The 288358-nt window shown below is 36.4% G+C and overlaps 1 protein-coding gene across 1 annotated transcript; it reads left to right on the top strand.

Moving 5' to 3' along the window:
- The first annotated feature begins 186402 nt into the window (after positions 1-186402).
- On the top strand, positions 186403-187080 carry LOC132368516 (GTP-binding protein Di-Ras3-like). The gene has a single exon (XM_059927179.1). The coding sequence runs from the start codon at positions 186403-186405 to the stop codon at positions 187036-187038; it is 636 nt and encodes a 211-aa protein (XP_059783162.1). The 3' UTR covers positions 187039-187080.
- The last annotated feature ends 101278 nt before the right edge of the window (positions 187081-288358 follow it).

Below are 288358 nucleotides of genomic sequence, written 5' to 3'. Positions count from 1 at the left end.
ACCTGTTACCATCATGTATTTGGAACAGAGAGAGTGGACCAGCATGTGAACATACAGAGACACCTCAACCAGGTATCTTTTCCTACATTTTTTAGCTGGATCAGAGTCTTCATGTGTGGAATTAAATTTAAGCACAGATCTTAAAAAAATACAAAGTGAATAATTATTGGTAATAAAAGGTTGGTTCCATCCTTTTATATGTCATTTTAAAAAATTAGGTCTAAAAGTTTTGTTTTAGAAAAGAGTGTTTTTCGAAGTGAAGTTTAAGTACCATACCTTGTGTGTAGAAATACTGCAGAACTTGTAAAAAAAAAAAAAGTGTTATGAAGAAATATCACATATAAAAATGTAACTTCTCCAAAAACTTAAACCAAAAAAAAGGCATTTATGTATATTTAAATGGTAATATTTAAGTGTATATCTGACCAACCCACAACTGAACATTAATTCATATATTTGCTGACTGCCTATATGTGTCTACAATGAGTCTGGATAATTCAGTCTGCAAATCCCTCCATGGTATTAAATTCATAATGTTGAAAGGGACCCTAATCTGGTACAATTGCTTTCTTACAAGGCTGTCTAATAAACTGCTTCAGAAAAAATAATTTGGCTAAAGCTTTCTTTCACAAATATCAGAATAGTCTTCTGCAAGTTACTTTTGTGATTTGTTGCAGGGACTTTTGTGGCTAGTGGCAGTGGAGCAGATTGGAATATTCTCACCATGGGAGTGGGGATCCCAGTCCAGCCCTAATTCTGTCCCTAATATAAGATTAGAGCTTAAGGCAATTTATTCTGGCTCTTTCTGTCTCAGTTTCACATATAGAAAATTACCGAGAATTTTGTTTGCTCTAACAAATCACTGGGAGGCTGAAACGTGGTAACAGGCATAAATAAGTTTTTAGAAAAGTTAAATAAGAAATACAGTAAAAAGAAGGACAGTGAATTCAAATTAGCTATCTATATTGCCTCACTTTCAAGACTAGGGCTAACCTTCTCCCGTTAGGAGCTCAGAAGACAGTAAAGGACTGCATTATTTTGGTAGTCAAATCTAATTGTATCAGCAGCATATGGCACATATAAAATAACTTTCTTTCATATAATGTGGTTTTCCAGGAGGCCTTGAGCTAAACAACTCCTTACCCTTCTCCCTCTTACTGCCATTCTTCTCTCTTTTACAACATCCTTCTTACCTTTTGGTTAGCGGGTCATAAGCTCAGAATGAATTCGGAAGCTAAAACATATTTCAGCAATTAGCACCCTAGAAACTCAAGCTGTTTTTTGGCAATATTCTAAAAAGATGATTTCAGCACCTTTCATCCCCAGCTTGCTTGATAATTCACATTCCTGTGTCCTTGGACTTGGCAGGCTCTCCAGTGCTAGAGGCACATTCTTAGGTTGGTGAGGAAAGTGTGAGCCACTTAAAGATGCTAAATAGGGACGTCAGCTACATCTGAACTAGATAGACTGAGTTAGTGGGGTTTTGTTCCTGGCCCGTTCTCTCTATTTTTAAATGTTATTGTACTCAGAGCTATTCTGAACATTTTAGTTAACTCCCTGCCATCCACCTACCTATCTTATTATTAGCTACTCTCTCTAGAAATATTTTTAAAGAAGTTTAAAAAGAGATGAAACAAAATGTCTTCCAAACCACTTCTACATCTGGCTTCAGAGAACTGAGCAGCTCTTAGCTGCTTTTGTATCATATTTCTCAGAGGCAGGAATAACTGAAAGCCAAAAAGAGACTAGGGAATTTGGTCCAACATGGAAAGTCCTTTATATTTTAAGTTACTTTACATTCTCAGACACAGGTGATAATTACCCACTCAGAAAAAATTAATGTTTAGTCCTTCTCTAGTTAAAATAACAATGGCATTGTGAACATTAACGCATAAGGATAATTACAATTGGGTTTTTTTGAGAAGGTACATAACCATTTTTCCTCCACTCCCTCAATTCACAAACAAGTGTTTCCCAACCAGCCAAGTGTATATCTTGTTTGTCTCCAAACTGGATCTAAATAAAAAGTCAGTAAAGTGACCAAAAGCCTAGAGGGGACCTAAGAGAAACCTACATGAGGTTAATGCCAGGAACTTATATCCTCTATTTGGGCTACTCAAGATCTCTTTCTTTTCTTCTCTTTGGCTGCTTGCTCTGGTAGCTGGTGTTGCAAAGAGTTCTAATTCTAAAATTGTGTGATCAAAAGATTCTAAAGAAAATAAACAATAGGAGTCTTTGGACCATAAGTTCATTGTTTGTACACATTTAACATAGGGTATCTAAGAAAGAATAGGGTGCGCATTTGGTTGGAGAGTGGCAAAAACTTCAAAATCAGGAGGTTAAGGTTCTGGTCCTAACTCTGGTTGGTTCTCTATAGTACTAAAAAATCTCTCAGTTGGGACTGCATGTCAAAATACACTACTAGCTTTCCTACCATATATTCCCAGATATACTACTAGACCCCACCACTAAGTTCTCTGAATCAGAGTCTTGGAGAGTAGAGCTCAGTTGCATGTTTTTAAAAGGTTCCACAGAGGATTCTGATGTGTGCCCCTCATGGACAAATACTAAGCCAGCTGATCTTCAAGTTTCCTTCCCATTTTGGCATTCTTTGAGTCTATGACTCTATCTGTGTATCAGAATTCTAGCAAATTGTTGTAAAGAAGAAACTAGAGAAAGAGAAGCAAAAATGCAAGCAGAAGGAAGTGTGTATAAAAATAAGAAAAGAAATCAATGAAATCTAAAACAGTAGAACAAAAGGGAAAATACATGAAACCAAAACTGACCTTTTAAAAAGCTTGTTACAATTGGTAAAATTCTAGCCAGATTAGTAAAGAAAAAAATAAAAGAGAAAAGACATGTTATAAATATCAGAAAGATGGGATATCACTACAGACTCTGCAGGCTTTTAAAATAATTAGGAAATACTATGAATGATTCTTCATCCATAAATTCAACAACATAGATGACATGGACCATTCCTCAAAACCCACAAACAACCAAAACTCACTCTAGATGTAATAGATGACTTGAATAGTTCTATAACTATTAGCTAAATTATATTCATGTTTTAAAACCTATCAAAAGAAGAAATCCCCCATGGCCGGGAGATTTCACTGGCAAATATTTAAAGAAAAAATATCATCAATTCTACACCATCTTTTCCAGAAAATTACAAGAGGATAATACACTTCACAACTAGGCCAGTGTTATCCTGATACTAAAACACTAGGCAAAGACAGTATAAAATCAATAGCGCTTACAACATAAGCAAAAATCCTTAATAAAATACCAGCAAATAAAATCCAGAAGTATATGAGAGGAATGATACATCATGACTAAGTGGGGATTTCCCCAGGACTATAAGTCTTGTTCAGTATTTAAAAATCAATCAATGTAATGGCCCATATTAACAGTCTAAAAAAGAAAAGCCACCTGATCCTATCATTTGATGTAGGAAAAAACACACGAAAAATTAAACGTCAATTCAAAATAAAAACTCTCAGCAAACTAGGAATAGAAGATAACTTCTTCAACTGGATAAAAAGTATCTACATCCCTCCCCCCAAAAAAGAAGCTATCATCGTAGTTAACAGTGACTTAAAGATTTGCCCCTAAAATTAGGAGCAAGGCAAGGATGCCCACTCCCACCACTTCAATCTAGCATCATACTGGGTGTCGTAGGCAAAACCCATAGATATGTACAACACAGGGAGTGAATCCTAACAGTTAATAATCATGTACATTAGCTCATCAGCTGTAACAAATGTACCATACCAATGCAAGATGTTAATAGTGAAGAATAACAGAGGAAACTGTGTGTGAAGACGGGTGGGTAGAATGGGGAGTATATAGGAATCCTGTATACTTTCTGCTCAATTTTTCTGTAAACCTAAAACTGTTTTAAAATACAAAGTTTATTAATTAAAAGACAAAAGTTAATTTTACTATATATTAATTTCAAAAATAAAAATTTAAAAGAGACATAGAGAGGATAACTAATTAATCACCCAAAAATGGAAGTGACTAGAAGGCCCGGTGAGAGAGGGACAAGAAAAATGCAGACTTTTGCAATGGATATCTTGCCATCTTTATAGTCCAGTTTCAGTTGGTTAATTAATTCCTTTCTCAATCTATTTTCATGACTGACTGGAAGTAAGAATTTGATTTTGTTTTACTTTCAAAGAAGGAAATTATTATCATGCAATCCTTGTTAATATTTCAGGTAGCCTGAAGCAGTAGTTTCTTCTGTTGTTACTGACAGAGCCATTAAACTGTGATTCCTTTTTAGTAACCTTCTTTCTATACATTGCAGACTTCATTCAGCTGCTTCTCAAGAGTTATTGAGATAGCTTGAGATATTGTTCCACTACACTTATCATCTTCCACATTTTTATTGAAGATATTTGATTGGTACCACAACCTGTCTGGATTAATATATAATAAACATCTTTTTAAGCAGTGACCAGTCCTTTTATGATATGGCATAGCCACACTATTATGATAAATTGCCTTAAACAAGTTCAACTTGATAACTATGAAAAAGGTTACATTGTTCTTCCATTATCCTTTTAATCAATCTCCCAGGATAATCATTCTGCCTAAAAATATGTTTCTCAATACTAATTTCATTATCTAGGTGATTCTCATCACTAATCATTAGAGTGTGATTCTCCATATTCTTAACAACTCTAACTTAAATGGGTGATTAGACTCAATATGCAGGATATTACCTGCACGGTGGTCTTGATAATATATTCTCCATTGTAACTATCTTCGCTTCATCTTACTAATAGATGTTAAAAAAGAAAAAAATCTCTTATTAAACCCTTCCACAGTAAATCATATATCTAAAGGAAGATTACTTTTCAAAAAAAAGAGATAATAAAGGACTTTCTTTCCTTTATGCCAAGAAAACCTTCTTGTAAAATTTTGCTACCCTGACTATCATTGAGCCTTTTAAAATAATAGAAGCAAACATCCTTTCAAAATATTGGCAAAGCGTTTAGGGATCCTATGTTGAAGATGTGGATTTAAAAAAAAAGATGTAACTTTAATTATGGAGAGTAGAATAGTTCTGGGGCTCTTCTAGTTTTGTTTAGTATCCCTCACTAGACTAATCCATTTTCACAAAATAGGCCTTGATAAAGCATTCCTGATTTTGCCATGCTGCAACATACACCACCTAGTGACAACTGGCAGAACTTCAGTGTAAGTATTTGTGAGGTACCACTAAATACAAGCTCTAAACACATCTCTGGGTTAACCTTCACCTTCTACATGACAGTGTGTGAAATAATTTTATACATTCCTCTCACTTGTATAATGTCTTCCTCTCTTAAACATGTTTTCCTCACCTCAGGGCCAGTCTTTAACCTGTGTTTATAATTATTTGCTATAAACTATGACTTTGCTTGGGTTTTAGGAAAATGTCATCTAGACAACCCTACTTGCATCTGAGTTTGGGTTACAGAGCAATTCCAGAACCAGTTTCTAAGATAAAACAAAATAGAGGCTGTATTCTGACCCTTTCATGTGTGTTTGTTGACTCTAGTTAATAAGTTTATTGATTATATTATAATTATTATTATTTACACCTTAGGTTCTAAAAATTTATAATTTATTATAAATTTCTCAATATGGAAATACTTTCAAAATTACTTTTGTTTTCACTCTTTAAAATTTAACTTTTATACAGTAAAAATTCATACAGTAGAATTAGATACAGTAAATTTTTTATTCAGAAAAATTAAGGAGATATTTTTAAGCTATTATAAAATCAACATATTCTGTAGACATCTATTTTAACAGTGAAGAGAAAGTTGACACACTCTCACTCATTTGAATATTAGCTTTGATTTTCAGGAAACTTTCTCATATCCTCCCTTTTCCCAGGAGAGTAAACATATGCTATTTCCTTTAAAACAAGATCCTGTCCATTTGCTTGCCAATGATTGTGATGGTTTGCCAGAAAAAGAAAAAATACATCCCACAATTTTTTGTCACAATGACTTACACCAGCTTAAGCAGCAGACTTCGTAAACCAAGACTTATCACTTCAAGGTTATTTCCATGTGACCTGTGGAGAATACTCATGAATAGGAGGGGAAAGCATGTGGCTTTCTCTGCTGTAGGGCTGAACTCCTCAGTGCGAGACTAGAAGGCAGTCCTGAGTGTTGTGAAGTAATCATTAAGTTACACGCTTGTCATTTCTTGTACATTCACTCAGAACTAATGCACATCACTTTTTCCAATTACAATCATTCCACCATTTAACAAGCACAAAAGGCCTTAGATTCCAATTTGCCACTGATGCCTCCCTCTCACTTGCTTATTTCTTGGAATTTCCATCTTGCTAGGTGTGTGTGGCTCCAATAATATGGAGCATTCACTTTTCCTAAAACAAACTTGCAAATAGAGGTGACAAGAACAGCTGGTCTCACGTTGGAGGTCAGGCCATTTTCACTGTTTTGATCATTTTTCTGTTCCTGCAATTCTTTTCTGCTGTTTTAAATACATGTTATTTCTTGGTTTCCTTATTGCCAAAGCTAAACATAAATCACCTTGTGAGGTGCTATATATGTCTCTGTCCAGGCTTCTCTGCTGGTCGTATCAAACCTTCTCTGGTATATATGTCTCATTTCATTTGGTTTCTCAAATCGGTTTCTGTCTTCACAAGCACATGACATAAACAAGCAATCAACAGGCTAGGGAAACACCACTGTCTTCATACTTCGTTAACTTCTGCTTCCTTCAGTGAGTATTAATATGCCGGAATGAGCTGTGAAACGTGCTAGCTTTGGATACGCAGCCTTAAACACGAGCTACATATAAGAGGAAATTGGTATTTTCATTTGCTGCACATGCTTTAATGATATTAAGCAATCTAATATGGTACATACGCCAGATTTCAGTAATGCTTCTCTTGAGAATTTCAAACGGTAATAGCAATTTAAAATGACAGCCTTACATTTATATAGCTCCTTTCATCTCAGAGGTCTTTACACTTTATAAAGCTATATGGAGCAATCATTTCACTTACCCACCACAGAAATTCTGCCACCTCTAGGGCAAATCTGGTCTTACTTTCAAAATTGACTCAACATTACAGACAATTATGACAAGAGGCGAAAAGCAACAGTCAATGAAAACTGAATAGGGAATACAGAAAGGTAAAATAATTTCCAAAAGAAATTTTAGCCAAAAGGTAAAAATCAAGCAAACAAACAAAAATTCCCTGAGGTTATTTAATAACCACCAGTGCACAGGACTGTGAACTCCCATGCCAGCCACTATTCCACTTCAGGGATAACAAATTTAAGGCTAATTCTCTGAAGGTTGAATTTAGATTAGTGAAAGCAAAAACTCAAAAAAAAAAATGAGTTCTTACACAGGCAGAAAAAAAAAAAAAAAGGCTTAAAGTATTACAATTCTAAATAAAGATGTGTCATGTTTCTCCCTGCTTAAAATCCTACCAATTCCCCTCTACTCCTACATACTTCTAGCACTGGACACACACACAATTTAGCACCCCAAATTTTTGAAAATTATTTACAGGATATATTACTTAAAAGCATTTTAAAGGCCTCTCAGGATGTCTGTGATCACTTTTCTTTTTCTAAATATAAGTATATTTAGAAATTATGTAAGGAAAACTAACAACAAATTTACATTTAGGTCTGGGCACTTGGGTGTGCACCTAACGTGCTCTAAGTCGTTCAAGGCTCTGTCTAGACTTCACCGCTCTGCCGATGTCCGGAGTAAGCAAATGCAAAGCGGCCATAACCAGAGCAAAAATGATCTCAGTGGTCACGCCTGCCCTGTCTTAACTACCTTTTCTTGCCTGGTATTGCCAGTGTTGCTGGTATGCCCACATTCCACAACCCTTTAAACCAGACAATCCCAGCACTTCTAGGATATCCAGAACTATTCTAGGTATTGGGGTCAGGACTCTTTCAAAGCCAGACTCTCTCAGAGCCCTGAGCACTGTCGAGAGATAAGTGCTTTCTTCTTTATCTCACAGTCTTCTCCTCCTTATGGCTAATCTGTTGTACTTTAGGCATTATTGAAAAAATTTAGGCTATGGGCAAATGTGAATTCTTTTGAGATTTTTTTACCTCATAGCTAAATCCTAGGCATTCTCAAGGAAATGTTGGGATTTGAGAACTCCATAAAATATAGAAATAGCAGCTGGATGAAGAATTGCCTTTTAGTAAGTTCAATATGTAGGGAATATTTTTTATTTAAACCTAATTGCATTCATTTAAGAAATTACAAAAGTGACATATCTATTGAAGAAAATCTAGAAAAGACAAGAAAACAAGAAAAAAAGAAAATGCTACTGTTAATACCTTAGGGAAAAAAGCTCCCCCCCCCCCCCATTTTCTTGTGTTCATACATATCTTCCCAACTTTTTGTTTAAAAATATATGATAATAGTGGTGTGCTGGTAAATGTTTAACACTGACTCTCTAGAAAAATAAATACGGCTCTGATTTGTAGCATTTGCCAATTTCCATAGTGAAATTACTCTCACCATGGCTGATGACAAAACTTGAATAAGACACAGGGGCTTGGGAAACTTAAATGAGAGGCAGGTTAGGTAGGAATTCTGGCAAACTGAAGCATTCATGCTCCACCACTGATGACACATAAACCCTATGTTGCCGGATATTATTATTTTTAAAAGGAAGCCTCCTGAATACTGTAAAAACACCTTTTGGGTTCAGATCTGTCCTATGTACCAGGATCTTCTGCCCATAATAGTCACTAGCAGTGGCTTGCCCTGCAGTGGAATTCGAGATATTAGCTTTTCCTTGTATCTAATTCCTATAAGAAATAGGTCTTATTTCTACCTCATCTATTTATTTCTCAAAAATGTATGCAATATTTGTTGATAGTAAGACCAAAGTGGTTTTTCTCGCATGACAGTTTTAACATGTCAGTACAGTAGACAAATTAGCAAGTGTTGAAACACTAGCAGTGATGTGTATTTTTTCCATTTTAGGTGATACCTGAGTGTTTGCGTAGAGCCACCAGGTGCCTATCCTCCTACATGACTTATTACCCATCTTTGAGTTGTCAAATATGTAATGTCCAGCTCTCACGAGCCCAAGAAATGCCAATCTGTCTAGTTTGGGGAAAAAAAAACCTAGAGAAATATGATTTCCAATGGGATTTTATATCTAGTTTCCCCCAGACAGGAAAATGAGTATTTTCATGCTAAGAGAGGACCAACAAGCCCACTTCTTGCTACAGACTTTACTTGTAGCCCAACATACAGCCTTTTGGGTATAACATCATCCTTTTGAATTGTTTGCATAGTTGATTTAAATTCACAGCATGTTTCACACACTCTTAGATACAGTGTAGCAAGTTCCACCTGTAGGAAAATATTTTTTTCTTCCTTTTATAAACAGAACACTAGTAGTGTAAGAAGAGAAACATTTTCAAACCTCAGAAACAACCAGCCCTTTCCACACTTTATGGACTAATGCAAAATTTTTAATGCATTTTTCCTGTGTGGCAATTGTTTTCCTTTGAAATCTCTGTTATCGACTACCCTTCATAGTAAATGATAAATGACAATGTATGTTCTTCAAGGTGTACTATTTCAAATTTGGGGCAAAGAGCCAAGTGTTAGTGTTAGAATTCTAGTTTACCCCCCGTGTTCCCCTGTATTTGAAAAACAAAATTTTGTAATGAGTCCAAATTTTTGGAGTCTTAAGTGAAACCCCATGGTTCAACAATCGGGTGTCAACAAAGTCAGGAGACCTGCGTTCTTTTTAAATCTATTCTCAGATAGTAACAACAGTTTCTTACTCTCTGAAATACTTTAATTTCTTACAGGGAGGTTTGTGAGGATCAAATGAGTTAATTCACATTCAAGCACTTTGCAACTTCAATTCCTTTACAAATATAAGACAGTTTTGTTATTAAGAACCAGCAGGAGAGGGCAGTAGAAAAGATATGAGAAAGGGAATTTAAGTGAAAGCAAACTTTTGGTTCTCCACAGCATTGTTCTAAATTTGTACAGAGTTCAGATTTGATGGATGATTAAGCATGAGAAGCCAGTCAAGGAATGAGCACAGATGAAGCAGGCTAGGACAAATGCAAACTATGGACACTGAAAAATTCACATGAGCCCACATTTACATTGTTTACAATCTTAGGAGATTTATATATTTCCTGATGAACATCAACAGACCTCCTAAAAGGCTATGAATTTCAAGTTAGTTAAAATTCCCACGCTTGGGTTATATTTTAAAAGTTTTTCTGGATAGACTGGAGCAGTGATACTCAAACTTCATTGTGCATAAAAATACTCTAAGGGCCTAGTCAAAATTGGATATTCTGAGATCTACCCATGAAGGTTATGAATTGAAAGATCTGTGTGAGATTCATGAAGCTGTATTTTTAAAAAGAACCACTGCAAGTCCAATGTCATGAATTAAGACAGAGGGTAGGAAAGTTCACAGTGTGCTTAAGGAGATGCTGAAATATAGAAGTTTCACATTTGGATGATTAGGAGCCTGGTAAGACTATTAAGCATAAGAAGAAACACTGTAGACTAGTGAAGACTATAGGCATTAATAGTCCCCAAGGACTTGTGCCTTCCTGTATCCATGCCCTTAAATAGTCTCCTCTGACATCAGCTCTAAGTTTCGCCATGTGACTTGCTTTGGATTGTTGGAAAATAGCAAACGTGACACAAACAGAGAAAGCGTTTGTGTGTTGGGGTGTAAACCCCATTACAGCTTCTAGGAGTCCTGTGACCATCACTATGTGAACAAGCCTGGGTGACAATGCTGGTGACAGATGGCCAATCACTTCAGTGTGCTCACCTGAGATCTGGCACCAATGACCAGACATGATGTTGAGACCATCTTTACACAACCAGCTTTACGATAGATAATGACACAGGCTAAATTTGCAAGGTTGGATTTAGCTCTGGATGTGTTGAATTTGAGCTTCTGATGAAACATTTATGAGGAACTCCATAGCAGATAAGATGATCTGCAGCATAAGTGAACGGTTAGCAAAGGCCTAAGGAAAAGGGTTTAGAAGGTACTTACTCAGAGATTGTAACTTAGACCATAAGAGTATAAAATTGATACTAGAGGACTTAGAGCAGAGTCTTAACAAAGACCTTCCTTTAATTTTCTCAGGGGAAAAGTAAACAGCAAATAGCAGAGCCTTGAGGAACTGAAAGGTGGTCAGGAGAACCAGAACCAGAATGTCACAGAAAACAAAAAAGAAGAGACTTCTAGAGAGTCATAGCAGAAGGGTATCAAATGTTCAGAGGAGGCATAAAATAATGGCTCTAAAAGGCCTGTGGTTTGAGCAGTTTAAATTGGTGGGTGTAGAAAAATGATACGAAATTGACTTCTGGTTTTAACGGCTGAAGGAAGGAGTTAGACACTGAGTGTCAAATGCTTTTCTTTTTTTTTTAAATTCATTTACCTATTTTTCGGCTGTGTTGGGTCTTTGTTGCTGCACACAGGCTTTCTCTAGTTGCGGTGAGCAGGGGCTGCTCTTTGTTGCGCTGCGTGGGCTTCTCATTGCAGTGGCTTCTCTTGTTGCAGAGCACTGGCTCTAGGCGTGCGGGCTTCAGTAGTTGTGGCTCGTGGGCTCTAGAGTGCAGGCTCAGTAGTTGTGGCACTGGGCTTAGTTGCTCCACGGCATGTGGGATCTTCCTGGATCAGGGCTCGAACCCGTGTCTCCCTGCATTGACAGGCAGATTCTTAACCACTGTGCCACCAGGGAAGCCCCCTTAAATGCTTTTGAAGAAATGGGGTAAAAGAAAGATAAGAGGAAGAAGATACATTTTTAAATAGTTAGAAAATGTCAATAAAAACCTGTTTTATTAACAATTTGATGCATCATTCATTAAATGAGACAGTAAAAGCCAAAGGGATGTATTCAAGTTAAATGCATAATTTTTATTTTGATATCTTTGCCTATGATGGGTTATCTTTGGTATCATTTCCAGAAAATCTGTAGAAAAAATGCATACTTAATTTAAGTATCACTTATCGAATGTATGTTTACCTCTGTTCCCTCCAAAACCTTGCTAAAATGCCAGGAAAGTTTGGTTGTTTGATTTGTTGATTTAACAAAAAAATTAAGGCAAAGGACAAAAAAATGAGGGTAAAGAAGTGGTAAATAAGACAGCAGAATATTCTGTTCTCTGTAATGGACACCAACACAACTTTGGAAAATAGAATGGTGGTGAATGAATCATAATTGACTTGGCAGTTTGGAAAAACTGAAAATTAACTGCTTTAAGAGCAAGAAGCTAAAAAGCAAGCAAATTTGCAAAGCAGAATCCTGAATATGATTAGAAATTAAAGATACTAGGGGCCTAAGAAGATAGGAATTAAAGAAAATAGGAGGATTTTGTGACATTTGTAAGAAACATTCAAGCTTTCAAGTCTCTTCTACCCATTCATCCAGGTCAGCACTCCTCCCAGATCATTCTAAAATTGGGTTTTCAAGACTAAGCACAAGTAAAATCAAGAAGACTTACCGAAAAGGGGTATTGACAGTCTACATATTGAATTTTGAGACCACTAATCCCCCTTACTCTACCTGGCTCTAAGAACACTGGCTATGTTGAGCATACGCCAACCCTCCACCCACTTTACCCAGTGTTAGAGATCGAGAAATTTGCCATCTAGAATAAAAGATGTGCAGATACTGATGAGCAGAAAGCCTCCAACAAAATGAGAACTTGGGAATTCAAAGTATGTTAGCAGATATTTCATTGTAGGTTTGGTAACTGAAGTCAAGGAAACTCAGAGTGAGAGAGAAACAGAGAGAAACAGACCATAGAATCTAACATATGAATAATGGAAAATTCAACAGGAGAGAACAAAGAAACAGCAGGGAGGAAATCATCAATAAAAAAGTTAGAGACACATTTCCAGACTAGAAGAACAAGAGGGGACAGTTTCAACAGACCCAGTACAACGAATAATAAAAGAACCCCACCAAAGCACATTGCTGTGATATTTCACTATTCTGGCGGTTAAGAGAAGATCCTAAAATCTAACAGAATATGAAACAGACCTATGCAAATGATGAGAAATCAGAATAGCATCAAACTTCTTGACAGCCTTGCCAGAGGGAAAACCAGTGGGCCAAATCCTTTAAAGTTCTGAGGGAATATTATATCCATCCCAGGATTCTATACCTACTCAAATTATCAATCAACTCTAAAGTCATTTTATCATTAATTAGTCATGTAAGTTTTCAAAATATTTACCTCCAATATACCATTTTTCTAGAAAGTTTTGAAGTTGCATGCTCCACCAAAATAAAATGAAAAAAAAAAAAGAAAGAGAAAGGTATGAATTAAACATCAGAAAGAGTTGAGAAATATTCCCAGAATAATAATACTGGGAGGTGCTAAGTCAACAGCCATGTTAGAGTTCTAGAGAACCAGCCCAGATTGAAGCCATAATTAAACTGACATATTATTTGGTAAGTTTGAATATAAAGAAGAGATATATAGAGTTCTGTTAAAGAATTTAGGGATGAAAAGGTGATTGGGATATACAAAACTAAACAAATGGAAAAATAAAGCAATTAACAATTGTAGGCACAGTGGAGAATATACGGGAGTTAAAATCTTCTATGGCAGAAAGTCAAAATATTTTTAAATTTTTAGAAAATCAAAAAATGGCAAAGTAATTTTTTAAAATTTCAGCAAAAAATGAAAAAACCTGAAGCATACCTGAAAAATGTTATAATAGTTAAATATGTAGATACCTTCATTATACTCTTCTCTCTACTTTTTCATTTGAAAATTTATCTAATAAAAATAAAATTATCTAATAAATAATAAAAATAAAATAAATTGCTAAATGGAATATCAAGGTAAATATCAGAAGAAATAACAGAGATTGCTGAAGACGTTTGCCTCTGGAAAGCAGAAATGATTGGTAAGAAGATGTGGAGTAGGGCATTAGGGTAAGAATATCCTTTCTGTGAATGCTCATCATTATATTTTGATTCTTATAAGGAAAATTAATCAATTCCACTAAGATATGTTTTCATAATTGAAAACAAGTACTTGGGGATTTTTTAGAAAAAAATTAACTGATATAAGAATAACTTGGGTTTTTTAGAGAGAAACCTAGTTTTATCCAATAGAATAATTTAAAAATTAGCCAAAATAATGGTGACTATTAAATTTGGGGGAAATTCTGTATCTTCATAGGTTGCTAGTTTCATGTTCAAGGTTATTTTTCTGGGTTATAGTTAGAGCAGCAATTCAGAAGGCTAACTGGACTTGACCTTAGGAAATGCATAGAGTGAGATACAAATCGTTTGCCCCATATCAAAAATCATAGAATCCTATAGTTAGAAACTGTTTTGGAAGTTATCATCACCCAGAACTTTCAGGTTGTTGATGAGGAAACTGAAGCCTCAAGTCATAAATTGACATGTCACATAATTATATCAGCATAAAATTGTATAAAAACAACTCAGCAGCTGGCAAATCACAAACTAAATTTTGTTCCTTTATTGGGTATGAAGGTATGAAGACAGAGCTTATTTTCCCCCAAGAGAATGACAGTCGAAAGTTGCTAGTTGCTGGGGCCACCTAAAGATAATAAATCTTTGTATTTGGACACATTCTTTGTTTCAGGAGACACATCAAGATAGTTTATTTACACACGTATAAGTCCCATTTAAAATGAGATCCTTTTAAATCATCTTGTAGATGTTACAAATGAGTGTGGTAATTACAATGGGTTTATTTTTAGTCAAACTGTGCTCTTGAAAGAAAGTAGAAATGGATTTTGTTGTGTGCTAAATCGTTTCCCCCTATAAAATATATATGTTGAAGCCCCCAGTATCTCAGAATGTGGTTGTTTTTGGAGATGGAGCCTTTAAAGAGATCGTTATGTTAAAATGAGGCCCTTAGAATGGACCCTAATCCAATCAGACTAGTGTCCTTATAAGAAGAGGAAATTTGGACCCACAGAGGAAAGATAGATGTGAGGGCACTGTGAGAAGGTGGCCATCTACAAGCCAAGGAGAGAGGACTCAAAAAAAAAAAACTAGACCTTGATCTTGGACTTCTAGCCTCTAGAACTGTGAGAAAATAAATTTCTGTTGTTTAAGCCGCCGAGTTTCTGGTATTTTGCTATGGCAGCCTGAGTAAACTAATGCAGACTTCAAGAGGAAGCTTTTAGAATGGAGTATGGATTGTCCTGTATAATCAAGTACTACGGACTGTGCTGTCGCCTGGGTAGTGGAGTCTGCTTTTATGTATGTTTTGGGGGACGTGGGGACTTGGAGTGAACTGGAAGAGTGGAGCTGATTCTGGGCCCCATCCATGGCAGCTGCTCCAACCCCTCCTCGAGCTGCGCCCTGAGGAACTTAACGTTAATGGAAACTTCAGAATAGACACTCTTGCTGAAAAAGGAAGGGTGGAGGGCTCAGAATTGTATTCCTTAGAATACTAAATGAGATAACATCATATTTTGTACTCCATGTTGGTAAAGCTGAACTTCCATGTTTTACTCCACCTTTCAAATTTTTACAGATTTATTTTAAAAAAAATTAGGGCAGTTGTCCATGAATCTAAAGGCCAAGGCTATCTTTTAAACTAGGATTTTACAATACTTCGCACAGTTCTGTAGTGAGTTTCTACTTTAAAACTTATTAGGATGAGAGTAGGAAAAACTGTTATCTTTTCCAGTGGTCTTTGCTTATAGCATTTTTGCTTATATACATGGATAACAAGCTTAAAATACGTTTCTTAATCATTCTATTTGTGAACATTTGAGTGTATAATATTAGATAACACTGATTTCAAGTCAGGCACCTGAGTTTGGTGTCTAGCCTCACAACTGTGAGACCTTAGGCAAGTCACCTAGACTCTTTCACCTTAGTTATGTTGCTTATAAAATGAGAATAATACTACTGCCTAATTCACAGCATTGCTTTAAGGATTAAATAAGATGTATATAAATCCCTTAGCATGGTACCTTGAAGATAAATCATTCTTTCATCAAACTGAGACATTCTAAATACCACGGAATTGCTTCTCTTCTAGATGTTCATAGAGCTTTTTCTAGCATGAATATTCTTAGACTCTTTTTAAACAGTCAAAATTTTTAAAAACACTTTTTTCTTTTGCCATCTGAGGTTTAAATCTTTCATTATATCCACATAAGTGGACATTTTCTTAACTCTGGAAAAGTTATATTGCTTTGTAAGCATAAAACAAAATTAGTGTTACGTGGCATTGAGTGATCCCAAGTCCAATCGCTTGACAAAAACTAGCCTGTGTCTACCTGTGCAGCATAATCTGTTTATTCTACATTGCAATATCAATTTAGAAATGCCACTTTTCTTGAGCAGCAAGTAATTATCTGGAAGAAACATATTTTATCACTCCCCGTGGCTGGTATCAGGCAGCAAATCTTCCATCTCTGGCACATGATCCCATGTTTCCTTACAAATTGTGCTGCTGAGCAGTACTGTACCTTAACACTTTTAAATAAGATCTTGACACTTGTGTCATTGTGCAGGCTCGGATCTGGGTGACAGGATTTTTTTCCCCTTAATTTAAACGCACTATTTTTCATCAAATGACAAGCATACATTATGGTCTCCGTTCTAACCAAGGCTCTAAAGGCTATTTCAATTTGACTAGAGTGGTCTTCTGCCAAATGGCTACTCTAGGTTACACTGTGCACATTACCCACCAGAAAGCACAGAGTTGATGAGAGCGCACTGTCAACTATCCTGCACATCGATATGGGGGTTATTTGATTTGAAATTGGATTCTAGCCTTCCTTGATCTGTTGTATAAATGGAGAAGCATGTGTTGAAATTCCTACACAGTTTATCAAGAATGTGATGTACCTTTCATCCTCTAGAGTTTGTCTTTTACTTTGTCGGACTCCAGCACAAGTTCGCATCTCAGTGATCAGTATTCAAAGCTAAAAGTAGAAGAGCTTTTCTTTTTTTCGTTAAATGGAAAGAAAACTTAGGAAAAATTATTCTATGCATGTATTTCTTCTGGGATACGAGTTGGGCGCAAGTTGCAGACTTTTGTAACAGAGTGGCTTCATGACCCTTCTTTAAACATTTAAGACTTAGTTCAGAAGTTCACTGAATATGATGAGACATGATTCTTAAGTATGGAGCCTTCAAAAAAACTCTTCTAAATATATAATATTCTCAGCCAGACATGTCAGTCATTGTCAAGATGAAAGTCGTTTAAATGCTAAGTTCCTGGTAAACTGCATCTGTATTGTAGAGCTCTATTCACAAAGCAGTACCTTAGCAGTATGTGTAGAGCATACAAAAATATATCATTTTATTATGGGACATACTGAACTCGGTATTGTGATGTGAGTTTGGGAGGGAGGGATTTTGCTATGCAAGTTACATGCTTATCACCAGTATGTGGACAGCCCTAAGGGCAGCACAGAGAACTTCAGAGAAAACATATTAAAAGGGCATGGGGGAAGCATCGTTTTGACCTACATAAAAGGGCCTTTGTGTAGATCTCATGAGCACAAGATTTTATTTTTTGAGTGGATAAAGATGTGCAGTTTCTTTAGAATCAAAGGTAGGTTGGCAACACTCTCAGTAAATGGCAAAATAATTATGAGTGTATTTGGTATTCAATGTAAAACATTTATCACTTTGAATGGTCTTGGCATCAGGGCAGCTGTAATAGGCAATCCCACAAGAATCCCTTTGTAATTTAGCATTAATTGATGTTCCTTCATTGTAACGGCAGTTGATAAGTTAAAAGACACTGAATTGAAAAAGGAAAATAAAACGCTTTGACCAGTCCTTTACAGCTTCTGCCAGTGACTGGGAAAAAAATTAGCTCTAAAATACAGCAGACAGAAACAGTACCCAATCTTCTAAGAATAGGAGTGAGGACTGGTTGTGTTTGTGTTTATATGTTTATGACTGCATAGAGATTAAAATCTCATAGCTAGCTTAGAAAAATGGACTGTTTCTAAATGTTTTAGAATAACTTTTCTTTTTTACTGCCTGTGTGGTAGATTGATTACAAAATAGCTCCAATTTTTCATCCTTTCTGGCATTCATGACCTTTGTGATGTGACTTGCTACTACTCCCATCAAATGGTTAATTCGATTTTCTCATCTCTTGAATCTAGACTGGCCTTGGGACTTACTTTGGCCAAGAAAAGGTGATGGAAGTGACATTCTCCAGTTTGGAGCCCAGGCTTCTATTGGCTTTATTGAAACCCACTCGGCTGCCATGTGAACAGCCTGGGTTAGCCTACTGGAGGATGAGAGTCACAGGGAGTAGAGACGAAGTATCCCAGCTGGGGCCTTCCTAGAAGAGTCAACCTCTAGTTAATCTGCTGACTAACTGCGAATTCCTGAGCAAGCTCAGACAAAATCACTGGAGATTAACTCAAACCAAAAGAACCACTCCTCTGAGCCAAACCTAAATTGTCAACCTCCAGAATAGTGACCTAAAGAAATGGCTAGTATGATAACCCACTATGTTTTTAGGGTGGTCTTTTATGCAGCATTAGAAAACTGTTTCGGCATGGTAGATTAAAGAAGTACTGACTTAAACAAAAGGCTAAAGTTTTAGTTTTAATAGCATTAAGCTTCTGATATAAAGCCAATATTCTAGCATACTAAATTCTAGACTCTATATATTGTCCTTGTTTCCTTAGCTTAGTCCCTGAAATGCCCTTCCCAAAGGTCCAAATTGGACTCATCCTTCAAAGCCTAGGTCACATACTCTTCCTCCTTGAAGCCTTCTCTGATTTCCTCAGCCTACTCCTCGGAACTTCCTGGAATTTTAGTTTTACCTGTGTAATGCCGCGTATCATTTTCCCTCGTGTTTGTTTTTAATATAAGTAATTTTTCTACCCCTCCAAAAGGCAAAGATGGTATTCTATCCATCTTTGTTACCCTCAAATCACCTTGTAGTACCTTGACAAAAGTAAACAATCAACAACTATTTTAATGAATAAATATGATGATATATAGGCTAAGAAGCCACTCTGGATCCCAGTCTCCCTCTCTATATTCTTACCGTTATTATAGGGAGCAGTTAGGCTGTTCACAGAGTATTTAAATAAATACAAAGGTTTAATTCTCTTAATTATCACTGCTATTATATTTTGCTTTTTTCCATGCATTTTGTATTCCTATAAAATTTTTATATTCTGTAAAACAGAATATTTTAAGCTTTTTTGAATAGATAATAGCAGTAAAAACAACAACAAACAAAAAGTCATTTGGTTTGTTAAATTTTTAAAGGAAAATTATCTTTTCAATATTTATTAATTCTATTAGACACTGTTTTTTTTTAAATTTCCAGATTTTTTTTCCCTCTGCCTCTTCATTCATAAGTTGTGTTTCTGATCTAGAGAATTAAGTTTTTGAACTTATATAAATATAAATTTATTTCAAGGTCCTTTATACATCTATAAATATAGAGAAAGGTATTAGGCAACTTTAGTTAAATTCTTTAAAATTAAGATATATAATTTTAGTTAAGTAAACTTTTGTCATCATTATCAAAGCACTTTCCTTAGGTCTTTTAGAGGTGATTAAAATTGTTTCAATTTTACCTATGATATTTTCCTGCTCTGTATTGCTTTGCTGCATTGGCTAATTTTTGTTGCTTCTCTGCTACATAAAATTGCAAATATCAAGTTAACTTTCACATCAGTGAAATGAGAAAAATTTTTGAAAAGCAATGATGATTAGGTCCACTGTTCTTTCCCATATTGTTTATGAAATAATAATAAAGTTGGGACGATGACTACTTGTTCCCTGAAGACATTTTTCTCAAGTTATTTAAATCATATAATCCACTTAACCTTGGGTAAACTAGGCTCACTTTACTCCATTTTCTCAGTCACTACAGTAATATATATTAGAGAGTTGGATCAACTCTAGTCCCTATCATTGCTGCTTCAGAATATGAATAAAATATTTCTCCCTTTGCACCATTACCAGTATGCACTTAGAAATGTCTGCACTACAGTTTCCTAGACTGATGTCTGTGAACCATCAGAAGTCTGAGGACATATTCTTGGGCAGCCCGTGAAACTTTCTAAATGTTGTACTTTCGTTCCTGTGATAATTTAAAAACACACACATACACTGTTAACTAGTTTTAAACAGGAAACATCTATTTTGCCAAAATAATTAATAAAATTAAAGATATTTGCTTAGAATAAGACTTTGGATTTAAACTGGTATTTCTGGACCTCTTGGGTCTAACAGAGAGAGTCTCACAAGTTCAAGATAATTTGTCACTTTAGACGTGGTTCATTTATTCTTCAAGTTTGAGAAACACTAGTCTATAGCCTAAGTGGATAAACTTTACTAAAATGACTGTCAGAAAACACATCAATTTATTCTTTCAATTAACTAAGACTTTCTTACCTACTATGGACCTGGCAACTCTGATTGACACTGTTGTCATGGAGCTTTCAATAGCATAGGCAAAACTGACAATAAACAAATAAACCAGTAAATAGACAGGTTGTTTGAACTGGTGGTGCATATAGACAAAGTGGCAGGCAGTTTTAAGACCAATCTCAGGACCACGTGGGTGAGTTCAGTGGGTGACAGGATTGTGTGCCTGAAGGCAGGTATTTGCTTAGCATGATTTGAATGTCTGGCTTAAATAACTTGGACCATCTAGAAATTCTAATACTCAGTCTTGGGTGCCTGTGTAGCCTGCTAATATTCCATCTCTTATGATTGGTGGCAGGACTGCTATATTGTTTTTTTTTTTCTTGGTATAAAATGAATACAGTTCTATTTTATGTAAATAGAGTTGAGCATGATTATTTTGAATCAATACATGATCTGAGAGTAGGAACACAGTTTTTGCTTTTAATGTGCTCTAACAGGTTGAAATTTTTAACTACGTCTATATATCTATCTTTCCAAAATTTTGAAAGCTTATTTATTTTTAGAAATCCATAAGAATCTCAAAATACAAGTTTCACGCACCTGGTTGCCATATCTGTACTTCCTTCTGTTTGCATACATACTCAGACTTTCCTAGAAAACATCCCCATCACTAGCACCCAGGCAAAATTAATGGGTTTTTTCCTCTAATCCCATAGAACTGATATCTACCTTATAGCATTTGTATCACAACTGGTCATTCATACTTTATTTTGCTCCTTGAGGCCGTGAGTCCTCAAAGTCCAAGGAGCACTATTTAACAACTTTTTATAGAAGCATCTCATGTGGCAGGCACTAATCAAAGCACTTTTCAAGTATCAGCTGATTTGACACTCACAACATCATGCAGTAGATACTATTATTACCCCCATTTTACAGATAGGAAACTGAGACACAGAGAATTTAAGTAACTTGTCCAAGGTCACACTACAAGTGAGTGGTAATGCCAGAGTTTGGATGCAGTCAGTGCAGCCCCAGAGCCTGTGGCTTAATCACCAGATAATGATGCCTCTCATAGGTAACAATGAACGTCAGCTGAACAAATGAATCATGGTCCTTATGAAAAAATTTAGATTCTTCTAGCAAAGGAGTCCATTAAGAGTAACATGACGGTTAATTTTATGGATCACTTGGCTTAGGCTAGAGTACCCAGTTATATAATCAAACACTAATGTAGGTGTTGCTGTGAAGATATTTTATAGATGTGGTTCATATTTGCAATCAGTTGACTTTAAATAAAGGAGATTACCCTTGATAATGTGGGTGGCCTCCTCCATTCAGTTGAAGGTCTTAAGAGCAAATACTGAGATTTCCTGGAGAAGAGGAAATTCTGCCTCAAGACTGCAGCATTAACTCCTGCCCAAGTTTCCCAGCCTTTGAGCTTGCCAGCCCCCCAATCACATGAGTTAATTCCTTAAAGAGATTATGTCTATATCTTGGCTCATTTATTCCTTATGATGTCCCTCTGGAGAAGGCACTCTCACTGTCCCCATGTTAAAGGTGAGTACCCAACGCAGAGCCAGGATTTGAACACAGATAAAACTGTCTGTAGAGCTTGCTCTTAACTACCCTGTGTTGCCCGCTCCAGGTAGGTACACTTGAGTACAGTGCAGCAGAGTGGGTCTGGGTGGAATAATTGCATGAAGAAATAAACAGGGGCTTCCCTGGTGGCACAGTGGTTAAGAATCCGCCTGCCAATGCAGGAGACACAGGTTCGAGCTCTGGCCCGGGAAGATCCCACATGCCACGGAGCAATTAAGCCCATGCGCCACAACTACTGAGCCTGTGCTCTAGAGGCCATGAGCCACAGCTACTGAGCCCGCATGCCACAACTACTGAAGCCCACGCTCCGCAACAAGAGAAGCCACCGCAATGAGAAGCCCGCGCACCGCAATGAAGAGTAGCCCCCACTCGCCGCAACTAGAGAAAGCCCACATGCAGCAACGAAGACCCAACACAGCCAAAAATAAATAAATAAATAAATTTATTAAAAAAAAAAAGAAATGAACAATTATTAAAAACCCATTATAAGACTATTACTTTATACACATTATCTTATTTAATACTCACAAAGGTACTGTGAGTTAAGTACTTTTTCCCCAACTTAGCAAATAAAGAAACAGGTCCAGATAATTTTAATAACTTGTGGAAAGTTAAATGAGCAAACATTGGTGGTGAGAGATTGGAACACACGTCTACCTGTCTCCCCAAATTTGCCTTTCCCATTATGGGACTATGTTACTACTTGATGTGCCTCAGTGAGGTTTGTCCTAGTTGAGAATATACACATCTTAGACCTAGTAGAACAGCATTTACTCATGGACCATCTCATCACAACTGCCTTATAGCTCAATCTAGAAACTATGGTATTTCATACTCCTTTTGAGCCCCACTGTATTCAACAATGACTTCAAAGAGCTTCATGATATTCTGGCATACTGCGAACCAAGTGAAGTTAATTTTCTTTTTTTTCTTATTGATTCTATCATGAAGAGCAGGTATTAGAGTCTCTCCTCTCCCCTCTCCCCAAACTAACCTTTTCTAAGACTTCATTATTTAAAGGGTGACCAAAATTTAAGATGGGGAGGTTAGATTAAAAGAGAGTCAAGAGTCTCTCTTCTTTTTCAGTAGTCTCAACTGAATTACTGAAGACCAGATGCTATGGTTTTGGAAGTCTATCAGTTTCTCTTCTTTCTGTTTCTTTTTTTTTCTTTCTTTTCTATTTTTATTTACTTTCTTTTCCTTGCCATAGGACTATCTTACCACATCCGATAGAATGATTAAAGAACATCATCAATGGTAAGTACACTGAATGCTAATCAGGAGTAATTATTATAGTATCATACTTTTTAAATAAATTTATTTATTTTTATTTATTCATTTTTGGCTGCATTGGGCCTTCGCTGCTGCGCACAGGCTTTCTCTAGTTGTGGAGAGCAGGCCTATAATATCATACTTTTATCCCTCTTTCTTATTGTGTTACTTACCAATAGAAATAGCTACATCACAGAATTAAATATAGATATGCTGTGGTATACCATAAAAGAAGTCAATATAGCTATTCCAGGGGGATTATAGTTTGAAGATGGACAGCCCTTACTAGGGGTTTATGAAAACCACCCTCATCTATTCAGTAAAAAATGATGAGACCTCAAATATTATTTATCATCCAGAGTTCAGCATCATCAAACTGTCAAGTTATAATTAAGACTATAAAAGTATTTTCAAAAGTAGAAGACTGTAATATCACCAAAGTTTGATCAGACAATGAAAACAGTTCAAAAGTTCAGCAGAGTTTGCGATAAGCACTAGCTATGCAAGCATTTGTGTGCCCTGCACAATGGAAAATATTATATTTTACAATCATTTTCTATGTAATGTTAAACCAGAATCAAAAAGTTAAAAGGTGGGATGGAAAAGGTCAAACTTTCTTACTCAGCTCTTAGCTTTCCTATCATTGCAATCTAATAAATAGTATGGTTTACCTTAGACTTCTTGTATGCCTAAAAACAAAATGACCATATGTTAATGACTTGTAATAGCAATTTCCTTCAGAAAGAAAAATGCATGCTTAAGTAAACCCCAACTTTTACTTATAATTTCAAAATTATACAACAATTTCCTCAAATAGATCATTGTTTTGTTTTGCTTTTCATTTACAAAGGAAAGCAAGGAAGGATGATTCCTCCCTAAATTTTTTTTCCTTGGTTTGTTATATTTATATATCTTATTCCCTGCAATGACTATTAATTCTTTGCTTTCTTCCTATTAATAAGCATATCCAGATCAATGAGAATAGTGCTCTTCATATGTATAATATTTGCTTGAAAGGGTGTGGAGAGACCTTTGAAGAGTTTGCAAGTTGATGGATTTCTTTTATGTACAATTTTAGTTTACCATATTTGATAAATATTTGTGGTGAGGGTCTGGAACAGGAAAGCTTAGGTCAACGTAATGACCTAAGGATACAGAGGGACTGACATTTATTGAATGACAGATAATATTTTGTTATTTTTAATCTTTTCAAGATATTGCTATTTTGCAGGTGAGGCTTAGAGAGGTTAATATATTACCCATGGAAATAAATTTATTTCCATTTGGTTATGGCTCAGAGAGATTATTTCCCAAGGAATCAGAAGTGTTGCATAGAGTAAGTACTAAATGCCAGACAAGTCTATTGCCAAAGCCCAGGATCTTTCCATTAAATCATATTGACTTTTTTTTCATTTTCATAGCTTGTTTTCTTGAGCAATTAAAATGAAATATTGATATCTGATATTTTCTTGTTTTTATTAATTTACAATGAAATTTTGATTTTTTTCCCTCCATTTTATTTACTGTCTGGATAAGTTTGCAATTTAGACAAGATCCATGGTGGTAAATTTAAAACCAGGTTTTGCATCCTTTAATTGAAAGAAATTTTGAGTGGCATTGATATTATAGCCAATAACACCCTGCATTTATTTAGTACTTCTAACTTATTCAAGTGCAATCATGCTCATTCTTTCTTAGTAACATTATCTGATAGACAGAAGAGATATTCTGATTTCCGTTCTTTAAATGTGGAGCCTGATGCCAAGAGAAGTAATTTGCCAAAAGTCTGTTAGCTAAATAATGGCAGGTCAGGACTAGAAGCTATCTTTCTTGACTCTAGTCGTATTCTCCCTGACTTCCCTCTCTTTACTCTCCTCCCCTCTCCATGTGACCCCCCCAAATCTACAGTCTATGGCAGAGCTAATCATGTCCTCAAACATTTTATGTTTCCCTATGGTCTATAGGAAAATATTTAATCACTATAAATTATACTCAATATGCCGCATAATTTGCCCCCCAAATATATTTGCTGTGTTATTTTTACTACTTCCTACAGTTTTCCTTCCCTTTCGTCTACAGACTTATACCACAAGCGTTTTTAATTAATCTAGTTTCCATTTTCTTCAAATTCTTTGTGGTGGAAAACTGTTATTTTTGTCTTTCCTAAAAACCCTTCCTACCATGCCTTGGTAATTGGTCTAAAAGGTAGATGATGCCAGATGAGCTAGTAAGAGCTTTAACTTGGATTTTTCAAAATGAAATAAGGATAGAGAAGACACTTCCTTCTCTGGTCATAAAGTGGTAACTGTGAGTTCAAGCTGTTCTTGGCCATGGTTGCAACCACAGAGAGAAGGTGTTTTGATAGAATGAAACTGATATACAATGAAAAGCTAAATGAGATGTGGAGAAAGATCCCCCTTGGCTTTAAGTTCCTGCTTTAGCGTTAATCTCCAGATTCACCCTTAAAGTTCTCAATTTGTGAAGTAACTAACTTGTATTTTCTTACCAAAGAAAGTTTGAATTTAATTTATGTCACTAGCTACCAAAGATTATGACTCATACAATTATCAGTTCCATGTTCATACTATGTGAGCCAATTCCAACGTCTCCTCTTCTGTGCTACCAGCCATGATTTCCTATTTGGATGACTCACCCCTCATCTATGCCCCGTAGCAGTTGTGCTAGTCTGAGCCTGGCAGGCCTTACAGTTTGCCTTATATGATCATTAGTTGCATCTGCATCTGCCTTCTTCACCAGTCTGTGAGCCTTATAAATCAGGGCCCATGTCCTAATCATTAATGCTATATTTAAGTACCCAATTTGAGCATAGTTAACATTAAATATTTGTGTACTTAAGTTTTCATTAATTCCCTTGCCTTTTAATGTTGAGACAATATATAATGCAGTGTGAGCTATAGATATAATATAATAATGGATATAATTATTCTGGTATTAATGTGATAATTATCCTGCACAAATTATGGGTATTGTGTCTTTATTTCTGCTCTTGATTTTTTTTAAAGCAAGTTGTCTTTTCTCTAGTACAAGCCTCATGTTCTGAGAAGAATTGACTTCAATGAGCTATAAACTACAGAGAAGTGTGACAAATTGCAATGGCAAGGCTATACTAGTACAGAAGCTTGTGATAAGATTTTGTGAAATACAATCCTTTTCTGGACAATTCAAGCCTTGTAACACTGAAAACCGTAGGCTGCACTCCATACGAATTTATCATGCAGGGGCAGTGGGCTCTTCCAGGACATTGTCCCTTCTAGGTGCTATGATTGGGACAGGCTTGCTATGAAGGTATCTGAGAGGAGGCACTATCTAGCACGCTCCTCTAGATGTGGACACTGTGACACACTCTATGGGTGTAGAAAGAAAGGGTGAGGACCTGAAGAGATGTGTTGTTAGCTGACTCCATTCTTACCCCCATGTGGACACTGAAGGGTTAACTGAGGCAATGATCTAGGAGAAGAGGCCACACTTTCCCCTCAGTTCTCTGCATTGTCTCACTGAAGAATGGTAGAAGCAAGAATGATCATCACTAGCTTAATTGCCTCAGTTTTCATCTTCACACTGTATGTGTGGACATGAGCTCCATTTATCTTTGTAATTCAGACTATATATAGTTATGTCACAAGCTTGATGAATAAGATCTAGTCAAATGTTTGTTCTTTCATGGCCAACAAAAAGTGATTTAAGTCAACAAAAGAAGTGATTTAAGATTTAATAACCATTGTACGTTGAGTGACTGTTTTTCCTTTGGAAGGACATAAAATGTCTGTGTCTGGAATGGGGCGGTTTTGTGTTTGAAATATACTGACTTTTGTCATGTGGTGCTTAGTTAGTCTATACCCACTTAAAAAAAATTCTCACCAGTTGCTCAAAAGAGAGACATGTTTAGCTGTCTCTATTCAGCGTGGTTGGGAGGAGAATGGGCAGCAGCAGAAGGGCAATTGCTAGGCCTGGTTCAGGATAGAGAAATGTTTCTAGAAGAAAACCTGCAGGTAGAACAGGCCTCCAAGAAGCAGTATGTCTAGCGACCCACATTTCTAAAAATAGCAGCAGCAACAACAGAAGCAGCATTTGTACATTAAGAGATGTTCAGAACAAGTTGGAACCATGGAAGGGTGTATTTAGTGCATTTGGGTGTTTTAAAATCTCATACCCATCTAAAAATGTCGATTAAGTAACTAAGATGTGTGTATACACGCATACACACACACAGTGAGGTATGTATATATATAAATATGTATGTATGTATATATACACACACACTTATGTATACACAAACACACATATATACACACACACCATCTTAGAAAATAGTTTTGGTTCTTAAATGATCCAATTGTCAATGAAATATTATGAACTAACTACTGAGTGTTTGAGTGCTTTTTGCTATTGAGGGAAAAATACTAAATAAACTCCAGGGGGAAAGGTCTGAATAATTTTTCCCCCAAAATTAATCTTTTCTGTCAGTTTAGATATAATTGAATAAAGAACGCATACTTGAGCCCTTTACAGGCATTAATACTTCAGTAATCACATCTTGGTTCTGAGAGTGTTGGATGAGAATCACAAACCAACGCCACCAGTCTTACCCACACAGTCTCACTAACTCTCTCATCAGTGCGATGAATGCATTTTTAAATAGTAGGTAGGCTTTGTTTTGTTATTTGTTTGTTTGTTTGTTTAACTGTTGCAACAGTTCACATTTTGGGAACTGGCTTAAGGAAGACATTTCCTGTGGCAACTGCAATTTTAACAACAGATAAACTCTTTGTAGCAAATCTCCACTGGGGTAGAACTAAAATCTGGAAGTAATCAGCAACCACTGAGCATCAGAAATTCTTCAAAAAAAAAACAAACCAGCTGGAGTCTGCTAGTTGTTGGGATAGGATTCAGGTACCTAATCCCTTGGAGTTAGTCGCCATCCTCTGTCTTCCTTGTCTTGGATATGGAACTAAAAAGCCCCAGGGTTTTGATGGTTGCAAAGAAACTATGGCATCTAACACCTGCTGGGAGCAATAAATATAGAACCATGCCTGCCCTAGTCGGTTTTGTTCCTATCCTGCTCACCACTGCAAACGCAGTCTTTTCTTCTGTGCTGGGTTTTAGGAGAGATGAGCTCTGTTTACGCATGTAAACAAATCTGATAAATAAGAGAAGTCATTGCTGTGCAGTCATTTTTGACACATGTGCTTGACCTATAATATAGGTAAGTCTGGTTAAAAAGTAAACAGAATCACACCCTTCACTTCTGAGAATTATGGTTGTAATTATTCTGGAAGTAACATCACTTCAAGGCAGCCTTTTGAAATAGATTTGATTCAGTTGGTCCGTTTACTGTTGAATGATGGGTTTCCAGTTAGCTAATTAAAACTGGTTATTCCTGAGGATTTGTGCAGCCTGAGTTGTTTAATACTTCATGTCTGCCAGTCTTGTCCAACTACATTGGGAATGCTCACAATTCTGTTTAGAAGGAAACAGATGCTAATAAACAAAGGGATGAATATCTCTTTTATCTATCGTGTTTTATAAAACAAGGAACACACAAGAGTCCAGAAATCTCCTGATAATAGAGGAGTATCAGGGTATATGAATGGAGCTCTGGCTCCCTTGCTTTCTGGTCTCCAGAAACTGGGATTGCTACAGAAGTGAAATTCACCAGGACAAAACCTTTCAGTCAGCAAGTAAAAAGGAAAATCAGGCCGGCTCTAAGAAGCTCTTTCTTAAATTCCCACACCCACCTAACTTGTCCAAATGATTTGCTTACAGAGCAATTACTCTACATTCTCCCAGTTTAAACTAGCCATTGATTTTCTTGCTAAAATTCATACTCTGCTCTATTTGGCAAGTAAATCAGAGCACAATATTTTGCATTCTGTTGAAACGTCTTTTTCCCCCTTTGGAAAGGGAATGAAAATGTGTTTCATGCCATATGCTGGATATTTTCTAGTTGTGCTTATTCACATATTTTTGACTCTACAATATCTGGGATTGTGGGATGTGAATCCCAAGCTTGCTTCAGATACAGTTTTGCTGAAAGTAGAAAACAAAGAAATCGGGTAAAATCTGTTTAATTTTGATTACTAACGAGGGCAATAAGTTTTAAGAGATATTTTCCATTTGATTTACTTAGGGCAAGTGAATACTATTTTATTTCTCAGTAAAATATTATGTTTAACCAGAAATTTAAATTGAAGTTGTCCTTATTCTTTTAGAAAAACTGTGTCCTCTATCTCTACCTCTGTCTCTCTGTCTCCCTCTCTTTTCTTGTATTGCTTGAAAATCAGGATAAATTCTCCCCAAAAAGAAAAAAGTCATCATGATGGTGGGCATTGAGGAAGTCTACCAAGGAAGGGGCAGAGTGCATAGTTTCTCTTTTAACTATTATATTCTCTTCAGAGTGTATCTTCACCAGTAGCCCAACCTAACAGCCTTCCCCAAGCGAATGAATGACAGTAGGTGTTCAAGACAACCTATTTCTCCTCTAACTCTTTCTTCTCTTTTGAAGCACTTATAAAGCCTGTTGTAACAAGAAAAATGTCTAGAAAAATATACTTCTGTATGTTAATAGTGCTTATATCCAGATGATAAGATATGGGTAATTTTTATTTCATTTTTTGCAATCTCTAACTTTCCTATACTGAAAGTACATTATTTGTGTCAAAGAACTTCAAAATGAGGTTGCTTTTAGAATGTATTTTCTCTTTGAAAATGTGGTACTGGAAATCTATAACAACCTAATTGCATATTCATTCTTCCTTTCTACTAACATTTATTCAATACCTGTTAAATGCAGCTTATCTATTTGTCATCAAAGACACAAAGGCACCCTAAACAGAGTTCTTCCCTTCAAGGACCTCAAAACTTTAGCATTGTTTCTGCAATAGTTGTCTTTATATTGACCATAATTTTCATCTTATATAGTTCATAGATTTGTTTCTATATTTTTGTAGTACACACCATTTCTACTCATTTCATCCTTAATAAAATTAACATTTCCCCTCAACCTAGAAATTACTATCCCTTGTTAAGACATCTGGTGTGTTCATCTTCCTTTGAATCCTTCAATGTCTTTGTCATGATTAAAATTCAACAAAACATTGCAGTTTCTGTTCTCAAGCATGGCATCATTTATAAGCAAATTTTGAATTCTGTCAGTTAGGAATTGTTCCATGTCCATTTATAGAGTGCTTTCAGTAAAAGACTGACTTTGTGAGTTTCTCAAACTTTACCTACTTCAACCAAGTGAATCAATGGGAAATAAGTAGTTACACTCAGTGGTTTAAGTTTAAATAGTGGTTTCCACAGAAGATGTTGTCCAAAAAGGATTCTTTATGAATCAATAATTGAAAAATAAGTCAATAGTTGTTGAAAAGGTTCTATCTTTTCCTCATCCCCCCAACTGTTCAATGTAGGAAAGTATGAATGATATATATTACATAAACTATGTTAGAGTATTTACATATTACCTGGTCATACCTGTGCCAGCCAGCCTGCCTAACTGGGCATAACGTTGTCCCATTCCACATCAGTGACAGAGAGCAACACTTCTGAAAGTGCAATAGGCCATTTTGGTGTTGATGTTTTAAAAATATTTTAAAACAGAGTTTCTTAATTTAATGCATTTTCCAGTGATGTAATAATCCATTATCACTTAAAGTACACTACTATATACATTGTTCCCAGACAACTTTTTTATTCCTTTAGTGACACCAAATTTAGATACTTTATGAAAAGAGAACTCATGCTTTATCAAAATAATCAAGATCCTTAGAAAAGATTACAGACTTTTTACTCTGTTTTTGCTACCTCCTTTACAATTTTGCATATTTAAAGAACAGGGTGCTTTGTGTTTTCTAATAAACTAAACGAAAGCATTTTTCTATGATATTATCACATTCTCCTAATTGTAAATCCAGATGTTAGTTTTATTTCATTTTGTTCTGTTTTTCAGAGGTTTCAGTCTGTGTATTTACTAAATATGTGTAGTGTCGATAAGATAATACATCATAGTATTTTTGAGAAAGGCCTAATGTGTGGAAAGTTAGTCCCAGCTCTACCACTAAATCTCTGTGTAATAAGGAATAAATCATAGACTCTCTGGGTGTCAATTTCTTCATCTGTTAAATAAAAGCTTTGTACTAGATCATCTCAAAATTCCTATCATAGTTATGCTTCCATGTATATTTTCACTAGGGAAAGGCATACAGTCGGTAAATATGATTGCATCATAAAGTATTTTTTCTTAATACATGAGGATCCTAAGAAGGGCAATTAAATTCAGTGATTCTCTCTCCACTATACAGTCATTCATTCCATCTATATATCACTATTGAATTCTTACTATGGGTTAAGCTATGCGAGGTAATGGGAACAGGAAGTTTAACAAAGAAGACACCCCAGTTCTCACTGGGTTTTTTGGTCTAGTAGAGTGGTTCTCTACTGGGAGCAGCTTTGCCTCTGAGGGGATATTTGGCCATATATGGAAGTAATTTTGATTATTACAGCTTGCATCTAGTGGGTAGAGGCCAGAAGTGCTGCTATACATCCTACAATGCACAGGAGAGGTCCCACAACAAAGAAGCATCTGATCCAAATTGTCAGTACTGCCACGGTTGAGTCCCTGCTAGTGGAAGAGACTGGCATGCATGTAAAGGCTCCCAGTGTGAACATGGGGGTCTATGTCAGCGTCTTTCAAATTCTTCTCCTAGAAAACATACAAAAAGAAACAAGGAGAATACAAAATGACTTACTTTAAGTCATAATCTTAATTTCAGAGAATGTGAGTTCTAGTAAAATTATTGTTATATTATCACATAATAATATTATATATATTATATTAGTATTATATTCCCCATGTATAATATGTTTATCGTTTTTATTTTTGTATCATGTAATTGTATATCCTATTAAAAGGCTAAATAAAAAGTGACAACATAAAGTCATATAGGAAACATTAAAAAAAAAGTGATAAACGTATATGAAAAGGACATAGGGGCTTAACTAGGAGAACTCCCAATGGCCAAAGCTATAACAATTTGAGCAATAAAATAAATGATAATAATATTAGATTACAACCCAAAGAATAAAATAAATATTCATGAATGTGTATATTCATATATACACACTGCATTTTCATATTAATATAAACATGCATATTACATGTTAATATCCATATAGTTGACCCTTGAACAACATGGGTGCTAGAGGCACCAACCAACACCAGTCCCAGCTCCCCACATCTCCCCCATCCCTGAGCAGTTGAAAATCTACAAACTGCTATCTCTGCCTGAAAAACAAAGGGATTGGTAAATGACTCACCCAAGGTCAGGAAGCTGAAACAGTTTAAATAGTCAGTATTCAAATCCTAGTTCTTTTGATTACACATATTGTGATCTCTAATCAAACACAAACTTTTCCCCACTTTTCTTAGTTAACTAAAGATCTGTAAAATGTTAACTTTTATTAGTTAACTAAAGATCTGTAAAATGAAAATACAGGTACTATATTAATTTTTAAAAATCTGTGTATACACAGACCCACACAGTTCAAAACTGTGTTGTTCAAGGGTCAATTGTATATTCTTAGTATATATGATAAATATGTATGCTATGAATATGTGTTCATAGTATGCATATTACATATTCATCTATATTATGTGTATATTCATATTACATGTATATGATAAATAAATAAATGGAGGAGAGGAGACAAGTCTTCTATAACAGCTGGAAGCACACTAGATAATAAATGTAGAAGAAATGAGGGAAATTTTAAAAAATTGCCATTAGAATCTCACAGTAATAATTTTTGCAAACAAGATCCATGGGTGAATGCTAAAATTAGAAGGCAAAACTTTAGGGAGAATCGTTACATAACTACAAAGCATTTCCCTCAAATATTTACTAATTACTGTGGTGGTTTTAACATATGTTTATAAATTTATGGATACTCCTCTCTCCAAGGATGAAGCTGAACTCCCTTCCACTTGAGTATGGCTGGACTTAGTGGTAAGTCATGTTGATAAAATGTACCCTCTGACATCATGCAATGAAAACTGTACTTCATCTTTCTGATGTTCTTCTCCAAATCCATAATCAAGTCTCATAGTGAGAAAACATCAGGGAAATTCAAATTGAGGGACATTCTAAAATATGCCCTACCAGAAACCTTAAAAATTGACAAGATCATGAAAAACAAGGAAAGAATGAGAAAATGTCATAAATTAGAAGAGGCTAAAGAGATACAACAATTAAGTACACAGGATGATGTCCCATCTTAAAAAAACTGAATAAATAAGTGGAAAAACTGATGAAAGCTAAATAGTCTGTAATTTAGTTAGCAACATTATACCAATATTAAATTCTTAGTTTTCATTAATGTACTATGGCTATGTAAGATGACAACATTAGAGGAACCTGGGTAAAGGCTATATGGGAACTCCCTGTGCTATCTTTACAACTCCTTTATATCTCTAAATTTATTTCAAAATATAAAGTCCATTTATAAAGTCACATAAACGAATATAAAATTTTAATGAGGACAATTCAACAAAGGAACTGTTTACAGTGTAATGAGAATCTATATTAGCATGATTGTTTCTAATAAAGACTGAGTTGAAAAGTGACACAAGCAAGATCTGAGGAATGAGTCAAAGTTATTTAAGCAAAGAGCAGATGGCAGAGTATTCCTGGAAGAAGAAACAACATGTGCAAAGAAACTATGACAGAAGAGAAGAGAGCAAATACCAAGGACTAATGACACTGGAATTAAAAGGTGGGGAGTGTGGTCCAAGATACAATGGAAGAGCTAAGTAGCGTCCAAAACCCTCAGGAATTTGTAGGCCATATTAGGGAGTTCTATTTTTATTTGGAAGGCAATGTCGAGTCATTGAAATGTTTAAGTATCACACATTCAGATACGCATTTCTTAAAGACCATTCTAGCTATTGTGTGGCACTGCATAGGGGCACCAATTAAGATGTTATTACAGAATCCTCATTAAGAGCTTGCACTAGATAACAGGTGATAAAATGGAGAGAAAGATTTGACAGACATTGAGAAAGAAACATTGACAGATTTTGATTGCTTTGAAAATGGGTGTTGAGGATGAAAGAAGTGCCTGGGTTGGCTACTAATATCTAAATTTTCCAAGGCTTGGTTAGGTAGATTAGTTGCATTAACAGCCCCAATTCTTTGCTGTTATCTGTATGAAACCTTTGCCATGTTTCTTTTCAGTTCCTCTTAGAAAAAAGATAGTCTGTTTCCTGACATCTTAATATTTAGGTAATGCTTTGACCACTGAGAAGTTAACAGTTATGATGCATGCATAAACTTGAAAAAAATTCTAGTATGACCCTACTTCTGCTCTTGTCTCTCTACCATGGCCATAGAATATGCCTATGCTAACATGCTGGAGTAGGAGACATAACAGAGCCATCTCCCTAGTCATCCAAACCAAGACTATCCTACTTCATCTGTCAGATTACTAATTATCCATGTGAGCAGCCTAGCCAATGTCAGCCAAAACCAGCGAGGGCAACTTGCCAACCTGCCCCTAACCTTAGATTCAGGAATGAGGCTAGATGACATCAGTTAAGCCCAGTTGAGATCAACTGAAGCCTACAGAACTATGCTTTAAAAAGGTATATCTTATACTACTGAGGTGGTGTGGTTTTTTGTTACCCAGCATTATTGTGGCAAATGTAACTGATACAGATGCCACGTTAGTGCCATTTACTGAAACCCACTGGGAACCATTGGCGGTTGGTTATATGAGAGCTCTTTGCACACCTCCTTACCATGTTATCTGCTTCAGAATCCCTCTCTTAATTGTAGAAGCTGAAAATCTGAAGTACTAATTTTCCCTTATGTCTAGTCAGTGGGCAGTGAGACATTAAGGAATTTTTGCTACGGTCTTACATGAAAGAATTTAGCAAAAAGAGAAACCTGGGAAAAAAATGCTCTCTTCTTTAATCTGGGATTGTCTACTACAATGGTAAGAATTTCACACTTTGTCTTGAGAAATTGATACAGCAATCCAAATTTATGAGGCTTAAATTTTGACTAAATATCACTGAGGATGACAAAGTGCAAAGATAGTAAGTAAGATGTCTTTGATAATATTTTTAATCATCCCTAGAAATATCTTTCTCCAGACATCTTATTTTGAGAGAAATAAAGGTCCTTATTGTACACACCACATTTATTTGGGTGTTTTGTTACAGGCAACTGAAAGCACTAATACAGTTCTCTTTACTATCTGATAAAGGGAAATATAAAAGCAGAGGTATCTTTGGGAGATAGTGGAATGTTATACAAACAGATATTCAGTAGATTATGGAGAAGAAGGGTTCCCACCTTACAGGGAGCTAGGGCTGACTCTAGGTGTAAGAATAGACTTTTAAAATTTTCTAATATGGAAAATTATTTAAAATGTACACAGAGAATAGTGTAATAAAGTCTTATAAACCCATCATCAGCTTTAAGAATTATCAACAAAGGACCAACTTTGTTTTATCTGAAATATCTACTAATTTCACCGCTCCCATATTATTTTGAACCAAATCTCAGCTATCAAAATAAGATTTTTAACAGTTTTAGTTTTTAAATAGACTTTAAAAGTATACTGTTTTAATTAATGGAACAAGTATTTATTGATCATTATTTTAGTTAAGGTTAGAGGGACCTTATCCGATTGGTTCAGAACTCCATGAAAAAGCCCTGTTTATGAGACCATTTTGTGGCTTCCTGACTAGCCCGAGTCAGGTGGCATGCTAGTTCAATAACTAATCTGTCTTTCACAACGTATATTCAAATACTGCTTGCCTACGAGGGAATGGCAGGAAGGGCAGATTCAGCAAGAATGGTTGAGAGCAGATTGGGCTCCATAATGGGCACATCTTGTCCCTCCACCTTCTGTGTGTTGAGTATTTTGTAGATGCTGAGGATACAAAGATAAATAAGATAAAGGCCCCGCTCTAGGATAATTTATTATTTTCATACTGTCACACTGTATTGATCTTTGTTTTTAAATTAATGCTTTTCTTGCTGGTAACCCCATTTAAAGTAGAGATTATATCTGTTGTTTCTATAACATTTCTAGAAAATTTTATTTAAAACATATGTATCATAGATATATACATATATATTTCTAAAAACCTATTTCAAATATATCATTTTTAACATATCATATGTAACATATTAAACAAATAGACATTGGATCAATGATTCTGCCACTTCCTGTAAATTAGATAGTTTGTCTAAACTTAATGACAAAAAGGTATAAAACTAATTTTGCTCATTCCTATTAATATTATAAGAAGATCCGTGGGATTTGTCTCATTTAGCAATTTTTTATTTTAGGTATATGTCGCCAACAAGAAAGAGTAAATCAGCTCCTATAAGTATTGCCTAGATCCACATGTTTATAATAATTTAAACATTTATTACACCCATGTTTATGAAATTGATCCAAATAAATTATAGTATATGAATTTAAGTGTGGTGATGATTATATTGTATTATTTACATTTCAGTGGCTTGGACCATTTTTTCCAACATGGTATTTGCTTAAAGTAATTATACTGACTGAGAACAGTGGCAGATTGATATTAAATGTTTGGATTAAATATTTTGTCAGCAAACATGCAGCAACTGCTTTACTGCTGCTTCTTCTCTTCTATGCATACTGATTACAAAACGATTACAAAATGATTAGCTTTTATTTTGGCACAGTTTTAAAATACTTAGATAAATGCTGCTTGATATCCAATCTTCTGATTGTTTAAATAGCTGGAAAAAAGAAAAAGAAGAAAAACGCCCAAAAGAAATTTAACACAGTGTTCTAACTTCTCAGTCCTCATTCAAACAAATGAAAACTTGCCGAGTCTCAATATGATTCTGGTTTTATGAGGTCTGAGTCTTAGCTAAATATAAACCCTTCCAGGTGTGCTCAGCGCTGGCAGGTGGGGAAAAAGTGTCACTTCATGCTGAAAGAAGAAACATATGAAACTATTTTTAAGAGAGTGCTCTTGTGGCTTTTTGAATTTTGATTGTCTCTTGCAAAATACTAGTTTAATGCTCTAATGGGAACAAATACGAACACATGGTTTAAATCTACACTGATATACGAATGTATTTGTAATAACCATCATAGAAATACTTGACAAGATGTTTTAAGTTTTACTTTCCAGAATCAAACCATTAAAATGATTTTTTTTTTTTTTTTTTAAAAGCAAGCCTCTGTGTATATCTTATAAATCTCTAGGGTACATTCACTGAGATTTTGGTCAGGGATTGGAAAGTTCAGGCTCATTTTTAAAGTAACACTAGGGTCTCAATATAGGCCAGACGTCAACTGAAAAAGAATTTGCTTTTTATCTTTCAATGAATAAATATTCCAGGGAATGACAAAATCAATTGGTAGAAAATGAATGTTTTATAAATGTTCTAAACTAATGACATGTTCACCAAAAAATCTTAAATGCTATATTTACATATTTTTATGAACTCATTCCTATTGACCGTGCAATACCAATTCAAAACTGATTTGTCCTGTAACTGATGAAGAGTCAGAAGGGTAATCAACTAGTACTTTATTACCATATCATTTAAGCATATCTTAGTCTTCCAAGGGGAACTGGGGAACATGACAAATCCAGTCCTCAGATGCCCAAACCTATTTGCTTCCATCAGAACATGGCACATATAAAATATGCTGGAGGAATGGAGCTGATTCAAATGGATAATTATGAAACTATTTGGCTTGGTATGTGTCAGACCATTCTAAGTCACATCATGTATGTGGTTCAATCAAAATAAGAATAATCTTGGTCACAGTATCAAATTTTCTGCATTTCCTTCTCAGGATATTCCAAAGTTACACTACCTGGCAACAAACTGGGTTCTCCTCAAGCACCCATTTCTGGTATACAAGGATGGAGGAGGAGAAGATATAGAAGGACAAAAAGGAATAATCGGGAGGGAAAAGGAGAATTAGGTCAAAATGGATTTCAATCTGAATCTACCTTTTTGCTACCTTTATATTGCTCTTGACTAGATCTGACGTCCCTCAGGCGTACTGTTGTTAAGGTTGTTTTTGGATACTCAGGCATCACCTGTAAAAATTTTTTTGGTACAATATTGAGATAAGAAAAATAAGAGTCTTCAATTTTGAGGGTGTTGCAAATACAAAATAAGATACTGTGAAAGAGTTGCAGAATTGGACAATTGCTACTCAAACGTATCCTGTTATCATTGTCTTGAAAGATACATTATTTATCATCTCTTTTGTCATGAAGCCACACTGGGTACCTTATAAAACAAACTATAAAACAATAGTCATGTTTTTCATAAGTCAAAGACCTGAAGGGGCAGCATGATAAAAGCAACTGACTGAACTGACAAGATAAATTAATAAAACTATTTTGACAAGACAATACATTTATATAATACACACACAAGGATTAATGTACTTGGGCAGCTGGTTAGAGGAACCATCTACACTGTGGAGGCACAGACCTGTTTCCCTTTCCTTCTAAGTGCACAGCTAGACTGTTTTCCAACCTCCTTCGTGACAAGGTGTGGCCATGTGTCTGAATTCAGGACAGTGGAAGGAGGACAGAGAGACTAGTAACTTCTCTCCATTGCCAATTGAACTTTATGTGAATGAGAAAAAAATCTTAGATCAATTCATTGAGATTTTCTGGTTTATTTGTTACATCAGTTAGTACTACGTTAACTATTATAGATATGTGTACCTTGAAGTGGTATGCAACTATAACAAAAACCTAAAATATTTAGGATTACCTTTGTGTTTGGGCAGCAGACGGCAAGGAAACTGATATTAGAGGCCTGAAAGGTAGAAATCCAAGTTTTGAAGAATCATGGGATTTGGAAAAACTGCCCATGCTCCTGAATTCTGATCCATTCACCAACATCCTCCCTACCACACCCCACCACCTGTGTCAGTCCTCCAGCCCTCTTACCTGATTCTTCTCCTTCAGGTCATTTATATAGACTTGACTCTTCAGATGCAGCAGCTAAAATCTCTTTCCATTGTCACCTAGGTGCCCTTCCCATATCAGTTGAGAATTCTTACCCCTTGTCAATCAATTTCTACTACAAGTGGCTGGGATTCTGGGGAGGAGGGAGATGTATTTCATTTCAATTATATCATCCAAATGACTTATTTGCATTTCTTACTATGAAAAATGAGAGAGATTTAGGGTTTATGTATAATGATAGGTCCAGAAAAGGCTTTTCAAACTTTCCTAGGCATAAGCCCAGTAAGGGAATTAAATTGTCATTCACTACTCAGATTGCATCAACTTGTTTCTTGCTAAGCCACTGATGGCTTCCTGACTTCTTTATTTAGAGAGTGGGAAGAACACATTACAGATAATAGCAAAAAAGCTTCTTGGAAAAGAGGAAGTATATAGAGTACTCAGTGGTACTATTGGAAGTTATTAAGCCAGATATGACAAGTAATCTGGCCTGTGGATAATCACCCCCGCCCCCATTCCCAAATCACCATTGCCTATAGCAGAGATCACCAAATGATCCCTGAGCTCTAATATTCTCTATCCTCATTGTTCCAAAATAGCTTGAAATCATCAACATAACACACCGTACCCACTACAATGTGCTTAAGTTGGTACAAGTTTCCCAAACTTGCTATATACCATCAGTATATCCTTTTGGAAGGCGGCTATATTCTATTTTACTGTACAAAAGACAAATACAAATTTTAAAGCTCTGCACTTTTTCATAATTTTCCCAGCAAACCACTTGCTGAAAACTCGATTTCTCCCCGCAGCCATTCTTTTTTGTTTTAATTAAGAATTAATCTCTTGGCCAGATTGGGTTTATTGGACATCTTGCAATACTGAATAGACCAGTTCATGAAAATGATATATCCTTAACACTAATTTAAATATTGATTTTTTAATTTTTTATTAGTACTGTTTTATAGTATTGTTTTTTAATTTTTATTTTATTTGGGGGTATAGTTGATTAACAATGTTGTGTTAGTTTTAAGTGTACAGCAAAGTGATTCAGTTACACATATACATGTATCTATTCTTTTTCAAATTTTTCCCCAGTTAGGGTATTATAGAATATTGAGAAGAGCTCCCTGTGCTCTACAGTAGGTCTTTGTTGGTTACCTATTTTAAATATAGTAGTGTATATATGTCAATCCCAAACTCCCAATCTATCCCTCCCCTCCACCTTTCCTTTGGTAACCATACATTTGTTTTCTAAGTCTGTTGCTGTTTCGTAAATAAGTTTATTTGTATCATTCATCATTCTTTTTTAGATTCTGCATATGAGCGATATATATTTGTCTTTGTCTGACTTACTTCACTTAGTATGATGATCTCCAGGTCCATCCATATTGCTACAAATGGCATTATTTCATTCTCTTTAATGGCTGAGTGATATTCCATTGTACATACGTACCATATCTTCTTTATCCATTCTTCTGTCAATGGACATTTAGGTAGCTTCCATGTCTTGGCTATTGTAAACAGTGCTGCAATGAACATTTCCTCATTGCCTTTGAGGAATGTTGCCATTCTAATGATAGTTGCATCTTTAAAAGCACAGAAAAGTTTCATGCAATTGTATCATCAACCACCTACAAGATTCCCCCACTGCAGCCATATTACATAAAAGCAAGTGGTCCCTTTTTACCCCTGAAAAAGTAAAATGATTTAATACAATCAGGAACCATTGAGATACCTTTGCAAATCAAACTTTTTTGAATCTCTGTTAAAAGAAATATTCAGCTACAACCTTATCAATGGCACCAGCAAACCCAGATGGAAGAGAAAGACATCAATAGTGGTTTGTTATTATAATGGAAAAAGCCCCTCTATTACATTTCATGTGTAGAATTGGACAGAGCAGCCTCAAAAGCAATTGTTTGAATTATCCAGCTTCACTTCCTCAAAGTCTGAGAAGGGTAAAACATGTTCTTTCATTATGGAATTTCACCACATCTCTTCTTTGATTACAGTCATCTTTCTTTTAAGCTGTTTTTAGAAATGAACTTGAAAACAGTCATCCAGGCTAGGTGAGGGCTGCCGTGTCTTTTTAAAAGCAGACAGTGAATTTGGCATACTTTTCCTGCATGTCACCTCTTGAATTTGAAAAGACCTTAGGAAAACTACATTTTAAGATTGTGCCATTAACTAAAAAGACGTTTTTGAAAACTATTTTGTTTTGCTTTTTAGCTAGGAGAGTTTATTCCTTAGCTGACTGAAACCAGTGGAGGAATATTTTGGAGTTTCTTCCTTTGTCACGTGGTTGTTTCTTTTTTCCTTCCTCCATCTCCATCCTGGCAGATGATAGAATTTTGAATGGCCATTTCAGATGTTGCTACCTGGGACTAACTCAACAAATTGTGGAAAGAAGGTAAGCTGTATTTCAGGTATTAATCTGATACCCACAGGCCTGCCAGTGCCCAAGGACTCCTGTAGCCCATGAAATTCAGCATAGAGTTTGGATCACTGGGGATAATTTAGCAGAGTCTCAGCTTCTCAAAACCCCCTGTGAAGCTCTGGTGCGGAAGCAGCTGGACCCATTGGTTCTAACAAGGCTCATGGTGACTTTTATGTGTCTCCATAGCCTTTTATGTCCAGTGCAGCTCCTAGTGAGATCATGCAGATAAATTGTTATGGTTGTTGAATAAAAAGATGACTTGCCTCTGATATTTGATAGTTGCAGAGTGCAGCCAAACTAGCTTCCAAGATATTGAGCTACGTGTTGGGTTAGCTCTTTTAACTTTTTAAAGTATTATTTTATTTGTAGATACATAGAGCATGGGATTGAAATTGAACCTACTGTGATTCAAATAGCTCTACCATGTTACTATCTGTATTACTTTGGACAAATTACTTACCTAAGCTTCAAGTTCTTCAGGTATCAAAGGGAGGTGCAAATTGCTACCTCCTTCATAAGGTTGTGCAATTTTAAGGAGGTTTTCCATGAAAGCATTTAGCATGTTATATATCACTGCCTCTCAAACTTGAGTGTGCACACACTTCTGGGGATCCTGTTAAAATGAAGATTCTAATTTATTAGGTCTGGGATGGGACTCGCATTTCTAACAAGTTCCCTGGTGAGACCAATATTGCTATTTCATGAACCACAATTTGGTAGGAAGTGTCTAAAGTATCTAAAAGTTATTTTTATCAATATTATTTTATTATCATATTATTAATTTCTTCCTTTCCTACTAAATGCAATCGCAAGTTAGAAAACAGGGACTAAGCCCCCATGTCAGCTCCTTCATCCCCTTGCTCACACTGCTCTCAATACTTTATTCTTAATAAATATTGGCTGGGCTCATTAAATGCAAAGTGCTTTCCATTGGCATGTGACATACATTTTTTTCACTTACTATTTTTTTTAGTAGCTTACCTACTAATGGTAGGCCAAATTAGTATATCTCCCCTACTACTTTTTTTTTAGCTTTAGCTGAGTTATTTTCCAATTCCATCCTCCAATTTCAGTTGATATGTTATTTCTCAGAATTCTCATAGCTCCCTAGACAGATCTCTATCACACATGTATCAAACTATGCACCTGTCTGCATACTTATCTAGATTTTGTGGTGCTTATAAGTAAAAACGATGCACTCTTTGTATTTGCAGCCTCATCACTTAACACAGCCCTGGCACTTAGATACTCTATGAAACTCTGTGGAATAGGAAAATAGATGAATGAATAATTGTAAAGAGGTCCCCTATAAAAGAGCAGCTTTCTAATATTTGGGCATCTGAACTGAAAGGGATAATGGGTTTTTTGGTCTTTTATTACTTGACAAGTATTAAAAAAGTAAACAGGTTTGAGAATTAGAGTCTTGTCCATCCAAAATGTTGCCCAAACTCTGGGTTAGGACTAGAAAACCAAGTCTTTTCCAAACTTCCTGGAGTATGACTGTGGACAAGTCCCGCAGTATCCGTGAGCCTCAGCCTTGGCAGGAAGGCTTCAGGCAGGCCATAGCGGCCACCTCTTCTCAGAGGCCTCTGGGGCTGCATGTCCAGTTGAGAAACAACTAAGGCAGAAACTTCTCAGGTTGTTATTCTCCTAAACTTAGTTCCTGGAGGCTGTAGGGAAGCAGATTTTGGGTAGGTTTGGTGGCAGCTACAGTCCTCCCAACTGCTCTTTCCCCAAAACTCAAGAGAGTCTTAGAGATTGACTAATTGGGGAGCCCTGATTTATTAGTTTGTTGAAACCTTGTCCTGAAAAACAGTAAATCAGGGAAGAATTGAACTACACCCTCTGAAATTTTCTATAAACTCTAATCTTCAACTGATGTAATTCAAATTGTTTAGCTGATTTATCAGTGTCATAAATTTTCCCAGGGCTGTAGTTCTCAATCCTAGCTGCACATTTGAATCACCTGGGGGACACTTTTAAAAAATGCTGATGCTGGATGAGTACAACTGAATCATGTACTATTGGAGCCCAAACATTTCTGTTTTCTAAAAGCTGTTTAGAAAATCATTATATGCAGCCAGAGCTGAGATTTTAGTAGACTACTTGTATTACAGAGTTGCCTATACATCTGATAATGTAGCTGAATGGATAATAAGTAAAAGAAAATAGCACTATTTAAAATTTTTAAATGTAATTATATTGTACATGGTAGGTCTTCAATAAATATTGGTTGAATAAATATTAAAATTTTATGCCACCACTGTTGAAATCACTAAACTGGAGGAAAGAAAAATATAGGGGAACAGTTTCTTTTGGTTTCTTGTTTCAAAGGAAACATGGTTTTTGTTGCTAAGGAAACAGTCATCCGTTCATGTTCTTCATTTCATCTTTGGGTCACGCCCAGTGCTGATCATGTCAAGACTTCAAGAGAAAAGTATTTTAAAAATCATTTTATAACCAAGTTTTACTGACTCAAAAAACTATTGCCATATTTTGTTTTATACCCAATGGCCAGGATTCTCTTTCCATGAACAGTGAATTATTTTCAAGTTGTCTTAGAGGAAAAAAAAATTGTGGTATTGCAGGCTGAATGACAATTGTCTGGAGTCTTCTAATATTTAAAACCTCTGTCTATTGCATGTGAAGGCCCACATTATAATATAGTCACAGGGCCTGTACTAGGACGAGGTAAGTGAGGTATCTAGGACAAAAAATTTAAAGAGGTACTCCTAAAATATCAGTGAGTACCTCCTTAAATTTTGCACCCTAGGTGATTCACTCACCTTGCCCCTTGTCCCAGTTCTGATAGCACTTCTAAAGTAGAAATGTGTTCTCACATACTTTAAGAAGAAAAAAGAAATAGTTTTTCTATTTTAAACTTTAGAAACAGATGGCAATTATCCAGTTTGGAATGGAGCCAAGCCGCCAAGGTTAATATCTTTGTTCTTCTGAAAAGGACAATAGGACTTATAATGGCAATGAATTGTCAGGGCCCCAACTATATATCTCATAGTTAAAATGGGTAGCCATTTGTAACCTCCTTCCCAGCTGCCTTGTCCTTGCTTCTTTGTTGGCAGAGTCCCAACTTTGTTCAGGGGTATACCCGACTCCCATATGACTCATGGATAAATTCTGATTAGTCTGAGCCAATCAGGTTTTTCATTCCCTTTGCCTAGGATTAGTTACAGATGAGCATGTGACTCATTTCCACACAGTGTGACAAGAGAGGACATAGTCTGGAAAAATTTTTTTGCTGTTAAATAGATATGTACAAGAGGAAACAGTCCCACTTCTTCCACTAAACATTTTTTTGTATCTACATGGGATGCTTGGAACCTTAGCAGATATGTTTCAGTCAAGAGGAGAGCCATCTGAAGACAAAGCCAACAAGATGAATATGGAAGAGTACAATGAGGAACATCCTAAGCCTTTGATTTCAACGTTATGCTACTAAATTGTCCAATAGTAGAACCACTTTACCCTTTGGGCTGCTTAAAGTAAGGAAAAATACACCTTCTTATTACTTAGGCCAGTTTTGTCAGGGTTTTATGTTACTTTCAACCAATGCACCCTATATCCAAAAGCATCTAGTGTGTCATTTTCCTATGTTTAATCAATAGTAATTTGAGCAGTGCTTAGATGTAAGAGCAAAGAAGTTAAAGTGTGGTATTAAACTATTCCACAATTTCTGGTTAAAAATACTGAGAGAGAGAGACCTTCAAGATGGCAGAGGAGTAAGACGTGGAGATCACCTTCCTCCCCATAAATACATGAGAAATACACCTACATGTGGAACAACTCCTACAGAACACCTACTGAACGCTGGCAGAAGACCTCAGACTTCTCAAAAGGGTCTTGGTGCTCCAGCCAGGTGTTAGGCCTGTGCCTCTGAGGTGGGAGAGCTGAGTTCAGGATATTGGTCCACCAGAGACCTCCCAGCTCCAGGTGATATCAAACAGCAAAAGCTCTCTCAGAGATCTACATCTCAACGCTAAGACCCAGCTCCCCTCCAATGACCAGCAAGCTACAGTGCTGGGCACCCCATGCCAAACAACTAGCAAGACAGGAACACAACCCCACCCATTAGCAGAGAGGCTACCTAAAATCATAATAAGGTCACAGACACCCCAAACCACATCACTGGATGCGGTCCTGCCCACCAGAAAGACAAGATCCAGCCTCATCCTCCAGAACACAGGCACCTGTCCCCTCCACCAGGAAGCCTACACAACCCACTGAACCAACCTTAGCAACAGGGGGCAGACACCAAAAACAATGGGAACTACAAACCTGCAGCCTGCAAAAAGGAGACCCCAAACACAGTAAGTTAAGCAAAATGAGAAGACAGCGAAACACACAGCAAATGAAGGAATAAGGTAAAAACCCACCAGACCAAACAAATGAAGAGGAAATAGGCAGTCTACCTGAAAAAGATTTCAGAGTAATGAGAGTAAAGATGATCCAAAATCTTGGAAATAGAATGGAGAAAATACAAGAAACGTTTAACAAGGACCTAGAAGAACTAAAGGACAAACAAACAATGATGAACAACACAATAAATGAAAAATTCTCTAGAAGGAATCAATAGCAGAGTAACTGAGGCAGAAGAACGAATGGATAAGTGACCTGGAAGATAAAATAGGGGAAATAACTACTGCAGAGCAGAATAAAGAAAAAAGAATGAAAAGAATTGAGTACAGTCTCAGAGACGTCTGGGACAACATTAAATGCACCAACATTCGAATTATAGGGGTCCCAGAAGAGGAAGAGAAAAAGAAAGGGACTGAGAAAATATTGGAAGTGATTGTAGTTGAAAACTTCCCTAATATGGGAAAAGAAACATTTAATCAAGTCCAGGAAGCACAGAGAGTCCCATACAGAATAAATCTAAGGAGAAACATGCCAAGACATATATTAATCAAACTATCAAAAATTAAATACAAAAAAAATATTAAAAGCAGCAATAATATTTTATTTTTTAAAATAAAAATATTGATATTTAATATTAATATTTAATATTAAAATATTATAATCTGTAAAAAATACAAACACATGGAGGCTAAAACAACAAATAACATACAAGTGAATCCCCATAAGGTTAACAGCTGATCTTTCAGCAGGAACTCTGCAAGCCAGAAGGGAGTGGCAGGACATATTTAAAGTGATGAAAGGGAAAAATCTACAACCAAGATTACTCTACCCAGCAAGGATCTCATTCAGATTAAACAGAGAAATTAAAACATTTACAGACAAGCAAAAGCGAAAAGAATTCAGCACCACCAAACCAGCTTTACAACAAATGCTAAAGGAATTTCTCTAGGCAAGAAACACAAGAGAAGGAAAAGACCTACAATAGCAAACCCAAAACAATTAAGAAAATGGTAATAGGAACATACATATCAATAATTACCTTAAATGTAAATGGATTAAGTGCTCCAACCAAAAGACATAGACTGGCTGAATGGATACAGTAAACAAGACCTGTATATATGCTGTCCACAAGAGACCCACTTCAGATCTAGGGACACATATAGAATGAAATTGAGGGGATGGAAAAAGATATTCCATGCAAATGGAAATCAAAAGAAAGCTGGAGTAACAATTCTCATATCAGACAAAATAGACTTTAAAGACTATTACAAGAGACAGAAGGACACTACATAATGATCAAGGGATCAATCCAGGAAGAAGATATAACAATGTAAATATTTTTGCACCCAACATAGGACCACCTCAATACATAAGGCAAATACTAGCAGCCATAAAAGGGGAAATCGACAGTAACACAATCATAGTACGGGACTTTAACACCCCACTTTCACCAATGGACAGATCATCCAAAATGAAAATAAAGAAGGAAACACAAGCTTTAAATGACACATTAAACAAGATGGACTTAATTGATATTTATAGGACATTCCATCCAAAAACAACAGAATACACTTTCTTCTGAAGTGTTCATGGAGCATTCTCCAGGATAGGTCATATCTTGGGTCACAAATCAAGCCCTGGTAAATTTAAGAAAATTGAAATCATATCAAGTATCTTTTCCGACCACAACGCTGTGAGACTAGATATCAATTACAGGAAAAAGTCTATAAAAAATACAAACACATGGAGGCTAAACAATACACTACTTAATAAATAAAATAAAATACCTAGAAACAAATGACAATGAAATCACAACAACCCAAAAGTTATGGGATGCAGCAAAAGCAGTTCTAAGAGGGAAGTTTATAGCAATAAAATCCTACATCAAGAAACAAGAATCATCTCAAATAAACAACCTAACCTTACACCTAAAGCAATTAGAGTAAGAATACCAAAAAACTCCAAAGTTAGCAGAAGGAAAGAAATCATAAAGATCATATCAGAAATAAATGAAAAAGAATTGAAGGAAACAATAGCAAAGATCAATAAAACTAAAAACTGGTTCTTTGAGAAGATAAACAAAATTGATAAACCATTAGCCAGACTCTTCAAGAAAAAAAGGGAGAAGACTCAAATCAATAGAATTAGAAATGAAAAAGGAGAAGTAACAACTGACACTGCAGAAATACAAAGGATCATGAGAGATTACTACAAGCAGCTATATGCCAATAAAATGGACAACCTGGAAGAAATGGACAAATTCTTAGAAAGCAAAACCTTCCGAGGCTGAACCAGGAAGAAATAGAAAATATAAACAGACCAACCACAAGCACTAAATTGAGACTGTGATTAAAAATCTTCCAACAAACAAAAGCCCAGGACCAGATGGTTTCACAGGCGAATTCTATCAAACATTGAGAGAAGAGCTAACACCTATCCTTCTCAAACTCTTCCAAAATATAGCAGAGGGAGGAACACTCCCAAACTCATTCTACGAGGTCACCATCATCACCCTGATACCAAAACCAGACAAAGATGTCACAAAGAAAGAAAACTACAGGCCATTATCACTGATGACCATAGATGCAAAAATCTTCAACAAAATACTAGCAAACAGAATCCAACAGCACATTAAAATGATCATACAGCATGATCAAGTGGGGTTTATCCCAGGAATGCAAGGATTCTTCAGTATATGTAAACCAATCAATGGGATACACCATATTAACAAATTGAAGGAGAAAAACCATATGATTATCTCAATAGATGCAGAAAAATCTTTTGACAAAATTCAACACCCATTTATGATAAAAACCCTTGGGCTTCCCTGGTGGCGCAGTGGTTGAGAATCTGCCTGCCAATGCAGGGGACACGGGTTCGAGCCCTGGTCTGGGAAGATCCCACATGCCACGGAGCAACTGGGCCCGTGAGCCACAATTACTGAGCCTGCGCGTCTGGAGGCTGTGCTCCGCAACAAGAGAGGCCGCGATGGTGAGAGGCCCGCGCACCGCGATGAAGAGTGGTCCCCACTTGCCGCAACTAGAGAAAGCCCTCACACAGAAACGAAGACTCAACACAGTCATAAATAAATAAATAAATAAATAAATAAAAGAACGTGAATTTCTAAAAAAAAAATAAAAACCCTCCAGAAAGTAGGCATAGAGGGAACTTACTTCAACATAATAAAGTCCATATATGAAAAACCCACAGCCAACATCATTCTCAATGGTGAAAAACTGAAACCATTTCCACTAAGATCAGGAACAAAACAAGGTTGTCCACTCTCACCACTATTATTCAACATAGTTTTGGAAGTCCTAGTCACAGCAATCAGAGAAGAAAAAGAAATAAAAGGAATCCAAAGCAGAAAAGAAGAAGTATGGCTGTCACTGTTTGCAGATGACATGATACTATACATAGAGAATCCTAAAGATGCTACCAGAAAACTACTAGAGCTAATCAATGAATTTGGTAAAGTAGCAAGATACAAAATTAATGCACAGACATCTCTTGCATTCCTATACACTAATGATGAAAAATCTGAAAGAGAAATTAAGGAACACTCCCATTTACCAGTGCAACAAAAAGAATAAAGTACCTAGGAATAAACCTACCTAAGGAGACAAAACTCCTGTATGCAGAAAACTATTAGACACTGATGAAAGAAATTAAAGATGATACAAACAGATGGAGAGATATACCGTGTTCTTGGATTAGAAGAATCAACATTGTGAAAATGACTATACTACCCAAAGCAATCTACAGATTCGATGCAATCCCTATCAAACTACCAACGGCATTTTTCACAGAACTAGAACAAAAAATTTCACAATTTGTATGGAAACACAAAAGACCCTGAACAGCCAAAGCAATCTTTAGAAAGAAAAACAGAGCTGGAGGAATCAGGATCCTGGTCTTCAGACTATACTACAAAGCTACAGTAATCAAGACAATATGGTACTGGCACAAAAACAGATATAAAGATCAGTGGAACAGTATAGAAAGCCCACAGATAAACCCACGCACCTATGGTCACCTTATCTTTGATAAAGGCGCAAGAACATACAATGGAGAAAAGACAGCCTCTTCAGTAAGCGGTGCTGGGAAAACTGGACAGCTACATGTAAAAGAATGAAATTAGAACACTCCCTAACACCATACACAAAAATAAACTCAAAATGGATTAAAGGCCTAAATGTAAGACCAGACACTATAAAACTCTTAGAGGAAAACATAGGCAGAACACTCTATGACATACATCACAGCAAGATCCTTTTTGACCCACCTCCTAAAGAAAGGGAAATAAAAACAAAAATAAACAAATGGGACCTAATAAAACTGAAAAGCTTTTGCACAGCAAAGGAAACCATAAACAAGACAAAAAGACAACCCTCAGAGTGGGAGAAAATATTTACAAATGAATCAACTGACAAAGGATTAATCTCCAAAATTTACAAGCAGCTCATGCAGCTCCATATCAACAAAACAACCCAATCCAAAAATGGGCAGAAGACCTAAACAGACATTTCTCTAAAGAAGATATACAGATTGCCAACAAACACATGAAAGAATGCTCAACATCAATAATCATTAGAGAAATGCAAATCAAAACTACAATGAGGTATCACCTCACACCAGTCAGAATGGCCATCATCAAAAAATCTACAAACAATAAATGCTGGAGAAGGTGTGGAGAAAAGGGAACCCTCTTGCACTGTTGGTGGGAATGTAAATTGATACAGCCACTATGGAGAACAGTATGGCGGTTCCTTAAAAAACTAAAAATAGAACTACCATATGACTCAGCAATCCCACTACTGGGCACATGCCCTAAGAAAACAATAATTCAAAAAGAGTCATGTACGAGAACGTTCATTGCAGCTCTATTTACAATAGTCAGGACATGGAAGCAACCTAAGTGTCCATCGACAGATGAATGGATAAAGAAGATATGGCACATATATACAATGGAATATTACTCAGCCATAAAAAGAAAGGAAATTGAGTTATTTGTAGTGAGGTGGATGGACCTAGAGTCTGTCATACAGAGTGCAGTAAGTCAGAAAGAGAAAAACAAATACCGTATGCTAACACATATATATGGAATTTAAAGAAAGAAATGGTTCTGAAGAATCTAGGGGCAGGACAGGAATAAACACGCAGACGTAGAGAATGGACTTGAGGACACGGGGAGGGGGAAGGGTAAGCTGGGACGAAGTGAGAGAGTGGCATGGACATATATACACTACCAAATGTAAAACAGATAGCTAGTGGGAAGCAGCCACATAGCAGAGGGAGATCAGCTCGGTGCTTTGTGACCACCTAGAGGGATGGGATAGGGAGGGTGGGAGGGAGACGCTAGAGGGAGGAGATATGGGGATATATGTATATGTATACCTGATTCACTTTGTTATAAAGCAGAAAGTAACACACCCTTGTAAAGCAATTATACTCCAATAAAGATGTCAACCACTGTTGAGAACCACTGCCTCACGTTCAACTAGCCCTAATAGAGAGGTGCATAGAAAGAAAATTAAAACCCTCATTTTAGTAAAACAGAAAGACAGATATTTAATCAGTTTCTATTCAATTCATTAGCAAGTGTTAAATGTACATTTTCTATGTTCCAAATACAAGGTTTGTTACAGTTGGGGAACCCAAAATATCATCATGGAGGCAGAAACCTTATTTACCTTAACTATAGTTATAAGTTGACTGTTGAACAACATGTGTTTATACCGTTCAGGTTCTCTTATAGGCAGATTAGTTTTCGATAGTAAATATTACAGTGCTACACCATCTGCGGTTAGTTGAAGGCTGGTTGAATCCGTGGTTGCAGAACCTGAGATACGGGAGGAACCATGGAAACAGAAGGCAGACTATAAGTTATACGTGCCTTTTTGACTGCATAGAGGGTCAGTGCTCCTAACCCCCTGCATTGTTCTAGAATCAACTGCAGTTCTGTGTAATGCTTAACACTGTGCCTGACATATGGTAGACTCAATAAATACTCTAGATAAAGGGATGGATGGATGGATGGATGGACAGACGGATGGATGATGGATGCCTGGAAAGATAATCCCTTAAAATACTTACTGTCTTGGAGACAAAACCAGTTTATTCAGAATCTAATTAGAAAACAAGTAGGTTATAAGCCCCATAGCATAAATGAAGTGCAACAGGAATCTAGAGAAAAGAGCTACCAGTGAAGGCTAACAGGGTAAGGATGGACAATGTGATTTAAAAAGAAAACCTCCAGAGGTTACAATGAGAAAAAATGAAGCTTAGTGACAAAGTAGAAAAAGAAAATAAAGGAAAACAACAGTCAACTATGAATTTTAAGGCAGAAGGTTCCAAACTTTCCTCCAATACCAAGGATATGCAGGAGAGTGAGGGAGGGAAAATGTTAGCCGATAAGGAGCCTCCAACCATTGCTTCCACTGGAACTGTTGATCTAGCATATTTATTAGTTTATTCTAGTAGATTTGAAGAAGATATGTAACAGCTTTGGAGGAGAAACATCTAAAAACTGCTTTTCTAGGAACAAAGGGCATAGAAAACCTATGGTACCAGTGATAGATTTTAATAGATTAGGTCAGAGAGAAAGAACCAGTATTGGGCTGGGGAGTAGGGAAAGCTGAACTTAGCTGGAGCAGATGAATTTGAGGTGTTGGTGTAACGTGTATTGAAGGTATCATGGAGCTAAAAAGAAATAGGCATTTAGAGCCTAAGTAAGAAGACAGGGCTAGGGTGTAGATGTGGGCATCACCTTCATGGACATGAAGTTCTGCAAGGAATTAATAAGGAGATGGGGGAACACAGGTTAAGCATAGATCTGTGATCAAAGCATAGCAAGAGGAAGTAATTCAAAGCATCAATTAATATTCATACTGAAAGCAAAAGAAGCAGTCATGAGAACTGAAGAAGATCAGGAACCAATAATGGGGTGAAACGAGTTATATCAGTAAACGAGAGCCATCATTGACATATGTCTTAGAAAACTGGAAGAAGATGGAGCTGAAAATTGGCCCTAGATTTGGCAATGGAGAGAGAGTTAATAGTACTTAAAGCAGCAAAAAATATCTTTTCAACTGTGTGTAGACTGGACAAAAGCCTGCACAAATGTTCTGTATCGCTATGAGAGCTGGAAAATATGCATAAGTGTGATCTATTTTGCAAAAGTCCCAGAGTACAACTTGACATTAGTGGGAGCTGACATGCCAAAAATGAATTACTAATGTATTCTAAAATAAGCCACTATAAAGTCTCTAAAGCTATCTTACTGCATTTAACAATTCTTTTCCAAGAGTTGGACAGCTTTCATGACTTCCTGCACAAGTGAAATCTGGATCACATCTTAAGGGAAACTCACCTACTCAGTTTAATTTTACCCTGCTCTAGTCCTTTACCAGAAAGGAGGAAGATGAATTGCTTGGGAACTGCTAGCTCAAAGTGACTAAAGGAGCTAGAGACCATAAAGAAAGGGCCATAAACTTTAAGGGGAGAAAGATATTCTAATTGATTTTAGTGTCAAAGTTCTTGCCAAACAAAATCTTATTTGGAAGAAAGATAAATGATTCTGAGAGAAGCAGGGCTGCTTTGGTTGAGACAGGATTGGGGGAACCCTGCCTGCTAGCCCAAGCTCTACAACCTTCATGAAAATATTCCTTGGACCCCCTGGACCACAAATGAAAACAATGTACTGAACCCCTTTATTTTCAAATAATATCTGAAGCCCAGACATGTGTAAGAACTTACTCAAAAAAATTAAATAGCTGATTAAAAAATGGGCAGAGGACCTAAATAGACATTTTTCCAAAGAACACAGATGACCAACAGATACATGAAAAGGTGCTCAACATCACTAATCATCAGGGAAATGCACATCAAAACCAAAATGAGATATTACCTCACACCTGTCAGAAGGGCTGTTATCAAACACAGAAAATAACAAGTGTTGGCAAGAATTTGGGGAAAAGGCAACCCCCCATGCACTGTTGGTGGAAATGTAAACTGGTGCAGCCACTATGGAAAAGAGTATGGAGCTTTCTCCAAAAATTAAAAGTAGAACTGCTGTATGATCCAACAATCCCACTTCTGAGTATTTACACAAAGAAAATGAAAACGTTAATTTGAAAAGATTATGCACCCATCTGTTCATTGCAGCACTATTCACAATAGCCAAGATATGGAAGCAACCAAAGTGTCTATCAATAGAAAAATGGATAAAGAAGATGGGGTACATATATACAATGGAATATTACTCAGCTATGAAAAGGAACAAAATCTTGCAATCTGTGATAACATGGATGGGCCTAGAAAGTATTATGCTAAGTGAAATAAGTCAGACTGAGAAAGGCAAATACCGTATGATTTCACTTATATGTGGAATCTAAAAAACAAAACAAATGAAAAAATAAAACAAAACAGAAACAGATTCATAGATACAGAGAACAAATGGGTGGTTGCCAGAGAGGAGAGGGTTGGGGGTGACGGTTGAAATAGGTGAAGGGAATTAGAGGCACAAAACTTCCAGTTATAAAATAAATAAGTCATGGGGATGTAATACACAAAATAGGGAATATAGTCAATAATACTGTAATAACTTCAATGGTGATAGATGGTAAGTAGACTTACCATAGTGATCATCTTGTACATAAATGTCTAACCGCTGCATTGTACACCTGAAACTAATATAACATTGTATGTCAATTATACTTCAATAACAAAGATAAAGTCAAAGTGAGAAAAGTGGGAAAAAAAGTCAAAATGAGAAGAGTGAAGAAAATAACTTACTGAAGGTGACCCAGCTAGCTAATGGCTCAGACAGAATTAGAACCCAATTATCCTTAGTCACAATCCTTTTTCATATTGTGTTTAAGTTGAAAACATGTCAGGGGGCATTCACCTCAGAGTATGGAACCAAAGCAGGATGGGATTTCTCCTTCATCTTCAGGTGCCTTCAGAAAAACTGCCCAAATCAACTATTTCCTTTTCTAAATCTCCTATCTCCCATTAATTGGTTTATTTGGAAATAAATAAGAATTGATTTTATGGAAATGGAATAGTAGAGTAATTTTTTTCACCATCCATTTTGTACTTTCTTTTAACTGATTGTAAACAATTACATACCAAAGTCAGAAAAGCTTGCTCTCTCACTTAGAGATTCTCTGCCTTAAAGTGCATTTAATGTACTTAAATGGAAAGAGAATGGGGGGAAAATGACATCTTGTCCCCATTTGTTCATTAACAAGAAAATCAGATATAGCTATAATTTAACCTTAATAAATCAAAACTCTTTTGGAAAGATTTGATGACTCCAACATCAAATTCATTCTGCACCGTCTCCACAGCTGTTAGCAACTTTTGGGGAGGTCTATGTAGGAGAAAACATTCAAAGGCTAATTCTACATCTACAGAGCACAGACATAACTCCTATTTTGACAGGCAGATTTTATAGTGGTTTATTTTGGTCTACTTTAGTATTTCATTTTTTGGCATTAAAGCCTTAACTAATGCCAGATCTGTTCCTCTCCTCCTATATGCTCTGTGTTTTCTTTAAAAACAGGAAACTCATAGCTCTAAAAATTATTTGCTCTGTATGATAATAGCTAAGCAGGGTCTGGCAACCAACTGTGTTAGAATATTTCACTGAGGAGGAACTGCAGTGAGCCATTTCCAACAAAAGAGAAGAGAATCTCTAAATATGAGTTTTTGTCTCTGTTTTTGTTGTTTTCAGCTGGCTACCAAAGAGCCAATGACGTTTTTCTCCTCTCAGGTCTCCTGTTGAGGTGCCTGGCATATAGTAGGCACTTAAAAAATACTTCTTGCAAGCTGAATGTAGTCAGATAAAAGTGGATTCATTGTAGTCCAGAAAATGATACCCAAGTTGGGATCCAGTATTACGTACATGCTACATACACTCAGGACATCCACACGGATCTCCCAGGGATTATAGGCAAAAGGGACAAAGTTTCCTTATACAGTCTGTTGCATCTACAAAACATGGAAATAATTTGAAGTCAGGTCAAATGCCTTTCGAGAATGTGATTCATTGCACTGCTTATGACCTGTACCGAATTTGAGTTTGGAGATCTTCATCTCAGTATGAAACTAGGTAGATTTATGGGTCTGTCCACACTGCAAAGTCCTTTGACGTCACCTCAATAGGAAGTGTACTTGGTAGAAGGAATATTAAGGCAATACCTAGGACTACATTACACAAAATTAATTAGTCAAGTAAGGGATGTAACAGTTTATTTCTGCAAATAAAATAAATATTCAAATCATTTATTTGGTCATTTTAAGAAAAAAATATGGTTTTAATGATTTTGCATACAGAAATAACCAATGCCTAACTGAAGAAAAAAATGAAATGAAGCTATGCTTACAGACCTTTTCTTTTTGCTTTTTCAACATCAGTCTTTCTATAGCATAATGTCACTTTGCTAATATCAAATTTTGATAGTATAATATAATTATATATAATTATGTATGTATACATATATACACACACACACACAGACACACATATTCTCATAATAAAAAGATTGATAGAGACAGATATACACAGATATAAATATTTAAATAACCTATATTAGTAAAGGGAAAAACAGGATAAATAAAATCCGTAATATTTGCCAATATGATTACTTACAATTGTAGTAATAAATATGTAAACTAAACATTAATCTAAACATACTCTGAGCAATCTTAGATACTCAAGCTGGACAAAAGTAAGAGAATAATGCAATAGAAAAGGAAAAGTGTTTAAGAAAAGAAAGCCTTTAGCATTAATATTTGTACTACATTTCTGGTACTATGACGTTATGTTTTACCCTGAAGACATTTTTGCATTTGATGGTGGCAGGGCCTGGGATGGAATAAAAAGAAGCGCGCTATTTTATGTAGGGACGTACTTTAATGAACCTGCTGGTCATGAGCAGGTAGCCATGTTCTTTGAGCAGAAAGAAAAGAAAGAGACTGAGCCATAAGGGAGCTCTTCAGAATAAACTAGCAGGGATTTTTAAGTTAAATGAGGAGAGAGAGAGGGCTCCCTGAAAGGAGAAAGCAGGCGCAGCAACTTGGTGGCCTGGCAGGGATTTGAGGAAAATAGCCCAAAATGGACTTCCTGTAGCAGTGATGGATTAGGAATTTTAGAAAAATGATGTCTGATAGTTAGGTTAAATTGTTTCTAACTCTATGCAGTATTTTCCCCACATTAATCCCCAAACCAATAGAAAAAGTCTGTAAGACACAGACGTACTTTGTTAGCGGCAACTTGGAAAATAAAAGAGAATGAGTTGTAACTATTGCTTGGAGTGAATTGTTGAGGAAAGGGAAAGTCATAAGGAAGGATAAAGGGACACAATTTATAATCACTCACATGGTCGTCTGTTCGTTGGAGTATCTTGGTCTATGCCAATAGGCTGCGAACTCCATTAAAACAAGGACCATTTCTGTCTTATGCGCTGATACACCCTAATACCCAGGATCCAGCACAGTGTCTAGTCCTTACTAAGTCCTCAGCTGAAGTTGTTGAGTGGACAAAGGAATAAAAATTGTTCAAGGAACATGAGTTCAAGTTGAACAACCGCGAGTCCCTCTGCAGGAGCCATCAGAATTAACTGGAGAGGGCACTAAACTTCTTGCCGTTATAAAGAATGAAAAGCTTGGGAAACTTGGATTCATTTTAGGATATTAAGGAAATAGTTAACTATTCTGTTCACCCTCATTTGGGTGTGCTACACTACAATCCTGACACTAGACTTAGCATCAGATTTCACAAGTTAAGGCTCAGTTCTCCACAGGACTGCCCCATCTTCAGACACCAGCTTCACTTTGGGGGGCCCCAGACAATCCAGGCCACCTGCACTTCTGACTGACTGGCTTAAAAATTTGAGGTTTTTCATAACCCCTGCCAGTCTACTAACTCACTAGAACAGCTCACAGAATTCAAGAAAGTGCTATAGTTAAGATTAGTTTTATTATAAAGGATGTAGATCCAGAGGACCAACCAAAAGAAGAATCACATAGGACAAAAAGGTAGTTAAATCTTTCTGGTAACCAGCCCCCCATTGTGAAGCTATCTGGGGCTCAGAATGAGTCATCTCATTAGGGTAACATGCATTCCAATTACTCAAACATTCCCCTAAGGCATAAATAAATTCATCAAAACCTTAATATATCCAATGAAAACATTTACTATTTTTTAAATTTCAATTTATTCATTATTGGTTCTAACCCTTTTATCCCTAAATTCTCACTCAATAAAAAGCTGGTGCCAGAAGTATCTGAATAACATTGGAATTTTTGTTATTAGCATCATGGTGATGCTTTCTGCAAAGGGTTGGGTTACAAACTGATAAGTGGTAATCATCAATGGTTCAGTACCGTTAATGATTAGTGATAAGTATAAAATTAGCTCTATCACCAGTTCTATGAGTTCCTTGAACTTCTGGCGTCAAGAGTATCCCATTTAAAAAACCACAGACATACATAGCTCTGTAACAAAAGAATTCAAGCACAGCAAAAAGCTTCCATACGTTAGGCAAATAATTTAGGTTAAATCATTTCAGTAAAAATTAAAAATTCCCTTTCAGATCTCTCTGTCTATAAGATCTGATCAGGATTCAGGAAGTCTTACCTTGTAACAGTCTACCTCTTTGGAAGTTCAATGATTTCATAAAGACACGACAGAACTCTCATCAACAATGAATTCATTCATTTACTCATTGAGCATCTATTGTATATTAAGCACTGTACTAGGTTCTGAGGATACAGAAGTCAACAGAACAGACAAGATTTTTCCTCTCCTGGAGCTTTATTCTAGTGGTAGGCTAGGGCAGGCAGAAAATACAAAGCAAACACATGACTAACCAAGAAAAGTACTGACTGTGAAGAGTGCAGTTGGAGGAAATAACTAGGGGAGGACACAGTAACTGAAGAAAGCACTTTAGAAGTTTAACCAGGGAAAGGCTCTCTGAGGAGATGACATTTGAAGTGAGACTCAAAGGAAAGGGAGGTCAAAAGTCATTCCAGGCAGAAGTAAGAGCTCCAGCCTAGAGGAGGAAAGGAACTTGATGGAAGTTCAGTAAGAGTGGTGGGTGGTGGAGATAGAGGCTGGGGCAATATGCGGGGGCAGATCAGTCGGGGTCTTGTTGGCCATGGCAATAAATTTGGATTTTATTCTGGGTACAGTGAGAACTCACTGGAAGATTTTTTTCTAATGTCCTAGTAACATTATCTCATTTCCTTGTTTAAAAGATTACTCTAGCTTCACTGCACAGAATAATGGAAGGAGGAGGGAAGAATGAAAGTAGGGAGATTAGTTAGGAATCAGCTTTATAATATAGACACATTCTAAAGATCTGCAAACTGAAATCTATGCTCTTTACATATAGGACCTTGAGAGCAGGAATGAATTGTCTAATTTTATAGAAGTAAAATGAAATATCAGCATCAGAGAGAGAAGAAAGCAAATCTAAGAACCTACTTCATCAACATACTTGGAGAAAGAAAAATTTCCTGATAGCAGTTCCATTCTCCACAGTTGCCTGAGGCAGTGAAATGATATGCCTGTTACAACAGAAGATCTAAAGATTTTCACTTTCATGCCCACATTTTGTGGTACCATTTAGGCATGGAGGAAAAACAAAAACAAACAAACAAAAAACATGGGTTCAGGAACTGACAGTCAAAATAAGTATTATATCATGTAACTTAGTGCTGGTAATTGTTATATGAGAAAAAAAATATCACTTTGCTATTCTATGTATAACTAATAAAGGTTTGCAGTACCATTTAATGTGATTTTGAAGCTCTGTGATGCCAAGTTTTCTCAGTGGAGGCATGTCAGATTTTATAAAGGAAGGGATGGAATTGCAGGATTTCATATGCAGAAATTTGCTTTACAGGCAACTCTGTGGTGGATACTCTCTGAGGATATTTGTAGTTCCAAATACATGTGCCTCACCTATGGTTTCCCTCCTCTTTCTAAACATTTCACTATGTACACGGTAAATCCTTATGAGTTCAGACTCCTTGAGGTTAAGTCCTGTCTGAATTAACAGGCTCATAGCCAGAAAAATGAGATTGTGTTCATTTATAACACTATTTAGCTATAATCAATATTCTTTACTAGAATATGCTGTGGGAATAATAGCAATATTTCAAAAGAACTTTCTCTAGATTTATAACATTCATTATCGTTCCCTTTGTAGCATATTTAATGACTGAGAATAGACATTTTAAAAGATTATTACTCATTCAAGAAAAATCTAATTTAATGTACATCGTGAGATATTTTGCTAATTTCTAGAAAATTTTTCCAAAGAATAGTATTATACTTTTCTTAATGCTTTAAACCTCTGGATTATTCATTCTCATTCTTCCTCTCTCTCTCTCTCTCTTTCTGCGTGTGTCTGTGTGTGTTCACTTCTTCACCTTTCTCCTCCCGCCCTCCCTCTTCTTTTTATCCTGTTGACTATTTACAGATATCCAGAGGAACAAAATTGGTTCTTTAATTAAAAGGGGAAAAACAATTTTTAAAAGCTGCCATTGTGGGAAAATGTTTTCAGAAATGAAGCATCAGGGGCTTTGGCTGTGGCCTCTGTGCTGTTTCTTCCGACTGTTTTGGTATTTTAGTGACCGTAAAGAAATGACCCTTAAAGTTGCCGTGTCAGGCTGGTAATAAAGTGATGTCTTGGGAAAACCAAACTCTTTCTTTCCCTGCACTTTTTTTCCCTCCTGTAATTAGACTTGCCATCATCGGGGACTGTCTTTGTTATTACCAGCATCCCTCTCACCTCTGTTCAGGGACAGCAGTAGCTAAGTGAAGGCATCCCCTTATGTACTGGGTGGAGGATTTAGACACAAACCGCGTTCACGACGGCTGCATTTTTCCTTTGTTAACCTCAGTATCTTCGGGAATTCTTGGTTTTATTTGCAGAGGCCCTGCTTGGCATCCTTCTTCCTTGTGTTTCTTCACAATGTTCTATTATTTGTTATGAAAAACATTAAAAAAAAGATAGGTGCTCCTCTGGCCTTTCAAATTCCCAGCCTGCATAATGCTTTTCTGGAATTGGTCACCAGCCAGGACCATCACTAAGGAGAAACATGTGGTTGCCACTTGTGTCTAGTGCTTGTTTCACCGAATCTGGTAGTTTCAATTGAATGCACTGATGTCACTCTTCCAAGTGAATGAACCCCACGGGGATTGTAGAGAGGACGAAGATTGCTTTTTATCAAGCCGGGGACCCTACATTTTCTTCTCAAACCGTCAGCAGACTCACCTTCTGCTGTGCCTGCAAGCACCGGAGCAGATGTAACTAATTAGCACACTCTTTATATTTGTTTTCTTCAAGGGCTGGTCTGTTCCCTGTGTTTTCTGCTGGGTTCTGCTCAGATACCATCAAATAAAAAAAGTCATCTATGCTGGTTTTTTTTCTGAGAGAAATTTAAAGACTATGGTTTAAGGATCTGTATTTCATAGCCCCAGAGCTATTGTTAAGTTGTCAAGTACTAAGCATTCTCAAAAAATATATTCATCAGTCATTAATTCATTCATTTAAAAATTTTATTGAGCAACTATTATATGATGACACCTGTTTAGGGCAAGGAAAATACAATCCTTGTCTCCATGGAGAGTATAATTTGGTGGAAGGGCACAGTCTCTTTCTATATAAATTCTTATTTATATTCATATATATTTATATATAGACATATAATCAAAGATGATTTCATATAGGGATAAGTGCAATGGAAGAAATAAAGTAATTGAGTGTGAAAGGGAAAGGCTGATCATCCAGAAGACGACATTTAAGCTGGATCTGAATAAGGAAAAGAAGCTGGTTATTTGACAAGCTGGAGGAAACGATTACGGCAGAGAGATCAGTAAGCACTCAGGCCCAGAGCCAGGACTGAGTTTAAGTTGCTTAACGGACAGAAAGCCAGAATGGCAGGTATTTGGGGATGTATATGGAGTGTGCATATGGCCTTTTGAAGTTTATAATCAATACTCTCTCTATACAGGATGGGGGGATATCAGTGGAGACAATCTTTCCAATGAAAAGGAAATAAACTGTGTTTAGAACAGTTTGACACATGAAAATACTTCATAAATATTCGCTGAGATAGATTCTTGAAGTCCAGTTTTCAATTGTTTCAACAAACATCTGTAGGCATCGATTGTAAGAATATCAGTTTCTACATGTTTATATTTAGTTTAATATTCACGGCAACACTAAAAGGAAGTGGCTATTACCACCACTTTAAAACATGTGGAAACTGCAGATTGGGGAGTTTTTAAAAACTTGCTGAGGATCATAGAGATAGAAAAAGTAGACCTGAAACTGAAACTCAGGTCTGACTCTTTACTAACCCCATTCTTTGAAACTAGCCTACGGTGAGTTAAGCTCTGAGTTAGAAGGTGAACAAAGGGGCCTAATACAGAGTTGCTATCCTCAGTGAACTATCCTGTTGACACTTCAAGGTGACTATTAGGGTCCCTGTTTAACAGATGAAAAAACTAAAGTTCAGACAGAAGAAGTGACTTGACTTGTCATAACTGGGATTTGAACCCAATATTGTTTGCTTCTGCCACCTCTTTCCCCATGTAAGTCTCTGATGCAGCCTAAGTAAGGAACCACTAGGATAGGGGAAAGGTCACTCTCATTGCATCAGACAACATATTTTGCGGCAAAATGATTGTGTCAATTAATGTCCTTTGGTTGGAGGCATCAGAAATGTGGCACATATACACAATGGAGTAGTACTCAACCATAAAAGGGAATGCAACTGGGTCATTTGTAGAGATGTGGATGGACCTAGAGTCTGTCATACAGAGTGAAGTAAGTCAGAAAGAGAAAAACAAATATCGTATATTAACGCATATATGTGGAATCTAGAAAAATGGTACAGATGAACCTACTTCCAGGGCAGGAATAGAGACACAGACGTAGAGAATGGACATGTGGACACAGAGGCAGAAGGGGAGGTTGGGACGAATTGGGAGATTGGATTGACATAAATACACTACCATGTGTAAAATAGATAGCTAGTGGGAACCTGCCATAAAGCACAGGGAGCTCAGCTTGGTGCTCTGTGATGACCTAGATGCATGGGATGGGGGAATGGGGTGGGAGGGAGGTCCAAGAGGGAGGGGATATATGTATACATGTAGCTGATTCACTTCATTGTACAGCAGAAACTAACACAACATTGTAAAGCAATTATACTCCAATAAAAAAAAAAGAAAAAGAAATAGACTCTCATTGGGTTTCAGTTAAAAGAGCAGGAAGGGAGGTTATTGGAACTCTACTGAGACAGCTCACAACATTGAAAGAGTTGCTGAACCACAAAGTTCCAGGAAGATGGAAAATGGGGTAGAGACCTCAGCTGTGGACCTTCTCTCTGGGTGCCCCCTTCTGGTGACAGCGCTGATTTTCTCCTGCTTCTGTATGTTTCTGTTTAAGTTGAGCTTCCCCAGAAAGAGACTCACATTAGGCCAGTGAGGTTAGATTCTTATCCTGTAATCCAAAGGCGCAGATACTGCTACCTGATAAAAGAGATATATTTTTCATCCTGAGGAAAAAATAAAAGGCTACTGCACAGATCATATCTAATCTCACATTTTACAGATAAAGAAACTAACATTGAAGGAGTGTAAGTGATTTTTTTTTTTTTTTTTTTTTTTTTTTGCCCAAGGTCACCTAATTCTTGATCCAAAGAAGCTGCAATTAAGAAAAATGTTGTTTGTTCTCAGAATGTCAGGTCTCTCCTTTCTACTTTAATCACACCTCTTATGGGTCTTTACCCTTCCTCATTAAAACCTGTACATTATAAATGATCAATCAGAGTTTAGGGTAACTAAAATGTTGCTGGATATATTTGTAGTATAAACCTCATTTTAAGGTATGCATACAAGGTCCTTTTCCCTATAAAATACTCCTTAGGAACTGCTGAATAGAGGAGATGCATTTTCTGATCAAAGGGATGTGTTTCCCCAGATTCTTAAGCTTGGACATTAATACACAACTCATCTTTTCCTATTGAGCACTTTAGGATACCATTTCAGAAACATTTTATAAAACCTATGCCTGGCCTTCTATATACATGCCAGCTTAAGAAATTATGCTGGCATTCTCAATATTTACCCAAAATTTCACTGACAAAGATACTGATCTTTCTGTATTTAATAAGCTTCTGAGTAATGAACATAGATATTCTCAAGCAAATTTTTGAACCTCCATCAGACGGCATATATCTGTCAGTATAAAAGAGACTCGATCCAATTTACATGTCAGTTTATTAACATTAAGACTGGGTCCAAAATGCTATTTTTTCCATCAAATACTAAAACATGCTGTGAATATAGTAACCTTCCCAGGTAAACCCCAAATTGTCCTTTGCCCCATCTAAGCAGATCAGATTTGTGCTAAACTCACCACAGTTGGAAGTCCCTGTGTATGAGCTTATTTTACCATTTCCACTAACTAATAGAAAAATTCAAAACTTCAGTTCAAAGTGCTTGGAAGAGTCTGCAGAGAGTTCAGAACCGTACAAGACCTGAACCTGAACCCGTTTCTTTAACATCCATGGTGGATGTTGATAGCCCTCTGGGAATTAATCTCACAATCAGACTGCAAGAAAGATCGAGGATAAGAGTAATGAAGACATGAAGAAGATATTTCCTTCGAGTTTAAAAAGAAAAAATATATTCAGAACATCAATCTCAGTAGCCTAGGCTGACAGATGATGTTTTAAGAAATAACCATCAACAGCAGGGAGATCGTTTCTTTAATTGTACAATCACTTTTGGAGCTATTTGGAGTTGTCTGCATAAACTCCTTTCAAATACAAACACACATACACACCCACACACATTTATTGAGAGCAAATACCCATTGCTGAAGTTAATGGAGTGAAATACAGCTGAAGTGGGACTAGGAGAGCAGCAGGGGAGGAATTGTGGAAGCCAAGTTAACTGCTCTGATACAAACTGACTTTTTGTCTTTTCCAGCCAGACTATATATTATAGTACATAACGTAGGATGGGGATACTTGCTGTAGTGAATGCACTGCATAGGATAAAGGATCAGCAAAATACTACGGGGGGGGGGGTGTTTTTTTCCTTCTTTCAGTTCAGGAGCTTTTGCCCTCTCCTCCGCGGTGTACTAATACCTGCAAACTTATGGGCCATTACGATTACTTTGAGCTTGCCAAGAAACAGTCCTCACCTAGAATCCTGCTTGGGGCTGAGAGATTCCAGTATGAGAATCATGTCAGAAAATGGGAGGATGTCACAAAACAGCCACCACCATGATGAAGGAGCTAAAGGGATTGATTTATGAGAATGGATTAAAACAACTTAATAGAGTGGCCAAATCATGACCCAACTCCATAGGACTGTCATACACTTTGAAGTTAGAAGGGACTTTTTTAAGCAGAAAATTTCAAGGACACAATAGGTCATAGAAGGGAGAAAAGAAAAGATCTTCACCTAGCTGGTATGTTGTGTATAGGGCTAAGACCAGGGCCAGGTAGCAAGTCAAGGTTTAAGCTTGCTCTCTTCAAAGTGATACAGCGAAAGTGTCTCCTCAGAAGTGAAGACACAATTCTAGAATGATGTTAATTTTTAATGGACAAGTGTCCTCTAGAGAGCCGTGTGAGAGGGGGCTAAATGAGATGACTTAATAGGTCTTTCTCAACTCTAGTGTTTATGATTCTGTCATTTTTTGAGTCATTATTTTTGTTTTTTTCAAACTCATTATAGAGACAAAAGGTCTTTCATTTTAGTGCCAGCATGTGCCTTCAAAGTCCAAAGCATCGCTCTCTGACAGTATATTTGCAGACTCATCAAAATGATTATTTCAGCCACTTAGGAAGTATGGTAATGGTATTTTTTGCATCTTAATAAAGCAGTTCCTGTTATTTAAAAAGAGACCAAAACCTGAAACATAACTTCCTTTTTTACTAAAAATGTGAAACCTGTCATTTAATGATGTTAGTTCCATGCAGGTTTTTTGTCACAAGGAAAAAGTATCATGGTACATGCAAACCTGCAATACTTTCCCATTCTCTTGCCCTATTTTTGTGATTACTGTTATTATAAGGAATAAAGATTTACTACCTACTGATCAGCAATAGTAAAATCAATATTTTTTTCTAATTAAAGACTATATCAGCATAATTCCAGTATGACAGGAAAAGTGCAGAACAGGACAGGAGCAACACGTACAGGATTGGCTTCTGAATCACTGGTCTTGGACAGTCTTTCACCACTGATTTACTGCATTGTTTTAAGCATGCAACTTTATCTTACTGTGCCTTTGTTTCTTCTGAAGAGCAAAGAAGAAAAGAAGCAGCAGCAGCAATAACAGTCACTGCCAGTCCCAGAGACAGGACTTACCTCTGCCTCCTTCTGGGATTTCCTAAGGATAAACAAGATCTTTTCATTAAGTGCTTTGAGTTGCTTAAGCTAATTAAAAAAACCCTTCCCTACCTTAAAATTTTCCTGGTTTTCATGATACTTCCTTGAATGTAGTAGACACTCAATAAATGCTAAATTAAACCGAATTACCAAAAATTTCCCCAGCAATCATATCAGTTTAGAATATACATGTTTGATAGTCTAACCTGACTGACACAGAACGAGAATTATGATTATTTTTCCTAAAGTAAGCATTACATTTGAATGCCAAAACTCTGTGCTATTTAGCAAACAGAAATATAATAAATGCTCATTAATTCTTTTAGGTGAAAGGCTTTGTGAAAATGAGTAGAGAACAATTACCGAGAGCTCTGGGCTCCGTGCTTGGTCAATGCCAGGGCAGAAAGGGGCGAATGGAGGGCAATGGAACTTCTGATTCCAGAAGGTATCTGATGCAATTCAGGTCACCCTATGCTGAAAGGGAGGGTTAGACTTCAGCAGAAGAATAAATGCAGCCACTTACTGTCTTCTCCAGAAAGAGGAACAGAGAGGCTGGAATGGGAATTGAATCTCACTTGAAGGAAGACCTTTTGCATATGCGTAATTCATATGAACTTCCAAAGCAGGGCCCATTGAAAATCTGACTAACTAAACTGGAAATCCCTAATCAAGGTCAAGGCTGATAACCATCTCAGAAACTAGTTGGCTCCTTCTTTAAGAGTGATTTGTAAGCCTTGATACACATGCCAGGTGATACACATACATGATACATGATACACATGCCAGGTAACAGAGACAGATATCCAGATAATCCCAGTAAAAAATTCTTGCCTCTAGTGTGCAGATGATTAAGATATATTTAATTGGGGGTGGGGGGAAGGATGGATTTTACATGTGTGGGTTGTTTTAGTTTTCTACTTTACGTTGGGTTTTAAATATAACCTCAGGATCCGGGGGAAAAAAATCCAAAGTACCTTTTAAAATATTATTGTCCTTCTTTGTAACTTCTTTATGCCTAATACTAAAAAATTAAGAATTGCTCTAATTTTGAATTTAACTTCTAAGAAAACAGTATCTTATGTACTTTTTTTACATTTACTTAAAACCTAACACCTTTTTTCTTGCTCTGAAATTAATCTTGTGACTTTCCTAAGTAGATGGTTTATTTTTATGATTTTGCTCTTGAACCTGTTTTCAACGTTGTTCTCTTCACTCTAGCATTTTGTGATGTCATGGATTATTGTTGATCTATACGAGTTTGAGTGACCCTTTCAGTAAGGGTTCAACTAAAGGCAAATGAATCATCAGAGATCTGGCTTGCAGTGGGAAACAATAATTTTATTTCACTTTTGTTAAAAATGGAAAAGAAAATCAATCGTTTCCAGCAAAGATAACTTAACAGCCAATCTTTACAAAAGAATAGAACGTTGCTTAAATACCCTCTTTTTTGTTCTCTCTAATGGACACTACCCTCAGGAACTAGAACATCGGAAGTTGAAGATGCAAATATGTCATTTGCTGATAGAAGTAATTTAGGCTTTTTTTTTTCACGACTTGTAATGTTGGACAATGTGAGCAAAAGGAAATAATTTACATTCTGAAAAACTCGACAAACAAATCCTGTAAATAATATATGCTGAAGAGCAGTGTGTAGCTCTAGCAGGATATTGCTTAGAGAGATTTTGTTTAAAACATTTATTGGAGGCATATATTACAGTATATCATTTACTGGCTGGAAGCCATGCAATATGTGTCTTTACAAAAAAAAAAATTACCTTGTAATATGAGCCCCTCCAAGGCATAATTATATAATAAAGTTCTTATTGGGAAAACTGGAAGTAGGCCAAGCCTTGTCCAAATATAGTGAATGTCAGAGCCAAATTTATTATCCTTAGCTATTAACAGGAGAAGGCAGGTTTTGTTTACCAAGCCTAATTCTCTCCTAATTACAGCCACTATAAAATAATTACTATCCATGGGATAACAACACAAGACAGAGTGACTAACAGAAGAAACTGCAGGGGTTAGAAAACAGAGTGCAATTCTGTGTCACTTTGAACAGCTTGTGTACTGCCATGAACAAATTAACGGACTTCATTAAGGAATTATGTTTTAAGAGAGGCTCTGCGGTGAAGCAGTATAGCAATTAATGCATCTTATTTGGTTCTAGATCTGAGTTGTAGTGCAGTTTGAGACAGCAACTAAATTTTTTTTTTTAATTTTTGATGTATCAGGTTTAATAGGATACAACCACATTACTGGGAGAGATGGTTAATGAGTGTAGAGAAAGACTCTATTTTGGACAAATGATATCTAACCCCTGCTAGCTTGTTCTGTCTTTATGAGCAGATTTCTTACTGTGGCGATTTTAATAATCTACTGAAGACAAATGCCAACTTTTATCTAATTCCATTTCACAACCTACCCTTATGTCCTAAACTCTGTTGGATTATACTTTTGATGAAAGGTATAGTTTTCAGAAAGGCAAGAATATTCTGTGTATCTATTTGAGCCACAAAACTGGGAAGTTGGAATATTATTTCAATATTTCATATTTGCTTTCCACACAAATCAAAACGGAATATTATCCAGTTGAAACATGTTGCTTCATTAAATTCTCAATGTTTCCCATTCCCACATTCCCTAACCTCTTCCATCTCATCACAGAGCCCCAGAGGTGTAAAGAAACCTTGCTGTAGATCTTTGTACCCTTAAAACGCATGCACCAGAATCAACCACTCTTCGTACTACTTTTGCACAATGGCAAGGGTGAAAAGTCAAGTTGTGCCTCTTGCTGGTTCTGTGTCTCTTCTCTCTCTCCACGTGCCAGCCCCCCAACGCAACCCCTCTCTGTAAAGGGTCACTTCTTACTGCAGTAGGAAAAATGTTCCTGTTTTGGTGACTTGGTGAAAACGTACAAACTCAGCACACTTGGGGAGTCTGTTTTAGACGCTCCTTTTCACGGGCCTCCAGATGGCCACATAAAAGCGAAAGGGTTATTACAGCAACTCCCCACCGGGCCATCAGAGATAAAGGTGGACCAGAGTTTCCTTTAAAACCATTTTTTTTTTGAGGAATATATGATCTGATCACACACACACAAAAAAAATCCTCGATATAAAAGTAGGAGAAGAAGTTCTAAATCCAGAAATTCATTTTTGTATTCTATTTATCTTCACAATGTTGCTTTATGCAAATTAAGTTACTCAATTTAAAGTTAAAGGATCAAAATGTAATTTCAGTTCTTTCCAACAATGCTGTGGCATGCTTTAGCTTTTTTTTAATTTAAAAAAGCTTCTTTTTTTTCTCTCCTTTTTGTTCTCCAGACACTGAATGTTTCTATAGAGAATGCAAGTTAAGAAAGGAATAGGCAATAAAGAGATTCAGAAAAAACATTTCATGTGGAAAAAGAAAATGTCCTATCTCAAATATATATATATATTACCACCTCTTGGTACAATCAATTAAAGCAGTGTCATTGAATGACTCCCTTCCTTCTCCACTGTCAGAAGCCACAGTAGCTCTGAGCTTGAAAACAAGACTGGCTGGTTTTACACAGTGGGATCATGGCTTCCTCTTTCTTACTTTCTCCCTTTCTGTATTTCCCAAAATATTCCAAGAGGCATGCTTCATTTTATTTTTAAAAGGTTTTGTTTTGAGGAAACTTCAAACCACCCACACCCCCTTCTACTACACATATACAACTTTTGCCCCCAGGAAGCAAAGCAGACACATGTTATTACCCAAAAACCAGGCAAGTTTTTCTCCATCCAGCCCCATTAGATAATTAACTTGAATCCATTCCTCCCAGATTCTAGAGTTAGCTTGTTGGTTTGCCCTAGTTTGAATTGTGGCTTTTCATCTTTTCTCTTCCTTCCTTGGGAATTTTAGTGCAAAGTTGGAAGAGACAATATTGAGAATTACTAGCCAGTTCCAATTTTGAACTGGAAGTTTCCTTCATCATTTTCATTACTATTATTATTAAATATTTCAAAGAGACAATATTGAGAATTACTAGCCAGTTCCCATTTTGAACTGGAAGTTTCCTTCATCATTTTCATTACTATTATTATTAAATATTTCAAAGAGACAATATTGAGAATTACTAGCTAGTTCCCATTTTGAACTGGAAGTTTCCTTCATCATTTTCATTACTATTATTATTAAATATTTCAAAGAGACAATATTGAGAATTACTAGCCAGTTCCCATTTTGAACTGGAAGTTTCCTTCATCATTTTCATTACTATTATTATTAAGTATTTCAAACACATACAAGTATAGAAAATAATAAACACTCATATATTCACTAAGATTTAACAAATATTAATGCATTAGAAAAAGTTTATTTGCATCAAGTATTTTTTTTCATAATAAAATGTTACAGAGAGAGTTGAAAACCCCCTTTGTATCCTCTCCTGATGTCATGAAGCCCTTTCACTATCATTTTCCCTTCCTTCCCAATGGTAAAAAGGCCACTATTTTAAATTGGTTTGTAACTTTCACATCCATGTTTTTATATGTTTACTACATAGGTATGTGTTCAAAAATAATATATTATTCTATGATTTTTAATTTACATAAATGTAAATTTTACTCTGCTACTTGCTTTTTCACTCATCTTTATGTTTTCAACATTTCTCCATGTTGATCTATGTAGAATTGATTCACTTATTTTAATTGCTGTATAAGCCTTCACTGTGAATATGAATACAACACAGTTCACAGATGCATTGTCCAACAGAGAACAAGGCCACCTATGTTGTGTAATTTAGTGAATGAAGGAGAAGGATCCTTTCCTTTCTGGTTTGTGATGTTTTAATTTTGATACTAAAAATTTTTGTTGTTGTTTAAAACCACATTTTAAAATGTTATAGACAGTGAAAACACAATAAGCCTCTGTAGTAATTCATACCCCACTATGGAAGAATTTATCCTTTGGCAGTTGTGATACGTGTAAATGTGGCGAGACCATGATGATGCTGGCCACAGTTGGGAAGAGAAGTCGGGATATAAGAAGGTAGCTTCTGTCATATTCCACAAAGTAAAGGCTAGAGCTACCAGAAAATAGGTCTTCTTCATGATAAATGAAGAAGCTTGTCCAGAAACTTTTAAAGCTTATAGTACAGATTCAATTAATATTATAAAGACAAGACCTTGACATGGTGGATGGTAAAGGACATAGCAATGAGTCGTGTCGATGATTCACAGATACTTAAAGACCCCGAATTATGCATTAATGTGATACAATCCTAATGGTTCTGCCATCTCAGTGCATTAACTGCTGTGTTATATTAAAACTGGTGTGATATGTGGTATCAATCCAAGCATTTATAGGCTCTTTTGTGCCTCTATTTCAGTTTCTTTATCCAGTTTAAAGACTTTAAAACTCCATTTTAAAAGTAAACACAATTATAAGTTTAAAACGTTACAATGCTATCAGATGTCTAGAAAAGGCAAAGGTTGTTGACTCAAGGTCACTAATATCCATTTACCAGACATCAAGTGTGGCATGTTGCATACTTAGGCATCATTTAATGGGAAGTAAGGGCCGGCAGCATTAATGCCATTATCTGACCTTTCTTTTCAGGGATTATAATCTTTCCATGCACCTGTTCACTATGGTCAGCCCTATACACAGGTAAAGTAAACATCCAACTTTGGAGCATAGTTCAAGGAACATGGGGCAAAGACAGCCTTACAGAAATTTCTTTCCCACCAACCTGCCACAGGATCTGAAATTCCCATCATTTAGAACTAATTTGTCTTGAGGCAATTTATCTAGAAGATAATATGAGATAAATATGATTAAGTAAAATAACACATTAAGCTTTTATCGTTCATTAAGACCTGAGAAGGGATATGTTCATATGAGTTGTTAACCAGTAACCTAACAATATCTTGGGGAAAAATAGGGAATATTTCACTGCCATGTTATTATGGGTACAGAGAAGAAAAGTCTGTATTGCAAGAAGCTGTCTGGTGGGATTTTGAAGTAAAGAATAAGGGACCAGAGGAAGCACCAAACAATGAATGCTTTGGAGGTTGAGGAGAGTGGATACTAAGAGTTGAGAAAAGTAAGAAAAGAGCATTGAAGAACAAATGTGTGTGTGGTGTGCGTGTGTGTGTGTGTGTGTGTGTGCTGGAGATGTGTACTTGAAAAATACCTACTTTAGGATTTTGTCCTTGGCTAAGATTTTCTGTGCACAACCAAATCTTGTTCCTCCTTATACACATATTATTTCATCTTTAATTTAAAACTAAAATAAATTCCTTAACACTCCAAGACATACTCTGTAAGCTAATAGCTCATAGCCTTGTACAAAAATGTTTTTTTTTTCCCTTGAGTTTCTATGTCTTTTTTTTTACATTTTATTTTATGTTATGCTTTGTGGCAACTGAAGGAAATATTCATACAAGTTTAAAATGCTGATACTACAGAATCTTTTTGCTTGGTGGAATTTTGTTTGCACAGATTATGCTTCAGGTGAACAGCAAGCACTTTTATATTTGAGTAGGAATTAACTAAAAGTATTTGTTTCATAAACAAAATGCACTCACCTATTCGTTTGCTTAAAGTCACACTTGGAGCTTGGCTTGAACCAGCCACTTTTATATAAAAAGTGACAGTTAACATCTCAATAATTCTGATAAGTGAGGCCACTTTCTACGTGTCTTTGAGATACTGAGATAAACCTGAGGGATTAAGACCAGTTTCCCCTAAGGTATACATCATTTCAACAGCTGATGTTGGCTGAATGCTTACCAAATTCCAGCCACTGGGAGGCAGTATTGTGCAGTAGTTAAAATCTTGAGTTTTGGCATCGGCATCGGCTAGTCAAGGGTTCAAGTCTGACTCTACATAACTGGATGAGTTAACCTTGTTAAGCTTCATTTTCCTTATGTTGCAAAATGGGATAAGACCCCTTTCTATTTTATGCTGTTCTGAAGATTAAATGAGATAATGTGAGTCAAGTGCTTAGCTTATGCCTGGTGCTCATTAAAACCCAATAAATCTAATCTCTAGGCATTCGAACCTGATGACCCTTTTCTCCCTTCCTCATACTCTTGCTAACCTCACACATTCCTCTCTTAGAAATGAGTGTCATGGATCCAGATGCAGGAAAAAAGTTAATTTTTATGGGGAGAATCTTTGGTATTAAGCCAAGGTACCCAACAACAGTGCTTCTCCCAGCATCTCCCACTGATATTCTTATCCCAGGACTGCTCAGTCACTTCGGCACTTCCCTCTTCAGAATTTCCTCCATTATCTTACACAGCAATGTCCTCTTCAATGACAACTGCACTAGCCACTGAACACCATGGGTATTTATCCTATTGGTAAGAACACGATGCTGTTTAGATATAAGTTCCAGAGTCTAGTGTATCACTTAAAAAACGAACCTTAATACTGCCAGGATAGTCCCTAGTCTTTACATTTATATCCTCAAATTTATCATCTCCTACTGAGCTTAATTGTTCGAAGTAACAAATATGTATTTCACTAAAGAATATTTGGTATATATGTATCAATTTGTCTACAGAACTACACAGAAAAGTCTATCCTTGACATTGCATTAACATTCAGTGACCACACAGTAGTTTATACTTCTTGAAACAGAGAACACTTTCAAAGAAAGCCACAGTCCCCAGCATATTTATAACCTTTATTGTGGAATCAACAATTGACCCTGTATCCAGCGTATTCACTGATTTCAGTTTCACTGCTTACATCTAGCCTTTAACAAGCTATTTTGATGACTTCATTCACAAATTATTTTCCTATTCTCATCTATCATTGACTCTTAAAAATAAAGTAGCCTATAGGTCCTTTGGCATCTAGACCAGTTTCACTATGTCTTTATCTCTTAAGAAGAGAAATTAATGGTAGTTCAAAAGTCACAATTATGGGTAGAGTCCTCTCTCATCCTTTAGAGCTTTGACACTTTTTCAGTTTGTTAATATATGATGAGCCTATAGATTCAAAAAAATATCATTGATCATCAGGTTCTTCCCAAGATCAGTCCTGTGGTAAATTCATCATGAAATGTAAGTAAATGTATTACGTGTTCTATAATCATTTCACTTGCAGATGAAGGGTTCTTGTGTTTGTCCTTAACTTTTCTGGGCAGTAATTCAGAAGCAGAACTCTGGCCTGTTAAGAGGCACAGCTGCACCCTGCAGGTAGGATGAAAAGGTCCTGGATGAGGTCTTGAATGCGTGTCCTTACATGCTTCACACCACAACCTAATGTGCAGTTGCAGACCACCCCACCTGAGATAATAAATGAGAAATTCTCAGGGCTGTTGAGCACTTTGCAAATTTTCACAGTAGATCAGCACAAACTTAGCACAGGTGTTCACATAATTGTGATTCATTGGAAAAATTCTCAGTGCTCAATAGCCCTCGTACTCTTTTCCCTCCTAGGTGCTGGTTGAGTGTGAGTATATTGTGGGGAAATGTGCCATGATGTTGGGCTCCACTGGTGCTTGGCTAAAGGGTGTTGGACTTGAAAAAGAACTGCTAAATGTGTCCAATTCTCTTGGTCCATTTGCTTAAGTTTCCGAAACTGGAGAATGACATGAATCCAATAGTTCAATAGATAGAAACAAAGTCCAGCATCTAAAAAAAAAAATCTCTTCTGATATTGGATAATATTAAAACATTTTTGAGATTATTTGAAAATCATTAAATCCCAAACAATGTAAAGATCTCATACCTCGTTCTTCTTGCATTGTAGCTGCCATTTTCTGGGGAATTGTGCTCAGTGCCACCTAATTGCCAGCTCTGCTCATTTCTTAAGGTTGGCCACCATTTGGACTAGGACTCAAAGGTAATCATTCTGAACTAGTAAGTAAGCTCACTCTGCAGTCAGCCCTTAATATCAGCCTTAGATTTTCTATTTACAGAGTGAAACAAAACTACATGGTATAAAATTTGCATAACTTTTAATGTAATGAAGTCAGTAATTTGGATTAAAAAAACAAAAACAAAAAACCTGACCATATAGTTAACTAATATTGATTAGGCTCCTACATTGTGCTTGATTCTGTGGTAACCACCCCAAATTTGAGGATAAAGGAAAAGAAAAAAAACATTTGCCTGTGATCTGTATGTGATCTAAATACATATGGCTACTTTACGATTTTTTTTATAAACACAGAATTAAAGGAATTTCAAATTTGCATGCCTCTCTTCAATGGAAATTGATTCAAACTACATTCCCAATAGTCAACTCAGGTGTGTCTGCTAATGATTCCTATGTCCCTGCCTAAATGCAAAAGTGTCTGTTCTCACAATCTATCCAGAATTTTCCCTTAAGGGAAGTGATCAAACAGATCATATTTTAATATTACCTTTAGACTTCTGCTAATTTCTTTCAAGCACTTAACATATAAGTCTATGCTGATTTGAATGGATCTATAGACTCTTTCCAACTCCTTCTTAAGAGCAAAAATGTACTTCCATAGATTATTTCAAGTAATCAGCTAAAGATATACACCTAAGCATAGATGGAAAAGTCCTTAGTGGTCCTTATGGTACCTCAAATCAAGAACCTACTTGATACCGTTACAATGGAGGGTCTGAGTCTCTTCCTTGATCCCAAAATACCTTCTGAAAAGTGGATGTTTCTCCTTTGTTTTTTATTTTTGTTTGTTTTTTGGTTTTGTTTTTCTTTTTGGCCTCACCGAGTGGCATGCAGGGTCTTAGTTCCCTAACCAGGAATGGAACCCGTGCCCCCTGCAGTAGAAGAGTGGAGTCTTAACCACTGGACTGCCAGGGAAGTCCCTCCTTTGTTTTCAAATAGAGAGAGAAAACGTTAATACTGAGAGAAATCCCAAATCCTTCATTAGCTACCTCACGTTTCCAAATGAGACCCTAGGCAAATGGACACATTATTACTAGCTGATGCTTTAGCCCCAGGTCCTTATATTGTTCCTTATTCTTTTTACCTACAGTAGACCATGGTGTCACTAAGACTCCATCTGCCTGAACTGGAAACAAACTTGTATGACCTTCATGTCTCCTTTTCCCTGAACCCTGGCTGATCCTACTAAGTCCTACTAGGTCTGTGTAGATTAGGAAAGCCATTCAAAAGAGATAAAAAAAAAAAAATCACTTCTGAGATACAGCAACAATTTCATGAAATTCCAAAAGGAAAAAACAATTCAAAGAGGAAGATATCCCAGAATAGAACACTAACTGAGAAAGCAAAATGTTTTAATTCTATTTCTAGAGGATTCTATCGTTTGTTCTTAATCCTTATCAGAAGTCGGTTTTTAGAGAACAGCACATGGGAAGGGAAGTGAATCCCCCTAACAGAAGTATATGCCCAAGTATGCTACCTTTTCTTCCCCTGTAGGTGTGAGAGTATCCAACAGATAAAAAGTCACTCTCTAACTTGGTGATGGAACAGAGAGAGGAAATTGGTTCAGAGCTAGTGAATGACTCTTAGGGTCTTAGATGAAAATATTAATTCTTATTGATAGATGTATACTGAGAATCTTTAGTATACAAATTGTGGATACATTAGGTTGCAAATAGTGGTACAAGCATTTCATTGTCCATAAATGTCTATTAAATTATGTTCTCTAAAATCTACATTTATCATCCTGAAATTATACAGGCTGTCTAAATAACAAGCAATATCTTAAGCCAAATCAAACAGAAAATTCATGAAGTCAGGATCTTTTAGTGTCAAGATCATCATTTTTTATTGTAAGAAATTAACTTTTAGCAGATACCTAAACCCATAAACATATTTGTGAACCACAGATCACTGTTGAGAACTACAACATTAATTATATAAAAGACCTCTTCAATCATTTAAGTTTATTGTTGCTATACTGAAATACAAATTTTCAGATTTCTGTTCAGTAGTATAAGCAGACTTCTATTCATTTGTTCAGTTTTGTTTCCAAACTTCAGGCATTAGTTGATATGTTATCTTTAGTAGTAGATGTTTCTCAGGCCTGAAAACAAAATATCTATAGCAATTTTTTTAGCTCTGTAAGACTTCTTTTCTTTCTTTCTTTCTCTTTCTGTCTCTCTCTGTCTCTCTCTTCCCTATCTCTCAACACTATCATGAGTGCTAACTGATGTGGTGATTCTGCAATTCTAATGCTACTTTATAATCCACAAACTATTTGGCATTTCACATTCTTAAAATCTGTCTCCAAAAACATTGCGGCCTAGTTCTGACATTTTCTCTGCTTCTGACTTTACATAACTATATATTTTTGTTTACAATTCTTAGAATAAGATGCAATGAGTTTTGCATTGGTCACTAAAATAATACTTAAGACATCTTTATAAGAAATAAAAGAAAAAAATGACTGGATTCTCTTTTATCTGGACCAAGATGCAGGCCTTGGGCGTTGCAAAGACCAGTGGGGAACGTTAGAAATATCATGCTTTTTAAACCTCTGGTAAGGGCAAGAGGTGGGGGGGACACCTGAAGATTTTGCATCCTTGTTTCTTGTGCTACTTTTCCTTCAGAGTATATTAAAAACAAAATAACCTTTCTTGGGTCTGGGGTGCTTTCAGTATATCCTTCCTACAGGCAGTGGAATGGACCAGATGGTCTCTTGAGTTCTCTTCTAAACCTCTGACTCCTTAATTCATGGTCAGAATATCAGAGAGCCAACTTTATTCCCATTGTGAGCAGGGGATTCTTGAAGAGTGGGCTCCTTTTTTTATCCAGGTATTGTTTAAGCTGCATTAACTTGTTTGTATCAGGCTGAGCTGAATTTCTGCGGTACTGAAGGGAAAAAAAGTGCTCTTCCAACAGATTCAAATGTTTTCCAGATCTACTGGTGGTAATTGACATAATTCATTTTAATGAGTTAGAAGTATTTGAAGAGCTTTCAGTGAAAACATGTGGAGCCACTCTATAAATTCCTAGACTTTTAGAATTCTCTCTGTCTCCAGTGTTTCTATATTTGCTGTATCCAGTAAACTGATAAGCAAAAATGATTTACTGTAAAATAGTTATAAGTAAAGAAATGTCCTCTGAGGATACAATAATTGTTTTCATTTTCCTTTCCCCAGTGCCAGTGGTATAATAAAATGCTAATAGATGCAAATTATGCATGATCTTTAATGCATACTAAAGAGAGACCATTTAAAAATCAGGTACCTTTTGTTGGTGAGTAAGCAGTGGAATATTGTTTCCTTTTTAAGATCTTGTACAAACCAGGAAGGTTCCTTTCTGGATTGTCTGCATGTGAAAGCCCACCTCCAGACCCAGACGGGTATAGTTAGCGATTCCAGAGGAGGGGTGGAGACAGGATGGGGGAGGAGAAGAGGCAAACAGAAACATCTTTGACTCCAAATGATTCCATAAGGAGATCTTGGAAAGAAAAACAAACATCCCTCCAACAGGACAGCCACTGTGACTTAAAGAAGAGAAAATTGAAATACATGAAAAATCAATGAGGTAATAATTAAACTGTGGGCCACACCATACAGCAGCCTTCATGCATTTGGTAATGGAGACAGGGAACTGAAGTCATCAGTAGTTAAAAGGGAGCAAAGAACAGCCGTCATCTTGAAGCTAATTTCATGATGAGACACTAAAAAGCACATACCTGCTACAGTATAGTGGGATATTTACAGGAGGTTAAAGATACAAATTAAAGTCCAGGAGCCTATACACTCCTGATTACCCAGCATTCTTAAATCAGTCCTCCTCAGTCTCACACCTGGGGTCTCAGCTGCAGCGTAGCTGTCATTTACGCTACCCATGGCCCACGATTGATGACAGTCATTCACTGATGAAGCTGTATACATCATTTCTGTCGGAGCTGCACTGGCCAGATGGACCCTGACCATCCATCGCCTGTCAGGGACGCATCTGTTCACACTGCTGCTAGGGATACTAACAAGTCATTGGCTTTCCAAAAGGACAGTGTCAGCTGAACAGGGCACAACATAAACACTGGTGTTGGGTTTTTCTTTTTTTTTTTTTTTTAATCAAGAAACAAGACTTTTTTCCTCTTAAAAGGGAATACACTGCATTAACTTTTTTAAAAAAATGTCATAGTAGAGATATCCAAAAGATCAAAGACTTCATATTCATATTCATATCAAAGACCTCATATCAACTTCATATTGATGAAGCAAGTTGGTTTTCCTTCTTAAGTTTGTTATTGGTGGTGATGTTTTAATAAAATATCATCCATTCTGAATTATGATATTAAAATGTTTGTGAAGGTCTGGGGAGTTTCATTATCAGTTTCATTAACATATCATTATTGTTTCTATAATAAAAAATCAAGATGTTTGTATATTGTTTTTTCTGAATCCAGGTTAATGTTGTTACTTATTTTACTTCTTTGTATTGAATAAAATTATCTCCCTGGCTGAAATAAAAAGTAATCCAAAGAAAGTTTTGCGATAAACTTATCCATAAATTGAATCAATAGCAAAATAGGTCAAGTTTGGTAAAGATCATGTTTTCACTTTAATTAGTTGCCATTTGAAAATGTTTTTGCAAAGGAATTGTTTTATCATCAGGATGAAGTAGTACCTAGGATTTAATTAGTCCTTGTACGTCAGGAGCCATCTGAACATTTTCCCTATATTATTTCATTTGCTTATCACATGTCTATGAGGTAGAATTCTTGTTATTCCCATTTTCCAGATCCAGAAACTGAGGAATAAAGAGTTAAAGGATCTGCATCTAGTATTAGTGGCAGAGGTAGAATTTGTGTCCACAGTAGGTCTGACACCAAAGTCCCCATGTTAATTTCTTTTTGTTTTGAGCTTCTAAAATTGATCTTCAAATATGGATCTAAATGGCCATTACAGCCCAGTATCCTGATACTTTTTCTAGATTCTTACTTCTGTTATAAAAAGGAAATTACGTTGCCTTGGCAAAAATTTAACAAGAGAGATTTTAAATTAAGCAAAAATGAGAACACGAGTCAAAATCAGACAATTAACTGGCTTCTTTTTTTTTTTAATTAAAGGCAGAACTTTTAAAAATATGCTTTGTTATATAGAGACACATTTCAAAAAATTTTATAATCAACACTCACACAAGTGTTCTTAAGTGGATAAAAGTATATAATCTACTGAAAATGATGTTGAAGAAAACAGAGCACATGGCATGACAAGTCTTCAACAGGTAAGCAAAGCAGCGGCAACCATTAGAATAACCACGAATGTGGATGAGTTTTCGTAGAGCTCCTTAAAATACAATTTATTTATAAGTACGTCTCAAATACAGCCTCTAGCTCTTTCCTGCTTCAGTTTCCTGATTTCGAAAATGAAAAAACAACGCACATTTTTTTTCCATCAATGAAAATTGTATTTTACAGATTTAGGTGAAAACTTACTGTAAAAGAAAAGAATCTAATTTTACTAGATGGAAAACTGATAAGGAGATGGAGGCCATTTTCAAGGTCACAGAGGAGGCATTTCTATATTGGCAATGTGAGACACATTGTTGAAAAATATGAGTGACTATAAACCTCATTTTGGCTGTCGGCTTTGGCAGCAGCAAGAGATCTGCAGGGAAATTTCTCCATAACTCTCCATTTTGGCTTCATAAATTGGCAAATCCCATGATTTTTCTTGCTATGAGGGCCTTAACCTGCAATTCATTTACTTTGCACTTTTTCTTACAATTTTTCTTCTTGTAGAAATATGGTAAAACTGAAACAAAACTAAATTTCTTGATGCCTTCTACGATTTTAAGTCATAAGCAAATACACTATTACAAAGGAAGTGTCCACATATACGTATAGTGAGTCAGTATATACTGATTGACATGCTTGGTTCCTCCTGCATTCAAATACGAATGCTCCGTGATTGAAAGGAACTTTTGATCCCTAAGAAGGGAAAGGAATATATACATAGAACTACAAACAAGCTAAAATATCAACAAATTGTAAAAGCAAGGTATAAATTTGAGATGAGATGGAGGCCCAGCTGGAATTGTCAAAAAAGCTTTACAGATGAGGTAGTATTTGGAACGAGTCTTGATGAATTTATTTAGGAACTTTAACTTATGTTAGACAAAAGGTGGGAAGAGGGCACCCTCTCAGGCAGAGGGAAGAGTTCCTGGAGGTAGAAAAATCAAAGGTCAGAAGTCAAAGGTCAAAAGAGGCAACAGCGAGTAGACTAATGTTTGTATCAGTTGCGTATTACTTATAATAACTGCTTTTTTAGTGTTTCCTAAATGTGTGATTGAATGAATGAATAACAATTTGTTAAAATCGTCAAAGTTCTTGAGTATGAGTTAGAATTTACAATACCATCATTCAAAAAAAAAAAAATGCTCTATCATGGTAGGTAGAATACTACTTCTTTCAAAAATGTCTGCGCCCTACATACTAATCCCTAGAACATATGAATATGTACACGGTGAAAAGAATTTTACAGATGGGATTAAAGGTAGGGATCTTGAGATGGGGAGAGGATCTTGAATTATCCAGGTGGACCCAACCTAATCCATGAGTCCTTAAAAGTAAGAACATTTCCACACTGTGATCAGAGGGAGATGACTACACAAAGCATGAGAGAGACGACCGTACTGGCTCTGAAGATGAAAGAAAGGATGCCAGAAGTAGGAAAAAGCAAGAAAAAATGGATTCTCCCCCAGAACCTCCAGAAAGGAATGCAGCCCTGCCAACACTTTCCTTTTAGCCTCATGCGACCCATGTCGGACTTCTGACCTACAGGTAATGAATGGATATTGTTTTCAGCCACTAAGTTTGTGGTAATACGTTAAAGCAGATACGTCTAGTTTGTGTTGTCTGGGCATACCACAGTTTATGGGTCTATGAGGGTATTTTCAAGCACTGTGTTGCCACCTAGGAAGTCAATATTGAAAAGGTATATCTAAAATTTGGTGACAAATTCCAAAAGAAGAAGAAATTTGCTTTTGAAATGTTTATAATATATCTGTGATTCAACTAAGTGACATACTTTAAAACGACTGGCTTAAATTGTGTGTTTACTTCTCAATAATGAAATTAATACTGAAATATTGGTAGTTTTCATCACTGGCCAAGATATAGTTTGATCTTTTTTTGTAATTTTGCAATCTAGTTTGCTTTTGATTAGCTAGCTTTCTTAAGCAACAGGAGAAATTTGATAGATAAAAATCAGCAGAATTATTGAGTTAGATATTGTGGAATTGTGTCTATTCCATCTTGTGTCTTCCACAGTGGTTAGCACAATGCTTTGCCCACAGTACAATCAATGATTACGGTTTGATTTGAGTGGTAACTTCTGTAAATATGGTTTAAAAAATTGAGTGTCCCATCCCATTATCCATCCGTTCAAAACAAATGGCTAATCAGTGTGCCAGACTTCTGTTTGTATTTGGCTGACTCAAAATGCATTAAGTATTGTTTGTGATGTAGCCCAAAAGAAGTAGATAGACAGACGGTCAAGAATTTATCTGGTAATTTAGGCAATACATCTGGTCATTCCAGAGAGAATTTTAAAAATGTTTTGCTAAATTTCTTTCTGTAAAAATTAGGTAAAACTTGCACTGACAAAAACTAATGAAGAATTTTGTGCTCAAGTCACTTCTCAATGTGTGATTTTGTAGCATGTGTAGGATACTGAGTAAGCAGGTGGGGGAAATAACAGATTGCATTTTTAAACGGAACCGTGACTTGATAGCAACACTGCATCAGAAGTACTGCTTCTGAACTCTCCGGCCAGTGGCCTTGTCACGTCCACACAGAGCCAGGCTGCTCGCAAACTTCCCTTTGGCTTCATTTGCTGGACATACAGGGTTTTGTTTGCTGGGTTTTCATTTCACTTCTAAGTTCATGCTGAAGGAACTTCTTTTTTAACTTTGCGCCACACAGGACCCAATTCCACTGTCCAATTATCTGCCTCTTCACCTCTGAATTGCCACAGAGCCGCTCAGAGGAAGAAAGTGAGATCAAGTCGACTGAGCAAGATATTGTGCCCGGAAATGCTGAACGGGGTGGCGGAGCTTCCCGCTGCTTCGAAGCGCTGCAGGAGCCTGTGGAGAAGCGTGCGGGCAGGGATGGACCTGGCGGGCCTCGGGTTAACCTGACACAGGAGAGCAGACTCCAAACCAACCACCAACGACAAATCGAAATATTAAACTAACCACATTTCCTTTTGTACTTGGGAACCTGGGGCTGGACAGAAATTTCAATCATCCATGATGGGGGGAAGGCAGTCTTTTTATTTCTCTTTGCTTCTCTTAAACAAAGCCTATGACAGGGAAAGTCAGCAGAGTCTCAAATGCAAAGTGTAACCAGACACGAGCAGTGGTGACTCTCTATCGCATGGCAAGTAAATCCAAACTCTTCTCTACCTCCACAGAACTGCTCATTTCCTTTTCTTATTTTTTATGTCCCTGAGGTTTAAAAAAAAAGCTTTCTTTTTTTCCAGTTAGAATAAGGAAATGTCATGACTTTAAACCACCCACTTGTTTCAGCCCTGAAACAGGTTTCTGTGCTACCTTGTTTATATTGTTTTTGTCTTTTTAAACTCACCTGAAGATCGCAAGATGTAGAGGCAAACAGACATGAGGTTGTTGTTCATTCTCTCAGGTACCTGCCATGTAACATGAACAAGATGCAGAGGCTTTCTGTGACTGTTTCCTCGACTGTACAAATGGGTGTAGGGTCTAATTAATGTATTCATATGTTCATTCTGCAAAATTAGTCTCTTCCAGGCACTAGAGATAGAAACATGAACGGTGCCTGCCCTCAAGAGGTTTCAACCTACTAGATACAGGTGGTGAAACCGAAGGTAATCACTGGAAGAAAGTGTGAAGGGGGCTGGGGAAGAATAGCTCCCGGGCTCTGGGAGGTGCCAGCACCTGACTCCACCATGGCCCATGGCAGTGAGGGCAGGATTAGGGGAGAAATGTAAAGCACCAGCACCTAACAGGTAATCAATAAAGGTTCCTCCTTGGTCCAGAGGATACTCTTAATTAGTTGGCACTGTATTTTTACTTCCTTTTATGATGTTTCTCAAATGGATTTTTAATATTTCTATGTCCCTTATTTTAAGATCCTGGCAAGAGGAGACCATAGGTTTCACTTTTCTTGTTAAATCTTTTACTTCAGTGGCTAAGAAGTTAAGCTCTGGCCTCAGACTTCCTTGCTTAAAATGCCACTTGTGCCACCACGGGCCATTTGACCTTGAGCAACTTGCTGAACCTCTCTGAGCCTATGTTTCTATTTTCAGCAAATGAGAATAATAAATTTGCCTACTTCACAAGATCGTGGCTGGCTGAAAAGAGAAGTGCAAAGCACTTAGCACGAAAAAGTATTAATTGTTCCTGTTGTTTTTATTACTATTATTATTATTAGTTACTATCTTGCCTTCCCCAGAGTATGATATAAGAAATACTGAGTGACCAAAAGGCCGCTTTTGGGCACTGATGGCACCTCCTACATTTGTTCTCTTGTAGCTGTGAGAATAGCAAAATGCCATTCATAGATCATGTTGTGGGGTTAGTTGAGGAGAAGGCATGGGGGTGGGGAGGGTACAACAGAGTCAGTTCTACCCGCTATACCCAAACAGAAGCTAAGCAAGGGGTTTCTTTGAATCAGAAAGATCCTCTACTATGCTATGAACCCCTTAAAACCTGGACTTTAGTCATCCTTGTAACTACAATGCGTAGCATGCTCCCAGGAACCTGGTGAGACCTTGAGCAGTTTCACATGGATGAGCGCTTCACAGGTGTTTAATAATGCTGGAGGGTGAATGAATGACTGAATTGAAGATGGTTATCATGAAAGTACCACCACAGGAGGCTGGCAGCTCCTGAGACACTGCATCTCTAAAAAATCTCTGTTAAAAACATAAGCATTCCTCAAGACAGAGAATCCTATGGAAAGTTGCCAGGTATGTTACCTGAAGAAGAGACATGAAATAAAAAGCATACTGATGAGGGAAGAAGAAGAAACACAGAACACATGGAACAAGATATAGAGGAACATGGACTCCTATCAGAAAAATACTTGTTTATATCTCAGCTCCATCCTGTTGCAGGTATTTTGACAAGATACAAAAAATCTGATACTTGGTTTCCTCACCTGTAAAATGGAGGCATTCAAACCTGCCTCAAAGGACATGGTAAGAATCAAAACAAGCATGCCAAGTGGTAGCATTACATGGTGGTTAAGCACTTGGCCTCTGGGCCCTGATTATCTGGATTTAAATCCCAGCTCTGTCATTTAATAGCTGTGGGCATATTGATTTCACCTCTCTGTGTCTCAGTTTCCTTGTCTATAAAATGATGATAATAGTTAGGGTTGCTATGAGGATTAAAGGGGTTGATACATGTTAAAGTGCTTAAAAGAATATCTGGCACAGAGCAGGGCCAATATATGTCTGCTATTTTTTTTAAAGCAATTTGACATACTCTAAGTATTTCCATTTTGTGTTCTACCTGGGCTACATCTTTCTTGGTCCTTGAGTGAAAATAAGATCCCTAGAGAAAAAAGTCTATCACCCTTGAGTCTTTAGTCTACTGAATCTATAGAAGGTCAATATTAGGGATCTGTAATTAGTTACCAATGCCTATAATAATCACTACCATTTGGATTTGACTTTGGACTATTTTTCCCTTTTGTTTTTGGTGCAAGAAATTTTATAAAATCTAGTGCTATCATTCTTTAAAAATAAATGACAAAAAATTGCTTTTTAAGAAATGCAACACCTAGAATGACATGAAATGAGATACATATCATAAAATAAAAGGAAGAACGCCAGATGAGAGAATAGGTTCTCACAGTCTTCTGAGAAGAAAATGGGACTCTCTTCGCTTACTCTATTCTTGTAGACATTGCTACAGATATAAACTTTTGGTTTTTGTTTCCTTTCTTCAACCTATTTGGGAAATTACATAGTTTCTTCCTCTTGTCATTTCAAAGTTATTGTAATAAGCAGAAAGCTAGAGGCTTTAGAATCTTAAAATATTATAATTAAAAGGGAGCAGAGTTAGCCCAAATTCCACATTGCATGGATGAGGTAAACTGACTGTGCCTAACAATTTATTTTTTCAATCATTCATTTATTCAAAAATAACAACAAACAATTATTGATCACTGTATTAGTCAAGGTTCTCCAGAGTAACAGAGCCAACAGGATGCAAATAGATAGATGATAGATAGATGGATCGATAAATAGATAGATATAGATAGATAGGTGATAGAGATTTATTATAAGGATTTGGCTTATGTGATGATGGATCCTGACAAGTCCCAAGATCTGCCGGGTGAGTCAGCTAGTTGGAGACCCACGAGAGCCAGTGGTGGAGTTCCAGTCTGAAGTCCAGCAGGCTCAAGACCCAGGAAAGGCTGGTGTTTCAATTCAAGTCCAAAGGCAGGAAAAAGCTGATGGCCTAGTTGGAAGGCAATCAGGCAGAAGGAAAAAGGAGGGTCAGCCTTTTTGTGCTATTCAGGCCTTCCCCTGACTGCATGAGGCCAATCAACATTAGGGAGGTCAATCTGCTTTACTCAGTCTACCAATTTAAATGTTAATTTCATCCTGAAACACCCTTCCAGAAATACCCAGAATGATGTTTGATCAAATTTCTAGGCACCCCATGGCCCAGTCAAGTTGGTATATAAAATTAAGCATCACAAACACCCAACTTAAGTGTCAGGCATTATTCTAGGCCCTGAAGATAGAGACAAATAATTGTGTTTAAAATGCTTAAAATCTATTTGGAAAAACAGAAAAGTCAGTGACAAAGTGTAGATGACAGCAGTAAATGCTATGGGAGTCAACACATCACACACTCTGTAACCTAATGTTTGGATCAAAGTAGATTGTGTTTTTTCAGTTCCCTAAAGTATTTTTCTCTAGTCCCATCTTACCGTGTGCCTCACCCTCATATCTAGCTTAGAGCACTTACAGGGAGGCACTAGTGTCCATTGAGAAGCGTAGTGAATTTTGTTTTTAGGAAAGAGAAAAGAAAGGCACATGATAACCTGGGTCGTGCTCAAGTCTTAGTCTAGACAAATGTAAAAACTCTTAAGAATCTAATCTTTGTTCCTTTTTATCCTTTCTTCATCTCTATCTTGGTTTTAGAGATCTTTCCCTCTTCCAGGTCCTCAGGGCCTGAGAGGATCACCTGTCCGCTCAGATGATCACCCAAAGGTCCCTTCCAGGCCTGCCTTCTTTAGATTCATCTCCATATCCCATTCCCAGATAACGGATCATCACATAAGCCAACAGATGATAATGAATTAATATTAGTCCCCCACTCCGATAACACATGTGTCTTAATAGAAGTGTTTTGGGTATAGAATGCATAAGCACAATGGGATGGGTCTTAAAGGGGAATTTCAGGCATTTTGAAGGCTGATGCTATTGAGTAGATTGCAATTCATTGCCCCTTGTTATAATCTGTTCTGTTGATGTGAGGAACTGGCCATTATATGTTAAAGCGTTCACTTTGGGAATTAAAAAGAGAAGAGAAATCCATTTGTTGAGCCCCTGATGTGTTTAGGACCCTACAAGGATCTTCAAATATATTATCACATTTAACCATTATAAAACCTTGTAAAATATGTATTAAATTTCCAATTGTCCAGATAAAGAAACTGAGACTCAAGAGGTATCAAGTAACATACTCAAGGTTACACGGTGTGGAGAATTAGAAGCCAGAAAACAACTAAGTTGTGATAATTAACTATTTGAATCATAGAGATTATTATAAAGAATATAATTATGTTCAAGGTTCAAGGTAAAATTGCTCAACTTTTGAGGTGAATTGGAGCAGAAGCAGAGGACAGCTTTCCCCAAAGAAAGTCTTTTGATGCCACTAACGAAAGCAGTTTGTTGGGCTACATCATATATATTTTGGGCTCAAATATTGTTTATTGTTCCTTACAATATAAGATCATTGAGCATCAGAATTTTCAATGTTCATCTCTTTTTCTTATGCTTATAATAGTTTTTTTTTTCCTTTGGCCACACCACATGGCTTGTGGAATCTTAGTTCCCTGATGAGGGATCGAACCCAGGCCCCCCCCCAGCAGTGGAAGCGTAGAGTCCTAACCACTGGACTGCCAGGGAATTCCCTCATATTTTATAATTGTAAGAAGAGCACCCTTCATACAGTTCCATTTCCTATTTCCAAAATGGACTTAAGTCTAAAAGCATTATGGGGACAATTGATGAGTTTTGAATAAGGTCTATAAGTTCACTAAATATTGCCTCAGTGTTAATTTTCTGACTTTTATAATTGTACTATGGATAAGTAAGACATTGTTCTTGATTCTTTCAATTTTTTATTTTGAAATAACCTAAGACATTAAAAAATTGCAAAATAGTAGACAGAATTCTTATAAATCCTTCACTCAGTTTCCCCTAATGATAACATCTTATCTAAATATAGTGTCACCTACAAATTGGCACTTGCCATCTACCCCTATAAGGATTAAATTCTGAGCTGCTGCAGCTGCTGACCTTCAACACCCCCTGAGAGGAGTTCAGGGTGGAGATCAGGAATAAGGCACTCTGTGCTCTGGAAAAAACTGGCAGAACAGGTCCTCAGATAGACATTTTCAGGAGATGATTTTATGAGCCCAATTCTTGCACCTCCTCATACCTAGAAAAGCACTAAAATCCTTCATGGTGACATCTGCTCCTCATGACTAGCAGTAACCTTCACAAGACTAGCAGAAACCTTCTGCAAAAAAATGTGCTTGACTGCATGTACTCCCCCTTCACCAAAATCACATATATACTGACCTTCCCTCCTACCTCTTTGGAGCAGTTTCTCAGAGCTAACTGAAATGCTGTCTCCCAGGCTATAGTCCTCATTTTGCCCCAAATAAAACTTAACTCACAACTCTCACGCTGTGCATTTTTTTTTCAGTAGACAATAGCATAATTTTTAGAATTTTTTCTGTAAACCAGAAAATTAACATAGATTTAATCCTATTAACTAATCCATAAACCTTAATCAAAGTTCATCAATTGTCCCTTTTAAATGCTTTTTCTAGTCCAGATTACAATCCAAGATCCCACATACATTGAGCAGTCATGTCTCCACATCTGTAGTCTCCTCCAGTTACTCATGATGTTGAAGAGTTCTGGCCAGTTAATTTGAAGTCTCTCCCTTACCTTGGGTTCCTCAGATGTTTTCTCATAGTTAGGTTGAAGTTGATGCATTTTGTGAGAATAACACACAAGTGATACTGTGCCCTTCTTAGTGCACCATATGAAGGGTGCATGGTATCAATATTAGTCACTGTAGGAGATGCTTACTCTGATCACTTGGCTAAGGCAATGTCTGTCAGGTTTCTCCAATGAAAAGTCTTTATTTTTACCTGGGGTTAAGACAAACTCAAGGTTAAGGTCACAGTTGTCCGGAGTACCAAGACTGCCCAAGACTTCTGACAACAACCGCAATGAGTTTATCAAACTGCAAAGTCTGAGGGAACAGTTCCCACAAAACCACCATCACATCAGACCAGCTGGCTATAAACTTAGGAGTTCCCAAGAACACCTTCAGGTTAAATAGTTTACTAGAAAGACTCCCAGAACTCACTGAAAGCTATTACACATATAGGTTATTCTAGGCAAAGGATGGAAATTAAAACTAGCAAAGGAAAAGAAGCATAGGGCAGAGTCCAGAAAGGTCTAAACATAAAGCAGGGAAATGTTACTCTTTCAGCATTGAAGTGTGACAACACACAGAGTATTGCCAAACAGGGAAGCTTTTTGGAGCTTCATGGCCCAGAGTTTTTACTGGGGTTTTACTAAATAGGCACAATTGATTGAATCATTGCCCACGTGGTTGAACTCAATCTCCAGTCCCCTCTCTCCCTCTGATAATCACATGATTGGTCTTTCTGGGTGTCAGCACCCACCCTGAATCATTTTCTTCTTAGTGGTCAGCCCTCACCCAGAGTCACCTGGTTAGCATAAACTACCTAGGGGCCCAACTTGAATAACAAGCACCTTCTTATTGTTTAAGAAATTCCAAAAGTTTAGAGGTTAACTGCCAGGAACCTAGGACAAAGCAGAGACCTTTCTTTGGATTGAGGCGAAATTCTTTATTACTCAATTTTCTTTTGATTATTAAGTATCTTGTAGGGAGATATTATAGGTTGTGTAGTCTCATGTACAAATATCCTGCTTCTCATCATATTTTTGCCCACTAATTTAGTATCCATTTATGATTCTTATTTGCAGTAATTATTACCATGATGTTTGCCAAATGATGAAGGTCCTTGTTTTTAAGACAAACAGAATGGAGGATTTATGGGTAAAGAGACATCAGATCTGCAACTTACTCTCAAAATGTTAAAAGAAATAATATGCATATATTTTAGAGAGATAGAAAGAAAATAAGAAGTTAACATTTGGAGAATCTGAATAAAGGGTCCCAGGAATTCTTTAAACTACTCTGGAACTTTTCTATAATTGTGAAATTATGTAAAAACAAAAAGCTTTTTTAAAAATAACTTTATTTTTATACCAGTAGTATATTTCATTGAGAGTATTTATGGGTTGAGACAAAAAAATATATGCATTGACTTCAAAGATAAATCTTCAAATTATGGCTAATAGTAAAAGGTTGTCTAATTTCTCCTAAACTTATCAGAGTGTTTATTCCTAATTCTCAAGTAAAAACACAAGAATAACCAGAGGTTTAGGTACTTGCCCTGTTTATTGAATATTCTCCTTAATTAAATTGTCCTAGGCTTTGTTCGGGGAACTTATGTAGTAATTCCAGGGAATAGTGAATTCTTTTGGCTACAGGTTTTTAGAAAATGCCCAACAAAAGCTTATTAAAAGCTTGTTAAAAATTACTTTATCAAACTAAAATAAAATTGTGGATTTTATTAATGGATCTATAGAAATGTAGTAAGAATAATAGTACAAGTCATCTTTTTTTTTTGAATTTAATTTTATTTATTTTTTTATACAGCAGGTTCTTGTTAGTCATCCATTTTATACACATCAGTGTATACATGTCAATCCCAATCTCCCAGTTCATCACACCACCACCCCCACCCTCTGCTGCTTTCCCCCCTTAGTGTCCATACGTTTGTTCTCTACATCTGTGTCTCTATTTCTTTCCTGCAAACCAGTTCATCTGTACCATTTTTCTAGGTTCCACATATATGCATTAATATACGACATTTGTTTTTCTCTTTCTGACTTACTTCACTCTGTATGACAGTCTCTAGATCCATCCACCTCTCTACAAATGACCCAATTTCATTCCTTTGTATGGCTGAGTAATATTCCATTGTATATATGTACCACATCTTCTTTATCCATTCGTCTGTCGATGGGCATTTAGGTTGCTTCCATGACCTGGCTATTGTAAATAGTGCTGCAATGAACATTGGGCTGCATGTATCTTTTTGAATTATGGTTTTCTCTGGGTATATGCCCAGTAGTGGGATTGCTGGATCATATGGTAATTCTATTTTTAGTTTTTTAAGGAACCTCCATATTGTTCTCCATAGTGGCTGTATCAATTTACATTCCCACCAACAGTGCAAGAGGGTTCCCTTTTCTCCACACCCTCTCCAGCATTTATTGTTTGTAGATTTTCTGATGATGCCCATTCTAACTGGTGTAAGGTGATACCTCATTGTAGTTTTGATTTGCATTTCTCTAATAATTAGTGATGTTGAGCAGCTTTTCATGTGCCTCCTGGCCATCTGTATGTCTTCTTTCAAGAAATGTCTATTTAGGTCTTCTGCCCATTTTTGGATTGGGTTGTTTGTTTCTTTAATATTGAGCTGCATGAGCTGTTTATATATTTTGGAGATTAATCCTTTGTCCATTGATTCATTTGCAAATATTTTCTCCCATTTTGAGTGTTGTCTTTTCGTCTTGTTTATGGTTTCCTTTGCTGTGCAAAAGCTTTGAAGTTTCATTAGGTCCCATTTGTTTATTTTTGTTTTTATTCCCATTACTCTAGGAGGTGGATAAAAAAAGATCTTGCTGTGATTTATGTCAGAGTGTTCTTCCTATGTTTTCCTCTAAGAGTTTTATACTGTCCGGTCTTACATTTAGGTCTCTAATCCATTTTGAGTTTATTTTTGTGTATGGTGTTAGGGAGTGTTCTAATTTCATTCTTTTACATGTAGCTGTCCAGTTTTCCCAGCACCACTTATTGAAGAGACTGTCTTTTCTCCATTGTATATCTTTGCCTCCTTTTTCATAGATTAGTCGACCATAGGTGTGTGGGTTTATCTCTGGGTTTTCTGTCTTGTTCCATTGATCTATGTTTCTGTTTTTGTGCCAGTACCATATTGTCTTGATTACTGGAGCTTTGTAGTATAGTCTGAAGTCAGGGAGTCTGATTCCTCCAGCTCCGTTTTTTTTCCCTCAAGACTGCGTTGGCTATTCGGGGTCTTTTGTGTCTCCATACAAATTTTAAGATTTTTTGTTCTAGTTCTGTAAAAACATGCCATTGATAGTTTGATAGGGATTGCATTGAATCTGTACATGGCTTTGGGTAGTATAGTCATTTTCACAATATTGATTCTTCCAATCCAAGAACATGGTATATCTCTTCATCTGTTGGTATCATCTTTAATTTTTTTCATCAGTGTCTTATAGTTTTCTGCATACAGGTCTTTTGTCTCCCTAGGTAGGTTTATTCCTAGGTATTTTATTCCTTTTGTTACAATGGTAAATGGGAGTGTTTCCTTAATTTCTCTTTCAGATTTTTCTTCATTAGTGTATAGGAATGCAAGAGATTTCTGTGCATTAATTTTGTATCCTGCTACTTTACCAAATTCATTGATGAGCTCTAGTAGTTTTCTGGTGGCATCTTTAGGATTCTCTATGTATAGTATCATATCATCGGCAAACAGTGACAATTTTACTTCTTTTCCAATTTCTATTCCTTTTATTTTTCTTCTCTGATTGTCATGACTAGGACTTCCACAACTATGTTGAATAATAGTGATGAGAGTGGACCTCCTTGTCTTGTTGCTGATCTTAGAGGAAATGCTTTCAGTTTTTCACCATTGAGAATGCTGTTTGCTGTGGGTTTGTGATATATGGCCTTTATTATGTTGAGGTAGGCTCCCTCTGTGCCCACTTTCTGGAGAGTTTTTATCGTAAATGGGTGTTGAATTTTGTCAAAAGCTTTTTCTGCATCTATTGAGATGATCATATGGTTTTTATTCTTCAATTTGTTAATATGGTGTATCACATTGATTGATTTGCATATATTGAAGAATCCTTGCATCCCTGGGATAAATCCCACTTGATCATGGTGTATGATCCTTTTAATGTGTTGTTGGATTGTGTTTGCTAGTATTTTGTTGAGGATTTTTGAATCTATATTCATGAGTGATATTGATCTGTAATTTTCTTTTTTTGTAGTATCTTTGTTTGGTTTTGGTATCAGAGTGCTGGTGGGCTCATAGAATGAGTTTGGGAGTGTTCCTTCCTCTGCAATTTTTTGGAAGAGTTTGAGAAGGATGGGTGTTAGCTCTTCTCTAAATGTTTGATAGAATTCACCTGTGAAGCCATCTGGTCCTGGGCTTTTGTTTGTTGGAAGATTTTTAATCACAGTTTCCATTTCAGTGCTTGTGGTTGGTCTGTTTAAATTTTCTATATCTTCCTGGTTCAGTCTTGGGACGTTATACCTTTCTAAGAATTTGTCCATTTCTTCCAGGTTGTCCATTTTATTGGCATAGAGTTGCTTGTAGTAGTCTCTTAGGATGCTTTGTATTTCTGTGGTGTCTGTTGTAACTTCTCCTTTTTCATTTCTAATTTTATTGACTTGAGTCCTCTCCCTCTTTTTCTTGATGAGTCTGGCTAATGGTTTATCAATTTTGTTTATCTTCTCAAAGAACCAGCTTTTAGTTTTATTAATCTTTGCTATTGTTTCCTTTGTTTCTATTTCATTTATTTCTGCTCTGATCTTTATTTATTTCTTTCTTTCTGCTAACTTTGGGTTTTGTTTGTTCTTTCTCTAGTTCCTTTAGGTGTAAGGTTCGATTGTTTGAGATTTTTCTTGTTTCTTCAGGTAGGCGTGTATAGCTATAAACTTCCCTCTTAGAACTGCTTTTGCTGCATCCCATAGGTTTTGGATCGTCGTGTTTTCATTGTCATTTGTCTCTAGGTATTTTTTGATTTCCTCTTTGATTTCTTCAGTGATCTCTTGGTTATTTAGTAACGTATTGTTTAGCCTCCATGTGTTTGTGTTTTTTACATTTTTTTCCCTGTAATTCATTTCTAATCTCATAGTGTTGTGGTCAGAAAAGATGCTTGATATGATTTCAATTTTCTTAAATTTACTGAGGCTTGATTTGTGACCCAAGATGTGATCTATCCTGGAGAATGTTCCATGCGCACTTGAGAAGAAAGCGTAATCCGCTGTTTTTGGATGGAATGTTCTATAAATATCAATTAAATCTATTTGGTCTCTTGTGTCATTTAAAGCTTGTGTTTCCTTATTAATTTTCTGTTTGGATGATCTCTCCATTGGTGTAAGTGAGGTGTTAAAGTCCCCCACTATTATTGTGTCACCGTCGATTTCCTCTTTTATAGCTGTTAGCAGTTGCCTTATGTATTGACGTGCTCCTATGTTGGGTGCATATATATTTATAATTGTTATATCTTCTTGGATTGATCCCTTGATCATTATGTAGTGTCCTTCCTTGTCTCTTGTAACATTCTTTATTTTAAAGTCTATTTTATCTGATATGAGTATAGCTACTCCAGCTTTCTTTTGATTTCCATTTGCATGGAATATCTTTTTCCATCCTCTCACTTTCAGTCTGTATGTGTCTCTAAGTCTGAAGTGGGTCTCTTGTAGACAGCATATATATGGGTCTTGTTTTTGTATCCATTCAGCAAGCCTGAGTCTTTTGGTTGGAGCATTTAATCCATTCACATTTAAGGTAATTATTGATATGTATGTTCCTGTTACCATTTTCTTAATTGTTTTGGGTTTGTTTTTGTAGGTCCTTTTCTTCTCTTGTGTTTCCCACTTAGAGAAATTCCTTTAGCATTTGTTGTAGAGCTGGTTTGGTGGTGCTGAATTCTCTTAGCTTTTGCTTGTCTGTAAAGCTTTTGATTTCTCCATCGAATCTTAATGAGATCCTTGCCGTTTAGAGTAGTCTTAGTTGTAGGTTTTTCCCTTTCGTCACTCTAAGTGTATCATGCCACTCCCTTCTGGCTTATAGAGTTTCTGCTGAGAAATCAGCTGTTAACCTTATGGGATTTCCCTTGTATGTTAATGTGGTTTTTCCCTTGCTGCTTTCAATAATTTTTCTTTGTCTTTAATTTTTGCCAATTTGATTACTATGTGTCTCGGCGTGTTTCTCCTTGGGTTTATCCTGTATGGGACTCTCTGTGCTTCCTGAACTTGGGTGGCTATTTCCTTTCCCATGGTAGGGAAGTTTTTGACTATAATCTCTTCAAATATTTTCTCGGATCCTTTCTCTCTCTCTTCTCCTTCTGGGACCCCTATAATGCAAATGTTGTTGCATTTAATGTTGTCCCAGAGGTCTCTTAGGCTGTCCTCATTTCTTTGCATTCTTTTTTCTTTATTCTCTTCTGCAGCAGTGAATTCCACCATTCTGTCTTCCAGGTCACTTATCCGTTCTTCTGCCTCAGTTATTCTGCTATTGATTCCTTCTAGTGTAGTTTTCAGTTCAGTTATTGTATTGTTCATCTCTGTTTGTTTTTTCTTTAATTCTTCTAGGTCTTTGTTAAACATTTCTTGCATCTTCTCGATCTTTGCCTCCATTCTTTTTCCAAGGTCCTGGATCATCTTCACTATCATTATTCTGAATTCTTTTTCTGGAAGGTTGCCTATCTCCACCTCACTTAGTTGTGTTTCTTGGGGTTTATCTTGTTCCTTCATCTGCTACATAGCCTTCTGCCTTTTTATCTTGTCTATCTTTCTATGAATGTGGTTTTTGTTCCACAGGCTGCAGGATTGTAGTTCTTCTTGCTTCTGCTGTGTGCCCTCTGGTGGATGAGGCTATATAAGAGGCTTGTGCAAGTTTCCTGATGGGAGGGACTGGTGACGGGTAGAGCTGGCTGTTGCTCTGGTGGGCAGAGTTCAGTAAAACTTTAATCTGCTTGCCTGCTGATGCATGGGGCTTGGTTCCCTCCCTTTTGGTTGTTTGGCCTGAGGTGACCCAACACTGGAGCCTACCCATGCTCTTTGGTGGGGCTAATGGCAGACTCTGGGAGGGCTCATGCCAAGGAGTACTTCCCAGAACTTCTGCTGCCAGTGTCCTTGTCCTCACGGTGAGACAGAGCCACTTCCTGCCTCGGCAGGAGACCCTCCAACACTAGCAGGTAGGTCTGGTTCAGTCTCTATGGGGTCACTGCTCCTTCCCCTGCGTCCTGATGCACACACTACTTTGTGTGTGCCCTCCAGGAGTGGAATCTCTGTTTCCCCCAGTCCTGTCAAAGTCCTGCAATCAAATCCTGCTAGCCTTCAAAGTCTGATTCTCTAGGAATTCCTCCTCCCGTTGCCGGACCCCCAGGTTCGGAAGCCTGAGGTGGGGCTCAGAACCTTCACTCCAGTGGGTGGACTTCTGTGGTATAAGTGTTCTCCAGTTTGTGAGTCACCCACCCAGCAGTTATGGGATTTGATTTTATTGTGATTGCGCCCATCCTACCATCTCACTGTGGCTTCTCCTTTGTCTTTGGATGTGGGTTATCTTTTTTGGTGAGTTCCAGTGTCTTCCTGTTGATAATCGTTCAGCAGTTAGTTGTGATTCCAGTGTTCTCGCAAGAGGGAGTACATGCATGTCCTTCTACTCTGCCATCTTCAAAGTCATCATTTTTTTTTTTTTAAGTGGGAAATCTTTTTTTTTTTTAATTTTTTTTATTTTTATTTTTATTTTTTTTTATTTATTTATGGCTGTGTTGGGTCTTCGTTTCTGTGGGAGGGCTTTCTCCAGTTGTGGCAAGCAGGGGCCACTCTTCATCGCGGTGCACGGGCCTCTCACTATCGCGGCCTCTCGTTGCGGAGCACAGGCTCCAGATGCGCAGGCTCAGTAATTGTGGCTCACGGGCCCAGTTGCTCCGCGGCATGTGGGATCTTCCCAGACCAGGGCTCGAACCCGTGTCCCCTGCATTGGCAGGCAGATTCTCAACCACTGCGCCACCAGGGAAGCCCAAAGTCATCATTTTTTATAACTCTATTTACAAAAAAAAAAACTTCTAAAATGATTAAAATACATTTAGTGATAGAATAGTAGACTAAAATTTGAGATAAATGGTCTGGAAAAATAAAAACTGGATAGAGGAAGGAATATGTGTGAGAAATCTGTAACTCAGCTCTGATTGGTAAATTTGTTTTGTGGTTGTATTGGGGGTTTGTGATGCGCTGTTGCTTTCCCTATGCTAAATACTAGCTTGTTATAACCATGACAACATTTTTTTTCTCTGCATCACCAAATTACCTCATGAAAGAAGGTGTCAACTTTGAGTAGTGTGGGCTGCATTTCAGCTGGCAGCCACCAACTGATCATAATCTGCCTGTTCACTGGGACCAGTCCAGTAGTTAGAGTTTGCCAATGTGCTGGGAGAGGTCCAGCAACTCTTCGAATGTAGAACGGCCTTACCTGGAAGAGCTCTGGTGGTCAGGATGGAACAATTCCCTGAGCTGAGCTCAACAGCCTATGGACGTGGGTCATAAGAGTCCTCTGCTGGAGGACTCAGGTGACTTCAGAGTAGCTTGCTAGGGAGAGTTCAGGAAACCACTGAGAGAAATCCACTGGAAACAGTATGACAATAAATTAAGGGAAAATTCAATGGCAATATTCCAAAAGCTATAAAAGCAACCCATTAGAAATTAGAGGCATTGCATAGATCCATAAGGAGAATTCTTGGCAGTCTGGTAAGTACACTAATTTTTTTTTCCTGTCTTTTTTTTTATTGTTGCAAAACAGCAGCTGAATGGTACAAAGCTTTTAAAATATATACTTTATAAAACATATTTATATGTTACATTGAAGTGCACACACTTATAAGGTTACCTCCTAGAATTCTAGCAGAGTGTATTGCTCAAAGCTAAATAGTATAGAAACAAGTTTGGTTTATATTTTGTACCTTCTATTATTATTAGGATAATTGAAGTTGGGGAGAGGGGTTGAAAGACAATTTAATTTATGAAAAGAAATTTCTCTTATGAATAAAAATCAAATCAGTTCTTCAGAACTGGAAAAAAAAAGATAAACACCAATTTAGTGTGGAAATTGATTTAATTTTGTTTCTCTCCGGGCAAAAACACTATTGATTTTCAATTTAGTATCAATAATGAGGAAAATTCATCCTCAACCCTTTACCACTGCCTAAAAAGTCTATTTACTCATTTACTTATCTATTTATATCAATCAGGGTTGAGTGAATAAAATTTCAGAGTTTATACTACTAATAGATATTTATTAAATGATATTTCTATCATGGTAAGTAAAGAGAAGAGAAAAATTACCAAAAATAACAAATATTTCTGTTGCAAATTTTTACCGCTTTAATAGCAATTTTCACTGGAGATGTACTAACAATTGAGTGTTGTTGATCTATAGGTCAATCAAACAAGTACTAACCCAGTACTAGTTGTCAGACTAGTATTTTAGTATTATAAGAAAATTGCAGAAAAGGTAGAAGGCATAATCCTTACCTTGGAAAAGCTTACCATTTTAAATATATTGGAATTGCTATCTATTTTAGTCTTAATCAAATTAAATAAAGAAGTAAACCATACTGTGCCCTAAACCCAAAACAGCTATATTTTTATCATATGTTCTTCTTTAAGTAACTAGCAGTAGATAATTACAATTCAAATGGCCAAAGTTTTTTAAAAAAGCAAAAAACAAAAATGATTTTTATTTATAACATTTGAAGGAATCAAGAAAGTTTACAAAAGAGGAAGGAAATATAAAAATTGGAAAATAAATACTAAAATGGAATAAAATCTTCCATCTATATGATGTTCTTTTGGAATCTGCATTTTGTTATAGTATTATGTTATTTGTTTTAGATAAGGCATAGTGAAAAGAGTTAAGTGTTGTAAAGAATAAGACTAAGAAAAGACATAAATTATCATGCATGTTTGGAATGAAACTATTTTAAAACTAGCCAAGCAACCTTTCTGATCTTTGGTACATTGGACAAGGTAAATGGGAGCTTGATATTTTCCCTGGAGTGTTTTGTAGAACACCTTATGTTTTGGGACAAGGACACAGTACACTATAATTTGGTTGCTTTCAGTAAAATCTGTTTACCAGTTGAAAATTACATTATGAGATAATAATAGGGTAAAATTTACAATGCTTGCAAAATATGTATTGATATTTAATCAAGCTGTTGGTTAAACAGCTGATCCTATGAAATTTTACACAAATATTGGATTTTTCTCGTATTATTCTAGACATAGTCAAGGACTCTTCCACATTACTTTTCAACTAACAGTATCAAAATAGCGTGTGAGGTTTACAGTCATTCAGTGCTTAACTTTAAGTAATGTCAGCACTTGTGCTCTGTTGGAATAACCACACTGAATCTGGAGTTTTATGATGTTACAAATAAATCATCTCCAGACATCCCCTTTGTTCTTTTGTCATTATAGAAGATGAACATAAACAGGTCATTGTAATAGTACATAATTTGCAAATAAAAATAGGGCATTATTTTTTATAGTGAAATGTATTTTGCTTAAATATGTTACTTTATAAACAAGTTTATTTATGAAAAATAAGTGATTAATAATATTCTCTTAGAAAGTTTCTGCTGCTTACCCTTGTAAGAACAAGACATAGCTCCATTCTGCAAGGGGAAGTTAAAAGTCAACTAAACAACTACAAAATAATAAGATTTGTTAGCATCTTACATTTTATAAAATATATTCACATACATTTTCAAACTTAATCTTTATACCAAAACTGTGAAATACTTGCAGAATGTAATTTACCCCCACATATAATCAAAGAAAAGAGAAATTCATAGCCATGGACTTTTATAAGGTCATATCATATAATTAGTAAACTGCAGAGAATAGAAATCAACCCAAGTCCTCTGATTTTAATGCTTACATATTTTCCAACAGAAAATTTTGCCACCCTCAAAATTACTGATTGGTGGACATTAATATCTAGATTGAAGTTCATGCCTATCTAAAAACTCTGTTTGGGACATAGTCACTAACTTGGTAAGGTAAAATGTAGATAAACATGGACATTCTAATTTTAGTTAATGTAATTCAGAGAAAGAAGTTTGGATGTAATTAGTTCCAGGAACAGTGCAGCTGCCATTTTTAACAAGTTGGCTTTTTGTTTCCCTCATGCTCATGCCTCCTTATCACAATATGGCTGCTGTAGCTCAAGACATCATCTTTGCATTTCCATGTTCCAAGCACAAATAAAGAAGAAGAATACCAGAAACACACATTTTCTTTTGTCAGAAAATAAAACATTTCTCTCTCATTTCCACTTATATCTCAATGGGCAAAATTGGATCACATGATCACTCTTAGCTGCAGAGAGACCAGGAAAGTGAGTATTTAGCCTTTGCCAGTCTCTGCAGTGGTAGGTGAACAAGGGGAAGGAGCTTGTGATGACTGAGGGCTGGCCAGTTACAATGTCTGCCACACAGTAGAATGTCAGAAAAAACCCAGAAACCATCCCTGCTCTCAAGAAGCTCACATTCTAGTACCAGAAGTAAAAATAAGTGCATAAATGACTGGAACACATGGTATGGATTGAGGTGTGCATTTCATACAGAAATGAAGATTAAAGTGTTCTAGGTATTCAGAGAAGGGAACAGTTATAACTCGCCTTGCGTATACTGTATTTTTTCTTACCTTTTGACCAATTGTTCTCATTAGTTGCATTAAACAGGACCCTTTCTATAGCAAATGACAGTAAACGGAGGAAGAGAAAGGAATGTACAGGCTCAAGTAACTGAGAAGTACAACCACAGCTGGATCCAGGAACCTAAACCAATTTCATCAGGATTCTGTCTTTCTGTATCTCTCAGCTCTACTTTTTCTGAGCTGGCTTCATTCTCAGGAATGTTGCTCTGATATGATTGCAGAAAAAATTGGCAGCTCTAGTTTTATTTGTCCTTTTATCTTAGCAATCTCAGATGAAATAAAAGCATACCTCTTTCCTGCAGCTGTCTCAAGCGAAAGCCCTGGGGATGCTCTGATCACCTTGGCTTGGTCACATGCCTATCTCTCCTGAACCGATCACCTTTCACTCTGACCAAGTGTGTGGGGAATCTTATGGGCAAATCTGAATCAGATGATAACTTCTATGTTGGGTGGGGGTGGTAGGAGGAGTTTGCAGGAAAGGCTACTGATTAATCACCTCTATGGAGAGGATTCTAAACAGACAGAAAATAACAAATATCCATTACAAAATAAGTACTCTACATTCTAGGAATACTGAGTTATCACACACCTCAGTCTCACAGAACCTGAGCAGAAAGATGCTATCACAGACCTATTTGGTTAACAGGGTAGTAACTGCACCAACTTGTCCCAACACCGCTAATGTTAGTGGAATGTTGTCATACCTGGCAGTTACCTATTGCAGGAAAACAAGAATCTAAATCTTACCATCTATCAAAAATACATCCCCAAAACAAGAGACTGCTGGGGTGTCAAAGGGATTCACAGTACATTGAAAATTAAATGTATCTAGTGCTTTTGATTATAAAATTCTATGCATTCATTATATTTGAGAAATAGTATATTCCATATATTCATGCCAGATGTTTGATTTTCATTTGATCACATTTTATAGAATGTGTTATCTATACTGAACATACACACTTAACTCCACAACTTTCCTTGACCCTAATTTTCCTTTTCCTCAGATGAGTGGGCTATTCCTGCTGCCACCATTTATCGTAACTGTTTTTCTTCTTAGACTTCTATAATATGACTTCGATTCTTAATGCTCTCTTGAAACTTCACTCTGGAGTTCATCTGATTCTGTGGCCCCATCTCAGTCCAAATTTTCCTTGACCTTTACATGGCTTTTTTTTTTTTTCTTTTAATCAACTTTCCCTTCTTTCCTCTATTGGTTTCCATTATGGCCCTCCAGAATTTGACTCTAAATAACTGATCCAGCAAGGTGACCCACTGCTCACTATTCCAGAAATAAACTCTCTTCATAAAACTTCTGCTGAATCTTCTATTTTGGCATATCTTCTCCAATCTAAATTCTCCCCTTCCTTCAAGTTTCACCTCACAGTTTGCCAAACATTCCAGTTTGCAATAATTTTTCTCTTCACTGTACTCCCATTTTTATCAATATCCCTCATTTTGGTAATCATTTCATGAGTATTTTCTGATTATTATATTGTCAATTCTTTGAGAGTAGGGACATTTTACTTAATTTATTTTCTGAGTTATTCCTCAGTCATTGTTGAGCACATCATAAGTACATTACTGAAATGTTTTGAATTAATTTTGTTCTCTAAATAAGCATTTTTAATATTTCTGTGAAACCACAGAAATTTTATGGGAGTAGCAGAACCTGTTTTAAATTTAAGAGTGAAAAAATTTAAAAAATAGTCAACTATGTAAATTAAACTCTCATGTCTCTAAATGCCAAATTTCTCAGAAAGAAAGGTGTCTAATGGCATATCTCAAGGGGTGAATACATTCCAGAAACATCAAAGAATAACACTTTAATCTTTAGAGCAATTAATATCCATTTCCAAAATTAAACCCTCCAAAATTAACAGCAGTATCACATTTTACAGACAAAATATTTTAACATTTCTACATTTTAATAAGATTTTAGTAATATGAAAATAAAGCCATTATAAAAGAGTTTATATTCTCACTAATTCTCCATGATTTAGACTTTCATACATAGTAAAAAACTAAAGGATAGAGGGGATTAAAGGATACAAATATTTTAATTAAGAGCAAGCATCCAAGCAAAAAAGAACACAATTCAAACTTGAATTTTAATATCTCTAAATACATTAATAGAAGTAAAAATATTTCTTAGTTAAATATGTCTGATTAAATTCATCTTGAAATACAGCATTTCTTGAAACAATCTGCTTTCACAGATTTAAAGATACCAGGCCTCTCCTTGTCTAGTGTTTCAATGACTGAAAAAGTCCAGTTCATATTCTATGCCTTCGTTGTGATAAAACACAACGTTCGTTGTTTCAAACCTCGGCTCTTAAATTTCCTTCTACTTCCTTTACTGTTTTGTGCATTTTAAATGTGTGACAAGCAGCATTCTCTTAGCCTAAATTCCTGTGGCTTTTGAATGCAGGTTATTCTCATTGGTTATTGAAGCCATCCTAACTTGGGTTATTTCCTGTTTTACTAAACTGCCCTTTCGAAATGCTTATATTACACATGAAGCTCACTGACAACCTTCACTGGAAATATTTTAAAAGTAAATTTCATGTGCTATCATTTTTTTATAGCAGTTTCAGATTCTACAAAATAATCTCAATTTTCTATGATCACTAACTCAGAGCCAAGCTTTTTTTACAAAGCCACTTAAGGACAGTACTGAAAGCAGACTATTTTCAAAGGGTCCCTCTCAGTTTATCATAATGTTGCCTCTTAACTGGGAATCATGAAGACCAGTCTCTCTCCAAGTCTATCATCTCCTTTTTTTTAATTTGTCCATTTATATGAAGTCTGCTTCTCAGTTTTATTGTCTAATTCATGTTTAGAGGGCAGTTAAAAAAGTAGGTTTGCTTAATAACTAACTAAAAGAAATAAAATATTCGGCTGTGGTAATCAAATTAATTCATTATGCTCACATCTCTGACTAGAAACTCATATATTTCTGAATCACTTAAATTTCTGAAGCACTCTTGGTGTTTTCCATTGACACGTCATTTATTTGGTGTGTATACACTGTTCGCAGAACATAATCATACCTTGAAGTTCATCTCATCCCTCGCTATATCCCTTTAGCACAGTGCTTGTAACTTTCACACAATATTTGTTTGATAAATGAATGATTGAACAAATGACTTTGTCATTGAGTTGTCTGATATTACCGAGTGATTTCATTCATTCCAGAAATGACTGAGCTATACTGTCCTGAACTTTGCTGTGTTAATAACATCAAAAATTCAAACATCGAAAATTCCTAAGAAAATTTCAGAGACTCAAGAAGAGTGATGAGCAACATTTCTTGACAAGGAGATCAATTTAGAACATAGAAAAAAATGTTTGGAACCATATTTTGTGTATCAGAAAGTGTTTTACTATTCCTAGTCTCAAGTATTCATTTATTATTCATTTATTATTTACCTGACACAAATGTTTCTTTTCTTCTTTAGCTAAAATGCTGGGATCTATATAGCTGGCAGCTGTAGTAGTGACTGATTTTAATACTGTGCTGTTTAACAGATTTCACTGTTTAGTAAAATATCTTTTAAGTTAGTATTTTTTGTCTTTTCTTGGCTTAAAGATATTTTTATTATTTAAAAGAAATTTATAGTATATTCTTTAAAGAAGATATCTTCCATGGAAATGAAACAGATAGTATATAGCTGCTACAGGAAGTATACTCATTCCACTTTCTTCAAAATATGCAATTCTCACCACCCATTTTCTTGGCAACAGTCTTAGCAAGGATTTAAATAGAATGTCAAAGAATAAATATAATAGCCAATAACTTCATAGCTGATCATTTATAAAATTTCTTTTTGGCAATGACTTAGGTAACAAAGTCTAGAAATTGAAGAGGTGTGTCATTAAAGTGGACCAGAAAGCAGAAAGAAAGTAAAAGTAAAACAAGCTATGGGAAACAGGAAAATATCAAAATCCTAAGAAAAATTTATTAGCATTGTTTTTAACACTAATTCATATTTATTGGGGTCTTAATATATGCTAAGTTCTCTTGTAAATGTGTCACACGGACTAACTCATTTTGTCTTCACATAACTTTATGAGATAGGACAACTGTAGGCTAGAATATATTGGGTGGGCCAAAAAGTGCCTTCAGTTTTTTAAGTAAAAATAAAAGACACATTTTTCATTTTCACCAAGAACTTTATTGAACAACGTATTCACCCTTTTGTTCCACTACCTTCTGCCATTTTTCATGCAACTTCATAATTCTATCCTCCCAAAACTTTTTATCTTTTTGAGCAAAGAACTGTTTGTTCCAGGTGCCTCTTACAGTCTTCCAGGGAATTGAAATTTTTTCCATTAGGAGAATTTTATAAAGACCGAAATAAATGGAAATCCGAAGGTGCAATGTCTGGTGAATATGGTGGATGAATCAGAACTTCCCAGCCAAGCTGTAACAGTTTTTGCCAGGTCATCAAAGAAACATGCAATCTTGCATTATCCTGTTGGAAGATTATGCGTTTTCTGTTGACAAATTCTGGATGCTTTTCTTCGAGTGCTGCTTTCAGTTGGTCTAATTTCCAGCAGTACTTGCTGGAATTAATCATTTGGTTTTCCAGAAGGAGCTCATAATAGAGGACTCACTTCCAATCCCACCATATACACAACATCACCTTCTTTGGATGAAGACCGGCCTTTGGTGTGGTTGGTGGTGGTTCATTTCACTTGCCCCACCATCTCTTCTGTTCCACATATTGTACAGTATCCACTTTTCATCGCCCATCACAATTTGTTTTAAAAATGGAACGTTTTCATTACTTTTCAGTAGAGAATCGCATGGGAAATACGGTCAAGAAGTTATTTTTCACTTAACTTATGTGGAACCCAAACATCAAAGCGATTCACGTAACCAAGCTGGTGCAAATGATTTTCAGTGCTTGATTTGGATATTTTGAGTATGTCAGCCATCTCCCGTGTGGTATAACGTTGATTGTTCTCAATTATTGTTTCAATTTGATCGCTATCAACTTCAACTGGTCTACTCTACTGTGGAGCATCGTCCAGCACAAAACTTCACAAACCACTTTTGACACATTCGATCAGTCACAGCACCTCCTCCATACACTGCACAAATCTTTTTGTGCGTTTCAGTTGCGATTTTACCTTTCTTGAAATAATAAAGCACAATATGCTGAAAATGTTGCTTTTTTTCTTCCATCTTCAATATTAAAATGGCTACACAAAAATTCACCAATTTTGATAAGTCTTTTTTTAAATGCACACTGGTATGACAGCTGTCACATACAATCTAACAAAATTGTTTCAAATGAAGTTAAAGACAACTAAGTGCTACTAGAGCCATCTTACAGAAAAAAACGAATGAACCTTTTGAGTCTAAGTAAGTGGTACAGATATTATTGTCACTGTTTTACAGATCAACACTGAGGTAAATAACCACGTTAGGGGTCATAGAGATAGTAAGTGGAGAAATAGAATTAAAACTAATGTCTTCATATTCCTAGCTCAGTGTTTTGCTCTTAAATCATTTGCACACCATAACAAAGGCTAGCCAGTCATTTACTGTTATGTTACCCACGTTCTCCTAAGCATATAAAGACACTAGATTTCCTGGTCAGCCATATGACTGAATTTTAACCAACAGAATGTGGGCAGAAGTGATGAACTCCAATTCATACTTGTCCATAAAAGTCGCCCCTGAATAACCCTCCAGACTCTTACCACTAGAGAATGACTAGAGTATCTGTGAGAATCTGGAAGACATAGAGTCACAAGATGGAATGGGCCTTGGTGCCTGGATGACTGCCTGGCGTTCAGTCTTCACCACCTTCCTCCCCCACCAGACCCGCAGTGGAGTGTGCTGGCAGCAGAAATAAACTTGTGTTGTGAGAAGCCACTGGGAAATTAGGTTGCTATTTAGCCATTAGTCTACCAGATTCATAACCCTCCCACATGATACCTCTGTAGAGATATAAGAGGACAGCAACATCCAACTCTGAGATATTAACCTGCTTCCCTTTCAATTCCTTTTAATTTTTGTTTTGTCCTTCTTACCACTTTTTCTTTTACTTTCCATAGTGTACATGGCCTCAGGATCAGAGGGTGGTATGGGCTGAGCATTGGTCGAAGCAGCTGAACAGTAAAACAAATTACCTTATGAATCATCCACTTTGTTTTACTTACAAAAGCTTAAGGTCAGAACAAGGAGAGAGTTCATGAATATAGGCAAATTGTTTTAACGAAAAACAGGAAGGAAAAAGGCTTCCCCCCAAATTAAAAAGGACTGCCCCGGGCTATAAGGAAGGTGATGCAAGCTGTGGCAGAATTATTTTTCCTGCTCTTATCCTTCACCCTTTCAACGAGCTTTAATTGACTAGGAACTGCCAAGGCCCACAGCTCTGTACCTGGAGGCTTATTTCCCCAGAACCAGAAAGCCTCACTGCTCCATGAAAAAAACAGGTGGGAAGTGTGAAGGACCCAACCTGCCCCAGGAACCCTGGAGAGTCACTGGTTTCCTTTCCTGGAGAGTCTGTTTCCTTTTATCTCCGGAGCATTTCACAGAATCGCAAAAGAGGTTGTGTACAAATACCCCAGGTCCCTTTCTCTTCAGGGGGAATAATTTTTTGTCGGCATTTTCATGCAGGATGACAGTCCAGTCTTTCACTGGCTTAATAATACCCCCCGCAATCTTCCTTTTCCTGGATTATTTCCCCAGAAACCTACTGGTGTTTTCTGCACTTCCCAAATAAACTCCTTGAGTACAGATCTTTGTTTCAGGGTCTCTTCCTGGGAGAATCCAGACTAGGACAAACAAAGAAGCCTACAGACCCTAAAACAAAGGCCACCTGTATTTACTTCTGAAGGAACTAACAGGGATGCAGCAACAAGAAGTGAGAGTTTCACAAGATCTAGGAGCAGAAGGGGCTCGCATCCTGTTTCTTGAAAGAAACCAACAGTGATGTGGCAGGAGTTTCATGGTGTATCTAAGGAAGTAGGACCACAGGCAAATTCACAAAATATCCATGCCCAAAGTTTGGCATCAAAGTTGCAGAAAGCTGAAGGACCTGAAGGGAGTCGTCTCAACTTGATGGCTCAGCAACTTTCTATATGCACATATCAACTAACACCTTGACATAGTGTAAGGTTAGGGACTGTGAATGAAAAATGCTGCCTGCCACATCAGTAAACAAAGGATGTTGCAGCCATCAAGCCACTACAGCTGCCCACAGTGGTGAGCCCTGAGGGAATTTAGGACGGAGACAAACAGGCTGCCCCTGCCAAGCCCTCAGCCACTGCAGCCGTCCCCAACAGTGCACCCTGAGGGGACTCAGGATGGGAAAGAACAGGATAGTGGCCCTAGGTAGCTAAGGTGCATATCAAAGGAATGATTTCAGTGAGCCCAGACTCTAGCATCTTCCCATACAATGAAAAGTGCTGAGTCACAGATGTAGAAAACGAACATATGGTTACCAGGGGGGAAAGTGGGGCGGTGTGGGGGACATAAATTGGGATACTGGGACTGACATACACACACTACTACATATAACATAGATAACTAATAAGGACGTGCTGTATAGCACAGGGAACTCTTCTCAATACTCTGTAGTGACCTATATGGGAAAAGAATCTAAAAAAGAGTGGATGTATGTATACATATAACTAATACACTTTGCTGTACAGCAGCAACGAACGCAACAGTGTAAATCAACTATACTCTAATAAAAATTATTTTAATTAATGAATTAATTTTTTTAAAAGTGCTAAATTCATTAACTTGAGATGTCTGGCTTTCTTTAACTAATGTTAATCTTTTTTAAATTATTTATTTATTTATTTATTTTTAATTAATTAATTTATTTATTTATTTATGGCTGTGTTGGGTCTTCGTTTCTGTGCGAGGGCTTTCTCTAGTTGCGGCAAGTGGGGGCCACTCTTCATCGCGGTGCGCGGGCCTCTCACTATTGCGGCCTCTCTTGTTGCGGAGCACAGGCTCCAGACGCGCAGGCTCAGTAGTTGTGGCTCACGGGCCTAGTTGCTCCGCGGCATGTGGGATCTTCCCAGACCAGGGCTCGAACCCGTGTCCCCTGCATTGGCAGGCAGATTCTCAACCACTGCGCCACCGCCACCGGGGAAGCCCTAACTAATGTTAATCTTTTGATGTCCCTACTACCTGGTCTTTGTCGCAAAAGCCCCTATTTATCCTGGCTCCTCCCTCACCTCTTCGCAGCTGTCCCTCCCAGCGATCTGAGAGTCTGTCTCCAGGGCTTGAAGTTCTCAGAAAAATCCCCCGAATAAAACGTAACTCTCAACTTTTAGGTTGTGCATTTTTTTTGTCAATAGGACCGTTTATACCATAATCTAAAGTGGGGTAAGAATGGAAAGAATCAGAAAAAACTGATTAAGTCTGATCAGTTCAGTGGCTGGGGGCTCAAAGATCAAGATTAAATTTTACTAGAAAAGTTATATATTATTAAAGAAGTTATATTTCTTGCATACCTGAGTTTGAAAATTAAGATTCACACCTTTTTATGATACTGTGGTATGCTGGATTATAATTTTCTATTATTCACTCCTACCTTCTCTATAGAACTTTTCATGCATCCTGTGGGAAAAGTATTAATCCCTGCCTTTGTGATTCGGGGCTTAGATGGATGACATATTTTGAGCAATAGAATATGAATAGATCTGCCAAATGTCATATTTGAGCAGAATATTTAAGAGGAATTGTGTGTTTCCACTTAGGAGCTATTCTATCAGCTTGTGTCTCAGAATGAGGATACACGTAGAGGTCAAACCAGCTGACCTGAAATATATATGTAATGTGAATGAGAATAAATGGTTGATGTTTAAGCCACTGAAATGAAGGAGATGCTTATTAGCACAGCAAAGTTGACCAATACGTATACTAAGGGAGAAAATCAGAGGAAGACAACCAAGAAAGAGCTGAAGTACTTCCTAAGGATGGAGCAAAAATTCCACTTTACTGTTCAGTGTGGTTGATATTCTGCAGTCTATCAGTCACTGTATTGCCTCTCTGAAATTCACAAAGCAGTTCCACTAACAACACAATGGACTATAGCAAAATACGAGGGAGGGGGAGAAGGAATAATGCAAAGACTATTTTAAAGCTTTCTGTGAAGAAGTTTCGATCTCATTATCATGAAAAGTTGGAAGGCATTCTCTTTCTAAATGACTGTAAAGTTTAAAATGCAAGTTGGGAATTCACATGAATGCCTAGAACTATGAGTCACTGAAAAATCCTGGAAATGTTGTTAAAATAGTTCTATACTCCTCCTCCCAGCTAAGCCTTTCCTAAGGCATTCTAAGTCTTTGGATCCTGAGGTGTAGATGGAGGCACGGAAGAGATTGTTGAGTTCTTGTTTGGTGTTTGTAAGTCTCCATGAACAATTTTTACCCTGTATACTGAAGGCTTATTTTTAGAATGATTCCTTTCATGTTCACTTTAAAAATTAGAACACTTTTCAGATAACAGATTAAAAGAATAAGTAGTTGAGTCTGGAAAGAGGAGCATATTCTTTCATGCCAAGAGGACATTATTTAGCGTTGGGTTTAAGCAATCATTTGCTAAATGATACCATCATGGCTTAAAAGAGAAACAATCACTGTTCATTTTCTTCATGTGGATTGTTTGTGCTGTGGTTTACGTGTGTCAAATTTTGTTTCCAGTTTCTTGACATCACATGAAGTGTTTAGCTTCATGTATTTTGTATATGTTCTCTTGACTTACGGGCACACAAATTTTAAAACATAAAACCTTAACCAATCTCCTGCTACTTACCCTGCTCCAGAAAAATTTTGATAAAAGAAATATTTAATAACTTGTTTAATGTATTTTTAAGCAAATCATGGAGTTCTTCTCATTAACTTTCCACACTTTCACCTCCGAATCTGCCAACCTCGTACTCCGCAGTCCCTTCTAACACAAAAAGTAAATTATCCATGCCCTTAACTAGAACCAAGCCCTCTGTTTCTGGCCTGTATCCTAGGCCTTCTTGAGATACCAAGGATTTTTTTCTGGTGGCTATTACTCTGAAGTCTTCGGTTTTTCCCTTTTCACCTAGATCTTTTTCATCAGCAAACAACATAGGCATGGGCTCAATGGTGGGGCCTGGTACCTTTGGGTGTGACACAGACTGCTAGCTGGTCACCAAAACTGTTTTGTCTTCTTCCTGGGCACACAATAGCCTACACGTCCCAGCCTACACTTACACATAGGAGTAGTCATGTTACTAACTTGTAGTCAATAAAACATGAGCAGAAGTTTTCTCCCACAAAGCTTTGCCCCACAAAAACCTGCTACGCGTCATTCTCCAGACAGATATAGACAGCAAGGTGATGTTGGCAGTTCTATTTTAAAAAATAATAATTCTACAAGAGCCCTTAAATTCCTACTAGGAGAAGATTCGCTCATCGATCAGCATTAACTAATTTAGACTACGTGAGCAACAAAAAAATTAACATGGTGTTAAGCCACTGAGATTTGGGGCTGGTCTAATAGAGAAGCTAGCGTTATCTTTACTGACCTAAGTATCGAGAGTGGAAACAGGGAGACCAGTTAGGAGGCTATCGTGATACTCCTCAAATAGTAGTCTCAATAGTAGGCTATTTCTCTACTCTTTTTTAAAGCCAAACTCCTCAAAAGAATTACCAGTCTTTCTCATGTCAACTCTAAAACTTCTCTTGACCTCCACAGTGCTAAATCTAATCACTGATTCTCAATCTTAATTTTACTCTATCACCACTAACTTCAGAGTTGGTCATTCTCTACACATAAATGTCCATTTCATATTGCTTTCTCTGTGTCACTGTCTCTTGGCTCTCTTCTTACCCCACAGTTCCAGCCATCTCAAACACCACTGCAGGATCTCCCTTATTTTCCTGCTTTGTACATGCTTCAGTGACCTGGGGCTCATTTCATGGACTTCTTCTCTCCTCTTTTAATCCCTATCTATTCCATATAAATACCATCTATGTGGTTACTATCTCCAAAATTTTAACTCCTGGTTACACCTCTACCTGGCATCCCATGTAACAATATCCACTGACCCACTAGGAAGTTTACTGTATGTCTCATAGACATCTCAACCTTAACATATCCAAAACCAAACTCTTGACTGTGCTCTACCCTCTCATCTGTTCCTATCCTAATGGTCCCCATCTCAGTAAATGGTAACTCCTTCTTCAGTTATCCTGAACAAAAATCTTTGACTGCTCTGGTTTTCCCATTCCCCATATATAATTTACTAGAAAAGTTTATTATCTTTACTTTCAAAATATATCTTGAACCCATCTCTTCCCCAAACCCTCATTGTTGCTATCCTTTTTTGGTTATATTCACTAGTTTTTTGTATTTTTTTTTTTAGATTCCACATATAAGTGATAACATACAGTATTTGTCTTTGTCTGATTTATTTAACTAAGCATAGTACCCTCAAAGTCCATCCATGTTGTTGCAAATGGTAAAATTTTATTCTTTTTTATGGCTGAGTAGTATTCCATCATGTATATATATACCACATCTTCTTTATCCATTCATCTGTTGATGGACACTTAGGTTGCTTCCATATCTTGGCTATTATAAATAATGCTGCTATGAACATTGGGGTGCATGTATCTTTTCAAATTAGTGTTTTCATTTTCTTTGGATAGCTACCCAGGAGTGGAATTGCTGGATCATATGGTAGTTCTAATTTTAGTTTTTGAGGGACCTCTGCACTGTTTTCCACAGCAGCTGCACCAATTTACATTCCCACCAACAGTGTACAAGGATTCCCTTTTCTCCACTCCCTCACCAACAATTGTTCTTTGTGGTCTTTTTGGTGATGGCCATTCTGACAGATGTGAGGTGATTTCTCATTGTGGTTTTGATTTGCATTTCTCTGATCATTGCTACCTTAATACAAGTCATCATAAACTCTTTCCTGTATTATTTACTAGCCACTGACTGCCTCCTCTGCTTCTGCTCATGACTTCCTAGAATCTGTTCTCAAAATAGTAGCCACGGTAATGCTTTTGCAACATAATTCATATCATTGTCATTGCTTTGTTCAAACCCTCCAATTGCTTTCCATCCCCTACAGAATATAATTCCAAGTGCCATTTTTTCTTTTGAATTTTAATATAGTTGGTTTGTATATTTTAATGCAGATATTAAAACAAATATAAAGAAATAAATAATGCAGATATCCTAGCAAAGTTTTTTAAAATTGGAGTTTGCTTCTTGAGCCTATTTATTTTTTAAAATACTATTTATTATTTTTATAATTACAAAGTGAATGTATGTTACTATGGACACTTTGGAACATAATGAAAAAGAAAAAAGAAGAAATATTTAAACCTACCAGTAATACCACCAACCAGAGCTAACTCCTATTCCGTGTTAGAGCTTATACCTAGGCCTTGTATTCAGTAAGAAAGCACCAGGAAATCTAGCCCTGTTATTTTTGGATGGTGTCTATTCTCATTGATCTAAAGTGTATTCTTATCACCCAATATCAAGTTCTATACATTTTACACATGTTTATTATTATTATTGCTTGTACCCATTTTCAGAGGGAGATTAGCTTATATTTCCATTCCATGAAGATTCTATCTAATGTGATGCAGATAGAATTTGGTTCACATTCATTTTTAATGCTACTAATATAAGTAGAGATAAAAAGTCCCAAAGGGTAGTGGGGCATAGGATTAGTGGTCTATGGAATTACCAACTTTTCTTATCTTTTAATATGAAAAAAGGAAGTAGTGCTAAAACCATTGAAATTTGTTCAACTGTGTCATAGAAGACATTAAAGTTGAATCTAAGTTTTAACAGATTGAAAGAACCCCTAAACATCTATCCATTCATTCAGCAGATATTCAGCTATTGACCACCCACTGTGACCCAGTTACTATCCAATGCAATGAAGAGATGTTATTCTTAACTCAGGGTCAACCTGAAGAAATACCCTAATGGATTCACTAGACAGTGAGCTTTTGATGGCAGATATGTGTCTTAATCTCAACACCTAGTGTAGGGACAAATATCAGAGCTCTCATTTGAAGAAACTTTGAAGAGCACATTTTCCATAGAGGTCAGTCTCAAGGCTGATATCATTTATTCCTAATAGTTGAAGCCAATTATAGAACAACTAAGGCTTTGTGCTAAGTGCCTGTAGATATTATTTCATATAATACTCCTATAATTTTTTAATAGCCATCTATGAAATAGCTAGCATTAACCCCATTTTAAAGATGTGAAAGTTTAAGTGACTGGTTCATGTCATATAGCCAGTGGCCACAGAGGCAAACTTCGAGGACAAGTTTGTCAGACTTCAAAGCCCATATTCCTCCCATGATCTCATACTGTCTCTTGCTAATCTTCAGAATTTGTAAAATAGCAGAGACTTTGAGACTATAGGCTGTGAAGTCAACCTAACAGGGGTTGTTTTTTTTTTCTCTTCTGTTTTGTTTTCTTCCTTTGGCTGCACCATGTGGCTTGTGGGATCTCAGTTCCCCAGCCAGGGAATGAACCCAGCCATGGCAGTGAAAGCATGTAGTCCTAACCATTAGGCAACCAGGGAACTCCCAACCTAACAGGGTTTGAACTCCAAAACCAACACTTGCTGTGTACCCTTTGACCAGCTATGTAACCTTTCTAAATCTCAGTTTCTTCATCTGTAAACTGGAAATGATACTACCTATCTCAAAGGGCTACTGTGAGAATTAAATGAGGTGAGTCACATGAAAATATTATACTTACCATGTAATAATTGCTCAATGAGAGTGAGCTATTATTATTATTGTGAAGATACTAGCCTATTTCATTTTCTTTAAATTAATTGTTTAAATATGTATTATACTTTATATTACATATATTTTATATATATATGTGTGTGTGTGTGTGTGTGTGTGTGTGTGTGTTTGTATATTTCTGTTCCTCTCTATTTTTCTCTAGAGAGATCAGGCAAGAATTCTACATAAATGATAAACTGGCATACAGAGGGGAAATTATATACTTATCTCATAAAAAGTAGTGGAGTCAGGATGTAGAACTTGTGTCTTCTGTCCCAGTGTTTCTTGTACTCTACCATATTACCCTAACTTTGCAGTAAATGAAACAAGAGGAAGTCTGTTCTGTGTAGGGGAAAACTTCTCAACTAAAAGTCTGGAAAATATCACTAAGGAAGGTGTATGATCTCTATCTACAATGTTTCTCTTCACAGTGTGACAGACCATGATCAATTTGTGATGGCTTAGGTAGTCAGTGATTACAGGCAACTGGTTGAACCAGATCACTTACTTCCTTTATTCCCTTCTCATTGTGTAAATTTCTGACACTATGAGACTACATTAAAAACAAACCACTCCTGCTGTTGTGAGCCTTGAAGTCAAACCAGGGAAGTTTAACTTTAAGGCAACTGCACTATCAGGAAGAATGAATGAGGGAGCAGCCCATATGCTGGCCCATCTTCACTCCTGCAAATTGCATTTCTGACAAGAGAACTGCCATATAGTGAAGGCTCCCTGTTAGGTCAATGGATTTGGAAATGGAAGGTGCATCATGATTACACAGAAAAAGTCCCTGACCAATAGCAAAGGCTGCCACAAAGGCACATAAATAATGATAGCTAGTAGCAATATGAGAGACACTGTTACTAACTTCAGAGCTTCTAGATATTAAGCTCATGGACACCAATTGCAAAAACTCAAGATGTCAATAGGATAAGTGAGGCTATATAAGCTGATTAATTAGAAGAGCAGATCATTAACAAGTTTCTGTTGGTAGCTTTACCCTGGTGATTTTTGTTTTATAGGCTGTTTTTCTTTAGAACCTACATCCATGTATGTTGTCAGACAAAAATCTACTTTGTGAAAGATCAGTATTTGGTTGCATCTAGTCATGAATCATATACACATTAAGTGCTTCAAGCAGTTGTGCTCACGAGATCAATGGTGACACCCCGTATTGCTCAATAATTTCATTCTGAAGGATTGGGGGCACTCTTCACCCCATATCTTATATGGATTTCAGACGCTGGTATGTGTACTTTTTTCCAAGTCTAGGGGTGGGGAGCATATTTGCCAGAAGCCAATAGGCACCCACAAACACAGCACCATGTTTCTTTTAAATGATATGGAACCAAATATTCCTGTTAGTAGGGAAAAGTTGATATTTTAAAATACTCCAACTTAAAGAATTTTGACAAATTTCATGGCACATTCTGGATGTGGAAGGAGTGTCATTTTTTTTATTGTAAAGACATTTGATAAATGACTCATCCATGTTGATTCTGATCATTTTGTGAAGTGCAGAAGGGTATTTAAAAGAGATCAGAGAAAAGAGATCGCAATGTTTCTCATTCGGCTACCTTTTTATGTTTGTCTGGTAGATTGAAGTTTACCTGGCATCAGTCTTTCAACAGACTGAAATTAACGTCTCTAATTCTGACTCTCACCCAGGGGTCTGCTGTTATCTGAAGGTATGTTAATCGTGCTGCATGAGTTGTAAGCCTGTCCCCTCAGCCTAGAGAGCTTATTAGGCTCTCTATGAGGTGCAGAAGAGGAGCAAGAAGCCAGCGCCAGTTATTCACTGCCTTATGACTCAATTCTAATCACTTCAGCTCGTGTGACTGACAGAGAAATGCTCTTCGCCGTGATTGAGGGTATTGATTTCCCAACCCCTTTCGGGGCACACTGGAGAGACACAATCAGAGGCTTTGGCTTTCAAAAAAACCTCTTCATCTGCCTTAATGATCTGATCGATAATCAGCATCAAGACTAAGAGATCTTCAACAAAGCTTCCTCCTATGTCTTTATTTTCTTTCTTCCATTGGCTGAAGATCTGCTGAGTCAAGGTGATCGTAACAGATCAGAAAGTGAACAGTAAGCAACAACACTAGCAGCCTTTCGTGACGGTTGTTAGATCTACACGTTCCCATCATTAAAAAAAAAAAAAGTGTCTCCCTGTTCCTCCTCTGCACCCACACCCTTCATGGGCCATTGGCTGGCAAACTAACCCTTGCATACATGACTAGACACTCTGAGAAGCAGCAAGTGAAATCACTTCTCTGATTCAACCAAGTGGAACAGGGAGTGCGGGGGAGTGGGAAACATTCATACACAATGAGATAGCTCATGAGTTTCATATTTTACGGTGGAAGATTACAGGCAAAGTTAAGTCTGAATTATGTCTGAAGAACAAGAAGTAATGTGACATATTCAGCTCGCCCAAATACTGAATATCTCTAGACAAAGCTTTCCATTTTAAGCTTCTAAATGTTGAAAAGTAAGAGTTCTGCTCTATTATGAGCATTTTACAGAACACTTTACCCTTGAATTTTTAAAGGATTTTTCATCAGTCACCTCTGTGTGAAGCCCTGGCATTTTAAATTAAAATTGAACTGCTGTTGCCACATCTTGAAGAGTTTTTAGATTAATGTTTAAAATTAATTTGTACATTGAAGGGCCATCTCTAAATCCTGGAATTGCCCCCCTTTTCCCCTAAAAAGAGGTTGCCATCACCTTCCTCAAAAGTTTGCTTTGTTAGAATTTTAAGGAGAATTTTTTTTATATAACTCCATAGCTTGACTGTGGTAAATGGTTAATTTGTGATTCTATTTAAAGTATTTGTTATTCAGTTCTAAGAATTCCCTACTGAATAAAAGAACAGTAACACTTATCAAAAACCATCTATATTGCCAAAGTGTGAAATGTTTCCAATTAAAATTTCATTCATGTTTAGCCAATCTTTCAATTGAATTAAAAAAGCAGAAAACACATATAATCTAATGTATCCTCTGTGACGAGTGAGTCTTTATTTTGCTGAATTCAGAAGAGCCTCATCCAGTATAATCACTGCATTCATTCCAATTATAAGAGCAAAGTTGTGCAGACTTCTTATGTGTTCTGCAGTGTCAAGAAGCGCAGCGCACAGCACTAATACCTCAAGTGAAAGAGGCAGCGGTTTCCCACAGCAGCTCCTTGATTTAAATTACTGAGCGCATTTATTATGCTTCTGTTCTTCAGACTGTGAAATACCATAGTACAGTAGCTTTGTTCTGACCCCTTCTCCAAAGCCCTGCCTCAAAGTGTGACTAATCTAGTGCCGGATGACAGCTAACTTCAACATCAGACAACACGAAAATTGAAGACACTTTTTATCCTCTTGCCAATCTCCGAGTGTCTGAATAAGCCTCGTCAACTTCATTACAAACTCATCATCTCTTGTGTAGATAATGATAGCCTAGGCTGGTGGAGAACTCAGCTTCTTGTTGTTTTTACTGACTTTCTCTGCCTCCAGGCCAAGCATCTGTGGGGATAATGAATGGAGCAATTCTTTTGGCACAAAACAAAAGGCTCTTGGGGTGGGGAAAGGCCCATGGCGTCAGTCTAGGCCCAGCTCTCACAAACGAAAATTCTTTGTTATGAATTGGTTCTCAGAAAATAGCTCTGTCGTAACCAGAGAAGTGAAGGACACAGAGTAACTTTGTACTGTGGCAGGAGGTTAAAGGCAGTGACCATGTGAAAGAATTTCAGAGGGATTTGATTCTTCTTTTATTTTATTTTATTTTTTCAGGTTGCTTTGGCTCAAGCCTATTTGCACCAGATAAAATAACTGCATAGTACCAGATGGACTATTTAGGATACATTCATCCTTGCTTTTCAAAATGGTAGACTTTCTGAATTACTTTTCATATAGCTACCCATGGGATATATTTAGAGAATATGAGAATACAGCAGCAGGAAATGTACACAGATCTAGCAGCATGTTTTAAAATGAAACTCATTCATTATTACACTAGTATATGAATATGTATTACACCTTTCCTTAGTCTCCTTAGGCAAGATAAGAAGTAGATTTCATAATGATTTAGAATTTAAAATATTAAAATAAGGTTTAATGATTTGGATGGAAATCATATTTAGAAAACTGGGTAACAATTAAACATGCCTTATAAGTCTAGTAGCTTTATTTCACTTATGAATATCCCAAATGCTATTTGAAATGATCACTTAGCAGATTCTGCTATTAGGAATATTAATCTGTGGCACATTTAGTAAAAAGGATCTCCATCAAGGATTGTAGTTAGATATGATAGTTACCTTACCAATTTCTTTTTTTTTTTTTTTCTTGCTTTAAGAATGTTAAGCTGGTGTGAAAATCCCAAAATAAAAGCTATTCCCTTAAAATCTGATTATTTACTTGGAAGTGATAACAGCTTTTGCACACTATATAACTAATCCATATGTGCCTAACAAACATACAAAGTGTTCATCTGTATTGATAAGAGATTTGCTAATTTTGTTTGTTTTAGATTGATTTTCCATTGTCATTTTCATGTTGGCAATCACGAAAGAATGAATGAATAGGATGGCTTCAAGTCAATTTATAGTAGTATCCTGAGCAATCCCAGTAATAACTGTAGAGGTCATAAAATAAGAGAAACAGTAAGAGCTAGGGAAAAATTATCTATAAATCTTGAGCAAAAAGACACCTATTTTCTTATTCCCTTTGTTAAATAATATACTTTGGCATTTGTTTCTCATAATTAAACAGCAAACGCTGTATTTTACATGGAGATATACTGATATCTCGTGAAGAGAATAGATTAATGTAATGTTTTGCTACCTTTGACCTTGTATCCTTGGGTCTCTTGATTCTATGTCACCAAACATAGCACTGTAATAGAGTAGAGGTCCAGCTAATAGTGTGTGCTATTCTGACTGTCATGCTCCATCATTGTAACTTACTGCATGAGGTCCCCAAAGTGGTCTCGTGAACACGTGCACATGCATGCCCATGAGTGCACACCCACACACACACACACAAGTCTCATTGGCAGATGTAATCAGAGAATGCTTTTAAATACAAATTCTTCATTCAACTTATAAAAAAGTAAATCAGCTCGTCCAAGGGCTGAGTTCTAAAATGTTATGTTCAAAATGTATTTAAATCCACCTCCTTTATAAAGTTTATTAAAAAGAGATAGTCACCAAACATCCAAGTCCTTTCATTTTTTGCATTATGCCAATATGGCAAAATGCTATCGACTTACATTTCAATATTCTTTTCAACCTAGAAATATTAAGATTTCTTAAAAAAGTAAATACTTTATGATGTTTATGTTCCTTGAAATTGTTCCCCTTAGGTGACTGATTTTAAAAAGAAAACTTAGAAATATATTAAGTTATTTACAAGCTAAATATACTAAATAAGTTGCTTCCTCACTACCTACTTCCCTGTTCCTATATAGGAATAAATGTATGAGAGAGAGAGAGAGAGATTTTCCTTCCAACTAATAAGAAAACTATATGAATTTCAAGCAGCTGAACATTACCCCAAAGCTATTACCCAACTCTTCAAACTTTAAGAAGGGATTAAAATTCCTTAGGAATGCTGCAGTCTTCTAAGTGAGTCTTAAAAACGTAAATGAAGAAGCAGCTGTAACTGTTTATAAGTGAAAGGAATACCCAAGAAGTATGTTTGCTCTTAAGAAGCCTATCCCAAACCCATTATGGGATTTTAAATTCCCATCCTCTCCCCTGTTCCCCAGTCTCTCATCCTCTTCCCTCTCCTCCCCTCTCCTTTCCATTTTCCTTCCACTGCTCCATTCTCCAGCCTCATTTTAGGTGCTGAATCCATTAGACTTTAATGAGCAATTTCCACTATCTGGTAATAACACTGTCTTTTTCTAAATTCACTTGAATATAACTCTTGGGCAAGATCATTTCAATTCCAAATATTACCCCAGATGACTGGTCTGATAGGTCCAACATTATTTTTTTAAGAAAAAATCATAACAAGATAAGCAGTGGTTATAATAATTTAATCTATTTTGAAAGCATCGCAAATGTTTCATTTTTGTAAGAAAACTACGAACAGTTGCCATTTTTGTTACTTCATATAAATATATATATATATACACACGCGCACACACACACATACATATGAACATGTTATATAGTTAGGTGCACAAGCAAATTTGAAAGAAAAGTTGTCTTATCTTGCTAAACCAATTTATTAACACCAAACATGAGCCAGACACAACAATAGCCATAGTAGCCATTTGGGGAAATGTTTCTGTGTAAACCTTATATAGAGTAGAAAGAGAAGTAATTTTTAGCCAATGTCATTTTCTTCTGTATGTTGGCATTTAAATTGCATTTCATAAAATTTTAAAAATACATTTTATTTTACATTTTTGCACCTGAAATTTTACTAATTGAAGTTTCAAATCAGAAGCATGATGGTTATCTGCATAAATTGAATGTTAGGTATAAAAATTATGTTTAAAACTTTAGAAATAAAAATGTTTTGTTAATTGGTATCACAGTAAAAATGGGTTAAATGTTCTTCCTAATATGGCCCACCTAAATACACATGAGGCCCTCTGACAGATCAATACATATGTAAACAGGATACCAGATCCCAAGTGCAATTAGAAAATCAGATTGGAATTCTTTATTCTACAATTAAAACACAAGACTTAAAAGGAAAAACAGCACATTTTCAATTAAATCAACTAAGTACAAGTTAGTTACTACCATGTCCCACTTCTAAAATAGTAGCTTTTGTTGGCACGCTTTAGGAAGTAAATGTTTACCCAGAGAAATGTAATTTCCTTTTCTTTTATTTAGAAACTGCATGAGCTGGTCTCTGCTTTCCAATTTTCCTTTTACTAGTTAAAGTAGTAGAGAGATTTCTCATTTTCTTCATTTTGTATTAAAATTGCATAGTTGAGTTTGTATATATTTGAAAGAGAAAGACAATATTTTTCCTAATGTTAATTAGCAACTTTCTTTCTTACTTCCACTATGTTTTTTAAATTAAAAACAAACCTTGATATAACATCAATGCCTATTTCCAAAGTTATTTTGAATAACATCTGCTGATGAGAAGCATGCAAAAAACTTTCATGCTGGTAAATGTAATTACTAATAATTTCATCATGATTGCTATGACTACAATTTACTTATTCTTAATTTATTTTTATAATGAACTGCTTCACTAAAATGACAAATGATTCCATTAGTTAAGAAACTAAAATGTCAATTTACATGTGGTCTTTGGTGACTAATTTGCTGAGTTGAGGGTTTTGTTTTCGTTATGATAATAATATTTGGCTATGCTCTGTGAGCAAAATTTATGAGGTCTTAAATATTAATCTTTCGATTTACTGAAACAAGGTAATTTTCAGCTTTAAATTGTTAGCAGTTTCTCTTTCAGGGTCTTGAATACCAAGTTTTAGGCACAAACTTCTGAAACCATGTCATCCAAAAAATAATGCTCACTTTGTTCCCTGGGATCAAAATAATTCTTTTTCACTAATGACTGCAAATATCAGCTCATTTCTAACACAGTTTCCAATGGAAAACATTACTCAGTTGTCAGTAAAAGAAAAGGGATTACATCAGCATTCAGGGGGAAAAAATGTTCTGTTCCTTCTCACTCCATAGTCTATGTTCAATCAGCCTGGAGCTAATGGAAGCCCTCCAGTGCAGAGAAATAAACACACACAGTTGGGCAAATAGTCCAAAATCAAATCTAGTATATAAGGTGGATAATACATAGTTAGTTCCATTACCGAGCCCTCCCTTGGGAGCTAGAGCAGCTTCGGAGCCCTTCTCATTACACACCAGCACCATCTGTAGCCAGCCTGAGCCTGATTTGGGAACATATAAAGTACACGAAAAAAATAGACTCAGAATCAGGAGCCAGAGAATCCTATTTCAAGTTTAAATTTTGCTTGTGAGAGATCATTTGGTTTTAGACTCAGCAAACAGTGCGCCTCATCACTCACAATGAGGGACGCATGTAGCAAGGATTACTTCAGATCAGGGAGATTGAAGGCAATTGCTACTTTCCACAGGGATGTGTCTAGCTCTCCTATAGCTCAGGAGAGTTACAGCATGGTCCCATTAGCAGCAGAGCTTCTATTCCACTTCAAATGGCAGGTTCTCTTTCCTTGTGGCATTTGTTTCAGTGTTGTTGTTAAATTGCATTATTTAATTCTAAATTGTAAATGGAAAGAAAGCCAATGGCATTGGCATCCTTAAAATCCATAGACACTTCGTGTGTGTGTGTGTGTGTGTAGTGTGTGAAATTTAAGAAAGGCTCTGGCTCAAATATAGAGCAGAAAGCTTTTATTTAGTAAAAATAAACCATGAATTACTACTAACAGGAGCAGATGATGCCAGTTGTTTCTGTTTGGGGGCTAAAAAATTGAAGACATTATTACCAATTTTAAAATATGTTACAAGATTATGTGCAGTACTTGGATTTTTCACCCAAAATATGCCACCCACCAGCTAGCAGAAGTTACTTTATCAATATTTTCTCTTGTCATTTTTATTCCACCTCCATTCCCCAAGCAACCTCCAGCTTCATCTGGTATCAGAATGTCTCTGGAAATCTGATTCTCCTCCTCTATTTGAATCACCCTCATACAGAACTACAAATGACTGTGGTTTTTTGGCTTTTGAATGCCATTATAAATATGTAGAGAGCACTGACTACATAAAAAGTATCTAGGGATTTATAGGCAGGGTAGATCACATTCATCTGAGGGGATCAGAGAAGGCACTCTGAACATTGTTTGGACCCTGGCTTCCTGCCCAAGCAGAAGCTGTACTTCCTGTAATCTAAACCCTGAAAGTAGTAACCAGCCCCCAACCTAGGAAAACCCACAGTCCCCAAATTGTATCCCTCACCTCCTTCTTGGTGCACATCATAGGTGGGAATCGTTAGTTATCAGTCACACCCTCCTCTGGCCCTCACCTGCTGCTAGAGGTGTTTCCAAGCTTGCCAAACATCAGCTCCTTTCCACGACTTATGTGGCTGCAGGAGCACTGATTGTCGTCCCTCTTGGTATGGTAGGATGATTAGGACCTCAGCCATGACCTGGCAGTATCTCTAGGTGGCATCCTAACACCCTGGAGTGATAAACTGACCCTCAAACAAGATCCTGCAAATAATTAGATATTTCTTTCCCCACCCATCCTCATACTCTGAGATGTGTCGTTTTGCTCTAGGCAAAAATGTTAAGTGGGCAAAGTTGTTATTGCTAATGATGTCCCCCTGCTGCATCCTGTGAGACAGACCTACCTCTGGACTTCTTTAGAATTTGACTTTTCATGTTCTTGGTCTTGGCTGAGAAATGTCAACAATCCTTCTGAACACTCTTGATAAGTTCTATTCATTTTTGTTTTTAGACTTGATGAATCCCCCTTCACCCTAGATTCTGATACAGACTATTTTTTAGAACCTGAACTTTCTAGTAAGATGGATCTGCAATCAAATCTTATTTCTCTAATTTTCTGGTTGTAGATTTGTATAAGTTACTTAATTTTTTAAATCTCTGTTGCTTCAACTAAAAAATAGGTATAAGAATAGCACTTGGGCTTCCCTGGTGGTGCGGTGGTTGAGAATCTGCCTGCCAATGCAGGGGACGCGGGTTCGAGCCCTGGTCTGGGAAGATCCCACATGCCGCGGAGCAACTCGGCCTGTGAGCCACAATTACTGAGCCTGCGTGTCTGGAGCCTGTGCTTGGCAATGAGAGGCCACGATAGTGAGAGGCCCGCGCACCGCGATGAAGAGTGGCCCCCACTTGCCGCAACTAGAGAAAGCCCTCGCACAGAAACGAAGACCCAACACAGCCATACATACATACATACATACATAAATAAAAAGAATGTAAGCAGACAAGAATAGCATTAAAAAAAATAAATAAATTTAAAAAAATTAAAAAAAAAAAAGAATAGCACTTGCATCATAAGATTATGGTGAGTATTGAATAATCTATGTAAAGATCTTTATCAAGTTAGTAATCAATGATTGCTATCATTATTGTCACTTAATAATAACAACAATAATCATAATATAAACCTGTGTTGCAATTTGTCCCTTGCTTAAGATTTTGTTCAATAGTTCTGATCCTCAATCATACCTACCCAGTTCTGATACCTCCTATTATAATACCCAATACCATGTCCTTGAATACCTTCTTCTCGCAAAAAGACAAGAGTTATCATTTACCAAGTAGTTCCTATTGTCAAATACTGAGCTAAGTACACTATGCACAAATCACTTTTAATCCTTATAACGATTATACAAAGTAGGAATTAGTATTACTACCATTTTACAAAAGAGGAAACTGAGGCTCAGAAAAGTTAAGTAATGTGTCCAAGTTCACAGAAAGTAAACGGCAATGTTGGGACTTAAATCTCCCTTTGTCTGTGGCAGAGATTGTCATTAACGTCTTAATACTCATTTCCTCTTCTCGTGGACACACTGACTGTATTTTCCAGCCTTCCTTGCAGTGAGAGTTCTCCATGCAACTGGATTTCAGCCAATGGGATATGAGTGAAAGTCATGTACACAATTCAATTCCTGGCTTCTTTAAAACTCCCATGTAAAATCCTTTAGGTTTTCTCCCCACTTCAACTGGCTGGATGTCAATACCACATGGTGAAAATGGCAGAGCCTTCGTCAGCTTGGATCCTTGAATAACAGCATGGAGTAGAGTACTTCCCGCCACCCACTCACTTTGCCAGCTGAGCTGGAACAAGCTTGTTCTGTGTTTGAGACATATGCTTTGCAGTCTTTTAAAATAAATCACAGTCCAATGGTACTGTAACTAATACAGTGTCCAACTCTAATGTATTCTATCTCTGCTATTATATTATACTGGCATAAGAACTAGCCAGAAAAGTGTCCCAATCTGCTGAATCACAGAGGAACTGTTGAAATGTTTAACAGGTATTTTGCCTCAACTTTGGAATAAAGGTATTAAAGATTTTAATTAATAATTTCAAAGTATTATAAAATGAAGCCCTTAAATTAGAGAATTATACATTTCAAAAGTTAACTTGTAATGTTCTCCAATTATCCAAAATGGTATAAAAATGAAATACGCAGGATAGCTTTAATCATGGAAATCAATCCCTAAAGCTTTTTAAAACGTTGTTTAGAATTATCCATTGTATCCATGGTTTTGTACCTCTCTTTGTGACTGACACATTTTTGAACTGAACTAAATTTTGATGCCTCACACAAAGAGTCGATTACACTTTTTAAAAAGTAGTATTCTATCAAAATCCTCTGCATGTTGGAACCATTAAGTGTAAAAATTTTTTTTAAATATTGCCTTCTCTTAACACATTGATTAGCAACAATCATGACAAGCAATGAATGCTTTTATTTCACAATTTATTCAGAACTTTTCAAAATACATATTTTAATCTACAAACGTCCAAATTCAAGGTTTGGTGCCATGGAGAGAAGGTCCTATAGTGTACAGTCAAGATAAACATTTTGAAATTTTTATATTTTGTCTTCCATATTTATAAGCTGTATAACTTTGAGAGATTTACTTAAAATCTCTTGGCTTCTGTAAAATAGGGACAATAATTACACCTCCCTCAAAGATTGGATATAGAAGACTAGCAAGAAAAGTATATCAACTGACACATCATAAGTGCTCAATAAATACTATCTTTTTAAAGACTATAATTATTATTAGCCTTAAAATTTTTCAGAAGTATTTTATTTCACATAATCTTTACATTATTAATACTATGCTATGTCAGACATTTCAGATGGAGGAAGTGTGAATTATATTAGCATCTGCTATGTCTAAGACATATTGTGAATGAAAATTGTGTGCTTCATAGATATTTCCAAGAGATTTGGAGTTTTTATTACAGATTCCAGGAAGCAGAGATTTAATGGCTAATATTTAAATGACAGGAAATTTTCAATTGGGGTCAAAAGCTTTCTTCTTTTGTGCATGTAATGATGCCAAAGAATTGCAGAACCCCATTCCTCTAGCTTAATCTGATCCCAAATGATGATGAAATAGAATATTCATCAGTTCTCTCTTCTCCTGGAAAAAGGGAATGAGTTAGGAAATAGTGAGTCTCTATCCTTTATTTGGAGATTTGTTGTTGTGTGTGCACAGCAGCGGTGGAGGTGGGTGTCTTGTTTTATTGTTGTTGTTTTTAAGAGCTAGAACATTTCAGTTCTCAATCTTCCACCCAATACCTACTTGTCTTGCTTTCAGATGTACTATCTAATTGTTCCTCTTTCAGCACAAATCAAGGCACCTCCGGAATCCTGCTTATATCCAAGTTATAGCCATAGAGGGAGTCGAGTCAGGAGGACATTAACAGATTTTACGTACCAACTGTGAGAATTATCTGACCACAAATACCCTCCCTTCTCATGTCACCCCACTGCCACATTAAGAAAGTTCTTTAAAGAAAGCAGTTCTGGATGATTCAGCAGTACTTCTCATTGGGTATTCCGAGCCTCCATTTAGCCGCTACACATCCATGTTTCCTTACAGCCAACTAAACTCTGCCCTTCCCCCTGCTAAACTCATTCTCTTACCCTAAAAATGGCCCTGTTTTCTGTGTCTCTATTTCTGTTTATGGCATCATCATCTTTTCATTAGTTCCAAATAGAATCTTGTGGTCATCTTTGACTCCTTCCACCCCAAGTTCTAAAATCAGGCACATCTAACTCTGAACAATCACTCATTTCAGCCTCTCTCTTCATAGCTTCTTCTATAGTCTGGGCTTCGCTCACCTCTCACCTAGACTAATCTCTTTGTTTCCATTCACTTTCAACCCACCCAACATCCAATCTGTTCTCTATTCTCTTAGCATAATTCTCTTTCTAAAGCATGATGCTGATATCCCTGCTTAAAACCAGGCGATAACTTATTAAGATACCAGTACGTGCTTTGTTCTCACTACATTTTCCTTTCTGTTAAATGAGATCTTTCCAAGCTGTTGGACTTGGGCTTTATTGAAGAGAAGTTGCAAGGTAGAAAGCAGGAATTCCTTGCAGAAAACCACTTCTGCCAGCTTTTGTTTTCTACAGCCTGAGTACACTGAAAGGATTATTCTCCCAGGCATGTGAGAGGAGAGTTTCTTTGAGGAACCAAGGTGTCACGCACAACGCCAAACACCCGACGATTCTCCTCTTGAGAAAGCTTTATTTCTTGGGGGACTAGAGAAAGATTCACTCTAGTTGATGTTGGCAATGGACTCAGTGGTGGGTTTGTTATCAGAGAGAGCAGGCAGCAGCTGCCTTTGGGCAGAATCTCTATTGAAGGTAGGGTCCTCTGGAAACAGATTTGAAACAGAGTTTTGTGTGCAAGATGTTTATTAGGGACCAACACTCATACTAAAGAAAGGAAGAGGGGAGGAAGCAGGGATTGGGTAGTGGGAGCAACTTAATTGTGGTGCAGACTAGACAAAGCCTTGGTCAACCCAACATGGAGCTCTAGGATGAAAACTGCTTATCAGACCTGTCTGGCATCATAGGCTGCCCTGGGAAGGTTACGACCTTGGGTGAAGAGGTTCTTTGAGGCTGAAGCAGAAGACCCTGAAGGAGCTGAGAGCTGGAAGCTGGAGGACCACACCTCTCACAGTTGAGCAGCAAGCCCTTCTCTTTCTTCCTCTTAATTGTCAAGCGCAAATAAGTGTAAAGGTCTCTTGTTGGTAAGAGCAATGCCTCTTCAATCTCCCTGACTTTGAGCATCACAGATGGAAACAGTCGAGACAAAAAAAACACGGGAGCTGAAGTCCAGCCTCAGAGTAGCTGGCAGTTGGCAACTCTTGCAAACCCATCAGTAGCCAAGGTGCGTGTCAACAGGAGCCATTAATGGACACACATGAGCATTTCTAAAAATTTTCAGAATTATTTACAAAAGACAAACCTATAAAAAATTAGGCATTCTGAAGCCAAGCAATTGGAGGTTGAATCACAAAAATTTGAACATTATGTATGATGTTCAAAAGGGCAAGTCTGTGATATTTGGTTTATAGTATTTACATACCTGCAAGTTTGCCTTCCTAACTAGATTATAAATTTCACAAGATTGAAAATATCTCTTTTGTGCTTACAAGACATTAAATACACATGTCAATGAAAATGAAAGGATTTGCATTTATATATGGGGTCTCAAATTCTCATAATTTATTAATATATTAGATTGCATACTCTCTTTTACTTTCCATAAAACAGAGTTGGTTGTTTAAAAAGGATTGTATTTTTAATAAACATAGGCATATAAACTATAAGTTATCTAAAATGTGAATAAATTGTATGGCATTGCAAATTACCTGAAACAGTCCCTCTTTCTTTAGTGTGTATGGGGGAGGGGATAAAAGAGGATGCAATGTGCTTGTGTAATGCGTATGTGGAAAAGAGAAAGATAGAATAAGAGATATATATTCTGAAGTCTACCTCAGAAACCCACTCTTGAAGTAAAAATGTTTAGAAAACATTGATCAGATTCCATGAAATAGAGAGAATAAAAAGTTGAGTGTCAAAAACTAATTGCTACTATGTGTCAGGCAGTGAGCATACAAAACGATTAAGACAAAAGAGAATGAAATGAGCTCCCAGTCATATATAATAACTGACATTTGTAAAGTGCTTTCACTTACATTTTTCCAATTGACCAGCTAGGGCATGAATCATAATCATCCTCACTTTACATATGAGGAAACTGATGTCAGATGCCTAGTTGAGGACAGAAGTATGATTTTGAATCTGTGATAACTGATACAACATCCTCCCTCCTAATGTCATGCTAATTAGCTACTGATGCTGAATTGAAAATGTTCTTAAATTTGTATATGTTAAATAGTATTTATTCATCTTTTCATTCATTCAATCCACAAGAATTTAGTGAGCCCAATGATCAAGGGCACCAAGTGATGGGGATATACAGATAAAATAGACCAGATTCCTGCCCTGAGAATGACTACATTCTAAAGCATATGATTCTGTGGAGAGAGGGAGATGGGATGTTCTAAGATGCACTCTTATGATAAATCTAGGAAGAAGGATAAGTAAGGAAGTTCCATGAAGATGATTTTGGGAGAGGCACTCCAAAGTAAAGCAGCATATGGATTTCTCCTTATGGAGTATGCAATATCAAATCTTTATGTGGATGAACCATTTGGAAACATAAGTGAAGTCATACCCTCAAGGATGCTGTCTGCACTACTGAAGAATTAATTCTGTACACAATGAGGGCTAATAAATGATTTTAAGCTAAAGAATCAGGATTTCAGAACCAACAGCATCACTGTGCAGCAATGTGGAAATTGCTTTCACTTAAGAACATGGGTGGCATAGAGGAAAGTTAAGCTGTAGCAATAGTCAATGGGAAGAAATGTAGCAGTCCAAACTAACAATGGGTAAGTCTAGAGGGAGGCTGGCTGGATAGTTTAGGAGTTATTTAAAAGATAGTCTTAAATGGATTTCATAATAGATTTCAAATAAGAGAACTTAGATGCTTTTTCTATGGGATCGAGGAAAACAAACAAGGATGGATTTATTGGTGGGAAAGTGGGAAATTGAGCAAGTCCATGTTGGACTTATCTGTCAATGAGGAGGCTAGATCACCTGTTACAGGGAGAAAAAGGACCTGGTGGGATAGCAGTTTGACGTTGCCTCTCTGTGAGATGAAGAGCAGCATGTAAAAAGATCTCTGATATCATGGCCCATCCGAGGGTCCTTGCCACACTCTTGCCACAGCAGTATTATGCAAGTCAAGGTAACTCCTCTCCAGTGGCTCTTAGCACTCCAGGGCCCGAGCCAGAAGTGCCAGGCTGTGTGGATCCTGCTCTCCGGTGTAGAGGGGTTAGTTTGGCAGAATGATGGGAGTTGAAATATTATTCCATGATCTCTGAGCTGGGTACAACAAAAAGCAGGGAGAATTGGAGCTGAGACTGGAGGCCTCGATGAAAAGATTGGATGGAGTGGGAGTAGAGATGAGAAGAACCAGAAGAGGATGTCATGTCAAAGAGAGTACATTGTAATTTACACTGTCTGAATTCATACAATGTTTCTATGCTCAGTGCGGTGCAGTAGTCTTGTACAGCACTGTATTATGCAGAATAACATGTTAGAGGTAGAAAGGACTTTAGAGACCATTTATTCTCATCCGTTCATTTTACAGATGACAAAAGTGCGCCCTAGAAATCAGGCAGCTAGCTAGTGCAGAGCTGAGGGATGAAACACTGACTTCACCAGGAGGTCTGCCTACCCTCAGTAGAGCTTAAATATTAACAAAGATTTGTTAAACACTTGCTAAATGCGAGGCCCATTGATAAGCACTGATTGATACATAATCCCTGTTCTCAAGGAATTTGCTGCCTAGTGTCCTACTGAGAATTCATATTATATATTAAATGAAACAGTTATTAAGGTGACATTCTGAAAAAACAGGAATCCAAACTCCCTCTAAATTAAGCAAGGTTTGTCATCAAAGGGTTGAATAGCTGCCCTTTTTTTGTGAAATCACAATTTTCTATCACCAAACATAGATAGTGGCATAATTTTTATGTTCTAGGACCACAAATGATAGTTTCAATGAATAATGCCTGCTGAAAACAAAGTAAATAAACTGGAAAGTTATTTCACATCTTTACTTTCCTATCTGCAATATTAAACTGTGTTCATTGTTTCCTCAGCTTTTCCTGTTAACGACCAATTTCTGGTGAGGCTGGAATTAAAATTGTGTGCAAAATGCTTCATTTTTTTCTCAACAATTATTTTTATGTTCTTCACCTCTGGTGAAATGACCCCTACCCATTGCATCATTTTATAAGAGGCAATCAGGAGTTTTACAGGAAAAAAAAAACCACATATTTTATTAAATTAATTTAAAAAGAAATATTTGAACATGAAATTCTACATAGTATAAATATTTTATAAGGGAAATAGCAATAAAAATTAATATTTAGTTATATTATTCATGTGCAAGGGGAAAAACCTGCTAACTAATTTGGAAGCCAATGGTTCTCCTCCTAGAATATTCCAAATAGCATATATGGAAAAATTTTGCTGTACCATATTTTAACATTTGCTTATATTAACTCTGTTTTACTGTTTTAAAACTATACTAATGATTATATTTCTCACATATTTTCTTGAGCACTCACATACCTCAGAGATATAATATATAAAAATAAATGTGAAATTCACAAAACCACTACAACCAAATTGGAAAGAATCCAATATAGTACATATTAAAACTTCTTGGTGAAATGTGAGACAGAGATCTTTACCAGCACATCCCTTTTATGTGCATGATGTAATATTTGGGCTGGGGAATCTCTCTGTTACACTGGTTACTCTATGGGAATAAGTGCAGACTTCAGGAATATTACTGTTCTGGTGTAGTTCTCAGAGCACTCTTTAGAACTGTCAGAGATGTCTTAATGGCCTGAGTAATTTAGTTCAGATTCTCAGGGTTCTTTACTCCCACAAAATAAAATCTCCTCTGGGAGGATTATCACATTGAAATCATTCCTGAGTGTGTCCCTTTCGAAATTTTTATTTTTTTGATACAAACTTTTGCACAGAAATAAAGGTGATTAAAAGTAAGATTCTGGCACTTCCCTGGTGGTCCAGTGGTTAAGACTCCATGCTCCCAGTGCAGGGGGGCGGGTTCCATCCCTAATCAGGGAACTAGATCCCTCATGCCACAACTAAAAGATTCTGCAGGGGGCAACGAAGATCCTGTGTGCCACAACTAAGACCTGGCGCAGCCAAACAAACAAATAAATAAATAAATAATATTTTTTTAAAAAAGTAAGATTCTGCGAAAGATTTCAAACATCTTACCATCCTTATTTATGTGTTTTCACGAAGTAATCAGTCAGTGCTGAGCACTCCCTGAAAAATATTTAACCTCTGAAATGACTCAAGTAAGTTCAAATACCTCTTTCTCGGAGAATATACAAAATATTCTTAACACCGGTTTTCACCATCCTTGCTGCTCCCTCGAGAATGAATTCATGCAGTTGATTAAAATAGCATGTGACACATTGAGACTTGTCTTTTTTCTAACTATAACCGATTTCCAGTGAAAGGAGTAATTTAAGCTACATGTGGGCAGTAGCTTAGAGCTGTGATTTCAAGGTGTTGCCCCTAGACCAGCCATATCAGCAGCATCTGGGAATTAGTTTTAAAAAAAAAAGCAAATTCTTGGGCCATACCTCAGACATTCTGAATGAAATATTTCAGGGGGGGCCCAACAATCTGTATTTTTACAAGTCTTCTAGGTTATTCTAATGCAAATTAAAGTTATATGACTGTCTTAAAATTTACCTCACCAGCAGAGGCCAATTTCTTAGTCCAGAAAGCATTGCTATACTCAATAAAACATTTGCTGAATGAAGGAATAAATGAATGAATGAGTCATAGTTTGTGAGACAGTCTTCAATAAGTCTTAGATTCCCACCCCAGCAGTAACTAAAAACACCAAAACTGGGTATTACTAGATAAAGCTCAGACAAGGTATTCCTTTATTTAGTACTTGGTCACACTATAACGCCAATTACTCTTAGTCACTGACTCACAATGAATTTTAGATGCTCATTTCAGAATGGGCATATAGAGCTGTATGTCTCAGTTCCTGGTCACTTCAATAGGCCCAAGGTGCTGGTAAGAGACGGACATAATAAAGCAGAACCCATGGCATTCTACCCTGCTCACTATGGAAAGCCAGAAAGTGCTACCTGATGTTGAGGTCCCCTCACCGGCATGCAGGAAAGCCAATCTATTGACACCGGGTTGTGGTGAAGGAAAATGCAGTGTTTATTGCCAGGCGCCAAGCAAGGAGTCCAAGCAACTAGTGCTCAAACGCCTCAAACTCCCCGAAGGCTTTCAGGAAAATGTTTTTAAAGACAGGGTGAGGGAAAGGGCTGCAGGGGTGTGTGATCAGCTCGCGGACATTCTTCTGATTGGTTGGTTGGTGGTAAGGTAATCAGGAGGGGAGTCAACATGATCAACCTTCTGCTTCTAACTGGTCTGGGGTCTACGTGCTTGTGGTCCGCATACAGTTAACTTCGTCCATTGGTTGGGGTTTCAGTATCGGCAGAACAGCTCAAAGGACATGGCTCAGAATATTATCTCTAGCCTTTGAGGGGGAACTAAAGGTCCTTGACTTTGTTTAAAGCCTAAACTATTATTATTTTGTCTGGCTTGACTGTTTTCCTTTGTTTCTGCATTTTCTCACTTCTCTGATTAAATTTATTCTTTGGAACTTAGGGGAAGCTAAAGTTTTTCTACAAACAAGAGGCAGGCAGAGGACATGGAGTGAGGGGTGGGGTCTGTCCCGGAAAGGCCCCAGAGGGTCCTGCTTGGTTCCACCTTTTCTGTGGAAATAAAAACAGGTATGAGAAATATGTCAGCAGATCATGCAATTAACTCAAACTATAAAACAAAGCCTACTATGATTGTTGAAAATCCTTCACAGTGGATAACTATCTAAGATGTAGTCTAAATAAAAGTGAAGACTATTTTTAGTCTCTGTGACATTTAAAATGTGTAAAATTTTCTCGGTAATTGCCTGAACGTGCTTCCACTCACGTGTACCATTTCTCCTGGGCAAAAATTTCAGGAATAAGGGGAAGAAAGTAATTCTCCTAGTGGATCCCTCACTCACCACCCCTCTTTTTGAGACTATATTGCCAAACTCAAAGTCATGCGGAGAAGTTGAATTTATTGAATTTGTTAGCAACATGGCAACAAATAATTATAGCAAATAATAAGCTAAAGAAGTTGACTTAAATAATAAGCTAAGAAGGCTTTACTGCTTTTACATATCCCTTCCATCACTAAAATAATTTCCTGGGCTTTCAAAATGTGGTGAGAACAATGTCATAATTATTTTTTTTGGCTTGATTTTCCTGATTCTTGTTCAGATCTGGGGGGGTCATATAAAAATTGTAAAAATTACATATATATGTAATATAAAATGTGTATATATATATATATATATCTCAAAAAGAATAACTCACTAAAAATACTGCTTACCAAAAGATATGGAAAAAAACCAGTGGGATCTTTATTTTGTCAAAACCTTGTTAGTCATGTTTTGGTTTTGGATTTGCAGTCCGTGGAGTATTTTATACTTCTCAAATTTCTTCTGTTCACTTGTGACTCGCAAACCTAATAGAAATCTTTTTCCCCTTCAAGTAATACTTGTCTGCTTCTAGGGCTATCAAGGGAATACTTTTTAAAAAATTGTTCAAACCAGCTAGAGCAGTGCACAAATACATACCGAATAGGAACATACTGAAAAACAGCCATCGAAATAGCCAAAATAATCTAAAAGCTCATTGTAAAAAAATACAGAGAACAAAGTAAAAGGAATGCCTTAAGGGCTTAGTTTCAATTTCTGCCATAATCCACCATTTCAGATAGAGTTAATTCCCTAGACTGTGTACATATGGATAATTTAATTCCACAGATAATCTTTAATATTTGTTTGGGGATAAAATGTCAAACTTTTCCCACAAAACCTTTTCACCTCACCTTTGGACAAGTGGTCAAATGGGGGGATTTGTGTTTGCCTCTCATTTGCCTGACTCTGTATGCCAAGGGCAGTGCAAACAAAGTGTGAAGCGAATCTACCCATCTCTCTTCTACCTCAGCTTTGTTTTGCCCGGGTTGAGGGAGGGAAGTGAACAATGAAGTAGTAAAATGCAAAAGTCAGAGGTTTTTTTAAAAAGACATTGAATTTATTTTAATAATAGAGGGATTATTATTATACTTTAACGTAACAAATAAATTAAACCCTCCACATAAAAAGTGGATACCTCGTTGTTCAGTTTGGAAAGGCAATATTGGAAAAAGCTTAGGAGTTTGAGGCAAAAGGAATGTGTTTCAATCGCAGCTCTGCCACTTGCTGAGTGACCTTCAGAAAGTTATAAAAATCTATGAATCTTAGTTTTGTCCTCTATAAGATGTGAATAATAATAATTTTCTCAAAGTATTGTTATAAGGATTAAATAAGGTCACGCACATGAAAAGCCCTTTTAAACCATAACTGCTGCACAGTTGTTATTTATTAAGAGATAAAGTATAGAATGTGAAGCACTCTAATATTGGTTGTATATGAGACCAGCGTGTTTCAGAGTAGCTGAACTTCAAAATATCATTGTCAGCAGCAGTCGGTGGAGCTCTCTATGGGCTCCTATTTTTATAAACCCCATTATCATTCAACATGTTCTACACACAGGAGCTGCTCACAAAATCTTTCCCCAACAGACAGATTGAAATCCAGAACAGTAACCAACCGTCTTCAATGCATCCTGTTTTCTGGCTGACTAGAGATGGATAACTAAACAAGAAAAGATAGTTTGCTTTTGTAAAAAAATATATGTTTTATATATAAAGTGTAAATATAAATATATATAAAATATATATTTTAAGTGGAAATCCTATACTGAAAAACAGAATTCTCAAGTAGCAGTAATCCACTTCTCAATAATCAAGACCCCAATTTTGTTACAAATATCATTTTCTATGAATTGTTATACATTGTGTATATACAGAGGCTGAAGGCTATGGAGTTCTAACTTTACACTTTTCTTCCAAAACCTTTATACTCATGAAATGAGTCCCTGAATTTGGAAGACATATATTTTCTTAGGCAATTTTCTTGCTTTAGATAATAAGAGAAAATATGACAAATTTTAATTTATAAGAAATTACAAGTGGTCTCTTTCTCATTTTATTTGTGCATATTCAAATAAAGGATTTAGTTTTTAGCTGCAGTCAGCATCACCAGAGTGAATCACCTCCAAAGAGAGAATTGCTAGATAAAAAAATTCGACACCTGGCATAAATATCAAAGAATCAAATAATTGCTATTCCTAGTGTGCTCATCAGATCATTTTCAGTTGCAAGTGTTAGAATCTCAACTCCAATGAGCTTATGGAACAAAAGAAAAATGCATTGGCTCTCTCTGCCTCTGTCTCTTTTCTCCTTGTACATTATACTTACTCTCTTCTGCTGCCATAGTTCTCCTGTCTTGGGGTAGGACCATAGCCAGCAGCAGCATGGGATCTACATACCAATAGCTCTACTACCAGAGAAAAATTAAATGTTCCCTTTCCAAGCTCTCCAGTTATATTTTTTATCCTGGAAAAGGCTCTTGAATGGCTTGACTTAAGGCACTCCTGGGCCAATCTTGGCTCAAGTGTGTGTGTGTGTGTGTGTGTGTGTGTGTGTGTGTGTGTGTGTTGGGGGTAGGGTCTAAGACCAGAAGAAGTGTGGAAAGGAAAAGAATTCTAGAAAGACAGTATTAATAGCCTTGATATTTAATATAAGAACAAATTATTTTCATTAGTAAAGAAATTCCATTAACTTCTATAATAATTTGAATGAGTATTTTTAGCTAAACAATATAAAAGAGGAAATGCTTTGAGTTATTATTGAAACAATTATAATATCCTTATAGAGGACTGCACAGTCTTAGACATTACTTTAGATGAAGGAAAATTTTTTCATACAATTGCTGAATTTGAACAAGTTCTCTATCAATGAAATCAAAGTGTGATATTGAAGATTTTATGGTCCTCTGACATCTTGGAAGACAAAACTTTCCGTTACTCCTTCTGAGAAAATTAACTCACTAAAGACTTTCAGCATCATATTCCTCAAACATAACATTTCATATCAGCAGGGTTAGGAAGACATTATGACCTCTAAAAAACACTTCAAAGTAAGTCACTGTTTCTCCAGTTTAAACCATCAAAATAGTAAGGATATGAATATATATCAAACAAAGGTTTGAAAGAGAGCTGAGTTCTAACTGGCTTCTCTATCTTGATAGTGGTCAATCACGGGTCTCTTCTACAGGTTAAGCAAATTGTATTAGTTTCACCACTGCAGGACTTTTCAGAGCCTTTGATGAACTACCATGTAACACTTCCAATCCTATGTGACTTACAGAACACTTGTAAAAATTGCTCCCACCCCCAGAATACTTATTATCCTCTTCCATAACAGTGATACTGTTTAAGAACTACTTCCCATATATTCATGACCTGAGACTTGCCATTCCTTACATATTATACAGTTCTTTGACTTTTTAGTAGGACCAAATTTTTAATAATATATTATAATTAGGAAAGTCATCTTGTTAAATCTTCTAAAAAGAAAATATTTTTAAAACCTCATGTGACATGTAATTTTGAAATTTTAATTTGTGATTTCAGAGTAGCATAATAGAATATTTAAAATTAGGATTTGAATAATCTCTACTATTTAAATGGCTAGAGAATATCTTGATAATGCTTTTTACCACACCACTCCTCTCTCAGCCCTCAGGTTTGCTGAAGATAAAAGAAAGCTAAGAATCACTGTATCTTGCAAAATCTCCTATTCAGCCATCCCATCTTAGATTCTCTGACACTCCCCACAACCAATGCCCAGGATACAACTGACTACAGCATTGCTCAGAAAAACAAGCAAGAAGTCAGAAAGGCAGAATGGTCTTAGACTAAGTCGCTTAAATCTTTGACTATTGGTTTTCCTAATTTTTAAAAAAAGGTCTTACAGTATTATAATATTTATGATTTTTCATCACATGGTTATATTATTGTGAAGAATCAATAGGTAACATATGGGAAGATACACTAGTTATGCTACATAACTAATAATTTTTTGTTACTTTGCCGTAGCCTCTGAGAGGACATTCCTACCTGCAGGCTCTTCAGTCTTCAGTCATCCTACACACTGGTGAAGAAACACTTCATAAACTGGATTATTTCTCTATTGGGAAGGCCTGCTGGGTGTCTTCTGTTCCCCCTCTAGGTTCCTTATCCAGCCTCTCTATCCTGTCCTTTGTCCCAGATGCTGACCTTTATTGACTACATCAAATTTTTCCCTTGTCCTCTGGCTTCTGGCTGGGTTTGGCCAATGGAGAACAGCGACAGGAGATGTCAGAAGGGGAAGAGACTAAGTTCCATTTATTAATCCCCTGCTGCTTTCTGCCACAGCCTCGCTGCCCACACAGCGCAGACGTCCAGCTCCTATAAGGTGCTCATGTCGACAGCACCCTCTCTGTCTTCACATTCCATCATCTGCTCACTTCTCATGACTGGTCAACTCATAGGTGGTACTATTCAATGCACGTGCCATCTTTAGATGGAGGCACAGGGGCTTCTGCCTTCGGCCTAATGATTTCAAGAGCCCCACTCTGATTCTCTACATGGAGGAGAGTCTTCAGGGCCAAAAAGATATGGCCACTCAGGCCTACTCTCTCCCTGACAAAACCATGCTCAGGACCTCAGAATTTCCTGCCCAGACTGACTTGTGACCACTGTTATCCTTTTCCCCAGGTCAGCTGTCCAAAAGCAGACTAGGCTGTGGATGAGTATACCCTAGAGCCAGAGAAATAGCCAAAGGGTTGCTGTATGTGACGTTTGGCTAGAGTTTGGACATAAAAGGTAGAGATGCCACCCAGAAATATAAGCATCTTTTGCTAATTCTTTAAGGTGCTGCCATCTTGCCAAGCCATGCATCTATAGGGCCATATCCACCTAATGAGAACAATTTCTTCTAACTTGCAAAAAGGTACCATATGAATCAATAGTAGCCTTGGAACTATTAAAACTAAGATTTTAATAAAATTGTGCTACCCTAAACCCTAGGGCTTTTTTGCAGGTGCTTTGTGGGATACTGCCGAGTCATGAGGGAGAACTGTCAGTTGGGCAGGGTTTTCATTAATCAGAGCAGTAAGGCTCTGACTACTTTTAAAGTTTTATTTGAATAGCTAGTTCTGAACTTAACTTTTGAAAAGCACTGGACTCTGTAATCTAAAAGTTCCCATCAAGCTTGACCATTAGGAGGTCTTATGATCCTCTGAAACCTTCTAGTCTTCTGGTTCTAGACTCTATTTAAACTATGAAATTTCTCACTGCCCTACCTATTTCCTTTACTGGTCCTTATTCACACATGTCTCTCTAACTCAGAATGTTTTTTTTTTCCTTTTTTCTACTACATCCTTCAAAGAACTGCTCCCAAACCACCTCCTCTGTGAAGGTTTCCAAGTTAATCTGAACACTGTTGAGATGTTTTAAACTCTTTATCAGATACAAAGCAGAAGGAAGACAAGCATTTTGTTAGAGTTGTAGAGTTGTTGTTTGTTTGTTTGTTTTTCTCCTTACTTGAGCTCTAGATATTGCCCACTTCCTCTTGACCCTATGTAATAGGAAAGAAGGTGGTTCCAAGTCATGAAAGTGCTCTCTACTCTGTTGAAATTATAATAAGTTTCAGTCTAAAGGGGGAACGTAAAGATTAGCAGCCAGGTTCAAATGAATGTTAAAATTCCACAGAAAGGAATAGAGAAGAAATATTGGCTGAATACCATGAACCAAGTGTTTTAGAAGATTTGTAATAATAAGAACATCTAACATTAATTGAACACTTATTATGTGTCAGAAACAATTTCACTCAAGCCTCCCAACCCTGTGAGGTTGGAACTATTACTAACCCTATCTATAACTTCGACTATCCTAAGCCTGCTTATTTTAAAATCCCTTGCAGGATGTTTAGTCCTGTCCAAAATGACCATAGGACAGCTGGTCCATAAGATATTTGGTCCATGCAGGGAGGTCCTTGAAATTTGGTCCTATCCAAAATGTCCATGAGCATATTTGGTTCATGCCAAATGGTTTTGAACAGGACCAAATATCAGGAACCTTTTGACATGGACCAAATGTCTTAGGGACGTTTTGAACAAAACCAAAATGTCTGCTGACCACAAAATCTCTGTCTCAACATCCCTTACAATTAATCTGGAGTTAATTTATGCCCCAATTGTTAAATTTGTTGCCTGCCTTTCTTACTACTTGATTTAGTCATTTGTTTAGAATTTTAATATTTGGACTCAATTTGAGTAATTTTTGTGTGTTAATTTCTTATTTATTCTCCTATGGTTCTCTCTGTCTCTCTCCATCAGCCTCCCTCTCTCTCTCTGACTGTCATCATTCTATTAATGAGTTTGGAATTCTTGTCTGTGAGTTTATTTTGAGCGTGATTTTTTTAATCTAGTTCTTTTTTTCCTTTATTCTCCTTTGTTCTCCTCTTTCACTCTGTTCAACCTAGTTGTCCAGCTTTTTATGTCTCCACTTGGTCCCCTGACCAGAACCAAATCTTATAGATGCATTTGGGTGTTCCCGTCCCATGGTGGTCTTGCCAATATTGTGGATCCAGTTACAGAACCAACGGGTAGCTAGTTAAAGATCCCATTTATGTGGCTCTGTGTTCTCCTGTCTCCCTGAGCCGGCAGCTGGCTAAAAACAGAAACCAGGACCGTATAATTATTGAAAGTATACATTTTCTTTATTTCAATTTTTTTCCCTACAAATGGAAGCCCCTGATCTCATCTCTGGTTTCAAATAGTAAAGTTGACTCTACTGCTCCATCTGGTGTGGAGCAATTTTCTTCATTTTTACCCCAAGAAATCCCAACTGCAAATGCCTTTGCCTAATTCCAGATTCAGTGCTCAGCTGGCCCATGGTGACTAAAAACAGAATACTTGTATTGAAACTTTGAAAGCAGTGAAAATACTTAAGGTAATCTGGGAAGTTCAGAGAAACCTGAAATCACTAAGGATTGTGACAGTTGTTTCTTAGTCATTCCGAATGAACTTCTCATGGAGTAAGATGAAGACTTAGCCCAATCACAGTTGACGTAAGCAGCAGCAACCAATCTGAAATATCACTGTACATGTATACATATTTAAAATATAGGACTTAGTATTGTGCACCTAAACCTCAATGTCTCTTGTTTCATACTATGTTGCACAATAACTACAGAACAGTCACATTTACAGAAACATTTAAAGATTTCTTGGCAAATTTTTGTAATTGTCAGAACTTTTAGTAGTCAAATGTAAAGGAATCCTGACTTTTGTAGGAGCCATACAATAAAAAACACAAACTATTAAATAAACAAACAATAGGGCTTCCCTGGTGGCGCAGTGGTTGGGAGTCCGCCTGCCAATGCAGGGGACACGGGTTCGTGCCCCGGTCCGGGAAGATCCCACATGCCGCGGAGCGGCTAGGCCCGTGAGCCACAACTACTGAGCCTGCGCGTCTGGAGCCTGTGCTCCGCAACGGGAGAGGCCGCGATAGTGAGAGGCCCGCGCACCGCGATGAAGAGTGGCCCCCGCTCACCGCAACTGGAGAAAGCCCTTGCACAGAAACGAAGACCCAACACAGCCAAAAATAAATAAATAAATAAATAAACAAACAATAAATATTTTATCTTTCCTTTTACTTTAACTTCAGAATAACCTTGTAAAGCATTGCAAAGAAAAAAAAAAAATCTGTTGATCTTATGCACCCTAGAAATGTCCAAATTCATTTTGTGTCAAAAAGATACACCCATTCTAAAAAAAAAAAAAAAGAAAGGACACTTATCAGACCAAATATCCAAAAGAAAGGTGACAACTGTATGTGCTTAGGAGCTGTACTTAACAATTGTTTGAACACTTACAATTAACCCACTCTTTACATCATCTCTGAAAGCTCAGATGTTAATAAGTTGATGATTTGATTAGTCTGCCCTTTTTAGTATAATGATCTTTAACAAAATATGTTAATTCACAACATGACTGATAAAATATTTGATAGTAAAATACGTTCATTTTACAGATAAGGGTATTAAGTCTCAAAGATTTTCAGAATATTTCCTGAGGCCATACAATAAGCTATAAATGGCAAAGCCAATTTTAGAACTCAGGTATTCTGACCATGAATTCATTAGATTCAGATCTCAGCTACAATGTCCAAAACCAAGATAAGTCTAGTTGGTTTTTTAATCTTAGGATCAGTTATGATATTTTACAAGTGGCAATTCATATTTTAATATTTGCATTGCCATTTATTTCAAGTTTTTGTTAAAATGCCATAACAAATATGTTACATATTCTTTTAAGCAACTTTAAGAACTATAATATCAATGAATGACTTTACAGAAAGAATTATTGAATAGAATTTCCACTTAGTGTTGAAGAAATGCCTTGGTTCAGCAACATCCAGTAAGTGAGCACATAAATAATTGCTTATTAAAGACTTTATATATGGAATATTACAACTTCTAAGTATTAGCAATTTGATAATGAAAACATTATGATTTACTTGCCACTACCATTAGTAATTGACACCATGGATTATATAATATTACTTCCTGCCAGTAATTTTGATTGAAGCAAAGGAGAAGTGGCCATGAAATATACATTTATAACTCTATATGACTACAGTGCAATTACTACGAATGGTTGATGAACTCTTTAACTTTCTGATACTCATTGACAAGCTATATTAAATTTCATTCTATGGCACCTGTCAAGGGAAATACAAAACTGTATTTACTGGGCCAATTAGAAAGAGAAAGAGAAAGAATGTTCAATCAAATTTATGTGAGGTCTGAATAAGTTATATCAGATTTATCCTTGGATAGGGGAAGAAAATGTTCTTAGACTTTTGCACTTTTGATACAGGAAAGAAACTGAGAAATCGATTGGGAGTTCATGGCAAAAGGAATTTTTGCAAGGTCATAACATATTGGGGGCCCCTCCAATGTAGACAGCCTGAAGGTCTGACCCCATGAGGACCACAGGAACATACAACGGTATTACAAAGCCAATGTTATAAAGCCCCATTTCTTCCATGTTCACGTGAGCACGAAGCTGTCCAGATAAATTCATCCATTCAGTATTCTTATTCATACATAAATTCTGAAATTAGAAAATCTGTCTCCAGTCTAGAATTTGTCTAGGTTAAAGAAGCGTCTCTATGCCTCACGTGAGAGAAAAAAAAATTCAGCAAACCAATAAATCATGTGCCATTTCTGAAACTTCTGATATCTCTCACAGAATAATGCTACTATCTGGACTACGTATGCTCACTTAGTTTTGTCTCAGCACACAAATTGTTAAGAAGGGGGAAAAATCTATGGCCTCTAAGTACCAACAGAGGTAGAATTCAAGGTCTTTCTGAAGATGACCTAAGAAACAAACATGTGAGCCAAAGAATTGAAAAAAATTTGTCCCATGGCCCTTTTAAATTTATCCCTCAGCTAAACAGACATCTAGTCATTTAGAAAAGAACCCACCCCCTTGTTAGACTAGCTGAGGGACAATCCCCTGTTGTCATTTTTATTGTCTGCCCTGGAGAAGGAGGCAGCTTGGGATGCCTAATGGAATCTTGATTCTATTTCACAGCTACAGAGCACAGCCAGAGGCCCGTGGTGCTTTTGTGAGCCAGAATCCACGGAGGCTAATTTTGGCTGAATAGAGGCTAAAGAGAATTCATTTTTCCTTGTTACATTTACTTCACTAAAATTGTTCAAACTCACAAGATATTGCTGGAAGGACACCAGCAAGCACTTCTTAATTGGGGCCCCATTCAGCAGCAAAACTGACTTTGCAGGTACCAGCCACAGAGGTGATGAGGATTTTCAGGAGCCCTAAATGCATGGAAATTAACCTGAACACAGGAGACATCAACGCTATCTCTACTTAGATGTGGAATATAATCTCGAGGCTTCTGTTTGACATACTTGCTGGAAACTGTAACCATGGCTCTCATCTTTCAGTTGCTACACATGAAAGGTTTCATGTCTGGACATCACCAGTAGATCCTGCTGAGCACGCTCAGGGAGATAATTGCTATTCCCCCCAAACACTGAGAGCCTCCAGAGATAACTAGCAGCACTTGAGTATTAACCAGTTTGCAGTGAGCCAAATGGACAATAGGGATACAAGAAGAATCATTTTGCCTTTCCCTCCTACTTCAAATTTTAATGAGTAAGAAAAATTTTATATTTATGTTTTTAAATGTGTGCAACACTCTGGTCCTACAAATTATCTCAGTGTTAATAGCACAGATTCCTATTCTGAATTTTAATTTTGCACACATCGCAATTACTACTTAAAGTTCTAACCTTACATGTATTTTTAGCTCAGTAATTAATAAGGATAGCCATTAAATTGCTAAAATCTTGCAGAACAAAATTCTGTAAGACCTTGCTAACTCTTGATATTACTCTTGTTATTTTCTGTGGGTTCTTGTATCTTTGTTTAAAGGCAGCATCATCCTCAGAAGGTGCTTGGGGAAAAGTATAATCATCCCCACTTTACAGATGGAAAGATTAAAGCACGCTGGTGGGCGTGCCTGATGGAAGAATTTCTGTCTTCCATTTCAAAACTCACTCTTCTGGAATCAGCAGCAGAAAATAAACCTAATGTGTCTTTTTTCCCAAAATAAATTTAAAATATAAGTTGAATATGGAAAATGGTGTTTCACAAAGGAAACTCGGGGAGAAAATGAATTTCCCTGTAACAGGTACTCCACATTGTTTGTTGTCCAGAGGGTTCTGAGGGTAGTTAACCTAAGTTCACCTGCATTAAATATTGACCCTGAGGGGCAATTTGAGGCCTTGCTAATGGGGCAATTTGGGGCCTTAATGATGCAGACAAAAAGGTCCACAATCCTACTTGATGAAGTGAAGAGGCTCATTAGCATGATTTTCAAGGGTGGTGCTCAAAGAATTAGCTTGCCAACCAAAGCCATGTCTAAACTGGTCAAATAAAGAGCTCTTCATTTAGCTAGAGTGCTGTATTTGAGCAGTGTCTACAAGTTCCTATGCATTTGCTTTTCTTTTCTTCTAGAGCAGTAAGTTTTTACCACTACATAAATGGACAGCTCTTTGACTTTCCGCAAAACTTTGAGAGCACTAAAAAAATGTATTTTTTAAAGCAATACAAAATAAAAGGGGAGTTAATGTAAACTTACCCCGAACGACCAATTATCCCCACTAGAGCAAAGTTCTGTGGTGAAAACAATGGGATTTTGTTTAAACTCCTGGATTTGTGGAACAGAAGCCAATTTTCATTATACAGTGAAGGCAAATTTAGGAAATAAGGCAAGCCAAATCACTTTTAAATATAAAACAACTGAGCAACAAATGCCATCACATACGTAATTTCAGTGATATGCATGGAGTTTTACAAGTGCTCAGTGAATTTAAATCTATAATGCCCTAAGTAGACAAATGCACACTGAAATACATACCACACACGCCGCACACACACACACACACACACACACACACACACACAGCATGCAAACCCACACGTCAATATTAACTTAGTCAAGTAGAAAAGGCAGCTGTACATAAACTTAGTGCTTCGTCATTAGAAATCCACATTCATTGAACAAATACGCAGTAGGAATTATCAACGGGGGTGGAGAATTTTCCTTGTTCATAGAAAGTGTGTTTAAAAACTCTAAGAAATATAATATTCAATGGATAATGGAAAATATCTTACAATATTTAAGTTCATCAAATAAATATATAACTGGTTTTTTCTTGTATAATTTTATGTAATATATAGGCACACTGTCTAATTCAATTATCAAATACCAGGATAGACCATTCTTTGACTTATTCTTAACTGCTAGACTAGATAGACTGAAACGCCCTCAGCTTTGCCCTAGGCTCTTAATGCCTCAAGCTACTGCTTTAGTGACTGGTTGGAGGGAAAAATAAAGAATGAAAATTCAAAATGTGACACTTGTAACTAATCAACTGCTAGATAATTTCTTTTCAGCACTGGTAAAAGTATCCTCTTCCTACGAGTATGCTCTGTATTTGGCTATAATCTTCGAAATGAACATGTTTAAAAAATGGAATAATGTAATTATTATCAAAACTAATTTGTACCTCAAACAGCCCAAATTAAATTCAATAAACGCAGTAGAAATTACAGTGATTTAAGTTCCGATGTTTCATCCTACTAAATTTTTAATTGTGGCAAATATGTTCTGCTTCTGGGATGTAGAATAAGGAGGGAGGGGGGTTGGCAAAGATGTCTGAAATTCCTCCACATAAAAATGTTTTTGTAATCACTCTATTTAAATAGTAACATTTTATTTTTTTAAGCACTTAGTTTCTTGATCAGGATCCATATTCATGGGGTCTCTCTGTAATCCACTTTACCACTTAATGTTGCAATTCAAATGTTCAGTCAGAAGCAAAGCCCTCCAGAATAAAGCATGAATATTACCATGTGGGGCTGTAAAGAGAAGACTATTAGAATATATCACCAACACACTAGGGGACCATTTAGTCCACTGCTCTAAATACATCATTTAATTACAATGGAGACATTACTTCATGTTTCTACTGATGTAAGTATTATTAGAATTCATGATATTCGCAGGCTACTGTGGGCCATTACATTGGCCATAAGCTATTCCATAAGATTTACTACTAAAGGCCCGCAAGGGTATTTGAGCATTCATGGATTCTGTGGCAGTAGGCTTTTATCTAAGACACATAAGTGAGGGACAACCGAGTTATTATCTCTAAGAAACATAGCTTAATATTTTGGATTCTAAAGGTTAAGGTACCATAAATCCTGAATTACTCTGAGATATCACATAAAAAGACATTTTTATTTTATTTTACTCTATTCTGCCTCTTAAAATATTTTATGATGGCAGTTTCTAGAGTTGTACCATGCTGTTTACATTCAGTCCCTGGATGCATCAAAACACTGACACAGCAATTCTTTTCAACTGTGGTAATGAAAGCAAAAATGTATTTGGGGAGGGGAGCGTGTGTGTGTGTGTGTGTATGTGTGTGAAGTCTGTGGTCTAGAAGGAAGGGAGAGGGAGAGTTAACAGAATGCTTCCTGTTTTTAAGGCATGCCCAATTTCCATTTGAGGAGTCCTGCTCTCAGTGCTTTGATTGGTCCTTTTCATGATGGGTGTCACTGTGTTGGGCTGAGCTGAGCTTATCTGCCTTTGGATGCAAAGCTGGGATCCTCTTAGACAAGAGATTCTAACGGACTACACAGGGAAGCTGGGGAAGTGCAGAATCCACTACAAGAAGCAGTTTCAGAAGGCTGCCTGCCCTTTAGACAATGAAAACTGCAACCAGAAAACTCAGGAAAGACTGATGAAGGGCTTAGTAAGTTTTGTCACAAAAGTAGGCAGAGAAGAAAAACTTTTCTCTATTATAAAATGGAAATTTCTAGATAACTTTCCAACAAATCAAAGATCAGGGGTTTGGAAAGCAATGTTTTGAAAAAAGCAGGTGAAACATGAAATTCAACCAAATAATTCAATTTCCCTGTGTCACAGCAATGTCAGTTTTATGTTTTTTTTCAAGTCTTTTTCTTGGTATTGGAAGGCACCAATACTTAGGTCTCTGAGTCTTAACATATGAAGTACATAACTCTTTTGCATTTTCCAGGGCAACTATTAGATTCATCAGCATTGGCTGTCTCATTGAGAGATGGCTCTAAAATGATAAGAGAGTAGCAGGCAGCTAGAAGAGTCTAGTGAGGGTACAGAAGTTGTGTTTACTGAGACACAGGAGGAGCCACTGGTTTGAACACAGAAAACCAACTGAAAAGTTGGGCAGACAAGTCAGAGATCTGGTCCCCAAAGCTGAACTTGTAATATGGGGATGCCTCACTTCTGGGGCAGATTTTTTAATCATCTACCTTTCTCCTTACCCTCCTTTTCACCCCAAACTGGTCAAGTCCCAGTATGTACTACTCTAGGTCCTTAAGACTTCTCCTAGTAGAAGGATTTCTATCATTGCTACACAAACTGTCACCAGAAGGGCTACTCGTTATTCATTATTTCATTAAAAGTCTCAATTTCACAAAGCATCACTTTTTTTTTTTTTGGCTGTGCCGCATGGCATGTGGGATGTTAGTTCCCCAACCAGGGATTGAACCCGTACCCCTAGTGCCCCTGCAGTGGAAGTGCAGAGTTTCAACCACTGGATCGCCAGGGAAGTCCCAAAGCATCATTCTTTTTGCTTTATATGAATTACAAAAGTACCAAAATATTATCTTTAAGACAATAAAATAAATAAAATAAGCAGTACTGCCTTGGACAAAATGGGCCATTCTTCATTAAAATCTAAAATATTTAATTACTTCAATTAAATAAAAAAGCATCAAATATATGCATTAATAATGTTTATCATAAAGTCACATTACTATCTTTTCCATCCAATTAGAATGTACTAAAACACTGCCCTTTTGGACCAAACTTCTAGATTTAACCACTTCCTGTTTTGCATAAAATGTATAATGTATATATTTTACTCTCGAACATACTAAATATGAATAATATTTAAAAAGCTAAGCATTCTGAATTCACAGGTCTATAAGAATAAATGAATGTTTTAAAAATTTATACTATTTTTAATGAAATCACCATGCTGTGAAGACCGTGCAAAATGTCTACATCTCTAAGTATTAGCCTTCAAGTTGACATATAGCTGTTGATTATAGTATAATATTAGAGCTGTGTGCCCAATTAACATAATAATTAGGCTATCAGTATGAATCAGCATGACTCTAAGTGCATTAGGAGTATTATATAATTTAATCCTCACAATAACCCCATTATGCAGATATCATTATCATCCTGATTTTATGGATGGGAAAACTGAGGCCCAGAGGACTTAAGCAACTTGCCCAAGGTAACACAGCCAATCAGCAGCAGAAGCAGAGGTTGAACCTGGCCACCTGACTCTGCAGCCCCACTCTTAACAAAGGTGCTCTATCCTTTCCCCTCCATAGAAACTCAATCCATATGTACTGCATGATCGCACCAATGGATAGACATTAAAGAAAGAAAATGCAGGAAACACACAATGTTGAGGTGCTTATAGGAACATTTCTACACATGCTATGCTTTTTTCAATTAGACCATTAATGTATCTGACCCACTTATGCTTCTCTAATTTTCTTTTCTGAAGCCATATTTTTCCTTATAAATATTTCCAACCACACACATCCACCAACAACAAATGATTTGTTTTTAATTATGCTTAAACAAATTTGTTCAATCCCTCTCTTTAAAAAGTAGCAAAAATCACCATAATCATAACTTTATCCAGCTACTCTTGTTGTAAAAAATCTGATGGTCTAGGGTGGTGCTGCCCCTCTTCCTAATTTCAAACCAAGTACTTCTTCCTTTTCAGGACCGAGCGGCACCTGTAGAGTGGAAGCTTGGGCTCAGGAAGTGGGTGGAGGCAGAATTCCAATGGAGAGAGCCAGCACAGGATTTTTGGCAGCCTCGGGCCAGAGGTACTGATGGCCAAAAGACCAGTGCTGAGAATCAGGGCTCCAGGATTTCTGACTGAAGGAAACTTCAACCCTGGAGACCTGGGGACATTCAGCAGAAGCAGGCTGGGAAGATTTGGGGTTGACCTGGTTCCCAAAGAGTGTGCTGAACAGGTAGACTGATGCTTAGAAAGGGTTAGGATTCCGTTAATTTATTCATCCTATTTATAGAGCAACCACTATGTGCAAAGCCCCGTTCCAAGTGTCAGGAATACCAAAATGAAACAAAAAAGGCAGAAATCCCCGGCCTTTTGGGTCTATCATTGTGGTGGGAGTGATTAAAACCAAAGTTCATATCAAGTGCCCAAAAAACATGTCCCATTGTTCTTGGAAGTGTGGCTCACTCCCAACTCAGCCTTCCCACCAGGTTCTGCCGCCAAAGAGAGCAGCTCCAGTTACAGGCTCACAGTTTTAGACATTGCCCCAACCCGTTCAGACATGAGGTCCTGGGTCCCCATATTTAGCTCACTGAGCTGTCTCTTTGAAGCCACTCTGTCTTTGCATGAGGTAAGGAAAAAGTCCCTACCATCCCTCACCCCTGGGGACAGGGATGGGAGCTCAGCCTATAGACAACTGTCTCCAGGTAAACTTCTCTCCAGCCACTCTTTCCTGGCTGGAGGCAGATGATGCTTAATACTGAGAGGAATGATTTTACTAATCTCTTCACATGGAAAAGATGTGTTTAGATGGTTTAAAACAATGCATTTTGTTTTCTTTCATGTAACCCTAAGTTTTTTAATTAGGTACCTTCATGCCTATTTTTAGGTTGATAATTAAATTTTTATCCTATATTTAAAAAGCTACAAAAAATGTAATTACTGGCATTAGAATAAAACCTGTTTCGTTACTCTTTCAGTGTATCCAGTGAAATCTATCACAGCAATTTGACACCCACCACTATCCTTTTAAAATACACGAACAAGGGACTTCCCTGGTGGCGCGCTGGTTAAGAAACCGCCTGCCAATGCAGGGTACTTGGGTTCGATCCCTGGTCCAGGAAGATCCCACATGCCACAGAGCAACTAAGCCCGTGTGCCACAACTACTGAGCCTGTGCTCTAGAGCCCATGAGCCACAACTACCGAAGCCCGTGAGCCACAACTACTGAAGCCCCCGCGCCTAGATCCCGTGCTCCTAAACAAGAGCAGCCACTGCAATGAGAAGCCCACGCACCGCAAGGAAGAGTAGCCCCCGCCCGCCACACTAGAGAAAAGCCCGTGTGCAGCAATGAAGACCCAATGCAGCCATAAATAAACAAGCAAATAAATAAGTAAATAAATTTATTAAAAATAAATTAAATAAAATACATGAACAAATTTTTCTCTAACAGTTGGAAATTTTACATCACCCTCTTTACTCTTTGAATTTAAAGTCCCATCCCAATTCCCTCCACAGGAATTTTACCTAATGTATTATATTGTTATGCTTGAAATTATTTTTGCAATCACCCTGTTATAGTTCTATGGGACTAAAATATGTATGTAAGTCAAAAAAAATTAAAATCTTTTGTGACCACAAGTTTCTAAGTATTTTAAAAAATTATTCTGGATTAAGCCCTCATTACCATTACTATTACCATGTAATTGATCAGAATAACTTAGATATATTAAATTTTAGATATTTTAACTTAGATATATTAAATTAAATTTTGATAAATAATTTTCAAAGATAAAATTACAATTTTATTGGAAAGAAATATTTTAATGACAAGATTTGGCTTTTATTTTCAGGTAATTCATGAATCCCTGGGTGAATATTATTTTTGCTGGAATAACACAGGACTTAGCATCAAATCTATCTATATTTTATACATATAAAAATAAGAAAACTTATCCACATAAGTAAGATGATGGTAATACAAGGACTTTTATGATAGTAATGTTTTCAATTCTTATTACTCTTAAATTAAAAACCAAAAGTCTCATGGTAATCATAACAAATCTATTCTTAATAATAATCTATTCTTAATAATAATTTGACTAGTCCCTGCTTCAATTTTATTCAAAAAATAAAATAAAAGGAAATCATCTCTTTTTAAAAAGGATGGATTACTCCATCATTGGAGTAATTCATTTCCTTATTTCTAGTAAGTAAACCAAGATTTATTAAATGACAGTCATCCCATTATTCTTCTACTTAGAGGCAATTTGTTTAACTTTACATACTCAGAAATAGTTAGAAAAAAGAAAAATACAGTTTATTTAAGTACTCTTTCCCAAAATATTTTTGGTGGAAAAAGGATTTTTATATTTTCACATATTTTTATCAAAACCATGGGCCTATTGATTTGGCTTATTGTCCCTTTGGAAAATAATTATTATAAACCTAAAGGCAAAGCAAGTCCTTATTTTCAAGTCAATCAGACTGACTTTCTATTAAAAAATCTGACTTCATTTTTCATTTCAAATAAATGTGCTAATTTGTGCCCCAATGAAAACAATCTCTCTTTTGAATTCTAATTCTAAGATAATGATAGGTAGATAGATAAATAGATATAAATATAGATATAGATGAATAGACAGATAGATATTAGATACCTAGATAGTATAGTGATTTGAATGGTAGCCCCTTAAAGATATCCACATCAAAATTCTGGAATCTGTAATTGTAACTTTATTTGGAAAATGGGTCTTTGAAGAAGTAATTCAGTTAAGGATTTTGAGATGAGAAAATTATCCTCAATTATCCAGGCAGACCCTAAATCCAATGACAAGTGTCCTTATAAGGGATACACATAGACAAGACAAGGATGCCATGTGACCCTGGTGGCAGAGATCGGAGTGAGGCAGCCACAAGCCCAGGAGTACAGACAGCCACCAAAAAGCTGCAAGAGACAAGGAATTGATCCTCTCCTAGAGTCTCCGAAGGGAGTAAAGCCCTGCCAACACGTTAATTTTGGACTTCTGCCTTCAGAACTGTGAGAGTATAAATTTCTTTTATTTTAAGCCATCCAGTTTATAGCAATTTGCTAACAACAGCGATAGGAGACTGATAGAGATAAATAGATAGATGATAGATAGATAGATAGATAGATAGATAGATAGATAGATAGATAGGTAGATGATAGATAGATAGATAGATAATAGACAGACAGGTCAAGGAGTTTGCTGTATGGATGAAATAAGGCACTTCACTCCCACCTTTCTTTGTTTTGTCCTTATTGGACTCTTCATAGTCTTCCTATTCTTTATCAATATTCAGTGGATGGAAGGGGCAACAAATCTAAATGAAAATAATGATCTAACTTTGGAACCTGCCAACACGGTCAAAATATTCCACTTCTTATGTCATGTGTCACTCCTAATAGAAGCGGTCAGGTAATGATTTTTAAAAAGTCTGGATTAGAGGATCTTCTCCAAGGGCAATATTTTATGAAATCTCTTTGGTACCTGAATATTTTTAAACCCAGAGGGGGGAAAAGTCACCATGTTAAGATTCAGAACAAGTTATGAGTTTCTTTTGTAAGGTAAGAGAAAGAGGAATGCAAACAGAAAATGGAAAAGAAAAACCAGCGTGACACTTGGACCACAGGCATATTTTTAGGTAAATCAATCCACTAAAATAATACATATAGAAGCTGAGGATATGGAGACTGATACACTTAAAACTATCTATGCTGCATACCTCTTGGAAAGTGTTGGTAAAGTACACTTAAACTCCTGTGTGAAAACCACTGGTCCCCAGTAGAAGATCCAAAATTTTCAGTGCCTAAGCTTAAACAATTCTAGGAGCCCTCTTGAAAAAAAAAGTACAAAGTTTTAGTACATGTTTAAATAAAGGGCCTTGGAAGGATCTCATGCACCTGAAAAACGCTGAAGCTTAAGCTTCTTTAGCTTCATGGTAATTCTACCTCCAGACAGAATAACCGGGGGTAACTATACAATAAGTGCTAATTCTTAGCACTTATTGTATAGTTGGCCTTTGGGACCTCATCTCAGACACAAAACATCCTATTTTAATATCCACTTAGAATTATATTTCTTTTGTCATTTGTGATATTTCTTTATGCAGATTTGTCTCTCTCCTCTCTTAGATCACAAGCCATTGAGTCATTTTTCTACTGTTGAACACTCTCCAGAAACCTGAATAACGGACATGCCAAAATGTTGGTGACCAGATAAACTGACTCAAGCCTTCAAGCCTGTAGCCAGGACAGCACAAAGTCTGGAACTATTAGCCTCTCCATAGTTTCCAAAGATCTCCTGGTACTGTGACAGTCCAAAACTGTTAGAGTACATTGCCTCCTGTTATCAGATGTGTTCCAGGGATGCACTATTCCTTCCCAGAAACCTCAAGGAGAGCAAGCACTAGGATAAGATAAGGATAAGATGGAGCCTGGATAAGACATACTGACAGCCCAGAAGTAGGAGGAAGCTTTTAACTTGGATAGTGACCAGGGTCTCCTGTGGGGACCTCGGAGGGAATTTCTGGGATCTTGGTAGGTTCTGGCCTAGAAGTTGGGTCCAGAACATGGTAGCAGGCACTATTCTCTGTGTTTGCTCTATCATGATCTTTCTTACAGGTGCTTCTGTTTCCAGGCATAGCCACTCCTGGGGCCTCAAGCCTGGATCCAGAAAGAACCCTTCTGTGAATGGAGGTTACTTCTCCCTTTAGAACCACACAAGATAGTTCTGATTACATTCTCCTTGCATGACAATGGAGGATCCATCCCAACAAGAGGAAGGAACTCTCATTGTTTCCAGGAGCCCTGACAATCGCACTCTTCAGAGAGAAGCTATCTTCAGATATTCAGTGTTGGTCTGCTCTCCCGAGAGATAATTTCTCAGTGATTCCAAGATGTTCAAACCTGTGCTTCTAGGGGGCTACCTTCAGTGGTCCTATGAGGATTTCCTACTATTAATGTATACTAGAAAATACAAGATTATTCTCCTGGAAGGCATAACACTCTGTTGGTATTTTATCATCCATCTCCTCTTTAACATGTATATTTATGTTCAAATTGTCTCTTTTTCCTTATAGCCTCCTTAAAGGCACAGATTATATCAGACCACTTCTCTATAAACCTATAGTGCTTTGGATGATTAGGAACAAGCAGAAGCTTAATTGTCTCCAGGACTGAACTTAGTTACAACTAACAATTCCCTAACTAATTATACCTTACTTCTTACAGCTTACAAATAAATGTTCCTGTATGGGACACTAAGGAAGCCAAAATGAATATGAGCACTCTGGCTCCTTGGCACATTTCCCTCAGCTTATACCATATTCCTTCCCACACTTGCTGATATAAACTCTTAAGCACAGCAGGGTGCTTAAGAGTTTAACCTCACTGTTAAAGCTCTTATGAATTATGTGTTTTTTCAAGTAGATATAGAATTAACAGGTATTCCCACTTCATCATTTTGGTGGCCCCAAAAGAATTACTGCATCTTTCACCTTGTGGTTCAAATGAGTTCAAAAGAGGAAGACAGCACTATATGATGGAAAGGGCCTCACGATCTCAATTAGATTAATAGACACTCACTTTAATCCAGTTCTACAGTATCTAACAAGGACTAAGTCTTGCCATAAAAATAATAAAATAGTAAACACAGACCATGCGATAGCAGGAATACATTTTTGTTTGACATGTAAATTCTCAACCAAAACTGGGTGAAGAAAATAATAACTAGGACTATTTTTTGAATATTTAATAAACACCAGATTCTATAAGTGAATTATCTCAGGCTGACATCAATCCTATGAGGCAGGTACTGCTATTGGTCTCATTTTACAAAATAGGGAATTGATATTTAGAGAAAATAAATTGTATTGACTAAATTTATATAGGTAGCTAGTAAGGAGGCAGGATTTGTGCCCCCAAAGGTTCCTTATTGGTAACTATGACCATTACAGAGAGGTCTGAGAAATCTTCCCAGTTCTATTTACTCAAGGCCAATTTTTATGATAGATGGGGAAGTGACAGATGGGAGGTGGAAAATCTGGTGATTTCTATTGGCTGTTATCTTCCTGTATAAGACATGATAACAACTTCTATGAGGTTCTTATCAACAAACAGCATAAGCTTAATTGAGGATTAATGGTGAACCTTACTTCAGAAACAATACTTCACTGTGATTCTTGAGCTGGAATTAAATGCCACCTCTGGTCTGTACTTGTGGCTATAGATGGAGTAGAGTGCTTTAAAAAAGGCCTTGCACAGAAGGCCTTCCTTCCTTTTGTGGTCCTGCAAAAATCAATATCCATGATATATGCAGGCTTTTTGATTATTCCCATTTCCATGGAAAAGTGGGTACCTTTGGCAGATTATGCATAGTAAACTGATGGTCTTTCAATAACTAAATCAATTCAAGGTCACAGACACAACTCTTAGTAACCATCTCCTTGAGAACGATTCCAAAATCCATTTCACAAAGCTTAGCCAATATAATAGGATGGCTGTCTTTTGAAAGAGCAATATAATTTCCATAGGAAAAAATATCATTTGTGGCAGGTAACTTATGTTACTGTTTTGTGAAATGCTTCAGTTCCTCAGGAAGCTCTCTTATTTCTATTTATACTTTAAAACAAGGTAGACTGAACTAGCCAAAATCTTCTTCCAACATAAACATTTTTCATGATGGTGGCACATCTACCATCGGCAGTGGACAATCATTCAGGACATCATACGATATTTAAGCCAAAATGAAGACACACAGATAGTCGTAAACACTTAACAGAAACATTCAGATGATATACAGGTTGCATTACTAACATAGGAGTCAAATTACATAAATACCATAGAAGCGGTTTCTGTTTTTGCTTGATGAAAAATCTGTAATGTTCGTACTGTGGCACAACAAACAAGAGTTGTAAGTTAATTAAATTTCAAAATTTACATCTACTTTGTTTCTTGAGAAATTTGATCATATTTCTGAGACATCAAATATTAAACTTATGCTTATATGTTATATTAGTTTCCTATTGCTGTTGTAACAAAGTACCACAAACTTAATGGCTTAAAACAACACAAATTTATTATCCTACCATTCTGGAGGTCAGAAATCCAAGATGGGCTACAAACCGGGTTAAAATCAAGGTGTTGGCAACCTCAAGTTACTTCTAGAGGCTCTAAGTGAGGATCTGCTCCTGGTGGAAACTTCTACAACTTCTAGAGGATGACTGCATTCTTTGGCTCAAAGCAGCATCACTTTGATATATTTCCATCATCACATCTCCTTCTCTTACTCTGACCCTGCTGCCTTCCTCTTACAAGGATCCTTGCAGGGACCACCTGGATAATACAGGATAATCTCCCCATCTCAAGATCTTTAACTTAGTCATATCTGCAGATAAGGTAACATATACCTTATGCCATATTAGGTAACATATTCACAGGTTCTAGGGATTAAGATGTATGTATACATCTTTTGAGGAGGGAGAGCATTATTTGACTAAGAATGAAATTGAGTGTTATAGTGGAAAGAGCCTGGGCTTGTAGCAATCAGACAGCTCTGGGATCGAATCCCAACTCCTTACAACCAGGCTGTGTCATCTATAAAGTAGTTACTCCTCAGAGTCCTCATGGAAGAGTTAAGTGGGGCTTTAAAATAATTATCTTCATTCTCATTGGCTGGAATTATATGTCAATCAGGACTCTTGAGCATGGGTAAAAATTACTCTACACAAAATGAACCATGGCTCACTTCTGGGCTTGAGGGTAAACTGATCCACAAGCTGTAGGAAGAAGGATGAATAACTAAAAAAAAAATTTTTAATTAAAATAAAAATGGGGAAAATAGGGTTTTCTTAAGAAGGAGGAAGTGAGGAGGAATGCTGAATAGGAAACTAACAATATCCATTGCTGAGCTTTCAAAACTTAGCCTAAGTAACAATAAAAACAAAGAATAACTCTAAACACATAACTGCCTTTATTCCTTAACATGATGTGTTGAAAATACTTAGAATATTGCCTGGCACACAATAAATACTCTATGTATCAGCTACAATTACTATTCACTGACTTTATTAGATAGGTTTTTTATTAATGCTGTGGACAAGTATAAAACAGTCAATCTTAAAAAAATAGGGATTTAAATAATCTCCAAATACAAAAACTGACACGAGTTTTGCAAAAGCTGGGAATCCAGCAGACAGTTCTGTCTACAACTCTCTCTACAACTCCATAAGCAGTCTCAGATTTGGATTCCTACTTGAGTTCTTATCCATCACATTAACTTCCAAACTCTATCTGGCATTTCTTTTATGTGTCTACAGGCTCTTATTCATAATTCCTTCTCTCTTCTGTATCTCTCAGCGCTCTCCTCTCTGCCTGACACATGTAATTCTCCCAGGTTTCTGCTGTTACTTTGCCCCGCTCTTGGGTGATAATTGTCTCGGCCAGAAATCCTTGCGGTCCACTTGCTACTGGGATGCTGCTCTTTGCTGCCCTCACTGGCCACTATCCATCACTGCAGGTAACTTGCCAGGTTCACGTGAGTTGATGCAGGACAGCATACCCAAGCGGAGCCAAGCTCTTGGGTGCTATTTCATTTGTGAAACTGAGATTCCCAAGCATGAACTGGTGGTGCAGGAAAGAGTGCCTTCTTCACAATGTGATGACACCAAACAGCCTGGTCTTAGTAAAGCAAGAGTGGTGAAAGACCTTAATCTGGCATGTTTTGGGCCAGAGGTCAGGAACAAAATACTCTCCTGTTCAGGATTCACATCAGGTTTGCTTTCAGCCAGTTAAAGTCTCTCATAATAGAAGTCTCAAAATCAATATCATCATCATCCAGGTCTTCAATATGTGAGTGTACTAGCCATTTTAGGAAGAGCAGAATATTTTCAAAGGTTGGAGTCTGAATTTGGTTTCACTGGTACCCTTGTGAATACTCTCCGTTATAGTCATACTAGATGTTTTTTGTTCTTGTTTGTTTTTTAAACTGAATCGCTAAAATGCTGAGTTTAGGGTGAAGCAACTAGGCAGAGTTTGAGCACTAACTTTATTGTGTCTACAAATCACATAATAAACCCCTGCCATTTCCTGCAGCATATAAAGAGCTGAACCTATACAGAAAACTGAAATAGGTTTCCCAGTCCATTAGATTTCACCCACTAGCACTGTGGACAAATGAGTTCTTAATAAATACTTTTGGGGGGATGATGATTTGCTAGTTTGTGTTATGCATCTCTGAAGGGACAGCAACTTGAAAAGGTCAATGTGTCTTCTGATTATGCTTAACTTGTAAGGGAATCGCTAAACCATGTTATATTGTGTCCATTGTGTTTTTTGGCATATAATATTCCTGGATGTTTTCCACCTAGAATTTGTAAAATTATTCTTTAAAGTACGTAAAGTCCCCTTTAGCAACCTTCCCACCCCACTCTCTTTGGCTGTCCCACTCTCTTATTCAAAACTCCCCCAAGGTCACTGTGATGCCCTCACACTTTCCACCAACCAGTCTAAGCTTACTTTCTTCTCAATACGTCCCTTCACTTCTCTACTTTTCGTACATCACTCCCACCTCAACCCAAAAACCTGTTTTTCTTTAAGGCATTAGTTTCAGATGTTCAAAAAATATAGTAATGTCTTATGTTTGTAACATTTCCTTCTAAAAAGCATTTCTACGTACAGTTTCCTTATTTGATCTTCATAACAATCCTTTAATATTGGTAGGCTGGACATTATTATCCCCTTTTATAGATGAGAAAATTGAGGGTCACAGGAATTAAATGAATTAAGCTAGGCCACATAACAAGCAAAGGAGGAGGGGGTTGCTTTGAGACACACACGTATAAGTTTTATGTTTCTCACTTTACTGTTCCTTCACTGATCATTTTAAATCCCACTAAAATACTTAACTTGCACAGGCATTATTCAAAACAAAGTGCCTGCAGCCAATGGTAAAATAAATGGATTTTTCCCCCAAAAAATGCAAGTTACTTTTCCTTTCATGGATGAATACAGCAGTCTTTTTATAGGTTTGATTACAGTTCCTGGGATGTACTGTCGAAGCAGATGTTTTTGAACCAGACTGTTCAGATAGTTATCCATATTTGTACATGTCTCTCCCCCTTCCTCCCACCTACATAGGTAAAAATGGGTAGAAATATAAAATACAGTATATGCTTTCATCTAAAGAGCCAAAATTTGAGGTGTGGTAATTTTTGGAAATCTCCTCTCAAGCCTCAAGGGTCTCAAGAGAACTGAGAGTGTTTAGCGACCTTCAGTTGCAGTGTATCCTCCTTGGAGGATTGAAATTGATTTTCTTCACGTTACTGTGTGGGAATCCAGAGCCTGCGCCCCCTGACCCGCTCATTGCCTAGGAGTGTGCCACGGCCTCACACGGATGGATGTGAGCATTGGGCTTGGAGGGAATCATAAACGGTAGCAGCAGGGCTCTCATCCTGCTGCATTGTTTTGAAGTTATTCTTCCAGATTGTGCTTTCATTTCAGTTCATTCTTCTTCGCCGTGTGCTGCTGCATGTGTGACTCAATTCTAAACTTGCTTTTTTTAGCTTCTGAGAAACAAAAGTTGGTTATCTACTAACTGATTTTATTTTTACTGTAAAAGCCCTATGACTGAATTGTGCAAACAAAGCTGAATTCTATACGGTCTACACTGTATTCACTATCCAATATAAAGCGACTGAAAACATCAGAAGTTGAAGAACACCCCCCCGCAAGATGTTGGTCAGCCAAGCTTTCAGAGCAATCAATGGCAACAGCAAGGCAACTTCATACAGGAAGCAGACAGGAATCTGTGAAGCTAATGAAGCTTAAGCTGCAGAGCCCTTCCTTTGCACAGGTGCCTGCCGAGACCCAGAGAGAGGAGCCTAGCAGTGTGTTTGCATGGTCACATATTTTCTTTAAACTTGCAAAACTAGGGCATATAACTACAATTGTTTAAAGGGTCGTATTTTTCTCCACTCACACTGGGTGTCTGGTGGCATTGGAAAAGCCATGGGCATTTGAGGGGCCTGGGATAAAAGAGGTTGACTTGGACATACACTTAGTTTGAGCTTACTGGAATGTATTTGTAAAATTCTCAGGCATGTCTGTGGCAGAGTTAAGTTGTTGGTGGTCATTTAAATGTAGACGCAGCTCCCAGGTATCCTCCTAAGGTCCACTGTGCCAGTGTACCTAGCGTTGTGACAGCAAGCCCAACGCCAGAGGTTGTATCAGGACAGGAAAGTGTCCTTGTGGAAAACTGTTATAATCACAAGACTTGTAAATTTGTCAGCAAAGAATAAGAATCTCATCAACACCCAGTAAATATAAAAGTTATTTCCTGTCAGGAACAGACTTAATCATGTACCATATTGGGTTCTAAACACAACCTCTATATAGCTCTTCCAATTTCTTTTGATGGGAATAGCACAAAGTAGGATTTATCAGAATTCCCATGTTTATAGGACACAAACTATAGCAGTGACAACAGAAAGTATTTGCAACAATTCACATGAAAAAAACTTGATAGAGTTTTTTCCAAATTTGATAACAACTGAATATTTCCAGGATATTACCAGTAATGATTTGTGAAGATGAAAAATTTTTTCTAAACTATTAATATTATGGAAAATTTTTGAATTGCCATGCTATAAGAGACACTGAATTATATACGTTAATAGTCTCTCTATTAAAATATAAAAGGTTTTATCAAATGAAGAGGCAAAGAGTATTTATTCAAAAACTACAGGAAAAAAATATAGGTATACCAGTCAATAAATTAGTATAAAAAAGAAAATTGTGATTATTTTTCTGGAATTGTAGAAATTGTATATTTGACCTTTTTTTCCTGAGTTTGTAAATTGTCCTGATTTTTTTTCTCATTTTAAGCAAATTTTTACATTTGAACAGGTCCATCACTCCTAACATTCTTGGGACCTAGGGAAGAGTACAACAAAAGTGCACCTACACCACATTCTAATTATCTAAGTTTAAACACGCTAATGACTATAAATAAAATACTTTCTCCAACCTTGACAACTCTACCTCCATAATGATAAATTAGGAAAAATGTAAAAAAATATTGGTTTTAGGTGACTGTAAGTTAATCAACTTTCAAAGATGACTGAAATTAATTATTGTACACAGCTGGGTATTCTATTAATGGAATGATAATTTGGGGGTAAAAATAACATAAACATGCATACAATTCATGGATTAAAGATATTTATTGCCTTAATTCTTTTCTTTTTATCAAAAGCACTATATATAATAATCAAGAGTTTCAGATAATTTTATTTTATTGATATTGATGCCACATTATCAACTTTTTTTACTATTTTATAATTTTTTATTAAATTCAATTTGAAGAAACTTTGCTTTGTTGGGGCAATAGCAACTGGAATTGTCAGTAAACTTCTTAAGTCAATACTTAGATTAAGAAATGAACCTTGAGTTTTGAATATTATGTTCAAACATTACAAGGAGTTATATATATCTTATTGTTATTACAGAAAATATTACAAAACATTTTAATTTTATCATATGAATAGCTGCTACTTATATTGTAATTTCATATCTTTTAAGGCAATATCTAGATTCACATAGTGAGGTGAAGAATCTGTATTAATCTCAAGCACTTATAACTAGAGCTACGTATATATACAAATTTAAGACTAATATGAATTGTTTAATATTGAAAAACATTTCTCAGCTGCCTTTAGTGCAAATGTTGTGAACACCATGTTGATTTTATGAGTACCTCTGCAATCATATGTTAGGACATGAATAGGAGCGTAAGTGAATGAATGAACGAATTCTTGGCACTACTGGAAAATGATACGCTAAGAAGTCAGACTCTCTTGCAGTCATGCTTACTCAGAGAGAGGAATTGACAAGATACTCAGTATTTCTCTTACACAAGTATTTCTGCTGTTCAAATCCTCTTCAAACTCCAAAGCAATGTTTTTCTCAGATATTCACATCAGCAAAACCTCCAAATCTTCACAGTATGGACATGGTAACTTTTTTTTTTTGAGGACGTAGAACATGAGATGTGGAAAAGACTTTCCTGAGATCTGAAAGGTGTTAGTCATGAGGGCACGTGTTTGGGTTTACAGGTTGTTCCATGTTAGTAGTGCTGACAGTCAGATCCCAAGTTCTTTAATAAACTGTGTGTACGCTTGTGTGTTTATGTGTGTGTGTGTGTCCAGAAGAGGGATCCTGGTTTAAGGGCAATACTGCTATGGTATCTAATTTTGGATTTATTTGTTTATTTATTTATTTATTTATTTTTCTTAAAGTGGGCCCTGAAAATGTCTAAGCTTCAGGCTCCACAAAATTTAGAATCACCCCTGGAGAGAACTTCTGGATAAACACTGCAGACGATACACATATGTGTTTCCTACAACTCCTTTCCAAACCCCACTAAAATGCCTAACTAGTGGGTTTTTTTTTAAAGTTATAAACCCCTGAGAGAAAATACTGAAAAGGATCCAACAGCAACAAAATTTAGAAAGCTAAAAAACAGATGCGTGAGTGGTAACTGAATTAGCAGACAAGGGAAGATGAAAACTTCAGGTGTCAGTCAGCCTTGGAGCTTTTCTCTTTAATATCCAACATCCGTGTCCTTAGACAATTCTGCTGGCTCTACCTTCAAAATACACCCAGAAACTCATCACTTCCCACCATCTTTTACTAGTACTACTCACTGTCATGGGTTAAATTGTGCTCCCCCAAAAGATAGCTTGAAGCCCTAAACTCTGGTACCTATAAATGTGACCTTATTTGGAAATAGGGTCTTTGTTGATGTTATAAAGTTAAATGAGTTCATACTGGATTAGGGAGAAACCAATGACTGGTGTCTTTTTAAGGAATAAAGATTTGGAGATACAGACACACACAGAAGGAGGACAACTAAATAAAGACAAAGGCAGAGATTGAAGTTGTGGTGCCACAAAACAAGGAATGCCAAGGACTACTGGCAAACAAGGAGTGCTGGAAGCTAGAAGAGGCAAGAAAGAATTTTTCCCTAGAGCCCTCAGAGGGAGCGTGGCCCTTCTGACGTGACACCTTGGTTTCAGACTTCTAGTCTCCAGACCGTGAGAGAATAAATTTTTGTTTTTTAAGCCATCCAGTTTGTGGTAATTTGTTGTGGCAGCCCCAGGAAACAAGTATGCCTACCATTATTTCTTGCCTGGACTAATGAACTAATTCTTAGCTAAGTATTCTGTTTCTACCCTGGCCCCTCATTCAATCTATTCTCAACACAGCACCAGTGATATCCCTAAAATATGAATCAGATCATGTCACTTCTGTGATTAGCAGCCTGTACTGGCATGCTATGTCCTTCAGAGTAAAAAACCAGTGTTGATACAATGTTTACACAATAAGCAGAGCATGTCTCCAGCTCCCACCCCTGCCACCTCCCTGCCTTCCTCATCACCCCACAGTCTTCTTCACTTCACTCCTTCCACTCTGGCTACACTGGCCTCCTTGCTGTTCATCAAACACGTAAGTACATTCTCACCTCAGAACTTAGGCACTGGAAGTTCCCTCTGCCTGCAACACCCTCGCCCCAGGTATTACCTTAGATAACTTTTTTGCTTTCATCAAATCTTAATCAAAATTCACACTCTCACTAAGTATGACTACCCTTTGCAAAATTGCTACCTGCTCTTTATCTCCTGGCACCCCCCATCCCCTTACCCTATTCTAATCTTTTTTCCATGCCACTTACCAGTCCCTAGAATATTAACTAATTTATTTAGTTAGTATGTGTCTTGTTTATTGACTGTTTCTTACATTCTGTAAACTCTTTGAGAAGAGGGAGTTTTGTTTTGTTTACTATTGTATCCCAAGTGCCTAATCCCTGCTTGGCACATGATAATACATATTTGTTGAATAAATTTGTTATATTGATTGAAGCATCTCAAACGCATGTTAATCTCCATCAGAGAACCCCAGAAATACTAAGGACTCCTAAAGAACAGGACTTCTGGAACTAGGAAGCATTTGGGACTGAGACGGGAAAATTTGAAAAGTTGTATAAATAGTTATTGCATACCTGGTTCTCCTCCACCCCCACCCCAGAAAAAGGCAATAGGTTTACTCTCTGCAAAGAGTCTCCAAGAGACTCTGGGGCGGGTCAGAGAATGATCTCGGGGATATCACAAAAATCTGTTCCCTGAACAGGGAAATCCCCAATTCTCTTCTGTTACCTGACTCTAAGAACATTGACATTCAAGCTCATGAATCATGGGCGGGAGCTTGCAAGATTTCTTTGTGGAGAAAATGATAAGCCCAAAAGGAAATATTTACTGATACAGAGTTGAGGGTGCTCCTAAAGAAATAACCCAGACATGTTACCTCACACTGGGCAGTGTGAAGCTGTCCATTCACACTGGGCACCTGATAAGCTTTTACAGCCTGATCCTAAAACATGAAGTGACCATCTTCACAAAGGCCTCTAACTTGAAAGACACTACCTGCTAGCAATGGAGTAAAGCAAGTCTACATGTTTCTTTAAAAAATAATATAACTTAATATGGGAACACTAACAAAAGTGAAATCTTGTATTACAAGACATATTTCCAATTAAATATATCTGTTATAAGCCTTAAAATATCAAGAATTTATGACAATTATATTCTGGTATTTTTCAGAAATCAAACCAATGAACTGTTTGCCAGGCATTTGAAACCATGATTGATGTCAGGCAAAGTAAAAAACCTTTTCCATGTAGATGTGCTGACCAGTGATCTAGCTGTTTTGTTTAGACTCTTTTTGTTTAGACTCTAAATCCAAACTACTTTCCACCACTTTACAAATATTTATCAGGTACTTCCTGTGGGCAAGTCATTTTTGAGTGCTGGGAAATATATTATGTCATTATTATTGCTACACAATCACTCTGAGATATCCTGGACAGGAATTAGTTCTTTTGTTTGATGGCCAGAGAGAATTGAAACAAAGAGATTATATGATTTAGGCAAAAATCAAACCATTAGCTAAAACATTCCACTGTGGCAAGTCTTCCCAACTGACAGGACACAAATTCCTCTGGAAATTTGGCTTTGATGAAGTTTCTGGTCTTCTTTTCATCTAATCAAGCACCTACCTAGGAATTCCCAAAGTTTTATTACATCAAATGAGACAGATTACATTTGACGTTTTCTCAAAGCATTTTGAAATCCCCCTCCCTGCCTCCACTCATATATTTTACTTTCACCTAGTGAAAGGGGGTCCATCAGTTCAAAATGGCTCCAAAAAGCCCATTGGCTCAGGCAATTACTTTATTTCCTCTCCTTGAAAATGTCATGCACATTTTAAGGACATTGACAAGCGAGCTTGCAATCCTTGTCACTTTTAGAGATGCTACAAAATACAGTCTGCAAGGATAAATGGGTCTTTGGATTAAAAGCTGTTATTAGGTTCAATCTTTGTGATATTTTTTCAGTCTCCAATATAGAAACAACACTCTCCTATTCTCATCCCCCAAAGTTTTCTGAGATTCACTGTAATATTAAAATTCTCTCAACGGCAAGCAGTAGAAATCCCAATTAAAATTGGCTTAAACACTATGGACATGAATATTTTCACTTTACTAGAAACCCAGCGGGTTCCAAGAAAGTGAAGTTATATGTCCAAAGACGTTATCATCTCTCTGCTTTTCCATTTTTGCAGGTATCACCTTCCTCTTATTAGTGGTAAGATGGCTACAGCAATTCTAAGAGGCATATCTAGACATGAAAACAATCAGAAAAAGAAAAGAGATAGAGATTGTTTCCTTTTTTGCATCCCTAGGAGAAAAACAAAATTTCCCAGAAGTCTCTCTAGCCAACTTCTGTTTGCATTGTATCATTGGATCACATGCTCATTTCTGAATCAATCATAGACAAGTATAGATTACATGACATTAAAATCTGGGATAAAATAGATGAAATGGATGTTGGGACATAAACCACACTTTTTTCTTCTTTGCCTTTCACTTGTTTCTGACTGGACACCTAATTTTTTTCTTTTTTTTAGTTTGGCACTTCTACTTTATGGGTAAAATCAGTTTAATGAATTAGAATGTACTTGTTCCAGGTCACAGCACCAAATGCAAGGGTTTATTGTTTCATCTTCATTAATTTAAATGCTATGATAATCACAAATTTGTTATTACTTATTATCAACTCTTGCTTCCTACCACAATGCTTCTTCATTAACAGATAATTCAGGACAAGTAGAGTCAGAAAATTTGAATTTCGGTCTTCTCTTTTCCACTAACAAAGAGTTTGACATTAGACAAATTACAATGTCTGCTAATCAGTAAAGCAGAGATTATTGATTCCCTATATATGATTGAGGCTTTATTGGTTTTATTAAGGAATGTATTCTAAAGCCATGCTAAAACGTTAAAGGCTACACAAAGCTACAATTATTGAAAATTTTAGACAGGTTTCATGTTAATGACTTTGACAAACATTTCATTTGACCTGTACAATACTTTTATGAAGACACTATTATTATGCCTGTTTTATAGATGAAGAAATTGAGACTCAGAGTTTAAGTGCCTTGGCCCAGTGAGGTGCAGAGTTGGGATTTGAACTAAACCCATGCTTGTGTGACCCCAAAACTCATGCACTCAACTGTCACACTTTACAAATATACAGAATTGTTATTACTATTTCTGAAAATTCACTCGTATACAGCTCCCTTACTTCCTCTGTTATGGCCTATAATACATTAATCAGTGAATATTTATTCAATACATACTATGTGTTGGATACTAGGCCAGACGCTAAGAAGGATCCAGATAATTATTTGACATGCTTCCTGTTTTCAAGGAGATTACAATCTAACCAGGGAAATAATAAAATAATTGATCACTGAAAGCAATATGCTATAAATATGAACAGACCAGCATGGGCAAAGGCTACTGCAGAAATGTGTGTTCTATGGGACAAGGAGGGTCAAGAAAGTGGGTAGACTTGGGGCTTCAAAGAGAAGCGGACTTTGTCTGACCAGGTAGAAATAACATAGGTAGTAAGGATGAGGAAAGATGTTCCAAGCCACTCAGTATGGATCATGATAGCACACAGACTAGTGAAAACTTGTGTATTTTAATAGATACAAACTACTGTATAAAAATAGATAAGCAACAAGGATACACTGTATAGCATAGGGAATTATACTCATTATCTTGTAATAACCTATAATGGAGTATAATCTGCAAAAATACTGAATCACTATGCTGTATGCCTAAAATTAACATAATATTGTAAGTCAATTATACTTCAACAACAAGAAAAGAAAAAAAAAAAAAGTACTTGTGGGGAGAAGTAAACTAAACTATCTGCCCAGTACTAGAAGGTCTGTGTAAAGAAACCTGAAGGTTGATGTTGATGAGGAACTATTGCAATAATTCTGCACCTGGGAAGAAATTATTTTCTCAAGCTGGAGAGTTGAGGTGGGAAAGACTGAGTCAGTAATGAGTAAGAACTCTCCTGACAGGCAGATGGCAGGGTCAGATTTTATGATTTTCAGATTCGATGAAAGTGCTTCTTCAAGCTTATCCTCTGTCCATAAAAGTCTCTTTGTCCCCACATACTTTACTATTTGCCAAAGGAATCTTTAAGGAAAATATTTAGGCTTTCTTGAAAGGCAAAATTTTAGGAATTAAAAAAAAATCTTTTTTCCTACGACTGTCTTCTCTTAAAAGAGAGCCTATGGGACCTATTCTCTCTCCCACACTCTCTTCCACTCTTTTGTGGGCAGGGATTTATCTCTGTGTCCTTGAACTTTCCTGGATTAAATAGAAAATCTTTTACAACTAGAAGCTCAGTTTATATCTGTCAGGATATTTAAGGTTCTCCCCCTCCCTCTATCCTATCCCCACCACTGCCACACACACAAACACACACACACCCATTGTTCAGGGATAGGAAATAATTAAACCTCACCTCATATTTTGCCTTGGAAGTCCCCTTTTAAACAGGTCTATTAAAATATTAGTTTCAATAAGTCATAAAATATTGAAATGTATAAACAGAGGTTAAACTCCTTAGAATTCCTTTTTATTTTTTAGCAATGTTGTTGACCTATAATTTATATACAATAAATAGCACATATTAAAAGTGTTCAATTGGATAAGTTTGATCCATGAAACTACCACTGCAAGAAAAATACTGAATGCTTCCATAACATCACAAGGTTTCCCTATGCTTCCTTTGCAGTCTATCCTTCTCTGTACCCCTGTCCCCAAACAACCACTAATCTGCTTTCTATCACTCTAGATTAGTTTACATGTACATTTTGTGTCTAACTTTTTTCACTCAGCAAAACGATTTTTCAGGCTCATCCATGGGGTTGCACACATCTGTAGTTTTTTCCTTTTTACTAGTGAAGAGTATCCCATTGTATTGTTATACCACCATCTGTTGACCCATTCACCTATTGCTGTAATTCTGGTTTATTTCCAGTTTTTGGCTATTACATATAAATCTACTATGAACATTTGTGTACAAGTTTTTGCATGGGTATATGTTTTCAATCCTTTATGTAAAAACCTAGGAATGAAGTGACTGAACTATATGGTAGTATTTTAAGAAATATATAAAGAAAGCTGCTAAACTATTCTCCAACATGGTTTTACTATTTTACATTTCCACCAGCAGTGTATCAAAATTTCCATTCTTCCACATTTTTACCATGGTCAGTCTTTATTTTATCAACATTCTTGAAAGGGTAACTTGGTTTAGTTGCATTACCTGATGAATAATACTGATAAGCATCTCTGTACTTATTTCCCATCATATATCTTCTTTGGTGAAATTTATGATCAAATGTCTTGCCCATTGATTTTTATTGGGTTGTTTGTCTTATCACCGAGTTGTAAGAGTATTTTTGTGTATTCTGGATACAAATCCTTTCTCTAATCTTTTTGTTGCAAATTTTCTCCCAGTTTTGGTGTCCTTTTCTGTTTTTTTTGTAGAGAAATAAAAGGGATTTTTTTAACATTGATAAAATTTAATTTAATGATTTCATTTTTTGTGTGCCCTAAACAAAGAAATCCTTGCTTAATCCAAGGTCACAAAGTCCTTTTCTTATGTTTTCTCCTAGAAGATTTTAGGTCTGTAATCCATATAAAATTAATTTTTTGTGTATGGTGTGAGGTAAAGGTTGATTTTTTTTCTCGTGAATATCTAGTTTACCAGAGCCATTTGTAAAGAAGACTCTTCTTTCCCCCTGGAATTGCCTGGGCAACTTTATTGACAATCAATTGACCATATATGTGTAGGTTTATTTTTAATAACTTACTGAGTTCCATTGATCTATATGCTCATCTGTTAGCAAATCAGAAGCCACCTTGATTATTGTAGCTTTAAAAGTCTTGAAATCAAGTGGTATTAGTCCTCCATTCTTGTTCTTTTAAATATTATTTGCTGTTTGGGATCATTTGCATTTCCATATAACTTTTAAAATCATTTGCCAATTTTTACATTTTTGATTGGGATTGCATTGAATCAATCACCATCTTAATAAGTCAGTCTTCCAATCAATTAACATGGTTTAGGTCTCCATTTACTTGGTCTTATTTAACCTCTCTCTGCAGTAATTTCAAGTTTTCCTTATAGTACTTGCACATCTTTTGTTAGAGTTATTCCAATGTATTTTATGTAGTTTGTCACTATTTAAAATGGAATCTTATTTTTAAATTCATTTCCCAATTGTTTCTAATACTAAAAAAAAAAAAAAAAAGTTGACTTTTGTTCCCCCTTCCAATTTAAGTGCTATAGCCAAGTAGAGTGAGTAAGCAAACAGAAATCCACCTAGACACACAGTCTATGGATAAGATGAATTTTTGACTAAACTGAGTACATTTATGCTAGACAGAATTTCTAACTTGTCAGTCAAATCTGGTTCTAGACCCAAATTAATTTACCTCATATTAAATTATACTAAGTAAAAACAGTAAAAGCTAGCCCACCAAGGACTGTTAGAGTACTTTACATATAATTTTTTTTTTTTTAAGTCTTGCAACAACTTTGTTTTAGGTACTATTGTAATCCCTGTTTTACAGTTACAGAAATTGAAGGTGGTAATTAAGGAACTAGATCACCTTCACTAATCAAATAATCTTCAGAGACCATACTCAACCAGTTTTTTATAATACTTCTTGAAAATCTTGTTAAAATCTCTACTCTTGAGTTGAAACTAGCAAACTTATTGTGTGCACTTTTGGGAAATTTCCTATAGTAAAGCATAAATCCCCTCTAATGAGAACAGTATTTCAAGAGTTCATTCTTGGAGCATACCCTCCAAGAGGAAAAATAAATTATAGAAACCGAAATGTTGGAAAGGATCCTGGGCTAAGACTTGGTGGAGGTCAGATTTAAGTAAATTTTGAGGTAAAGTGAGCGGAGATATTAGGGGGAAAGGACTTCAGATTCATTAAAGATGAAATGAAAAAGACAGATGCCTAGGATTTTACTCTCACTGCTACCTTCTTACCCCCTCTGAGAGAAGCAATGAGATCACCATCACCTCCTTTTTACTGTCCAGAGATTGAGACTCTCAGAGGATAAGTAATTTGTCCAAAGTCTCCTAGTTAAACAGTGTTTTAGGAGCAGGGATTCAAACCCAGGACAGTTTGATTCCAAAGCTCAGATTCTTTCCACAGAACATCCCTCCTTCTCCCCATTTTCACCAACTCCCATCTCCACTCTTCCCAAGGATTATCTTTGGAAACTAAACTGAATGCAGTGAAAGGAATGATGAGTAGAGAAAGCAAAGATTCACCATAGAAATGCAAAATTGATTGAACAATGAAGTTTGGAACCTGTCCCAGCAAGGTTGGCCTAAATGAAGGGGAGAAGAATAATATTATTCCCAGAGTTGAGAAGAGAGAGCCACTATTACCTTTTCCTTCGATGTTTGGAGGTCCTTGGGACTTTTGATGAAAGAAACGGAGGAAATATCAAGGTAGGTCTCAGGGATACCAAGTTTTAAGAACTTAAAAAAGAAAAAGCCTCAAAAAGTACTAAAGAGAATATCCAGGTCTTTTACTAGTGCTTTACCCTAGAATTTTTTCTAGTAGGGAAATAGAAACTCATGGCTCCCTTACCCCCCAAAATCTGGACCTACCTATTAATTTACAGCAAAAGTTACTGTTCTGAAATAGCAGCATTTTAAACCTATTTGTATTTTTTGAAAGTAAATGATTTGCCTACTATTAAATTTCAAACATTCTGAAAGAGTTACAAGAGGAATTTTGGGAGTTTTCCTTTCCTAGGAATCAATGCAGAAGGCCCATTTTTTTGGAGTAAAGCTGCTTTAAACCTAAGGGAGATTAAATTTATTCACTCCTTGATGGTTAAAAGAGATATTTAATAGAGTTCTTCCTGTCTAGTCAGAGAGCATGGTGTGGTTCTAAGTTAGAATTACAGGGGCTGTTTGCATTTCCACTTCATGGTTCTATTAGCTTTATGCTATTAGGAACAGTTTCTATTAATGAACTCAGAAGCAGATGGACCTTGGCAGCCGAGAAAAGCTTTGCTTTCAAGATGCTAGAAAAAAATATATTGACTAAAAATATCATCCAGACTTTTAACTGACTAAGTACAAGCCTTCTTCTTGGCCATTTAACATCCTAAGTATATACTTTAGTGACACGGGTTTTGCTGACACCTTTAAGTACTAACATGAAATCAAGGAAAATGAGATGACGCTTCTGTATTTTTTGGCAGTAAGAGTATTATGGTGGCTAGTTTTCTGTCCACTCTGCTTCTGTGTTTACACAATGCAATTAAGGAAATTAGAATACTAAGGAGTTTTCTCATAAACTCATGTAGTTCACATTAATTTAGAAATCGATGCTAAGGAAGGAAGGAGGAAAACAATTTTTAAATGTGTAGGGGATTCCACCTGCTTTTTCCCCTGCTATACCCTCAGTCTTGAGAGCATTTAAAGTAATGCTGAAATATACATATATTCCACAGAAATTTTCCCCAAACCACTATTTTATATGTACATGAAGCCATGTGCACTCTATTTTATAGATAAAGGTGTTTTCAAAGCAACGTTTACTTTAACTGATTTTTGCCTAGGTATTAACTTTTTTAAGGCCTGAAGCAAAAGCTGTTAAAAACATATTATTCAGTCAAAAAGATATATTTTTTAAAAAGCTGCCAGTAAAAAAACGAAAGAAAAGTCCACTGTATTGCACTAGTAAAGAAAATATAAGCGCAAATAAATAAATAAAAACCCAAACAGTACTTTATAGCTAACTTTTAAGACATATATTCAAACATATAAAAGTATGCAAGTTTTCAATGAAAAAATAAAAGTGATTAATTAATGTACATGATTTTAATGTGTTCTCACTTGGATTTCTTCCAGTGGCAGGGAAGTAACACTCCCCATCATCAGTTCATAATATCCGTGTTAATACTGGTTAGCACTAGCAAAAAGAACAGAATGTCAGATTCAGTTTTTCTTGCCGTGGTAGCAAAAGTCAGAGTCAAATAGAGAAAGAGAAAGGGAGAGAGAGGAGAGAGAGAGAGAGAGAGCACAAATGGCAGTGGAAGAGCAAATTGACCTAAGAATTTATTCTTTTGTGTTGGTTGATACATTTTTCTTTGACTTGATTGAAGGTTCATTAGTTTTATGACTTCCTATATTCCCCACTGTACCAAAGAACTGCTTTGTTGCCATATATGCCTAAAGTACGGAAAGTAAAAAATTTTGCCAAAATGTATCCCTCACATAAGTAAGCCACCTTATATTTGAATGTTCAAGTCTTTCATATTATATATTATTTACTCTTAAAAGCAGGATAATATTTATGAGATTTCCAACCTAGTTACACATTAGGATCACCCACAAAACTGCTAAACATCCCAACGAATAGGGCTGTTTGTCAGAGATTCTGACTTAATTTGGTCTGAGATGGACCCTGGTCATCGTAGAAAAATTTAAGCATCTCAGATGATTCCAGTGTATAGCCAGGTGGAAAACTACTGCAGGATCTCAATATTAGTTTTGGACACTTATAGAGGCCACCATATAAAATCAGGTATAAGGAGGCAGAGAAATGTAACATAGATTTATTAATACTTCTTGTGGGTATGACTTTATAAGTGTTGGATGCCTTGGTACACAGCCTTTTAAAGATGTCTTTAAAATATACATATTAATGGTTAAACTGTAGACATCTATAACTACATAAAAAACAAATGTAGCAATATTAACAATATTCACTGAGCACCCAAGATGGACAAAGAACACAAAATTATACTAAAATTATACTAAAAACAGAATTATACTAAAATTATACAAATGAGTATTTGAGGCTTGATATAAAACTTCCAGTAAAATCATTACACAAGAATGCTAAAAGTGATTAATAGCAATAACAGGAAACATGCCTTATACTTCATTTGCAACCTCCTTATGAATTACAGTACAGCCCTAAGAACTTACATATACATATATGTAATATACATTATATCACAATAGTACATTGGCTTAAGCTTAGATATTCCAAAATTATTTAATATGCTTTCTCATGGTAATTGACCAAGATGCAAAATTATCTATTCAAAATTAATATCAATTAAAATTATCAATATTTTATCTTTTCAATTACCAAAACATTTCAAACTGTTTTATGCCATTAGATTTTTTGTTGTTTTTTGATAACTTTTAGTGATTCACTACTAAATAGTTTTAGAAAGCTAAAAATACTAAGCATCTAATTTGTCAATTGTATGTTGAATGAATGAATGAATGAATGGAGAGCATAAAGACTGCTTCTTTTTATTTTTTATACATGAATATGGAGATTTTTTTTCAACACTACACTATCTCAGTGACAATCAGAGGAGCATCTGAAAGTAAATTCATTAATGTGGCAGGAGCTTGAGCAAACCTACTCTAGCCCATTTACACTTTGTTCTATTTCCCTCATCCTATGCGGGATTAAAAGTCACCTAATAGGGACTTTCCTGGTGGTGCAGTTGTTGAGAATCTGCCTGCCAATGCAGGGTACCCGAGTTCGAGCCCTGGTCGGGGAAGATCCCACATGCCGCGGAGCAACCAAGCCCGTGCGCCACAACTACTGAGCCTGCGCTCGAGAACCTGTGAGCCACACTACTGAAGCCCGCATGCCTAGAGCCCATGCTTCCCAACAAGAGAAGCCACCTCGGTGAGAAGCCCGCATACCACAACAAAGAGTAGGCTCCACTCGCTGCAACTGGAGAAAACCCACGCGCAGCCACAAAGACCCAACGCAGCCATAAATGAATAAATTAATTAATTTTTAAAAAGTCACCTAATAATACTAGTAAACACTTGCATATCATTGCTATGTGCCAGGCACTATTCTAAGCGTGTTGCATATATTAGCTCATTTAAGAACCCCATGAGTAATGAGGCTTCAGTTTACATTATATGGATCATCATTAGTTATAAATTCTAAAGAAAATGTTTTTGGGCAGCGCTTATTAGATCCAATTGGCTTCCAGGAAATGCATATCGAAAAACTAAATCACTAATTGCATTTTAAATATTCAGAAGTGGTTTGTTGAACAAAAGTAGCTCCAAAGACGTTATTCATAATGATGCTAACCCTTCTGATGAATTCAAGAATGACTCTGCATTCTAATCTTTGATCTCTGGCTTCTTCTCTTTCTCCTAATGTTTTTACCACCTCCTTCAATGATTAATCTTCAATAATGAGGCCAAAGTTGACTTCTCACACCTGTTGCTTTGGCTATACCACCTACTTTCTACAATCTCAATGGCATTTTGGATCAGAACCAATTAACAACAAGTTGATTCAAAGCTTTTCAAAAGGCTGCCCTGGCCACCTCAGTATGCTTTTGTTACTTTCCATCCCCTTTATTGACTATCCGTCTCTTCTTTCATCCCACCCCATTTTCCTAACTTTCCTCCAGACTACCCACTGAGGCTAGTTTTCTAACTGTTTCTTTCTTTAGCTTAAATAAAAAGGCCAATGAAGGTCTTCCTTAGTAGAAAAGCTATGTATGTTTCCTTTAGTTTCTTTCTTACCAGAGAAACTGCTACAGGTTGAATTGTGTCCCCCCCAAAATTCATATGTTTAAGTCCTAGCCCCTCAGTACGTCAAAATGTGACCTTTCTAGAAATAGGGCTGTAGTAGCTGTAGTTGATTAAGTTGAGGTCATATTGGGATAGCATGGACCACACCCCCCATCCAATATGACCAGTGTGCTTATAAAAGGGGGAAACTGGGACACATACATGCACACAAAGATACACCCACACAGAGAAAACATCATGTGAACGTGAAGGCAGAGATCAGGGCAATGCATCTACAAGCCAAAGAATGCCAAAGATCAAACCACAAGGAGCTAGGAAAGAGGCATAGAACAGAGTCTCCCTCACAGCCTTCAGAAGAAACCAGCCCTGCTTATTTACTCCTTAAGCTCAGACTTCCAGCCTCCAAAACTATAATACAATAAATTTCTGTTAAGACACCCACTTTATGGTACTTTGTTACAGCAACCCTATCAAAGTAATACAGAAACTAAAGACACAGTTGACTTTACCACTGTACCTTGTACTTTTTCACCTCTCTGCATGGTGAGGGGCTTTAGACCAACTCTCTTTAGAAATAAGTATAATGAAAACACTCCATAACCTACCACCATGGAGCCGAATAGCTGGGTGGACAAAACACTGGATCAAAGAACAGACAGAGCTACCATCAAGTTTTCTTTCCCCCTATTTCTGGCCACATTAATTTGGATATATTTTGACTTCACCATGTTGATTTTCTCATCTGTAGAATGAGATAGCAATATACAGTATTATTATGAAGTTGAATAGGTAAGGGAAGAGTCTGGGCTCTGGCAGAGCTAGGTTCCTAGTCAGCTCCCCTATTCACTGCAGGTATAGTTTCAGGAAAGTCTTGAGGTGGTCAGTTCTTTCTGTAACAGAATTCAGTCCCCTGACTGTAGGTCTGGGCACTAGACCCAGGCTGAACCAGTAGGATAACATCATCCTAGCCATAGCAGTTCGTTCACCGGTGGGCATGAGACCCAAGTCAGGCCAATAGGTAACAGTATATATGGAGTAGTTAGTAGAGGGAGGGTATCTTTTGTCACACTACCTTAATTGGGAAAAGCAGCACAACCACCTCCTGACGATTGGACCTTGAGCAAGTTCCCTGACCTCTCTAAGCCTGTTTTCTTTTTTGTTAAAAATTAATGGAGATAAAAATAACTTGCTCTTAGGAGTTTTGTAGAGTGTAAAGTTCTTAGCACAGTGCCTGAAATAAACTATTATTACTTATAGTATCATTCTGTGTCCTTCCAAAGTTGCTCATGTTGGAGATGGCAGTGAAAAGCTTCTTCTTTCTCTCAGGTTAGAGAGCTATTAAGATGTGACTCCAGAGACACCAGTGACCACTACACTAGCACCCAGAGAGGAGCAGAAACAGAAGGAATGGGAGACATCTGAGGAGAGGATTCTAGCAGTGGCCCATCCTCCATTCCAGTCCCTAAGGTCCTCTTGTTTCAAATCTGTGAGCTATTCCGGTGTCTGCCAATAACTCTCTAAGTTGATACATGTGCATATACTCAGCTCATGATATTGGCCCCTGTATACCAAAAAGTCACCTGGGGGTTGAAATTCTGATCACACTACTTTCTGGGCAGTGAGTTTTGGTAGATTACCTCATGATGTTAAATTCAATTTTTCATCTAGGTCAGCATATTTATTTTCAGTTTTCCTGTGGCCATGAGTAGGAAAATACAAAAATGGGAATATAAGCCTCATCCAAGAAACATTACCCTATTGCTAGCCAACCTCCCTGCACTGTTCCCAGAAAGTATCCAGGAGCATTGAGTGAGGTGTGTTTCAAGTGGGAGGGAAAAAATCAATGCGTAAAGAAAGAACTTCACTGAGTGGAAATCCTACTCCATGTTTTGGGTTGGAATAGAATGAAAGGTGTCAATAATAATCTTTTTTTCTTATTAAACCTAGAACTTTCTCAACATTTCCTTGATGGCATCTAAAGGTTACCATCTAAGTGTACAGCTCAGTGACTGTCAAAAGAAAAAGTTACTTTAAAAATGGAATGTTATTAACATTTTCTGAAGAAGACACTGTCTGGCAAAGAGCTCAGGCCATCACTTTTGTCCTGATTTTCAAATGGTTAGTGTGAACACGAATTCCCCCCAATTTTTTTTTTTCCTTTCAGGTAATTTAGTACATTACCTTGCCCTTTGCTCTTATTTTTTCCTTTTGAATTTAAAAATATTTGTAGTATTTGAATTAAGTACACTGTCAACAAGGGAAGTCGAATTTAGGTCATTATTGCTATTTTTAAAAGTTAGAATTATAAAATCTATTTGACTTTATAAATTTAAAAAGTAGTATGGATAGTCAGAAAAGCTGAAAATAAAAGTTTACATTAATCCCTATGCTCAGAAAAGCACTCAGAAAAGCAGTGTAATGATTAATGTTATTTGAAATATGTAGGATATTTAATTTTGTTTTGTTGTGAAAATATGATTAAGAACCTGAAAGTTTATAGCATTCTTGGTGATATTACGACCAATTTTTGCAAATTGTTTTATTCCTATCTCACATGTTAATACTAATTTTTCTATTGATAAATAATACATTTGCTTTGTTTATCCCTTCTGTTCTTCTAAGTGTATGGTTGTTTTAAAGAATTTTTATTTGCCTTTTTCTTTTTATGAATACCGTAATGTAAAAATTTCAAAACAAAGAAATATTGCCTCAAAACATTTATTAAATGTAGGGTGGAGTTATGTAAGTCTTGAGCAGAATGAGTTAAACTCTCTTACTGTAATTTCCAATTTGCAATTACAGTACTGAAAGAGATACTATATACTTTAAACTTAATGAAACAATAAATGAATTAAAAGAGAGAAGTTGACAAAAATTACAACTTTAGCCACATAGGACAACGGTTAGGGTAAAAAGAACAATAAAGGCTGAGAGTACCTACAGATATATAACTAAATGAGCCCAGAGAATATGACAAAATATCAGGACATTCTCTTTAATCCTTGTTCATCCTACTTGTATTCAAAATCATGTGTCTGATATAAACTCAGCTGTTCACATTTCAAGTGTTTTGGAGACATGAAGTTGACAAGAACATTTTGCAAAAATAAAAACTTAAGAAACCTTATGTTTGCAGCTCCACAACATTATAAACAGACAGGGGATAGGCAGCTTAGTTAAAACTCTTTATAACAATTAAAAACTGAATCAGCTCACAGCCAACTTTCTCAGCTCTAGAACCACAGAAATCCCAAAGGTAAAACCTAACAAGAACTTAAAAACCTTAAGTAAATTTGAACACACTGGAAGAAAAATAATTGCTATTTAAAACAATAATGGTTTTCCAGGGGGGTAGAGTTCCATTAAGTAGATCTTCTGATCTTACAGAGCATATTAATGAATTGGGTTATGCAATGGTCAGAATGGAAATAACCACTGGAGATTGTTTAGTTGCTGTGCATAGTGAGATAAATTAGGTGCTTGAGGGAAGTAGATGAGGAAGAAAGATGAGAGGAAGAATGAAGACAGACTAAACAGCCAGTTCCCTCATGAGTGCCAGTCAGTGTGAATTATCACAGGACAAATTTCAGTCATAGAATGGCCTGAAGAACATAAAAGCCTAATATTCAATTGGAAATTCTTTACTTTGACCTATAAAGTGAATGTGGTTGTCAGAAAGCCTTGGGTACTTACACATAGGTCTTTCCAAAGGATTGCCTTGAGAAATTGTAGCTGACCATGTAAGTGAGCTAAGAAGTAGATCCCTCCTCGGTCATGCATTCAGATGAGACCACAGCCCTACTAACAGACTATAGATTCATCTGGGAGGTTGAGCCAGAAGCACCCAGCTAAGCTATGCCCACAGAAATTGAAAGTTTTAAAACATGGTGTTTTAAGTTGCTAAGTTTTGGAGAAATTTACTGCACCATGCACATATTAGCATGTGCATAGGTAACTCATACTCCAATAGATAGTAAAAGAGAGATTTGGAGTGTTGGGAATTACTCAGAAGTCCTCCAATCACATGCATCCTCAAAGTGCTAAATCCTCCATAAAACAATATATCATATCTCTGGTCTTAAACCTATCTCTTTCAAGTTTCCAGGGTGACACACAATCACACCATTGATTAACTTCTTCAAAAATCTGGAAGTTGACACCTTCCAAAATTATTTGAAGCAGTTAGAAGGGTGAGACAAGGACAAGGAAGGAATAGCAGGAGTAGTAAGCAAAATCGTGATTAGTATGCACCAGACATTGTTCTTAGTGCTTTACATATTAATACATTTAATCCCCACAACAACCATAGAGTAGGTGCTTTTATAACCCTCATTTTACAGATGTGAAAACTGAGGCAACAGAAAATCAACAAATTTGCCAAGGTTATACAATTAGTAAGTGGTGGAGCTAAGACCAGAGATTGGGCTGGTTAGCTCAATATGCTTAATCACTACATAGTACAATTTTCTTTTTAGCAAGTAATTGCATCCCTTCCCACAATGATAATTAAATGGATAGCGTAGGGACCCCTTTCTCAGTAAAGTTAGTACTTAGAAGAAAGAGGGATGTGGTATTAACTCCTCTGCACGTCTTGCCTTTTTTGCCTTTAAATCATCTTAGAAAAGGAGAAGCAAGGAGATGGAGAGATACAGTCCCACTCATCCCAGTAACAGAGTGGTCACTTACATAAGGTGGGTGCTCTACAGTGAGGGTTTCTTCATTCAGTGTCCACAAGAGAAGTTACGTTTTCCTCAAGAAGATAAAAGGAATGTGGTGCTTCTGTTTAATCTTTTGTTCCCATGGTTATATTTAAGAATATTTTACAGTTCGTGCTACTACTTACCTACTTACTAAAAATATATCTTTAATTAAATTCTTTCTTATGGGATGGTGGTATCCTTCCTTGGTTTTGTGTGAATGATCAGTCTATTCCATTTTTCTGCCAAACGCATGAGAAATTCTTTTCTGCTATTGTTTAAAAGGAGAATCAGGCACATCAGAGATGGGAGAAGTAGAAAGACTCATGATATTTTGCTAATTAGTACAGACAACTATATGGATACAAAAAAAAATAAAATAAAAAACACCTGAAGTAACAGTATTTCTCACTGTATCCAAAGAACATAATACTTCAAGGGCTTACAGTTAGTAAGAAACCTGACTTGTTGACAGCTGGAAATATCTGTGAATGTCATTCCTATATTCTTTCTACTGCTTAGATCGTGTTTTTTTTTTAACACTTAAATGTCAACAAGTTTGATTCTGTGTAAATAGGTTACATCCACATCAGCCAGTGACAGCAAAACCTCAAGATGTTAGAAGAAAGAGACAAAAGTTGGAAGGTTTTTCATGTTTTTGTCAAAAGCTCATTTATTCATTGTTCATTGCTAATAACTCATAACAAATATCTCATAAATGTTGGAAGGATTAGTAAGATGCCTCGTAATTACTTTTACCCCAGTGATAAATGATCTGCTAATAACATGGAGCCTCCCATATAATAGCCCTCAGACTCCATGATGTGAATTGGTCTTAGAAATGAGACCGGTGTATAATGAGGTCCTTCTGTTTAAATCTTATTGGAGAAACTGAAGCCATGGACATATCTCAGGTTGAACTCCAACTTTTAACAAACTACATTATAAGGAGATGGCACAATATAGTAGCATTACCTGCACAACTATTAGCACTGTTACCAAAAACAGTAATAGCACTATGATGTTTGAAACATTTTAGCTTCATTGCATTTTTTTTACAGTGCATTTTTAAGAGAAATCTGAATCAGCATTGGAATAATATCTCCAGTATGAATAGAGGCGCTAGAAGCAGAATCAAGGTCTACTGTGAACCACAGCAGTTCTTTGGCCCCTGGAGAAGATTCCTTTCCATGCCATAGCACTAGATATGTAAATAGAAGAAAAAGCATGGATTGTACACAGACATGAGAAAGGAACAGAAAAGTAGAGCCAAGGTACTGATGCAGGTCAAGGCCGTTAAGCGTTTTAAGATGTCTTAAAAGAAGAGCTTGCTAACAAAATTCTCTATGCTAAACCTTTCTTTCTTTGTTCATCTTATCATATTTACTTTTCTCCTCTGTCACCTTTATACATGATCCAATGGCTTATCAATGGATTTATCACATTAAGTTGTTAACTTAAAGGTTTACGAATATCTTCCAATTCACTTTTTTCTTTTCTTGATGTGTCTGAAAGAAGCATTTTTAGCAAATGATGTAATTTTTCAACATAGAATATGTATTCATGCATAGTTGTTCCTTTGTGGCTGGCTGGAGGAATGAATATCCACAGGCAGATAGAGCCAAATAAGTAAAGTGGCTTACCAAAGTAGAAAGTTGATTGTCAGAAACACAAATAAAAATAAACATTTTTATTATCAATCAGAAGAATAACTATCTGGATATCTGCATGTCTTGACAGAGCTTGTCAAGAGAGCTCAGTGGACATTCCAGGTTTGGTTTACTCTGGAGTATTTTTTTTAGCTTTATTGAGGTAAAACTGACAAATAAATTGCAATTGCAATATATTCAAAGTGTGTAATGTGACTATTTGATATGTGTATACATTGTGAAAGAAATCTCATAAAAACTTAATATATCCATCGCCTCACATATCTACTTATCTGTTTGTTGTTTGTATTTTGGTGAGAAAACGTAAATTCTTCTTTCAGGGAATTTCAATTATACAATACAGTGCTATCAATGATAATCACCATGTTATACATTAGATTCTCAGGCCTTATTCATCTTATAACTGAGAGTTTGTATCTTTTACCAACCACTCCACCTTCCCCGCACTGCTCCCAGCCCCTGGCAACCATTATTCTGCTCTTTGTTTCTATGAGTTTGTCCCTTCCTTCCCTCCTTCCTTCCTTCCTTCCTTCCTTGCTTCCTTCCTTCCTCTCTTCCTCCCTCCCTCCTTTCCTCTTTCTTTCATTCTTTCTTTGTCTTTCTCTCACTCTCTTTCTTTTAGTTTCCCCATATAAGTGATAGAATGAAGTATTTGTCTTTCTCTGCCTGGCTTATTTCACTTAGCATGATATCCTCCAGGTTTACTTCATCCATGTTATCACAAATAACAGGATTTCCTCCTTTTTAAAAGCTGAATAATATTCTATTATATACATATAACGGCATTTATATTTTCTTTATTCATCTGTCAATAGCTTAGGTTGTTTCAAAACCTTGGATATAGTGAATAATGCTGCAATGAACATGGGAGTAAAGATATCTCTTCAGATAATTATTTTATTTCCTTTGGATATATACCCAGAAGTGGGATTGCTGGATCATATGGTAGTTCTGTTTTTAATTTCTTGAGGAACCTCCATTCTGCTTTCCATAGTGGCTGCACCAATTTACATTCCCACTAACAGGGCACAGGGTTCCCTCTTCTCCATATCCTCACCAGCATTTGTTATCTCTTGTCATTTTGATAATACACATCCTAACAGGTGTGAGGTGATATCTCATTGTAGTTTTTATTTGCATTTCCCTGATGGTTAGTGATGTTGAGCACCAGTTGCCCATTTGCTTTTTGTTTTGTTTTTGGATCAAACCATTTTATTAAGGGGCTTGTGGGGGGGGGGGGGGGTACAAAGGGCTGGGAGGATAATGGGATCTGATGTCCTCAGCTGAGCCAGGATCTCCTGAGCTGCAAAGTCACCAAAAATCCTGTTGGCCATTTGTACGTCTTCTTTGGAAAACTGCCTAATTTAAGACCTTTGCCCACTTCTAAACTGAGTTGTTTGTTTTTTGCTATTGAGTTGTACGAATTCCTTGTATAATTTGAAATATTAATCCCTTATCAGATTTGTGGTTTGCAAATATTTTTTCTCTTTCCATAGGTTGCCTTTTCATTTTGTTAATGGTTTCCTTTGCTGTACAGAAGCTTTTTAGTTTGATATAGTACCACTTGTTTATTTTTGCTTTTGTTGCCTTTGTTTTTGCTGTCAGATCCAAAAAGTCACTGCCAAGACTAATGTCAAGGAGGTTTTTCCCTATGTGTTTTCTTAGGAGTTTTATGGTTTTTGGTCTCATGTCCAAGTCTTTAATTCATTTTGACTTGATTTTTGTGTATGATGTAAGGTCCAGTTTCATTCTTTTGCATGTGAATATCCAGTTTTCCCAACACCATTTATTGAAGAGATTATCCTTTCCCCATTTTATATTCTTGGTGCCTTTGTTGACAATTAATTGACCATATATGTGTGAGTTTATTTCTGGGCTCTCTATTCTGTTCCATTGATTTATGCATCTGTTTTTATTCCAACATCATACTGTTTTGACTACCAAAGCTTTGTAATCAGGAAGTGTGATGCCTACAGCTTTGTTCTTCCTTCTCAAGATTGCTTTGGCTATTGGGGGTCTTTTCTGATTCCATATGAGTTTTATACTCTGGAGTATTTAATTATGCCCCATGATCCAGGAAAGTAGGTTGCTCATGTGAGGAGTCCAACATATACTGCATGACATTTTCAATGCATTTTTCTAACCAAGATTTCCAGATACTTGTGCCTGATCTTGCTAAGAAATGACCATGACCATGACCACATTCTCACCACTTTCTGATTTTCTCTTTCTTATTAGAGTTGACTGCAGAACTACCCCCTTAAAATACCCTTTACTGGACATATTTTGTAGGGATAAATGTCAGAGTTCCTCCAGTTTTGGTGCTGCCCACCATCCTACAATTCCCCAACTCTGTCAGCACCTCTATCCTGTCTCAACACAGCAAAAATAGGTATAATTATTATCTAGCATCATAGAATCACCAATTAACATGTGTTAAATCCGCTGCTTCCCAACATCTATCTTGGAATATTTCTTGACAGTGAGAAGCATTTAGACCAAAGAAAAGTGAGAAAGAATTACATCCTTGCATATTTGATTGAAATATGATTTCCTTAATTGTATAGCAAGATATAAAATATGTGTAAATAAATATATTTTATAAGTTTATTTTAACATTAAAATTATTTTGGTGGACAGCACAAGACAGATCTTAGATTGCTAATGTTGAGATGACCAATGAAACTTGGAAGTGACCTCCCTTTGGACATTTTGTTATGTGAAAGAATAAATGTCCTTGTTGATTAGGCCACTTTCAGTTGTATTTTCTGTTACTTTAAGCTGAAAACATCCTAGAAAATGCAGAGATATTGTCTTATACATGCCTTTTTATAGTGATTGAATTAACTGAATAAATGGGGAAGACAGAGGTGGGGAACTAGGAAGGACACCAGAAATCTCTGTGAAAAGGACTACATAGGGGAATTTTGAGAACTGCTGATTGTAATAATACCCAGCTTCATAATTTGGCCTAGGATTAGTTTTATTATAAATTTCTGATTCTACAGTGAATTAATGGATGTTAATGGATTGTAAACATCTGTTCCTTCAACAAGTGATATTTTATCCTTTTTTTTCTTTAATCACTAAAAGATAGGACTGCTGTCACTGTCACTGTCCTCAAAGTCATATCACAGAGAACTGATAAATAGCTAACATTTTGTTACTGTTAAAAAGTTAGACATTTAAGGCATTGATAGAATTTTCTCTAGATGTTCCAGGTAACAGGTAAATCTAAAACTAAAATTCATCTGATTTGTAAAGACTCTAGATCCCTGATTCTACCTAATACTAGAATTATGACTTCATTGGACACATATAACCTCCTTAAAGAAAAATAAAACATTTTTTTACTTAAGAAACAAGTTACTGTGGTTTCCTAGAATTGCAATGTAATTTGCAGTCCATAAAATTTTAATACATATACATATGTCTGTATATATGCATATGTGTATGCATATGTATATATATGAAAACATAAATGTATCCGAAAAAACATATAAATACACCTTAAATTACATTTACTTAAAAATAAACCTTCTTAGAGATTTTCTATATTTATATCTGAGATTACCCTTCTTTAAAAATAAATACACAGATCAGCCTTGGATGGAAAAAAGAGAAAATACTGCAGGATGTGTGTGGGCTAGGGGCTGCTGGAGTTTTATCTGGTGTCCTCCTTTCTTTATGAGGTTTCCCTCACTGCTGGCCAAGTGCCAGAGAAAGTGTGCACGCATCTCCCCGCCAATACCCGACAATGGGCAGCTCCTGCTTTGGCCTCAAGGAACGGCTGATGAAGCGGCTGCGGCTTCTGCCTACCGTGACCGTCATCCGTACCTGCCTGCCCCAGAGGAGGAGCAGAGATTTCCGCGAGGTGGTGCTCGGCTCGGCCGGCGTAGGCAAGAGCGCGCTTGGTGCAGAGGTGGGTGCGCGCGGCAACTTCCGTGAGGCGTATCTGCCGACCATCGAAGATACCCACCTCCAGGCGCTGGGCTGCAGCCACAAGGCGGGCGCGCTGCACATCACCGACACCACCGGCGGCCGCAGCTACCGGGGCCTGCAACGCCTCGCCATTGCCAGGGGTCACGCCTTCATCCTGGTCTACTCCGCCACCAAGAAGCAAACCCTGGAGGAGCTGAAGCCCCTCTATGAGCTGATCCGTCAACTCAAAGGCAACAACCCGCAGAAGTGCGCCATCATCCTGGTGGGCAACAAGCGCGACGAGAGCCACCGGGAGGTGAGCGAGAAGGAAGGTGCTGCCTACGCGTCGGAGTGGAATTGCCCCTTCTTGGAGACCTCCGCCAAGATGAATATCAATGTGCAGGAGCTGTTCCAGATGCTGATCAACTTCGAGAAGAAGCCCGCCGCCGCCGCCGGCGCCCAGCCTCCCTAGAATAAATCCCAGATCCCCAAGACCGCCGAGAAGCTGCTGGGCGAGTGCATCATCATGTGAACCCTGAGCCGTAAGGAGCCCGACCCTCTTCTCCTTCAGTGTGCTGAAAACATGGACAGACCCCACTGTGCTGTGTCACCTGTACATGACTGACTTTTGTGCTGTGGTTTGGGTTGTAACAATTAAATGTCAATAAATGTCCCTTGTGAGTTAGTAACTTTTCTTCTCCCCAGGCAAGAGAACTCGAATTGTTAAAATATGGACATTGGAGGAGGAGAGGAAAAAGGAACAGGATGCATTTTAAAGGATGGGACTTGGACGGACTTTAGACATTAATGTTTAAAAAAGAGAATGGAAATAGCAAAATGAATTGAAAGATGTCACTGCCCTTCTTGTAATCCTATTATTGTGTATTATTCTTAAACATTTCAAGTCCTGTAAATGTCTGATCATATCTTCCCATTGTGTATTTAATTGTTAAGAGACATGTTTTTGCAACAAAAGCTCTGACAGATGACTGTGAGACAGAGATACTAAACATGATAAGTAAATGAATGTACTATAGCTGAGCATTGAGGGTGGGAGCAGAGAAAATTGTGAAAGTAGAACTTGCTTACTAAATATATGCCAATTGTTTCCTAAGTCATTTAAAATGTTTAAGTAATCTACACTGTAGTTTAAAAAAATTATAACAGTTCTGTGACTTAATAAAGCTTTTCCTGCATGCAAACATAAATAAATAAATAAATACACACAGAACTGATCTTACTTACATGACATATATTACAGATGGCAAACAAAATGATTTAAGGTTAATAATAACCAGCTCAAACATAGAAAGAGCCCATTTTGGGATTCAAATATCTGACCTGTCCATCTACAAAGTTAACTTTTCCTTTCATTTGACTGACTTTCCCTTTGTATATCATGGGCAGTCAGTCTTTTTTTTTCCTATTTTTTTTTTCCCTATAGGAGTGATTTCTTGGACCATTGTCCTGGCTCCTCTTTTCCTAACCTCCCCATCCTCCCAAGAACTGTGTTGCTATCTACCATAGATCTTATAACAACAACAACAACAACAAAGAGAACAAAATTGAAGCTGAAGAGTTCTTTAGGCAAATGAGACTATTCAAAAGAGTCTATAATATGAATGGCATGTCCATCCCCCGCCTCATTTGTTAATATGTGTTGGGCTCAAATGTTCAAATTTGCCAGGTCAGTGTTCCAAATGCTGATTGGAAATATCTAATGTGCATTGTATGCAATAAAGTCACACTTCAATTTCAGCACAGGTTTTACGTTTTTGTTCCTGCTCATAATCTAAATAAACTTAGCGTTTCTCAGCTTAACTTTATTTCAGGCATGCTTTCTCCAAAGGATTTAAAATTTTAAATGCCTCCATGGCAGAATGGAAATGTTTATCCATTTGAGATGATTAGAGATATAAGGAGTAATCATCTTCCTTTTCTCTGCAATACAGTTTTTGAATAACAGAGATCATTCTGAACTATATTTAACAAGTAGCTTGTTTCAGCTTCGATATTAGCTTGATTTACCATCTGCAAAATTACAAATAACATGATGCATTTATTACCCATAAAAGCTATTAGCAGGTCATTTTGTTCAGTTCATCGTATGTGTCTTGAGACACAATCTGGCGTCTAACAGATTTTCATACATTGATGTCTCAGAGAATCAGACTGTTCTTTAATTGATTGTTTCTTGCTAGACTCCTTTTGATTAAAACAGGTTATGCTATTTGCTTTTAGTTCCACATTTCTCCACTTCAAAGTCTGGCCATAGAAAGCAGAAATCATTCTCATTTCTCTGAATTCTTTTAATTCAAAGTGAATGTATATATTTAAAAGTCTGCCATAATCAAGGACTTTAAAAATGGCTTCAGTTTTTTCAATCTATGACTCCCTTAACAAGAATACAATCCTCACCATGTCTTTACAAAATGGATTTATCTTTTCCTGCCAAGTCATCGAATTTTGAACCTAGAACCTAAAGTGAGTACAGATCACAGGGACCGAAGGGAAAAGGAAGGGCTCCCTCAGAGCACTCTCTTTCCCTCACAATTTGCACAGACCCAGACAAGCAAAGCTGAATCGTGGTGATAGTGTTGTATTCTTCTCCAGAGGGAAAAGAAAGTAAGAGTCTTTTGCTAAACTGCTTTCAGAAGGTCTAACTCATATTGTTCATTTAAGCAAAGAGATTGGTAAGCTCCTGAGACATCCCCTTCCTCCTCCCTCCCCCCCCAAAAAAGGAAAACTCCAAAAGCTATGTGAACTCTGGAGGGATAAGGTCGGTGGTCCTGTCTCAGGCCTTCTACCCACATTCCCTGCGCAGTTAACACCATAAAAATAAAAGGGCTGCAATCAGATCAGTACTCATCAATAGGAATGAGTAGCAGCTCGCAGGCTCAAAACAAGAGGCTAATTCAGCATTCAAAAGGTTTTTGTTTGCCTAATGTCAGAAACAAACATAAAACTTTCTATCATGTGACATCCATGACACTAAGAGAGAGCAGTCACCCTTCCCTTAGGCGTCTGTCTTCCACAGACAAAAGCCATCAATAGCTCCTTTGTGTTCTACCTCAGCTTTCTGTCTTCACTCAGTCAGCCAATCATTCCCCATAATCATCTGCTTTTCTCTTTCCAGGTGAAATTCCCAAGTTCCCAGTCACAAAATCCCATGTCCCAAGGATGCACTAGTTGGCATAATAATATCCTAGCCAATAGTATTCTTAGGACATCAAAAATTTTATTAGGATACAGGAATAATTCTAATTCTTATTTGAAAATTTTCTAGTGCTTTACTTGTTGCTTATACAACCTTTTGTGAAACATTTGCTATTTTAAATTATTTGGGGCAACCAGAAACATGTAAGTATACCAAACTTATTTTGTCATTTTTAGCACCAATTAACTCCTTAAAATTTACACTAGATTTATACAAAGCGTAGCTGCCTGGGGAATCTAAAAGATTTTTAATGATTTAAACTTGAAAGCCACTATTCGGAACCAGTGATACATTGAGGAAAATTATGTAAGTTATGTCTTTAGAAATTACTTTTACTCTAGAATTTATTTAAAATCAAGTTGCGCTGATCATTTAAAATATTGCACTAAATTTAATAGAAAATCTCTTGGTGGATGCTTAGTGTAAATTGAAAAGTTTAAATGCCTTAAAAATAGCTTTGAAACATTATGTAGACACATGGGGCAGTTATGTTTAAATGATGGGAGTTTAATGGTCTTCTCATACATTAACCCTACACTGACGGTGAGAAATGCCTGCATCTTACTCTACAAATGGATAAAAATAAACATTTAAATTTAGTAAATCTGATGATTTATTTAGCATCTCCTTACCTATTTGTAATATTTTTGAAATTCAATGAGGTGAATTTTTATGGCTCAGAGTTCATTAGCTACAACGGAACCTTCAAATATATAATAAATAGTATGCACTTGGGGCAACTTACTGTCTCCTTTCATGATATGCCCCAGTCTGTATAAGTATGAAACTAAAAAACAGCAACGCAACAACAACAATGCTATTTTGTTTGATGGAATACTTTTTAAAATTAACAAATACTATTTGACTAAAATACTATTTGTTAGTCAACTCCTAAGGAATAAATATATCCTATTCATGGAAATATACCTATGTCAAAGGCAATAGAAATGGCTAAAATGTACCATTATTTGATTTAGAATGTAAAATAAGTCACGTTTTTTCAGTGAATCTATTATGGAGAGGTATATTACAGGCACGTTGTTGGCTTCTAGAAAGAATTGTATGAAACAGTTTGTATTTAATACAAATGTGGGCAGCTAACTGAATGGGTTTAAAAAGAAATATATGTTTTTTAAATGGTAAGCTTCTCTAGATGAAAATATGAACCTTTGCCAGAATCCCTTGGAGAGAGAGAAGGGAAAAAATAAAAGGAACATTCTTTGAAGTACTCTTCAATGTTATCTGGTCTAATCCGAACTGTAAAGTTATAAAATCTGTAGATTTCATTCACCAGCTTGGCTAAATATACTAAAATAGTAGTTGTATCCTGAATTGTTCCCTCTGACATGTGAAGTAATAGATTCTTTTATTATTATTAATAACATCTTGAAAAGAATTTCTATGCAGGTACATTTAGATATGATATGAAAGGTAATGCACTATAATTTTACTTCATTCTAAGGCTTCTGTAGAGGTGAAAAGTGAGATCAAATAAGTTGTCTTAAATCCTAACTAATTTTACTTTGGATAGACCTCTATATCTAGCTTTGGTAGAATATTCTATCATAAATACTTTCTAGGGATTTTAACATTATTTGATAGAGTAGATATTATTATTCCCATTTGTATATAAAGAAACTGAGGCTGAGGATGCTGGGTTTTTTTTTTTTTTTCTTTTTTTCATTAAAAAAAAGAAAAAAGGCAAATCTCTTCCTTTTTACACTGGTTTGCTTTATGCTCATGGTGGGAATTAAAGTCTATTCCATTTTATGAACACAGGTGATTGCATAGTGGATGAGTAAAACTTAGCATGATTTCTTACTTCTCTTCTTCGTTTTTTTCTTTTTTAATTCCAGTAGCCTTCTTTATTAAGTTACTTAATCAGTCTTTGGGTGTCTATGGACAAATCTCCATTAATATATAAACATGCCTTAGTGTCTTTCAAAAAACAACTAACCAACCAGCATTCCTTCCTCTAATCCCCATCCCCAAAGCTATCTCTTTCCTTTGCTCCATAACATACAAGCTAATTGAAATTACTTCTCTTCTTTGGAAATGATGTGCTTTTAGGAGAAAACTGAGGCAGACATCCCTCTTCCTCTTAACTACTGCTACATTACTTTTCCTTCAACTCTGTATTCTATGCTATGAAAGCATACATTGGGAACACAAACCTTTCCTTGCCAACCATCATAACAGCATCTAGGGGTAAATCAGTCCAAATGGTGTCTCAATGGCCCAAGAAAGGTGCAATGAAAAAACACTGAGCTGGGGATAAGAGGACATGGGGGCTGGTTTCCACCAGCAAGATTCTACGTAAATATAAGCCTGGGGTCTGCTTACTCATAATTGCATTATTAATTGAATGTTTTAATATATGACACACTCTCCTACAATCTTTGATTTCTTATTTAATTCTTACTACAAGCCTATGAGACATATTATTATCCCCATCTTACAGATAATGAAATGAGGCCCAGAAGTTAAGAGGATGAGAGCTGAGATTTCAATTGGTCTCTGGAGTCTTACTTTTGACCACTATGCCCATCCCCACATCCCCCCTCTGTATAATAAAAGAGTTAAAGAGTCATACGGTCAAAGTTCCCTCTTTTTTGTACAGACTGTAATTAATTATTTTTCCACTCTGAGTTAAACACCTACTTGTTCATCTAATCCTATTACTTTTTATTTACACACTTTGATTTGGTCTCCAGATAAGCAATCCACACTTGATCCAAGACATGAGATAGCTCTTTCATTCTCTTTTTCTCTCTCACTCTTTCTCTCTATATATACAAATATAACCACTGCAAATAAGAATCAACTGTATATACACACACACACTCACAGTTGATTCTTATTATTTGCAGTAGTTATGTTTCTAAAGCCACTGCAAAACTGAGTTAGCAAATACTGAATCATTGTTCCTAGGAGATATACAGGGCTAGGTTCCTGCCAGCCTCTGGTTGCAACATTTTTGTCAACAGATCAATACATAACCTTGTTTTATGTGTGTTACTCTTTAAAGACGCCTGATTTAATTCAGATTGTTGACCCATTAACATTGAACTCACAACCCACAGCTTATAATTCATGCTTAATTGAAGCTTACCTCATTCATATTTTCTCTGTGAGGCACATCACCACCTTCTTGCTCTTGGGAACACTAGACAGCACTCCAGCGATATGCCTGTGGACCATTATAAATAGTTAAGCACCAACAAAAAGCACAAAAATGCAAAAATACACCACTAAATATACCACAAACAGGACACTTGTTTACAGTTTACAGCTGAAACTGAAAGGCAGAACATCACCTTATTTAGCCTCTTCTAGGAATGTGTGTCCAGCAACTCAAATTTTTCACTGCTCTTCTTATGTATATGTTTGAGAATGATCATGAAAGTGCCTAGAATATTGATTTTGGGGTCACAAATAAATTTTAGCAAGTAGGCAAATTCATAAATACAGAATCCACAAATAATGAGGATGGATTGTATGTATGTGTGTGTGTGTGTATCTCCTCATCTCTGATCTCTGTTTTTCTGCCTCTCTCTTTTCCCACTTCCCCACTGTCCTCTCTTCTATCTTCTCTAGATAAAAGTAAATAAGTAAGAAATTTTTTGAATTATTTTCCACCTTGTTTCTGCAATCCTTATTTTCTTCTGCTTTTCAGAAACTTTAGGGCTATTTTACACACACACACACACAGAGTCTTTGATTCCAAATCAGTTCAGCACACATCTATGTTGACAACAATGTTGTGGTTGATTATAAAGTATAATTGTTTTATATAACATGATGTCTGCTTGACAAATGGTCTTTAAAATGTAGTTAATATCTCAACAGAGAATCAAAGACAGGTCCAGGAATTCTTACTTTTTCTTTTCTTTCCCTGACCTTTGTATCACCTCATACTATATGGGGGCAAGAATGTCTATATTCCTGATTTTTTTTTAAAGCTTCAAATTACTTGCATTTAATTTAGCAATCTGTTCTTCATTGGAGACTGGTTGAACTTACAAAAGCAATTACACCAGTTTCCTGTGACTTTGAAGGATATATATAGTTGTGTTAATTAAGCAGAAGAAGAGAATGTGGATTGCTGGTGATTTTCCAGTGGAAAAAACAATTGTCATCATCTGTGCAGCATTAATTGCTACATAGGGTAGGATATTAATACTTTTTAACATTTTAAGTGGTTTTGCATAAATGTTAGCAATAAGTAAGCCATTTCATGTCTTATTGGTTTGCATTTTTAATAATATTGGAATGTTAGCCTTCCCATAAAGGGAAGATTGCAACAAAACTGAAATAGTGTTAAAACCTTGCTAGTTATGTGCAAACTGACCCTGTGTACCCCCATTGGGGAATACTCAGAGACAATGGTACTGTTGAAAACATAAAAAGAGGACGAGGTAATTTGTTTTTAATTTTTCGTACATTTGTGAATTTAGTGCCATGAGAGGCCAACAACACTGGCCAAGGACTCCGAGGAGAAGACACCACGAACACTTCCTATATCTTTTTTAAAATTATGTTAGATTTGGCCTTCTTTCAAGAACTGATCATTATGTTGGTAAAATTGCACTGAAATATAAATTGGTATACTTATTTGTACAATGAGAAAACAAAACCAGATTCTTCACTATTATTTAAAATGGAGCTTGGAGAGGCAAGATGGCGGAAGAGTAAGACGCAGAGATCACCTTCCTTCCCACAGATACAGTAGAAATACATCTACACGTGGAACTGCTCCTACAGAACACCCACTGAACGCTGGTAGAAGACGTCAGACCTCCCAAAGGGCAAGAAAATCCCCACGTACTTGGGTAGGGCAAAAGAAACAAGAAATAACAGAGACAAAAGAATAGGGATGGGACCTGCACCAGTGGGAGGGAGCTGTGAAGGAGGAAAGGTTTCCACACACTAGGAAGCCCCTTCGTGGGCAGAGACTGCGGGTGGCAGAGGGGGGAAGCTTCAGAGCCACGGAGGAGAGCGCAGCCACAGGGGTGTGGAGGGCAAAGCAGAGAGATTCCCGCACGGAGGATCAGTGCCGAGTAGCACTCACCAGCCCGAGAGGCTTGTCTGCTCACCCGCCGGGTCGGGCAGGGGCTGGGAGCTGAGGCTCGGGCTTCGGTGCTAGCCGGGAGGGAGTCCAGGAAAAAGTCTGCAGCTGCCGAAGAGGCAAGAGACTTTTTCTTGCCTCTTTGTTTCGCGGCGCGCAAGGAGAGGGGATTCAGAGCGCCGCCTAAACGAGCTCCAGAGACGGGCGCGAGCCGCGGCTATCAGCGCGGATCCCACAGCAACAGGGGCGCAGAGGGAAAAACGGAGAGATTCCCGCACGGAGGCTCAGCGCCGAGCAGCACTCACCAGCCCGAGAGGCTTGTCTGCTCAGCTGCCGGGGCGGGCGGGGGCTGGGAGGTGAGGCTCGGGCTTCGGTGCTAGCCGGGAGGGAGTCCGGGAAAAAGTCTGCAGCTGCCGAAGAGGCAAGAGACTTTTTCTTGCCTCTTTGTTTCGCGGCGCGCAAGGAGAGGGGATTCAGAGCGCCGCCTAAACGAACTCCAGAGACGGGCGCGAGCCACAGCTATCAGCGCGGACCCCAGAGGTGGGTCCGAGCTGCGGCTATCAGCGCGGATCCCAGAGACAGGCAGGAGACGCTAGGGCTGCTGCTGCCACCACCAGGAAGCCTGTGTGTGAGCACAGGTCACTCTCCACACTGCCCCTCCCAGGAGCCTGTGCAGCCCGCAGCAGCCAGGCTCCCATGATCCGGGGACAACTTCCCCGGGAGAACGCACGGCGCGCCTCAGGCTGCTGCAATGTCACGCCAGCCTCTGCCACCGCAGGCTCGCCCCGCCTCCTCTGTACTGCTCCCTCCCACCGTCCTGAGTGAGCCAGAGCCCCCGAAGCAGCTGCTCCTTTAACCCTGTTCTGTCTGGGCGGGGAACAGACGCCCTCAGGCGACCTACATGCAGAGGTGGGTCCAAATCCAAAGCTGAACCCCGGGAGCTGTGTGAACAAAGAAGAGAAAGGGAAATCTCTCCCAGCAGCCTCAGAAGCAGTGGATTAAAGCTCCACAAACAACTTGATGTGCCTGCATCTGTTGAATACCTGAATAGACAACGAATCATCCCAAATTCAAGAGGTGGACTTTGGGAGCAGGATATTAATTTTTCCCCTTTTCCTTTTTTTGTAAGTGTATATGTGTATGCTTCTGGGTGAGATTTTGTCTGTATAGCTTTGCTTTCACCATTAGTCCTAGGGTAAGGTCCGTCTGTTGTTTTTGTTTTGTTTTGTTTTTTTCTTTTTTTATTTAAAAAAATTTTTTTTCGTAATAAATGTTTTCTTAATAATTTTTTCCTTATTTCCTATTTTTAGAAATTAAAAAAAAATTTTTATTAAGTTTTTTCATATTTTCTATTTTTAAAAATTAAAAAATTTTTTTCTTAATAAATTTTTTCTTAATTGTTTTCTAATTTTTTTATAAAAAATTAATAAATCTATTTTTAAAAATTAAAAAAAATTTTATTTCTTAATAAATTTATTCTTAATTTTTTTCTTATTTTTTATTATAATAGTTTTATTTTATTTTATTTTATCCTCTTTCTTTCTTTCTTTCTATTTTTTTCTCCCTTTTATTCTGAGCCGTGTGGATGAAAGGCTCTTGGTGCTCCAGCCAGGCATCAGGGCTGGGCCTCTGAGGTGGGAGAGCCAACTTCAGAACACTGGTCCACAAGAGACCTTCCAGCTCCACATTAATACCAAACGGCAAAAATCTCTCAGAGATCTCCATCTCAACATCAAGACCCAGCTTCATTCAACGACCAGCAAGCTACAGTGCTGGACACCCTATGCCAAACAACTAGCAAGACAGGAACACAGCCCCATCCATTAGCAGAGAGGCTGCCTAAAATCATAATAAGGCCACAGACACCCCAAAACACACCACCAGACGTGGACATGCCCACCAGAAAGACAAGATCCAACCTCATCCACCAGAACACAGGCCCCTCCACCAGGAAGCCTACACAACCCACTGAACCAACCTTAGCCACTGGGGACAGATACCAAAAACAACGGGAACTACGAACCTGCAGCCTGTGAAAAGGAGACCCCAAACACAGTAACATAAGCAAAATGAGAAGACAAAAAACCACACAGCAGGTGAAGGAGCAGGGTCAAAACACACCAGACCTAACAAATGAAGAGGAAATAGGCAGTCTACCTGAAAAAGAATTCAGAATAATGATAGTAAAGATGATCCAAAATCTTGGAAATAGAATAGACAAAATGCAAGAAACATTTAACAAGGACGTAGAAGAACTAAAGAGGAACCAAGCAACGATGAAAAACACAATAAATGAAATTAAAAATATTCTAGACGGGATCAATAGCAGAATAACTGAGGCAGAAGAACGCATAAGTGACCTGGAAGATAAAATAGGGGAAATAACTACTGCAGAGCAGAATAAAGAAAAAAGAATGAAAAGAACTGAGGACAGTCTCAGAGACCTCTGGGACAACATTAAACGCACCAACATTCGAATTATAGGGGTCCCAGAAGAAGAAGAGAAAAAGAAAGGGACTGAGAAAATATTTGAAGAGATTATAGTTGAAAACTTCCCTAATATGGGAAAGGAAATAGTTAATCAAGTCCTGGAAGCACAGAGAGTCCCATAAAGGATAAATCCAAGGAGAAACACGCCAAGACACATATTAATCAAACTATCAAAAATTAAATATAAAGAAAACATATTAAAAGCAGCAAGGGAAAAACAACAAATAACACACAAGGGAATCCCCATAAGGTTAACAGCTGATCTTTCAGCAGAAACTCTGCAAGCCAGAAGGGAGTGGCAGGATATACTTAAAGTCATGAAGGAGAAAAACCTACAACCAAGGTTACTCTACCCAGCAAGGATCTCATTCAGATTCGATGGAGAAATTAAAACCTTTACAGACAAGCAAAAGCTGAGAGAGTTCAGCACCACCAAACCAGCTTTACAACAAATGCTAAAGGAACTTCTCTAGGCAAGAAACACAAGAGAAGGAAAACACCTACAATAACAAACCCAAAACATTTAAGAAAATGGGAATAGGAACATACATATCGATAATTACCTTGAATGTAAATGGATTAAATGCTCCCACCAAAAGACACAGGCTGGCTGAATGGATACAAAAACAAGACCCATATATATGCTGTCTACAAGAGACCCACTTCAGACCTAGAGACACATACAGACTGAAAGTGAGGGGATGGAAAAAGATATTCCATGCAAATGGAAATCAAAAGAAAGCTGGAATAGCAATTCTCATATCAGACAAAATAGACTTTAAAATAAAGACTATTACAAGAGACAAAGAAGGACACTATATAATGATCAAGGGATCGATCCAAGAGGAAGGTATAACAATTGTAAATATTTATGCACCCAACATAGGAGCACCTCAATACATAAGGCAAATACTAACAGCCATAAAAGGGGAAATCGACAGCAACACAATCATAGTAGGGGACTTTAACACCCCACTTTCACCAATGGACAGATCATCCAAAATGAAAATAAATAAGGAAACACAAGCTTTAAATGATACATTAAACAAGATGGACTTAATGGATATTTATAGGACATTCCACCCAAAAACAACAGAATACACATTTTTCTCAAGTGCTCATGGAACATTCTCCAGGATAGATCATATCTTGGGTCACAAATCAAGCCTTGGTAAATTTAAGAAAATTGAAATCGTATCAAGTATCTTTTCTGACAACAACGCTATGAGACTAGATATCAATTACAGGAAAAGATCTGTAAAAAATACAAACACAAGGAGGCTACACAATACACTACTTAATAACGAAGTGATCACTGAAGAAATCAAAGGAGAAATCAAAAAATACCTAGAAACAAATGACAATGGAGACACGACGACCCAAAACCTATGGGATGCAGCAAAAGCAGTGCTAAGAGGGAAGTTTATAGCAATACAAGCCTACATCAAGAAACAGGAAACATCTCAAATAAACAACCTAACCTTGCACCTGAAGCAATTAGAGAAAGAAGAACAAAAAAAACCCCAAAGCTAGCAGAAGGAAAGAAATCATAAAGATCAGATCAGAAATAAATGAAAAAGAAATGAAGGAAACAATAGCAAAAATCAATGAAACTAAAAGCTGGTTCTTCGAGAAGATAAACAAAATTGATAAACCATTAGCCAGACTCATCAAGAGAAAAAGGGAGAAGACTCAAATCAATAGAATTAGAAATGAAAAAGGAGAAGTAACCACTGACACTGCAGAAATACAAAAGATCATGAGAGATTACTACAAGTAACTCTATGCCAATAAAATGGACAACCTGGAAGAAATGGACAGATTCTTAGAAATGCACAACCTGCTGAGACTGAACCAGGAAGAAATAGAAAATATGAACAGACCAATCACAAGCACTGAAATTGAAACTGTGATTAAAAATCTTCCAACAAACAAAAGCCCAGGACCAGATGGCTTCACAGGCGAATTCTATCAAACATTGAGAGAAGAGCTAACACCTATCCTTCTCAAACTCTTCCAAAATATTGCAGAGGGAGGAACACTCCCCAACTCATTCTACGAGGGCACCATCACCCTGATACCAAAACTAGACAAAGATGTCACAAAGAAAGAAAACTACAGGCCAATAACTCTGATGAACATAGATGCAAAAATCCTCAACAAAATACTAGCAAACAGAATCCAACAGCACATTAAAAGGATCATACACCATGATCAAGTGGGGTTTATTCCAGGAATGCAAGGATTCTTCAATATACGCAAATCAATCAACGTGATACATCATATTAACAAATTGAAGGAGAAAAACCATATGATCATCTCAATAGATGCAGAGAAAGCTTTCGACAAAGTTCAACACCCATTTATGATAAAAGCCCTGCAGAAAGTAGGCATAGAAGGAACTTTCCTCAACATAATAAAAGCCATATATGACAAACCCACAGCCAACATTGTCCTCAATGGTGAAAAACTGAAACCAGTTCCACTAAGATCAGGAACAAGACAAGGTTGCCCACTCTCACCACTATTATTCAACATAGTTTTGGGAGTGTTAGCCACAGCAATCAGAGAAGAAAAAGAAATAAAAGGAATCCAAATCGGAAAAGAAGAAGTAAAGCTGTCACTGTTTGCAGATGACATGATACTATACATAGAGAATCCTAAAGATGCTACCAGAAAACTACTAGAGCTAATCAATGAATTTGGTAAAGTAGCAGGATACAAAATTAATGCACAGAAATCTCTTGCATTCCTATATACTAATGATGAAAAATCTGAAAGTGAAATTAAGAAAACACTCCCGTTTACCACTGCAACAAAAAGAATAAAGTACCTAGGAATAAACCTACCTAAGGAGACAAAAGACCTGTATGCAGAAAATTATAGGACACTGATGAAAGAAATTAAAGATGATACAAATAGATGGAGAGATATACCATGTTCTTGGATTGGAAGAATCAACATTGTGAAAATGACTCTACTACCCAAAGCAATCTACAGATTCAATGCAATCCCTATCAAACTACCACGGGCATTTTTCACAGAACTAGAACAAAAAATTTCACAATTTGTATGGAGACACAAAAGACCCCGAATAGCCAAAGCAATCTTGAGAACGAAAAATGGAGCTGGAGGAATCAGGCTCCCTGACTTCAGACTATATTACAAAGCTACAGTAATCAAGACAGTTTGGTACTGGCACAAAAACAGAAATATAGATCAATGGAACAGGATAGAAAGCCCAGAGATAAACCCACGCACATATGGTCACCTTATCTTTGATAAAGGAGGCAAGGATATACAGTGGAGAAAAGACAGCCTCTTCAATAAGTGGTGCTGGGAAAATTGGACAGGTACATGTAAAAGTATGAAATTAGAACACTCCCTGACACCATACACAAAAATAAACTCAAAATGGATTAAAGACCTAAGTGTAAAGCCAGACACTATCAAACTCTTAGAGGAAAACATAGGCAGAACACTCTATGACATAAATCACAGCAAGATCCTTTTTGACCCAGCCCCTAGAGAAATGGAAATAAAAACACAAATAAACAAATGGGACCTAATGAAACTTAAAAGCTTTTGCACAGCAAAGGAAACCATAAACAAGACCAAAAGACAACCATCAGAATGGGAGAAAATATTTGCAAATGAAGCAACTGACAAAGGATTAATCTCCAAGATTTACAAGCAGCTCATGCAGCTCAATAACAAAAAAACGAACAACCCAATCCAAAAATGGGCAGAAGACCTAAACAGACATTTCTCCAAAGAAGATATACAGATGGCCTACAGACACATGAAAGAATGCTCAACATCATTAATCATTAGGGAAATGCAAATCAAAACTACAATGAGGTATCATCTCACATCGGTCAGAATGGCCATCATCAAAAAATCTACAAACAATAAATGCTGGAGAGGGTGTGGAGAAAAGGGAACACTCTTGCACTGTTGGTGGGAATGTAAATTGATCCAGCCACTATGGAGAACAGTATGGAGGTTCCTTAAAAAACTAAAAATAGAACTACCATATGACCCAGCAATCCCACTACTGGGCATATACCCTGAGAAAACCATAATTCAAAAAGAGTCATGTACCAAAATGTTCATTGCAGCTCTATTTACAATAGCCAGGACATGGAAGCAACCTAAGTGTCCATCATCGGATGAATGGATAAAGAAGATGTGGCACATATATACAATGGAATATTACTCAGCCATAAAAAGAAATGAAATGGAGGTATTTGTAATGAGGTGTATGGAGTTAGAGTCTGTCATACAGAGTGAAGTAAGTCAGAAAGAGAAAAACAAATACAGTATGCTAACACATATATATGGAATCTAAGGAAAAAAAAAAAAAAGGTCATGAAGAACCTAGTGGCAAGACGGGAATAAAGACACAGACCTACTAGAGAATGGACTTGAGGTTATGGGGAGGGGGAGGGGTGAGATGTGACAGGGTGAGAGAGTGTCATGGACATATATACACTACCAAATGTAAAATAGATAGCTAGTGGGAAGCACCCGCATAGCACAGGGAGATCAGCTCGGTGCTTTGTGACCACCTAGAGGGGTGGGATAGGGAGGGTGGGAGGGAGGGAGATGCAAGAGGGAAGAGATATGGGAACATATGTATATGTATAACTGATTCACTTTGTTATAAAGCAGAAACTAACACACCATTGTAAAGCAATTATACTCCAATAAAGATGTTTAAAAAAAAAAAATGGAAAAAGAATCTGAAAATATAGTGATCATGATGCATTCATTCAGTAACGATTACTGAGCTTCTGGGGTGTACCGAGCCCTGTACTAGAAGTGGGAATACATAGCAAACGTGACAAGTGGGGCTCCTTCTCTCTCGAAGGTTACATTCCCTGGGCATAGAGGTAGTTGTGGCAGGACCCATCATAAACAAGTACAATATTTTCAGATAATGCTAGGAAGAAAATAAAGCAGGGTGGTATTTTAGAGTGTTTGAACAGCAAGGTCCTTGAAGGCCTCTCTGAGAAGGTGACATTTTTGCTGCCAACTGAATGAGGAGAGGGAACAATCTACTAAAAGATGTAGGGGAGGGATTTCCATGCAGTGGTAAGAGGAGATGTCAGAGCCTGCTGCAGGTTTGGGCTTCGACCGTGAAAGACTAGCCTGGCTGCAGCACGGCAGGAAGCCAGGTAAATTGAGGCTGGAAAGGCCAAAGCCAGATCACGGGAGGGCCCTGCATGCCCTGGAGAGGACACTGGATCTTATTCTAAGTGCAATGGGAAGCCATGAGAGAGTGTAAGCAGGGAAGGGCATAATCTCATATTCATTCATAAAATGAAATCTAACTGCAAGGAGAAAGAACAGGAGGAAGGCATGGTGAGAGGAATGGGCAAAAGAGTTGGCAAAACTTTATTCACTATTTTAAGCCCAGATTAAACAGAAGCAGAGACATGTGTTCCTTCCCCTATGCTCCCAGAGTTGTTTTTTTTTTAATTGCATTTCCACTATGGGTGAACACAGGTTTATTGTTTCCTGTGCAGAACTGAGGAAGTACTAGACTCAAAGCCCTTGTTTCTAGCACACACCCCTGAGCATAACTGATGCTCAGGTGCACTTGCTGAACTAAAGTGAACCAAATGGAGGCAATGACACACTTCAGTCTGAATGTATGAAATACAAGTCCTTAATACTAAAACAATAGGTAACTAACTGATGGTTGAAGATAAAGAAAAATTTCTCCAGATGTAGATAAAATTTCATAATAGTATTAAAAGCCATCTAATTGTTGTCTTAAATGCCAAATGAAATCTCGACATGTCGAGGAAAAGTCCCAGATTCTCTAATTTGTACTCCCATTAAGTCCTGGTTTGAAATAAACTATTTCTTGATGTATATTTAGCTAATAGGAGTACCTTTCTTGAACTACACATCAATAAATGTTAAGGCTCACTCATCATTGACTTTCTTTTTTTTTTTAAGTTTAATTTTTTTCCATCACAAGAGGAAATTTTGTTCATCACACCTCGAGAAGTAACTTTGTGCATAACTTGGTTTGAGCACCATGGTATTTTAGGAACCTTCATCAACAGATATCACTTTCCACTTTCTGGACCCAAATTTATGAACACGTTTTTTTATCTCTGAAATGAAAAATTCAGAAGTCCAAGTGTTAGAAATCATTCAGGAGGTTTTTCAACAAAGACCCTTTTATTTTTACTTTTTCTGAAAATTTTAAATAAAAATCAGACTGCTCTGATGTCTCACTGATGGAATTTCTTTTGTTTTTAATGTCCAGGCAGTTGAAATCCGCCTTCTTGGTTGGAACAGGCACAATCAAAGTTTCAGGCGTGACCAAGTTCCGTGGCATGACCTGATGTCTGCTTCCAAGAGGTGGGGTAGACCGACCCCCTCTTTGAAAACCTAATTAAATTGATAGTGATGACATCTAATTATAACTTTTTCCCTTCTTTGGGGCACTGAGAAGCATACTTCCTCCATTCTCTAATAGAAATACTACCAAGTATATTGCATGCAAAATTTCTCCAGACTGAAATATGTATTTTGTAAACTATTCCTTATTTATACTCCTTCCCTTGGCATAATCTGTAACAAATTAGTCAGGTTCTTAAAGGACTATATTGTAGAAACCCCATGGTCAGTTTGACCACCTCATCACTTCCTAATGAAGAAAAAATTATCATACGAAAAAAAGGCCAAGAGCTCCCTCCTCAAATTAGCGTTCTACATAGGGTTTCTCCAACCAAGGTCTTTTGACCCAAGGAAGGAAATACAGTATACAAGACATGACATCTGATCTCACGAAGGGCAGTTTGGTTTATAAATATCTCTTTCTAATGTTCTTGATTATAAGTTACCTTATAAAAACGCAGCATTATATTGTTAACTTGAAAGCATAAATGACTCACAGAAACTTCAGTATATCATCTCTGTTGAAATATCTTGGGCATCAACAGCATAATTTCTATCCTGAAGCTGCTCACTGACTATAGTTGGACTAGTTATTTTAATATCCAGTTCTTACCAAGGTTATAAGAAGGGAGGTGGAGCTTTTTAATGTTAATTAGTGCTACATGTACGAAAATGAACAATAGACTTAACAAATAGGTCACTTTTTTAGCCGCTGAGGAAAGATGAGCTGATACAGAGTTTCTGGGGAATTCTAATGCTGATGTTGTGAAGTTCCCTTATTTGTCAGTGCAAAATCTAAGAGGAATCAAAAAGAGAAACTTTCCATTTTGTATTTAGGGAATACACAGCACTAGAAGCAGAATCAGATTAAGTAGAATATTTAAAGAATAATTAATTCTGTATTTAACGAATATAAAGTATTCTCAAGTCCATGATACTGTTAGACGCTAATTAACTCAGTCTTTGTGACCACTGACAACTCCAGAAGTTTTGCGCAGAAGGGCTTTTGAAGCTGCATTTAAATTGCAAAGCACTGTGCCTTTTAGCAGGCTAATTTAGAGTTGGCTGGTAAGTGGAGGTGGTTGGGTATATTAATCAGGGTTCTCCAGAGAAACAGATTCAATAGGAACTATATATGTATATATGTATACATATATATATGTATGCATCCATATATGTGTATGTGTGTGTAGAGATTTATTATAAGGAACTGGCTTACATGCTTATAGAAGCTGAGAAGTCCTAAGATCTACAGTTGGCAGGCTGGAAACCCAAATGAACTGATGATACAGTTTGAGTCCAAATCCAAAGGCCTGAGAAGCAGAAGAGTGATGGTTTAAGTTCCAGTCCGTCTGAGTCTGAAGGCAGGAGGAGACCAGTGTCCCAATTTGAAGACAGTCAGGCAGAGAGTGAATTCTCCTTTCATCAGCCTTTTTGTTCTAGTCAGACTTTCAACAGATTGAATAACGCCTATGCACCCTGGCGAGGGCAATCTGCTTTACTCAGGTATTGATTCGAATGTTGATCTCAGCCAGAAACACCCTCTCAGATACACCCAGAATAATATTCAACCTAATATCTGGGCACCCTGTGGCCCAGTCCAGTTGAGACATCAAATTAACCATCACTAGGTATCTGACATAAATAATGCCTCCTAGGTGTTCTCATGACTGTGACAACTGAAGTCATTTAATCTCTGAACCATAGCCTTCTCATCTGTAAACTGGAGATAATACAGCAAACCCTGTCCTATATTACGAAGTTTATGAAGTGACTACTGAACCAAAGCAGTTAACTGGGAATTCCTGGGTCCGGGAACCAGCTGCCAATCATATTATATATGAATTTGTGGTATCATGAAACTTTACTGTAAAAGTACTTGCTTCAGGGGCTTCCCTGGTGGCGCAGTGGTTGAGAATCTGCCTGCCAATGCAGGGGACATGGGTTCGAGCCCTGGTCTGGGAAGATCCCACATGCCGCGGAGCAACTAGGCCCGTGAGCCACAACTACTGAGCCTGCGCGTCTGGAGCCTGTGCTCCGCAACAAGAGAGGCCGCGATAGTGAGAGGCCCGCGCACCACGATGAAGAGTGGCCCCCCGCTTGCCGCAACTAGAGAAAGCCCTCGCACAGAAACAAAGACCTAACACAGCCAAAAATAAATAAATAAATAAATTAAAAAAAAAAAAAAAAGTACTTGCTTCATAAAGTTGTTTGGAAGACCAGATGGGACGATGCATGTTAAGCACTTAACAGAATTGCCTGGCACAGAAAAAGCTTATTAACAGAAATTGTTCATTCTCTTTCTTTATCTTCTCCCCTCCTCCTCTTCCTTCTCTTCCTTCTTCCCCCTCAGTCTTCTCTTCTTCTGATTCTTATTCTTCTACAACACACATCTAACAGTCTTGATCATTCAATCACTCTAGAAACACCTTATCATGTTTTCCATAACACCACATTCTGATCAATCTTATTTTACTTGTCTGACATTTCCTTCTCTTTCTCCTTAGAGGACTTCTACCCTTGACCCTGTTCTTCAGTTGATAATATTCCTCGGGATCCTATTCTTGCTTCACTGTTAATCTTACTCTGCACACTCTCCCCAGGTGAGTTCTCAATGCTCCTGGTTTCACACTACACTGTGAATATGAGATGCTCAATAAAAATGTTTTGGCTGAGTTAACAAAATTAAGGCAAAATGAATCCTGAAGCGAGTAATAGTCCCTTTCAATTTATAAAGCATAACAAGATTAGGGAAAAGATCTTTCCAAGGTTTCAGAAATTGACCTATTACACTGCTCATCAATATTCTCAGAAACTTAAAAGACAGATTTGCAAACAACAAAGCAGAAGCCACAACTCAAAACTATGTATGTTCAATAAATACATGTTTATGCAAGTAAATTAGACAAATTATATACTGCAATGATTTCCAAATAACGTCCTACAATTATTATGAGATTGATATTTTGTGCATGTTTAAAAGATAAGAAATTAATTTCCTCTTAATCTCCTAAGGACATCACTAACAATTCAGTTCATCTCTCAGACTTGAAGCTTAAAGGCTATAAAATGTGGTACTCAATTCATTTTTATTCAGCTCAACTCAAGAAATATTTATGAAATGTCTGTTCTGTGTAAGAGCTGAGTTAGATCTCTTTTTTGACACCATGATGATTAAAATATAGTCTCTGCCCTTGAGGGGGTTACATTATCATAGGGATGTTTAGATAAGTGTACACATATCTATAGTGTAAAGCACAATAAGCTGAAAGCTATAGAAGTGTCATAGAGAATCAGAGGGAGTATATTGAATTAGTAGGATTAGAAAGGACTTTAAGGAGGAGTAAGAATGAATTCCTAAGACCAAGACATAACAAAGAATATTTAGTTTATCATTTTGAGTTTCATTTGTCCTTGTGATGACTCCAAATGAATATACTTAGTATTCAGGAGACATGAGGATTAGATGATAGGTGTTTCAGTGATTGGTTGAACAACTGCACCTCAGATTACTTAATGGATTGGCTTCACTCTAAAACAAAGTATCTAGCAGTTTGCCACATGTGGGTTTATTTTGTTCTACATTTTTCTCGTCATTTGGATTGGACACACAGAAATCTCTCTTAGGAAGTTTGCCAACAACAAAGGTGATTACTACCAAATTGGTTCCAAGAATTTTAGAATTCGAAAAGATTTTGTAAACCAAATTGTTCAGCATCCTTATTTTAAAGCTAAGAAAACTGAGTTTATTAAAAAGTGGTCATTTCATTTACCATAAGTTTTATATGCTCCAACAACAAACCTTCACACTGCATCTGAGGAAATATTCTGTATTAATTATAAGATGTAATTATCTCTGCTCAGTAATATCTACACCATCACAAGAGAACTAGGTACCTCATCTTCAGAAAAAACTGACAAGCCCAAGATAACCATTAGAGACCATCATGATGGAAGGGGGCCTGGAAAATGGTCACTGACTCTGTTGAAGGCATTAAAATTGTTCAGTGTGAAGAAAAAAATTCATGTAGATATAACACTTATCTATTTTAATGGAAATTATGTGGCAAATCTTCTATATTGCTTCAGAAGAAGCAATGGCCCTATGCGAAGACATTACAAAACAGATAATTTTAGTTTGAAATCAGGAGAAATCTTCTAAACATTAGAGTGGTCCAAAAATATCTGTCTTGTAAAATCATTGAACTAGACTGGCTGGTAGAATACCTTCCAATTTCTCAACATCCTACATTTCTCTGGATTTGCAGTACTAATAGGTATAGGATTAATTATTCTCAATGCCAAAGGATTTAATTTCTTTATTTTTCTCTTTTCTTATGTTACCAATATGATTTGACCAACAAAAATATGACTTATGAATTATCTTTAAAGAATTTATCTCACAAATTTCTTTTAAGGCTCCAGCTGTATTTGAATTAGATTAACTTCTCAGTGACCACCAGCTATCCTTTTATTCTTTTTACGTCTGAAACATAAGTAATCTTTTATTTTCTGGACTGCAATGTCATACTGTGGAACGGGAAAACATAAGCACCAACAATTCTCCTTCCAAGTTAATATAGTGGGAATTTTAGAAATTGCATGTCGTTTGTATTTTAAATGGACAAATTATTTTACTTGGGTTACCAGTGAGATGAAAAGGACAGGAGGTGTCAGGAAATAGGTTAGGAATCATCCTAGATACAAAATATCATATGAGAAATGAAGATAAGTGAAGAAGACCAGATGGAGAACTTAGGAAGAAATAAAAGTATGGGTAAAAATAAATGAATATTGACTTTATTTATGGAAGAAAATTGAAGAGTATTGACATCATTTTCTGATATTGGACCATCTCAGAGAAGCAGAAACTTTGAGTTCTGACATTAATACTGTAAATTATAGGGTGACCATGTATAAGTGAAAAAATATTTCTTAATATTTTCTTTATGTTTAAAGTGAGGGAAATGAAGTAACCCAGTGCTATCTGGGGGCTCACAAATAATTTTCATCAGGTGTTTTATCAAAAAAATACATATATATCTTACCCTATTTTATATATATATATATATATATTATATATATATATATATATTTTTTTTTTTTTTTTTTTTTGCAGAGAAGGGGTTTTATTTTTTAAAAAGAAAGAAAAATCTAGACTTTTCTACAAGTGCTTCATTTTACACTGTCAGGTTGGTTTGGCTGTTTGTCAGAGAATCTTTTGAGACATTATATCTCATATCAGAACTGTCTTGGAGAATAATTGTTTGCTTTGTGGTCTTATGGCAGTAATTCTAAAATCTCTGGAGGCAAGGTTATTTACAGAATAAGGTGAGAAAATTTGAGACATTGCTAAAAACAAAGACCATATCTTTAAGTAACTTTTGGTAAGCACATCTAGTATTTGCTGTAAAATGCATAGGCAATCAGTATTGGGAACTGTCATTATACTTATATTATTGCGAGTTAATTGCAATGAGAAAGAAGAAACAGAGAGAATATCTACAATAATAATGCTCCAAAGACATTGAACTTTGAACTTGATATATACCTTGAAATCAGAATAAAATGGCATCTTTAATACAGCACCTAGCACAAAACCAAGCACTCCTCTAGTACTCAATTAATGTTTGTTGAATGAAAGTCCCAATTGATCAATCCTACCAAGAATCAATAAATAGATCAATGTTAGAACAATAATATATATATATTCTAATTATTTGGGAATGGTAAACAGAAGCTGTGAAAATTTCATTTGGTGGACAGAAAAGTATATTTTTGTTATCAGCAAAAAAGTACATTTTGTCATCAATAATAAGCTGTAAGACAAAAGAAGTTTATTACCATTCAGAGGAACCAGTATTACTAATAAATATTTACTGTGCAATGTTGATCTCATTTTGAAATCATCAGAAAATCTTTTAAAGCAAGAGGAAACAAGATATATTCAAATTGTTGCACTGATAATTAGACAAATGTCAATCATCACAAGCATGATTTACAATCAGGTTTCAAAACAAACAAACAAACAATCTGTTCAGTTTTGCCATATTTCAGCCCCTTGTAAGCCCCATGTAAAAATAGGCTGCCTCTCAAATATGGGCAGATGCTCTAATTAGTGAAAATCAAGAGGATGTAAAGCACTGTATGTATCACAGACAAACTGATTCTTTAACTGCTGAAATTGGCCTTATAAGAGCATATATTTTATTGACTAAATTCAAAGATGATTAAATAAAAATGAATTAGAAATACCCTTTGAATTTAGGGTTTGGCTCCACCCCACCCTTACTCGATAAAAGTCCCTGGACTTTTATTGCAGATGAACTGAACATAGCTCTCAAAGACAAAAGATGTACAAAAGCACAATCTTTTAATATAAGCATCTGCATTTACTAATGCAGGTTCAGCCACCTATTTTTACAAGATACTTATTAATGAATGTAGAAGAGCAGGATAAAGTGATGAGAGTTTAATTTATTTTGGAAGTAATGGTTTGTACAGTAATTATCGAGAAGCAGCCACTTGTCAAATGGAATCAGTAACAAGTGCAGCTGGGAGAGGTTTTCTGGTACACAGGCACTGTGAAATGTTTTACTTTGTAATGACTGGACTCCCTGACAATAGTTTATTTTGATTTTTTTTTTAAAAAAAACCCTGTAAACCAATTATATTTGAGAAACTACATATGCTAGCATGTTTGTGAAGATTAATTATATTCTAATCAGTTTCTCTTTGTTTATTAAAAAAAAAAAAGAAGTTCTCAGTGATAGATAGTATTTAATATTTTAACTTTATTCAATGTTCCATTCACCCTTATTCTTACAGGACTTGACCTTGGCCCAGAAACATTGACTTGGGTCTGTGGGCAGGAAAGATGGAGAGTCACAGCCCATGGGGCATATTCAGGGGGGCAGCATCTTGGGGAATAGGCCTAATAAAAACGTAAGCATATTATCAGAGAATATATAATCCTTCTGTGGCAGAGAGGGAGAGGCATTCATTCCAGAGAGATCCTCGGGATAAGTAATGAAAGGATGAAATCCAGAAAGGAAGACCTTCGGAATAGTTACTGGCTAATCAGGGTGCTGGGGCATTTTAAACAGTCAGTTATGACCTCTGGTTTGAGAAGGAAGGATCAGATAAAGATATCAATGGAAAATATACTCTGAAGTAAATTTTTAGCTGTTAAGAAAAAGACTAAGCAAAAAGTGATACTTGATGTTTTCTTCAGAAAATGAAAGAAAGAGAATAATTTGGGCTCAGAATTGTTTGGGCCTCCACTAATATACTACTTTTGATAATTCTTCAGGGTTCACCAGGCTCTACATTTTTGGTCACATAGAACAGACTAAAATGACCAGTGGGCAGTTACGGAACTAATCAGTGGCTCAGTCAAACCATTCAATTCTTCCATCTTGAAAATGAATGCAAGTTACTTTATTGTCACCTTGTCTATGTCACATTTGCATTCAAGTTAACATAGTTTAAGAAATTCATAGTAATAAATCATAAACAGAAGATCTGATTTAACTATACCAATCTCTGTTGATGCATCTAAGTTGATTGATTAAATATCAAGTTATAAGATAGAATACTCAGGGGACGTTTGGAATTCTCTTCCTTGGCAAATAGCACTTCAAAATCTTTTTTTTTTTAAATAGCAGTTACAAGTTCCATTTTTGACAAACACAGGGTAACAGGAACCAGATGTTCCCTTCTGATCTGAAAAAAACAAAAAATGGGTCAAAATATATGCAACAATAATTTTCACCAAGGATGATGATCACTGAGAGATAGGAAACAACCAAGATGAACCATAAAATCACCCTAGTTTGCTGCCTTGAAAGAATTTTCAGGCCATGGCACAGGGAGGGAGAATTCAGGTGGAGTCTATCAGACTCCCTAAGTTGAGTGGAGCTGAGAGACCAGGGAGACTAAGGCAGCTAGAGCTTGTAGGACAGAATAATGGAGAGAAGAGAGCTACACAGAAGGAGAATTCTTGGAGATCTGTACACTGTCTCCCTTTGAGTTTCCAGCAGAATACTGATCAATGCATGTATATGATGAAAAAAATACCTGAAAATTTTAGATAAAACAGTACCTGTAGGTTTAGGACTAGTACCCATTCCTCCCAGCAAATTGGAACACCTCCCAATTCAGGGAAAATTGGTTTAAAAATTCAGAACGGTCTTGCCCCAGTAGTGGGGAATAATTAGCTCTAGACTACTCTGGCCCCACCTAACAAATCTGAAAAAGCAAGACCCAAAAAGATCAGTTCCCAAGTAAGTAAACTGCATCTTGGAACAAAGGTCAAGTATACTTATCTACAAAAATATCCAGCACCCTAATAGATGAAATCATCAATGTCTAGCATCCAGTGAAAAATTACCAGGAATGAAAAGAAGGAGAACAAGACCCATGATAAGGAGAAAAGACCCATGATAAGGAGAAAAGCATTAATTCCAGAGGAAGAAATCAAAGTATACTATGATAGAGTTCTTATCCTATATGTGCAGTGGTATGATATCATTTGAAAGTAAAACTGTGTTAAGTTGAAGATGTATTACAAAAACTAAAACAAGCACTAAAATAACTAAGCAAAGAGTTATAGCTAATAAACAACAAATGAGATAGAGTGAAAAAAAATACTCACTTAAGAAAGGCAGAAAAGAGAAAAAGGTAGAATCATTGGACAAACAAATAACAAACAACAAAATAATAAATTTAATTTAGCCATATTAACAATCACATTAAATAGAAATGGTCTACATACCTCAACTAAAGGACAGAGCATGTCAGATTGAATTACAAAGCAAGGCCCAAGTATATGTTGTCTAAAGAAACCTATATGAATAAAGATGTTAAAAAATAAAAATAAAAAAAAATAAAGAAACCTATATTAAATATAAAGGCCAACACATCAAGTGTAAGATAATGGAAGAATATATACCATGCTAACACTAGTTTAAAAAAGACTGGAGAGCCTTTGTTAATGTTAGACAAAGTAAATTTCAGAACAAGAATATCATTAGGGGTCAAGAATTTAATTTCATAATGATAAAAGAGTCAAGCATACATAGCAATATTAAATATTCATGTACCCAGTAACAGACCTTTAAAATACATAAAGCAAAAACAACACTGATAGAATTTCAAGGAGAAATAGACAAATTCATAATTGTAGTTGGAGGTTTAATATCTCATTCTCAATAATTGATAGAACAAGTAAAGAGGAAACAAGAAAGGATACAGAAAACTTAAGCAACACTATAACAACATGATCTAAATGACATTTATAAAATAGTCTATCCAACAATTTAGATAAAATGGACAAATTTTTTGAAAGAAATAAATTACAAAATTCATTCAAGACGAAATAAAAAGCATAAATTACCCTATATCTATTAAAGAAACTGAATTTGTAGTTAAAACTTTCCTATAAAGCAAACTCCAGATACAGATGGCTAGTAAATTCTATTAAAGAGTTATGGAATAAATAATACCAGTTTTACACAAACTCTTCCAGAAAATAAAAAAAAAGACAAAATCCAGACAAACACATTATAAGGAAAGAAAATTCCAGATCAGTATTCCTTGTAAACATAATACATAATTTATTTAATGTATAAACATAAACATAATGAACAATGATTTTAAAAATTTTAGCAAATGGAATGTATAAAAATGATAATACATCATGAATAATTGGGGTTTATCCCAAGAATGCACATTTTAAAAAATCAGTCAATATAATTCACCATATTAACAAACTAAAAAGTAAGAAAATCATATGACCATCTCAATAGATATAGAAAAAGCATCTGATAAAATTCAACATTCATTTCTGATAAAATCTCTCAACAAGCTAGGAATAGAAGGGAACTTTCTCTACTTGATAAAGGTTATCCATGAAAAATCTACAGGTAACATTATATTTAATAGAGAAAGACTAAATGCTTTTTCCTTGAGATCAGAACAGGCAAGAATGTCCTCCAACATTTTACTTGCGTTTCTAGTCAGTAATATCAGGCAAGAAAAGTAAGTTATAGGCATCCAGATTGGGACGAAAGAAATTAAGTTGTATTTATTTAGGCAATATAATCATCTATGTTGATAATTCAGTGGAACTAGAAACAACCAAACAAAAACTACTAGAACTATTAAGTGAGTATAGCAAGATTCTAGGATATAAGACCAACAAACAAAATTACATTTCTACATACTAGCAAAGAGCAATTGGAAATTGAAATTTTAAAAAGCAATGCCATTAACCAAAGCATCAAAAACAGAAAATAGTGATAAATCTGATCAAAGATATTTAATAAACACTGTACACTGAAAACTGAATTAAAGAAGATCTAAGTAGAAATTAGAGGAGATCTACGTGGATGAAGAGATACGCTGTGTTCCTGAGTTAATAAACTCAATACTCTTAATATGTAAATTCCCCTCAAATTGATCTACAGATTAAAGGTAATCTCATTCAAAATCTCAGGTGACTTTTTTATAGAAATTGATAAGTTGATTCAAAAATTCATATGGAAATGCAAAGGATCTAGCATATCCAAAACAACCTTAGAAAAAAGAACAAAGTTTTTGGACTACACTACCTAATTTCAAGGCTACACATAAAGCTACATTAACTAAGAAAATGTCTGGATAATGTGTATTGGCACAGACAGAGAGATACTGTTCATGGAACAGAATAGAGTGTCCAGACATATATCAATACATTGTGGGGAATTGAATTTTAACATTTCAAAAGCAATTCAGTGGAAAAGACACAGTCTTCCAAAAACAGTGCTAGAAAATTTTACACTCATTTGTCTTAAAAAAAGAACTTTAATCTATACTTCAGAAAACATACAAAAATTAACTCTAAGACTTCCCTGGTGGCGCAGTGGTTGAGAATCCGCCTGCCAATGCAGGGGACACGGGTTCAAGCCCTGGTCCGGGAAGATCCCACATGCTGCGGAGCAGCTAAGCTCGTGCGCCACAACTACTGAGCCTGCACTCTAGAGCCCGCGAGCCACAACTACTGAGCCCACGTGCCACAGCTACTGAAGCCCGCGCACCTAGAGCCCGTGCACCGCTACAAGAGAAGCCACCGCAATGAGAAGCCTACGCACCGCAACGAAGAGTAGCCCCCGCTCACCGCAACTAGAGAAAGCCCGCGCTTAGCAACAAAGACCCAACGCAGCCAAAAATAAATAAATAAATAAATAAAATTTAAAAAATTAACTCTAAATGGATCATATACCTAAATGTAAAATCTAAAATGACAAAATATTTAAAAGATAACATAGGAAAAATCTCGTGGCCTTAGAGTTAAACAAAAATTCCTTAGGTGTGACACCAAAAGCACAGTCTATAACAGAAAATATTGATAATCAGACTTTATTAACATTAAAATTTTTAATTTTAAAATTTGTTCGTTAAAATTTTTAAATACTTTAAAATCGCTTTTTGAAGATAAACCACAGACTGGGAGGAAAGATTTGCAAATCATATACCTGATAAAGGACCTGTATCTAGAATATATAAAGAACACCCAAATGAAGACAAACTATCTAATTTTTAAAATAGGCCAAAAATTTGAAAAGATATTTCACCAAGCAAGATATATTGATGGTAAATAAACACATGAAAAGCTACTCAACATTGCAAGTCATTAAGGAAATGCAAATTAACACTACAATAACATGCCACTATACACCTCTTAGAATGGCTAAAATTTTAAAGCCTGACCATATCAAGGGTTGTCCAGGATATGGAGCAACAGGAACTCACACTTCTGGTACAACCACTTTGAAAAACAGTTTCTTAAAAAAGAGAAACATATAACTAGTACCCCATAAGATTTGGACAGTCCACTCTTAGTTATTGACCCTAGAGACAGTAAAGCCTATGTCCATACGAAGACATGCACCCAAATATTCATAGCAGGTTTTATTTCAATGGTCCCAATTGGAAAAAAAAAGCAAAATGTCTTTCAACAAGTAGATGAATAAAATAATTGTGGTATACTCAAATAATAGAACACTATTCTGCAATAACCAAGAAAGAACTACAATACATGCAACACGTTTGACCACCAAAATAATTATGCTGCGTCAAAGAAACCAGACCACTAAGAATCCATGCTGTATGATTCTGTTTATGTAAAACTCTAGGAAAGACAAGCTACAGTTGACCCTTGAACAACTCAGAGCTTAGGGGTGCCAACACCTCCACACAGGTTGACTATCACATTACAATCAGATCACTGTATCTGAGGTTCCGCATCCTCAGATTTAACCAACTGTGGATCATGAAGTACTGTAGTATGCATTTACTGAAAAAAATATCCTCCTCTAAGTGGACCCCTACAGTTCAAACCCATGTTGTTCAAGGGTCAACTATAATCAGTAATAACAGCAATCAGATCAGTGGTTTGTTAGACAGTTAGGGGGCAGTAGAGGTGGGAAGGAGAGGGGTGGGTTTGCAAAAGGTCAGAAGGAAACCTTCAGGGGTGGTAGATATGTTCTCCATCTTGATTGTGGAGATGGTTTCATGGGTGTATTTACCTATTTCAAAACTTATCAAATTTTACACTTTAAATATGTATAGTTTATTGTATGCCAATTATATCTCAAAACTTTTTTTTAAGAATTAGCTGTTGGCAAGTCACTGCGATACTTGCTCTAATTGAGAAAATCTTTTATTCAGCTATCAATTGCTAGTTATATCTACTGACCACTGAGTTTGTTCTTCATACTTGTCAAAATTTAACTTGTGATTATACTTGGCCTCTGTCCTTATCATGCCTGTTCTTTGTTTAGCTTTGTCCAGAAAATTGTCCATGCCAGGAAAATTGTCATAGTCTGGTCCTCCAGCTATAACTCCCCTCCAGGCAATTTAGCTGTTAATATCTTTCCCTTATTTCCTTCTTATCGAATGAAGACAGGTTATATTACCCTCCCTCACTCAGCCTACAAGTATATCAGTTTCAATCTGTGTTAAATAAAGCATACATATACCCAGGTTCACTGGAGAAAACACATACAAAATGAAAGTTTAATAATGCTCACTAAACATTAGAGTCATAGAAAGGTTTGCCACTGGTGCATCTTAACTTGGTTATAAGATATTGAATATTACTTATTTCACAATATGGTTAAAACCAATCTCTTCAGACCACATTTATCTACCTTCTTCCAGCAGCCCTGGTTTTGAAGCATTCCCAGTAGAGAGAGAGTGATTTATCTCCCAGAAAGAATTTACAGAAATTTCTGTGATTTCTATTCATCCTACCAAGAGTCAAAGAAGAAATAGCAACTGTCTTAACACTCATCAGGAGCATTGATATTTAAGAATTATTTCCTCCAAGCTTAAAAATACATATATATATTTCACCATTCCCTTAGGAAACTTAGATGTTAAATAGGTCAATCATCTGATGAGTTGCCTGGCTTTAAGTTCCTTATTTTTTGTTTCCATTCTTTAAATAGATTTTAAAATGTTAAATTAGTTCATTTAAACATGCACCATTAAATTAGCTGATAATGTATAATTAGGTAATACATGGACTTATAGTATCTTTCTAACTTCTTTATATCATGTTTTTGTAAAATTGTAAGAATGATACAAGTTAATTATAATTCCACAAATTCATAGGATCTTACAGTATTAAAGATTACTTAGTTCACTGAATATTTGCTCATAACTTAATTCATCCGAGATTCAGTTTCTCCCTATAAATAATAACCCCTACTTGCTAAAACGTAACATGTGGCCAGTAATGTGCTAATGCTTTTCTAATATTATATTTAATCCTACAAGAGTACAGTGAGGTGACTCTTACTATAACCATTTTGCAGACTAAGAAACTGACATCTAGGGAGTTAGACGCATTTCTCACAGTTGTGCAGCTGGTAAGGGGCAGACTTGAGATTCAAGCTCAGGTCCATGTAACAACACAATCTATGTTCTTACCCACTATCAACCATATTGCATGCCTATAAGTATGAAGACTGAATGAGATAAAAGGTGAAAGTGGGTAGTACAGTGTCTAAGAAACATACTCTTAGAAAATGATCATTTTCTAACGCTATTTGAGCATCCCTCAACAGGTGGTCAATTTATTCTCCATTGGAATTCTTATGGTGACAGAAGGCTGACTATTTCACATTCTGTTCCATTTCTGGATAATTCTAACTCATAGAAGATGCTTTCTTATAGTGAGCTGAAAACTTCTCCCCTATAGCTATCACCTCTTTGACCTATTTCTGCCCTCCAGTTGGAATATTGATTGCAATTTCATTAAATTTAGAGCTTAATTTAGGGAGAATTGGCATCCTTACAATACTGAGTCTTCCTATCCCAGAATGATTTGAAGCTCTGATTAATTCAAGTTTTCTTCAAAGATGTCCTGCACAGGTGATTTTGAATAGCGTATGCCTTTTGGTGGTACTGCGGCACAATGGGAAAAGAATGACTTTCATTTCAAAATAATTCAGGTTTAAATTCTGGATCCATCTTTTATTGGAGGAGTATTTTATTTCTCTGAGTCCATTACTTAATTAATAAAATGGAAATAAAATCATCTACCTCACATAGTTGTATGCAAAATGCTTTGCACAGTGTCTGGAACATAATTGATATTCATTAATGTTAGCTACTGTAATTAATATTGATCACCCAGCCAATTTTCTAGCATTTTAAGAAAAGATGTGACACACTCTTTTGGAAATCTATACTAACATGTCATAGACTTCATTATCAAAACATTCTCCTCAAAATAATGATAATAGTCTAAGTATTTCACATTGTCATAGTTTTCTTTCAGAAGATAAAAGAATACTTAGAATAAGGTTTTTGAGAGTGCAGGATCTTGAAACAGACATAACTGGGCTTCAATACTGACTTGTACTTCCTTGGGGAAGTATTATCACTTATTTAGGCTTAGTTTCCTTGCCTGTTAAAATCAGGGAGAAAAGACAGTACCTGCCCATAGAGCTGCTTTGAGTGTTAAATGAGACTGACATGCTAATTCTTGCTGCTGTGAGTACTAAATGAGATAATGTATATTAAAAGTACATAGTAATGGATATGTAACCACAACTGCTATAACTGTTACACCAAGCCAGATTTGTAATAGGATATATAAAACAGATTTGTGGAACCTGCACAACAGTGGCTTGCTCCCTTGATGTAGTCTTCTCATTGGGCAAGTCTGCTAATCCCCATGATTGAGTTCCCAACAGTACTGTCATCTGCTTTATTCATCCATTTCAAGACAAGTGTGTTTTTTTCTACAAGTGAGAACTGGAAGAAGGCAGAGAAACACATCAAGAATCTCGTTTTTCCAGCAACACAAGGGTGTTATTTCCTTAGTCTAAGCCAAAAATTATAAAACAGATGATGTCTCAATTCCATCTTCTGTGTCCCTTCATGCTTATTTTATTGTCTCTCCTTTGTCCCATGTTATATCTCCTCATGACCCCATACTGACACCTCATGTGTCTGAGTACTGTACTAATGCCACCATTCCTTTTTGAAATCAGTGATTTGATAAATGAATAATCATCAACATGTCTATAAATACTTAGGGCTTCTTTCATTTATAAAGATAAGGAGAAACAAGAGTATTGCTTAGTCAAAGAATTGACTCTATAATGTGAACATTTTAGATGTTGCAATAAGAAAGATAATTTTAGAGGGGTAGCATTTTAATCTTATTCCTTAGGATAGTTCTGGACTTAGTCCTAACCTGACCACTTCTATCTTCTGGCCATTTCCCAGAGACTATTCATGCAGAATGTAAAAGTGCAGGTGTTTCATACCACATAAGTAAAATAATTTACTTTTTTAGCAAATGTGGGCCCAGACAATGCTCCTTTTCCTTTCTATTCAGTGAATACCCTACTTGTAAAAGGGAAAATTTCAACTGATTATATTAGTTATTAAGTATAAACCTTTGTCAGGTGACAAGTGGTTATTACTTTATTTTTAATGTATGGGAGAAACCGTTTTAAAAATCATTGTAGCTAAATTAATTGGTTAAATATAGTTATTCAAAGCTATTTACCAGAGTTACAATCTCCTGTTTCCAGTTGCAGGTTGTTTGTTCCTTATTATAGTTCAGCTGAATATTAGAATGGGCTTGCAGTCTTATTTCTCTCTGTGATAAAGGAAATAGTCCAGAATTCAGAACACAATGAAATATGCATAGCCAAATAACCAGAAAATAATTAGTACCTTTTGTGTTTTTCTTTTTTTTTTTTTTTTTTTAGTTTTAAACACTTATTCTCAAGGAAATAAACAAGTAGAGTAGACTGGGTTATTGAAAAGAAGTGAGTAGTTTTAATGCAAGTTATTTTGTGGTTGTTCCTGTGTTATTCCATAAATTATGAATTCAACTCATGTGGAACAAAGTTAAAAATTCCTCCGTTTCCTCAGTACAAAATAGAGGTCCTCATTCATCTACTGGTGGGACAGGATCCTAACCCTAAATCTTAACTTGTTCTCAATCTGAATAAATAAAAAGATCTGAGTCTAATCCTGTCCTTATATTCAAGTAGTGAATTATATACAAATTCAAAGGACAAATAAAAACTTTTGATCAAAATATATTATAAAACACCTCATTTTTATATTTCATATACCATGCTATAGCCAAATTTATCACACTCTAGAAATTAAAAGTTATCGTTTTGTATTCTAGTGTACTGAATAAATGTCTGCTTTGAGTAACAACAAAAAAACAAATGATTACAGTTTAGAAAACAGTTAACAATACCTTTTGGTCTTCTAAAATAGAAATCAAATTGTTAAAACTTCACAGCTTAACTGGCGCAAGTTTGAGTGTACATCTACCTTTTTTTTTTTACAATTTTTAATGGGTGAAATTTCTTACTAAACAATTTTGTGTGGTATACAAATTTAGCAGCTTTTTTTCAATAGAAGTCACAGTTTATATATTGATGAAAATCCTTAGAGTTCCATGAAAGGGTTGTGCTCACAAACAGCTAAATTAGAAGCAGGCATTGAATTAAACACTGAGTGGAAATTCAAGCAAGATCTTGTTCAAATGCATGGTGATGCTGTGTTACTTGTCCAAAAAAAGAGGGAGTGGGCAGTTAACATGTATTAACTACCTACCAGGTTCCAGGCACTATGCTGGGTAATTTATGAATACTATTTCATTATATTCAAATAATATCTCAGTAATTTATAATTAACATCATTTTATATATGAGGAGATTAAGGTTCAGAGATAAGTAATATGACCAAAGTCATAATGTCAGCAATGGGTAAATTTGAAGAAGTGGATATTGCATGTGGTTTGGTCTGATTCTGATGTTGCTGCTTAATCCAAAAGTTGTTCATTTATTCAGCAAGCATATGTTCTAACTATGGATCTAGCTCTCTACTATTAAGCCATGAATTTTTTTTTTAATGATAAGAGAATTCCAACTAAATAAGAAGGAATAGACACAAACATTATCTCACACCCATATGAAAACCTACTACAACAAGAGCAGAAGAAATGACAAAGATGTGATAGTAATAACAAAATTTTGTAAACTGGAAAATAGACTAGTGATAACTGACTTATTTAGGCTTCAGCAATTTCCATTCAATTAAGTTCCTAATTGTTAGGGATGTTTGGAAACCTCAAGTTCTTCATTTCTGGAAGTTTTTCTCTTAGCATTTCTTTGACAATGCCTTCTCTTTCATTCCTCTGTTCTCTCTTTCTGGAACTCTGTATTTGTTAAAGGCTGGAACTCATAAAATTACTCTTTAATTATCTTGTTTTTACTATTTTCCTTCTACTTTCTAAGATATCTCATCAACTTTACCTTCAGACTTTTTAATTCTTTTTTTGTTGTTTTTGGTATGTTAACACTGCTTTATTGTCTCTAAAATTTCTTCTCTTTTCAATAATTTCCAAATGCTTTTGTTGATTTTTTGAATATTCTTTTTGTAAAAAATAACATTAGGTTCTTTTATAATGAGTTCAATATTTTCTCTTATTTTTCTGAGGATATTACTATAGATTGTTATTTAGTTGATTTATGTAGTTGTTTAATGCATCTATTGATTAATTAATGAGGTTGCTTCTTTTCCTACAACTTAATTTCATAGTTGGAAAGAGTATATTACCTGTCTGGCTATTTTGCTTTCCATTACTACTTCCATGAAATATTATCATGTTACTCTTCCCTTAAATTTCAAATTTATTGCTGAGCCTCACTACTTCTTCCCAAAACAAAGGCAAAGATAAGTCTTTACAGATCTGGAGAAAATCTCATTTTCTTCTTCTCCATTCACGGAGAAGGCTCTTGCTTTAGATAGCTGGCAAGTGGAGAAGAAATCTACAAGAGGTGAGGGCACAAATTCCCTGAGGGAGTCAATTCATTCCCCCAATCATAACAACCATGTACTCAGCACTTGCTATGTGCCAGGCAGTGTACTGAGTGTTTTGCATTTATTATCTAATCTAATCCTGATTATAAATCAACAGTGCAGGTATTGTCATCATTTAGAGATAAGGAAACTGAGACATGGCTAGGTTTAATAAAATATGCACTATTACCTGGGAAATAAATGGCAGAGCAAGGATTTAATGTTATCTCTAAATCAGTTAAGAGGCAACACTCTTATTAACCTAAAATATAATACTGCCTCTTCCTTTCACCAGAGAGTAAAAGGAAACAAGTATGAAGATCTGGTAAGCTCATCTCACTACTGTTCCTTAAAAATATTCATGCCCTGAAAGGCAGGATTGGGAAAGAGAATAAAAAAGATGAAATGTTTTCTTTTTCAAATGGAACAAGGGTAATAATCAGAGGGACAATATAAGAGCTCATTAGCTCTTAATGAGAAACTCTGATTTATTGGTAATGAAGGTTGGCCTCAGTATGTCCAATGTCTTCTAATGTGCAATGCCTTCTTCTGTGCAAATGATACTGAAATGGCAATGAAACCTGGTCAAAAATTAAGTTAAAACAGACACAAACAGAGGTCTGCATACAAAAGAAAAATGAATAAGTGATGATGCACAACTAGTAAATAAAAGAGGACAAGTTTAGAATGATTTAATGCACTGTTTTTATGGAGGGGTACCACCAAAATGAACCACTACATAGAAATTAGCTTTTTATTTTTATTTTTGCCTATGTTAGGGTAACTGAGATTTTTTTTTAAAATGATATTCTTACAGAATAGAAAATATCACTAAAATGGAGGCCAAATATGCAGTAGAATCAGAAAAATAAGACAGTAAAAGAACAGAAAACTATTTCCCATTAAGTGTTCAGTTTATAGAAACAAGATGTGCTAGTAAAAAATGAAAGTTAACAATTAATTATAGAACTTAATATTACCTTTAGCTCATTTTGAGAGGAGGAAAAAGTTAACTATAAACCTGAAAATTATAACTCTAATAGTAAGTTTATTATAATTCTAGAACTCTTTCTAATAGCTTCAGGGTTTTGTCCCTGCTTACATTTCAGTAGCACAGAATGAGTCAATATTAATATTATTGATAAATCATAGTAATCATCTAAAGAAATCATAAAATAGAATTAGAGAATTTTAAAACTGGAAAAAGATAAAAGATTCCCTTTTTTCTACATTGTCTGCAAAAGAAAAACGGGGATTTTGCTCTCAGTAAAATTGGTGTTTCATGATTCTGCCACTTTCTAGCTACATGTTTTAGGTAAGTTATTTGACTCTCTCTTAGCCTCTATTTCCTAACCTATAAAATAGAATAATAACACATTCTTCACAGAGTTGTTGGACGAATTAAAAATATATGAAAAGTGTTCATATTTGGCACTTAACACTAAATAAATATTATCTATTACTAATATAGGAATTCATTTTATTTTTTCCAGTTTTAATTATTTACCTTTACAATCTATAAAAACTCTAATTCTAAGTTTGCCAAAAATATATACATCTTCTAAGTTTCTTTTTACGTATGCAGAGATAAGTAGACAGATAGCTAGATATAGATAGAGCTCATTTTTTTATACGTGGCCCACACATAACTATTCATTTATGTATAATAATAGTGATTTCCTGGTAATTGAGGGATATTTAAAATACCAGTGTTTTTGAGATATGGTTTGCTTTTAAGCTATTTTCTTGTAGGGTACTGGGAATAGCTATCTTTAGAGTTGTAGAAGAAAATGCTAAGAAGATACGGTTTAGAAATTAAACAGAGAGCTGAGCCCTCAACTAGGTCGTCTGGTACTTAAATAGCTGTTACTTTGAGCAAGCTACTGAATGTCTCTAAGTCTCAGTTTTCTCATTTGCAAAATGAAAAGTAGAATGTCAGTTTTGCAAAGTATTTTGCAGATAAATCAGATAAAGTGTAACAGATGCCTAGAATGGTCCTGAATACATAGGAGGCCCACAGCAAGCAATAGCTGTGCCCTATTTACCACCTGACAATGTGGTCAGCACTCTTAGAAGTCACATCTTGTCACAAGTAAGACAGCACAAATTTTGAATCCAAACTACTTAGGTTCAAATATGCCTCTGATATTTACTAGCTGTGCGACTTTGAGCTACTTACTTAACATCTCATGCCTCAGTATCCTCATCCGTAAAAAGAGAAGAATATGAGTATTTACTTCATAAAATTATGCAGAGGATTCAGTGAGTTAATATTAGTGATGATCTTAGAATAGTGCCTGGTATATTATAAACACTGGGAAGTGTTTGCTAAATACAATTTCTTTTTACTCTAATACATAAACCTTTTTTTGATGTTTAAAGTAACCAGTTACATGAAAATGTTCTTCATTTTTAAACTCTAGAAAGCTCCTCTATATTATTTAAGACAGTGGTTCTCAAATTTTTTGGTATTAGGATCTCTTTAGACTCTTAAGAATTACCCAGGACTCCAAAAATTTTTAAATGTGGATTATATTTTTGAGATTTACTGTATTAGAAATTAAAACAGATAATTTAAAACTCTGTTGTTTATTTATTAGAAAAAGACATAATGAACCCAGTACATGTTAGCATAAGCAACATACTTTTGTGAAAAACAAATATATTTCCAAAACAAAAAAATAGTGAGAAAAGTGACAATATTTACATTTTTGCAAATCTCTCTAATGTCTGGCTTAATAGAAAAGTTGGAATCTCAAATCTATATCTTCATCTAATCTATAGAAAATATGTCATTTTGGCTGAAGTATATGAATAAAATCTGGCCACACATTAGATATGTCATTGGAAAATGGAGGAGCATTTTAATCGCCTTTCCAGATAATTCTGAATGTCCTTTTTTGATACCTCACCAAAACTGACAAAACGCAGTTTCTTAAAGGTTAGTTTCAGTGTGGAAACTGAAACCATAAGTTATGCTCTGTTACATTAAAATACATTGATCTTTCTTGCACTTTGAATGAAACTTTTATGAAAGCAAGATTTTACAAAACCCTGCATTAGCCATTTGAAAAATATTGGTTCAGTGACTAACATGAATTTTCCAATAATACATTTCATGATATAGAATCAGAAAATTGTATTCATTATCACCACCAATCTCATCAAGAAAGTCTTTAAGTGTTGATAAGCAATTAAGCTTATCACTTTTACAGGCTCCCATGACAAGATTATTGAAAAATTTGGTATGATGAGAACAAGCATGAAAATCTACACATCTGAGCATCATTAACAGGGGCAGTCCTAAGGGTGAAGTCCACAAGAAAACAACATAAAAACAATAAAACATAAAAAAAATTGGTCAAAAACAGATGAGGAAGAGGGTGGGGAACATGGGCCTGAAGAGGTTCCATAAATCAACAATATGTAGAAAAATGAAAGCCCTCAAAGGGATACCACAACATAAGAAGATGAAAGCCATTACAAAAATGAAGAGTCACCTTGATGAGGACTCCACCACCTACTAAAGAGTGTCATGTTAGTGGAAGTAAAGATAGGATGGAATGTCAAAAATATGCCTAAATGTTTGAACTTTTTAAGTAGTGCCATTATTCCTCGGACTAGCTGGGATGGTCCTTCATCCAGACTGTATTGGTTCTGTTATGGGCTCCTCCAAAAGTCTCATGGACTATACTCAGTATCTCCAAGCATTCTCTGGGTTGTCTTTGTTGCACAGACATGACTGCTAGGATCAGACCCTCTGGGCTGACAAGTATAGTTACTCACCATTCTACATTTGGCCTTCTTGTTATCTAGAACCCTCGGCCTTCCTTACCAAGGAGTCCTAGAATTCTCAGAAATCCATCTTATGTAGAAATATGGACTGCTTTAGTCATTTGTGCTTGGCTGTTGAATGGATAAAATGTGTCTAGGGGAGCATTTCATAGCCAAGATAAGGAAATTTCTCACTGTGAAATTGCTCTTTGAGATAAAGTAGTATCTATGTAATTAAGCGGAGATAGATGCACTCTTTCTTCATGTTGATATAGTTTGGATAATTATTTCTCAAATTTGGTGTTGGAGTGGGAAATTTGAAAGGCACCTACCCTCTATCATTTTAAGAGCTTTTTCCTCTCTTTTTCTAATGCTCCCTTCTCCCAACCTGTCCATCTAATTCTACCAATCTTTATTAAATATGAAAGGGTAACTAGGATATTTATTGATACAGGCTCAAGGGATAACCTCATTAAATATCATTTAAATTTATTAAGGAGCTTGGCACTGGGGAGTAAGAGAAGGCAGATCCTACGTATATCTATATTTATCTGTGACTGTGTACTTCTGATATGCTGGAAACCAGAGATTCAGGAACATCTTCCCCAAAACATCCAAAAACCACAACTGCTATTGGTTTCATTACTCTCACCACTGTTCTTGCAGGTGTGTGTGTGTGTGTGTGTGTGTGTGTGTGTGTGTGAGAGAGAGAGAGAGAGAGAGAGAGAGAAAGAGAGAGAGAAAGAGAAAGAGAGAGAGAAAAAAATGGAGATGCCACTTTCATAAGGTTGCTGAATCCTGCTCTAGATCCAATTGACAAATAATGCATATAAATTACAGGGGGACAAAGATCCTCCATACAACAGCTACAAAGGATCTCAGAGAAAAATTTTGCATTTTTGTCCAAAATATATAACCTGAAGTACAAAGAGCCAAGGGGCCAGAGGACTCCATACTTATCAATATGATTCCTTCTACAAGAATTGTGTTCTATGGAAGTTGCATGCCAGTGAGTTCCAGTATCTCCAACAAAGGAAAGAACAGTGATCAGTTAAAGACAACTGATCCCTTGGGGAAAACTACATGATTTCTGTGAAGAAAAATCACACTGTAAAATCTGTGAGAGGGTTCTAGGAATGGATAAATAATAACTATACATAAATGAGAAATAACTGCATTTGATTAATTTAGATATTACAAAAGTTTCTGCACTTAAAAACTACATATTTAAAATTCAGTGATAAGCATGTGCTTGAAACTTGTGGGTTATATAAATAAAAGAGTTTATGAGAGAGAGAGAGGAAGAAAGGGAAAGAAGGAGGGTAATGGGAGGGAAGGAAGGAGGAAGGAAGGAAGGAAGGAAGGAAGGAAGGAAGGGAGGGAGGGAGGGAGGGAAGGAAGTTAGGTTTCTGCTCAATGCTCTTATTCTAGAAAATGGAATCACCATAAAATTGAAAGAACACTTTATCATGGATAAGTTACTAGTTTAGAAATTAGGCACAGCGATTATGGATACATGACAATTTTTATAGATAAAGTACTTTCAACTATATTTGACTTTTAAAATACACGATCTAAATAACATAGTACATAATCTAAGTCTGCATTTGACCCTAAGCTTTTCTGAGTAGCAAAATACCAATCCAGTGGAGAAAAAGTAGAAGAGCTTCAGAATTTGAATAACTCTTTTCCACTGGATTACAAACTCCATGAAGACAAGAATGCCATATTTTGTTACTGAGTGCCTGAAGCAGGCAATAAATGAAGGACAAAAAGATGTATGGATAGATGGTTAAACAGAGAGCTGAAACAAAATAGGCAGATGACTTGAAATGGGATGAGTGTACCGAGGAAAATATTAATTCAAAAATACTTCCAGGAAAATTGGTTCTGATCTCTCAGCTAGCCCCAGTAAAAGGATTTTGAAGTCACTGTAAGCTTTTTGCTAAAAAACAAAGAGCCCAAATTTTCTGCTATGGAAAAACGTTAGACTTTATTTTTTAAAATAATGGAAATTAAATACAAAATGTTAAGCTAATCTTCAATAGAACTAGATAGATGCAAAAAAAAAAAAAACAGAAAAAAAAAGGTTTGTGCCCTAAAATATATTATAGCACGCAGGTAACAATGGTATATCCAGGAATACTGCATGCAATATTAATCAAAAAAAGGAAAATGTGCTATAATATATGCTTCATTTTAAACTTAGGAAATTTAAAAAGAAATGTGGGGAGGGGCTTCCCTGGTGGCGCAGCGGTTGAGAATATGCCTGCCAATGCAGGGGACACGGGTTCGAGCCCTGGTCTGGGAAGATTCCACATGCCACGGAGCAACTGGGCCCATGAGCCACAATTACTGAGCCTGCGCGTCTGGAGCCTGTGCTCCACAGCAAGAGAGGCCGCGACAGTGAGAGGCCCGCGCACCGCGATGAAGAGTGGCCCCCGCTTGCCGCAACTAGAGAAAGCCCTCGCACAGAAACGAAGACCCAACACAGCAAAAATAAATAAATTAATTAATTAATTTTAAAAAAAAATTAAAAAAAAAAAAAAGAAATGTGGGGAGGGGCGGTGAACATTACATAGTATATTTTACTGAAGATAGGTATATTAGAATTAGTTACTAGAAATGGAATTCATTAGGTCAGTGTATCTAGGAACTGCATAAAGATTTTTAGGACAATGTGGAGAACAGACATGGTCAGAAGGAGACAGAATAACATGTACATTCCTGGAACTGCAAAAGTGAAAGCAAATAAGAATAGTTAGAGCTTATTAAAAAGGATTAGTAGAGTACTTGCAATTGAGAGGGCAGCTGTGAGCAGCCCACTCTTGGTAAACAGCCATGTACCTCAGTTCTTATATTAATGATATAACAGTGAGGAAAAAAACACGTGCAAGTGAGGAAAAGAGTAGTCAAAGGTGGGGTAAGATGTGTTCAAATGAAAACTAGCTCCTCCTTGAAGGTAATCTTGGAAGAAATTAGGAAAGGGTTTATCGAATGAGCAAAGGATGAAATCACATAGTAATGGTATTGGATTATAGATAAAAGATACTGTACTGTGTGTAATATTGTACTTCTTGGGTACTACAAGCCTGTGATATATTCACTAACTGGGATGTTTCAGTGTATATAATGAATTAAATGCATTGTGTCATCACATCACTTCACCTGTCCTGTTTGGTGTAACTTCTGATTGGAAGCAAGTCCAAGAAGAAAAAAGCTATTTGAGCCAACAGTTACCATACCCCAAGAAGCTTAAGGAAATGAGATAAAATAACCAACATGTTGGGGTCTGAGAGGATCAACAGAAAAAAAAAAAAAAACAGGTTTCTGACATCTAGAAGAAGAAATGCCAAAATGTTTGTTAGAAATATTTGAAAAAAGAGAATAGACTTGCTTATCAATTACCAGAATCTAACAGCCAGAACTTAGATTTTTTTTAACAGTAAGTACAGGACAAATAAAAGAAAAGTAATACCTTGGCACATCAAGTGCTAAGTAATTGGAACCTATTATGGCAAACAATAGTACACACTAAAAATACAGATAGTCTGCACATAGTTTTGGTTAAATTCACAGCTAATAAGTCAATAATGGATTGTGACAGAAAATTAGGAGATATTAAAAAGCACATTTAGTGTTTGAAGAGCCCATCAAAGATGGCAGTTGTTCAGTGGGATATTCTTGGGGACATAGTTAGAGTCTGAATATTGAATTGGACTAAAGATCTGACTAAATATGGAAATTTGTATGCATCCACATACAAAGAGGAAAAAACCATGGGTCACCTTCAGTTAAAAGGCCAGCCATTTTGAAAACTGGTTAATAACCACTTATAGTGATGGTGGTTTTGGTACTACCATTGTTTCCAAATCAGTTCCACTTGTGGATAAGTATGTATAGAAAGTCTTTGGTATTAATAGCACAATTTGTTGATGTCTATGGTATAGCTTATGCAAAAATGGAATAACCCAGTAGTGTAGAGATATTAGATGGCAAAACCTCTCTCTTGGGGTTATTTTATCTTCTTTAACCTTTCCTGATTGGGTGTATTCTTCCTCCATTAGATAATGTCTGTCATTACTATTGCATATGCCCTAATATTCAATAAGCACATATTTCACAATGGTGGTACTACATTACTGACTCTTATTCACCTTGGTAAGAGCCCCAGGTCTACTTTTGGCCACTCATTCTGGCCATTCCCGTCTTTTATCAGATAGTGATAGTCTGAGCCTAATACTTGTTTTGTACTTGCCCTTTTCTGAACTTGTGTTGACAGGCCATTTCTTATTCGTCAAAGTCCCCTTGAATTAATTTCCTCTTTTTTCCTCCCTAACTGGGTTATTGGAAAATCTAATAAGTATGCTTTCTCTTCCATCATTCAGAGCATTGATAAACATTACTGGAATCAAGCTGATCCCAAAGGAACATCCTGCTGTATGCCTTATCTTCCTTTCTTCTGCTTCTCATGTAACTGCAACATTTCTCCCCTTGAGAAATTATCATTAATGGGCAGTTCAGCCTGACAATGGTTTACAGGATAAATTCAATCCCTTTAATTACCCTTCCCTATCACCAGTGTTCTTCAGTTTTTGACTTAGGTAGAAGCCATTAGGTTTATGAATGCTGTCTAAATAATTCTGTCCATTCCCCATGTAAACATAGAGATCTAGAACTTCTTAAGGAACCAAGGTCATCCTTAAGACATGAAATGTGACACAGAATTGATCATATAGCTGTTTCTATTTGATAACTATGCAGCCTGAAGATATTAGGTTGCACCATGTTCATTTTACAGATGGAAGCTCAGCAGTTAATCAAGTCATTCTCCATTGGACATGCAACCAATCATGGTGAAACTGGGATCTTAAAGAAGTAGCCCATCGAAAGTTTGTGGTTTTGCCTTTGGATTACACAAAGTTTTCTAATAAATTAATTGGGCACTTGTTTTAGCTATACTTTTTTTTTTTTTTTTTTTTTTTTAATTTATTTATGGCTGTGTTGGGTCTTCGTTTCTGTGCGAGGGCTCTCTCCAGTTGTGGCAAGCGGGCGCCACTCCTCATCGCGGTGCGCGGGCCTCTCACTATCGCGGCCTCTCTTATTGCGGAGCACAGGCTCCAGACGCGCAAGCTCAGTAATTGTGGCTCACGGGCCCAGCCGCTCCGCAGCATGAGGGATCCTCCCAGACCAGGGCTCGAACCCGCGTCCCCTGCATTGGCAGGCAGACTCTCAACCACTGCGCCACCAGGGAAGCCCCTTAGCTATACTTTTGAGATTCACCATGGCCATATAAAACAATTTGAAGGAAGTATTATGTGAGAGATAGCTTTAATGTTGGGTGTGATGTGATAAGGTAGAAGTTTAAATGTTAGTAAATGTAATAAAATCAAGGCATAGCCACAATTCCTATTTGATTCAGAAAGCACTGAATGTGTGCCTCTATGTTTACCTTGTAGTTGACATTCAGACTGGAGAGGTACTGAAAAACTCTGTTGAGTAACAAAGTTCCTTGACACAGCTAAAAAGCTGATATTTAAACCTGTGAACATTTTTGAGTTACAAAGCAAGGAGACCATCTTCAGCGTTTATTCTTTTATGATACTACTGCATTAGAAGTGTTGAAAAGCTACACCACACTAATTTTAATAGCAGCAATATCAATTCAACCACCATATATTCCATGTGTCATTTTTAAAAAAATCACTAAGCCTCCAGACAAACAGGTGAACTGGTCAGTATCTCATACAAAGTCAGCCTGGTGTTCCAGTTGGGTGTCATTTTAAAAACGACAGTGGAATATGTCCTCCAAAGGAATCACATTCATCCATTTCTAAGCATGGTGGTATAGAAACTTCTAAATGGCAACTCTCAAATTGGGGGTCTAATTTTTTAATGGTAGCAATATGGCTGACTGCTCATTTTTTAAATTCTCAAATTACTTAAGTTAAACATTAAGTTTCCAAGCATTTGTTACATTCAGTATTATTTTGAAGGTTAAATGTTACAGAGTTGGCATGCTATAAATTAATAGAAAAAATATGAAAAGATAATGAATATAATTTGGACTACTGAATATCTTCAAGTTTATTTATTTAACAAACACGTATGTAAGTACTTTCAACGTGCCAGGCACGGTTCTAAGTGTCTTACAAAGGTTTATTTAATCCTCAAAGCAGCCCTATGATTGATGTATTGTTACTATCATTCTCATTTTACAGATGACAAAATTGAGGGACTAAAAGATTAAATAACTTGTCCAAGGTCATATTACTAATAAATGACAGAGCAGGGATTTGAACCATATAGTCTGGCTCCTAATTCTGTAATTTTAAGCACTAGTCAAGTCTATCAAATAAGAATGGAAGGTTTACAGCAGTTGATAAATCTCTTGTTTATAACATTACAATTGCTAAAAGTTTGTACTATGCAAAACATGATTGTGACACCATAAACAGCAGTACACCCACAACTTTATTCTCATGTTTTGTGGTACAAAAGATAATATTCTCATAAAATTTTATAATGATGGAGAGCTTTAAATTTGGGAGAAAAAAATCCAAATTAGAATAGTAGGATTTTTCCAATCAAGGAAATCATTTCGAATGTTAATGGCAAAAAGGTGAAACAAACACAATCACCTTTCAAAAAGTAGTGTTATCACAACAGACAAATAATTTTAGAAAGATTAACAAACCTTAAGTCTCTTCCACTCTGGAATACCAAATACTGTGCTGTGTGCACAGGCAGGGGGTCAGTAAATATTTGTGACAAATAGTGATTTCTGCCAGCAGATCTTCCTTCCGTGGACATGCTTATATTTTTATCCCTAGAGGTAAATGCTCAGCTAAATTGTTTTCCTTACGATATGTCCAATAAGAACAGCTCACATATTTGGGTACACAGAGTGCATCATAGAATTTTTCTCGAAAACATGACTGTAACCTAAGCTGGCTGAAGGCAAAATTATCTTGTCCTTGGCCTCCCCTTCCTACTTCTTTTCCAAATCCACTATTAAAACTCATCTCAGGGATAAAAGGATAAACCCATTCACACTGAGATACATGTAAATAACTCTGAGAACTCTGGCATCACTCTGCCCCAGTTGTATTTAGATCATAACAGCAAATGTAGGCATTAGCCAGTTGGGCTGGGGAAGTATCTGAAAGTAAATGTTTACAGCTCCTCCGAAATCATTTCATCTCTGTAGTCTTTTAACAAGACAAACTTTGTTCCTCTACATTTTACCTATGACTATTGTAAAGAGGGAGTACAATGGAGATCTCAGCTGATATAGAATCAGTAAACCCACTCCTAACAGGAGATGGACAAAAAGGCCACATCATTCTGAGCACTCCATTTCTTATGAAACTAAATGATGGTTGACAATGAAATTCAAGCTTCTGATTCTTATTAAGGCTGACTATTGAAACTTGATTAGGCCTATAATTACATACTGCTTGAATCAAGAATGTCAAATAATGGGGCAGGACCTCTACAGCTGAGGAATCAACTTACAACCTAGGTTCGTCCATGAACAACTTGCTCAGACAGCACTCAGTTATAAACTGTCCCAAGTTTAACCAGGTAAGAATTGTTGGGAAGACATTTTATGTCAAGTATCCAAAACTGGATTCTTTATTTCTGAAATTCTAGCTAATCCTGGGCACTCAAGAAAGACAGAAAGAGAGAGAAACAGACAGACAGAAAGAGAGAGAAACAGACAGACAGAGACTAGATACAGCCAAAATGGCCTGTAATTTGTGGCTAACAAGAAAGACCAAAATTATTAGAGTTTATCAAAATTTATTATATGTAAGTATACAAAACTAAACTGTTTAATTAAAATTGTTAAAATTTAATTTTTTGTTGCTGATCATTATATGGAAATAAGCAAGATACACTTTTTGTCCTTTGTTTTGATAGGAAATGAAATTTAATGTTCTACGTGTAAGGTGTAAGAATTATTTAAATGTATAGATTTTAAAAATACATTATTCTTCTATTTATTTCATAGAGGTTGAATAGAACCTAATTTAGGAAAATGTGAAACAGCATATGCTTACAATGTGTTATGCAATGTGCGTAAAAAAATCTGTACTTGTACTATGAGAAGTTTCCCTAATTCTTAGTTTAAGGAATTCCACAGAGGTTATCAGTTACATACACCCTAGATAGCTATAGCAGTATAGATACGGCTATAAAATAGTAGCAGATCTGGTCAAAGAGATCACAGTGTATGTCAGATGGCAATTTGAAACTGGCACATATTCAAGGGACATAAAGCATTCACATTACAAGGCAGCAAGTCTAGGCAGAAGCATCATAATCTTGAATATTTTTCAATCTGCCCTGTGAATTCTATGACCCATGCTTACCTCACTCCTTGGTTCCACTTCAGCCGAGTGGAACCAAGCTGACTTTGACTTAACTCCTTCCTGGCTGCATTAACTTTGAGTTTCTGGTGGTAGCTCTATTCAACTCAATCTTGGTCCCGATTTGGCTTCTCTTCCAGCTTAATCCTACAGTGTAGACCAATCTACCACTGCAGTTTCCAGCATCCTGGTTCTCTTTCTGGGATGACTGTCTGACTTTCAAAAGTTGTAGAAATATATTAAAAATTACTTCTGTCCTAGAGGTTAGATATTCTGTTCTTGGTTTTGCCAAAAACTAGCGGCATGACCCTGGTAAATTATCTGAGTTTTCTATTTCTTGGATTATTTGTTTTGAAATGTGATGGCTAGGATTATATGACTATTAAGAACTCTTATAGAAATTAATGATTTTATTTTGATATTACTTGGGTTAATGCCATTATTTTACCAATTCCGAGGGTTATGAACTAAAAGTTGACAAAGACGAAGTATATCAGAAGATGTAGTGCCAATGACAGTCAATATTTTAAGAAAATTTAGGATGGTTTAGACACTAACTAAAAGCCAACAAATACATATATATACACATGCATATATGCATATATACATATATAAATATAAGCATAAGCTTCTCTGTATTTCCCTATAGCATAATTTTATCATATAATTTGCAACCCTTCCATTTTTTCAGGTTCTGCTAGAAGATCAGCTTGATTCAGTGAGATGTTAACATCATGCTATCTGCATTTTTTCAGCTTTTAATTCTCAAAACATCTACAAGTAAAATGATTGTTTTTGACATTATTTGACTTTCTTGATTCAAGTGGGGTGTAATTATACCCCTGATCAAGTTACTGTAGACAGCTTGAATCCGAAGAGAGATGCCACATATGGAAGCGTTACGGTTAATCACAAACAGATACAACTGGATTTTTCTTACCACATTTCGTATGCTTAAGGTGATATCTACTTTACATTAAGTACAATAAAAAGGCTGCACATAAACATATGCTCATATTTATGGTGTTTCAATTAAATTTGAAGGTAGGAAATGGGTGGAAAATTTTAAAAATTACTCCAAAATTTGCAGTGCTGTTTTATGAAGACTTTTAAATTGAAATATTTCATTGTAATAAAAGCGCATGTATTTATTTGCTGCTCAAACTCAAATTGATCATTCTTAACAGGACCACAAAGAGCTAAACTATCCAGTCAACTCAGTTTAAAACTGAGTTTTAAAACTCAGTTTAAAAACAACCTCAGACATGGGGAGGGGGAAGGGTAAGCTGGGACGAAGTGAGAGTGTGGCATAGACATATATACACTACCAAATGTAAAATAGATAGCTAGTGGGAAGCAGCCACATAGCACAGGGAGATCAGCTCGGTGCTTTGTGACCACCTAGAGGGGTGGGATAGGGAGGGTGGGAGGGAGACGCAAGAGGGAGGAGATATGGGCATATATGTATATGTATAGCTGATTCACTTTGTTATAAAGCAGAAACTAACACACCATTGTAAAGCAATTATACTCCAAAAAAGATGTTAAAAAAAAGAATAACAGTGAAAATAAAACCTACCATATTAAGCTTTAAAAAAATAATTAATTTAAAAATAAAAATAAAAACCTCAGAAAATTACAGAAGAAAAAAAAATTTAACTTGTTGATGCATGTAGATACTTGTATGATAATTCTTTTAATCCCTTTTACATTGGAGGTAGTATAACTGCTATAGAGTATTTACCTCACAAGGTCAAGTTTCAGGGAAAGAGAAGCTATAAATTCTCATACATGTTATTGATTTATATTCTTATTTATTATAAACTATCTTCTGAGATTATTTTCACTCTGTCCTCAATCACAAAAATGAGGTCAATTTCTAAAAACAAAGTAAAATTAGTTTTAAAACAAGAATCAAAGAGACCAAATAGGGCTTCCCTGGTGGCGCAGTGGTTGGGAATCTGCCTGCCAATGCGGCGGACACGGGTTCGAGCCCTGGTCTGGGAGGATCCCACATGCCGCAGAGTAACTGGGCCCGTGAGCCACAGCTACTGAGCCTGCGCGTCTGGAGCCCGTGCTCCACAACAAGAGAGGCTGCGATGGTGAGAGAGGCCCACGCACCGCGATGAAGAGTGGCCCCCAATCGCCGCAACTGGAGAAAGCCCTCGCACAGAAACGAAGACCCAACACAGCCATAAATAAATAAATAAATAAATAAATAAATAAATAAATAAATAAAAATTTAAAAAAAGAAAAAAGAGAGACCAAATAGAATTATCACTGTGCTAAAAATTTCTTAGTGGAAGCAAATATCATATTCCTTCAACCTTGGCTGAAATGTGAAAAATTAATAAATCACTTAAGTGTTTCATAAACAGGAGGTCAAAATTTTAGTATTTTGAGATTCTTAATAGATAAGATACTACATAATAGATAATAGATGATAGATAAGTTACTATAAGTATGTTGTACAGAAGAGACCTATTAAGGGGATGGTTCAAAAGCAAATAAATGGCTTTCAAAAGAGGAAGCTTGGAGCCCCAAAATCTATTTTTCAAAGAATTAGCCTAATAAGTGAAAAACAACAGATTAAAAGTATAGGAAGTTTGCACTGGTGTCAGCAATACAAGTAGAAAAGCCCATTATATTCTGGCTAAAATTGTATGATTGCTGAGCAATAGAATTTTTTTATCTTAAAGACAATTTTAAAATTATTAATTTGCATACTTAGTTCTTAGGATTCAACCCTTTATCACCTACATCCCTGTTATAGGTTGAATTGTGTCCTCTAAAAAGTCCTAACCCCAGATGCCTGTGAATGTGACCATATTTGGAAACATGGTCTTTGTAGATGTAATCAATTTAAAGTGTGGTCATTAGGGTAGGTCCTAATACAATACAACAGGTGTCTTTATAAGAAGAGGAAAATGCCATGTGAAGACAGAGACAAACATGGAGAGGGCCTTGTAACAACAGGCAGAAATTGGAGTGAGGTAGCTGTAAGACAAGGAATTCCAAGGATCGGTAGTCACCACCAGAAGTCAAGCAGAGGCAAAGAAGGATTCGATCCAGAGTCTCAGAGGGAGCATAGCCCTGCTGGCACCTTGTTTTCAGACTTCTAGCCTCCAGACTACAAGAGAATAAATACCTGTTGTTTTAAGACACCCAGTTTGTGGTACTTTGTTACAGCTAGAAACTAATACACTCCCTAACCAGCTTTCTTCATATTACCTTGGTTGTAAAGGAAAATGTGAACAGTGTTAAATAAAGCATGATATGACAGTATCTTATCAGCCTCTCTGCACTCATGGGCGACAGCTTTCCATTCCAGTGTATGACTGAAGACAGCCTGAGCTTTAGATGCTATAAGATATAAAACCAGCACCAGCTTGGAGCATGACATCCTATTTTTTTAATTAATTTTTATTGGAGTATAGTTGCTTTACACTGTTGTGCTAGTTCCTGATGCACAGAAAAGTGAATCAGTTATACGTATACATATATGCACTCTTTTTTTAGATTTCCTTCCCATTTAGGTCACCACAGAGCATTGAGTAGAGTTCCCTGTGCTATACAGTAAGTTCTCATTAGTTATCTATTTTATACATAGTAGAGTATATATGTCAATCCCAATCTCCCAATTCATCTCATCCCCTCTTCCCCCCTTGGTAACCATAAGTTTATTCTCTATCTGTGACTTTGTTTCTGCTTTGCAATTACGTTCATCTGTACCATTTTTCCAGATTCCACATACAAGCAATATTATACGATATTTGTTTTTCTCTTTCTGACTTATTTCACTTTGTATGACAATCTCTAGGTCCATCTACGACTCCGCAAATGGCACTATTTCATTCCTTTTTATGGCTGAGTAATATTCCATTGTATATATATACCACATCTTCTTTATCCATTCCTCTCTTGATGGACATTTAGGTTGCTTCCATGTCCTATTATAAATAGTGCTGTAATGAACATCGGGGTGCATGCATCCTTTGGAATAACAGTTTTCTACAGAAATATGCCTAGGAGTGGGATTGCTGGGTCATATGGTAACTAACCCTATTTTTAATTTATGGAAATACATTTTCTTCCTGAAAGGCTCATTAAGAATTTACACAAAGAGGAGGAGCCAAAATGGCGGAGTAGAAGGACGTGCTCTCACTCCCTCTTGTGAGAACACCAGAATCACAACTAGCTGCTGGACAATCATCGACAGGAAGACACTGGAACTCACCAAAAAAGATACCCCACATCCAAAGACAAAGGAGAAGCCACAATGAGACGGTAGGAGGGGCGCAATCACAGTAAAATCAAATCCCATAACTGGTGAGTGGGTGACTCACAGACTGGTGCACACTTATACCAAAGAAGTCCACCCACTGGAGTGAAGGTTCTGAGCCCCACGTCAGGCTTTCCAACCTAGGGGTCCGGCAATGGGAGGAGAAATTCCAAAAGAATCAGACTTTGAAGCCTAGTGGGAATTGATTGCAGGACTTCGACAGGACTGGGGGAAACAGAGACCCCACTCTTGGAGGGCACACACAAAGTAGTGTGCACATCAGGACCCAGGGGAAGGAGCTGTGACCGCAGGGGAGACTGAACCAGACCTACCTGCTAGTGTTGGAAGTTCTCCAGCAGAGGCGGGGCATAGCTCTGTTTCACTGTAGGGACAAGGACACTGGCAACAGAAGTTCTGGGAAGTACTCCTTGGTGTGAGCCCTCCCAAAGTCTGTCATTAGCCCCACCAAAGAGCCCAGGTAGGCTCCAGTGTGGGGTTGCCTCAGGCAAAACAACAAACAGGGAGGGAACACAGCCCCACCCATCAACAGTCAAGAGGATTAAAGTTTTACTGAGCTCTGCCCACCAGAGCAACAGTCAGCCCTACCCACCACCAGAGCCTCCCATCAAGCCTCTTAGGTAGCCTCAACCACCAGAGGGCAGACTGCAGAAGCAAGAAAAACTACAATCCTGCAGCCTGTGGAACAAAAACCACATTCGCAGAAAGATAGACAAGATGAAAAGGCAGAGGGCTATATACCAGATGAAGGAACAAGAAAAAAACCCAGAAAAACAACTAAATGAAGTGGAGATAGGCAACCTTCCAGAAAAAGAATTCAGAATAATGATAGTGAAGATGATCCAGGAACTCAGAATAAGAATGGAGGCAAAGAACGAGACAATGCAAGAAATGTTTAACAAAGACCTAGAAGAATTAAAGAACAAACAAACAGAGATGAACAATACAATAACTGAAATGAAAACTACACTAGAAGGAATCAATAGCAGAATAACTGAGGCAGAAGAACGGATAAGTGATCTGGAAGACAGAATGGTAGAATTCACTGCTGCGGAACAGAATAAAGAAAAAAGAATGAAAAGAAATGAAGACAGCCTAAGAGACCTCTGGGACAACATTAAATGCAACAACATTCACATTATAGGGGTCCCAGAAGGAGAAGAGAGAGAGAAAGGACCAGAGAAAATATTTGAAGAGATTATAGTCAAAAACTTCCCTAACATGGGAAAGGAAATACCCACCCAAGTCCAGGAAGCGCAGACAGTCCCATACAGGATAAACCCCAGGAGAAACACGCCGAGACACATAGTAATCAAATTGGCAAAAATTAAAGACAAAGAAAAATTATTGAAAGCAGCAAGGGAAAAACGACAAATAACACAAGGGAACTCCCATAAGGTTAACAGCTGATTTCTCAGCAGAAACTCTACAAGCCAGAAAGGAGTGGCATGATATACTTAAAGTGATGAAAGGGAAGAACCTACAACCAAGATTACTCTACCCAGCAAGGATCTCATTCAGATTCGATGGAGAAATCAAAAGCTTTACAGACAAGCAAAAGCTAAGAGGATTCAGCACCACCAAACCAGCTCTACAACAAATGCTAAAGGAACTTCTCTAAGTGGGAAACACAAGAGAAGAAAAGGACCTACAAAAACAAACCCAAAACAATTAAGAAAATGGTCATAGGAATATACATATCGATAATTAACTTAAACGTGAATGGATTAAATGCTCCAACCAAAAGACACAGGCTTGCTGAATGGATACAAAAACAAGACCCATATATATGCTGTCTACAAGAGACCCATTTCAGACCTACGGACACATACAGACTGAAAGTGAGGGGATGGAAAAAGATATTCCATGGAAATGGAAATCAAAAGAAAGCTGGAGTAGCTATACTCATATCAGATAAAATAGACTTTAAAATAAAGAATGTTACAAGAGACAGGAAGGACACTACATAATGATCAAGGGATCAATCCAAGAAGAAGATATAACAATTATAAATATATATGCACCCAACATAGAAGCACCTCAATACATAAGGCAACTGCTAACAGCTATAAAAGAGGAAATCGACAGTAACACAATAATAGTGGGGGACTTTAACACCTCACTTACACCAATGGACAGATCATCCAAAATGAAAATAAATAAGGAAACAGAAGCTTTAAATGACACAATAGACCAGATAGATTTAATTGATATATATAGGACATTCCATCCCAAAACAGCAGATTACACGTTCTTCTCAAGTGCGCACGGAACATTCTCCAAGATAGATCACATCTTGGGTCACAAATCAAGCCTCAGTAAATTTAAGAAAATTGAAATCATATCAAGCATCTTTTCTGACCACAATGCTATGAGATTAGAAATGAATTACAGGGAAAAAAACGTAAAAAGGACAAACACATGGAGGCTAAACAATACGTTACTAAATAACCAAGAGATCACTGAAGAAATCAAAGAGGAAATAAAAAAATACCTAGAGACAAATGACAATGAAAACACGACGACCCAAAACCTATGGGATGCAGCAAAAGCGGTTCTAAGAGGGAAGTTTATAGCTATACAAGCCTACCTAAAGAAACAAGAAAAATCTCAAGTAAACAATCTAACCTTACACCTAAAGAAACTAGAGAAAGAAGAACAAACAAAACCCAAAGTTAGCAGAAGGAAAGAAATCATAAAGATCAGAGCAGAAATAAATGAAATAGAAACAAAGAAAACAATAGCAAAGATCAATAAAACTAAAAGTTGGTTCTTTGAGAAGATAAACAAAATTGATAAGCCATTAGCCAGACTCATCAAGAAAAAGAGGGAGAGGACTCAAATCAATAAAATCAGAAATGAAAAAGGAGAAGTTACAACAGACACCGCAGAAATACAAAGCATCCTAAGAGACTACTACAAGCAACTTTATGCCAATAAAATGGACAACCTGGAAGAAATGGACAAATTCTTAGAAAGGTATAACCTTCCAAGACTGAACCAGGAAGAAACAGAAAATATGAACAGACCAATCACAAGTAATGAAATTGAAACTGTGATTAAAAATCTTCCAACAAACAAAAGTCCAGGACCAGATGGCTTCACAGGTGAATTCTATCAAACATTTAGAGAAGAGCTGACACCCATCCTTCTCAAACTCTTCCAAAAAATTGCAGAGGAAGGAACACTCCCAAACTCATTCTATGAGGCCACCATCACCCTGATACAAAAACCAGACAAAGACACTACAAAAAAAGAAAATTACAGACCAATATCAATGATGAATATAGATGCAAAAATCCTCAACAAAATACAAGCAAACAGAATCCAACAACACATTAAAAGGATCATACACCACGATCAAGTGGGATTTATCCCAGGGATGCAAGGATTCTTCAATATACGCAAATCAATCAATGTGATACACCATATTAACAAATTGAAGAATAAAAACCATATGATCATCTCAATAGATGCAGAAAAAGCTTTTGACAAAACTCAACACCCATTTCTGATAAAAACTCTCCAGAAAGTGGGCATAGAGGGAACCTACCTCAACATAATAAAGGCCATATATGACAAACCCACAGCAAACATCATTCTCAATGGTGAAAAACTGAAAGCATTTCCTCTAAGATCAGGAACGAGACAAGGATGTCCACTCTCACCACTATTATTCAACATAGTTTTGGAAGTCCTAGCCACGGCAATCAGAGAAGAAAAAGAAATAAAAGGAATACAAATTGGAAAAGAAGAAGTAAAACTGTCACTGTTTGCGGATGACATGATACTATACATAGAGAATCCTAAAACTGCCACCAGAAAACTGCTAGAGCTAATTAATGAATATAGTAAAGTTGCAGGATACAAAATTAATGCACAGAAATCTCTTGCATTCCTATACACTAATGATGAAAAATCTGAAAGAGAAATTATGGAAACACTCCCATTTACCATTGCAACAAAAAGAATAAAATACCTAGGAATAAACCTACCTAGGGAGACAAAAGACCTGTACGCAGAAAACTATAAGACACTGATGAAAGAAATTAAAGATGATACCAACACATGGAGAGATATACCATGTTCTTGGATTGGAAGAATCAACATTGTGAAAATGAGTATACTACCCAAAGCAATCTACAGATTCAATGCAATCCCTATCAAATTACCAATGGCATTTTTTACGGAGCTAGAACAAATCATCTTAAAATTTGTATGGAGACACAAAAGACCCCGAATAGCCAAAGCAGTCTTGAGGGAAAAAAACGGAGCTGGAGGAATCAGACTCCCTGACTTCAGACTATACTACAAAGCTACAGTAATCAAAGACAATATCGTACTGGCACAAAAACAGAAACATAGATCAATGGAACAAGATAGAAAGCCCAGAGATTAACCCACGCACCTATGGTCAACTAATCTATGACAAAGGAGGCAAAGATATACAATGGAGAAAAGACAGTCTCTTCAATAAGTGGTGCTGGGAAAACTGGACAGCTACATGTAAAAGAATGAAATTAGAATACTCCCTAACACCATACACAAAAATAAACTCAAAATGGATTAGAGACCTAAATGTAAGACCAGACACTATAAAACTCTTAGAGGAAAACATAGGAAGAACACTCTTTGACATAAATCACAGCAAGATATTTTTTGATCCACCTCCTAGAGTAATGGAAATAAAAACAAAAATAAACAAGTGGGACCTAATGAAACTTCAAAGCTTTTGCACAGCAAAGGAAACCATAAACAAGACGAAAAGACAACCCTCAGAATGGGAGAAAATATTTGCAAATGAATCAACGGACAAAGGATTAATCTCCAAAATATATAAACAGCTCATTCAGCTCAATATTAAAGAAACAAACACCCCAATCCAAAAATGGGCAGAAGACCTAAATAGACATTTCTCCAAAGAAGACATACAGATGGCCACGAAGCACATGAAAAGCTGCTCAACATCACTAATTATTAGAGAAATGCAAATCAAAACTACAATGAGGTATCACCTCACTCCTGTTAGAATGGGCATCATCAGAAAATCTACAAACAACAAATGCTGGAGAGGGTGTGGAGAAAAGGGAAACCTCTTGCACTGTTGGTGGGAATGTAAATTGATACAGCCACTATGGAGAACAATATGGAGGTTCCTTAAAAAACTAAAAATAGAATTACCATATGACCCAGCAATCCCACTACTGGGCATATACCCAGAGAAAACCGTAATTCAAAAAGACACATGCACCCGAATGTTCATTGCAGCACTATTTACAATAGCCAGGTCATGGAAGCAACCTAAATGCCCATCAACAGACGAATGGATAAAGAAGATGTGGTACATATATACAATGGAATATTACTCAGCCATAAAAAGGAACGAAATTGAGTCATTTGTTGAGACGTGGATGGATCTAGAGACTGTCATACAGAGTGAAGTAAGTCAGAAAGAGAAAAACAAATATCGTATATTAATGCATGTATGCGGAACCTAGAAAAATGGTACAGATGAGCCAGTTTGCAGGGCAGAAGTTGAGACACAGATGTAGAGAATGGACATATGGACACCAAGGGGGGAAAACTGCGGTGGGGTGGGGATGGTGGTGTGCTGAATTGGGCGATCGGGATTGACATGTATACACTGATGTGTATAAAACTGATGCCTAATAAGAACCTGCAGTATAAAAAAACAAACAAAACAACTAATACTAAACTTTCATTGGGTTATTTGTATGGAAATATGTTAATATAAATGTTTCAGACATTACATGAAATTTCTAAAAATCTTATATTTGTATTTGTATGGAAATATGTATGGAAATATGTTAATATAAATGTTTCAGACATTACATGAAATTTCTAAAAATCTTATATTTGTATTTGTATGGAAATATGTATGGAAATATGTTAATATAAATGTTTCAGACATTACATGAAATTTCTAAAAATCTTATATGTTCTGGTATAATGTTATAAGTAATAAAAAAAAAAAAAAAAAAAGAATGGAGGCAAAGATCGAGACGATGCAAGAAATGTTTAACAAAGACCTAGAAGAATTAAAGAACAAACAAACAGAGATGAACAATACAATAACTGAAATGAAAACTACACTAGAAGGAATCAATAGCAGAATAACTGAGGCAGAAGAACGGATAAGTGAGCTGGAAGACAGAATGGTAGAATTCACTGCTGCGGAACAGAATAAAGAAAAAAGAATGAAGAGAAATGAAGACAGCCTAAGAGACCTCTGGGACAACATTAAATGCAACAACATTCACATTATAGGGGTCCCAGAAGGAGAAGAGAGAGAGAAAGGACCAGAGAAAATATTTGAAGAGATTATAGTCAAAAACTTCCCTAACATGGGAAAGGAAATACCCACCCAAGTCCAGGAAGCGCAGACAGTCCCATACAGGATAAACCCCAGGAGAAACACGCCGAGACACATAGTAATCAAATTGGCAAAAATTAAAGACAAAGAAAAATTATTGAAAGCAGCAAGGGAAAAACGACAAATAACACAAGGGAACTCCCATAAGGTTAACAGCTGATTTCTCAGCAGAAACTCTACAAGCCAGAAAGGAGTGGCATGATATACTTAAAGTGATGAAAGGGAAGAACCTACAACCAAGATTACTCTACCCAGCAAGGATCTCATTCAGATTCGATGGAGAAATCAAAAGCTTTACAGACAAGCAAAAGCTAAGAGGATTCAGCACCACCAAACCAGCTCTACAACAAATGCTAAAGGAACTTCTCTAAGTGGGAAACACAAGAGAAGAAAAGGACCTACAAAAACAAACCCAAAACAATTAAGAAAATGGTCATAGGAATATACATATCGATAATTAACTTAAACGTGAATGGATTAAATGCTCCAACCAAAAGACACAGGCTTGCTGAATGGATACAAAAACAAGACCCATATATATGCTGTTTACAAGAGACCCATTTCAGACCTACGGACACATACAGACTGAAAGTGAGGGGATGGAAAAAGATATTCCATGGAAATGGAAATCAAAAGAAAGCTGGAGTAGCTATACTCATATCAGATAAAATAGACTTTAAAATAAAGAATGTTACAAGAGACAGGAAGGACACTACATAATGATCAAGGGATCAATCCAAGAAGAAGATATAACAATTATAAATATATATGCACCCAACATAGAAGCACCTCAATACATAAGGCAACTGCTAACAGCTATAAAAGAGGAAGTCGACAGTAACACAATAATAGTGGGGGACTTTAACACCTCACTTACACCAATGGACAGATCATCCAAAATGAAAATAAATAAGGAAACAGAAGCTTTAAATGACACAATAGACCAGATAGATTTAATTGATATTTATAGGACATTCCATCCCAAAACAGCAGATTACACGTTCTTCTCAAGTGCGCACGGAACACTCTCCAGGATAGATCACATCTTGGGTCACAAATCAAGCCTCAGTAAATTTAAGAAAATTGAAATTATATCAAGCATCTTTTCTGACCACAACACTATGAGATTAGAAATGAATTACAGGGAAAAAAACGTAAAAAACACAAATACATGGAGGCTAAACAATACGTTACTAAATAACCAAGAGATCACTGAAGAAAACAAAGAGGAAATCAAAAAATACCTAGAGACAAATGACAATGAAAACACGACGATCCAAAACCTATGGGATGCAGCAAAAGCAGTTCTAAGAGGGAAGTTTATAGCTATACAAGTCTACCTCAAGAAACAAGAAAAATCTCAAGTAAACAATTTAACCTTACACCTAAAGGAACTAGAGAAAGAAGAAAAAACAAAACCCAAAGTTAGCAGAAGGAAAGAAATCATAAAGATAAGAGCAGAAATAAATGAAATAGAAACAAAGAAAACAATAGCAAAGATCAATAAAACTAAAAGTTGGTTCTTTGAGAAGATAAACAAAATTGATAAGCCATTAGCCAGATTCATCAAGAAAAAGAGGGAGAGGACTCAAATCAATAAAATTAGAAATGAACAAGGAGAAGTTACAACAGACACCGCAGAAATACAGAGCATCCTAAGAGACTACTACAAGCAACTCTATGCCAATAAAATGGACAACCTGGAAGAAATGGACAAATTCTTAGAAAGGTATAACCTTCCAAGACTGAACCAGGAGGAAACAGAAAATATGAACAGGCCAATCACAAGTAATGAAATGGAAACTGTGATTAAAAATCTTCCAACAAACAAAAGTCCAGGACCAGATGGCTTCACAGGTGAATTCTATGAAACATTTAGAGAAGAGCTAACACTCATCCTTCTCAAACTCTTCCAAAAAATTGCAGAGGAAAGAACACTCCGAAACTCATTCTATGAGGCCACCATTACCCTGATACCAAAACCAGAGAAATATACTACAAAAAAAGAAAATTACAGACCAATCTGATGAATTGGTCACTGATGAATATAGATGCAAAAATCCACAACAAAATACTAGCAAACAGAATCAAACAACACATTAAAAGGATCATACACCACGATCAAGTGGGATTTATCCCAGGGATGCAAGGATTCTTCTATATATGCAAATCAATCAATGTGATACACCATATTAACAAATTGAAGAATAAAAACCATGTGATCATCTCAATAGATGCAGAAAAAGCTTTTGACAAAATTCAACACACATTTATGATAATAACCCTCCAGAAAGTGGGCATAGAGGGAACCTACCTCAACATAATAAAGGCCATATACGACAAACCCACAGCAAACATCATTTTCAATGGTGAAAAACTGAAAGCATTTCCTCTAAGATCAGGAACGAGACAAGGATGTCCACTCTCACCACTATTATTCAACATAGTTTTGGAAGTCCTAGCCATGGCAATCAGAGAAGAAAAAGAAATAAAAGGAATACAAATTGGAAAAGAAGAAGTAAAACTGTCACTGCTTGCAGATGACATGATACTATACATAGAGAATCCTAAAACTGCCACCAGAAAACTACTAGAGCTAATCAATGAATTTGGTAAAGTTGCAGGATACAAAATTAATGCACAGAAATCTCTTGCATTCCTATACACTAATGATGAAAAATCTGAAAGAGAAATTATGGAAACACTCCCATTTACCACTGCAACAAAAAGAATAAAATACCTAGGAACAAACCTACCTAGGGAGACAGAAGACCTGTACGCAGAAAACTATAAGACACTGATGAAAATATTAAAAATGATACCAACAGATGGAGAGATATACCACGTTCTTGGATTGGAAGAATCAATATTGTGAAAATGACTATGCTACCCAAAGCAATCTACAGATTCAATGCAATCCCTATCAAATTATCAATGGCATTTTTTATGGAACTAGAACAAATCATCTTAAAATTTGTATGGAGACACAAAAGACCCCGAATAGCCAAAGCAGTCTTGAGGGAAAAAAACGGAGCTGGAGGAATCAGACTCCCTGACTTCAGACTATACTACAAAGCTACAGTAATCAAAGACAATATCGTACTGGCACAAAAACAGAAACATAGATCAATGGAACAAGATAGAAAGCCCAGAGATAAACCCACGCACCTATGGTCAACTAATCTATGACAAAGGAGGCAAAGATATACAGTGGAGAAAAGACAGCCTCTTCAATAACTGGTGCTGGGAAAACTGGACAGCTACATGTAAAAGAATGAAATTAGAATACTCCCTAACACCATACACAAAAATAAACTCAAAATGGATTAGAGACCTAAATGTAAGACCAGACACTATAAAACTCTTAGAGGAAAACATAGGAAGAACACTCTTTGACATAAATCACAGCAAGATATTTTTTGATCCACCTCCTGGAGCAATGGAAATAAAAAGAAAAATAAACAAATGGGACCTAATGAAACTTCAAAGCTTTTGCACAGCAAAGGAAACCGTAAACAAGATGAAAAGACAACCCTCGGAATGGGAGAAAATATTTGCAAATGAATCAACGGACAAAGGATTAATCTCCAAAATATATAAACAGCTCATTCAGCTCAATATTAAAGAAACAAACAACCCAATCCAAAAATGGGCAGAAGACCTAAATAGACATTTCTCCCAAGAAGCCATATAGATGGCCAAGAAGCACATGAAAAGATGCTCAACATCACTAATTATTAGAGAAATGCAAATCAAAACTACAATGAGGTATCACCTCACACCCGTTAGAATCGGCAGCATCAGAAAATCTACAAACAACAAATGCTGGAGAGGGTGTGGAGAAAAGGCAACCCTCTTGCACTGTCGGTGGGAATGTAAATTGATACAGCCACTATGGAGAACAATATGGAGGTTCCTTAAAAAACTAAAAATAGAATTACCATATGACCCAGCAATCCCACTACTGGGCATATACCCAGAGAAAACCGTAATTCAAAAAGACACATGCACCCCAATGTTCATTGCTGCACTGTTTACAATAGCCAGGTCATGGAAGCAACCTAAATGCCCATCGACAGACGAATGGATAAAGAAGATGTGGTACATATATACAATGGAATATTACTCAGCCATAAAAAGTAACTAAATTGAGTGATTTGTTGAGACGTGGATGGATCTAGAGACTGTCATACAGAGTGAAGTAAGTCAGAAAGAGAAAAACAAATATCGTATATTAACGCATGTATGTGGAACCTAGAAAAATGGTACAGATGAACCGGTTTGCAGGGCAGAAGTTGAGACACAGATGTAGAGAACAAACGTATGGACACAAAGGGGGGAAAACCACGGTGGGGTGGGGATGGTGGTGTGCTGAATTGGGCGATTGGGATTGACATGTTTACACTGATGTGTATAAAATTGATGACTGATAAGAACCTGCAGTACAAACAAACAAAGAAAAAACAACTAATACTAAACTTTCTTTGGGTTATTTGTATGGAAATATGTTAATATAAATGTTTCAGACATTACATGAAATTTCTAAAAAAAAAAAAAGAATTTACACAAAGAAGGTTCATCTTGCAAATTTAGAAACAGTTCATCTCTGGTGGAAGAAAGCACTTGATAATAGTTGGTTAGGGCACTTGCTTTTCTCTTTTCTGATTCTCGACCAGTTCTTATTTACAATGAGAAAGGGAAAAACAACCCCATTGATATTGAAAGCATATTTTTATTTTAATGAAGCACTGAAAAGAATTGTTTTTCAACTTGAGTTAAATGCTTTCCTTATTACATGTTTATTTATCTTGAAAAGTCAAAGAGCCATACTCAATAGTAAAAATGGATTTTTGTGATTTTAGCTGACTTGATTTGCTTAAGAGGTAATCAAAGCCAATTAGGCAAAATGTAAAAGAATTCTGGGGGTGTGGGCAGTGCCTTACATGGACACCAAAACTACTAGCTATTAAATTTTTTTTTTTTTAAACATTAGTCTCGGTTTTTCATCTACATGATGAAAATGCCTCCTTAGCACTGAAGAAAGGGATGGGCATAGGCGTTGGATAGAAGAGAGAGACAGAGACACCACTATAGGGTGGTGATGGGGGCTGGCACTAAATAATTATGCAAAATTACAAAATTAGAATTGTATGGTAGAAGGGTTAACATTACAAAGCAACTAATATTATAAAGACATCAATATTATCTGAAGCCAGATGATGTTAGAAATAGTGAAGAGATGTAGACGCAGACATGAGTGAAACAAAAGAAAAGAAGGTTATGGGCTTCCCTGGTGGCGCAGTGGTTGAGAATCTGCCTGCCAACGCAGGGGACACGGGCTCGAGCCCTGGTCTGGGAAGATCCCACCTGCCGCAGAGCAACTAGGCCCGTGAGCCACAACTACTGAGTCTGCGCGTCTGGAGCCTGTGCTCTGCAACAAGAGAGGCCGCGATAGTGAGAGGCCCGCGCACCGCGATGAAGAGTGGCCCCCGCTTGCCGCAAGTAGAGAAAGCCCTCGCACAGAAATGAAGACCCAACACAGCCACAAATAAACAAATAAATTTTTTTAAAAAAGAAGGTTATGTCTCCAACCAAACAGGCACCCTGAAGAAGGGGAAATGTATTTTTCCAGAATGATCAATCAGCAGTCTACCAAATGTCTGCCCCACCCACCCCGAAAAAAAGAAAGAGAAAGGAAAAAGGAAAATTTGTCTTATCAGCACTTTTTTTGTTTGCTGTTCTTGTCAACAATTTGTCTTTAACTCCAATTTTTAGATGTAGCACATATCACAGTGGGTGTTATGAAATACACAGTTGGATGCTGGGAATTGAGACTACCAAAACTGTGAACTAAACAGGGGTAAACACATATCATTTCAAATAGTTTCAATTACATTATCTTCAATAGAGAAAAATAATATTATATATCTGTCTTTTTACCCTAGAAATATGCTCTTCTGTTTTCTTTGTAGAAATGCAGTGCATTCCTGTGTTACTTTATGTATTAATTTAATTGTAACCCTTTCAAAGGTAATTGTATGATTGGAAAGCAGAGTGGACACAAGAATGTTTAAGAGCTAAATCTGCTCAGATTTATTGTATATTTGATTGACTGGGGAAATGACTTTCATTTGACATCTGAGCCAACAAGTTAGCTGAAGTAAAATTTTGCTTAATACCTTTGCATCAATAATCTAGGCACAGCTTCACTGATTGAGAAAGTCTGATCAATAGAGTATTACTGGTTGCCTAACTGTAACTTTGCCAGACTTCTTTGCTAATTTTGCTGATGACCTTCTTACCACTGTTTCTCAGGTTCACCTTTTTTTCCACTTTGAAATTCAATTTGCTCCATTTGCTGTTAAAGAATTTACACATTCAACTGATTTTATTCACCTGCTATGGTTACCATACAGGATACAAAAGCTTGAACCTGATTATGGTGAAGCTTTGGAACTGCTAGGGTAGTCAAATATTTAGCAAGCATTTTCATATCAATTATAGTTGGGAAAAAATAACCTAGAACAATCAAACATGGGGCTGAAATAATAAACAATGGAATATTCCATTTTTAACAATAATTCACAAAGCAAAGGATCTGCAAGTATTAAAGAGGATATTGTCAAACTGAGGGGTGGGAAGCAAATAGAAAAAAGAAAATGTGGTTCTGGTTTTCAGGAGAGCAGAATAAATAATAAAGGAAAGGAGGCAAAAAAAACCCAACACACTAACAGAGAAAGAAGGCTCATAGAATATGTTACAGCCCAGTGAAATTTAGAAACAATTGAAAGGAATTGTGAAGGTCCGAGATTTTAATCTAGGTATAAGCTGAGAAATTAACCTGCCACAGTTTTATGAATGCTAGTAGAAGACACAAAAACCCTGGGTCAGAGACAAAGAACTTTATATCTCACAGCAATAACACTAGCCAAATTACCAGCAGTTTGTGCTGTTCCCCAAGCCCTAATTCCCAAGGGCAACGTGCCAAGGACCAAGTAACACCTGCATATGGGGTGTGTTGTGTTATGAAAGAGGAACCCTGAACTTGGGTACCCTAATCTTTTATAATGAATACAAGCATACCTGCTCTTTACTCCAGAGGGAGACACTATCTATCTTGTAAGACTTTGCTCTAAAAGCATCCTTGAAATGATAATCCACAGCAAAAATTGTTAGTGTCTTGGCTTGCAAAATCTGCAGAAACAAGACAGCCTCACGGAGAACTGTCTCCTAACAAGGATCTGATATGAATCTCTTAATTTACAGTTATTGAAACTAGAATAGGCTGAGATCTAAAGAACCACATTCCCCCCACTAAATCCCTAACCCCTCAGTTTCTTGACCTCTTCACCTCAAATGATCTTCTCTTCCACTCTAATTCAGCCACTCATTCTCACAGCCCACTGCAGATTTGTCATCACCAAGACCTATTCTATCTCTGGAAAACTGAAATTAAACGTCATCCAATTCCTGACCACAATGTCCTCCCCTTTCAGCCCTCTCACTAAGCGACTGCACCTATTCTTCAGGACCTCCATTCTCTCCACCCCTGTACTTCATCCTGATCTACCAGCAGCCATTAGCGTTCCCATACTCCCCTCTTCAGCTCAGACTCCACTTTCCATCCCTTCAACTGCTCTCCTGTTAACATCCTCAACTTGCTCATCCCATTTGTCTTCCTTGGCATCTTCCCAATAAAACCTCAGTTTTGAATAACATTAACTTCCAGCTTTTCTCTTATGTACACCTGGGCTGTTGGGCAATGCTAGCAAAAAATTGCACAACCGTGCAGATTGGTTTCACTATAAATTCATGGTCTCCAATCTCAATCTGACTCTCAAAATGGCATTTTTTAGCTCCATCACTCTTGTTAAATTTGACTCAATCTGATCCATATTTGCAACGAATGACATCATTTCCTCTGCACAGAAAAAAAAAAAGCAGAAGCCACCAGATAAAAATTCTCTCAACTTCTTAACATCAAACTTGCAAAAATAGCTGTAATGCCATCCATCTTGTTCTTCTGCTCAAAGGAGGCAATGTGTCTCCTGTCACCTGAGACTAAAGTTAATTCTGCTATCTGTGCTTTGGAGCTGTGTCAGAGTCTGTTAATTGTCCCCCAATATCTATTTCACCCTTCTTCTGAACTAACATAATTGAAAAACTGCAGCTGGGCTTTTGACTATCCAGAATCAAGATTATAATTTTCATCTGTAACTTCAGTTAAATGTGGTCATGGAATGAAAGCAGAAATGTATGTAACTTCTGGGAAGCATACTTAAAAGAAGTGGATGTAACCTTCTCCCTCCCCCTTCATACTGCTGTATGGAACATAGATGTAAAGTCCAGGGCAGCAATGTCCAATAGAAATATAATGCAAGCCACGGATGCAAGCTATAAAAGTAACTAAATTTTCTACTAGCCACATTTAAAAAGAAAAAGAAACAAGTGAAATTACTCTTAATAATACATCCCAGTTAATCCCATGTTCGAATTATCATAACTTTGATATGTAATTTATTATAACAATTATTAATGAGGTATTTTGCATTTTGTCTGGTGTGTCTTTTATAGTTGCAGCACACCTCAGTTTGGACTAGCCACATTTCAGGTGCTTAATAATACACATGGCTGGTGGCTACAAACTCACTAGCACAGGGATAGAGTTCCACTTTGAGGATCTTAGCCATGCACAATGAAGCAACAATATGGAAAGAAATCAGATTCCTCACAAAACGGTATCACATCAGTGCCATACTACTCACCCAGATTTTTGGATGACAGAAAAATAAACTGACAAAAAAATAATCTTAGGCCAAAATTATCCCAGGTTTTCTGTCCCTTGCAGCTGAACCTCATCCCCTTCTGTTTCATCAAGAATGCATGTCCTAAAATAGGTAACTAATAAGGACCTACTGTATAGCACAGGGAACCCTTCTCAATACTCTGTAATGACCTATATGGGAGAAGAATCTAAAATAGAGTGGTTATATGTACATATATACTGGGCAATGCTAGTGGTTATATGTACATATATGACTGATTCACTTTGCTGTACAGCAGAAACTAGCACATTCTAAATCAACTATATTCCAATAAAAAAAAGAATGTATGTCCTTTCACTGCTATACGTTTTACTGTTACTATTTATTTGATCCAGTAGAGTGAAGTAAAGGCAACCTAGCCCAGGGACAGCAATACTGCACAGCAGTTAAGAGCACAGACTACAGGGCCAGGCTTCTGTCAGTTTCATTCCAGCCCTACAACTTATTAGCTCATGACGTTGGGCAAGATACTTGACCCCTGTGCCTCAGTTTCCTCATCTGTAAAATGTGAATAATAATAGCAGTTACCTCATAGGGTTGTTATGAAGATGAGAAAGGGTTAATATATATAAAATATTGAGAACAGTGCCTGGTACTCTAAGTGCTAAAATGTTAGTTATATAAATGTCAGTTATATACGTTGGTTATATAAAAGTTATACAAATTGTTAGTTATACATGTTAGTTATATAAATCCTCATATACAAATCCTCCTAATGATACTTAAATATTCAAGATCCTTTTATCTTAAAGAAAATTAATAATAACAGATCCCTCAACTGCTTGTCAGTTACTGTTTCATGGCCCAATTAAGAGCTGTCTGTAACCACATCTCTACTTACTTCAGTGATTCAATCCACTGCAATCTGGCTTCCATTTACACCACTCCTCTGGAGCTACTCTCATCTCTCTTGCTTTAGACAATCAACCATTGCCCATTTTGAAATACTCTCCTGTTGGTTCACTGGGTCTTTTCTGTTCCCTCTTTGGCCATCTTTTCCAAGTCACCTTTGTGGGCTCTCTTTCTCAGTCTCATATACCCTAATTTCCATCTCGGGCTTTTTGTTCTCTTTCTCTATGTGTTCTCTGGATTATCTCATCATCCGCATGGTGCTCACAGTATCTCAAGACCTTTTAGCTTTCCTGTGCTCTACACCTGTATTGATATTTCTATTTAGATATTCCACAGGGACTGCATTATCTTAACTTCCAAACCTTTTTTTTCCTTCTTATATTCCAATCTCAGCGAATGGCATGGACATCTGTCTAATTTCCTGAGCCAAGAACATGGGCATTATCCTTAACTCCTCTCTCTCCCTCAATCCCACCAAACCAATTAATTACCAAGTCCTCCTAATTCTCTTCCTGAAACAAGTTTTCACACTCACTTTTCTATGTCCCCATCGCCCATTCAAGTCATCATAATTTTATACTTGAATTAAGAGTCTCCTATATTTATTGTCTCTCAACCTCCAGTTCCAATTTTCTTTGATTCATTTTCCATACTAGATTTCACAAGCATGACTGTTTACTCCCCTGCTAAAACACAAAACAAACAAACCAAAAAAAACCACTCCTTTTCTCACTACATCAGGAAGAAGTCCAAGTTCCCTAAGATTATTTTTCAAAGCCCCCCATCATCTGATATTTGCTTATTTCTCTAATTCCAAACTTGCTATTCCCCATCCCCAGCCTCCTCAGATGCTATTTGAACTTACTTCAGCTCCTTGAGCATACATGCTCTCCCTCATCCTTTAGCCTCTAGTGGGTACTATTGGTTTCCTCCCCAGTATCTATTCTTCCTTCCCTCTACCGAGTAGCAGCTCAATTTCCGGGTGCTATTGATCTTAGCTCCTGAAGAACATTCTGAATGGCCAAACCATTCAATGTGACCCCATACCCCATGTCCCAGTTATTTGTTCAGGGATGAGCACATGACCTAAGTTGGTCAATCATAATGAATCCCCGGTTTTTTGTTTGATGACTAGAGGGGAAAAAAGTTTTCTTTTCTATTTTGGTGTGAGGCCTACACTGATATGGGCATTTTGCTATCATGATTAAATCCAAAATCAGGACAAAACTCAAAGCAGAGACAACAAATTAGAAGGAAATTAACTTAGAATCCTGATAAAGTTCATCTGAAAACCTCCCAACCTCTGGAATTTAACTTACATGAGCTAATAAACTACTATTATTGTTAGTCTGTCTGAGCTGGGTTACCTGCAAGAGAAATCCTGACTGAAAAGGGGATTCTTGCTTGCTGGTTCCTCTATCTAGAATATGTTTCTCACATTTCTTCACCTAGTTCACTCCTATTCATTCTAACCTGGTCTCAATGTAGATAGCACAACCTGCATGAAGCTTTCCTAGACTGGTGTAGGTGCCTCTTCTATACACCTTCACAGCACCCTGAATCACCCTGATCTCAGTGATTCACAACTGCTTATTTCTTCCTCTCCCTTATAAGATTTAAAACTCTGTGAGTCTAGACACCATCTTTTAATGCTCGTAATTGTTTTCCTGGATTTTAATATACTTCCCAGCACATCGTAGACGCTTCATAAATATCTGCTGAATTTATTATAACTAACATTTATAGAGTACTTTCTACATGTTAGGCATTGTGCTAAGACCTTCACATATTTTATCTTATTTAATGATTACATAAGCATGGACAGTTATTATTAACTATTATTATTCATTAGTTTATAGATAAAGAAACTGAGGATTGGAGGGGTGAAACAACTTCATGGTCACACATTTAGCCAATGTTAGAGCTGGAATATATATGAAGCCAAGTGGTTTGACTCTACAGTGTATGCTCTTGGCCACTACATTATACTGTCCCTATAGGAATGAAAGAATAAATAAGAATCATATTTAGAACTCTGACCATCTTACTCTCTTCAATGTTTTTCCAGCACATCACTGTTTAAAAACATTTTTAAAGACTCTACCCAAAGTTCTCTTTGCCAGATAAAAACCAAGGAGCAAAGTGATCAAAGTTTCAGCTTAATGAGGAATGAAGAAAAAAAATTGATTAGATTCTTTATTTTCAGTGAAGCATTCCACCTAGTACATTATGAGCTTAAGTGTAATCTTAGTGTTTGCAATGCTCTATATTAACATACTTCCTTCATATTTCTCTACCCAAAGAAAATTTAGAAGTAACTCCAATTAAGTTGTTTTGAGAAGGGAATATTTCACAAATTGTGAATTTTCAGAGCATTGAACTGGTGCTTCTAGCCACAAAGCTGGGAATACAGGATAGACAGCATTATGGCTGCATAACATTCCTGACATAACTCAATGTTTATTTGTAGAAACTAATGCCCCAGAATATTCTCATGGGACTTGAAATCTCCCTTTTCCTTTTTTCCCCTAGTTTGCAATTCTTAATGTCCATTATCCAACTACAATGATGTAAAGTCGGATTATTTTGCTTACAGGGGCAGGGGGCGGGGAGAATGGTTCAAAACTTCACTGAATTTCTCTAGTTAACATATTTAATACTTGTTTTAGGGTAATGTATCAATATTTAAGTACTCACAGCATGCTAGACTTTGAAGAAACAATGCTTGAAACAAGGTCCTTGCCTATTTAATATGGATAGTCTCTAACTCAAACACCCTGAAATTTTTAGACCACAATTTGAATCATTATTCTAGGTTTAAACATGTATTTTTAGCTGATTTAGCCTTTACAATGTTTAAAACTAGGGGTTTTTTATTATATACGTAATACATGTTCACTGTAGAAAAATTAGAAAAGCATGCAAACAAAAAGAAGAAAATAAAAATAACCCATGATCCCAACACTCAGAGATGATAATCACTTTAATTATACTGTGGATGTCCTTCCAGACTTCTCTTATGCATAAATACAACCTCACACTTCTTGTTAAAACTAATACGGGGTTTTAGTCTACATCCCGTTTGGTAAACTGCTTGCTTTATTCAGAAGTAATATTGGTGTAGCACTGATTTGGGATATAATGATAAATTTAATAGATGAACCCTGGTAAACAGATTAAGAACTGACTTTATCTGGCCTTAATATGATAGATATCATATTTGCTTCCTTCTGATTTGAGGGAATTTTGACTCTAATAAATTGGACAAACTTACTCAAGCTCTCTAGGCAAAGCAGAGAGAATATTTTGGATAATCATCAGGAAAGTTTATAGTTTTTGAAAGCTAAATGTCTAATTGAAGAAATGTATAATTGAAAAAAGAATTGAAGCCTGAGGCCCTATATTTTCAAAATTACATAATTACACTGATCAAATGTACCAGATTCATTTGATAAGCAACCTAACTCTACATAGATTCTAACTACAAACCATCAAAGAATCATAGAAAAACTGGCAGCAGGGGCATCAGTTTTAATACATGCAGATAACTGGCCCAACTATTCACCTTTCTTCACATGATTGGCATGGCGAAGACACAGACCTACTATGTTCTGTAATAAATATAATAAACCTTCCATATTATAGGCAGTGATTCACATCATGCTTCAAAGGATTTTAAAAATAGTCGGTGTGTGAAGGGCATTTGGAGATTTAAGCTTTCCCTGCTGCATGGTTCACTGCTAATATATCTGGGATATATCTATATTGGCGCAAACATAACCAGTGTAATGATGTTTCAAAGATGACATTTTTAATGTAGGAGAGAAAAGTGTGACCTAATGTTAATTACAGATGTCAATTATATTTGTGTTGTTTAGGGAACATTATGTCATTGGCAGTGTATTAAAAGATAGGCAGCCATAATTTGAAACCATTTTGGCAAGTTTCTGTCTGCAGTGGAAAGGAACAGTGGCTGCCATCTACTAATCTCCCAGGAATATCAGAAAGCTTAGTGGCCCTGAGAATGAATTTATGTCATTAGAAAAAATAAGAATCTATGAAAAATATATAAGTTGTGATGACTTCAGCTAAAAAAGACAAAAGAGAATTGGATGGTTTTATTGTTATCTTCAAGCTTAAGGAGGATGTTCATAAAGAAGATGGTGACCAGCTGTTCTTCAGGGCTATAGCAGGAAATGGCTTAACTTGCAAGACAAATTTAAGTTGACATAATGTAACTACTTCTTGACAGCATTGAATTTTAATCACTTAAAAACAGGCTCCTAAGGACAGCTGAGGGAAATGTCTGCTTTGAAAATCTTTAACGTTATGATTATGATAAGCATTACAATTGGCTGCTGGGGTTTGAGTAAGGCCCCATCTAGAAGGAGAAAGCTGGTTTTAGGCAGGATTACTAAATATGTCCAAAACTCTTCCTGCCCTACCTTTTGGTATTGTCTTACACAACACCAATAGAATTCCAACCAAATGACCAATTCATTTCTTAATTCACCTCACAGTATTGAGCGCCTACTCCTTGCTCCAGTATATATATATAAAGAGGTTGTTTTATTTGTCCAAAATGTATAACACTTACTCATTGGATCTAGTGTTTATAGGGGGCTTTTTGTTAACTGTTATTTCTTAGTCTGTGCTTTCATATAATACATATTATGTATATAACACAGGTATCACAACAAAATAATGTACCAATGGTTAAGATGTTAAGAAGAGAGAATGTATTTCTTCTGACTCTGTGGGGTAACAGGTAATGTTCAGACCATGTAGGATTGCAAGCAATATCCAGGAAAAAAAAAGATAATCATTCTAATAAAGTTGCATCTCTTATCATTTAGAAGTTTATGTTTGTTCCTAGGACTTTTTTAGGAAAATCCTCAGTCAGGTTTAAAGAAAACCCTCACATAACAAACGCTATTCTAATCATGATGTGTAATTACTAAGGTGAGAAAATCACCAAACACAGTTTAAAGAACCATTGAATTCAGTGGGAGATATATGTGAGCACCTAGGCATTGGGCTCTTAAATATAATAAAACAGAGTAACTAAGAGGCTGGTAGTTATTGACAGTATCAAAAGATGAAGTAACTCAAGGAATGAATTAAGAAATAAGATAGTGGGTGATGGTTTACCAAAAAAAAAAAAGTGGGAGTTCTTAAGAAGGGAAAAGGAAATTACACAAATTCAATTAATTTGATTTGAAAGGGAGTCTATACCACTCGGTATTTCAAGATTCCTTCTGGAAGCGGCAAGGCTCTCTGATTCCCCGTTTCCTTATATCATGAAGTCGATTCTTTCAGGCCTATTCAGCCTCATCAAACTGGATCTCCCACTGAGAAGCATCATTAAGATGGCAGCTCCCCCAATCTTCCACCTGAGAAATGGCTGCTGAATTCACAGATTTTCATCTCCCACTGCACTCCCTCATGTCCCACTGATTTCAAAGGGAGCGGTGTATATCGAAGACAGATGCAAGGAGGCAGAGAAGGAGGTTTGGGTACTTATATTCCTAAAAGCAAGCAGATTGGTACAAGGAAGATCAATATTTTTCTACATAATTTAATCAGATGAATTGTAGATAGTAGAGGTGCTATATTTATCAAGAAAGATTTAATGATTCATTTTATTCTTTTCATTTATTCATAACTTTATATACAAATAGAGATACATATCCGTTTTAAAAATTGTATTGTCCATATTAGTACAATATAGCATTCTTCCCCTGCATATTAATGTTTGGGTTCCACAGCCAGTATCCCATAAGTTACACTTAACCATGCCACAGTTAGATTCCAATAGGACAATATTATACACACAACATGTCTATTCTCACATAATTTTGCTTCATCTTATGCAACAAGTGTAAGCCTGAAAATTCTGGCAGCGACTGTATTTTGTAAATCAAAAATCTGTCCTAAGTGACCTCAATGACCTAAATGAACTGATATTTCAAGGAAATCTATGTTGAATCTTTCTTAAAAAATAAATAGTCCTTTGGAAAAATAACTTTCCTGTGCAGTAGTTGATATTCTATGTATATGCCCATCATATGGTCCTAAAGTTGTATAAACTTAAGTACTTTTTACACACATATTTATATGGCTCTAGTCAGACACTGATTTGATAGGTATCTACTTGACCTTACTAATTTATCACCTTTCTTAATGTCATTATCCTACATTTGGGTCATATTGCTCAAGACAAGTATCTGCCAATATGTTCTAAGAGGTGTTTTTACTTTTATTTGCTTTTGTATTAATGGGCAATACATACAATAATACACTTGATATTTGTTTTTAAAATCCAGATAGTGCATGCAACAAACTGTCAATACTAAGTTCTATTTGGCTAAGGATTAAAATTAGTAAGATTAAACTCTATTACTAATTGGAATATTACTAATTGAAGAAAGAAAAACATATTTCATTTCACTTTAAACATTTCTAATACTTACATATTGCACACCTAAAACCTTTTGCCTTTTATCTAGTTTCAGCATCCGTCCGTCTCATTGTCCGGACATTATAATGTATAGCTTTTCAATAAGATGCATAGATTTTTCTGCTATTGCTATGCAAGTAATTACAAATTCATTCTTATAAACTATTCAAACAATACAGAAGACCTTCGAATCCCTGCACTCGCCACTCCCCCTTATCTGCAATAACTCTTTTACATCATTCACATCTCAGTTCGATTGTCACACTCCTCTGAGATGCCTTCACTGACAACTACCTTATATTAAATTATGTTATGTTATGTAATGTTATGTTATGTTATGTTACGTTATGTTACGTTATGTTATTTATTGTCTGTCCCCAGTGGGAAGGTAAGCGCTGAAAAAATGGGGCAGGTGGACAGGGAGGATTTTAATTTTGTTCACTCCTGTATTCCCAATTCCAAGAATACTGCCTAGCACATATTAGGCACATGTTAGTTTTAGTTCAATGGATTAATTAATGGCAGAAAAATAAAATAAATGCGTTTCAAAGAAATTTTAGAAAGTATTATTGAGATGGAAGTACATGGACTTCATGTGTTTAAAAATAAGCAGCCAATCTCAGGTAACTTTTTCAATATTAAATCATAGGTCTTAAATGCACAAAAAGCTCAGGTAATTTACAATAGCTATTCAAGCAAACCTTATATCACCTGCATACTACCACATGGTTCCAAGTTCAGTAAAATCACCAAAAAGTCACTTGAGATCAGTATCTCCAAACTAAACAATGCCAGGTCTGAAACCTCAAATGCAAAACATATATTCCCAGTCAAGGATAAATTATATATGATGTTGGTTCAGATCATTGTCTTTGATTGTCTTCAAGTTTATAGCTGTCAGTGAGTCCCTTCTACAATTAAAATGGTTGCATATATCTCATACAAGGATCTTTGTGAATATTCACAAATTTAAGACTTGAAGCAGGATAAGGAGCATTTAGATGAGTGAGAAAAATATTTTTAGGTGAAAATATACTACAGTTGGCTAACTCTTTGTAATATCTCATTGAAACAAATAGTCCTTATCACAAAAGTCTTTCTAACATTAAAATTGTCCAAATGTGAAAAAGCTTTCCCAGAGTGATACCCAGTTTCCCATTTCCAAATTATAAATCATAATTTGAATCATCTTTTGGGACACTGTAGAAGCAATTGTTGAATCTAATTTTTAAATTAGATCAAAGAATTCCTATTTTATCACAAAATTATGTACTGTGTTAGACTAATTCTTTAGGACATTAATATTAAAAATAAAAAACTTTATTTTTGTGTAAAACTTTAAATTGTATATGGTGTGAGGTATTATTCTAATTTCACTGTTTTACATGTAGCTGTCTAATTTCCCATTTGGTGTCTAGTCACCATTTGTTAAAGAGACTGTCTTTTCTCCATTGTATATTCTTCCCTCCTTTGTTGTAGATTAATTGACCATAGGTGTGTGGGTTTATTTCTGGGCTCTCTATTCTGTTCCATTAATCTACATGTCTGTTTTTGTGCTAGTACCATACTGTTTTGATTACTGTAGCTTTGTATTATAGTTTGAAACCAGGGAGTGTGATACCTCCAGCTTTGTTCTTCTTTCTTAAGATTGTTTTGGCTATTAGGAGTTTTTTGTGTTTCCACACACATTTTAGAATTATTTGTTCTAGTTCTGTTAAAAATGCCATTTGGTGGGCTTCCCTGGTGGCACAGTGGTTAAGAATCTGCCTGCCAATGCAGGGGACATGGGTTCGAGCCCTGGTCTGGGAAGATCCCACCTGCCGCAGAGCAACTAAGCCCGTGAGCCACAACTACTGAGCCTGCGCATCTGGAGCCTGTGCTCCGCAACGGGAGAGGCCGCGACAGTGAGAGGCCCGTGCACCGCGATGAAGAGTGGCCCCCGCTTGCCACAACTAGAGAAAGCCCTCACACAGAAACGAAGACCCAACACAGCCAAAAATAAATAAATAAATGAATAAATAAATGAATAAATAAATAAATAAATAAATAAATGCCATTGGTATTTTAATAGATTGAATCTGAGGATTGCCTTGTGCAGTACTGTCATTTTAACAATTCTTCCAATCCATGAACATGGTATATCTTTCCAATCTGTTTGTGTCATCTTCAACTTGTTTCATCAATGTCTTATAGTTCTCTGAATATAGGTCTTTTACCTCCTTAGTTAGATTTATTCATAGGTGTTTTATTCTTATTGATGTGAATGTAAAGAGACTTTTTAAAAAGATTTTCCTCTAGTGTATTTATTTCAGTTATTATACTCTTCAACTCTGGTTCTTCTTTATTTTTTCTCTTTGTTAAACTTCTCACTGTGCTCACCCATTCTTCTCCTGAGTTCTTTGAGCATCTTTTTGACCATTACCTTGGACTCTTTATCAGGCACATTGTGGATCTCCATTTCAGTTAGTTCTTCTGGGGTTTTATCTAATACCTTCATTTGGAACATATTTCTCTGTTGCCTCATTTTGCCTAATTTGCTGTTTTTACTTCTACGTGGTTGGTAGGTTGAATACCTTTCCTGATCTTGGTAAAGTGGCCTTATGTAGGACACATCTTAAGGGGTTCAGCACTGCACTCTCCTCTGGCCACCAGATCTATATGCTCTAGGGGTGTGCTTTATTTGGGCCATGTGGGCCTTTTACTGTGGGCACACTGGTAGGTGTGGCTACCCCACCACCAAGTCCAATTGGTTGCCAGGTCCAGCCTTGTGCACAGGCTACCGGCCACAGGTAGGTAGGACCGCATCCTGGTACACTGGCTACACAGCCAGGGCAGTCTCAATCCTGATGCCAGCCCACTGGTGGGCAGGGCTGGGTCACTAGGAACTGGCTGTGGAGCCCCAGGGGACTCTGGAGCTAGTGCTGGCCCACTGGTGGATGATGCTGGGTCCTGGGGTGACCGGCTGCAGAACCAAGATTCCTAGGGCTGGTGTCAGCCTGATGGTGGGCTGGCCAGTTCCTGACAATGCTGGCTGTGGGATCAGGGGTGTCCAGACCTGGTGTTGGCATGCTGGTGGGTGGTTCCAGGACCCAGGGTCTCCCAGAGTGGTGTACCAGACTGCTGGTGGTTGGGCCAGGTTTTAACATGGCTGGCTACAGTTCTGTGGTAGTCCTGGGGCTGGTGTCCACCTGCTGGTGGGCAGAGCCAGGTCCAGGGGTCTCTGGTTGTGGAGCTCAGGGGTCCTAGTACTGATGCTTGACCACTGGTGGGTAAGGTCAGATCCTCGGCCCTCTGGTTGGTGGGGCCAGGTTCTCAGGTGGTTGGGGACCCAGAGGGTCCTAGAGGAGCTGACCTGCTGGTGGGTGAGGCTGTGTACCTGCCCAGCAAGCTGCTTGGCCTGGGGCATCCCAGGATTGCTGCCAACCGGTTGGTGGGCAGGGCCAGGTTTCATCACTAATGAGCTAGAGAGAAGATCCAAAATTGCACTTCCCAGTACCAGTGCCCTTGTGATAGAATTGAGCTCCCCAAAATAGCTGCTGCCAGTGTCTACATTCCCAGGGTGAGTCCTAATTGCCTCCTGCCTCTATGGGAGGCTCTCCAAGATCAGCAAGTAGGTCTGACCCAGGCTCCTCTGAAATTACCGCTTCTGCCTTGGTTCCCAGAGCGTGTGACATTTTGTGTGTGTCCGTGTCTCCACCCCTCCTACCCATCTGATTGTGGTTCTGTCTTTATATCTTTAGTTATAGAAGATCTCTTCTGACAGTCTTCAGGTCATTCTTATCAACAGTTGCTCTGTAAATGTTTGTAACTTTGGTGTGCCTGTGGGAGGAGGTGAGCTCAGGGTCTTCTTACTCCACCATCTTGGCCACTCCTCTATTCGGTGGTTTTTTAAGTCTGCTCCTTAGATCCCAGAGAACAGGGTGGTTTTTAAGCAGCTGTATCTCTGAACTGTCCACCCCATTTCAAAGCAAACCATCTTAAATTTTATCTCTTTTAAGTATTAGGTATCTGCCTAAGACGTTATTCAAAAACAAAAAGGGTTTGACAGCTTAAAATAAACATACAATATCTGTAAATATTTTCTTTCAAAATCACCCAACAAAATTGTGTTTACTTGTCATGGTAGTGTCAGTTTACTTTTATGCTATTTTACCTGCAAAACACACATATATTTGGACTATTGTGCTGAATAATTTATGTTAAAATATCTGCTTTATAATCTAAATCCAGAATATATCCATTTCTGTATCTTCTATTAAACTAATCATGCTTCTTTGACCCACTTGTAACTTTAAATTTGATGATCAGAATATTTTAATTTTAATTATAATAAGTATATTGGTTGATAAAAGTTTTATATATATCATATATTTCAATAATATATGTATTACTGAAACACTTCCTTTTGTATTACAATTTTAAGAAACCAAGACAAATACATCTGACAGCGAAATTTCCCTGCATAGGTTACAAATACAATATGTAAACTTATTAAAACCTGTAAAATGAATATTACTTGAAATAAGTTATTTTTAATGTCAGACTGCTAATTAAATAGAAAAACCAAATTAATGCTCTAACTAATGAGCAGAAACATGAAAAATAAAGCAACAGTATTAGACAGCACACACTCTAAAGTGCTTCTGTCACAAGACCTTACTACAATCCAATCCTGAGAAAATGCTAAGTAAGATACAGCCTAATTAAGCTGATAAAAAGACAGTGTCCCCAAAATGGGTGGTAAATTACAAATGTTCATTTTGAAGTACCTGGGAGTAAATACAGAAAGTGCAATCATGTCATCACTTTGTAAAAATATGTATAGTGGAAATAATAAACACGATGATAATTTATGATAATGACAATTAGTAAATTAAATAGAGATGCTATATGAGTAGAAGGTAAAGATTTTAAGAACCAAAAATCTACATTACATACAACATAAAAATGAATGGGTAAAAATCCATTATAAATAAGCTTCCTTTTCCCTAATATTTGCTCCCTGGTTTGTACTGTAGTATTTACACTTGGTGGTCAGGCCACATCACAGCTCCAGCAATGTAACACTTAGCCATTTTTCAAATTTCAATATACTCAGCACTCAAGTAATAAGGGGCCCAAATCACCAACTCCATTTAACACTTTTAAATAAACAATACATGGTTTGGCAATATGAGGGTTTTCTTTCACTTTTGCTTTAATAAAGTGGTCAACAGAATGTTATTAGTGCAATTTACAGTCTCCCAGTAAGTGTGAAAGATTTTAGGTTAAAGGTATTTTTAAAATACAGTTTCTTCTTCACCCCAACTAAACAAGGAAGTGAGATCCTTAACTGAAATGTTTATATTCAATATTACTGCATTTATGGTTAAGGTTTTAGCAGTATTTCTATCCAAATAGCCTTGTTTTAAAGACTAAAGAATTATGTTTCCAAAAAATAATGACAAATTTAAATGTGAGATACTCAAAGTGTTTTTAAAAACATGAATTTTCTTCAATTCATGAACATTTAAGCAAAAAAAATTCAATTAAAGATGCATTTAAAAGTGCAACAGGGAATTCCCTGGCGGTCCAGTGGTTAGGACTCTGCGCTTTCACTGCTGAGGGCCCAGGTTCAGTCCTTGGTCTGGGAACTAAGATCCTGCAAGCTGTGTGGCATAGCCAAAAAAAAAAAAAAAAAAAAAGTGCAACAATACAAAGATTTGCTAATCTTTCTGATATTTGAGAAAATTACCCAATGTTGATTAGGTGTACATTGCAAAATACATGATAATTTGTTTATATTTGCTCCAGGACTTCTTTTGCCATAACACATCAGTGCTATCCACAGATCTAGAGAGAAACAGATGTAGGAAGAGAAAAATGTGTTATGAGCTTACCCCTAAATCATCTGGGGCATCCACTGACTCAGTCTGCCAGGCTCTGGTTTAGTAGTTCTTTGCCTTCACCTTAGATTGAGCTCATCTATTTATGATCTAGCGTTGGTGAAAGGGGTTAGGAAGAAGCTGAAAAGGCAATGAGAATAAAAAGAAGATTGGCTGATCCTCTTACTCTGACAATAGCATCAGCAAAGCCAGGCACTGAGTTAGCATTGAGACACTAGTGAGAGCAAAGAACATCCTATTTTCTCTTCTAAAAAGTTCAAACTATTCAAAAGTAGACTAGACTCAATAGTTGGCCAAATTATGTTCCAAAAGGTTTAGACTCAACTCAGTCTTCATCTTCTTTCTTTTTTTCCCCCCATTTTCTGTATATTCAGCCCAGGGTCAAAAATCCCAAGCTCCACTGCCCATAGAATACTCAAGAAAAAATGAAACCCACTCTCTGAAATGGAAATGTATGGAGACATACAAAGGTATCACTGTTGCGATTCAGTCTTAGTGTTTTGAATACTGTCACTGATTTGAGTGGAGATGGTCTGAAGTTGATTCCCAATCCTCCCATCAACAATAAAAGAAACCATTAATGGAAGTCTGCTTAACATTGGCCTGTTTATTTCTATGTCAACACAATTCCTTCAAGTTAAAGGTGATAAAAAGGAACTCCAACCTCAGTCAAATTGATTCTATAGATTTAACTACCAGTTTACAGTAAGTCAAAAGACAAAAAAAGCATGTTAAAGTATATCACAGGGAAACAGCCAAATACAGAAAGTAAATACTAAGACATGAAAATTGAAAGAAAAAAATAAAGAGGGAAAAGAAACGATTCTAGATAAAACAAACATTATAAATATATATATATATATATATATATATATATATATAAAATATAGTTTGTTTTGATCTTGATTTAACAAACAAATTTATTTTGGGGGTTAGAAATATTACTGAAGCAAAAACATTCTTTTCTTCTTACATTATTTTCCTTTATTAATTCTACCAAATTTATACTTGTACACTTCTTTTTTTCCCTATAATTATATCTGTCCTCTGAGACATTGACTATACCCATTGGACAAGATAGACAAAATTTGGGGGGAATGTATCCATGAGGCGAAAAGATTTCCAAAGCAAAAATACATTTTTGTGGCTAGACCAATCCTTGTACAGACAACAGGACACTATCAGTGGTTGATCTTTGGTGCTTAAGGTTAAGCCCAGCATTTATATAGCTGTGAATTCCCTTTACAAATAGCTGCTCTGTCAGGATTTGTCCTGTCGTTAATCAGTTTCATTTCTGATCAGAGAGCAAGCGTGGGGATTTAGATCAGGACAGAGTACTTTACTGATCCTTCCATTTTTAGCCTAAGTTCTCTGGATATTATATGATCACCTATTTCACCATTTCCTTCCTGCCTTCAACATTTTTTAGGGTTTACATGTAAATATATCCTACTTCTGTATAAATTTGACTTATTTAGCAGAATGGTGCAGATACGGGCATAAGATAAAATGAGAGTACCCACAAATATGTATAAGGTGTAATTTTAGCATTGCTATTTGGAGAGTATCTGTTCAACATTCTCTACCACTGAGTAGTTTAGACAAAACTTACACTTCCACTTAGCATTTGTTAATGGTTTTTAGTTAATATGGTTTTTGTTAATTATATGAGAAGCTACATGTTTTTCCTAAAAGTAGTGAATAAAATACAATCTTCCAAGCCATGCATGAAAATCAACCCTATAACAGCATCATTATAATTCATGTTTTCTTTTTTTTTCTTCGTCTATTGGCATACAGAGTTTATATGGGTAGAAAATGAATATTAAATATGTACACTAATTACCCCACTTAGGTATTGTTGGTAGTTACTATTTTTAAGATAAAATCTTATCCCTCTCTTAAGATTTCCTAAAATCTGGGAAACCCTAAATCGTACAGAAACAAATTAGTAGTGTTTGTTTCTTCCAGTAAGTAGGTGGTTTGATTTCCCAGAGGGCAGGTGGTGAGTGCAGGGAGGAAGTGAGGCAAGACTTTGTGGGAATTACCCGAGCCTTAAAGAAATTTAGAAGGTTTGGAAGTTAAATCAGGTTCAAGTTGGTTCTTATTGTGAGCATCTAAACTGTTTTGCCCTTCCTTGGTGAAGTGCCATAAAGTCAGGTGTGAATAGACTGTGAAATGGGCTTTTCTTGTGCAGCAAGCTTCAGCCAAATGGTGATCTCATTTAAACACATATGGCAGCAGCCTGTTTTGTTGGAAAAGTTTTGTGTGTAAACCTGGGGAGCTGATTAAATGGAAATAATTCCTAAATTGTATTTGAATTATGGGATAATTCTTAATTTTCTTTAACTATATTAAGGCTTTGTTTCATAGTCTTAATTAGTAAAGCTTTGAGATTTGAGAGATATTTACATACATTCATAAAAGAATATATTTCAACTTAGTATGTTAAAATCTTTTAAATATTAGTAAATACATACAGAATAAGAATATAAAATCTAACTAGAAGAGCATCAAAATAATGACAAAGAGTTGAGTATAATGAGTAATTGATCACTAATTACAGAAATGACTACATATACAACTAAGGTTGGCATTTTCAATTAAGAAAACAAAAAAAAGCAAAATGAATGTTCATGGGAGTTTTTTTTTAAGTGAATAATTCATATTGGGGTTTCTATTTTATAAAATGAGCACATGCTTATAAAAATACAGATAATAGCTATTGTAATGATAAGTAATATATATTAAATGACTTGTATACCCTGGGTGCCTTATATCATTGCATTAATTCTCACAACTACTTTATGAGGTAGCTATTATAATTATTTAACATTTTAAAAATGAGGAAGCTGATTCTCACAAAGGTTGACTTTTAGGCAAGTCACACAGCTAGTAGGTGGCAAAGCTGGGATTCAATTCCAGGTCTCTTTTACCTAATAATCTAAAACCTACTATGGAGTAGGAAAAAAGAAAATAATAATAACCTACAATACTACTATTCTGATATAGATACATATATAGCCAGACCCACATACAAATCTCTATAAATTCAGTAGGAGTAAATGGTATTTATTATTCTTTTAACTTAAAAGTAAGTTTTCTTATGGCTCTCCCTATTCCCATATATCAAGTATCTAGTGGGAAGTGTAATTTAGAAAAACTTTATCAAATCAAGATATTCCAATTCTTGATTGAAAAGCCTGTACTCTTTGGGAACACACAAACATCTGTTGGAGGAGATAAGATTGCTGATTTTTTTTCTTTCTCACAGACAGTAAAAAGTACAGACCTTTTGTGTTAAAACATAAGCTCGTTTCTTGTTTGGTCCATTTTATGGATCTGCATCCATTAATGACGTTCTTACCAGCTTGAATAAAGACAGTCTAGAAATAGCACGTAACTATATAAATCATCAGGTTTGAGTTTCTTGGCCTTTAGCATGGTCTACCTCTCCCGGATCTTGGCTACAATAGGTCCTGAATTCATACCCTCCACAAAACCTGGGAAGAATGTTGGGTTTTTACTACACATTAAATGTTGCTTCTTGGGTGTTTAGAAGAATAAACAATTTCAGCACCACAAGATTGAACTCCTTATGCTTAAAACATCTGATAACTTCTCAAGCCAGGCTCTTGCCACAAATTGTTGATGAACCTGAACTGTTCAAGCTCAGTGTGATGGTTAAGATGGTGCACTGATTCTTGGTCATGGTCCACAGAAGTCCAGGTGAAGTCTGGCTAGAACCCTTGCCAGAACACTCAGGATCTAGGAGATGCTAAAATTCAGAGAAAGGACATGAGGAGTTTGAATATACTTACGTGTTTTGAAGAAAGAGCATTCTTTGCTTTCAAAACAAGTTTCAGCAGTATAACACTGATGCTTGTGAAGTTATTTTATGAGCGAACAGCCACACCAACCATTTATACTTAAAAAAGGTATGTAGATTTATTTTGTCTTAACACTTGAATTTTCTGCTTAAAGAAACACCTAAAAATTTATAGCATGAGTGAAAATCTAGAAAACTGGAGGGGAAAGCATTATTGTACCAAAGTTTTCTTAAATTGCATTAGATTTTTTTTTTCATTACTAGTAAAGTTTTCTCTATCATATCCAATGAAATCAAAGCATTTCTGACACAAACACTAATTAATAAATGAGTACAACTATATAATATTTTACTGGACTGTATACTTTCCCAAGAAAGTTAGCAGACAGTGGTAGGAAAAGTCAGAGGCCTCGACCTAAATTCTACTTCCCCCACTGAATCTTGAGGACCAATAAGACAGTAGTCTACTTTATTTCCCCCAATTGTAAAGTAGGTACAATTTGCTAATTTTTACCAATGTTATAAGGGATATGAGAAACAAACCTGTCACTTCTGTGATCAAGGAGAAGGATGGCAGCACCCTTCTTACTGGGCTCAAATGTTTGAGAGAATAAAGTGAGCAAAAAATAATAATAATTCTCTCCATTGGTTTCACCACAAAATCACCATATCATGAATAACCCCAAAACTATGAAAGTGAATCCATGAAGGAGTTGATCTCTTCTTTCCCTCATCTGGCCTAAACACCAGTCCAATGTTTTGAAATGGGAAACTGAAAAATTAGCCATTGATGGGCTATGGTTATAAATGTATCAAATATTTAGATAAATGAAAACATTTGGTTCTCTTTCTTAATTTTTCAGGTTTTATTAGAACATTCTATTTCACATTCGCTATCACTTCAAAGCAGAAATAAATATGGCAAGACAGGGATATGGAAGCTTCCAGTTTGGAAAACTAATAATTTCACTAATTGACCTTGTAAGTCCCCCTCAAATCACTCTCCCCAGACAGGACTTCAATGTGAGTGGAACATGTATATTCAGTGCCCCTTGTTCTGATAGAAATAGCCTCTCCCTGAAGAATGGGGAAAGAAAAGGGGCAGAAGCCACCTTCTATGGGTTTATATAATTGTGTTTTCTGACCAACATAAAATCACTGAATGATTTCTTCCCCTGTTCCAAAGTTCATCCCACATATTCCCTTTAGAAATGCTTAAATCAGGATTTTACTTTTTTCACCTACTTTAGAAAAGGTATCACTTTCATTTTTATGGGAAATCAAGTAAATGTCATATGCTTAGTATCAGTCATCTACTCTTCTGTAATAGAACATGTCCAACCAAAATATATGCATGAGATGCTTTCTTGTATGAAACAGAGACTCAGATACACAAATTCCATTGACAACTAATAACATCTGTCACAAAAAAGGACAGATCAAAACAGGTATCCAGATAAACACTTCTGTCTTTTTCTGAATTATTGTCACTATCAATGCCATTATCTATTGTTCTTCTGCACTATCTTCTTTTCTTCTATATTAATAGATACCTTATAATTTAACCTGTCATTTGCACTAAAAACAAAAAAAATACTCAAAATTAGAAGAGGGGAGACTGTCAGTTTGATCATCAAGTCTTATGATGTATGCCACTAGAAATTCTCATTAAGTCTTTTTTATAATTATTAAATGTTATCACAATGACTGTGACATATATAAAGAGTTCATAGTTTACTGAGTGTAACTAACTGGGTTTAGCCTTGTGTTATTTCTGTTTTTTTTTTCTGGACTTACTGACTTTTAAGAAGGGGAAGAATATGGGAAATAAATGTAGTGAGGCTGTTTTTACTCACCATATAATTTCAGAAAATTAATCTTTTAATAGAAAATACCACATCATGAAGGGATAGTCTCCATATATCATTCTGTTAACAATTTCATCAGGTACCAAAGTCCCACTACAAATTCAAGGCATCCTATTTGTGACAGATGAGTTTCTCATCTTTTCAATGTGGATTCCATCCTCCTTCTCCTACAGGTGGTAAAATTTACAGTGAGCAATTGCTGCCTTAAGCCAGGTTGTGCATAAGTCAAGCACAGAGTCAAAAATAGGACACAAATCTCCTGACCCCTAACCTCCTCCTCTATCCACAGCACTGATTTTTCTCCCTGCTCCATGGTGGCAATAGTGGGCATAGCCAGATGCCAAGGTTTTGTTCCTTCTGTCATCAAGAAATAAATTTCACGGTTAAGGGAGCTCAGCCGGTCACTGATCGCAAAGCACTTTGAAAATGGAAAACAAAATACAGTGTAAGTGCTAGGTGCTGCTATTATTCAGAAGGTAAGAGACTGAGTGCAGAGCTACCATTATCATCATTTGGACCTGGGATACAGAAGAATTTGGGAAGGGAGGCAGAAGGGGCCATAGGTAATATGATTGAGCAACATGAAGAAATTTCACTAAGAAAATTTAACATATTTTCTGAGGCATGAAACCCTGAAATAATAACTGGGAGCTTTGATTATATTAAGAGATAAGTAGTATTCTGATTCCTAAATATTTACAGGGAGTAACAGAGCAATGATGAACATATAGAAAGTTTATTTTTCCCATGCCACTCTACAAATAAGAAACACACTTCTGAGGGGAGAAATGCAGTAATCCTTAAAACAGAAACTTTGGTGAAGGAACTAGCAAATAGTGTAATGAATGACTCATAGTACTTAAAATAAGGCATTTAAACAAATTCCTCCAAAATTCTCCCAATGAACATGGAACCTCTTATTTAGGGAAAACTGATACTACTATAGCATAGTCATAAATAAAGTTTCAGACAGCCAGCTTTATCACCCTTAGCAAAGAGCTCCCAGGAGTGACTGGGAGTAATGCAAGTCAAAAGTGACAAGTCATTTTCATCTTAATCTCTCAACTTTTGTTTATATTACTCCCTTTCAAGCATGACCTCCCTCTTTTATTCCATCTACCTAACTTTGCTCCAGTTTGAAAGCCCAACCAAAACCCCCAAATCCTCAATGAAGTCTTCACTGATCAGTTTAGCTGACACTAAAGGCTCCCTTTGATTTGCTGGTGGTAGGCAGTGCCTAACATTGACATATTTTTCAGCTTTTTAAAATAATTTTTAAATATATAAAAAAAGGAAATGAATAGTTCAGTAACTACCCATATATTCACCACCCAAATTCAACAACTGACGTATTTTCTGTATCATTTATTTTGGGCTAAGCTTTTTCAAAATAATTTGTAGACGTAACAATACTTTAAGTACATCAGCATACACCTCCTAAAAGTAAATATATTCTGCATAGTCGTGGCACCATTTTCATACTTATGAAAATTAAAAATGATTCTATTATCTAAAATCAAGTCTATATTAAAATTTGTGCAATTTCTACAAATAATGTACCTGGTTTTGTTGAACTAGAGGATCTAATTAATATTCATGCTTTATATTAGGCATTTGGTTGTTATGGGTCTTTAGCTTTTCCTTTTTTTTTTTTTTTTGGTCAAGAAATGTTTACTCACTTAAAAATCTTTTTGAAGGTACTCAAGCAAGAATGTTTAATAATAAAAATAACTTTTAAAATTGGTAAACCTCTAGAAAAATGTCAAAAAAGGTAGACACACTTACTAATATCAGCAATGAAAGAGAAAGCACCTTTAAAGACCCTTCAGATATTATCAGGATAATAAGAGAATATTATAAAAAAATGTATGCCATAAGTTCAACCGTGTAGCTGAAATGAACCAATTTCTTAAAAGATACAAACTACCGAAGTTCATACAAAAATAAATAGATAACCTGAAAATATATATAGATTAATGAAATTTACGATAGTTAAAATCCCTCCAAGAAAGTAAATTCTAAGCCTTAATAATACCACTAGAAAATTCTACCAAACATTTTAGAAAGAAATAATGTTAATTCCACACAAACTCTTCTAGTACCTAGAAGAGAAGGAAGTACTTCCCAATGTACTTTATGAGGACAGCATAATCCTGAGAAAGGCATTACAATAAAAGAAAACTGCAAACTAATATCATTCATGAACATAGACACAGACATACTCAAAAAATTAGCAAACCAAACCCAGCATTATATCAAAAATATATTAGTACTTACAATACATTAAATGTAAAACATTGCAATACCTCAATTAAATGACTAAGATTGTCAGACTTGTTTTAAAAAATAAAAAATATATATGCCTCTTATAAAAAAGACATCTTAAATAATACACGACACAGAAATTTTGAAAGAAAAATGATGGAAAAAGAAACACCATGTAAACACCATCCAAAATAAAGCTGGTGTTGTTATATTAGTAGCAACAAAGTAGGCAACATGTATTACCATAAAACAAGAGCAAAATCACATCATAAAAAGGTCAATCCACCAGAAGATATAAAAATTCTAAATTTTACTGCACCAGTGTCATGGGTTCAAAGTACATAACTAAAAAGAAAAAGAGACAAATCCATAATTACAGTGGGGGCTTTAACTCTTTGTTTTTAATAACTAGATAAAGCAGAAGAAAAATCAGAAAAGATATAAATGATCTAAACAAAACAGTATAAAAAGTTGCCCTTATTTTCATATATAAAACACTGCAGACAATAATAAAGAACACACATTCCTAGCAAATAGTCATATTTGCTGAGATATTAGTTCATAAAGCAAGTCTCAAATATTTTTAAAAACTGAATGCATTCATGGGATGTTTCTGACAACAGTGAAATTAAGTCAGTGAAATTACCAAAATGAAGAAGAAATACAACAAGGAACACACATACGCATCATTCGGAAATAAACCACAGGCCAAAAAAACAATTAAAGACACAAGTGGAATTGGAAAATATTTAGACCTGAATGATAATGAAGATAGAATCTATCAGAATTTGTGGACTGTAACTAAAACAGTGCTTAGAGAAGAATTTTACGGTCTTAAACGCATATAAAACCAAAGATCGAAACTCTACAATCAAAATATCCATCTCTGGAAGTTTAGAATTTTTAAAAAAACAGCAAATGAAACCCAAAACAAGTTAAATGAAGGAAATAATGAAGATGAGGGCAGAGACTCATGAAATAAAAAAAAAAGCATTCAAAATACAAAATCAACAAAATTGAAAGCATGTTCTCTACTTTTAAAAAACTAATAAAAATTAGGCACTCTCTAACAGGACTGTTCAGCAATTATTGTTAGTAGTCGAAATTAAAACATATCACTATAAATCCCACAAGTACTAAAAAGATAAAAATTAGGTTTTATGAACAACTTTATACCACTAATAAAAAGGATTAAATCCTAGGAAAAAAAAACAATCTAATATAACCAACACAGTAAGAAACAGAATCTATAATTTTAAATCTTCCTAAAAAAGAAATCTATCTCTAGGACCAAAATCTTAAAATACCTGTCTCACACAAACTCTTCCAGAATAAACTTTCCAACGTTTTATGAGTTGAATAAAATCTTTATAAAAATAATTGACAAAGACATTCAAGTAAAGAAAACTATAGGAAAATGTCTCTAGTAAACATAGATGAAAAATCTTAAAATAGCAGCAACTTAATGCTGCATTATATTGAGTGGATAAGACAACACAATGAAGTGTGATGATTCTAGGAATGTAAGATTGGTCTAATATTGAAATTCAATCTGTAATTTACTACAATAGCAGAATAAAGATGAAAAATCATATAATCTTCTCAAGAGAAGTAGAATACACCTTTCATAAAAGTCAACGCCATTTTAACCCTTAGCAAACTAATCAAAAAAGGGAACCTCCTTATTCTGATAGTTTCAACAAACTTACATTCAAAGATGAAATATAGAAAGCTCTCATCCTGAGATTCAAATTAAGACAAGAATACCACTATTATCCCTTCTATACAACATTCTTCTGGTGGTGCTAACCATTAAAATTAAGAATTACAAATAAATAAAATATGTTAACTTTGTACCATAAATCTCTCCCCAGATTGATTCATATATTCAACAAAAGCCCAGTAAAAATGCTAGTCGTTTTTTTTCTTGGGTTGGCATTTGACAAGCTGTTCCTAACTGTATACAGAAATGCAAAGGGCCAAGAAAAGACAAGATAATTTTGAAGAAGAAAAGCAAAGCTGGAGGATTTTCAAGACTTATTAAAGTTACAATAATCAGAGTGATGTTCAGCTAGGTAATATACCAGAGAAACATAATATGGAATTAGAAACAGACGCACACTTATATAGTCACTTAAATCATAATAAAGATTACACTGCAGTACAATAGGGAAAGATTAGTCTTTTCAATAAATGGTGTTGAGTCAAAGGAAAAATATGTATATTAATCCCCACCTCACACTATAATTCAAAACTGATTCAAGATAAACTATAAATCTAAATGTGGAAGATAAAGTAATGAAACTTCTAGAACAAGCAGAGGGAAGTATCTTCATATTCTTGGAATAAGCAAGAATTTCCTAACAAGACCCAAAAGCCCTAACGATAAAGAAAAATGTTATAAATTGGGCCACATTAAGAATTTGTGTTCATTAAAAGACTGTTAAGAGGATGCAAAATATAAGCCATGGACTGAGAAAAGATATCAATAGAAAAACATACCTTACAAAGGACTCATGTCCAAAATATACAAACAACACCTAAAAATCAGTAAAAAGATGGAAAAAGCCATGGAAAAATGAGCAAAAAGTGAATAGGTACAACACAATAGAAAAATATGCTCAATATGAGAAATGCAATCACAATGAGAACCACTACTTTCGCACCAGAATATCTAAAATTCTTGTTGCTGAGGATGTAAAGCAATAGGAACTCTCATACACTGCTATTCTCATGGTATTTGGAAAAGTGGCAGAACCCATTAACACTGAACATATGTATATCCTATGACTCAACAATCCCAGTCCTAGATATATATAACCTCCCAAATGTATGCATATGCAACCCAATGATGTTCATAGGGGCACTATTTGTTAATTCCAAAAAAGTATAGGCTAGGCATTGGGTATATTAACACAATCTATAGCAATAAGCAAGTGCGGACTATTGCTACATACAACAAAAAAACTGAATTCCACAACCTAATATAAAAATAACGTCAGACACACACTAATCTTTTATGGTGTGTGTCTATTCATATATCAGAATAGTGACTGAATTTGGAGAGGATAGTACTCTGGGAGTATGTGAGGGGGGGTGCTTCTGTTATGTGGGTGATTTTCTATTTCATGATCTGGGTGATGGATACACAGTCATGTTCACCTTGTGAGAATTCATTAAGCCATACCATTAGTATCTGTGTACATTTCTGTAAGTCTATTCCTTTACAAAGTTGATCCATAAAGTACAGAACTCTCCCAGCACCCTTAGGTCCCTGACCCTCTGTCCTTTGATCTACTGCCATACCTTCTGTGCAGATGGCCATCAATAAAGTAAGTCACTGGTCCAATGTGTGTGCTTGTTCCAGGTCTCTGAGTACTTCTGGAGATAATATTACAATCCTTGCTCTCCAAGTCATCTTGGCCTCGGCTGGATTCTCAAGAATGCTCACAAAATCCTGTCCTCTCTCCAAACTGGCTCTCTCTCTCTCCTTTTTTTTTTTTTTAATTTCAAATTATCACTACCTTAACAAATTCACCACTCTACCTCTGTCTTCTTTGCTCATCAGCTGACATTGCTTCCTCTGCTTTCATAAAACAGAAGCACCATAGAGACCTCTGCACAACACACTCAAAACCAGGAAATTAAGCACAGAAATTGCACCTCTGATAGCAGGAGATACCAGGCTGAGGAGAGCAAACAACCAGTGCATAACTCAAATTCCTCACTTATCAGGTAGTGTATGAGTCTTTCTTTGACTGTATGTGAGCAGCAAGATTCAGCGGGGATCCCACCATAATTTAAAGAACTTGGACAAACAGTCAGAAATAAACAACCTCTCCCTTTCCTCTTCTGCTCTCCCAGTCAAAAAACTTATTTACTTTCCTGCTAATCTTCTTCTTTCCCCCCTTAAAATCTTTTCTCCCTTGTAAGACAAATGCTCTACCTCTGCTTTAGACTCAAGATCCCTCTCAGGATCCAGGATTATCCTCCGCTAATGATTCCCTCTTTGCCTTTTATCTTCAATCTATCTCTTGTACAAAGTAAACGGCAAGCATATTTATTCCACTCTCAATTAAAAGGAAAAACTCTGCCTTTCTGTCAATAAAACCCTAGCTTTTATCACATGCCTGAGCTCCAAATCTTTTCATCCAATACCTACTAGATATGCTCAACTTGCATGTTATACAGGCACCTCAAACAGATCCATTAAGAATCCCTACAACATCTCTGTTTACCTGCTCCATATAACGATATTCCCATTCTTCTGTGCAAGCTGGAAGATTGGAAGTCATCCGTGACTCTCTGCCCTATGCAACCAAAGTCATCAGGTCATGTCAATTCTACCTCCTAAAATCTCTTTCAAATACACCTGGTCAAGTTCATCTGCTGCTAATGATTTAATTTGGGTCTCATTACCTTTAGAAACAATTCAATTGGGTTAAAAACAAATCTAGCTATACTCGGTTTATAATATGCAAAATGACTCACAAAGTTTGAAAGTAAAAAAAGAGCGCAAATATATAACAGTCTGTACTGTACTATATTCTTACTGTACTATACTTTTAATATGGTATATTTCATTGGCATTGATCAACTGAAAAATATTACCTTCTATCCAAGGGCTCATAGAATGGTTATAAAAATGGATGAAATGTTAGTTCACAGGTAAAAAAAAAATCCTCTATCATTTTCAAAAATATAAAATTACATATGTCCCTTTGTACACATACAATAAAAAACAAAATAAGGCAAAATAAATTTTAAGTAACATTAACAAAAAATGTCTCATTATATAAATCTTCAGTCAGTGTCAGTTAAAACTCTTTACTAGAGAATACTTAAAAATAATTAAAAGAAGAACACTACAAATCAAAACACAAGACAATGTAAAAGCAGTTAGAAGCAAGTCTTAACACCAACTATTTTCAATGTTAAATGAGGAAAAAAAAAGAAAATTAATGAATTGGGCATTCAACTAAATAATAAACACAACATAAACCTGAAACAAACCTAAATAAAGCAATAATTAATACAAATAAAAGCAGAATTTTTTTAAAGGCAGAAAATCAGAACAATTGGGGAAAAGAAATAAACTAACAAAAGTAGCAATAGCTTTCCTGTTTACCATAAATAACTATGTAAAATATAATGATGAGAAGACATCCCATTAATAATAGCATCCATAGACTCTAAATTATTAGGATAAACCTCACACAAAATACAGAATATTCATGTTAAAAACGAACACTTGAGGGACATGGAAGGAGATATGAATCAAAGTTGTGGTATATTATGTTCTTGAAAGAAAAGTTTAGTATTATAATGATGTCAGTTATCTCTGTATTAGTTTTCTATTGCTGCTGTAATAGATTACCACAAAGTTTGTGGCTAAAGGCAACATAAGCGGATTCTCTCACAGTTCTGAAGATCAGAAGTCCAAAGTGGGTCTTATTAGGTTAAAATCAAGGGCTGCTTTCCTTCTGAAGGCTCTAGAGGAGAATCCGTTTCCTTGCTTTATTCACCTTCTAGAGACCACCTGCTTGCCTTGACTTGTGGCCCCTTCCTCCATCTTCAAAGCCAGCAGTGAGACATCATCAAATCTTTCTTCTCTCTGTCTTCTGCTTCCATCATCTCTTTCTCTGCCTCTAACTCTCCTGCTTCCTCTTTCCCTTACAAGGACCTTGTTATTATATTGGGCCCAATTTGGATATACTGATTTAGCTATTCTATACAACTCAACACTTTTTTGACTTGACAGAGTGATTCTAAAGTATAACTGAAAATTCAAACAGATAAAACTAACTTTGAAATTTTCTAAGAAAAATAAAAGGAGAGGACTTTCATTCCCAGATATGAAAACATATGGCACCATAATAATTAAGGCAATGTAGTAGTAGAAGAAGAATAGATATATCTTGGAAGATAATTTTTTTAAAAATATATATATATGTAATTAGTACTACAATATATAATAAGAAGTGACATTGAAGATCTGAAGGGAAAGAGCTGATTATTCAGCAGATTACACTGGGAGAACAGGTTAATTATTTGGAAAAAAATGTTGGGACTAAAGTTAGATCTGTACTTCCCACCACACATGAAAATAAATTCATGATGGATAATAGCCTTAAACAACAACAAAAAAATTAAACCATTAGGTTTGAAAGTAAAATATAAATGAATAGTTATCTTTTTCCTTTATTTCTTCCCCTTTTTAAATGGGGAAGAATTAAAGGAAAAAATCAATAGCTTTGACTACATAAACACATAGACACACAAACTTGCAAACATCAAAAAATGGCAGAAGTAAAAGAAACATAAAAATAATGGAAATATATTTTTTCAATCATAAGACAAACATTTCAGACAGATAAAGAAAGAAAAAACAAAAATCCCATCTGAAAAATAGGCAAAGCAATTGTTATTACTTTGTTAACACTTGTTAAGTGGAGCACAGGGTGCCGTCTGGTGAGTAGCAATTTAACGAGAGACCAGGAGAGAAACTGAGTTACAGAAGTTTATTACTCACAGTTCTTGGAGGAAACACCTTGAGGGGCCACATGGGGAAGTGAAGGTAGGATGCAGCCAGAGAGAGACAAACACACAATTTGGGGTACATACTTTTATTAGGGTCCATGGGTGGAGTGCTTTGTGGTTCCCGGGCTAAGACCAGATTGGTCAATTCAAACAAAAAGAGTGAGTTTTGATAAGCCCCATGGTGGTCTTATCTAAAGGGCACACAAAGAGAAGGCCCTGGGAGGAAGGGGAGACTGCTGATCACAAGGGCTGTTGGGAAAGTCATATCAGGGACTTATATTTGCTTGTGACTCTGCAGTCAGCTATCTAGGGCACATGCTTGCATGAGTGACTAGTGTCAATTTCAGGTCCCTGCAAGCTGCTTGGCCAAACAAAATGGATGGCAAGGCAGCAACACCAAGGAGTAGCTTAGCCAAATTCTCAGCAGAAATATTAACTGGCAAAATGAAGATGCAAATGATCAACAAATGCATTTTGAAAATAAACTATTCTGCTAATTAAAGAAATGTATATTAAAAATACCTATACAGTGCCATATTTCCCTACCAAATGAACAAAGGTTTTGTTTTTTTTTTTTCTTATGGTATTATTCATTGTTTCCAATGAGGAGGAAGAAATAAACACTCATATGCCAATCTAGTATAGATGTAAACTGGTACAAGGTTTCTGGAAGATATTTAAAGGTATTAAAAATTACATACACTTTTAACTCTCTAACGTGAACACAAATACTTTTAAAGAAGAGTGTTATTTATAACTTCAAAAAAGAAATAATGGAACAACCAAAACTTCCATCAATAATGGATTGGCTACATAACGTTATGTTCACAGGAGTAAATATACGTGGTAATTAAAAATCACATTTTACAAGTATATATCTAAAGACATGGAAAACTGTTCATTGAATATTAGGTGAAAAAGTATGTACATAACTTCCCAAATAATTTTTTAAAGTATATAAATACATTATATTTAAGATAAGGCTAAACAAGAAAATATTAAGAGTGTTTTTCTCTAGATATTAAAGTTTTAGATTTTAATTTTTTTAGTTTTTTTCTTTGTGACTTTCCCTATTTTCATTGTTAGGTTATACAATGAGTGTTAATTATTTTTGTAATCACATCAAAACCAGTAGACTTTGTTTTCAAAACCATCTTAATAATAGAGCAAAAAGAATATAGAACAATTAGATTACCCCCAATCAAGTGTTAAATTTTTTAAACTAATTTTTCTGGCTTTTTCCCCTCTATCTGAAGTGATTCTACCTTAATGTTTAAATTGTTTAGATGCCTCTGGACCCATAATATCTTGCGAAGATCAACCTGGTGTAACCAACACAGATGCAATTTCATGCTTCCTATCAATGAAATTATTTTTTGATATATCTTAGGCAGGATTTGAGGTAAATGTCCCCAGCAAGAATGATAGCTTCAAGAATTTGAGACATTTTCCTATTTCATAACCCTTAGATATTATCACTGGACCCTGGAACAGTGCCATAACCATATTTGTTGTGGATGATAATATAGGCTCAGCTCAGCTCAGCTCCAAGAAGAAATTCTTTAAAATAGACAATAAATGAGAAGGAAAAGTCAGAGAGAGGATAGGGTCCCAGTTGAGTTAATAGTGTTTAAACTTGTACTTAAGCCTTAGTCTGGCTTCTGATACTATATCAGACATAATTCCTCCTTGTGTTGTGTCTACATGGCTTCCCATGATTGCCCTGATTTTCCATAATAATTTCTTCCCCTATGTTTACAATTTCATATTGATTTACTTTTCAACTATTTTCCCTTTTGAAATCCTTTCTATGCCCACTTACACATAGTTATCTAAAGATGACTGGCCTAGTGTATTTAAGTTTTAAAGTTAAAATTAAAAATCCACTTTGTTTGCTTTTTCTTTATATTGCTCAGCCTACAAACACCTAATATTGAAGATTTTAAGATGCCTTCCAGCCAGTGTATAGCTCATCTGCATTAAGCAAGGGATCAACAGCCTCGATGTGGCTTCTGTAAGAATGACATTCTCACAGTTATGACAGGCAGTCAGAAAGTACTGTAGCACACCCAACAATAGATGCCATAAACATGTGATATATAAGGGCAGGAATAAAACACTGATATATAAACAAGACTCAACTTTGGATTATGAAATGAGGGTTTTCTAAGGAACAAACATGGTTATCCTAGGAAAATAAATATTCTATCATGTGGTACTTAGTTGGAGGAAGTCATAATTTTCAGTCTTAATATCAGTTCCCATATTTTTCTCGTATCATTTTCTGAAATATCACCAGAAAACATTTTTACTTCATTGTCCTCCCAATTCCAGAGCTAAACTCTCAAACCTTTAGTAAAAGAGGCCTTTAAGAAACTTGACTTGGAGAACAGTCTCGGCCATTGGTGGCATTTATTGCAATATGAGACATTAAACTATTTAATAGGTCAGAAATATTTTTAAACTAAAAATATTCCTTTCTACTTTCCTTTCTTTATCATTACCTCATCTGTGTCTAAATAGAATTTTAGGCTGGGTCCTGTAACCTTAGAGCCTTATACAAAAAGCTATAATTCGTATATGTAACAAAGAACTTTGAGGTTATTGATAAATTGGAACATGATCTAGTTATTTAGAAAGTTTTCCTAATATGCTTGTATGTTTGTTCTTTAAATTCTCCTAATATGTATCTCAATGGTCTGGTCAGTTCTATTGATCAATTTATTCATTGCCAGTCAATTTAATCTGAATAGTGGGTTTGTGTGAATAGACAGGACATAGTCAAATGCAAATTTGGATGTCATCCAGCTAATTTGATCTGGGAACAGAGTAAACAATTACCATTAGTGTGAAGTTTGGGATCTGATTTCCGTAGCCAGACTTTCTATATTGGTCAGGGTAAAATAATTGCCAAGTCCTGTGTTTTTTGCTGTGTTGATCTGTTGTATAGACACAAGGGATTTCACTTAGCTTATTCATTCTTCCTCTCTTCACTTCTAGAACATTATGGTTTAAATTGCATCCAACCTTTTGCACATTTGTTCTGACTTCTTTACGTTGTAACTACAATATAGCACATTTGAGGTCAAATCTGTACATTCTAATTACACAGAACCAAAAGCAGACAGGCCCCCTTGCACTTGTGAACCAAATACAGCCAAATGTTTCCATTTGTGAGCCCAAGATTACCGGGGAATTTCAAATATTTCTGTATTTCTCAACGACAAAAAGGGCATGCTTTCAGCATTAAGGCAAAAGCAGTCTTTTTTCAATTTATAAAGCTTGTAATAAAAAATGTTTCTTTGTATGTGCTTGCTCAGAGTCTGGTTTTAAGAATTTCTTACAATGTTTTCAGTAGAAATGTTGTAGCTTAGTTTTTTTTTTTTTTTTTTTTTTTTTTTTTTTTTTTTTTTAAACATCTTTATTGAAGTATAATTGCCTTACAATAGTGTGTTAGCTTCTGCTTTATAACAAAGTGAATCAGTTATACATATACAATATGTTCCCATTTCTCTTCCCTCTTGCATCTCCCTCCCTCCCACCCTCCCCATCCCACCCCTCTAGGTGGTCACAAAGCACCGAGCTGATCTCCCTGGGCTATGCGGCTGCTTCCCACTAGCTATCTATTTTACATTTGGTAGTGTATATATGTCCATGACACTCTCTTACCCTGTCACATCTCACCCCACCCCCTCCCCATATCCTCAAGTCCATTCTCTAGTAGGTCTGTGTCTTTATTCCCGTCTTGCCACTAGGTTCTTCATGGCCTTTTTTTTTTTTTTTTTCCTTAGATTCCGTATATATGTGTTAGCATACTGTATTTGTTTTTCTCTTTCTGACTTACTTCACTCTGTATGACAGACTCTAACTCCATCCACCTCATTACAAATACCTCCATTTCATTTCTTTTTATGGCTGAGTAATATTCCATTGTATATATGTGCCACATCTTCTTTATCCATTCGTCTGTCGATGGACATTTAGGTTGCTTCCATGTCCTGGCTATTGTAAATAGAGCTGCAATGAACATTGTGGTACATGACACTTTTTGACCTATGGTTTTCTCAGGGTATATGCCCAGTAGTGGAATTGCTGGGTCGTATGGTAGTTCTATTTGTAGTTTTTTAAGGAACCTCCATACTGTTCTCCATAGTGGCTGTATCAATTTACATTCCCACCAACAGTGCAAGAGTGTTCCCTTTCCTCCACACCCTCTCCAGCATTTATTGTTTCTAGATTTTTTGATGATGGCCATTCTGACCGGTGTGAGATGATATCTCATTGTAGTTTTGATTTGCATTTCTCTAATGATTAATGATGTTGAGCATTCTTTCATGTGTCTGTAGGCCATCTGTATATCTTCTTTGGAGAAATGTCTATTTAGGTCTTCTGCCCATTTTTGGATTGGGTTGTTCGTTTTTTTGTTATTGAGCTGCATGAGCTGCTTGTAAATCTTGGAGATTAATCCTTTGTCAGTTGCTTCATTTGCAAATATTTTCTCCCATTCTAAGGGTTGTCTTTTGGTCTTGTTTATGGTTTCCTTTGCTGTGCAAAAGCTTTTAAGTTTCATTAGGTCCCATTTGTTTATTTGTGTTCTTATTTCCATTTCTCTGGGAGCTGGGTCAAAAAGAATCTTGCTGTGATGTATGTCATAGAGTGTTCTGCCTATGTTTTCCTCTAAGAGTTTGATAGTGTCTGGCCTTACACTTAGGTCTTTAATCCATTTTGAGTTTATTTTTGTGCATGGTGTCAGGGAGTGTTCTAATTTCATACTTTTACATGTACCTGTCCAATTTTCCCAGCACCACTTATTGAAGAGGCTGTCTTTTCTCCACTGTATATGCTTGCCTCCTTTATCAAAGATAAGGTGACCATATGTGTGTGGGTTTATCTCTGGGCTTTCTATCCTGTTCCATTGATCTATATTTCTGTTTTTGTGCCAGTACCAAACTGTCTTGATTACTGAAGCTTTGTAGTATAGTCTGAAGTCAGGGAGCCTGATTCCCCCAGCTCCATTTTTCGTTCTCAAGATTGCTTTGGCTATTCGGGGTCTTTTGTGTTTCCATACAAATTGTGAAATTTTTTGTTCTAGTTCTGTGAAAAATGCCAGTGGTAGTTTGATAGGGATTGCATTGAATCTGTAGATTGCTTTGGGTAGTAGAGTCATTTTCACAATGTTGATTCTTCCAATCCAGGAACATGGTATATCTCTCCATCTATTTGTATCATCTTTAATTTCTTTCATCAGTGTCTTATAATTTTCTGCATACAGGTCTTTTGTCTCCTTAGGTAGGTTTATTCCTAGATATCTTATTCTTTTTGTTGCAATGGTAAACGGGAGTGTTTTCTTAATTTCCCTTTCAGATTTTTCGTCATTAGTGTATAGAAATGCAAGCGATTTCTGTGCATTAATTTTGTATCCTGCTACTTTACCAAATTCATTGATTAGCTCTAGGAGTTTTCTGGTAGCCTCTTTAGGATTCTCTATGTATAGTATCATGTCATCTGCAAATAGTGACAGCTTTACTTCTTCTTTTCCGATTTGGATTCCTTTTATTTCTTTGTCTTCTCTGATTGCTGTGGCTAACACTTCCAAAACTATGTTGAATAATAGTGGTGAGAGTGGGCAACCTTGTCTTGTTCCTGATCTTAGTGGAAATGGTTTCAGTTTTTCACCATTGAGGACAATGTTGGCTGTGGGTTTGTCATATATGGCCTTTATTATGTTGAGGAAAGTTCCCTCTATGCCTACTTTCTGCAGGGCTTTTATCATAAATGGGTGTTGAATTTTGTCGAAAGCTTTCTCTGCATCTATTGAGATGATCATATGGTTTTTCTCCTTCAATTTGTTAATATGGTGTATCACATTGATTGATTTGCGTATATTGAAGAATCCTTGCATTCCTGGGATAAACCCCACTTGATCATGGTGTATGATCCTTTTAATGTGCTGTTGGATTCTGTTTGCTAGTATTTTGTTGAGGATTTTTGCATCTATGTTCATCAGTGATATTGGCCTGTAGTTTTCTTTCTTTGTGACATCTTTGTCTGGTTTTGGTATCAGGGTGATGGTGGCCTCGTAGAATGAGTTTGGGAGTGTTCCTCCCTCTGCAATATTTTGGAAGAGTTTGAGAAGGATAGGTGTTAGCTCTTCTCTAAATGTTTGATAGAATTCACCTGTGAAGCCATCTGGTCCTGGGCTTTTGTTTGTTGGAAGGTTTTTAATCACAGTTTCAATTTCAGTGCTTGTGATTGGTCTGTTCATATTTTCTATTTCTTCCTGGTTCAGTCTCGGCAGTTTGTGCATTTCTAAGAATCTGTCCATTTCTTCCAGGTTGTCCATTTTATTGGCATAGAGTTGCTTGTAGTAATCTCTCATGATCGTTTGTATTTCTGCAGTGTCAGTGGTTATTTCTCCTTTTTCATTTCTAATTCTATTGATCTGAGTCTTCTCCCTTTTTCTCTTGATGAGTCTGGCTAATGGTTTATCAATTTTGTTTATCTTCTCAAAGAACCAGCTTTTAGTTTCATTGATTTTTGCTATTGTTTCCTTCATTTCTTTTTCATTTATTTCTGACCTGATCTTTATAATTTCTTTCCTTCTGCTGGCTTTGGGGTTTTTTTGTTCTTCTTTCTCTAATTGCTTTAGGTGCAAGGTTAGGTTGTTTATTCGAGATGTTTCCTGTTTCTTGAGGTAGGCTTGTATTGCTATAAACTTCCCTCTTAGCACTGCTTTTGCTGCGTCCCATAGGTTTTGGGTCGTCGTATCTCCATTGTCATTTATTTCTAGGTATTTTTTGATTTCCCCTTTGATTTCTTCAGTAATCACTTCATTAT

Source organism: Balaenoptera ricei, chromosome 7, assembly GCF_028023285.1.
Source record: "Balaenoptera ricei isolate mBalRic1 chromosome 7, mBalRic1.hap2, whole genome shotgun sequence".
Lineage (NCBI taxonomy): Eukaryota > Metazoa > Chordata > Mammalia > Artiodactyla > Balaenopteridae > Balaenoptera > Balaenoptera ricei.
Note: the sequence above shows the minus strand (reverse complement) of the source record. Positions and strands in the feature narration are given on the sequence as shown.

Coding starts and splice junctions, on each gene's coding strand:
- LOC132368516 (XM_059927179.1), top strand. CDS start 186,403: ATGGGCAGCTCCTGCTTTGGCCTCAAGGAACGGCTGATGAAGCGGCTG.